General features: G+C 51.1%; 1 protein-coding gene and 3 long non-coding RNA genes across 5 annotated transcripts in view; 3 read left to right on the top strand and 1 right to left on the bottom strand.

Annotated features, from left to right (window-relative positions):
• Nucleotides 1-15,933, top strand: part of LOC137309618 (uncharacterized) — a 57,289-nt gene extending 41,356 nt beyond the window's left edge. Inside the window, exons 3-4 of the long non-coding RNA XR_010959911.1 lie at nucleotides 12,540-12,584; nucleotides 15,855-15,933. This is a non-coding gene — a long non-coding RNA (uncharacterized lncRNA). The remainder of the gene's footprint in view (nucleotides 1-12,539; nucleotides 12,585-15,854) is intronic.
• Nucleotides 15,934-89,360: 73,427 nt separating this feature from the next.
• Nucleotides 89,361-94,607, bottom strand: LOC137309621 (proline-rich protein HaeIII subfamily 1-like). The gene is made up of 2 exons (XM_067977719.1): nucleotides 94,539-94,607; nucleotides 89,361-90,272 (listed from the first exon to the last, which is right to left on the bottom strand). The coding sequence occupies exons 1-2, from the start codon at nucleotides 94,605-94,607 to the stop codon at nucleotides 89,361-89,363; spliced, it is 981 nt and encodes a 326-aa protein (XP_067833820.1).
• Nucleotides 94,608-106,262: 11,655 nt separating this feature from the next.
• Nucleotides 106,263-260,427, top strand: LOC137309619 (uncharacterized). Of its 2 annotated transcripts, none has more exons than XR_010959913.1 (3): nucleotides 106,263-106,319; nucleotides 113,998-114,051; nucleotides 260,373-260,427. It is a non-coding gene; the product is annotated as an uncharacterized lncRNA (long non-coding RNA). The 2 variants fall into 2 exon arrangements; XR_010959912.1 differs by lacking the exon at nucleotides 260,373-260,427 and adding an exon at nucleotides 119,483-119,537.
• A 21,434-nt stretch (nucleotides 260,428-281,861) lies between these two features.
• The window catches only part of LOC137309620 (uncharacterized), a 13,783-nt gene continuing 7,286 nt past the window's right edge, over nucleotides 281,862-288,358 (top strand). Inside the window, exon 1 of the long non-coding RNA XR_010959914.1 lies at nucleotides 281,862-281,942. This is a non-coding gene — a long non-coding RNA (uncharacterized lncRNA). The remainder of the gene's footprint in view (nucleotides 281,943-288,358) is intronic.

Below are 288,358 nucleotides of genomic sequence, written 5' to 3'. Positions count from 1 at the left end.
CCGAGAGTCGGTCTGTAAAACGATTCTCACCCAGAGTCGGTGTGTGAAACGATTCTCACCCAGAGTCGGTGTGTGAAACGATTCTCACCGAGAGTCGGTGTGTAAAACGATTCTCGCCCCGAGTCGGTGTGTGAAACGATTCTCACCGAGAGTCGGTGTGTGAAACGATTCTCACCGAGAGTCGGTGTGTAAAACGATTCTCACCGAGAGTCGGTGTGTGAAACGATTCTCACCCAGAGTCGGTGTGTGAAACGATTCTCACCGAGAGTCAGTGTGTGAAACGATTCTCACCCAGAGTCGGTGTGTGAAACGATTCTCACCGAGAGTCGGTGTGTAAAACGATTCTCGCCCCGAGTCGGTGTGTGAAACGATTCTCACCGAGAGTCGGTGTGTAAAACGATTCTCACCGAGAGTCGGTGTGTAAAACGATTCTCGCCGAGAGTCGGTGTGTAAAACGATTCTCGCCCAGAGTCGGTGTGTAAAACGATTCTCACCGAGAGTCGGTGTGTGAAACGATTCTCACCGAGAGTCGGTGTGTAAAACGATTCTCGCCGAGAGTCGGTGTGTAAAACGATTCTCACCGAGAGTCGGTGTGTGAAACGATTCTCACCGAGAGTCGGTGTGTAAAACAATTCTCACCCAGAGTCGGTGTGTAAAACGATTCTCGCCGAGATTCGGTGTGTAAAACGATTCTCGCCGAGAGTCGGTGTGTGAAACGATTCTCGCCGAGAGTCGGTGTGTGAAACGATTCTCACCGAGAGTCGGTGTGTGAAACGATTCTCGCCGAGAGTCGGTGTGTGAAACGATTCTCACCGAGAGTCGGTGTGTGAAACGATTCTCGCCGAGAGTCGGTGTGTGAAACGATTCTCGCCGAGAGTCCGTGTGTGAAACGATTCTCGCCGAGAGTCGGTGTGTGAAACGATTCTCACCGAGAGTCGGTGTGTGAAACGATTCTCACCGAGAGTCGGTGTGTGAAACGATTCTCGCCGAGAGTCGGTCTGTAAAACGATTCTCACCCAGAGTCGGTGTGTAAAACGATTCTCACCGAGAGTGTGTGTAAAACGATTCTCGCCGAGAGTCGGTGTGTAAAACGATTCTCACCCTGAGTCGGTGTGTAAAACGATTCTCAACGAGAGTCGGTGTGTAAAACGATTCTCACCCAGAGTCGGTGTGGAAAACGATTCTCACCGAGAGTCGGTGTGTGAAACGATTCTCGCCCTGAGTCGGTGTGTAAAACGATTCTCACCGAGAGTGTGTGTAAAACGATTCTCACCGAGAGTCGGTGTGTGAAACGATTCTCACCGAGAGTCGGTGTGTGAAACGATTCTCACCGAGAGTGTGTGTAAAACGATTCTCACCGAGAGTCGGTGTGTGTAAAACGATTCTCACCCCGAGTCGGTGTGTGAAACGATTCTCACCGAGAGTCGGTGTGTAAAACGATTCTCGCCCTGAGTCGGTGTGTAAAACGATTCTCACCGAGAGTGTGTGTAAAACGATTCTCACCGAGAGTCGGTGTGTGAAACGATTCTCACCGAGAGTCTGTGTGTAAAACGATTCTCACCGAGAGTCTGTGTGTAAAACGATTCTCACCGAGAGTCGGTGTGTAAAGGAATCTCACCAAGAGTCAGTGTGTGAAACGATTCTCACCGAGAGTCGGTGTGTAAAACGATTCTCACCGAGAGTCGGTGTGTAAAACGATTCTCACCCAGAGTCGGTGTGTAAAATGATTCTCACCGAGAGTCGGTGTGTAAAACGATTCTCACCGAGAGTCGGTGTGTGAAACGATTCTCACCGAGAGTCGGTGTGTGAAACGATTCTCACCGAGAGTGTGTGTAAAACGATTCTCACCGAGAGTCGGTGTGTGAAACGATTCTCACCGAGAGTCGGTGTGTGAAACGATTCTCACCGAGAGTCGGTGTGTAAAACGATTCTCACCGAGAGTCGGTGTGTGAAACGATTCTCACCGAGAGTCGGTGTGTAAAACAATTCTCACCCAGAGTCGGTGTGTAAAACGATTCTCGCCGAGATTCGGTGTGTAAAACGATTCTCGCCCCGAGTCGGTGTGTGAAACGATTCTCACCGAGAGTCGGTGTGTAAAACGATTCTCACCGAGAGTCGGTGTGTAAAACGATTCTCACCGAGAGTCGGTGTGTGAAACGATTCTCACCGAGAGTCGGTGTGTAAAACAATTCTCACCCAGAGTCGGTGTGTAAAACGATTCTCGCCGAGATTCGGTGTGTAAAACGATTCTCGCCGAGAGTCGGTGTGTGAAACGATTCTCGCCGAGAGTCGGTGTGTGAAACGATTCTCGCCGAGAGTCGGTGTGTGAAACGATTCTCGCCCAGAGTCGGTGTGTGAAACGATTCTCACCCAGAGTCGGTGTGTAAAACGATTCTCACCGAGAGTCGGTGTGTAAAACGATTCTCACCCTGAGTCGGTGTGTAAAACGATTCTAACCGAGAGTCGGTGTGTGAAACGATTCTCACCGAGAGTCGGTGTGTAAAACGATTCTCACCCCGAGTCGGTGTGTAAAACGATTCTCACCGAGAGTCGGTGTGTGAAACGATTCTCGCCCTGAGTCGGTGTGTAAAACGATTCTAACCGAGAGTCGGTGTGTGAAACGATTCTCACCGAGAGCCGGTGTGTGAAACGATTCTCACCGAGAGTCGGTGTGTGAAACGATTCTCGCCCTGAGTCGGTGTGTAAAACGATTCTCGCCCTGAGTCGGTGTGTAAAACGATTCTCACCGAGAGTCGGTGTGTGAAACGATTCTCACCGAGAGTCGGTGTGTAAAACGATTCTCGCCCTGAGTCGGTGTGTAAAACGATTCTAACCGAGAGTCGGTGTGTGAAACGATTCTCACCGAGAGCCGGTGTGTGAAACGATTCTCGCCGAGAGTCGGTGTGTGAAACGATTCTCGCCGAGAGTCGGTGTGTAAAACGATTCTCACCGAGAGTCGGTGTGTGAAACGATTCTCACCGAGAGTCGGTGTGTAAAACGATTCTCACCGAGAGTCGGTGTGTGAAACGATTCTCACCGAGAGTCGGTGTGTAAAACGATTCTCACCGAGAGTCGGTGTGTGAAACGATTCTCACCGAGAGTCGGTGTGTAAAACGATTCTCGCCGAGAGTCGGTGTGTGAAACGATTCTCACCGAGAGTCGGTGTGTAAAACGATTCTCGCCGAGAGTCGGTCTGGAAAACGATTCTCACCCAGAGTCGGTGTGTAAAACGATTTCTCACCGAGAGTCGGTGTGTAAAACGATTCTCGCCCCGAGTCGGTGTGTGAAACGATTCTCGCCGAGAGTCGGTGTGTGAAACGATTCTCGCCGAGAGTCGGTGTGTGAAACGATTCTCGCCGAGAGTCGGTGTGTGAAACGATTCTCGCCGAGAGTCGGTGTGTAAAACGATTCTCGCCGAGAGTCGGTGTGTGAAACGATTCTCGCCGAGAGTCGGTGTGTGAAACGATTCTCACCGAGAGTCGGTGTGTGAAACGATTCTCGCCCAGAGTCGGTGTGTGAAACGATTCTCACCCAGAGTCGGTGTGTAAAACGATTCTCACCGAGAGTCGGTGTGTAAAACGATTCTCACCCTGAGTCGGTGTGTAAAACGATTCTAACCGAGAGTCGGTGTGTGAAACGATTCTCACCGAGAGTCGGTGTGTAAAACGATTCTCACCCCGAGTCGGTGTGTAAAACGATTCTCACCGAGAGTCGGTGTGTGAAACGATTCTCACCGAGAGTCGGTGTGTGAAACGATTCTCACCGAGAGCCGGTGTGTGAAACGATTCTCGCCGAGAGTCGGTGTGTGAAACGATTCACACCGAGAGTCGGTGTGTGAAACGATTCTCGCCGAGAGTCGGTGTGTAAAACGATTCTCGCCGAGAGTCGGTCTGGAAAACGATTCTCACCCAGAGTCGGTGTGTAAAACGATTTCTCACCGAGAGTCGGTGTGTAAAACGATTCTCGCCCCGAGTCGGTGTGTGAAACGATTCTCGCCGAGAGTCGGTGTGTGAAACGATTCTCGCCGAGAGTCGGTGTGTGAAACGATTCTCGCCGAGAGTCGGTGTGTGAAACGATTCTCGCCGAGAGTCGGTGTGTAAAATGATTCTCACCGAGAGTCGGTGTGTGAAACGATTCTCACCGAGAGTCGGTGTGTAAAACGATTCTCGCCGAGAGTCGGTGTGTGAAACGATTCTCGCCGAGAGTCGGTGTGTGAAACGATTCTCACCGAGAGTGTGTGTGAAACGATTCTCGCCGAGAGTCGGTGTGTAAAACGATTCTCGCCGAGAGTCGGTGTGTAAAACGATTCTCGCCGAGAGTCGGTGTGTGAAACGATTCTCACCGAGAGTCGGTGCGTGAAACGATTCTCACCGAGAGTCGGTGTGTAAAACGATTCTCACCGAGAGTCGGTGTGTGAAACGATTCTCGCCGAGAGTCGGTGTGTAAAACGATTCTCGCCGAGAGTCGGTGTGTGAAACGATTCTCGCCGAGAGTCGGTGTGTGAAACGATTCTCGCCGAGAGTCGGTGTGTGAAACGATTCTCGCCCCGAGTCGGTGTGTAAAACGATTCTCACCGAGAGTCAGTGTGTGAAACGATTCTCACCGAGAGTCGGTGTGTAAAACGATTCTCGCCCCGAGTCGGTGTGTGAAACGATTCTCACCGAGAGTCGGTGTGTGAAACGATTCTCACCGAGAGTCGGTGTGTAAAATGAATCTCACCGAGAGTCAGTGTGTGAAACGATTCTCACCGAGAGTCGGTGTGTAAAATGAATCTCACCGAGAGTCAGTGTGTGAAACGATTCTCACCCAGAGTCGGTGTGTGAAACGATTCTCACCGAGAGTCGGTGTGTAAAACGATTCTCGCCCCGAGTCGGTGTGTAAAACGATTCTCACCGAGAGTCGGTGTGTAAAACGATTCTCACCCAGAGTCGGTGTGTAAAACGATTCTCACCGAGAGTCGGTGTGTGAAACGATTCTCGCCGAGAGTCGGTGTGTAAAACGATTCTCGCCGAGAGTCGGTGTGTAAAACGATTCTCACCCAGAGTCGGTGTGTAAAACGATTCTCGCCGAGAGTCGGTGTGTAAAACGATTCTCACCGAGAGTCGGTGTGTAAAACGATTCTCACCCAGAGTCGGTGTGTAAAACGATTCTCGCCGAGAGTCGGTGTGTGAAACGATTCTCGCCGAGAGTCGGTGTGTAAAACGATTCTCGCCGAGAGTCGGTGTGTGAAACGATTCTCGCCGAGAGTCGGTGTGTGAAACGATTCTCACCGAGAGTCGGTGTGTGAAACGATTCTCACCGAGAGTCGGTGTGTAAAACGATTCTCACCCAGAGTCGGTGTGTAAAACGATTCTCACCCAGAGTCGGTGTGTGAAACGATTCTCACCGAGAGTCGGTGTGTAAAATGATTCTCACCCAGAGTCGGTGTGTAAAACGATTCTCGCCGAGAGTCGGTGTGTAAAACGATTCTCGCCGAGAGTCGGTGTGTGAAACGATTCTCGCCGAGAGTCGGTGTGTGAAACGATTCTCGCCGAGAGTCGGTGTGTGAAACGATTCTCACCGAGAGTCGGTGTGTAAAACGATTCTCACCCAGAGTCGGTGTGTAAAACGATTCTCGCCGAGAGTCGGTGTGTGAAACGATTCTCACCGAGAGTCGGTGTGTGAAACGATTCTCGCCGAGAGTCGGTGTGTGAAACGATTCTCACCGAGAGTCGGTGTGTGAAACGATTCTCGCCGAGAGTCGGTGTGTGAAACGATTCTCGCCGAGAGTCGGTGTGTGAAACGATTCTCGCCGAGAGTCGGTGTGTGAAACGATTCTCGCCCAGAGTCGGTGTGTGAAACGATTCTCGCCGAGAGTCGGTGTGTAAAACGATTCTCACCGAGAGTCGGTGTGTAAAACGATTCTCACCGGGAGTCGGTGTGTGAAACGATTCTCACCGAGAGTCGGTGTGTAAAACGATTCTCGCCCTGAGTCGGTGTGTAAAACGATTCTAACCGAGAGTCGGTGTGTAAAATGATTCTCGCCCCGAGTCGGTGTGTAAAACGATTCTCGCCCTGAGTCGGTGTGTAAAACGATTCTAACCGAGAGTGTGTGTAAAACGATTCTCACCTGGAGTCGGTGTGTGAAACGATTCTCACCGAGAGTCGGTGTGTAAAACGATTCTCACCGAGAGTCGGTGTGTGAAACGATTCTCGCCGAGAGTCGGTGTGTGAAACGATTCTCGCCGAGAGTCGGTGTGTAAAACGATTCTCGCCGAGAGTCGGTCTGGAAAACGATTCTCACCCAGAGTCGGTGTGTAAAACGATTTCTCACCGAGAGTCGGTGTGTAAAACGATTCTCGCCCCGAGTCGGTGTGTGAAACGATTCTCACCGAGAGTCGGTGTGTGAAACGATTCTCACCGAGAGTCGGTGTGTGAAACGATTCTCACCGAGAGTCGGTGTGTAAAACGATTCTCGCCGAGAGTCGGTGTGTGAAACGATTCTCACCGAGAGTGTGTGTAAAACGAATCTCACCGAGAGTCGGTGTGTAAAACGATTCTCGCCCTGAGTCGGTGTGTGAAACGATTCTCGCCGAGAGTCGGTGTGTGAAACGATTCTCGCCGAGAGTCGGTGTGTGAAACGATTCTCGCCCTGAGTCGGTGTGTGAAACGATTCTCGCCGAGAGTCGGTGTGTAAAACGAATCTCACCGAGAGTCGGTGTGTAAAACGATTCTCGCCCTGAGTCGGTGTGTGAAACGATTCTCGCCAAGAGTCGGTGTGTGAAACGATTCTCGCCGAGAGTCGGTGTGTGAAACGATTCTCGCCGAGAGTCGGTGTGTGAAACGATTCTCGCCGAGAGTCGGTGTGTGAAACGATTCTCGCCGAGAGTCGGTGTGTGAAACGATTCTCGCCGAGAGTCGGTGTGTGAAACGATTCTCGCCCCGAGTCGGTGTGTGAAACGATTCTCACCGAGAGTCGGTGTGTGAAACGATTCTCACCGAGAGTCGGTGTGTAAAACGATTCTCACCCCGAGTCGGTGTGTAAAACGATTCTCGCCCTGAGTCGGTGTGTAAAACGATTCTAACCGAGAGTCGGTGTGTAAAACGATTCTCACCCCGAGTCGGTGTGTAAAACGATTCTCGCCCTGAGTCGGTGTGTAAAACGATTCTAACCGAGAGTCGGTGTGTGAAACGATTCTCGCCGAGAGTCGGTGTGTGAAACGATTCTCACCGAGAGCCGGTGTGTGAAACGATTCTCGCCGAGAGTCGGTGTGTGAAACGATTCTCGCCCAGAGTCGGTGTGTAAAACGATTTCTCACCGAGAGTCGGTGTGTAAAACGATTCTCGCCCCGAGTCGGTGTGTGAAACGATTCTCGCCGAGAGTCGGTGTGTGAAACGATTCTCGCCGAGAGTCGGTGTGTGAAACGATTCTCGCCGAGAGTCGGTGTGTGAAACGATTCTCGCCGAGAGTCGGTGTGTAAAACGATTCTCGCCGAGAGTCGGTGTGTGAAACGATTCTCACCGAGAGTGTGTGTGAAACGATTCTCGCCGAGAGTCGGTGTGTAAAACGATTCTCGCCGAGAGTCGGTGTGTGAAACGATTCTCACCGAGAGTCGGTGTGTGAAACGATTCTCACCGAGAGCCGGTGTGTAAAACGATTCTCGCCCAGAGTCGGTGTGTGAAACGATTCTCGCCCAGAGTCGGTGTGTGAAACGATTCTCGCCGAGAGTCGGTGTTTGAAACGATTCTCGCCGAGAGTCGGTGTGTGAAACGATTCTCGCCCCGAGTCGGTGTGTGAAACGATTCTCACCGAGAGTCGGTGTGTAAAACGATTCTCGCCCCGAGTCGGTGTGTGAAACGATTCTCACCGAGAGTCGGTGTGTGAAACGATTCTCACCGAGAGTCGGTGTGTAAAATGAATCTCACCGAGAGTCAGTGTGTGAAACGATTCTCACCGAGAGTCGGTGTGTAAAATGAATCTCACCGAGAGTCAGTGTGTGAAACGATTCTCACCCAGAGTCGGTGTGTGAAACGATTCTCACCGAGAGTCGGTGTGTAAAACGATTCTCGCCCCGAGTCGGTGTGTAAAACGATTCTCATCGAGAGTCGGTGTGTAAAACGATTCTCACCGAGAGTCGGTGTGTGAAACGATTCTCACCGAGAGTCGGTGTGTAAAACGATTCTCGCCGAGAGTCGGTGTGTGAAACGATTCTCGCCGAGAGTCGGTGTGTGAAACGATTCTCGCCGAGAGTCGGTGTGTGAAACGATTCTCACCGAGAGTCGGTGTGTAAAACGATTCTCACCCAGAGTCGGTGTGTAAAACGATTCTCGCCGAGAGTCGGTGTGTGAAACGATTCTCACCGAGAGTCGGTGTGTGAAACGATTCTCGCCGAGAGTCGGTGTGTGAAACGATTCTCGCCGAGAGTCGGTGTGTGAAACGATTCTCGCCGAGAGTCGGTGTGTGAAACGATTCTCGCCGAGAGTCGGTGTGTGAAACGATTCTCGCCGAGAGTCGGTGTGTGAAACGATTCTCGCCCAGAGTCGGTGTGTGAAACGATTCTCGCCGAGAGTCGGTGTGTAAAACGATTCTCACCGAGAGTCGGTGTGTAAAACGATTCTCACCGGGAGTCGGTGTGTGAAACGATTCTCACCGAGAGTCGGTGTGTAAAACGATTCTCGCCCTGAGTCGGTGTGTAAAACGATTCTAACCGAGAGTCGGTGTGTAAAATGATTCTCGCCCCGAGTCGGTGTGTAAAACGATTCTCGCCCTGAGTCGGTGTGTAAAACGATTCTAACCGAGAGTGTGTGTAAAACGATTCTCACCTGGAGTCGGTGTGTGAAACGATTCTCACCGAGAGTCGGTGTGTAAAACGATTCTCACCGAGAGTCGGTGTGTGAAACGATTCTCGCCGAGAGTCGGTGTGTGAAACGATTCTCGCCGAGAGTCGGTGTGTAAAACGATTCTCGCCGAGAGTCGGTCTGGAAAACGATTCTCACCCAGAGTCGGTGTGTAAAACGATTTCTCACCGAGAGTCGGTGTGTAAAACGATTCTCGCCCCGAGTCGGTGTGTGAAACGATTCTCACCGAGAGTCGGTGTGTGAAACGATTCTCACCGAGAGTCGGTGTGTAAAGGAATCTCACCGAGAGTCGGTGTGTGAAACGATTCTCGCCGAGAGTCGGTGTGTGAAACGATTCTCACCGAGAGTGTGTGTGAAACGATTCTCGCCGAGAGTCGGTGTGTGAAACGATTCTCGCCGAGAGTCGGTGTGTGAAACGATTCTCGCCGAGAGTCGGTGTGTGAAACGATTCTCGCCGAGAGTCGGTGTGTGAAACGATTCTCGCCGAGAGTCGGTGTGTGAAACGATTCTCGCCGAGAGTCGGTGTGTGAAACGATTCTCGCCCCGAGTCGGTGTGTGAAACGATTCTCACCGAGAGTCGGTGTGTAAAACGATTCTCGCCCCGAGTCGGTGTGTGAAACGATTCTCACCGAGAGTCGGTGTGTGAAACGATTCTCACCGAGAGTCGGTGTGTAAAATGAATCTCACCGAGAGTCAGTGTGTGAAACGATTCTCACCGAGAGTCGGTGTGTAAAATGAATCTCACCGAGAGTCAGTGTGTGAAACGATTCTCACCCAGAGTCGGTGTGTGAAACGATTCTCACCGAGAGTCGGTGTGTAAAACGATTCTCGCCCCGAGTCGGTGTGTAAAACGATTCTCACCGAGAGTCGGTGTGTAAAACGATTCTCACCGAGAGTCGGTGTGTGAAACGATTCTCACCGAGAGTCGGTGTGTGAAACGATTCTCGCCGAGAGTCGGTGTGTGAAACGATTCTCGCCGAGAGTCGGTGTGTGAAACGATTCTCACCGAGAGTCGGTGTGTAAAACGATTTCTCACCGAGAGTCGGTGTGTGAAACGATTCTCACCGAGAGTGTGTGTGAAACGATTCTCACCGAGAGTCGGTGTGTGAAACGATTCTCGCCCCGAGTCGGTGTGTGAAACGATTCTCACCGAGAGTCGGTGTGTAAAACGATTCTCGCCCCGAGTCGGTGTGTGAAACGATTCTCGCCGAGAGTCGGTGTGTAAAACGATTCTCACCGAGAGTCGGTGTGTGAAACGATTCTCACCGAGAGTCGGTGTGTAAAACGATTTCTCACCGAGAGTCGGTGTGTAAAACGATTCTCGCCGAGAGTCTGTGTGTGAAACGTTTCTCGCCGAGAGTCGGTGTGTGAAACGATTCTCGCCGAGAGTCGGTGTGTAAAACGATTCTCACCGAGAGTCGGTGTGTGTAAAACGATTCTCGCCGAGAGTCGGTGTGTGAAACGATTCTCACCGAGAGTCGGTGTGTAAAACGATTCTCACCGAGAGTGTGTGTGAAACGATTCTCACCGAGAGTTGTGTAAAACGATTCTCACCCAGAGTCGGTGTGTGAAACGATTCTCACCCAGAGTCGGTGTGTGAAACGATTCTCACCGAGAGTCGGTGTGTGAAACGATTCTCGCCCAGAGTCGGTGTGTGAAACGATTCTCACCCAGAGTCGGTGTGTAAAACGATTCTCACCGAGAGTCGGTGTGTGAAACGATTCTCACCCAGAGTCGGTGTGTAAAACGATTCTCACCGAGAGTCGGTGTGTGAAACGATTCTCACCGAGAGTCGGTGTGTAAAACGATTCTCACCGAGAGTCGGTGTGTAAAACGATTCTCACCCCGAGTCGGTGTGTAAAACGATTCTCACCGAGAGTCGGTGTGTGAAACGATTCTCACCCAGAGTCGGTGTGTAAAACGATTCTCACCGAGAGTCGGTGTGTGAAACGATTCTCACCGAGAGTCGGTGTGTAAAACGATTCTCACCGAGAGTCGGTGTGTAAAACGATTCTCACCGAGAGTCGGTGTGTAAAACGATTCTCACCCCGAGTCGGTGTGTAAAACGATTCTCACCGAGAGTCGGTGTGTAAAACGATTCTCACCCCGAGTCGGTGTGTAAAACGATTCTCACCGAGAGTCGGTGTGTGAAACGATTCTCACCGAGAGTCGGTGTGTGAAACGATTCTCACCGAGAGTCGGTGTGTGAAACGATTCTCACCGAGAGTCGGTGTGTAAAACGATTCTCGCCGAGAGTCGGTGTGTAAAACGATTCTCGCCGAGAGTCGGTGTGTAAAACGATTCTCACCGAGAGTCGGTGTGTAAAACGATTCTCACCGAGAGTCGGTGTGTGAAACGATTCTCGCCGAGAGTCGGTGTGTGAAACGATTCTCGCCGAGAGTCGGTGTGTAAAACGATTCTCACCCAGAGTCGGTGTGTAAAACGATTCTCACCGAGAGTCGGTGTGTAAAACGATTCTCGCCCAGAGTCGGTGTGTGAAACGATTCTCACCGAGAGTGTGTGTGAAACGATTCTCACCCAGAGTCGGTGTGTAAAACGATTCTCACCCCGAGTCGGTGTGTAAAACGATTCTCGCCCTGAGTCGGTGTGTAAAACGATTCTCACCGAGAGTCGGTGTGTTAAACGATTCTCACCGAGAGTGTGTGTAAAACGTTTCTCACCCAGAGTCGGTGTGTTAAATGATTCTCACCGAGAGTCGGTGTGTAAAACGATTCTCACCGAGAGTCGGTGTGTAAAACGTTTCTCGCCCTGAGTCGGTGTGTAAAACGATTCTCACCGAGAGTGTGTGTAAAACGATTCTCACCCAGAGTCGGTGTGTAAAACGATTCTCACCGAGAGTCGGTGTGTAAAACGATTCTCACCGAGAGTCGGTGTGTAAAACGATTCTCGCCCCGAGTCGGTGTGTAAAACGATTCTCACCGAGAGTGTGTGTAAAACGATTCTCACCCAGAGTCGGTGTGTAAAACGATTCTCACCGAGAGTCGGTGTGTAAAACGATTCTCACCCAGAGTCGGTGTGTAAAACGATTCTCACCGAGAGTCAGTGTGTGAAACGATTCTCACCCAGAGTCGGTGTGTAAAACGATTCTCACCGAGAGTCGGTGTGTAAAACGATTCTCACCCAGAGTCGGTGTGTAAAACGATTCTCACCCAGAGTCGGTGTGTAAAACGATTCTCACCCAGAGTCGGTGTGTGAAATGATTCTCGCCGAGAGTCGGTGTGTAAAACGATTCTCGCCGAGAGTCGGTGTGTAAAACGATTCTCACCGAGAGTCGGTGTGTAAAACGATTCTCACCGAGAGTGGGTGTGTGAAACGATTCTCGCCGAGAGTCGGTGTGTTAAACGATTCTCACCGAGAGTCGGTGTGTAAAACGATTCTCACCGAGAGTCGGTGTGTAAAACGATTCTCGCCGAGAGTCGGTGTGTAAAATGATTCTCGCCCCGAGTCGGTGTGTAAAACGATTCTCACCGAGAGTTGGTGTGTAAAACGATTCTCGCCGAGAGTCGGTGTCTAAAACGATTCTCACCGAGAGTCGGTGTGTGAAACGATTCTCACCGAGAGTCGGTGTGTGAAACGATTCTCACCCCGAGTCGGTGTGTAAAACGATTCTCACCGAGAGTCGGTGTGTAAAACGATTCTCACCCCGAGTCGGTGTGTAAAATGATTCCTTTTTCCCACAGGGTCGAGAGAGGCGACAAGGATTCCTGGGGGTCCCTGGAGTGGAGGTGAGAATCGGATCAGCCCACTCAATAACCATCCCTTCCACAAACCAGGAACTCATCGTTTACACTGTAAAACATCACCTTCCAACTGAGGTCTCCATCACTTGAGCTGAACGGAACCCTGTGGGCCTCAGCTCATCTCTGCCCCCTCTCCTCAGCCCCACCTTTATCAATTCATCCCCGCCTGCAAATTTACAAGTTCCATTTTAAAGCCCCACGTTTGGAACTTTCGTAAAAGCCTTCTGCAAGTGCCTATAAATCACTTCCACTGAACAGCACTCAGTGACGAGTTCAGACGGCCTTTCAATTCCACTGGTTTATTGAGGTGTGACCATGAGATTCTAATCCTACACTGCCCACAGAGAGTGTGACACACCCGATCCAAAATGGGGAAAGGCTCAAATCAGTCAGTTGTTGAGCAGTTTAAGGTGTGTTGAGAGCAGGGGTGGGAACAAATGCTGTTTGGATCATTTTAACTGACGACCAAGGATTCAACAGTGCCACTGGTGGACACTCATCAACCACTCCGAGGTTAAGGTCAAGGTCAAAGTTCCAGGAGGTAATCTGCACAAATATATCAGTAAAACTGTACAGGAGGAGAGACAGGGCGATAGTCCGTCAGAGGAGGTCACAACGCAGGGCGATAGTCCGTCAGACTGGCAGTGATTACAGCACGGGGGGATAGACTGGTGGTGATTACAGCACGGGGGGATAGACTGGCGGTGATTACAGCACGGGGGGATAGACTTGCAGTGATTACAGCACGGGGGGATAGACTGGCGGTGATTACAGCACGGGGGGATAGACTGGCGGTGATTACAGCACGGGGGGATAGACTGGCGGTGATTACAGCACGGGGGGATAGACTGGCGGTGATTACAGCACGGGGGGATAGACTGGTGGTGATTACAGCACAGGGGGATAGACTGGTGGTGATTACAGCACGGGGGGATAGACTGGCGGTGATTACAGCACGGGTGGATAGACTGGCGGTGATTACAGCACGGGGGGATAGACTGGCAGTGATTACAGCACGGGGGGATAGACTGGCAGTGATTACAGCACGGGGGGATAGACTGGCAGTGATTACAGCACGGGGGGATAGACTGGCGGTGATTACAGCACGGGGGGATAGACTGGTGATGATTACAGCACGGGGGGATAGACTGGCGGTGATTACAGCACGGGGGGATAGACTGGTGGTGATTACAGCACGGGGGGATAGACTGGTGGTGATTACAGCACGGGGGGATAGACTGGAGGTGATTACAGCACGGGGGGATAGACTGGCGGTGATTACAGCACGGGGGGATAGTTTGGCAGTGATTACAGCACGGGGGGATAGACTGGCGGTGATTACAGCACGGGGGGATAGACTGGCAGTGATTACAGCACGGGGGGATAGACTGGCGGTGATTACAGCACGGGGGGATAGACTGGCGGTGATTACAGCACGGGGGGATAGACTGGCGGTGATTACAGCACGGGGGGATAGACTGGCGGTGATTACAGCACGGGGGGATAGACTGGCGGTGATTACAGCACGGGGGGATAGACTGGCGGTGATTGCAGCACGGGGGGATAGACTGGTGGTGATTACAGCACGGGGGGATAGACTGGCGGTGATTACAGCACGGGGGGATAGACTGGCGGTGATTACAGCACGGGGGGATAGACTGGCGGTGATTACAGCACGGGGGGATAGACTGGCGGTGATTGCAGCACGGGGGGATAGACTGGTGGTGATTGCAGCACGGGGGGATAGACTGGTGGTGATTACAGCACGGGGGGATAGACTGGCAGTGATTACAGCACGGGGGGATAGACTGGTGGTGATTGCAGCACGGGGGGATAGACTGGCGGTGATTACAGCACGGGGGGATAGACTGGCAGTGATTACAGCACGGGGGGATAGACTGGCGGTGATTACAGCACGGGGGGATAGACTGGCGGTGATTACAGCACGGGGGGATAGACTGGCGGTGATTGCAGCACGGGGGGATAGACTGGTGGTGATTACAGCACGGGGGGATAGACTGGCAGTGATTACAGCACGGGGGGATAGACTGGCGGTGATTACAGCACGGGGGGATAGACTGGCGGTGATTACAGCACGGGGGGATAGACTGGCGGTGATTGCAGCACGGGGGGATAGACTGGTGGTGATTGCAGCACGGGGGGATAGACTGGCAGTGATTACAGCACGGGGGGATAGTTTGGCAGTGATTACAGCACGGGGGGATAGACGCAATGATTACAGCACAGTGGGATAGACTGGCAGTGATTACAGCACGGGGGGATAGACTGGTGGTGATTGCAGCACGGGGGGATAGACTGGCAGTGATTGCAGCACGGGGGGATAGACTGGCAGTGATTACAGCACGGAGGGATCGACTGGCAGTGATTACAGCACGGGGGGGATAGACTGGTGGTGATTGCAGCACGGGGGGATAGACTGGCAGTGATTACAGCACGGGGGGATAGACTGGCAGTGATTACAGCACGGGGGGATAGACTGGTCGTGATTGCAGCACGGGGGGATAGACTGGCAGTGATTACAGCACGGGGGGATAGTTTGGCAGTGATTACAGCACAGGGGGATAGACTGGCAGTGATTACAGCATGGGGGGATAGACTGGCAGTGATTACAGCACAGGGGGATAGACTGGCAGTGATTACAGCACGGGGGGATAGACTGGTGGTGATTACAGCACGGGGGGATAGACTGGCGGTGATTACAGCACGGGGGGATAGACTGGCAGTGATTACAGCACGGGGGGATAGACTGGCAGTGATTACAGCACGGGGGGATAGACTGGTGGTGATTACAGCACGGGGGGATAGACTGGCAATGATTACAGCACGGGGGGATAGACTGGTGGTGATTGCAGCACGGGGGGATAGACTGGCAGTGATTACAGCACGGGGGGATAGTTTGGCAGTGATTACAGCACAGGGGGATAGACTGGCAGTGATTACAGCACAGGGGGATAGACTGGCAGTGATTACAGCACGGGGGAATAGACTGGCAGTGATTACAGCACGGGGCAGCAGGACTCTTGATCAAAAGATATTATGGGCAAATCAAGACTGACACCTCACTGCCACGGCCTGGTAGTTACAGGAGCCCTGACTGTAGCTCGTTTCGCAGCTGGGAACCCATCACTGGGCCATTGTACAGGGGTGTGACTTTGTAGAGAGGATAATTCCGAAATCCAGTGGGTTGTGTTGTGTGGGATCTTCTTGTTCACATGTCCTGTCTGTCTTTCACAGGGTGTGAAAGGACGGCTTGGTGTCGAAGGCCCAGAAGGACTCTCCGGTATTAAGGTTCCCTTTCACCTTCATTGAGACATTCAACAGAAAGGAATTGGTTTCTCCTGTCCCGTCCGTTCACTGATCGCACAAGTAGATTTTAAGCCTGGGAGTTAGTGTGTGTTCATAGAATCATAGAAAGTTACAGCACAGAAGGTGGCCATTTGGCCCATCGTGCCCATGTGTGTTCTGAGCAAGTAAAGCAGCAGAGGGGATGACAGGGTGATGATTTGATGGAAGTGTTTGAAATGTTGAAGGATGTGGTGGACGAGATATAACCAGACAGTGCCCAGTGGTTGAGGTGGCTGCAACAAAGTGATTGATTCTTAATTGCCCTCTGAAATGGCCTAACAAGCCACTCAGTTGTAAAATCTCGCCATGAAAAGTCGTAATAAGAATAAAACCGGACGGACCACCCGGCATCGGACCACTAGGCACCGGACAGGACAACGGCAAAACACCAAGCCCAGTCGACCCTGCAAAGTCCTCCTTACTAACATCTGGGGACTTGTGCCAAAATTGGGAGAGCTGTCCCACAGACTCGTCAAGCAACAGCCTGACATAGTCATACTCACAGAATCATACCTTTCAGCCAACGTCCCAGACTCTTCCATCACCATCCCTGGGTATGTCCTGTCCCACCGGCAGGACAGACCCACCAGAGGTGGCGGTACAGTGATATACAGTCAGGAGGGAGTGGCCCTGGGAGTCCTCAACATTGACTCTGGACCCCATGAAATCTCATGGCATCAGGTCAAACATGGGCAAGGAAACCTCCTGCTGATTACCACCTACCGTCCTCCCTCAGCTGATAAATCCGTCCTCCTCCATGTTGAGCACCACTTGGAGGAAGCACTGAGGGTAGCAAGGGCACAGAATGTACTCTGGGTGGGGGACTTCAATGTCCATCACCAAGAGTGGCTCGGTAGCAGCACTACTGACCAAGCTGGCTGAATCCTGAAGGACATGGCTGCCAGACTGGGCCTGCGGCAGGTGGTGAGCAAACCAACACGAGGGAAAAACTTACTTGACCTCGTCCTCACCAATCTACCTGTCGCAGATGCATCTGTCCATGACAGTATTGGTAGGAGTGACCACCGCACAGTCCTCATGGAGACAAAGTCCCGTCTTCGCACTGAGGACACCATCCAACGTGTTGTGTGGCACTACCACCGTGCTAAATGGGATAGATTCAGAACAGATCTAGCAGCTCAAAACTGGGCATCCATGAGGTGCTGTGGGCCATCAGCAGCAGCAGAATTGTATTCCAGCACAATCTGTAAACTCATGGCCCGGCATGTTCCTCACTCTACCATTACCAACAAGCCAGGAGATCAACCCTGGTTCAATGAGGAGTGCAGAAGAGCATGCCAGGAGCAGCACCAGGCGTACCTAAAAATGAGGTGCCAACCTGGTGAAGCTACAACTCAGGAGTACATGCATGCTAAACAGCAGAAGCAACATGCTATAGACAGAGCTAAGCGATTCCACAACCAACGGATCAGATCAAAGCTCTGCAGTCCTGCCACATCCAGTCATGAATGGTGGTGGACAATTAAACAACTAACGGGAGGAGGAGGCTCTGCAAACATCCCCATCCTCAATGACGGCGGAGTCCAGCACGTGAGTGCAAAAGACAAGGCTGAAGTGTTTGCAACCATCTTCAGCCAGAAGTGCCGAGTGGATGATCCATCTCGGCCTCCTCCCGATATCCCCACCATCACGGAAGCCAGTCTTCGGCCAATTCGATTCAATCCACGTGATATCAAGAAACGGCTGAGTGCACTGGATACAGCAAAGGCTATGGGCCCCGACAACATCCCGGCTGTAGTGCTGAAGACTTGTGCTCCAGAACTAGCTGCACCTCTAGTCAAACTGTTCCAGTACAGCAACAACACTGGCATCTACCCGACAATGTGGAAAATTGCCCAGGTATGTCCTGTCCACAAAAAGCAGGACAAATCCAATCCGGCCAATTACCGCCCCATCAGTCTACTCTCAATCATCAGCAAAGTGATGGAAGGTGTCATCGACAGTGCTATCAAGCGGCACTTACTCACCAATAACCTGCTCACCGATGCTCAGTTTGGGTTCCGCCAGGACCACTCGGCTCCAGACCTCATTACAGCCTTGGTCCAAACATGGACAAAAGAGCTGAATTCCAGAGGTGAGGTGAGAGTGACTGCCCTTGACATCAAGGCAGCATTTGACCGAGTGTGGCACCAAGGAGCCCTCATAAAATTGAAGTCAATGGGAATCAGGGGGAAAACTCTCCAGTGGCTGGAGTCATACCTAATAAAAAGGAAGATGGTAGTGGTTGTTGGAGGCCAATCATCGCAGCCCCATGGCATTGCTGCAGGAGTTCCTCAAGCCAGTGTCCTAGGCCCAACCATCTTCAGCTGCTTCATCAATGACCTTCCCTCCATCATAAGGTCAGAAATGGGGATGTTCGCTGATGACTGCACAATGTTCAGTTCCATTCGCAACCCCTCAAATAATGAAGCAGTCTGAGCCCGCATGCAGCAAGACCTGGACAACATCCAGGCTTGGGCTCATATGTGGCAAGTAACATTCGCACCAGACAAGTGCCAGGCAATGACCATCTCCAACAAGAGAGAGTCTAACCACCTCCCTTTGACATTCAACGGCATTACCATCGCCGAATCCCCCATCATCCACATCCTGGGGGTCACCATTGACCAGAAACTTAACTGGACCAGCCATATAAATACTGTGGCTTCGAGAGCAGGTCAGGGGCTGGGTATTCTGTGGTGAGTGACTCACCTCCTGACTCCCCAGAGCCTTTCCACCATCTACAAGGCACAAGTCAGGAGTGTGATGGAATACTCTCCACTTGTTTGGATGAGTGCAGCCCCAACAACACTCAAGAAGCTCGACACCATCCAGGACAAAGCAGCCCGCTTGATTGGCACCCCATCCACCACCCTAAACATTCACTCCCTTCACCACTTGCGCACAGTGGCTGCAGTGTGTACCATCCACAGGATGCACTGCAGCAACTCGCCAAGGCTTCTTCGACAGCACCTCCCAAACCCGCGACCTCGACCAGCTAGAAGGACAAGATGACACCTGATGAAGGAGAAAGCCTCCGAAAGCTTGTGATTTTTAAATAAAACAGTTGGACTATAACCTGGTGTTGTAAGATTCCTTACATTTGTCAACCCCAGTCCATCACCAGCATCTCCACATCATAGAAGGACAAGAGCAGCAGGCACATGGGAACAACACCACCTGCACGTTCCCCTCCAAGTCACACACCATCCCGACTTGGAAATATATCGCCGTTCCTTCATCGTCGCTGGGTCAAAATCCTGGAACTCCCTTCCTAACAGCACTGTGGGAGAACCTTCACCACACGGACTGCAGCGGTTCAAGAAGGCGGCTCACCACCACCTTCTCAAGGGCAATTAGGGATGGGCAATAAATGCCGGCCTCGCCAGCGACGCCCACATCCCGTGAATGAATATTGAAAAAAACAAAGGTGTGTTGATGTAAGATTAAATGCAAGAGATTTCGGACAAGGAGCCGGAGAGACTTGTTTACACAATGCTCTCCTGTCCAGCCTCCCACCTTCCATCCTCCATAAACTTGAGCTCATCCAAAACTCTGCTGCCCGTATCCTAACTCGCACCAAGTCCAGTTCTCCCATCACCCCTGTGCTCACTGACCTACATTGGCTCCCGGTCCGGGAACGCATCAATTTTAAAATTCTCATCCTTGTGTTCAAATCCCTCCATGGCCCTCCCCTCCCTATCTCTGTAACCTCCTCCAGCCCTACAACCCTCCGAGATCTCTGCACTCATCCATTTCTTGCCACTTGCGAATCCCCGATTTTAATCGTTCCACCATTGGCGGCCGTGCCTTCAGCTGCCTCGGCCCTAAGCTTTCTGTCTCTCGACCTCTCTCCTCTGTTAAGTCCCTCCTTAAAACCTAACTCTTTGACTGAGCTTTTGGTCACCTGTCCCAATATCTCCTCATGTGGCTCGGTGTGAAATGTTGTCTGATAATCGCTCCTATGAAGCACCTTGTTAAAGTTGCTGTATAAATGGGAGGTGTTGTTAGTGTAGTGAGGGGGTGGATTGTACCACTGGGTTAGTGTTGTGAGGGGGTGGATTGTACCACTGGAGCTAGTGTTTGTGTGGAGACCATTGGTACAGATTCTAACCCCAGCGACGATGAATGAACGGCGATATATTTCCAAGTCGGGATGGTGTGTGACTTGGAGGGGAACGTGCAAGTGGTGTTGTTCCCATGTACCTGCTGCCCTTGTCCTTCTAGGTGGTAGAGGTCGCGGGTTTGGGAGGTGTTGTCGAAGAAGCCTTGGCGAGTTGCTGCAGTGCATCCTGTGGATGGTGCACACTGCAGCCACAGTGCGCCGGTGGTGAAGGGAGTGATTGTTTCGGGTGGTGGATGGGGTGCCAATCAAGCGGGCTGCTTTCGAGCTTCTTGAGTGTTGTTGGAGCTGCACGCATCCGAGCAAGTGGAGAGTATTCCATCACACTCCTGACTTGTGCCTTGTAGATGGTGGAAAGGCTTTGGGGAGTCAGGAGGTGAGTCACTCGCCGCAGAATACCCAGCCTCTGACCTGCTCTTGTAGCCACAGTATTTATATGGCTGGTCCAGTTAAGTTTCTGGTCAATGGTGACCCCCAGGATGTTGATGGTGGGGGATTCGGCGATGGTAATGCCGTTGATTGTCAAGGGGAGGTGGTTAGACTCTCTCTTGTTGGAGATGGTCATTGCCTGGCACTTGTCTAGCGCGAATGTTATTTGCCACTTATCAGCCCAAGCCTGGATGTTGTCCAGGTCTTGCTGCATTCGGGTTCAGACTGCTTCATTATTTGAGAGGTTGCGAATGGAACTGAACACTGTGCAATCATCAGCGAACATCCCCATTTCTGACCTTATGATGGAGGGAAGGTCATTGATGAAGCAGCTGAAGATGGTTGGGCCTCGGACACTGCCCTGAGGAACTCCTGCAGCAATGTCCTGGGGCTGAGATGATTGGCCTCCAAAAACCACTACCATCTTCCTTTGTGCTCGGTATGACTCCAGCCACTGGAGAGTTTTCCCCCTGATTCCCATTGACTTCAATTTTACTCGGGCTCCTTGGTGCCACACTCGGTCAAATGCTGCCTTGATGTCAAGGGCAGTCACTCTCACCTCACCTCTGGAATTCAGCTCTTTTGTCCATGTTTGGACCAAGGCTGTAATGAGGTCTGGAGCCGAGTGGTCCTGGCGCAACCCAAACTGAGCATCGGTGAGCAGGTTATTGGTGAGTCAGTGCCGCTTGATAGCACTGTCGACGACACCTTCCATCACTTTGCTGATGATTGAGAGTAGACTGATGGGGCGGTAATTGGCCGGATTGGATTTGTCCTGCTTTTTGTGGCAGGACATACCTGGGCAATTTTCCACATTGTACCACCGGGGTTAGTGTTGTGAGGGGGTGGATTGTACCACTGGGTTAGTGTTGTGAGGGGGTGGATTGTACCACCGGGGTTAGTGTTTGTGTGGAGACCATTGGTACAGATTCTAACCCCTCCCCAAAGGGTGGGTACGGTGAGTGGGGGATGGGTTACAAATGGCCGAGTCCACTCTCCCGTCAGTGTAGCTCGCTGAGTTTCCTGCTCCAGGCGTGGGGACGCTAATCACCCGTCTTGACAAAGACTCGAGGGGAGGGGAGGGGAAGGGAGGGAGAGGGAGAGGGAGGAGAGATTTAAGAGGAGGGGCAGGCGTGGGGCTGGGAGAGAGAGTGGGGAAGTGGGAGGGGGAATGGAGGGGGAGAGGGAGGGGTATTTGGGGGAGGGGCTGGGGAAGGTGGAATCTGCACAGTCTCAAACCCGGTGGAGAAACCCTGTGGGAGGAGAATGGCCTGTCGAGGCCTCGGTAAGTCACGATTTGTTCTTTATTCTTCGGGAGGATTCCCTGAGAGGTCCAGGAGGAGCAGGAGTGTCAGCCCCGGCACCCCAGAAGGAAACCTTGGACCCCCTCCCCCTTCCCCTCCCCCAGCCGTGGACCGACCCTTCTCCCACTGGAAACAGTTTCTCCTTATTTACTCTATCAAATCCCTTCATGATTTTGAACACCTCGATCAAATCTCCCCGTAACCTTCTCTGTTCTAAGGAGAACAATCCCAGCTTCTCCAGTCTCTCCACATAACTGAAGTCCCTCATCCCTGGAACCATTCTAGTAAATCTCCTCTGCTCCCTCTCTAAGGCCTTCACATCTTTCCTAAAGTGTGGTGCCCAGAATTGAACACAATATTCTATCTGAGGCCGAACCAGTGTTTATAAAGGTTTAGCATAACTTCCTTGTTTTTGTACTCTGTGCCTCTTTGATAAATCCCAGGATCCCATTTGCTTTTTTAACACATTCTCAACCTGTCCTGTCACCTTCAGTGATTTGTGTACATAAACCCCCAGATCTCTCTGTTCCTGCACCCCCTTTAAAATTGTACCCTTTAGTTTATATTGCCTCTCCTCATTCTTCCTCCCAAAATGTATCACTTCACACTTCTCTGTGTTAAATTTCATCTGCCATGTGTCTGCCCATTTCACCAGTCTGTCTCTGTCCTCCTGAAGTCTGTTACTATCCTCCACATTGTTTACTACATTTCTGAGTTTCGTGTCATCTGCAAACTTTGAAATTATACCCTCTGTACCCAAGCCCAGGTTATTTTATATATATATATCTATAGTCTCCTCATGCTCATCTGCCTTTAAGGACAGTCTTGTTTTATACAGTGCCTTTGACAACCTCAGGACATCCCAAAGCATTTTATAACCAGTGTCACTGATGTAATGTAGGAAACCCGGCAGCCAATTTGCGCACAGCAAGATCCCACAAACAGCAATGTGATAATGAGCAGATAATCTGTTTTTTAGTGATGTTGGTTGAGGGATAAATATTGGCCCCAGGACACCGGGGAGAACTCCCTTTAACAAATCCGTGCTGACTTTCATTTATTAACCCATACTTTTCCAAGTGACAATTAATTTTGTCCCTCCGTTCTAAATTTCTTACTTTTAATCTTCTATCTATGGCCCCTCATTCTCGATCCTTCAATTACTGGAAACAGTCTGTTTCTGTCTGTGCGAGGCCCCGTCTGTCCTCTCAGGTGGATGTGAACAATCCCACGACCACTATTCAAAGAAGGGCAGGGGAGTTCTCCCGGTGTCCTGGGCTAATATTTATCACTAAAACAGTTTAATTAGTCATTTATCTCATCGCTGTTTGTGGGATCTTGCTGTGCGCAAATTGTTTGCCGTATTTCCCTACATTACAACAGTGACTACACGTTGAATGCACTTCATTGGCTGCGAAGCACTTTGGGAGGTCCTGAGGTCATGAAAGGCTCTATATAAATGCAAGTTCTTTCTTCTTTCTTTTACCCTGGGCCATACTTCCATACACTTCTATCATAACGCCCCACAATCTGTGTTATTCTAATGACAAAAGCCCCATTTTATCAGGTCTTTCTTTGTGTTTGTATTTCCTCACACCAGCATCCTAGTGAACCTCTTTAAAGCCTCAATATCTTCCCTATAGTGTGGAGCCCAGTACTGCACACAGTAATCGAACTGAGATCTCAATAAGGTTTTATGTAGGCTCATCATTGCCTCTTGGCTTTTAGATTCTATTTATTTTAATTAATGAGCTGGCTTGTTGCCAAACAGAGACGAGGGAACTCAGCACCCAGCACTCCCACATCAACCCCCGTTGGTATTTTCTGAGGGAAGGGAAGGGAGGGAACAAAGAAAGACAGACTCCCATTTCTGCAGCACCTTTCACCATCTCAGGACGTCCCAAAGTGCTTTACAGCCAATGATATACTTTTGAAGTGTAGTCACTGTTGTAGTGTAGGAAACGCAGCAGCCAATTCACACACAGCAAGATCCCACAAACAGCAATGTGATAATGACCAGATAATCTGTTTTAGTGATGTTGGTTGAGGGATAAATATTGGCTCCAGGACACCGAGGAGAACTCCCCTGCTCTTCTTCAAATAGTGACATGGGATCTTTAACATCCACCTGAGAGGGCAGACGGAGCTCGTCTCGAGGTTTAAAGTCTCATCCAAAAGACGGCATCTCCGACAGTGCGGCGCTCCCTCAGTACTGACCCTCCGACAGTGCAGCGCTCCCTCAGTACTGACCCTCCGACAGTGCAGCGCTCCCTCAGTACTGACCCTCCGACAGTGCAGCGCTCCCTCAGTACTGACCCTCCGACAGTGCGGCGCTCCCTCAGTACTGACCCTCCGACAGTGCGGCGCTCCCTCAGTACTGACCCTCCGACAGTGCGGCGCTCCCTCAGTACTGACCCTCCGACAGTGCAGCGCTCCCTCAGTACTGACCCTCCGACAGTGCAGCGCTCCCTCAGTACTGACCCTCCGACAGTGCAGCGCTCCCTCAGTACTGACCCTCCGACAGTGCAGCGCTCCCTCAGTACTGACCCTCCGACAGTGCGGCGCTCCCTCAGTACTGACCCTCCGACAGTGCGGCACCCCCTCAGTACTGACCCTCCGACAGTGCAGCACCCCCTCAGTACTGACCCTCCGACAGTGCAGCACTCCCTCAGTACTGACCCTCCGACAGTGCAGCTCTCCCTCAGTACTGACCCTCCGACAGTGCAGCTCTCCCTCAGTACTGACCCTCCGACAGTGCAGCACCCCCTCAGTACTGACCCTCCGACAGTGCAGCTCTCCCTCAGTACTGACCCTCCGACAGTGCAGCGCTCCCTCAGTACTGACCCTCCGACAGTGCAGCGCTCCCTCAGTACTGACCCTCCGACAGTGCAGCGCTCCCTCAGTACTGACCAGGGAGTGTCAGCATAGATTATGGGCTCCAGTCTCTGGAGTGGGACTTGAACCCACGACCCTCTGCCTCTGAGCTGAGAGTTCTACCCAGGGAATCATGGCTGTCACAATCTGAAGCACAGGCCACAGTCACTGACCAATGCGATCCCACCTGGCTGGGTGACACCACTGTCGTCAGGTAGATACCTGGAATTGGACGTGCGTGATCTTGTCTTGAGCTGAACGCCCTGTGTCTCTGGGTCAGTCACCGCAGCCACTGGCCGTTATGGGAGCTTTATACTCTGAGCTGGGCCGGACACCATAAGGCCCAGGCAGCTCCCTGAGTGCTGAGGCTGGAGCAGTTGATCAGACTGAAAGGGCTGGTAGACGGTCCATGGCAGAGGACACTGGGGGTTGGTTGTGTCACCGAATCCCTCTCCTGTGGGATTATGATCCACAGTCCCCAGGAGCGTGGAGGGAGGAGGGAGGAGTGAGGAGGGAGGGAGGAGTGAGGGGGAACACCCAGTGATCACTGAGGGGCAATGATACTGGACCAGAAAACCAGCCCTGAACATTCAGAAATTCAATAGTTCAAAGAAACTGAAAAGGAAGCGGCCTTGGTTGAAATAAATCCCATTGGGTAAATGTGGACTACCGTCTGATTGGCTAACTCTCTGCTGAACTCTTGTTGAGCAAATGCCTGCTCCCCTCTGATTGGGTAAATGTCTGCTCCCCTCTGGGTAAATGTCTGCTCCCCTCTGATTGGGTAAATGTCTGCTCCCCTCTGATTGGGTAAATGTCTGCTCCCCTCTGATTGGGTAAATGTCTGCTCCCCTCTGATTGGGGAAATGTCTGCTCCCCTCTGATTGGGGAAATGTCTGCTCCCCTCTGATTGGGTAAATGCCTGCTCCCCCCTGATTGGGTAAATGCCTGCTCCCCCCTGATTGGGTAAATGTCTGCTCCCCTCTGATTGGGTAAATGTCTGCTCCCCTCTGATTGGGTAAATGCCTGCTCCCCCCTGATTGGGTAAATGCCTGCTCCCCCCTGATTGGGTAAATGCCTGCTCCCCTCTGATTGGGGAAATGCCTGCTCCCCTCTGATTGGGGAAATGCCTGCTGCCCTCTGATTGGGGAAATGCCTGCTGCCCTCTGATTGGGTAAATGCCTGCTCCCCCCTGATTGGGTAAATGCCTGCTCCCCTCTGATTGGGTAACTGTGTGTGCTCTACTCTCATTGGCCTACTGTGCTGTTTGGTTAAAGTGAGTGTGACAGGGAAGTAACACGAGGTGATTTTCCACAGGGCCGAGCTGGAGCAGCTGAGGGCCAAGGCCAGCGAGGAGTGTGGGTAAGGCCTCTCCCACCACCGAGAACTCATCGAACCAGGGCAGTGCGGCCAGATTGTTAGAATCTCCATGAGGGCAGTCGAGGCATGGAATTGGCCAGCGAGGGAGGGGACATCCTTCTGAATATTGGTTCACGACCCACTTTCCCCCTGCCCTCCCCCCATTCCTGGGGATCCTAACCCTCTCCGGGGATGGGGCCGAATCCTTGTGTTTCTTCTGCTCTTTGGAGGGACAGGACTTGGGTAGGGTTTCAATCTATGGTGCCCTGTTCCACATGATGGGGAGAATAGCCCGGCCTTGCCCAGGGTTCAAAGATAAAGAACGTTATTCACACCAAAGGTTGACAGCCCGCAGAGTTTCGCTCCCAACCAAGACTGAGCAAACACTAGGAGGCCTGCACTCTGGGTAGGACTGCTCACCCCAACAAATTCACACGCACAGGGTGGGGCAGCCTCTGCATCATCTAACATTGACGGAGAAACGAGATAAACACATGAGGGAGAAAGGAATAGAAGGATATGGTGATTGGGTGGGATGGAGTAGGGAGGGAGGAGGCTCGTGTGGAGCATAAACACCGGGATAGAACCGTTGGGCCGAATGGCCTGTTTCTGTGCTGTACATTCTGTGTAATCAGCCACGGTATGGCCTCCAACACCTGACCTGTGAATCAGACTGACTATTATCAGGAGATTTATTTTTAGAAGCAGGTGAAGGTTTAATTGTAGCCAGAGGCCCTTTAACACCTGCTGCTCCCCAATAATCTGACCCCCACCCCCCCCCCCCCATGACCTCAGCTGACCTCGCATTCGGAGGTCACATCGCAGCCCCTCAAGTGCGGCCCAACTGTGCCATGACCCCGGTCCCTGCTTGTTAGCTCCAGGTGGATGATGATTTGAGCACGAAACGCTCCAGTTCTGAATCTGCTCCATGCCTCGTGTTAATGATCAGGCCTGTGACTGAGACGAGTGTTACCAACCCTTCCAGATTGCCCTGGAGTCTCCAGGAATTAACGTTTAATCTCCAGGACACTGCTCGGATCAAACAACCCAGGAGAGAAATCACAGGGGCGAAATGTGTTCTTTATAAGTTCTCTTTGAACACTTTTGTTCATTAGTTGTTAGGATATCGGACACGGGGAAAGGTCTGACTGACCGACAGTCAAGTATCATCCAATTGGGTAATGAAGAGTCTGTTCACGTTCCGATTGGCTATGGGAAGATTGACATGTTGGGCGACCAATGGGGGAGTGTGGGGGCGGGGCATTGCGAGGATTGGCCTGTCGGGTGACCAATGGTGAGAGTTTGGGGGGAGCAGGTGATGTGATGACAGCTCCAGGAATAAGACTGACCAGAGATGGCAGTGCCCAGAGGGAGTCTGTGTGAGACTTGGTCTCTCAGACACTGCCAGTTTCCACTGGGGGTCCAGGCTGCACCAGTCCGAATGCTAATCTGAGGGCGACCAGGCAGTGACCTGGACATCATACACAAGGTGCAGGAGATACAGCGGAGACTATTTGAGTGTTTATCCACAGCCACTGAGAGTGACTAAGAGACGTCATTGCTCCGCTCTGGTCAAAACTCAGCAAACAATCCTTCTCAGACTTCAAAATCTAACGAGGATATCTTTCATATTTCTCCTTTCAGGGACCCCCAGGACCACCAGGACCACCAGGATTTAATGGGCCTCCCGGGAAACCGGTAAGAGATACAATCGACATCCAATAACTGCCTCAAACTGGGACTGACATCAACACTGTCCCATCAAACACTCCCAGGGCAGGTACAGCACGGGTTAGATACAGAGTAAAGCTCCCTCTACACTGTCCCATCAAACACTCCCAGGGCAGGTACAGCACGGGTTAGATACAGAGTAAAGCTCCCTCTACACTGTCCCATCAAACACTCCCAGGGCAGGTACAGCACGGGTTAGATACAGAGTAAAGCTCCCTCTACACTGTCCCATCAAACACTCCTAGGGCAGGTACAGCACGGGTTAGATACAGAGTAAAGCTCCCTCCACACTGTCCCATCAAACACTCCTAGGGCAGGTACAGCACGGGTTAGATACAGAGTAAAGCTCCCTCCAAACTGTCCCATCAAACACTCCCAGGACAGGTACAGCACGGGTTAGATACAGAGTAAAGCTCCCTCTACACTGTCCCATCAAACACTCCCAGGGCAGGTACAGCACGGGTTAGATACAGAGTAAAGCTCCCTCTACACTGTCCCATCAAACACTCCCAGGGCAGGTACAGCACGGGTTAGATACAGAGTAAAGCTCCCTCGACACTGTCCCATCAAACACTCCCAGGGCAGGTACAGCACGGGTTAGATACAGAGTAAAGCTCCCTCCACACTGTCCCATCAAACACTCCCAGGGCAGGTACAGCACGGGTTAGATACAGAGTAAAGCTCCCTCTACACTGTCCCATCAAACACTCCCAGCGCAGGTACAGGGTTAGATACAGAGTAAAGCTCCCTCTACACTGTCCCATCAAACACTCCCAGGGCAGGTACAGCACGGGTTAGATACAGAGTAAAGCTCCCTCTACACTGTCCCATCAAACACTCCCAGGGCAGGTACAGCACGGGTTAGATGCAGAGTAAAGCTCCCTCTACACTGTCCCATCAAACACTCCCAGGGCAGGTACAGCACGGGTTAGATGCAGAGTAAAGCTCCCTCTACACTGTCCCATCAAACACTCCCAGGGCAGGTACAGCACGGGTTAGATACAGAGTAAAGCTCCCTCTACACTGTCCCATCAAACACTCCCAGGGCAGGTACAGCAAGGGTTAGATACAGAGTAAAGCTCCCTCTACACTGTCCCATCAAACACTCCCAGGGCAGGTACAGCACGGGTTAGATACAGAGTAAAGCTCCCTCTACACTGTCCCATCAAACACTCCCAGGGCAGGTACAGCACGGGTTAGATACAGAGTAAAGCTCCCTCTACACTGTCCCATCAAACACTCCCAGATTAGCTGCCACTATGTTCTGAGACAGTCTTTTCCTGTTGTGTTGGAGTAAACAGCCATGAACTGTTTATAATATTAAAGTTGCTATTTTAATCTGGGAGAATGTGGAGATTGCTCTGATAACAGGAGCGTGATTCTGCATCTACCCTGTGCAGGGTCTGACTGAGGAGCTGGGCTCACATTGTCCCACGGGCTCTTACACAACAGAGATGTGGATCCTATCATTGGTGTCTGGAGAGAGCCCTGGTCCCTGCGGCCTCGAACCAAACCCTCGGATTGGGGGGTGTAATTGGACAGTCGCATGAATGGGGTCCGTGGTGGGTGAACGGGGTCGGTGGTGAGTGGGTTTATTGTGATTGAGGCCTATAGTGAACGGGGTCGGTGGTGAGTGGGTTTATTGTGATTGAGGCCTATAGTGAACGGGGTCGGTGGTGAGTGGGTTTATTGTGATTGAGGCCTATAGTGAACGGGGTCCGTGGTGAGTGGGTTTATTGTGATTGAGGCCTATAGTGAACGGGGTCCGTGGTGACTGGGTTTATTGTGATTGAGGCCTATAGTGAACGGGGTCCGTGGTGACTGGGTTTATTGTGATTGAGATCTATAGTGAACGGGGTCCGTGGTGAATGGGTTTATTGTGATTGAGGTCTATAGTGAACAGGGTCGGTGGTGAGTGGGTTTATTGTGATTGAGGCCTATAGTGAACGGGGTCGGTGGTGAGTGGGTTTATTGTGATTGAGGCCTATAGTTAACGGGGTCTGTGGTGAGTGGGTTTATTGTGATTGAGGCCTATAGTGAACGGGGTCGGTGGTGAGTGGGTTTATTGTGATTGAGGCCTATAGTGAACTGGGTCCGTGGTGACTGGGTTTATTGTGATTGAGGCCCATAGTGAACAGGGTCCGTGGTGACTGGGTTTATTGTGATTGAGATCTATAGTGAACGGGGTCCGTGGTGACTGGGTTTATTGTGATTGAGATCTATAGTGAACGGGGTCGGTGGTGAGTGGGTTTATTGTGATTGAGGCCTATAGTGAACGGGGTCCGTGGTGACTGGGTTTATTGTGATTGAGGCCTATAGTGAACGGGGTCCGTGGTGAGTGGGTTTATTGTGATTGAGGCCTATAGTGAACGGGGTCCGTGGTGAGTGGGTTTATTGTGATTGAGGCCTATAGTGAACGGGGTCCGTGGTGAGTGGGTATATTGTGATTGAGGCCTTTTGTGAACGGGGTCGGTGGTGAGTGGGTTTATTGTGATTGAGGCCTATAGTGAACGGGGTCGGTGGTGACTGGGTTTATTGTGATTGAGATCTATAGTGAACGGGGTCCGTGGTGACTGGGTTTATTGTGATTGAGGCCTATAGTGAACGGGGTCCGTGGTGGATGGGTTTATTGTGATTGAGATCTATAGTGAACGGGGTCCGTGGTGACTGGGTTTATTGTGATTGAGATCTATAGTGAACGGGGTCCGTGGTGACTGGGTTTATTGTGATTGAGGCCTATAGTGAACGGTGTCCGTGGTGAATGGGTTTATTGTGATTGAGGTCTATAGTGAACGGGGTCCGTGGAGACTGGGTTTATTGTGATTGAGGCCTATAGTGAACGGGGTCGGTGGTGAGTGGGTTTATTGTGATTGAGGCCTATAGTGAACGGGGTCCGTGGTGAGCGGGTTTATTGTGATTGAGGCCTATAGTGAACGGGGTCCGTGGTGAGTGGATTTATTGTGATTGAGGCCTATAGTGAACGGGGTCTGTGGTGAGTGGGTTTATTGTGATTGAGATCTATAGTGAACGGGGTCCGTGGTGACTGGGTTTATTGTGATTGAGAACTATAGTGAACGGGGTCCGTGGTGACTGGGTTTATTGTGATTGAGATCTGTAGTGAACGGGGTCCGTGGTGACTGGGATTATTGTGATTAAGATCTATAGTGAACGGGGTCCGTGGTGAGTGGGTTTATTGTGATTGAGATCTATAGTGAACGGGGTCCGTGGTGACTGGGTTTATTGTGATTGAGGCCGATAGTGAACGGGGTCCGTGGTGAGTGGGTTTATTGTGATTGACATCTATAGTGAACGGGGTCCGTGGTGACTGGGTTTATTGTGATTGAGGCCTATAGTGAACGGGGTCCGTGGTGAGTGGGTTTATTGTGATTGACATCTATAGTGAACGGGGTCCGTGGTGACTGGGTTTATTGTGATTGAGATCTATAGTGAACGGGGTCCGTGGTGACTGGGTTTATTGTGATTGAGGCTTATAGTGAACGGGGTCCGTGGTGAGTGGGTTTATTGTGATTGACATCTATAGTGAACGGGGTCGGTGGTGAGTGGGTTTATTGTGATTGAGGCCTATAGTGAACGGGGTCCGTGGTGAGTGGGTTTATTGTGATTGAGGCCTATAGTGAACGGGGTCCGTGGTGACTGGGTTTATTGTGATTGAGGTCTATAGTGAACGGGGTCCGTGGTGACTGGGTTTATTGTGATTGAGGCCTATAGTGAACGGGGTCTGTGGTGACTGGGTTTATTGTGATTGAGGCCTATAGTGAACGGGGTCCGTGGTGACTGGGTTTATTGTGATTGAGGTCTATAGTGAACGGGGTCCGTGGTGAGTGGGTTTATTGTGATTGAGGCCTATAGTGAACGGGGTCCGTGGTGACTGGGTTTATTGTGATTGAGGTCTATAGTGAACGGGGTCCGTGGTGACTGGGTTTATTGTGATTGAGGCCTATAGTGAACGGGGTCCGTGGTGACTGGGTTTATTGTGATTGAGGTCTATAGTGAATGGGGTCCGTGGTGAGTGGGTTTATTGTGATTGAGGCCTATAGTGAACGGGGTCCGTGGTGACTGGGTTCATTGTGATTGAGGCCTATAGTGAACGGGGTCTGTGGTGAGTGGGTTTATTGTGATTGAGATCTATCGTGAACGGGGTCCGTGGTGAATGGGTTTATTGTGATTGAGGCCTATAGTGAACGGGGTCCGTGGTGAGTGGGTTTATTGTGATTGAGGCCTATAGTGAACGGGGTCCGTTGTGACTGGGTTTATTGTGATTGAGGCCTATAGTGAACGGGGTCGGTGGTGAGTGGGTTTATTGTGATTGAGGCCTATAGTGAACGGGGTCGGTGGTGAGTGGGTTTATTGTGATTGAGGCCTATAGTGAACGGGGTCGGTGGTGAGTGGGTTTATTGTGATTGAGGCCTATAGTGAACGGGGTCTGTGGTGACTGGGTTTATTGTGATTGAGGCCTTTTGTGAACGGGGTCTGTGGTGACTGGGTTTATTGTGATTGAGGCCTTTTGTGAACGGGGTCCGTGGTGACTGGGTTTATTGTGATTGAGGCCTATAGTGAACGGGGTCCTTGGTGACTGGGTTTATTGTGATTGAGGCCTATAGTGAACGGGGTCTGTGGTGACTGGGTTTATTGTGATTGAGGCCTATAGTGAACGGGGTCCTTGGTGACTGGGTTTATTGTGATTGTGGCCTTTTGTGAACGGGGTCTGTGGTGACTGGGTTTATTGTGATTGAGGCCTATAGTGAACGGGGTCCGTGGTGAATGGGTTTATTGTGATTGAGGCCTATAGTGAACGGGGTCCGTGGTGACTGGGTTTATTGTGATTGAGGCCTATAGTGAACGGGGTCTGTGGCGACTGGGTTTATTGTGATTGAGGCCTATAGTGAACGGGGTCCGTGGTGAATGGGTTTATTGTGATTGAGGCCTATAGTGAACGGGGTCCGTGGTGAGTGCGTTTATTGTGATTGAGGCCTATAGTGAACGGGGTCTGTGGTGACTGGGTTTATTGTGATTGAGGTCTATAGTGAACGGGGTCCTTGGTGACTGGGTTTATTGTGATTGAGCCCTATAGTGAACGGGGTCCGTGGTGAGTGGGTTTATTGTGATTGAGGCCTATAGTGAACGGGGTCTGTGGTGACTGGGTTTATTGTGATTGAGGCCTATAGTGAACGGGGTCGGTGGTGAATGGGTTTATTGTGATTGAGGTCTATAGTGAACGGGGTCCTTGGTGACTGGGTTTATTGTGATTGAGGCCTATAGTGAACGGGGTCGGTGGTGAGTGGGTTTATTGTGATTGAGGCCTTTTGTGAACGGGGTCCGTGGTGACTGGGTTTATTGTGATTGAGGTCTATAGTGAACGGGGTCGGTGGTGAGTGGGTTTATTGTGATTGAGGCCTATAGTGAACGGGGTCCGTGGTGAGTGGGTTTATTGTGATTGAGGCCTTTTGTGAACGGGGTCCGTGGTGACTGGGTTTATTGTGATTGAGGTCTATAGTGAACGGGGTCCGTGGTGAGTGGGTTTATTGTGATTGAGGTCTATAGTGAACGGGGTCCGATGTGAGTGGGTTTATTGTGATTGAGGCCTATAGTGAACGGGGTCGGTGGTGAGTGGCTTTATTGTGATTGTGGCCTATAGTGAACGGGGTCCGTGGTGAGTGGGTTTATTGTGATTGAGGCCTTTTGTGAACGGGGTCCGTGGTGACTGGGTTTATTGTGATTGAGGTCTATAGTGAACGGGGTCCGTGGTGAGTGGGTTTATTGTGATTGAGGTCTATAGTGAACGGGGTCCGTGGTGAGTGGGTTTATTGTGATTGAGATCTATAGTGAACGGGGTCCGTGGTGACTGGGTTTATTGTGATTGAGGCCTATAGTGAACGGGGTCCGTGGTGACTGGGTTTATTGTGATTGAGGTCTATAGTGAACGGGGTCCGTGGTGAGTGGGTTTATTGTGATTGAGGCCTATAGTGAACGGGGTCCGTGGTGACTGGGTTTATTGTGATTGAGGCCTATAGTGAACGGGGTCCGTGGTGAGTGGGTTTATTGTGATTGAGGCCTATAGTGAACGGGGTCCGTGGTGACTGGGTTTATTGTGATTGAGGCCTATAGTGAACGGGGTCCGTGGTGACTGGTTTTATTGTGATTGAGGCCTATAGTGAACGGGGTCGGTTGTGAGTGGGTTTATTGTGATTGAGGCCTATAGTGAACGGGGTCCGTGGTGACTGGGTTTATTGTGATTGAGATCTATAGTGAACGGGGTCGGTTGTGAGTGGGTTTATTGTGATTGAGGCCTATAGTGAACGGGGTCCGTGGTGAATGGGTTTATTGTGATTGAGGCCTATAGTGAACGGGGTCGGTGGTGGATGGCTTTGTTGTGATTGAGGCCTATAGTGAACGGGGTCCGTGGTGAGTGGGTTTATTGTGATTGAGGCCTATAGTGAACGGGGTCGGTGGTGAATGGGTTTATTGTGATTGAGGCCTATAGTGAACGGGGTCGGTGGTGAGTGGGTTTGTTGTGATTGAGGTCTATAGTGAACGGGGTCCGTGGTGAGTGGGTTTATTGTGATTGAGGCCTATAGTGAACGGGGTCGGTGGTGAATGGGTTTATTGTGATTGAGGCCTATAATGAACGGGGTCGGTGGTGAGTGGGTTTATTGTGATTGAGGTCTATAGTGAACGGGGTCCGTGGTGAGTGGGTTTATTGTGATTGAGGCCTATAGTGAACGGGGTCGGTGGTGAATGGGTTTATTGTGATTGAGGCCTATAGTGAACGGGGTCGGTGGTGAATGGGTTTATTGTGATTGAGGCCTATAGTGAACGGGGTCCGTAGTGAATGGGTTTATTGTGATTGAGACCTATAGTGAACGGGGTCGGTGGTGAATGGGTTTGTGATTGAGGCCTATAGTGAACGGGGTCCGTGGTGAGTGGGTTTATTGTGATTGAGACCTATAGTGAACGGGGTCGGTGGTGAATGGGTTTATTGTGATTGAGGCCTATAGTGAACGGGGTCGGTGGTGAATGGGTTTATTGTGATTGAGGTCTTTCGTGAACGGGGTCCGTGGTGAGTGGGTTTATTGTGATTGAGGCCTATAGTGAACGGGGTCGGTGGTGAATGGGTTTATTGTGATTGAGGCCTATAGTGAACGGGGTCGGTGGTGAATGGGTTTATTGTGATTGAGGTCTATAGTGAACGGGGTCCGTGGTGAGTGGGTTTATTGTGATTGAGGCCTATAGTGAACGGGGTCGGTGGTGAATGGGTTTATTGTGATTGAGGCCTTTCGTGAACGGGGTCGGTGGTGAGTGGGTTTATTGTGATTGAGGTCTATAGTGAACGGGGTCCGTGGTGAGTGGGTTTATTGTGATTGAGGCCTATAGTGAACGGGGTCGGTGTTGAGTGGGTTTATTGTGATTGAGGCCTATAGTGAACGGGGTCGGTGGTGAGTGGGTTTATTGTGATTGAGGCCTATAGTGAACGGGGTTGGTGGTGACTGGGTTTATTGTGATTGAGTCCTATAGTGAACGGGGTTGGTGGTGAGTGGGTTTATTGTGATTGAGGCCTATAGTGAACGGGGTCGGTGGTGACTCCGGAGACCGTTTCCCATCTGACCTTGTTTCTTTACCGTTGATTTCAGTGGTATAGAAAATCGTAGAGTGTGTAAATCTTTCTGCTGATTGGCGATGAGGCTGTTTTACACCACAGGCGTGGGCCCCCAGTGCGTTCCCATAATAAACAATCTCATCATCAGGGTGACACAAACTCCTCACACCTTTTACAATCAGGAGAACAATGTGTTTTCTTGTGTCCCTTCAGGGCCATGTGGGCAACCCTGGATCCAATGGTGAACTCGGGTTGCTGGGACCAAAGGTAAGAGCCATTTCAACCATCCTCACTCCCATCACAATAATGGAGATACAGTGGGGGAATGGTAGCAGGGCCCAGGGCTGGGAGGGTGAGGCTCGGAAGTGGAGGGGGGCAGGAGGGGAGGAAGAGGGGGAGGAGGGGAGAAAGAGAAGGGGGGAGGGGGTGGTCAACAGGGAGAACTTCGAAATAGTGGGATTTTTTACATCCACCTGAGAGGGCAGTTCGGGCCTTGGTTTAACATCTCATTCATAAGACGGCGCTCCCGGCAGGGAGACTCTCCCCTCGGTCCTCCCCGCCCCGGCAGGGAGACTCTCCCCTCGGTCCCTCCCACCCCGGCAGGGAGACTCTCCCCTCGGTCCCTCCCCGCCCCGGCAGGGAGACTCTCCCCTCGGTCCCTCCCACCCCGGCAGGGAGACTCTCCCCTCGGTCCCTCCCGCCCCGGCAGGGAGACTCTCCCCTCGGTCCCTCCCACCCCGGCAGGGAGACTCTCCCCTCGGTCCCTCCCCGCCCCGGCAGGGAGACTCTCCCCTCGGTCCCTCCCGCCCCGGCAGGGTGACGCTCCCCTCGGTCCCTCCCGCCCCGGCAGGGTGACGCTCCCCTCGGTCCCTCCCCGCCCCGGCAGGGCAGCACTCCCCTCGGTCCGGCATGGTTGTGTCTGCCTGTATTCTGGGGCTCACGTTTCTGGAGTGAGGTTTGAACCACCATGTTCTGACTCTGAGGAGAGAGTGTGGACACTGAGCCATGGCTGACCCTCTTCAATATGTCCGAGGCCGGGGGTGGTGTTTCTGCGGGGGATTCCCGGGATTCCCGAGAGTGATCTTACTCTGGAATCTGCAACACACTCAACAGGGGAGGAGATAATGCAGGAAACTGCCCGCTTGGTACAATGTCAACCTTCACCCATTGGCCCGAGTGCAGGTTCACCCCCGTGAGATGGTGAGAGCCGGTGAGAGCCAGTGCTGGACCTGGCCATTCTCTCCAATACCCGCTGACAGTCTTTCCCAATCTCCGCCTGAGGCTGGGTGTGTGGAGGGGGGAGGAGTGGATGGCAAACCTGTTGAATAGTATTTCAAACCGGATGCCCATTGAACTCCAACAAGGCTGCTCATTGGTGGTTCAGGTTGGGCAATGCCGACCTGGTGTTGAGTGACAGGTCTTCAGGAGGAGAGGAATAAAAATGAGGAGATCTCCAATATGATTGGATTGATGGGCCCCTGTCCCATTGGCAACACTCTCCTCCATCAAGAATCCTGATTAGATACATCACCAGAGCTCCCCTCCAAATCACACACCATCCCGACTTGGACATATATCGGTCATAGAATCATAGAATGGTTACAGCACAGAAGGAGGCCATTCAGTCCATCGAGTCCATGCCAGCTCTATGCAAGAGCAATCCAGCTAGTCCCACTCCCCCGCCCTATCCCCGTAGCCCTGCACATTTTTTCCTTTCAAGCACTTATCCAGTTCCCTTTTGAAGGCCATGATTGAATCTGCCTCCACCACCCCCTCGGGCAGTGCATTCCAGATCCTAACCACTCGCTGTGTATAAATGTTTTTCCTCATGTCACCTTTGGTTCTTTTGCCAATCACCTTAAATCTATGTCCTCTGGTTCTTGACCCTTCCACCAATGAGAACAGTTTCTCTCTATCTACTCTGTCCAGACCCTTCATGATTTTGAATACCTCGATCAAATCTCCTCGCAACCGTCTCTGTTCCAAGGAGAACAACCCCAGCTTCTCCAGTCTATCCACGTAACTAAAGTCCCTCATCCCTGGAATCATTCTAGTAAATCTCTTCTGCACCCTCTCTAAGGCCTTCACATCTTTCCTAAAGTGCGGTGCCCAGAATTGGCCGTTCCTTCATCGTCGCTGGGTCAAAATCCTGGAACTCCCTTCCTAACAGCACTGTGGGAGAACCTTCACCACACGGACTGCAGCGGTTCAAGAAGGCGGCTCACCACCACCTTCTCAAGGGCAATTAGGGATGGGCAATAAATGCTCACCAGCAACGCTTACCGGACTCCAGTCCCTCACTCCCCGGCCTGGGCCCGCACCGGACTCCAGTCCCTCACTCCCCGGCCTGGGCCCGCACCGGACTCCAGTCCCTCACTCCCCGGCCTGGGCCCGCACCGGACTCCAGTCCCTCACTCCCCGGCCTGGGCCCACACCGGACTCCAGTCCCTCACTCCCCGGCCTGGGCCCGCACCGGACTCCAGTCCCTCACTCCCCGGCCTGGGCCCGCACCGGACTCCAGTCCCTCACTCCCCGGCCTGGGCCCACACCGGACTCCAGTCCCTCACTCCCCGGCCTGGGCCCACACCGGACTCCAGTCCCTCACTCCCCGGCCTGGGCCCGCACCGGACTCCAGTCCCTCACTCCCCGGCCTGGGCCCGCACCGGACTCCAGTCCCTCACTCCCCGGCCTGGGCCCGCACCGGACTCCAGTCCCTCACTCCCCGGCCTGGGCCCACACCGGACTCCAGTCCCTCACTCCCCGGCCTGGGCCCACACCGGACTCCAGTCCTTCACTCCCCGGCCTGGGCCCGCACCGGACTCCAGTCCCTCACTCCCCGGCCTGGGCCCGCACCGGACTCCAGTCCCTCACTCCCCGGCCTGGGCCCGCACCGGACTCCAGTCCCTCACTCCCCGGCCTGGGCCCACACCGGACTCCAGTCCCTCACTCCCCGGCCTGGGCCCACACCGGACTCCAGTCCCTCACTCCCCGGCCTGGGCCCACACCGGACTCCAGTCCCTCACTCCCCGGCCTGGGCCCACACCGGACTCCAGTCCCTCACTCCCCGGCCTGGGCCCGCACCGGACTCCAGTCCCTCACTCCCCGGCCTGGGCCCCACACCGGACTCCAGTCCCTCACTCCCCGGCCTGGGCCCACACCGGACTCCAGTCCCTCACTCCCCGGCCTGGGCCCACACCGGACTCCAGTCCCTCACTCCCCGGCCTGGGCCCACACCGGACTCCAGTCCCTCACTCCCCGGCCTGGGCCCACACCGGACTCCAGTCCCTCACTCCCCGGCCTGGGCCCACACCGGACTCCAGTCCCTCACTCCCCGGCCTGGGCCCACACCGGACTCCAGTCCCTCACTCCCCGGCCTGGGCCCGCACCGGACTCCAGTCCCTCACTCCCCGGTCTGGGCCCGCACCGGACTCCAGTCCCTCACTCCCCGGCCTGGGCCCACACCGGACTCCAGTCCCTCACTCCCCGGCCTGGGCCCACACCGGACTCCAGTCCCTCACTCCCCGGCCTGGGCCCGCACCGGACTCCAGTCCCTCACTCCCCGGCCTGGGCCCGCACCGGACTCCAGTCCCTCACTCCCCGGCCTGGGCCCACACCGGACTCCAGTCCCTCACTCCCCGGCCTGGGCCCACACCGGACTCCAGACCCTCACTCCCCGGCCTGGGCCCGCACCGGACTCCAGTCCCTCACTCCCCGGCCTGGGCCCACACCGGACTCCAGTCCCTCACTCCCCGGCCTGGGCCAGTCCCTCACTCCCCGGCCTGGGCCCACACCGGACTCCAGTCCCTCACTCCCCGGCCTGGGCCAGTCCTTCACTCCCCGGCCTGGGCCCGCACCGGACTCCAGTCCCTCACTCCCCGGCCTGGGCCCACACCGGACTCCAGTCCCTCACTCCCCGGCCTGGGCCAGTCCCTCACTCCCCGGCCTGGGCCCACACCGGACTCCAGTCCCTCACTCCCCGGCCTGGGCCAGTCCTTCACTCCCCGGCCTGGGCCCACACCAGACTCCAGTCCTTCACTCCCCGGCCTGGGCCCACACCAGACTCCAGTCCCTCACTCCCCGGCCTGGGCCCGCACCGGACTCCAGTCCCTCACTCCCCGGTCTGGGCCCGCACCGGACTCCAGTCCCTCACTCCCCGGCCTGGGCCCACACCTGACTCCAGTCCCTCACTCCCCGGCCTGGGCCCACACCGGACTCCAGACCCTCACTCCCCGGCCTGGGCCCGCACCGGACTCCAGTCCCTCACTCCCCGGTCTGGGCCCACACCGGACTCCAGTCCCTCACTCCCCGGCCTGGGCCCACACCGGACTCCAGTCCCTCACTCCCCGGCCTGGGCCCACACCGGACTCCAGACCCTCACTCCCCGGCCTGGGCCCGCACCGGACTCCAGTCCCTCACTCCCCGGTCTGGGCCCACACCGGACTCCAGTCCCTCACTCCCCGGTCTGGGCCCGCACCGGACTCCAGTCCCTCACTCCCCGGTCTGGGCCCGCACCGGACTCCAGTCCCTCACTCCCCGGCCTGGGCCAGTCCCTCACTCCCCGGCCTAGGCCCACACCGGACTCCAGTCCCTCACTCCCCGGCCTGGGCCAGTCCTTCACTCCCCGGCCTGGGCCCGCACCGGACTCCAGTCCCTCACTCCCCGGCCTGGGCCCACACCGGACTCCAGTCCCTCACTCCCCGGCCTGGGCCAGTCCCTCACTCCCCGGCCTGGGCCCACACCGGACTCCAGTCCCTCACTCCCCGGCCTGGGCCAGTCCTTCACTCCCCGGCCTGGGCCCACACCAGACTCCAGTCCTTCACTCCCCGGCCTGGGCCCACACCAGACTCCAGTCCCTCACTCCCCGGCCTGGGCCCGCACCGGACTCCAGTCCCTCACTCCCCGGCCTGGGCCCGCACCGGACTCCAGTCCCTCACTCCCCGGCCTGGGCCCACACCTGACTCCAGTCCCTCACTCCCCGGCCTGGGCCCGCACCGGACTCCAGTCCCTCACTCCCCGGCCTGGGCCCACACCGGACTCCAGTCCCTCACTCCCCGGTCTGGGCCCGCACCGGACTCCAGTCCTTCACTCCCCGGTCTGGGCCCGCACCGGACTCCAGTCCCTCACTCCCCGGCCTGGGCCCACACCGGACTCCAGTCCCTCACTCCCCGGTCTGGGCCCGCACCGGACTCCAGTCCCTCACTCCCCGGCCTGGGCCCGCACCGGACTCCAGTCCCTCACTCCCCGGCCTGGGCCCACACCGGACTCCAGTCCCTCACTCCCCGGCCTGGGCCCGCACCGGACTCCAGTCCCTCACTCCCCGGCCTGGGCCCACACCGGACTCCAGTCCCTCACTCCCCGGCCTGGGCCCGCACCGGACTCCAGTCCCTCACTCCCCGGTCTGGGCCCACACCGGACTCCAGTCCCTCACTCCCCGGCCTGGGCCCACACCGGACTCCAGTCCCTCACTCCCCGGCCTGGGCCCACACCGGACTCCAGTCCCTCACTCCCCGGTCTGGGCCCTCACCGGACTCCAGTCCCTCACTCCCCGGTCTGGGCCCTCACCGGACTCCAGTCCCTCACTCCCCGGTCTGGGCCCGCACCGGACTCCAGTCCCTCACTCCCCGGTCTGGGCCCACACCGGACTCCAGTCCCTCACTCCCCGGCCTGGGCCCACACCGGACTCCAGTCCCTCACTCCCCGGCCTGGGCCCGCACCGGACTCCAGTCCCTCACTCCCCGGTCTGGGCCCGCACCGGACTCCAGTCCCTCACTCCCCGGCATGGGCCCGCACCGGACTCCAGTCCGTCACTCCCTGGCCTGGGCCCACACCGGACTCCAGTCCCTCACTCCCCGGCCTGGGCCCACACCGGACTCCAGTCCCTCACTCCCCGGTCTGGGCCCACACCGGACTCCAGTCCCTCACTCCCCGGCCTGGGCCCACACCGGACTCCAGTCCCTCACTCCCCGGTCTGGGCCCACACCGGACTCCAGTCCCTCACTCCCCGGCCTGGGCCCACACCGGACTCCAGTCCCTCACTCCCCGGTCTGGGCCCACACCGGACTCCAGTCCCTCACTCCCCGGTCTGGGCCCGCACCGGACTCCAGTCCCTCACTCCCCGGCCTGGGCCCGCACCGGACTCCAGTCCCTCACTCCCCGGCCTGGGCCCGCACCGGACTCCAGTCCCTCACTCCCCGGCCTGGGCCCACACCGGACTCCAGTCCGTCACTCCCCGGCCTGGGCCCACACCGGACTCCAGTCCCTCACTCCCCGGTCTGGGCCCGCACCGGACTCCAGTCCCTCACTCCCCGGCCTGGGCCCACACCGGACTCCAGTCCCTCACTCCCCGGCCTGGGCCCACACCGTACTCCAGTCCCTCACTCCCCGGTCTGGGCCCGCACCGGACTCCAGTCCCTCACTCCCCGGCCTGGGCCCGCACCGGACTCCAGTCCCTCACTCCCCGGCCTGGGCCCGCACCGGACTCCAGTCCCTCACTCCCCGGCCTGGGCCCACACCGGACTCCAGTCCCTCACTCCCCGGCCTGGGCCCACACCGGACTCCAGTCCCTCACTCCCCGGCCTGGGGCCCGCACCGGACTCCAGTCCCTCACTCCCCGGTCTGGGCCCACACCGGACTCCAGTCCCTCACTCCCCGGTCTTGGCCCACACCGGACTCCAGTCCCTCACTCCCCGGCCTGGGCCCACACCGGACTCCAGTCCCTCACTCCCCGGTCTGGGCCCGCACCGGACTCCAGTCCCTCACTCCCCGGTCTGGGCCCACACCGGACTCCAGTCCCTCACTCCCCGGCCTGGGCCCGCACCGGACTCCAGTCCCTCACTCCCCGGCCTGGGCCCGCACCGGACTCCAGTCCCTCACTCCCCGGTCTGGGCCCGCACCGGACTCCAGTCCCTCACTCCCCGGCCTGGGCCCACACCGGACTCCAGTCCCTCACTCCCCGGTCTGGGCCCACACCGGACTCCAGTCCCTCACTCCCCGGTCTGGGCCCTCACCGGACTCCAGTCCCTCACTCCCCGGCCTGGGCCCACACCGGACTCCAGTCCCTCACTCCCCGGCCTGGGCCCACACCGGACTCCAGTCCCTCACTCCCCGGTCTGGGCCCACACCGGACTCCAGTCCCTCACTCCCCGGCCTGGGCCCACACCGGACTCCAGTCCCTCACTCCCCGGTCTGGGCCCACACCGGACTCCAGTCCCTCACTCCCCGGCCTGGGCCCACACCGGACTCCAGTCCCTCACTCCCCGGTCTGGGCCCACACCGGACTCCAGTCCCTCACTCCCCGGACTGGGCCCACACCGGACTCCAGTCCCTCACTCCCCGGTCTGGGCCCACACCGGACTCCAGTCCCTCACTCCCCGGTCTGGGCCCACACCGGACTCCAGTCCCTCACTCCCCGGCCTGGGCCCACACCGGACTCCAGTCCCTCCCTCCCCGGTCTGGGCCCACACCGGACTCCAGTCCCTCACTCCCCGGTCTGGGCCCACACCGGACTCCAGTCCCTCACTCCCCGGCCTGGGCCCACACCGGACTCCAGTCCCTCACTCCCCGGCCTGGGCCCACACCGGACTCCAGTCCCTCACTCCCCGGTCTGGGCCCGCACCGGACTCCAGTCTCTCACTCCCCGGTCTGGGCCCACACCGGACTCCAGTCCCTCACTCCCCGGCCTGGGCCCGCACCGGACTCCAGTCCCTCACTCCCCGGTCTGGGCCCGCACCGGACTCCAGTCCCTCACTCCCCGGCCTGGGCCCGCACCGGACTCCAGTCCCTCACTCCCCGGCCTGGGCCCGCACCGGACTCCAGTCTCTCACTCCCCGGTCTGGGCCCGCACCGGACTCCAGTCCCTCACTCCCCGGCCTGGGCCCACACCGGACTCCAGTCCCTCACTCCCCGGTCTGGGCCCACACCGGACTCCAGTCCCTCACTCCCCGGCCTGGGCCCGCACCGGACTCCAGTCCCTCACTCCCCGGTCTGGGCCCGCACCGGACTCCAGTCCCTCACTCCCCGGCCTGGGCCCGCACCGGACTCCAGTCCCTCACTCCCCGGTCTGGGCCCACACCGGACTCCAGTCCCTCACTCCCCGGTCTGGGCCCACACCGGACTCCAGTCCTTCACTCCCCGGTCTGGGCCCACACCGGACTCCAGTCCCTCACTCCCCGGCCTGGGCCCGCACCGGACTCCAGTCCCTCACTCCCCGGCCTGGGCCCACACCGGACTCCAGTCCCTCACTCCCCGGCCTTTGCCCTCACCGGACTCCAGTCCCTCACTCCCCGGCCTGGGCCCGCACCGGACTCCAGTCCCTCACTCCCCGGTCTGGGCCCACACCGGACTCCAGTCCCTCACTCCCCGGCCTGGGCCCGCACCGGACTCCAGTCCCTCACTCCCCGGCCTGGGCCCACACCGGACTCCAGTCCCTCACTCCCCGGCCTGGGCCCGCACCGGACTCCAGTCCCTCACTCCCCGGTCTGGGCCCGCACCGGACTCCAGTCCCTCACTCCCCGGTCTGGGCCCACACCGGACTCCAGTCCCTCACTCCCCGGTCTGGGCCCACACCGGACTCCAGTCCCTCACTCCCCGGTCTGGGCCCGCACCGGACTCCAGTCCCTCACTCCCCGGCCTGGGCCCGCACCGGACTCCAGTCCCTCACTCCCCGGTCTGGGCCCACACCGGACTCCAGTCCCTCACTCCCCGGCCTGGGCCAGTCCTTCACTCCCCGGCCTGGGCCCGCACCGGACTCCAGTCCCTCACTCCCCGGCCTGGGCCAGTCCCTCACTCCCCGGCCTGGGCCCACACCGGACTCCAGTCCCTCACTCCCCGGCCTGGGCCAGTCCCTCACTCCCCGGCCTGGGCCCACACCGGACTCCAGTCCCTCACTCCCCGGCCTGGGCCAGTCCTTCACTCCCCGGCCTGGGCCCACACCAGACTCCAGTCCTTCACTCCCCGGCCTGGGCCCGCACCGGACTCCAGTCCCTCACTCCCCGGTCTGGGCCCGCACCGGACTCCAGTCCCTCACTCCCCGGCCTGGGGCCCGCACCGGACTCCAGTCCCTCACTCCCCGGTCTGGGCCCGCACCGGACTCCAGTCCCTCACTCCCCGGTCTGGGCCCACACCGGACTCCAGTCCCTCACTCCCCGGTCTGGGCCCACACCGGACTCCAGTCCCTCACTCCCCGGCCTGGGCCCACACCGGACTCCAGTCCCTCACTCCCCGGCCTGGGCCCACACCGGACTCCAGTCCCTCACTCCCCGGTCTGGGCCCACACCGGACTCCAGTCCCTCACTCCCCGGCCTGGGCCCACACCGGACTCCAGTCCCTCACTCCCCGGCCTGGGCCCACACCGGACTCCAGTCCCTCACTCCCCGGTCTGGGCCCACACCGGACTCCAGTCCCTCACTCCCCGGTCTGGGCCCGCACCGGACTCCAGTCCCTCACTCCCCGGCCTGGGGCCCGCACCGGACTCCAGTCCCTCACTCCCCGGTCTGGGCCCACACCGGACTCCAGTCCCTCACTCCCCGGCCTGGGCCCACACCGGACTCCAGTCCCTCACTCCCCGGTCTGGGCCCACACCGGACTCCAGTCCCTCACTCCCCGGTCTGGGCCCACACCGGACTCCAGTCCCTCACTCCCCGGCCTGGGCCCTCACCGGACTCCAGTCCCTCACTCCCCGGTCTGGGCCCACACCGGACTCCAGTCCCTCACTCCCCGGCCTGGGCCCGCACCGGACTCCAGTCCCTCACTCCCCGGTCTGGGCCCGCACCGGACTCCAGTCCCTCACTCCCCGGCCTGGGCCCGCACCGGACTCCAGTCCCTCACTCCCCGGCCTGGGCCCACACCGGACTCCAGTCCCTCACTCCCCGGCCTGGGCCCTCACCGGACTCCAGTCCCTCACTCCCCGGCCTGGGCCCGCACCGGACTCCAGTCCCTCACTCCCCGGCCTGGGCCCACACCGGACTCCAGTCCCTCACTCCCCGGCCTGGGCCCGCACCGGACTCCAGTCCCTCACTCCCCGGCCTGGGTCCGCACCGGACTCCAGTCCCTCACTCCCCGGCCTGGGCCCACACCGGACTCCAGTCCCTCACTCCCCGGTCTGGGCCCTCACCGGACTCCAGTCCCTCACTCCCCGGCCTGGGCCCACACCGGACTCCAGTCCCTCACTCCCCGGCCTGGGCCCGCACCGGACTCCAGTCCCTCACTCCCCGGCCTGGGCCCACACCGGACTCCAGTCCCTCACTCCCCGGCCTGGGCCCACACCGGACTCCAGTCCCTCACTCCCCGGCCTGGGCCCGCACCGGACTCCAGTCCCTCACTCCCCGGCCTGGGCCCGCACCGGACTCCAGTCCCTCACTCCCCGGCCTGGGCCCGCACCGGACTCCAGTCCCTCACTCCCCGGCCTGGGCCCGCACCGGACTCCAGTCCCTCACTCCCCGGTCTGGGCCCACACCGGACTCCAGTCCCTCACTCCCCGGTCTGGGCCCACACCGGACTCCAGTCCTTCACTCCCCGGTCTGGGCCCACACCGGACTCCAGTCCCTCACTCCCCGGCCTGGGCCCGCACCGGACTCCAGTCCCTCACTCCCCGGCCTGGGCCCACACCGGACTCCAGTCCCTCACTCCCCGGCCTTTGCCCTCACCGGACTCCAGTCCCTCACTCCCCGGCCTGGGCCCACACCGGACTCCAGTCCCTCACTCCCCGGTCTGGGGCCCACACCGGACTCCAGTCCCTCACTCCCCGGTCTGGGCCCTCACCGGACTCCAGTCCCTCACTCCCCGGCCTGGGCCCGCACCGGACTCCAGTCCCTCACTCCCCGGCCTGGGCCCGCACCGGACTCCAGTCCCTCACTCCCCGGCCTGGGCCCGCACCGGACTCCAGTCCCTCACTCCCCGGCCTGGGCCCACACCGGACTCCAGTCCCTCACTCCCCGGCCTGGGCCCACACCGGACTCCAGTCCCTCACTCCCCGGTCTGGGCCCACACCGGACTCCAGTCCCTCACTCCCCGGCCTGGGCCCGCACCGGACTCCAGTCCCTCACTCCCCGGTCTGGGCCCGCACCGGACTCCAGTCCCTCACTCCCCGGCCTGGGCCCGCACCGGACTCCAGTCCCTCACTCCCCGGTCTGGGCCCACACCGGACTCCAGTCCCTCACTCCCCGGTCTGGGCCCACACCGGACTCCAGTCCTTCACTCCCCGGTCTGGGCCCACACCGGACTCCAGTCCCTCACTCCCCGGCCTGGGCCCGCACCGGACTCCAGTCCCTCACTCCCCGGCCTGGGCCCGCACCGGACTCCAGTCCCTCACTCCCCGGCCTGGGCCCGCACCGGACTCCAGTCCCTCACTCCCCGGCCTGGGCCCACACCGGACTCCAGTCCCTCACTCCCCGGTCTGGGCCCACACCGGACTCCAGTCCCTCACTCCCCGGCCTGGGCCCGCACCGGACTCCAGTCCCTCACTCCCCGGCCTGGGCCCACACCGGACTCCAGTCCCTCACTCCCCGGCCTTTGCCCTCACCGGACTCCAGTCCCTCACTCCCCGGCCTGGGCCCACACCGGACTCCAGTCCCTCACTCCCCGGCCTTTGCCCTCACCGGACTCCAGTCCCTCACTCCCCGGCCTGGGCCCGCACCGGACTCCAGTCCCTCACTCCCCGGTCTGGGCCCACACCGGACTCCAGTCCCTCACTCCCCGGCCTGGGCCCGCACCGGACTCCAGTCCCTCACTCCCCGGCCTGGGCCCACACCGGACTCCAGTCCCTCACTCCCCGGCCTGGGCCCGCACCGGACTCCAGTCCCTCACTCCCCGGTCTGGGCCCGCACCGGACTCCAGTCCCTCACTCCCCGGTCTGGGCCCACACCGGACTCCAGTCCCTCACTCCCCGGTCTGGGCCCACACCGGACTCCAGTCCCTCACTCCCCGGCATGGGCCCACACCGGACTCCAGTCCCTCACTCCCCGGTCTGGGCCCACACCGGACTCCAGTCCCTCACTCCCCGGCCTGGGCCCACACCGGACTCCAGTCCCTCACTCCCCGGTCTGGGCCCGCACCGGACTCCAGTCCCTCACTCCCCGGCCTGGGCCCGCACCGGACTCCAGTCCCTCACTCCCCGGTCTGGGCCCACACCGGACTCCAGTCCCTCACTCCCCGGCCTGGGCCAGTCCTTCACTCCCCGGCCTGGGCCCGCACCGGACTCCAGTCCCTCACTCCCCGGCCTGGGCCAGTCCCTCACTCCCCGGCCTGGGCCCACACCGGACTCCAGTCCCTCACTCCCCGGCCTGGGCCAGTCCTTCACTCCCCGGCCTGGGCCCACACCAGACTCCAGTCCTTCACTCCCCGGCCTGGGCCCACACCAGACTCCAGTCCCTCACTCCCCGGCCTGGGCCCGCACCGGACTCCAGTCCCTCACTCCCCGGCCTGGGCCCACACCGGACTCCAGTCCCTCACTCCCCGGCCTGGGCCCGCACCGGACTCCAGTCCCTCACTCCCCGGTCTGGGCCCACACCGGACTCCAGTCCCTCACTCCCCGGTCTGGGCCCACACCGGACTCCAGTCCCTCACTCCCCGGCCTGGGCCCACACCGGACTCCAGTCCCTCACTCCCCGGCCTGGGCCCACACCGGACTCCAGTCCCTCACTCCCCGGTCTGGGCCCGCACCGGACTCCAGTCCCTCACTCCCCGGCCTGGGCCCGCACCGGACTCCAGTCCCTCACTCCCCGGTCTGGGCCCGCACCGGACTCCAGTCCCTCACTCCCCGGCCTGGGCCCACACCGGACTCCAGTCCCTCACTCCCCGGCCTGGGCCCACACCGGACTCCAGTCCCTCACTCCCCGGCCTGGGCCCGCACCCGACTCCAGTCCCTCACTCCCCGGTCTGGGCCCACACCGGACTCCAGTCCCTCACTCCCCGGCATGGGCCCGCACCGGACTCCAGTCCCTCACTCCCCGGCCTGGGCCCACACCGGACTCCAGTCCCTCACTCCCCGGCCTGGGCCCGCACCGGACTCCAGTCCCTCACTCCCCGGTCTGGGCCCGCACCGGACTCCAGTCCCTCACTCCCCGGCCTGGGCCCGCACCGGACTCCAGTCCCTCACTCCCCGGCCTGGGCCCGCACCGGACTCCAGTCCCTCACTCCCCGGTCTGGGCCCGCACCGGACTCCAGTCCCTCACTCCCCGGCCTGGGGCCCGCACCGGACTCCAGTCCCTCACTCCCCGGTCTGGGCCCACACCGGACTCCAGTCCCTCACTCCCCGGCCTGGGCCCACACCGGACTCCAGTCCCTCACTCCCCGGTCTGGGCCCACACCGGACTCCAGTCCCTCACTCCCCGGTCTGGGCCCACACCGGACTCCAGTCCCTCACTCCCCGGCCTGGGCCCTCACCGGACTCCAGTCCCTCACTCCCCGGTCTGGGCCCACACCGGACTCCAGTCCCTCACTCCCCGGCCTGGGCCCGCACCGGACTCCAGTCCCTCACTCCCCGGTCTGGGCCCGCACCGGACTCCAGTCCCTCACTCCCCGGCCTGGGCCCGCACCGGACTCCAGTCCCTCACTCCCCGGCCTGGGCCCACACCGGACTCCAGTCCCTCACTCCCCGGCCTGGGCCCTCACCGGACTCCAGTCCCTCACTCCCCGGCCTGGGCCCGCACCGGACTCCAGTCCCTCACTCCCCGGCCTGGGCCCACACCGGACTCCAGTCCCTCACTCCCCGGCCTGGGCCCGCACCGGACTCCAGTCCCTCACTCCCCGGCCTGGGCCCGCACCGGACTCCAGTCCCTCACTCCCCGGCCTGGGCCCACACCGGACTCCAGTCCCTCACTCCCCGGTCTGGGCCCTCACCGGACTCCAGTCCCTCACTCCCCGGCCTGGGCCCGCACCGGACTCCAGTCCCTCACTCCCCGGCCTGGGCCCACACCGGACTCCAGTCCCTCACTCCCCGGTCTGGGCCCTCACCGGACTCCAGTCCCTCACTCCCCGGCCTGGGCCCACACCGGACTCCAGTCCCTCACTCCCCGGCCTGGGCCCGCACCGGACTCCAGTCCCTCACTCCCCGGCCTGGGCCCTCACCGGACTCCAGTCCCTCACTCCCCGGCCTGGGCCCGCACCGGACTCCAGTCCCTCACTCCCCGGTCTGGGCCCGCACCGGACTCCAGTCCCTCACTCCCCGGCCTGGGCCCGCACCGGACTCCAGTCCCTCACTCCCCGGCCTGGGCCCGCACCGGACTCCAGTCCCTCACTCCCCGGTCTGGGCCCACACCGGACTCCAGTCCCTCACTCCCCGGCCTGGGCCCTCACCGGACTCCAGTCCCTCACTCCCCGGCCTGGGCCCGCACCGGACTCCAGTCCCTCACTCCCCGGTCTGGGCCCGCACCGGACTCCAGTCCCTCACTCCCCGGTCTGGGCCCACACCGGACTCCAGTCCCTCACTCCCCGGTCTGGGCCCGCACCGGACTCCAGTCCCTCACTCCCCGGCCTGGGCCCGCACCGGACTCCAGTCCCTCACTCCCCGGTCTGGGCCCGCACCGGACTCCAGTCCCTCACTCCCCGGCCTGGGCCCACACCGGACTCCAGTCCCTCACTCCCCGGCCTGGGCCCGCACCGGACTCCAGTCCCTCACTCCCCGGCCTGGGCCCGCACCGGACTCCAGTCCCTCACTCCCCGGTCTGGGCCCACACCGGACTCCAGTCCCTCACTCCCCGGCATGGGCCCGCACCGGACTCCAGTCCCTCACTCCCCGGTCTGGGCCCACACCGGACTCCAGTCCCTCACTCCCCGGCCTGGGCCCGCACCGGACTCCAGTCCCTCACTCCCCGGTCTGGGCCCGCACCGGACTCCAGTCCCTCACTCCCCGGTCTGGGCCCACACCGGACTCCAGTCCCTCACTCCCCGGCCTGGGCCCGCACCGGACTCCAGTCCCTCACTCCCCGGCCTGGGCCCGCACCGGACTCCAGTCCCTCACTCCCCGGTCTGGGCCCTCACCGGACTCCAGTCCCTCACTCCCCGGCCTGGGCCCGCACCGGACTCCAGTCCCTCACTCCCCGGCCTGGGCCCGCACCGGACTCCAGTCCCTCACTCCCCGGTCTGGGCCCGCACCGGACTCCAGTCCCTCACTCCCCGGCCTGGGCCCTCACCGGACTCCAGTCCCTCACTCCCCGGCCTGGGGCCCGCACCGGACTCCAGTCCCTCACTCCCCGGTCTGGGCCCGCACCGGACTCCAGTCCCTCACTCCTCGGCCTGGGCCCACACCGGACTCCAGTCCCTCACTCCCCGGCCTGGGCCCGCACCGGACTCCAGTCCCTCACTCCCCGGTCTGGGCCCGCACCGGACTCCAGTCCCTCACTCCCCGGCCTGGGCCCGCACCGGACTCCAGTCCCTCACTCCCCGGCCTGGGCCCGCACCGGACTCCAGTCCCTCACTCCCCGGCCTGGGCCCGCACTGGACTCCAGTCCCTCACTCCCCGGCCTGGGCCCACACCGGACTCCAGTCCCTCACTCCCCGGCCTGGGCCCACACCGGACTCCAGTCCCTCACTCCCCGGTCTGGGCCCACACCGGACTCCAGTCCCTCACTCCCCGGCCTGGGCCAACACCGGACTCCAGTCCCTCACTCCCCGGTCTGGGCCCACACCGGACTCCAGTCCCTCACTCCCCGGCCTGGGCCCGCACCGGACTCCAGTCCCTCACTCCCCGGCCTGGGCCCACACCGGACTCCAGTCCCTCACTCCCCGGCCTGGGCCCACACCGGACTCCAGTCCCTCACTCCCCAGCCTGGGCCCGCACCGGACTCCAGTCCCTCACTCCCCGGTCTGGGCCCGCACCGGACTCCAGTCCCTCACTCCCCGGCCTGGGCCCACACCGGACTCCAGACCCTCACTCCCCGGCCTGGGCCCGCAACGGACTCCAGTCCCTCACTCCCCGGCCTGGGCCCGCACCGGACTCCAGTCCCTCACTCCCCGGCCTGGGCCCGCACCGGACTCCAGTCCCTCACTCCCCGGCCTGGGCCCGCACCGGACTCCAGTCCCTCACTCCCCGGCCTGGGCCCGCACCGGACTCCAGTCCCTCACTCCCCGGCCTGGGCCCGCACCGGACTCCAGTCCCTCACTCCCCGGCCTGGGCCCGCACCGGACTCCAGTCCCTCACTCCCCGGTCTGGGCCCTCACCGGACTCCAGTCCCTCACTCCCCGGTCTGGGCCCGCACCGGACTCCAGTCCCTCACTCCCCGGCCTGGGCCCGCACCGGACTCCAGTCCCTCACTCCCCGGCCTGGGCCCGCACCGGACTCCAGTCCCTCACTCCCCGGCCTGGGCCCGCACCGGACTCCAGTCCCTCACTCCCCGGTCTGGGCCCACACCGGACTCCAGTCCCTCACTCCCCGGTCTGGGCCCTCACCGGACTCCAGTCCCTCACTCCCCGGTCTGGGCCCGCACCGGACTCCAGTCCCTCACTCCCCGGTCTGGGCCCACACCGGACTCCAGTCCCTCACTCCCCGGCCTGGGCCCACACCGGACTCCAGTCCCTCACTCCCCGGTCTGGGCCCACACCGGACTCCAGTCCCTCACTCCCCGGCCTGGGCCCACACCGGACTCCAGTCCCTCACTCCCCGGCCTGGGCCCACACCGGACTCCAGTCCCTCACTCCCCGGTCTGGGCCCACACCGGACTCCAGTCCCTCACTCCCCGGCCTGGGCCCGCACCGGACTCCAGTCCCTCACTCCCCGGCCTGGGCCCGCACCGGACTCCAGTCCCTCACTCCCCGGCCTGGGCCCACACCGGACTCCAGTCCCTCACTCCCCGGCCTGGGCCCACACCGGACTCCAGTCCCTCACTCCCCGGCCTGGGCCCACACCGGACTCCAGTCCCTCACTCCCCGGCCTGGGCCCACACCGGACTCCAGTCCCTCACTCCCCGGCCTGGGCCCACACCGGACTCCAGTCCCTCACTCCCCGGCCTGGGCCAACACCGGACTCCAGTCCCTCACTCCCCGGTCTGGGCCCACACCGGACTCCAGTCCCTCACTCCCCGGCCTGGGCCCGCACCGGACTCCAGTCCCTCACTCCCCGGCCTGGGCCCACACCGGACTCCAGTCCCTCACTCCCCGGCCTGGGCCCACACCGGACTCCAGTCCCTCACTCCCCGGCCTGGGCCCGCACCGGACTCCAGTCCCTCACTCCCCGGTCTGGGCCCGCACCGGACTCCAGTCCCTCACTCCCCGGCCTGGGCCCACACCGGACTCCAGACCCTCACTCCCCGGCCTGGGCCCGCAACGGACTCCAGTCCCTCACTCCCCGGCCTGGGCCCGCACCGGACTCCAGTCCCTCACTCCCCGGCCTGGGCCCGCACCGGACTCCAGTCCCTCACTCCCCGGCCTGGGCCCGCACCGGACTCCAGTCCCTCACTCCCCGGCCTGGGCCCGCACCGGACTCCAGTCCCTCACTCCCCGGCCTGGGCCCGCACCGGACTCCAGTCCCTCACTCCCCGGCCTGGGCCCGCACCGGACTCCAGTCCCTCACTCCCCGGTCTGGGCCCGCACCGGACTCCAGTCCCTCACTCCCCGGCCTGGGCCCGCACCGGACTCCAGTCCCTCACTCCTCGGCCTGGGCCCACACCGGACTCCAGTCCCTCACTCCCCGGCCTGGGCCCGCACCGGACTCCAGTCCCTCACTCCCCGGTCTGGGCCCGCACCGGACTCCAGTCCCTCACTCCCCGGCCTGGGCCCGCACCGGACTCCAGTCCCTCACTCCCCGGCCTGGGCCCGCACCGGACTCCAGTCCCTCACTCCCCGGCCTGGGCCCACACCGGACTCCAGTCCCTCACTCCCCGGCCTGGGCCCACACCGGACTCCAGTCCCTCACTCCCCGGTCTGGGCCCACACCGGACTCCAGTCCCTCACTCCCCGGCCTGGGCCAACACCGGACTCCAGTCCCTCACTCCCCGGCCTGGGCCCACACCGGACTCCAGTCCCTCACTCCCCGGCCTGGGCCCACACCGGACTCCAGTCCCTCACTCCCCGGCCTGGGCCCACACCGGACTCCAGTCCCTCACTCCCCGGTCTGGGCCCGCACCGGACTCCAGTCCCTCACTCCCCGGCCTGGGCCCACACCGGACTCCAGTCCCTCACTCCCCGGTCTGGGCCCCCACCGGACTCCAGTCCCTCACTCCCCGGTCTGGGCCCACACCGGACTCCAGTCCCTCACTCCCCGGTCTGGGCCCACACCGGACTCCAGTCCCTCACTCCCCGGTCTGGGCCCGCACCGGACTCCAGTCCCTCACTCCCCGGCCTGGGCCCGCACCGGACTCCAGTCCCTCACTCCCCGGCCTGGGCCCACACCGGACTCCAGTCCTACTCCCCGGCCTGGGCCCGCACCGGACTCCAGTCCCTCACTCCCCGGCCTGGGCCCACACCGGACTCCAGTCCCTCACTCCCCGGTCTGGGCCCGCACCGGACTCCAGTCCCTCACTCCCCGGCCTGGGCCCACACCGGACTCCAGTCCCTCACTCCTCGGCCTGGGCCCACACCGGACTCCAGTCCCTCACTCCCCGGTCTGGGCCCACACCGGACTCCAGTCCCTCACTCCCCGGTCTGGGCCCGCACCGGACTCCAGTCCCTCACTCCCCGGCCTGGGCCCGCACCGGACTCCAGTCCCTCACTCCCCGGCCTGGGCCCACACCGGACTCCAGTCCCTCACTCCCCGGCCTGGGCCCGCACCGGACTCCAGTCCCTCACTCCCCGGTCTGGGCCCGCACCGGACTCCAGTCCCTCACTCCCCGGCCTGGGCCCACACCGGACTCCAGTCCCTCACTCCTCGGCCTGGGCCCACACCGGACTCCAGTCCCTCACTCCCGGTCTGGGCCAGCACCGGACTCCAGTCCCTCACTCCCCGGCCTGGGCCCACACCGGACTCCAGTCCCTCACTCCCCGGTCTGGGCCCGCACCGGACTCCAGTCCCTCACTCCCCGGTCTGGGCCCACACCGGACTCCAGTCCCTCACTCCCCGGCCTGGGCCCGCACCGGACTCCAGTCCCTCACTCCCCGGCCTTTGCCCTCACCGGACTCCAGTCCCTCACTCCCCGGTCTGGGCCCGCACCGGACTCCAGTCCCTCACTCCCCGGCCTGGGCCCACACCGGACTCCAGTCCCTCACTCCCCGGCCTGGGCCCACACCGGACTCCAGTCCCTCACTCCCCGGCCTGGGCCCTCACCGGACTCCAGTCCCTCACTCCCCGGCCTGGGCCCGCACCGGACTCCAGTCCCTCACTCCCCGGTCTGGGCCGCACCGGACTCCAGTCCCTCACTCCCCGGTCTGGGCCCACACCGGACTCCAGTCCCTCACTCCCCGGTCTGGGCCCACACCGGACTCCAGTCCCTCACTCCCCGGCCTGGGCCCACACCGGACTCCAGTCCCTCACTCCCCGGTCTGGGCCCGCACCGGACTCCAGTCCCTCACTCCCCGGTCTGGGCCCACACCGGACTCCAGTCCCTCACTCCCCGGTCTGGGCCCGCACCGGACTCCAGTCCCTCACTCCCCGGCCTGGGCCCACACCGGACTCCAGTCCCTCACTCCCCGGCCTGGGCCCGCACCGGACTCCAGTCCCTCACTCCCCGGCCTGGGCCCGCACCGGACTCCAGTCCCTCACTCCCCGGCCTGGGCCCACACCGGACTCCAGTCCCTCACTCCCCGGCCTGGGCCCTCACCGGACTCCAGTCCCTCACTCCCCGGCCTGGGCCCGCACCGGACTCCAGTCCCTCACTCCCCGGCCTGGGCCCGCACCGGACTCCAGTCCCTCACTCCCCGGCCTGGGCCCACACCGGACTCCAGTCCCTCACTCCCCGGCCTGGGCCCGCACCGGACTCCAGTCCCTCACTCCCCGGCCTGGGCCCGCACCGGACTCCAGTCCCTCACTCCCCGGTCTGGGCCCACACCGGACTCCAGTCCCTCACTCCCCGGCCTGGGCCCTCACCGGACTCCAGTCCCTCACTCCCCGCCTGGGCCCACACCGGACTCCAGTCCCTCACTCCCGGTCTGGGCCCGCACCGGACTCCAGTCCCTCACTCCCCGGTCTGGGCCCGCACCGGACTCCAGTCCCTCACTCCCCGGTCTGGGCCCACACCGGACTCCAGTCCCTCACTCCCCGGTCTGGCCCCACACCGGACTCCAGTCCCTCACTCCCCGGTCTGGGCCCACACCGGACTCCAGTCCCTCACTCCCCGGCCTGGGCCCACACCGGACTCCAGTCCCTCACTCCCCGGCCTGGGCCCACACCGGACTCCAGTCCCTCACTCCCCGGCCTGGGCCCACACCGGACTCCAGTCCCTCACTCCCCGGCCTGGGCCCGCACCGGACTCCAGTCCCTCACTCCCCGGCCTGGGCCCACACCGGACTCCAGTCCTCACTCCCCGGCCTGGGCCCACACCGGACTCCAGTCCTTCACTCCCCGGCCTGGGCCCGCACCGGACTCCAGTCCCTCACTCCCCGGTCTGGGCCCACACCGGACTCCAGTCCCTCACTCCCCGGCCTGGGCCCGCACCGGACTCCAGTCCCTCACTCCCCGGCCTGGGCCCACACCGGACTCCAGTCCCTCACTCCCCGGTCTGGGCCCACACCGGACTCCAGTCCCTCACTCCCCGGTCTGGGCCCACACCGGACTCCAGTCCCTCACTCCCCGGCCTGGGCCCGCACCGGACTCCAGTCCCTCACTCCCCGGCCTGGGCCCACACCGGACTCCAGTCCCTCACTCCCCGGCCTGGGCCCGCACCGGACTCCAGTCCCTCACTCCCCGGTCTGGGCCCGCACCGGACTCCAGTCCTTCACTCCCCGGCCTGGGCCCGCACCGGACTCCAGTCCCTCACTCCCCGGTCTGGGCCCGCACCGGACTCCAGTCCCTCACTCCCCGGCCTGGGCCCACACCGGACTCCAGTCCCTCACTCCCCGGCCTGGGCCCGCACCGGACTCCAGTCCCTCACTCCCCGGCCTGGGCCCACACCGGACTCCAGTCCCTCACTCCCGGCCTGGGCCCGCACCGGACTCCAGTCCCTCACTCCCCGGTCTGGGCCCGCACCGGACTCCAGTCCCTCACTCCCCGGCCTGGGCCCACACCGGACTCCAGTCCCTCACTCCCCGGTCTGGGCCCGCACCGGACTCCAGTCCCTCACTCCCCGGCCTGGGCCCACACCAGACTCCAGTCCCTCACTCCCCGGCCTGGGCCAGTCCCTCACTCCCCGGTCTGGGCCCGCACCGGACTCCAGTCCCTCACTCCCCGGCCTGGGCCCACACCAGACTCCAGTCCCTCACTCCCCGGCCTGGGCCAGTCCCTCACTCCCCGGTCTGGGCCCGCACCGGACTCCAGTCCTCACTCCCCGGTCTGGGCCCACACCGGACTCCAGTCCCTCACTCCCCGGCCTGGGCCAGTCCCTCACTCCCCGGCCTGGGCCCACACCGGACTCCAGTCCCTCACTCCCCGGCCTGGGCCAGTCCTTCACTCCCCGGCCTGGGCCCGCACCGGACTCCAGTCCCTCACTCCCCGGCCTGGGCCCACACCGGACTCCAGTCCCTCACTCCCCGGCCTGGGCCAGTCCCTCACTCCCCGGCCTGGGCCCACACCGGACTCCAGTCCCTCACTCCCCGGCCTGGGCCAGTCCTTCACTCCCCGGCCTGGGCCCACACCAGACTCCAGTCCTTCACTCCCCGGTCTGGGCCCACACCGGACTCCAGTCCCTCACTCCCCGGTCTGGGCCCACACCGGACTCCAGTCCCTCACTCCCCGGCCTGGGCCCACACCGGACTCCAGTCCCTCACTCCCCGGCCTGGGCCCGCACCGGACTCCAGTCCCTCACTCCCCGGTCTGGGCCCGCACCGGACTCCAGTCCCTCACTCCCCGGCCTGGGGCCCGCACCGGACTCCAGTCCCTCACTCCCCGGTCTGGGCCCACACCGGACTCCAGTCCCTCACTCCCCGGTCTGGGCCCACACCGGACTCCAGTCCCTCACTCCCCGGCCTGGGCCCACACCGGACTCCAGTCCCTCACTCCCCGGTCTGGGCCCACACCGGACTCCAGTCCCTCACTCCCCGGCCTGGGCCCGCACCGGACTCCAGTCCCTCACTCCCCGGCCTGGGCCCACACCGGACTCCAGTCCCTCACTCCCGGCCTGGGCCAGTCCCTCACTCCCCGGCCTGGGCCCACACCGGACTCCAGTCCCTCACTCCCCGGCCTGGGCCAGTCCTTCACTCCCCGGCCTGGGCCCACACCAGACTCCAGTCCCTCACTCCCCGGCCTGGGCCCGCACCGGACTCCAGTCCCTCACTCCCCGGTCTGGGCCCGCACCGGACTCCAGTCCCTCACTCCCCGGCCTGGGGCCCGCACCGGACTCCAGTCCCTCACTCCCCGGTCTGGGCCCACACCGGACTCCAGTCCCTCACTCCCCGGTCTGGGCCCGCACCGGACTCCAGTCCCTCACTCCCCGGCCTGGGGCCCGCACCGGACTCCAGTCCCTCACTCCCCGGTCTGGGCCCACACCGGACTCCAGTCCCTCACTCCCCGGTCTGGGCCCACACCGGACTCCAGTCCCTCACTCCCCGGTCTGGGCCCACACCGGACTCCAGTCCCTCACTCCCCGGCCTGGGCCCTCACCGGACTCCAGTCCCTCACTCCCCGGCCTGGGCCCGCACCGGACTCCAGTCCCTCACTCCCCGGCCTGGGGCCCGCACCGGACTCCAGTCCCTCACTCCCCGCCTGGGCCCGCACCGGACTCCAGTCCCTCACTCCCCGGCCTGGGCCCGCACCGGACTCCAGTCCCTCACTCCCCGGTCTGGGCCCACACCGGACTCCAGTCCCTCACTCCCCGGCCTGGGCCCACACCGGACTCCAGTCCCTCACTCCCCGGTCTGGGCCCTCACCGGACTCCAGTCCCTCACTCCCCGCCTGGGCCCGCACCGGACTCCAGTCCCTCACTCCCCGGCCTGGGCCCGCACCGGACTCCAGTCCCTCACTCCCCGGTCTGGGCCCACACCGGACTCCAGTCCCTCACTCCCCCGGCCTGGGCCCGCACCGGACTCCAGTCCCTCACTCCCCGGCCTGGGCCCGCACCGGACTCCAGTCCCTCACTCCCCGGCCTGGGCCCTCACCGGACTCCAGTCCCTCACTCCCCGGCCTGGGCCCACACCGGACTCCAGTCCCTCACTCCCCGGCCTGGGCCCGCACCGGACTCCAGTCCCTCACTCCTCGGCCTGGGCCCACACCGGACTCCAGTCCCTCACTCCCCGGTCTGGGCCCACACCGGACTCCAGTCCCTCACTCCCCGGCCTGGGCCCACACCGGACTCCAGTCCCTCACTCCCCGGCCTGGGCCCGCAACGGACTCCAGTCCCTCACTCCCCGGTCTGGGCCCGCACCGGACTCCAGTCCCTCACTCCCCGGCCTGGGCCCGCACCGGACTCCAGTCCCTCACTCCCCCGTCTGGGCCCACACCGGACTCCAGTCCCTCACTCCCCGGCCTGGGCCCGCACCGGACTCCAGTCCTTCACTCCCCGGTCTGGGCCCGCACCGGACTCCAGTCCCTCACTCCCCGGCCTGGGCCCGCACCGGACTCCAGTCCCTCACTCCCCGGCCTGGGCCCACACCGGACTCCAGTCCCTCACTCCCCGGCCTGGGCCCACACCGGACTCCAGTCCCTCACTCCCCGGTCTGGGCCCGCACCGGACTCCAGTCCCTCACTCCCCGGCATGGGCCCACACCGGACTCCAGTCCCTCACTCCCCGGCCTGGGCCCACACCGGACTCCAGTCCCTCACTCCCCGGCCTGGGCCCGCACCGGACTCCAGTCCCTCACTCCCCGGCCTGGGCCCGCACCGGACTCCAGTCCCTCACTCCCCGGCCTGGGCCCGCACCGGACTCCAGTCCCTCACTCCCCGGTCTGGGCCCACACCGGACTCCAGTCCCTCACTCCCCGGCCTGGGCCCACACCGGACTCCAGTCCCTCACTCCCCGGTCTGGGCCCACACCGGACTCCAGTCCCTCACTCCCCGGTCTGGGCCCACACCGGACTCCAGTCCCTCACTCCCCGGCCTGGGCCCTCACCGGACTCCAGTCCCTCACTCCCCGGCCTGGGCCCGCACCGGACTCCAGTCCCTCACTCCCCGGCCTGGGCCCGCACCGGACTCCAGTCCCTCACTCCCCGGCCTGGGCCCGCACCGGACTCCAGTCCCTCACTCCCCGGCCTGGGCCCGCACCGGACTCCAGTCCCTCACTCCCCGGCCTGGGCCCGCACCGGACTCCAGTCCCTCACTCCCCGGCCTGGGCCCGCACCGGACTCCAGTCCCTCACTCCCCGGCCTGGGCCCCCACCGGACTCCAGTCCCTCACTCCCCGGCCTGGGCCCACACCGGACTCCAGTCCCTCACTCCCCGGCCTGGGCCCACACCGGACTCCAGTCCCTCACTCCCCGGCCTGGGCCCGCACCGGACTCCAGTCCCTCACTCCCCGGTCTGGGCCCGCACCGGACTCCAGTCCCTCACTCCCCGGCCTGGGCCCGCACCGGACTCCAGTCCCTCACTCCCCGGCCTGGGCCCACACCAGACTCCAGTCCCTCACTCCCCGGCCTGGGCCAGTCCCTCACTCCCCGGTCTGGGCCCGCACCGGACTCCAGTCCCTCACTCCCCGGCCTGGGCCCACACCGGACTCCAGTCCCTCACTCCCCGGCCTGGGCCCGCACCGGACTCCAGTCCCTCACTCCCCGGCCTGGGCCCGCACCGGACTCCAGTCCCTCACTCCCCGGCCTGGGCCCGCACCGGACTCCAGTCCCTCACTCCCCGGCCTGGGCCCCCACCGGACTCCAGTCCCTCACTCCCCGGCCTGGGCCCACACCGGACTCCAGTCCCTCACTCCCCGGCCTGGGCCCACACCGGACTCCAGTCCCTCACTCCCCGGCCTGGGCCCGCACCGGACTCCAGTCCCTCACTCCCCGGTCTGGGCCCGCACCGGACTCCAGTCCCTCACTCCCCGGCCTGGGCCCGCACCGGACTCCAGTCCCTCACTCCCCGGCCTGGGCCCACACCAGACTCCAGTCCCTCACTCCCCGGCCTGGGCCAGTCCCTCACTCCCCGGTCTGGGCCCGCACCGGACTCCAGTCCCTCACTCCCCGGCCTGGGCCCACACCAGACTCCAGTCCCTCACTCCCCGGCCTGGGCCAGTCCCTCACTCCCCGGTCTGGGCCCGCACCGGACTCCAGTCCCTCACTCCCCGGTCTGGGCCCACACCGGACTCCAGTCCCTCACTCCCCGGCCTGGGCCAGTCCCTCACTCCCCGGCCTGGGCCCACACCGGACTCCAGTCCCTCACTCCCCGGCCTGGGCCCACACCGGACTCCAGTCCCTCACTCCCCGGCCTGGGCCAGTCCCTCACTCCCCGGCCTGGGCCCACACCGGACTCCAGTCCCTCACTCCCCGGCCTGGGCCAGTCCTTCACTCCCCGGCCTGGGCCCACACCAGACTCCAGTCCTTCACTCCCCGGTCTGGGCCCACACCGGACTCCAGTCCCTCACTCCCCGGTCTGGGCCCACACCGGACTCCAGTCCCTCACTCCCCGGCCTGGGCCCACACCGGACTCCAGTCCCTCACTCCCCGGCCTGGGCCCGCACCGGACTCCAGTCCCTCACTCCCCGGTCTGGGCCCGCACCGGACTCCAGTCCCTCACTCCCCGGCCTGGGGCCCGCACCGGACTCCAGTCCCTCACTCCCCGGTCTGGGCCCACACCGGACTCCAGTCCCTCACTCCCCGGTCTGGCCCCACACCGGACTCCAGTCCCTCACTCCCCGGCCTGGGCCCACACCGGACTCCAGTCCCTCACTCCCCGGTCTGGGCCCACACCGGACTCCAGTCCCTCACTCCCCGGTCTGGGCCCACACCGGACTCCAGTCCCTCACTCCCCGGCCTGGGCCCACACCGGACTCCAGTCCCTCACTCCCCGGTCTGGGCCCACACCGGACTCCAGTCCCTCACTCCCCGGCCTGGGCCCGCACCGGACTCCAGTCCCTCACTCCCCGGCCTGGGCCCACACCGGACTCCAGTCCCTCACTCCCCGGCCTGGGCCAGTCCCTCACTCCCCGGCCTGGGCCCACACCGGACTCCAGTCCCTCACTCCCCGGCCTGGGCCAGTCCTTCACTCCCCGGCCTGGGCCCACACCAGACTCCAGTCCCTCACTCCCCGGCCTGGGCCCGCACCGGACTCCAGTCCCTCACTCCCCGGTCTGGGCCCGCACCGGACTCCAGTCCCTCACTCCCCGGCCTGGGGCCCGCACCGGACTCCAGTCCCTCACTCCCCGGTCTGGGCCCACACCGGACTCCAGTCCCTCACTCCCCGGTCTGGGCCCGCACCGGACTCCAGTCCCTCACTCCCCGGCCTGGGGCCCGCACCGGACTCCAGTCCCTCACTCCCCGGTCTGGGCCCACACCGGACTCCAGTCCCTCACTCCCCGGTCTGGGCCCACACCGGACTCCAGTCCCTCACTCCCCGGTCTGGGCCCACACCGGACTCCAGTCCCTCACTCCCCGGCCTGGGCCCTCACCGGACTCCAGTCCCTCACTCCCCGGCCTGGGCCCGCACCGGACTCCAGTCCCTCACTCCCCGGCCTGGGGCCCGCACCGGACTCCAGTCCCTCACTCCCCGGCCTGGGCCCGCACCGGACTCCAGTCCCTCACTCCCCGGCCTGGGCCCGCACCGGACTCCAGTCCCTCACTCCCCGGTCTGGGCCCACACCGGACTCCAGTCCCTCACTCCCCGGCCTGGGCCCACACCGGACTCCAGTCCCTCACTCCCCGGTCTGGGCCCTCACCGGACTCCAGTCCCTCACTCCCCGGCCTGGGCCCGCACCGGACTCCAGTCCCTCACTCCCCGGCCTGGGCCCGCACCGGACTCCAGTCCCTCACTCCCCGGTCTGGGCCCACACCGGACTCCAGTCCCTCACTCCCCGGCCTGGGCCCGCACCGGACTCCAGTCCCTCACTCCCCGGCCTGGGCCCTCACCGGACTCCAGTCCCTCACTCCCCGGCCTGGGCCCTCACCGGACTCCAGTCCCTCACTCCCCGGCCTGGGCCCACACCGGACTCCAGTCCCTCACTCCCCGGCCTGGGCCCGCACCGGACTCCAGTCCCTCACTCCTCGGCCTGGGCCCACACCGGACTCCAGTCCCTCACTCCCCGGTCTGGGCCCACACCGGACTCCAGTCCCTCACTCCCCGGCCTGGGCCCACACCGGACTCCAGTCCCTCACTCCCCGGCCTGGGCCCGCAACGGACTCCAGTCCCTCACTCCCCGGTCTGGGCCCGCACCGGACTCCAGTCCCTCACTCCCCGGCCTGGGCCCGCACCGGACTCCAGTCCCTCACTCCCCCGTCTGGGCCCACACCGGACTCCAGTCCCTCACTCCCCGGTCTGGGCCCGCACCGGACTCCAGTCCCTCACTCCCCGGCATGGGCCCACACCGGACTCCAGTCCCTCACTCCCCGGCCTGGGCCCACACCGGACTCCAGTCCCTCACTCCCCGGCCTGGGCCCGCACCGGACTCCAGTCCCTCACTCCCCGGCCTGGGCCCGCACCGGACTCCAGTCCCTCACTCCCCGGCCTGGGCCCACACCGGACTCCAGTCCCTCACTCCCCGGCCTGGGCCCACACCGGACTCCAGTCCCTCACTCCCCGGCCTGGGCCCACACCGGACTCCAGTCCCTCACTCCCCGGCCTGGGCCCGCACCGGACTCCAGTCCCTCACTCCCCGGTCTGGGCCCACACCGGACTCCAGTCCCTCACTCCCCGGCCTGGGCCCACACCGGACTCCAGTCCCTCACTCCCCGGTCTGGGCCCACACCGGACTCCAGTCCCTCACTCCCCGGTCTGGGCCCACACCGGACTCCAGTCCCTCACTCCCCGGCCTGGGCCCTCACCGGACTCCAGTCCCTCACTCCCCGGCCTGGGCCCGCACCGGACTCCAGTCCCTCACTCCCCGGCCTGGGCCCGCACCGGACTCCAGTCCCTCACTCCCCGGCCTGGGCCCGCACCGGACTCCAGTCCCTCACTCCCCGGCCTGGGCCCGCACCGGACTCCAGTCCCTCACTCCCCGGCCTGGGCCCGCACCGGACTCCAGTCCCTCACTCCCCGGCCTGGGCCCGCACCGGACTCCAGTCCCTCACTCCCCGGCCTGGGCCCCCACCGGACTCCAGTCCCTCACTCCCCGGCCTGGGCCCACACCGGACTCCAGTCCCTCACTCCCCGGCCTGGGCCCACACCGGACTCCAGTCCCTCACTCCCCGGCCTGGGCCCGCACCGGACTCCAGTCCCTCACTCCCCGGCCTGGGCCCGCACCGGACTCCAGTCCCTCACTCCCCGGCCTGGGCCCACACCGGACTCCAGTCCCTCACTCCCCGGCCTGGGCCAGTCCCTCACTCCCCGGCCTGGGCCCACACCGGACTCCAGTCCCTCACTCCCCGGCCTGGGCCAGTCCTTCACTCCCCGGCCTGGGCCCACACCGGACTCCAGTCCCTCACTCCCCGGCCTGGGCCAGTCCCTCACTCCCCGGCCTGGGCCCACACCGGACTCCAGTCCCTCACTCCCCGGCCTGGGCCAGTCCTTCACTCCCCGGCCTGGGCCCGCACCGGACTCCAGTCCCTCACTCCCCGGCCTGGGCCCACACCGGACTCCAGTCCCTCACTCCCCGGCCTGGGCCAGTCCTTCACTCCCCGGCCTGGGCCCACACCAGACTCCAGTCCCTCACTCCTCGGCCTGGGCCCTCACCGGACTCCAGTCCCTCACTCCCCGGCCTGGGCCCGCACCGGACTCCAGTCCCTCACTCCCCGGCCTGGGCCCACACCGGACTCCAGTCCCTCACTCCCCGGCCTGGGCCCGCACCGGACTCCAGTCCCTCACTCCCCGGCCTGGGCCCGCACCGGACTCCAGTCCCTCACTCCCCGGCCTGGGCCCGCACCGGACTCCAGTCCCTCACTCCCCGGCCTGGGCCCACACCGGACTCCAGTCCGTCACTCCCCGGCCTGGGCCCACACCGGACTCCAGTCCCTCACTCCCCGGCCTGGGCCCGCACCGGACTCCAGTCCCTCACTCCCCGGCCTGGGCCCTCACCGGACTCCAGTCCCTCACTCCCCGGCCTGGGCCCTCACCGGACTCCAGTCCCTCACTCCCCGGTCTGGGCCCACACCGGACTCCAGTCCTTCACTCCCCGGCCTGGGCCCGCACCGGACTCCAGTCCCTCACTCCCCGGCCTGGGCCCACACCGGACTCCAGTCCCTCACTCCCCGGCCTGGGCCCGCACCGGACTCCAGTCCCTCACTCCCCGGTCTGGGCCCACACCGGACTCCAGTCCCTCACTCCCCGGCCTGGGCCCACACCGGACTCCAGTCCTTCACTCCCCGGCCTGGGCCCGCACCGGACTCCAGTCCCTCACTCCCCGGCCTGGGCCCGCACCGGACTCCAGTCCCTCACTCCCCGGTCTGGGCCCGCACCGGACTCCAGTCCCTCACTCCCCGGCCTGGGCCCGCACCGGACTCCAGTCCCTCACTCCCCGGTCTGGGCCCACACCGGACTCCAGTCCCTCACTCCCCGGCCTGGGCCCGCACCGGACTCCAGTCCCTCACTCCCCGGCCTGGGCCCGCACCGGACTCCAGTCCCTCACTCCCCGGCCTGGGCCCGCACCGGACTCCAGTCCCTCACTCCCCGGTCTGGGCCCACACCGGACTCCAGTCCCTCACTCCCCGGTCTGGGCCCGCACCGGACTCCAGTCCCTCACTCCCCGGCCTGGGCCCACACCGGACTCCAGTCCCTCACTCCCCGGCCTGGGCCCGCACCGGACTCCAGTCCCTCACTCCCCGGTCTGGGCCCGCACCGGACTCCAGTCCCTCACTCCCCGGCCTGGGCCCACACCGGACTCCAGTCCCTCACTCCCCGGCCTGGGCCCACACCGGACTCCAGTCCCTCACTCCCCGGCCTGGGCCCACACCGGACTCCAGTCCCTCACTCCCCGGCCTGGGCCCGCACCGGACTCCAGTCCCTCACTCCCCGGCCTGGGCCCGCACCGGACTCCAGTCCCTCACTCCCCGGCCTGGGCCCACACCGGACTCCAGTCCCTCACTCCCCGGCCTGGGCCCGCACCGGACTCCAGTCCCTCACTCCCCGGCCTGGGCCCACACCGGACTCCAGTCCCTCACTCCCCGGCCTGGGCCAGTCCTTCACTCCCCGGCCTGGGCCCACACCAGACTCCAGTCCTTCACTCCCCGGTCTGGGCCCACACCGGACTCCAGTCCCTCACTCCCCGGTCTGGGCCCACACCGGACTCCAGTCCCTCACTCCCCGGCCTGGGCCCACACCGGACTCCAGTCCCTCACTCCCCGGCCTGGGCCCGCACCGGACTCCAGTCCCTCACTCCCCGGTCTGGGCCCGCACCGGACTCCAGTCCCTCACTCCCCGGCCTGGGGCCCGCACCGGACTCCAGTCCCTCACTCCCCGGTCTGGGCCCACACCGGACTCCAGTCCCTCACTCCCCGGTCTGGCCCCACACCGGACTCCAGTCCCTCACTCCCCGGCCTGGGCCCACACCGGACTCCAGTCCCTCACTCCCCGGTCTGGGCCCACACCGGACTCCAGTCCCTCACTCCCCGGTCTGGGCCCACACCGGACTCCAGTCCCTCACTCCCCGGCCTGGGCCCACACCGGACTCCAGTCCCTCACTCCCCGGTCTGGGCCCACACCGGACTCCAGTCCCTCACTCCCCGGCCTGGGCCCGCACCGGACTCCAGTCCCTCACTCCCCGGCCTGGGCCCACACCGGACTCCAGTCCCTCACTCCCCGGCCTGGGCCAGTCCCTCACTCCCCGGCCTGGGCCCACACCGGACTCCAGTCCCTCACTCCCCGGCCTGGGCCAGTCCTTCACTCCCCGGCCTGGGCCCACACCAGACTCCAGTCCCTCACTCCCCGGCCTGGGCCCGCACCGGACTCCAGTCCCTCACTCCCCGGTCTGGGCCCGCACCGGACTCCAGTCCCTCACTCCCCGGCCTGGGGCCCGCACCGGACTCCAGTCCCTCACTCCCCGGTCTGGGCCCACACCGGACTCCAGTCCCTCACTCCCCGGTCTGGGCCCGCACCGGACTCCAGTCCCTCACTCCCCGGCCTGGGGCCCGCACCGGACTCCAGTCCCTCACTCCCCGGTCTGGGCCCACACCGGACTCCAGTCCCTCACTACCCGGTCTGGGCCCACACCGGACTCCAGTCCCTCACTCCCCGGTCTGGGCCCACACCGGACTCCAGTCCCTCACTCCCCGGCCTGGGCCCTCACCGGACTCCAGTCCCTCACTCCCCGGCCTGGGCCCGCACCGGACTCCAGTCCCTCACTCCCCGGCCTGGGGCCCGCACCGGACTCCAGTCCCTCACTCCCCGGCCTGGGCCCGCACCGGACTCCAGTCCCTCACTCCCCGGCCTGGGCCCGCACCGGACTCCAGTCCCTCACTCCCCGGTCTGGGCCCACACCGGACTCCAGTCCCTCACTCCCCGGCCTGGGCCCACACCGGACTCCAGTCCCTCACTCCCCGGTCTGGGCCCTCACCGGACTCCAGTCCCTCACTCCCCGGCCTGGGCCCGCACCGGACTCCAGTCCCTCACTCCCCGGCCTGGGCCCGCACCGGACTCCAGTCCCTCACTCCCCGGTCTGGGCCCACACCGGACTCCAGTCCCTCACTCCCCGGCCTGGGCCCGCACCGGACTCCAGTCCCTCACTCCCCGGCCTGGGCCCTCACCGGACTCCAGTCCCTCACTCCCCGGCCTGGGCCCTCACCGGACTCCAGTCCCTCACTCCCCGGCCTGGGCCCACACCGGACTCCAGTCCCTCACTCCCCGGCCTGGGCCCGCACCGGACTCCAGTCCCTCACTCCTCGGCCTGGGCCCACACCGGACTCCAGTCCCTCACTCCCCGGTCTGGGCCCACACCGGACTCCAGTCCCTCACTCCCCGGCCTGGGCCCACACCGGACTCCAGTCCCTCACTCCCCGGCCTGGGCCCGCAACGGACTCCAGTCCCTCACTCCCCGGTCTGGGCCCGCACCGGACTCCAGTCCCTCACTCCCCGGCCTGGGCCCGCACCGGACTCCAGTCCCTCACTCCCCCGTCTGGGCCCACACCGGACTCCAGTCCCTCACTCCCCGGTCTGGGCCCGCACCGGACTCCAGTCCCTCACTCCCCGGCATGGGCCCACACCGGACTCCAGTCCCTCACTCCCCGGCCTGGGCCCACACCGGACTCCAGTCCCTCACTCCCCGGCCTGGGCCCGCACCGGACTCCAGTCCCTCACTCCCCGGCCTGGGCCCGCACCGGACTCCAGTCCCTCACTCCCCGGCCTGGGCCCACACCGGACTCCAGTCCCTCACTCCCCGGCCTGGGCCCACACCGGACTCCAGTCCCTCACTCCCCGGCCTGGGCCCACACCGGACTCCAGTCCCTCACTCCCCGGCCTGGGCCCGCACCGGACTCCAGTCCCTCACTCCCCGGTCTGGGCCCACACCGGACTCCAGTCCCTCACTCCCCGGCCTGGGCCCACACCGGACTCCAGTCCCTCACTCCCCGGTCTGGGCCCACACCGGACTCCAGTCCCTCACTCCCCGGTCTGGGCCCACACCGGACTCCAGTCCCTCACTCCCCGGCCTGGGCCCTCACCGGACTCCAGTCCCTCACTCCCCGGCCTGGGCCCGCACCGGACTCCAGTCCCTCACTCCCCGGCCTGGGCCCGCACCGGACTCCAGTCCCTCACTCCCCGGCCTGGGCCCGCACCGGACTCCAGTCCCTCACTCCCCGGCCTGGGCCCGCACCGGACTCCAGTCCCTCACTCCCCGGCCTGGGCCCGCACCGGACTCCAGTCCCTCACTCCCCGGCCTGGGCCCGCACCGGACTCCAGTCCCTCACTCCCCGGCCTGGGCCCCCACCGGACTCCAGTCCCTCACTCCCCGGCCTGGGCCCACACCGGACTCCAGTCCCTCACTCCCCGGCCTGGGCCCACACCGGACTCCAGTCCCTCACTCCCCGGCCTGGGCCCGCACCGGACTCCAGTCCCTCACTCCCCGGCCTGGGCCCGCACCGGACTCCAGTCCCTCACTCCCCGGCCTGGGCCCACACCGGACTCCAGTCCCTCACTCCCCGGCCTGGGCCAGTCCCTCACTCCCCGGCCTGGGCCCACACCGGACTCCAGTCCCTCACTCCCCGGCCTGGGCCAGTCCTTCACTCCCCGGCCTGGGCCCACACCGGACTCCAGTCCCTCACTCCCCGGCCTGGGCCAGTCCCTCACTCCCCGGCCTGGGCCCACACCGGACTCCAGTCCCTCACTCCCCGGCCTGGGCCAGTCCTTCACTCCCCGGCCTGGGCCCGCACCGGACTCCAGTCCCTCACTCCCCGGCCTGGGCCCACACCGGACTCCAGTCCCTCACTCCCCGGCCTGGGCCAGTCCTTCACTCCCCGGCCTGGGCCCACACCAGACTCCAGTCCCTCACTCCTCGGCCTGGGCCCTCACCGGACTCCAGTCCCTCACTCCCCGGCCTGGGCCCGCACCGGACTCCAGTCCCTCACTCCCCGGCCTGGGCCCACACCGGACTCCAGTCCCTCACTCCCCGGCCTGGGCCCGCACCGGACTCCAGTCCCTCACTCCCCGGCCTGGGCCCTCACCGGACTCCAGTCCCTCACTCCCCGGCCTGGGCCCGCACCGGACTCCAGTCCCTCACTCCCCGGCCTGGGCCCGCACCGGACTCCAGTCCGTCACTCCCCGGCCTGGGCCCACACCGGACTCCAGTCCCTCACTCCCCGGCCTGGGCCCGCACCGGACTCCAGTCCCTCACTCCCCGGCCTGGGCCCTCACCGGACTCCAGTCCCTCACTCCCCGGCCTGGGCCCTCACCGGACTCCAGTCCCTCACTCCCCGGTCTGGGCCCACACCGGACTCCAGTCCTTCACTCCCCGGCCTGGGCCCGCACCGGACTCCAGTCCCTCACTCCCCGGTCTGGGCCCACACCGGACTCCAGTCCCTCACTCCCCGGCCTGGGCCCACACCGGACTCCAGTCCTTCACTCCCCGGCCTGGGCCCGCACCGGACTCCAGTCCCTCACTCCCCGGCCTGGGCCCGCACCGGACTCCAGTCCCTCACTCCCCGGTCTGGGCCCGCACCGGACTCCAGTCCCTCACTCCCCGGCCTGGGCCCGCACCGGACTCCAGTCCCTCACTCCCCGGCCTGGGCCCGCACCGGACTCCAGTCCCTCACTCCCCGGCCTGGGCCCGCACCGGACTCCAGTCCCTCACTCCCCGGTCTGGGCCCGCACCGGACTCCAGTCCCTCACTCCCCGGCCTGGGCCCGCACCGGACTCCAGTCCCTCACTCCCCGGCCTGGGCCCACACCGGACTCCAGTCCCTCACTCCCCGGCCTGGGCCAGTCCCTCACTCCCCGGCCTGGGCCCACACCGGACTCCAGTCCCTCACTCCCCGGCCTGGGCCAGTCCTTCACTCCCCGGCCTGGGCCCACACCGGACTCCAGTCCCTCACTCCCCGGCCTGGGCCAGTCCCTCACTCCCCGGCCTGGGCCCACACCGGACTCCAGTCCCTCACTCCCCGGCCTGGGCCAGTCCTTCACTCCCCGGCCTGGGCCCGCACCGGACTCCAGTCCCTCACTCCCCGGCCTGGGCCCACACCGGACTCCAGTCCCTCACTCCCCGGCCTGGGCCAGTCCTTCACTCCCCGGCCTGGGCCCACACCAGACTCCAGTCCCTCACTCCTCGGCCTGGGCCCTCACCGGACTCCAGTCCCTCACTCCCCGGCCTGGGCCCGCACCGGACTCCAGTCCCTCACTCCCCGGCCTGGGCCCACACCGGACTCCAGTCCCTCACTCCCCGGCCTGGGCCCGCACCGGACTCCAGTCCCTCACTCCCCGGCCTGGGCCCTCACCGGACTCCAGTCCCTCACTCCCCGGCCTGGGCCCGCACCGGACTCCAGTCCCTCACTCCCCGGCCTGGGCCCGCACCGGACTCCAGTCCGTCACTCCCCGGCCTGGGCCCACACCGGACTCCAGTCCCTCACTCCCCGGCCTGGGCCCGCACCGGACTCCAGTCCCTCACTCCCCGGCCTGGGCCCTCACCGGACTCCAGTCCCTCACTCCCCGGCCTGGGCCCTCACCGGACTCCAGTCCCTCACTCCCCGGTCTGGGCCCACACCGGACTCCAGTCCTTCACTCCCCGGCCTGGGCCCGCACCGGACTCCAGTCCCTCACTCCCCGGTCTGGGCCCACACCGGACTCCAGTCCCTCACTCCCCGGCCTGGGCCCACACCGGACTCCAGTCCTTCACTCCCCGGCCTGGGCCCGCACCGGACTCCAGTCCCTCACTCCCCGGCCTGGGCCCGCACCGGACTCCAGTCCCTCACTCCCCGGTCTGGGCCCGCACCGGACTCCAGTCCCTCACTCCCCGGCCTGGGCCCGCACCGGACTCCAGTCCCTCACTCCCCGGCCTGGGCCCGCACCGGACTCCAGTCCCTCACTCCCCGGCCTGGGCCCGCACCGGACTCCAGTCCCTCACTCCCCGGTCTGGGCCCGCACCGGACTCCAGTCCCTCACTCCCCGGTCTGGGCCCGCACCGGACTCCAGTCCCTCACTCCCCGGTCTGGGCCCACACCGGACTCCAGTCCCTCACTCCCCGGTCTGGGCCCGCACCGGACTCCAGTCCCTCACTCCCCGGCCTGGGCCCACACCGGACTCCAGTCCCTCACTCCCCGGCCTGGGCCCGCACCGGACTCCAGTCCCTCACTCCCCGGTCTGGGCCCGCACCGGACTCCAGTCCCTCACTCCCCGGCCTGGGCCCACACCGGACTCCAGTCCCTCACTCCCCGGCCTGGGCCCACACCGGACTCCAGTCCCTCACTCCCCGGCCTGGGCCCACACCGGACTCCAGTCCCTCACTCCCCGGCCTGGGCCCGCACCGGACTCCAGTCCCTCACTCCCCGGCCTGGGCCCGCACCGGACTCCAGTCCCTCACTCCCCGGCCTGGCCCACACCGGACTCCAGTCCCTCACTCCCGGCCTGGGCCCACACCGGACTCCAGTCCCTCACTCCCCGGCCTGGGCCCGCACCGGACTCCAGTCCCTCACTCCCCGGCCTGGGCCCACACCGGACTCCAGTCCCTCACTCCCGCCCGGTCTGGGCCCGCACCGGACTCCAGTCCCTCACTCCCCGGTCTGGGCCCGCACCGGACTCCAGTCCCTCACTCCCCGGCCTGGGCCCGCACCGGACTCCAGTCCCTCACTCCCCGGTCTGGGCCCGCACCGGACTCCAGTCCCTCACTCCCCGGCCTGGGCCCCTCACCGGACTCCAGTCCCTCACTCCCCGGTCTGGGCCCACACCGGACTCCAGTCCCTCACTCCCCGGCCTGGGCCCACACCGGACTCCAGTCCCTCACTCCCCGGCCTGGGCCCACACCGGACTCCAGTCCCTCACTCCCCGGCCTGGGCCCACACCGGACTCCAGTCCCTCACTCCCCGGCCTGGGCCCGCACCGGACTCCAGTCCCTCACTCCCCGGTCTGGGCCCACACCGGACTCCAGTCCCTCACTCCCCGGCCTGGGCCCGCACCGGACTCCAGTCCCTCACTCCCCGGCCTGGCCCACACCGGACTCCAGTCCCTCACTCCCCGGCCTGGGCCCGCACCGGACTCCAGTCCCTCACTCCCCGGCCTGGGCCCACACCGGACTCCAGTCCCTCACTCCTCGGCCTGGGCCCACACCGACTCCAGTCCCTCACTCCCCGGTCTGGGCCCGCACCGGACTCCAGTCCCTCACTCCCCGGTCTGGGCCCGCACCGGACTCCAGTCCCTCACTCCCCGGCCTGGGCCCGCACCGGACTCCAGTCCCTCACTCCCCGGCCTGGGCCCGCACCGGACTCCAGTCCCACACTCCCCGGCCTGGGCCCACACCGGACTCCAGTCCCTCACTCCCCGGCCTGGGCCCGCACCGGACTCCAGTCCCTCACTCCCCGGCCTGGGCCCACACCGGACTCCAGTCCCTCACTCCCCGGCCTGGGCCCGCACCGGACTCCAGTCCCTCACTCCCCGGCCTGGGCCCGGACCGGACTCCAGTCCCTCACTCCCCGGCCTGGGCCCACACCGGACTCCAGTCCCTCACTCCCCGGCCTGGGCCCTCACCGGACTCCAGTCCCTCACTCCCCGGTCTGGGCCCGCACCGGACTCCAGTCCCTCACTCCCCGGCCTGGGCCCGCACCGGACTCCAGTCCCTCACTCCCCGGTCTGGGCCCACACCGGACTCCAGTCCCTCACTCCCCGGTCTGGGCCCACACCGGACTCCAGTCCCTCACTCCCCGGCCTGGGCCCACACCGGACTCCAGTCCCTCACTCCCCGGCCTGGGCCCACACCGGACTCCAGTCCCTCACTCCCCGGCCTGGGCCCGCACCGGACTCCAGTCCCTCACTCCCCGGCCTGGGCCCGCACCGGACTCCAGTCCCTCACTCCCCGGCCTGGGCCCGCACCGGACTCCAGTCCCTCACTCCCCGGCCTGGGCCCGCACCGGACTCCAGTCCCTCACTCCCCGGCCTGGGCCCACACCGGACTCCAGTCCCTCACTCCCCGGCCTGGGCCCGCACCGGACTCCAGTCCCTCACTCCCCGGCCTGGGCCCGCACCGGACTCCAGTCCCTCACTCCCCGGCCTGGGCCCGCACCGGACTCCAGTCCCTCACTCCCCGGCCTGGGCCCACACCGGACTCCAGTCCCTCACTCCCCGGCCTGGGCCCGCACCGCACTCCAGTCCCTCACTCCCCGGCCTGGGCCCGCACCGGACTCCAGTCCCTCACTCCCCGGCCTGGGCCCGCACCGGACTCCAGTCCCTCACTCCCCGGCCTGGGCCCACACCGGACTCCAGTCCCTCACTCCCCGGCCTGGGCCCACACCGGACTCCAGTCCCTCACTCCCCGGCCTGGGCCCACACCGGACTCCAGTCCCTCACTCCCCGGTCTGGGCCCACACCGGACTCCAGTCCCTCACTCCCCGGCCTGGGCCCGCACCGGACTCCAGTCCCTCACTCCCCGGCCTGGGCCCGCACCGGACTCCAGTCCCTCACTCCCCGGCATGGGCCCTCACCGGACTCCAGTCCCTCACTCCCCGGCCTGGGCCCGCACCGGACTCCAGTCCCTCACTCCCCGGCCTGGGCCCGCACCGGACTCCAGTCCCTCACTCCCCGGCCTGGGCCCGCACCGGACTCCAGTCCCTCACTCCCCGGTCTGGGCCCGCACCGGACTCCAGTCCCTCACTCCCCGGTCTGGGCCCGCACCGGACTCCAGTCCCTCACTCCCCGGTCTGGGCCCGCACCGGACTCCAGTCCCTCACTCCCCGGCCTGGGCCCGCACCGGACTCCAGTCCCTCACTCCCCGGCCTGGGCCCACACCGGACTCCAGTCCCTCACTCCCCGGCCTGGGCCCACACCGGACTCCAGTCCCTCACTCCCCGGCCTGGGCCCGCACCGGACTCCAGTCCCTCACTCCCCGGCCTGGGCCCTCACCGGACTCCAGTCCCTCACTCCCCGGCCTGGGCCCGCACCGGACTCCAGTCCCTCACTCCCCGGCCTGGGCCCACACCGGACTCCAGTCCCTCACTCCCCGGCCTGGGCCCGCACCGGACTCCAGTCCCTCACTCCCCGGCCTGGGCCCACACCGGACTCCAGTCCCTCACTCCCCGGCCTGGGCCCTCACCGGACTCCAGTCCCTCACTCCCCGGCCTGGGCCCACACCGGACTCCAGTCCCTCACTCCCCGGCCTGGGCCCACACCGGACTCCAGTCCCTCACTCCCCGGCCTGGGCCCGCACCGGACTCCAGTCCCTCACTCCCCGGCCTGGGCCCACACCGGACTCCAGTCCCTCACTCCCCGGCCTGGGCCCACACCGGACTCCAGTCCCTCACTCCCCGGCCTGGGCCCGCACCGGACTCCAGTCCCTCACTCCCCGGCCTGGGCCCACACCGGACTCCAGTCCCTCACTCCCCGGCCTGGGCCCACACCGGACTCCAGTCCCTCACTCCCCGGTCTGGGCCCACACCGGACTCCAGTCCCTCACTCCCCGGTCTGGGCCCACACCGGACTCCAGTCCCTCACTCCCCGGCCTGGGCCCGCACCGGACTCCAGTCCCTCACTCCCCGGCCTGGGCCCACACCGGACTCCAGTCCCTCACTCCCCGGCCTGGGCCCGCACCGGACTCCAGTCCCTCACTCCCCGGCCTGGGCCCACACCGGACTCCAGTCCCTCACTCCTCGGCCTGGGCCCACACCGGACTCCAGTCCCTCACTCCCCGGTCTGGGCCCGCACCGGACTCCAGTCCCTCACTCCCCGGTCTGGGCCCGCACCGGACTCCAGTCCCTCACTCCCCGGCCTGGGCCCGCACCGGACTCCAGTCCCTCACTCCCCGGCCTGGGCCCGCACCGGACTCCAGTCCCACACTCCCCGGCCTGGGCCCACACCGGACTCCAGTCCCTCACTCCCCGGCCTGGGCCCGCACCGGACTCCAGTCCCTCACTCCCCGGCCTGGGCCCACACCGGACTCCAGTCCCTCACTCCCCGGCCTGGGCCCGCACCGGACTCCAGTCCCTCACTCCCCGGCCTGGGCCCGGACCGGACTCCAGTCCCTCACTCCCCGGCCTGGGCCCACACCGGACTCCAGTCCCTCACTCCCCGGCCTGGGCCCTCACCGGACTCCAGTCCCTCACTCCCCGGTCTGGGCCCGCACCGGACTCCAGTCCCTCACTCCCCGGCCTGGGCCCGCACCGGACTCCAGTCCCTCACTCCCCGGTCTGGGCCCACACCGGACTCCAGTCCCTCACTCCCCGGTCTGGGCCCACACCGGACTCCAGTCCCTCACTCCCCGGCCTGGGCCCACACCGGACTCCAGTCCCTCACTCCCCGGCCTGGGCCCACACCGGACTCCAGTCCCTCACTCCCCGGCCTGGGCCCGCACCGGACTCCAGTCCCTCACTCCCCGGCCTGGGCCCGCACCGGACTCCAGTCCCTCACTCCCCGGCCTGGGCCCGCACCGGACTCCAGTCCCTCACTCCCCGGCCTGGGCCCACACCGGACTCCAGTCCCTCACTCCCCGGCCTGGGCCCACACCGGACTCCAGTCCCTCACTCCCCGGCCTGGGCCCGCACCGGACTCCAGTCCCTCACTCCCCCGTCTGGGCCCACACCGGACTCCAGTCCCTCACTCCCCCGTCTGGGCCCACACCGGACTCCAGTCCCTCACTCCCCGGCCTGGGCCAGTCCCTCACTCCCCGGCCTGGGCCCACACCGGACTCCAGTCCCTCACTCCCCGGTCTGGGCCCACACCGGACTCCAGTCCCTCACTCCCCGGCCTGGGCCCGCACCGGACTCCAGTCCCTCACTCCCCGGCCTGGGCCCGCACCGGACTCCAGTCCCTCACTCCCCGGCCTGGGCCCGCACCGGACTCCAGTCCCTCACTCCCCGGTCTGGGCCCGCACCGGACTCTAGTCCCTCACTCCCCGGCCTGGGCCCTCACCGGACTCCAGTCCCTCACTCCCCGGCCTGGGCCCGCACCGGACTCCAGTCCCTCACTCCCCGGCCTGGGCCCGCACCGGACTCCAGTACCTCACTCCCCGGCCTGGGCCCGCACCGGACTCCAGTCCCTCACTTCCCGGCCTGGGCCCGCACCGGACTCCAGTCCCTCACTCCCCGGCCTGGGCCCACACCGGACTCCAGTCCCTCACTCCCCGGTCTGGGCCCACACCGGACTCCAGTCCCTCACTCCCCGGCCTGGGCCCGCACCGGACTCCAGTCCCTCACTCCCCGGCCTGGGCCCGCACCGGACTCCAGTCCCTCACTCCCCGGCCTGGGCCCACACCGGACTCCAGTCCCTCACTCCCCGGCCTGGGCCCGCACCGGACTCCAGTCCCTCACTCCCCGGCCTGGGCCCACACCGGACTCCAGTCCCTCACTCCCCGGCCTGGGCCCACACCGGACTCCAGTCCCTCACTCCCCGGCCTGGGCCCACACCGGACTCCAGTCCCTCACTCCCCGGCCTGGGCCCACACCGGACTCCAGTCCCTCACTCCCCGGCCTGGGCCCACACCGGACTCCAGTCCCTCACTCCCCGGTCTGGGCCCTCACCGGACTCCAGTCCCTCACTCCCCGGCCTGGGCCCTCACCGGACTCCAGTCCCTCACTCCCCGGCCTGGGCCCGCACCGGACTCCAGTCCCTCACTCCCCGGCCTGGGCCCGCACCGGACTCCAGTCCCTCACTCCCCGGCCTGGGCCCACACCGGACTCCAGTCCCTCACTCCCCGGTCTGGGCCCGCACCGGACTCCAGTCCCTCACTCCCCGGCCTGGGCCCGCACCGGACTCCAGTCCCTCACTCCCCGGCCTGGGCCCACACCGGACTCCAGTCCCTCACTCCCCGGCCTGGGCCCGCACCGGACTCCAGTCCCTCACTCCCCGGCCTGGGCCCACACCGGACTCCAGTCCCTCACTCCCCGGTCTGGGCCCACACCGGACTCCAGTCCCTCACTCCCCGGTCTGGGCCCACACCGGACTCCAGTCCCTCACTCCCCGGTCTGGACCCGCACCGGACTCCAGTCCCTCACTCCCCGGCCTGGGCCCGCACCGGACTCCAGTCCCTCACTCCCCGGCCTGGGCCCACACCGGACTCCAGTCCCTCACTCCCCGGTCTGGGCCCACACCGGACTCCAGTCCCTCACTCCCCGGCCTGGGCCCGCACCGGACTCCAGTCCCTCACTCCCCGGCCTGGGCCCACACCGGACTCCAGTCCCTCACTCCCCGGCCTGGGCCCACACCGGACTCCAGTCCCTCACTCCCCGGCCTGGGCCCACACCAGACTCCAGTCCCTCACTCCCCGGCCTGGGCCCACACCGGACTCCAGTCCCTCACTCCCCGGCCTGGGCCCACACCGGACTCCAGTCCCTCACTCCCCGGCCTGGGCCCACACCGGACTCCAGTCCCTCACTCCCCGGCCTGGGCCCACACCGGACTCCAGTCCCTCACTCCCCGGCCTGGGCCCACACCGGACTCCAGTCCCTCACTCCCCGGCCTGGGCCCACACCGGACTCCAGTCCCTCACTCCCCGGCCTGGGCCCACACCGGACTCCAGTCCCTCACTCCCCGGCCTGGGCCCACACCGGACTCCAGTCCCTCACTCCCCGGCCTGGGCCCACACCGGACTCCAGTCCCTCACTCCCCGGCCTGGGCCCACACCGGACTCCAGTCCCTCACTCCCCGGCCTGGGCCCACACCGGACTCCAGTCCCTCACTCCCCGGCCTGGGCCCACACCGGACTCCAGTCCCTCACTCCCCGGCCTGGGCCCACACCGGACTCCAGTCCCTCACTCCCCGGCCTGGGCCCACACCGGACTCCAGTCCCTCACTCCCCGGCCTGGGCCCACACCGGACTCCAGTCCCTCACTCCCCGGCCTGGGCCCACACCGGACTCCAGTCCCTCACTCCCCGGCCTGGGCCCACACCGGACTCCAGTCCCTCACCGTGAGATGCTCCAAGGCTCTTCACTCGAGTGTCATCAGACACAATTTGAGAGCGAGGCGGAGAGATTTCGGGAGGAAATTTGTCGTGTGTTTCTGACCGTGTGTGAGGGTTGTCCGGCCTTGCTGATCACAACCGAACTCACTTGTTCACGGTCGGTGTGGGCTCACCCTCAGGGATCACACTCAATGATGGAGGGTCATGCAATCGAGGCAGCTTCCAGATTCTCAACAGTGAAAGTATGTTCAATCTCAATATGGCCGACGTTCCAATATGACCAGGAACAGGTTCCTTCCCCTTGGACTCCTGACACTCGGCCCCTCCGTGTCCCCTCACTCACGGCCGTGAACTCCCAGCACGACACTGCTGAGGTTTGCTCTGGACCCGCAGAGGGAGCTCTCCACACGGCTGGGAGTTCAGTGTTCCACAGGCGGCGGTGGATATTCTCACCCTGCTGACTTTGGCTGCCGGGTCGTGTCTTCAACGATCAAAGTCCTCGGGGCCGTTCCCGTTCCTTGGGGCATGAGACTTCCTTCAGTCCTGGTTGTAGACAGAGCGGCCTGCTCTCATCTTCAGATCTTGGAGAGCTGTGTGGCTGGTGCCCCCCGCCCCGCCGTTCGACCCCCCACCCTGCCCCGAGGCTGTAACAGTTATACTGTTTTCTGGCTGATCTCGTCAGACGGTACAAAATGCTCCGAGTGGTCCCTGGAGAGAAGCCTTTGTTTGACTATTATTAATCTCCAGCCTCCCATCTCCCTGGTATCGGGGGACAGTGGGAACTGTTGACTCTATGAGGTGGGAACTGTATTCAGATGGGTTCTGGTGTCCCGACCGATTGACTTAATTATATCGTCCGGGGGATTTCATTGTGTCCTGAGCCAACTTGGAGCCAGTGATGGTGTTCGACACTGTCTCTGTTGGGCGGGGTGGGTTTTAGTTCAAAAGCTTGTCGGGGAACTGTGTTTTAAACAGGGTCCTTTTCACAGCCATTTTCCCAAAACCGGGGTTTTCCCCTGGCGAATAAAATCTTGGATTAAATTGATATTCCTACAAATTCCAGAGCTCAGGGCCGAGGCAGCTGAAGGCACGGCCGCCAATGGTGGAGCGATTAAAATCAGGGCTGCTCAAGGCCAGAATTGGAGGAGCGCAGAGATCTCGGAGGGTTGTAGGGCTGGAGGAGGTGATAGAGACAGGGAGGGAGGCGAGGGCCATGGAGGGGTTTTAAAATCGAGGCGTTCCCGGACCGGGAGCCAATGGAGGTCAGCGAGCGTGGGGGGGGTGATGGGTGAACGGGACTTGGTGTGAGTTAGGATACGGGCAGCAGAGTATTGGATGAGCTGGAGTTTACGGAGGTCTATATACATGGCCTTGCCAGTGTAGCTCACGTCCCAAGCATGTTTCTGAGACAGGTCGGCAACTTTCCACAAGTTGCTTTTGCACTTTGAACTTACAATCAGTGGGAACTGGGTTAAGGCCGGCCCAAACTCAGTTCACTGAGACAGGAAACATCCAGCCCATCACTGTGAGTTGGATTTGTGCCTCGATCCCAGCACAAAGTCTGATCTCTCGCCCGGCAGCCCTGCTTCTTCCCAAACTGGACCTCAGTGTTCCATCCCCTGAATTGGGTCCCTCCTTCGCCCTCGTACCACGCTGCTCTTTTTGCTGTGGTCCTCGACCCTTCACCTGTCCTGGTTGAAAGGCAGTTGTGACCATGCTTGTAGCAAGAAAACCATAACCAGGAACAGGAGTAGGCCATTCGGCCCCTCGAGCCTGTTCCACCGTTCAATTAGATCATGGGTGGTCTATACCTCAACTCCAGTTACCAGCCTATGAAGACATTAACCATTTATTTAATTCAATCTCACAACTTCCCATGGAGATCTTGAACTCATGTTCTCCAGGCTGCTGGTCTACTACAGTAACCAGTAACCAGCTCTACCCTACCCTTCTAACTCAATTCAAATTCTCAAACTCCCATGGTGGATTTGAACTCATTCTCTGGATTAGTAGACCAGGCCTCTGGGTTACTAGTCCAGTAAGGGAACCATTACACTACATGACCGTAACGGGGGTAAGTTACAACGGATCAACCTACAAAGGTTTAACTACCTGTTTCTTTTCAGGGTTTTCCGGGGAAGGTTGGACTTGTGGGTCCCCAAGGATTGATAGGCCTGAGTGTGAGTATCCGGTCACCATCCCCAACACCCTTGTATTGTATTGTGATGTTCAGTTGGTTTGAAGATGATTGAAACCTCCCAGAACAGGAGAGAGTTACCATTTTTGGGCGTCCAATTCAACACCAAAAGGGTAAGTGTGAGGTGGTACTGGCTGTTGAAAGTACACTGCCATCACACTATGTGTACAGAAAGGAGAGAGGGAGAAGTTGTATTTCTATTTCACGGCCTCAGGACGTCCCAAAACACTTTACAGCCAATGAAGTATTTTTGAAGTGTAGTCTCTGTTGTAATGTAGGAAACACAGCAGCCAATTCACACACAGCAAGATCCCACAAACAGCAATGTGATAATGACCAGATCATCAGTTTTTTTAGTGGTGTGGGTTGAGGGATGAATACCGGCCCCAGGACACCGGGGAGAACCCCCCTGCTCTACAATCAGTGGCTGTGTCAGAGGTTGGATGGTGCTGTCCCAGGGAGTAATTTCAGCTCCTGACACCTACAAATCTGAGGAAGTCTTGTTTTGAAACAGTCGGCTAATAATCGATTTGTTGCCTTTCAACAGGGTCTGGCTGGAGCTCCTGGAATCCGAGGTCCGAGAGGGAAACGAGGAGCGCAGGTAGTGAGCTGGTGTGTCAGTCTGTGAGAGCCCAGGCCAAACACCTCTGGAAATAACCGTAGAGTATCGGGAACTGTCTCCATTACCATCACTATTATGGGCCAGTCTGGTGAAGGAGCAGAGCCGGTATAATCAGCCTCTGCACCCCTCCCGGGGTCAGGGAGCGGAAATCAGTCAGTGTTTCCCATCAACAACCTGTGACTGACAGTGTAAAGGGCAGGGGTCAGAGGGCGTGAGGTCGGGCTCAGTTGTTGCTGTGACCTGATGCCGTTCATTGCCCTTGAACACGGTGTGTTGTTGGTTGAGGTGCCCGAGGTCGGTGGGAACAGCTCAGTGGGTCACACTCCACCAGAGCCCGTCCCCCTGGGGTTCCCAAACCCCCAACACCCTCACAAAGTGGGTGGCAGACCCCAGCGGGAGTCAGCCCATCGTCCAGGAAGGAAGCAAGTCTGGAACGTTCCCCCGGGCTCAGTGTCGGGAGCCACGGCCCGGTGAAGAGCCAATCCGGTGGGATTTGCTCCGGATGGGAATATCCGGCTCGTCGAGCTGAGCAAAGTGTTTGAGTGGGACCGGAAGGCCCATGGTGACGGGGCTGAAGGTGGCTCATCATCTCATGGAGTTCACGGCTTCAGGCGGGAGTCGCCTCTCGGAGGCTCCCTGAACCCACCGGGGACACACACCCGTTCCCCAGTGTTACCCCCCCCCCCCATCGGGGACACACACCCGTTCCCCAGTGTTACCCCCCCCCATCGGGGGCACACACCCGTTCCCCAGTGTTACCCCCCCCCATCGGGGACACACACCCGTTCCCCAGTGTTACCCCCCCCCATCGGGGGCACACACCCGTTCCCCAGTGTTACCCCCCCCATCGGGGGCACACACCCGTTCCCCAGTGTTACCCCCCCCCCCATCGGGGGCACACACCCGTTCCCCAGTGTTACCCCCCCCCCCATCGGGGACACACACCCGTTCCCCAGTGTTACCCCCCCCCCATCGGGGACACACACCCGTTCCCCAGTGTTACCCCCCCCCCCCATCGGGGACACACACCCGTTCCCCAGTGTTACCCCCCCCCCCATCGGGGACACACACCCGTTCCCCAGTGTTACCCCCCCCCCATCGGGGACACACACCCGTTCCCCAGTGTTACCCCCCCCCCATCGGGGACACACACCCGTTCCCCAGTGTTACCCCCCCCATCGGGGACACACACCCGTTCCCCAGTGTTACCCCCCCCCATCGGGGACACACACCCGTTCCCCAGTGTTACCCCCCCCCATCGGGGACACACACCCGTTCCCCAGTGTTACCCCCCCCATCGGGGACACACACCCGTTCCCCAGTGTTACCCCCCCCCCATCGGGGACACACACCCGTTCCCCAGTGTTACCCCCCCCCATCGGGGACACACACCCGTTCCCCAGTGTTACCCCCCCCCCCATCGGGGACACACACCCGTTCCCCAGTGTTACCCCCCCCCATCGGGGACACACACCCGTTCCCCAGTGTTACCCCCCCCCATCGGGGACACACACCCGTTCCCCAGTGTTACCCCCCCCCATCGGGGACACACACCCGTTCCCCAGTGTTACCCCCCCCATCGGGGACACACACCCGTTCCCCAGTGTTACCCCCCCCCATCGGGGACACACACCCGTTCCCCAGTGTTACCCCCCCCCCATCGGGGACACACACCCGTTCCCCAGTGTTACCCCCCCCATCGGGGACACACACCCGTTCCCCAGTGTTACCCCCCCCATCGGGGACACACACCCGTTCCCCAGTGTTACCCCCCCCCATCGGGGACACACACCCGTTCCCCAGTGTTACCCCCCCCCCCCATCGGGGACACACACCCGTTCCCCAGTGTTACCCCCCCCCCCCATCGGGGACACACACCCGTTCCCCAGTGTTACCCCCCCCCATCGGGGACACACACCCGTTCCCCAGTGTTACCCCCCCCCCCATCGGGGACACACACCCGTTCCCCAGTGTTACCCCCCCCCCCACCATCGGGGACACACACCCGTTCCCCAGTGTTACCCCCCCCCCATCGGGGACACACACCCGTTCCCCAGTGTTACCCCCCCCCCATCGGGGACACACACCCGTTCCCCAGTGTTACCCCCCCCCCCATCGGGGACACACACCCGTTCCCCAGTGTTACCCCCCCCCCCATCGGGGACACACACCCGTTCCCCAGTGTTACCCCCCCCATCGGGGACACACACCCGTTCCCCAGTGTTACCCCCCCCCCCCATCGGGGACACACACCCGTTCCCCAGTGTTACCCCCCCCCCCATCGGGGACACACACCCGTTCCCCAGTGTTACCCCCCCCCCATCGGGGGCACACACCCGTTCCCCAGTGTTACCCCCCCCCCCCCATCGGGGGCACACACCCGTTCCCCAGTGTTACCCCCCCCCCCATCGGGGACACACACCCGTTCCCCAGTGTTACCCCCCCCCCATCGGGGACACACACCCGTTCCCCAGTGTTACCCCCCCCCATCGGGGGCACACACCCGTTCCCCAGTGTTACCCCCCCCCCCCATCGGGGACACACACCCGTTCCCCAGTGTTACCCCCCCCCCATCGGGGACACACACCCGTTCCCCAGTGTTACCCCCCCCCCATCGGGGACACACACCCGTTCCCCAGTGTTACCCCCCCCCATCGGGGACACACACCCGTTCCCCAGTGTTACCCCCCCCCATCGGGGACACACACCCGTTCCCCAGTGTTACCCCCCCCCATCGGGGACACACACCCGTTCCCCAGTGTTACCCCCCCCCCCATCGGGGACACACACCCGTTCCCCAGTGTTACCCCCCCCCCCCATCGGGGACACACACCCGTTCCCCAGTGTTACCCCCCCCCATCGGGGACACACACCCGTTCCCCAGTGTTACCCCCCCCCATCGGGGACACACACCCGTTCCCCAGTGTTACCCCCCCCCCATCGGGGACACACACCCGTTCCCCAGTGTTACCCCCCCCCCCATCGGGGACACACACCCGTTCCCCAGTGTTACCCCCCCCCATCGGGGACACACACCCGTTCCCCAGTGTTACCCCCCCCATCGGGGGCACACACCCGTTCCCCAGTGTTACCCCCCCCCATCGGGGACACACACCCGTTCCCCAGTGTTACCCCCCCCCATCGGGGACACACACCCGTTCCCCAGTGTTACCCCCCCCCATCGGGGACACACACCCGTTCCCCAGTGTTACCCCCCCCCCATCGGGGACACACACCCGTTCCCCAGTGTTACCCCCCCCCATCGGGGACACACACCCGTTCCCCAGTGTTACCCCCCCCATCGGGGGACACACACCCGTTCCCCAGTGTTACCCCCCCCATCGGGGACACACACCCGTTCCCCAGTGTTACCCCCCCCCATCGGGGACACACACCCGTTCCCCAGTGTTACCCCCCCCCATCGGGGACACACACCCGTTCCCCAGTGTTACCCCCCCCCATCGGGGACACACACCCGTTCCCCAGTGTTACCCCCCCCCATCGGGGACACACACCCGTTCCCCAGTGTTACCCCCCCCCCATCGGGGACACACACCCGTTCCCCAGTGTTACCCCCCCCCATCGGGGACACACACCCGTTCCCCAGTGTTACCCCCCCCCATCGGGGACACACACCCGTTCCCCAGTGTTACCCCCCCCCATCGGGGACACACACCCGTTCCCCAGTGTTACCCCCCCCATCGGGGACACACACCCGTTCCCCAGTGTTACCCCCCCCCATCGGGGACACACACCCGTTCCCCAGTGTTACCCCCCCCCCATCGGGGACACACACCCGTTCCCCAGTGTTACCCTCCCCCCCATCGGGGACACACACCCGTTCCCCAGTGTTACCCCCCCCCCATCGGGGACACACACCCGTTCCCCAGTGTTACCCCCCCCCATCGGGGACACACACCCGTTCCCCAGTGTTACCCCCCCCCATCGGGGACACACACCCGTTCCCCAGTGTTACCCCCCCCCATCGGGGACACACACCCGTTCCCCAGTGTTACCCCCCCCCATTGGGGGCACACACCCGTTCCCCAGTGTTACCCCCCCCCCCCCATCGGGGACACACACCCGTTCCCCAGTGTTACCCCCCCCCCATCGGGGACACACACCCGTTCCCCAGTGTTACCCCCCCCCCCCATCGGGGGCACACACCCGTTCCCCAGTGTTACCCCCCCCCATCGGGGACACACACCCGTTCCCCAGTGTTACCCCCCCCATCGGGGACACACACCCGTTCCCCAGTGTTACCCCCCCCCATCGGGGACACACACCCGTTCCCCAGTGTTACCCCCCCCCCATCGGGGACACACACCCGTTCCCCAGTGTTACCCCCCCCCCCATCGGGGACACACACCCGTTCCCCAGTGTTACCCCCCCCCCCATCGGGGACACACACCCGTTCCCCAGTGTTACCCCCCCCCATCGGGGACACACACCCGTTCCCCAGTGTTACCCCCCCCATCGGGGGCACACACCCGTTCCCCAGTGTTACCCCCCCCCATCGGGGACACACACCCGTTCCCCAGTGTTACCCCCCCCCATCGGGGACACACACCCGTTCCCCAGTGTTACCCCCCCCCCATCGGGGACACACACCCGTTCCCCAGTGTTACCCCCCCCCATCGGGGACACACACCCGTTCCCCAGTGTTACCCCCCCCATCGGGGACACACACCCGTTCCCCAGTGTTACCCCCCCCATCGGGGGCACACACCCGTTCCCCAGTGTTACCCCCCCCATCGGGGACACACACCCGTTCCCCAGTGTTACCCCCCCCCCATCGGGGACACACACCCGTTCCCCAGTGTTACCCCCCCCCATCGGGGACACACACCCGTTCCCCAGTGTTACCCCCCCCCCCCCCATCGGGGACACACACCCGTTCCCCAGTGTTACCCCCCCCCCCCCATCGGGGACACACACCCGTTCCCCAGTGTTACCCCCCCCCCCATCGGGGACACACACCCGTTCCCCAGTGTTACCCCCCCCCCCCATCGGGGACACACACCCGTTCCCCAGTGTTACCCCCCCCCCCCCATCGGGGACACACACCCGTTCCCCAGTGTTACCCCCCCCCCCCATCGGGGACACACACCCGTTCCCCAGTGTTACCCCCCCCCATCGGGGACACACACCCGTTCCCCAGTGTTACCCCCCCCCATCGGGGACACACACCCGTTCCCCAGTGTTACCCCCCCCCATCGGGGGCACACACCCGTTCCCCAGTGTTACCCCCCCCCCCCATCGGGGACACACACCCGTTCCCCAGTGTTACCCCCCCCCATCGGGGACACACACCTGTTCCCCAGTGTTACCCCCCCCCCCATCGGGGACACACACCCGTTCCCCAGTGTTACCCCCCCCCATCGGGGACACACACCCGTTCCCCAGTGTTACCCCCCCCCATCGGGGACACACACCCGTTCCCCAGTGTTACCCCCCCCCATCGGGGACACACACCCGTTCCCCAGTGTTACCCCCCCCCATCGGGGACACACACCCGTTCCCCAGTGTTACCCCCCCCCATCGGGGACACACACCCGTTCCCCAGTGTTACCCCCCCCCATCGGGGACACACACCCGTTCCCCAGTGTTACCCCCCCCCCCATCGGGGACACACACCCGTTCCCCAGTGTTACCCCCCCCATCGGGGACACACACCCGTTCCCCAGTGTTACCCCCCCCATCGGGGACACACACCCGTTCCCCAGTGTTACCCCCCCCCCCATCGGGGACACACACCCGTTCCCCAGTGTTACCCCCCCCCCATCGGGGGCACACACCCGTTCCCCAGTGTTACCCCCCCCCCCATCGGGGACACACACCCGTTCCCCAGTGTTACCCCCCCCCCATCGGGGACACACACCCGTTCCCCAGTGTTACCCCCCCCCCATCGGGGACACACACCCGTTCCCCAGTGTTACCCCCCCCCCCCCATCGGGGACACACACCCGTTCCCCAGTGTTACCCCCCCCCCATCGGGGACACACACCCGTTCCCCAGTGTTACCCCCCCCCCCCCCATCGGGGACACACACCCGTTCCCCAGTGTTACCCCCCCCCCCCCCATCGGGGACACACACCCGTTCCCCAGTGTTACCCCCCCCCCCCCATCGGGGACACACACCCGTTCCCCAGTGTTACCCCCCCCCCCCCATCGGGGGCACACACCCGTTCCCCAGTGTTACCCCCCCCCATCGGGGACACACACCCGTTCCCCAGTGTTACCCCCCCCCCATCGGGGACACACACCCGTTCCCCAGTGTTACCCCCCCCCCATCGGGGACACACACCCGTTCCCCAGTGTTACCCCCCCCCCATCGGGGACACACACCCGTTCCCCAGTGTAACCCCCCCCCCCATCGGGGACACACACCCGTTCCCCAGTGTTACCCCCCCCCATCGGGGACACACACCCGTTCCCCAGTGTTACCCCCCCCCCCCCATCGGGGGCACACACCCGTTCCCCAGTGTTACCCCCCCCCCATCGGGGGCACACACCCGTTCCCCAGTGTTACCCCCCCCCCATCGGGGACACACACCCGTTCCCCAGTGTTACCCCCCCCCATCGGGGACACACACCCGTTCCCCAGAGTGAGACAGAAGGACAGATTTACATTTGTAAATCGCCTTTCACAATCTCAGGACGTCCCAAACTGCTTTACAGCCAATGAAGTCCGTTTTGAAGTGTAGTCACTGTTGTAATGTCGGAAACGCAGCAGACAATTTGTGCACAGCAAGATCCCACAAACAGATAATGAGCAGAGAATCTGTTTTTTAGTGATGTTAGTTAAGGGATAAATATCGGCCCCAGGACACCGGGGAGAACAACCCTGCTCTTCCTTGAATAGTGGCCGTGGGATCGTTTACATCCACCTGAGAGGGCAGACGGGGTCTCGGTTTAAAGTCTCATCCGAAAGACGGCACCTCCGACAGCGCGGCTCTCCCTCAACGCTGACCCTCCGACAGTGCAGTGCTCCCTCAGTACTGACCCTCCGACAGTGCGGCGCTCCCTCAGTACTGACCCTCCGACAGTGCGGCGCTCCCTCAGTACTGACCCTCCGACAGCGCGGCTCTCCCTCAGTACTGACCCTCCAACAGCGCGGCCCTCCCTCAGTACTGACCCTCCGACAGCGCGGCGCTCCCTCAGTACTGACCCTCCGACAGGGCAGCGCTCCCTCAGTACTGACCCTCCGACAGTGCAGCGCTCCCTCAGTACTGACCCTCCGACAGTGCAGCGCTCCCTCAGTACTGACCCTCCGACAGCGCGGCCCTCCCTCAGTACTGACCCTCCGACAGCGCGGCGCTCCCTCAGTACTGACCCTCCGACAGGGCAGCGCTCCCTCAGTACTGACCCTCCGACAGTGCGGCGCTCCCTCAGTACTGACCCTCCGACAGTGCGGCGCTCCCTCAACGCTGACCCTCCGACAGTGCAGCGCTCCCTCAGTACTGACCCTCCGACAGTGCAGCGCTCCCTCAGTACTGACCCTCCGACAGCGCGGCGCTCCCTCAGTACTGACCCTCCGACAGCGCGGCGCTCCCTCAGTACTGACCCTCCGACAGCGCGGCCCTCCCTCAGTACTGACCCTCCGACAGCGCGGCCCTCCCTCAGTACTGACCCTCCGACAGTGCGGCCCTCCCTCAGTACTGACCCTCCGACAGCGCGGCGCCCCCTCAATGCTGACCCTCCGACAGCGCGGCCCTCCCTCAGTACTGACCCTCCGACAGCGCGGCCCTCCCTCAGTACTGACCCTCCGACAGTGCAGCACTCCCTCAGTACTGACCCTCCGACAGTGCAGCACTCCCTCAGTACTGACCCTCCGACAGCGCGGCGCCCCCTCAACGCTGACCCTCCGACAGCGCGGCCCTCCCTCAGTACTGACCCTCCGACAGTGCAGCACTCCCTCAGTACTGACCCTCCGACAGCGCGGCGCCCCCTCAACGCTGACCCTCCGACAGAGCGCCGCTCCCTCAGTACTGACCCTCCGACAGCGCGGCCCTCCCTCAGTACTGACCCTCCGACAGCGCGGCGCTCCCTCAGCACTGAGCTGAAATGTCAGCCTGGATTATGTGCTTAAGTCTCTGGAGCAGGAACTCGAATGCACAACCTTCTGACTCGGAAATGAGAGAGATACCCAGTGAGTCACGGCTAACGGTGTATTTGTGATGATTGGACTGACACCACCTGCTCTCACGGTGTATCTCCCACACTGAACACACAAACAGCGATGGACAGGAAAAGAGCCTCTGGTCCATCCAGGCTGTCCCACACACCGTGATACCTTGTACATCGCGAGACAGACACTCCCCACCCCACCAAAACTAAGTGATCTCCTGGGAGAGGAAAGGAAAACAGATAAAAAGAATAGGCCAATTTGTGAGAAAAAATCTGGAAAATTCCTCTCTGAGCCCTTTAGGCGATGGAAACGAGTCCAGTGATCACTGCGGCCCTGAGTAATGCCGGACAGTGTCCACACTGGCTCGATTTCATCGTCTGTGAAACGCGTTGGGACTTCCTGAGGTGGTGAAAGGCACGATCGAAATGGGAGTCCGTTCTCCAGCCCAGCCCAAGTCTGGTCCAGGTGGATTCACTCTCGATCGATTAGAGGGAGGGTAGATCCTGGAACAGGCGGGGCGTCGGGGGTCCCCGGGAGGGGCTCCGGCTGTCCCCGTGTCGGGGGTCCCCGGGCGGGGCTCCGGCTGTCCCCGTGTCGGGGGTCCCCGGGCGGGGCTCCGGCTGTCCCCGTGTCGGGGGTCCCCGGGCGGTGCGTCGGCTGTCCCCGTGTCGGGGGTCTCCGTGTCGGGGGTCCCCGGGCGGGGCTCCGGCTGTCCCCGTGTCGGGGGTCCCCGGGCGGTGCGTCGGCTGTCCCCGTGTCGGGGGTCTCCGTGTCGGGGGTCCCCGGGCGGGGCTCCGGCTGTCCCCGTGTCGGAGGTCCCCGGGCGGGGCTCCGGCTGTCCCCGTGTCGGGGGTCCCCGGGCGGGGCTCCGGCTGTCCCCGTGTCGGGGGTCCCCGGGCGGGGCTCCGGCTGTCCCCGTGTCGGGGGTCCCCGGGCGGGGCTCCGGCTGTCCCCGTGTCGGGGGTCCCCGGGCGGGGCTCCGGCTGTCCCCGTGTCGGGGGTCCCCGGGCGGGGCTCCGGCTGTCCCCGTGTCGGGGGTCCCCGGGCGGGGTGTTGGGGGTCGCCGGGCGGGGTGTCGGGGGTCCCCGGGCGGGGCTCCGGCTGTCCCCGTGTCGGGGGTCCCCGGGCGGGGTGTCGGGGGTCCCCGGGCGGGGCTCCGGCTATCCCCGTGTCGGGGGTCCCCGGGCGGGGCTCCGGCTGTCCCCGTGTCGGGGGTCCCCGGGCGGGGTGTCGGGGGTCGCCGGGCGGGGTGTCGGGGGTCCCCGGGCGGGGCTCCGGCTGTCCCCGTGTCGGGGGTCCCCGGGCGGGGTGTCGGGGGTCCCCGGGCGGGGCTCCGGCTATCTCCTCACACCCATCCCGTGTGGACCACACAAGTATTGAAAGCTGGAGTCAGCGATGAGTCTGATCAGTGATCCCAAGTTGCTGCCGGCTGTTTAATCACAGAATCTTACAGCACAGAAGGAAACCATTCGGCCCATCGTGCCTGTGCCGGCTCTTTGCAGAATGATCCAATTAGTCCCATTCCCCTGCTCTTTCCCCACAGCCCTGTAATTTTTTCCTTAACATCCACTTTGACTCACTCAGTGATGATTCGCTCATCCTGCAAGAAACTGCAACACGTCTCAATTGACTTCTTCTGGTTTTCAGGGAGAAGAGGGTGTCTCGGGCCTGCGTGGGGAGCGGGGAGAGCAGGGTGTGAAGGTAAGGGCACTGTTCAATGATCGATGGTGGACAGCTGATAGTAACGGTGTGAATACAGGCCCTGTACCCTCTCTAAGGCCTTCACATCTTTCCTAAAGTGCGGTGCCCAGAATTGGACACAATACTCCAGTTGTGGCCGATCCAGTGTTTTATAAAGGTTCATCATGACTTCCATACTTTTGTACTCTGTGCCTCTATTTATAAAGCCCAGGATCCCATATGCTTTTTTAACCACTTTCTCAACCTGCCCTGCAATCTTCAACAATTTGTACACATTTACCCCCAGATCTCTCTGTTCCTGTACCCCTTTTAGAGTTGTGCGCTCTAGTTTATATTACCTCTCCTCGTTCTTCCTGCCAGAATGTATCACTTCACACTTCTCTGCATTAAATTTCATCTGTCATGTAAGAACATAAGAAATAGGAGCAGGAGTAGGCCAAACGGCCCCTCGAGCCTGCTCCACCATTCAATCAGATCATGGCTGATCTTCGACCTCAACTCCACTTTCCCGCCCGATCCCCATATCCCTTGATTCCCCGAGAGTCCAAAAATCTATCGATCTCAGCCTTGAATATATTCAACGACTGAGCCTCCACAGCCCTCTGGGGTAGAGAATTCCAAAGATTCACAACCCTCTGAGTGAAGAAATTCCTCCTCATCCTAGTCCTAAATGGCCGACCCCTTATCCTGAGACTATGTCCCCTAGTTCTAGACTCTCCAGCCAGGGGACACAGCCTCTCAGCATCTACCCTGTGAAGCCCTCTCAGAATCTTATATGTTTCAATGAGATCACCTCTCATTCTTCTAAACTCCAGAGAGTTTGGGCCCATTCTACTCAATCTCTCCTCATAGGACAACCCTCTCATCCCAGGAATTAATCTAGTGAACCTTCATTGCACCGCCTCTAAGGCAAGTATATCCTTCCTTGGATAAGGAGACCAAAACTGTACCCAGTACTCCAGGTGAGGTCTCACCAAAGCAAGTAACATTCGTGCCAGACAAGTGCCAGGCAATGACCATCTCCAACAAGAGAGAGTCTAACCACCTCCCCTTGACATTCAACGTCATTACCATCACCAAATCCCCCACCATCAACATCCTGGGGGTCACCATTGACCAGAAACTTAACTGGACCAGCCATATAAATACTGTGGCTACAAGAGCAGGTCAGAGGCTGGGTATTCTGCAGCGAGTGACTCACCTCCTGACTCCCCAAAGCCTTTCCACCATCTACAAGGCACAGGTCAGGAGTGTGATGGAATACTCTCCACTTGCCTGGATGAGTGCAGCTCCAACAACACTCAAGAAGCTCGACACCATCCAAGACAAAGCAGCCCACTTGATTGGCACCCCATCCACCACCCTAAACATTCACTCCCTTCACCACCGGCGCACTGTGGCTGCAGTGTGTACCATCCACAGGATGCACTGCAGCAACTCGCCAAGGCTTCTTCGACAGCACCTCCCAAACCCGCGACCTCTACCACCTAGAATGACAAGAGCAGCAGGTACATGGGAACAACACCACCTGCACGTTCCCCTCCAAGTCACACACCATCCCGACTTGGAAATATATCGCCGTTCCTTCATCGTCACTGGGTCAAAATCCTGGAACTCCCTTCCTAACAACACTGTGGGAGAACCTTCACCACACGGACTGCAGCGGTTCAAGAAGGCGGCTCACCACCACCTTCTCAAGGGCAATTAGGGATGGGCAATAAATGCCGGCCTCGCCAGCGACGCCCACATCCCGTGAACGAACTTTTTTTTAAAAATCCAGCCCCGACCCTACATAGGGACTCGGTTACAGAGTGTTGCCATGGTTACACTAACCAGTTACACATTCAATTTATTCATAGAATCAGACAGCACAGAAGGCGGCCATTCATCCTATTTTGCCTGTGCTGGTTCTTTGAAAGATCGATCTAATTAGTCCCATTCCCCTGCTCTTTCCCCATGGCCCTGTAAATTTTCCCTTCAAATATTTATCCAATTCCCTTTTGAAAGTTATTATTGAATCTGCTTCCCCCGCCCTTTAAGGCAGCAAATTCCAGATCATCACAACTCGCTGCATAAAAAAACGATTTTCTTCACAGAATCATAGAAATTTACAGCACAGAAGGAGGCCATTCGGCCCACCTGTCAATGCCGACCGATAAAGAGCCACCCAGCGTAATCCCACTTTCCCGCACTTGCTCCGTAGCCCTGTCGGTCCCGGCTCTTCAGGGGCACATCCAGGGATTTTTTTAATGAGTTGAGGGTTTCTGCCTCTCCCACCCTCTCAGGCAGTGAGTTCCAGACCCCCACCACCCTCTGGGTGAAAACATTTCTCCTCAGCTCCCCTCTAATCCTTCTACCAATCACTTTAAATCTATGCCCCCTGGTTATTGACCCCTCTGCTAAGGGAAATAGGTCCTCCCTATCCACTCTATCTCGGCCCCTCATAATTTTATACACCTCAATTAAATCTCCCCTCAGCCACCTCTGTTCCAAAGAGAACAACCCCAGCCTATCCAATCTTTCCTCATAGCTAAAATTCTCCAGTCCTGGCAACATCCTCGTAAATCTCCTCTGTACCCTCTCGAGTGCAATCACATCTTTCCTGTAATGTGGTGACCAGAACTGTACACAGTACTCAAGCTGTGACCTAACTAGTGTTTTATGCAGTTCCAGCATAACCTCCCTGCTCTTATATTCTATACCTCGGCTAATAAAGGAAAGTATCCCGTATGCCTTTTTAACCACCTTATCTACCTGTCCTGCTACCTTCAGGGATCTGTGGACATGCACTCCAAGGTCCCTCACTTCCTCTACTCCTCTCAGTATCCTCCCATTTATTGTGTATTCCCTTGCCTTGTTTGCCCTTCCCAAATGCATTACCTCACACTTCTCCGGATTGAATTCCATTTGCCACTTTTCTGCCCACCTGACCAGTCCATTGATATCTTCCTGCAGTCTACAGCTTTCCTCCTCACTACCAACCACACGGACAATTTTTGTATCATCTGCAAACTTCTTAATCATGCCTCCGACATTTAAATCTAAATCATTAATATATACCACAAAAAGCAAGGGACCTCGTACTGAGCCCTGAGGAACCCCACTGGAAACAGCCTTCCAGTCACAAAAACACCCGTCGACCATTACCCTTTGCTTCCTGTCACTGAGCCAATTTTGGATCCAACTTGCCACTCTCCCTTCGATCCCATGGGCTTGTACTTTTTTGATGATTAATACTGTCCCTCAGAATTGATTCCAATAATTTGCCCATCACCGAGGTTAGACTGACTGGCCTGTAATTACTCGGTCGATCCCTCGCTCCCTTTTTAAACAACGGTACAACGTTAGCAGTCCTCCAATCCTCCGGCACCATGCCTGTAGCCAGTGAGGATTGGAAAATGATGCTCAGAGCCTCTGCTATTTCCTCCCTTGCTTCTCTTAACCTCCCCTTTGGTTCTTTTAAAAATTATCTTCAATCTGTATCCTCTGGTTACCGACCCTCCTGCCACTGGAAACAGTTTCTCCTTATTTACTCTTTCAAAAACCTTATAATTTTGAACACCTCGATCAAATCTCCCCTTAACCTTCTCTGTTCTATGGAGAACAATCCCAGCTTCTCCAGTCTCTCCACATAACTGAAGTCCCTCATCCCTGGAATCATTCTAGTAAATCTCCTCTGCACCCTCTCTAAGGCCTTCACATCTTTCCTAAAGTGTGGTGCCCAGAATTGAACACAATACTCCAGTTGAGGCCGAACCAGTGTTTATAAAGGTTTAGCATAACTTCCTTGATTTTGTACTCTATGCCTCGATTAATAAAGCCCAGGATCCTGTCTGCCATTCTGACAGTCTTATCAGGTATTTGTTTTTTGACAGACTCGTAAATGGATCCTAATATTGGGAGTGTTTGTTCTTTCCCTCATATCTCCACAGGGAGTAGACGGATTACCGGGAGCTGCTGGAGCCAAGGGAGGATTTGTAAGTGAAACGCTTTCTCAGTTGTTAAGTGAAGTGCCATGTGATTGAGGCAGAGCAGAGGCTCACTCCAAACTGCACCAAACAGACCAGCAACTCCCAGTGGGGGAAACAAACTACAAGGAATCAGAATTCATCCCGCTGCTTTCTCCGCTACGTGTTTACCCTGCAATCAACCCTGGGAGATCCCTCGGCTAATTCTGCGCCTCATTTTAAGCAAACACTTTCAGTCAGGGAAGGGAAATGTCACCGTGGCGAGGGACTGAGCAGCAGCAATATAGGGATGACCAAGGGCCTCAGTCTCTCCGTCCGATCCCAAAAAACAATCTAAACCCCCTCAATCACCCACTCCCTCAGTTGTCTCTTCAATTCTCAATGAAACATCCTCACAGCCCCTTCCCTGGACAGTCCGTCCCACACACTGTGTAAAGTGGTTCGATCTAACCTGTCTGTGCTCCTTCCCTCTCCAGTCCCTGCTCCTCTGGGTCTTGGGATTGTGCCAATCTCAGGGCCCAGGCTAATCATTCCCTCCAGGGTGTAAAGTGTGGCAGTGTGAGATTGAACAGTTGGCCGTGGACAGGACAGAAGGGGCTGGTGCTCTCCAAACTGGACAGGTCAATGCAGTAAGGTTAAAGGTCGCTGATGTATTGGGTTCATATCACTAGGTGTTATCACCACACTTAGTCTGTGGCTCAGTGGGTCTCTCTCTCATCTCTGAGTCAGAAGGTTGTAGGTTCAAACCCCACTCCAGAGATTTGAGAACAAAGTCCAGGCCGACACCCAGTGTCAGTACTGAGGGAGCGCCGCACTGTCGGAGGGTCAGTACTGAGGGAGGGCCGCACTGTCGGAGGGTCAGTACTGAGGGAGGGCCGCACTGTCGGAGGGTCAGTACTGAGGGAGGGCCGCACTGTCGGAGGGTCAGTACTGAGGGAGGGCCGCACTGTCGGAGGGTCAGTACTGAGGGAGGGCCGCACTGTCGGAGGGTCAGTACTGAGGGAGTGCCACACTGTCGGAGGGTCAGTACTGAGGGAGGGCCGCACTGTCGGAGGGTCAGTACTGAGGGAGCGCTGCACTGTCGGAGGGTCAGTACTGAGGGAGCGTTGCACTGTCGGAGGGTCAGTACTGAGGGAGGGCCGCACTGTCGGAGGGTCAGTACTGAGGGAGCGCCGCACTGTCGGAGGGTCAGTACTGAGGGAGCGCCGCACTGTCGGAGGGTCAGTACTGAGGGAGCGCCGCACTGTCGGAGGGTCAGTACTGAGGGAGTGCCGCACTGTCGGAGGGTCAGTACTGAGGGAGCGCCGCACTGTCGGAGGGTCAGTACTGAGGGAGGGCCGCACTGTCGGAGGGTCAGTACTGAGGGAGTGCCGCACTGTCGGAGGGTCAGTACTGAGGGAGTGCTGCACTGTCGGAGGGTCAGTACTGAGGGAGCGCTGCACTGTCGGAGGGTCGGTACTGAGGGAGCGTTGCACTGTCGGAGGGTCAGTACTGAGGGAGTGCCGCACTGTCGGAGGGTCAGTCCTGAGGGAGCGCCGCACTGTCGGAGGGTCAGTACTGAGGGAGTGCCGCACTGTCGGAGGGTCAGTACTGAGGGAGCGCCGCACTGTCGGAGGGTCAGTACTGAGGGAGTGCCGCACTGTCGGAGGGTCAGTACTGAGGGAGCGCCGCACTGTCGGAGGGTCAGTACTGAGGGAGCGCCGCACTGTCGGAGGGTCAGTACTGAGGGAGCGCCGCACTGTCGGAGGGTCAGTACTGAGGGAGCGCCGCACTGTCGGAGGGTCAGTACTGAGGGAGCGCCGCACTGTCGGAGGGTCAGTACCGAGGGAGCGCCGCACTGTCGGAGGGTCAGTACCGAGGGAGCGCCGCACTGTCGGAGGGTCAGTACCGAGGAAGCGCCGCACTGTCGGAGGGTCAGTACCGAGGGAGCGCCGCACTGTCGGAGGGTCAGTACCGAGGGAGCGCCGCACTGTCGGAGGGTCAGTACCGAGGGAGCGCCGCACTGTCGGAGGGTCAGTACCGAGGGAGCGCCGCACTGTCGGAGGGTCAGTACCGAGGGAGCGCCGCACTGTCGGAGGGTCAGTACCGAGGAAGCGCCGCACTGTCGGAGGGTCAGTACCGAGGGAGCGCCGCACTGTCGGAGGGTCAGTACCGAGGGAGCGCCGCACTGTCGGAGGGTCAGTACCGAGGGAGCGCCGCACTGTCGGAGGGTCAGTACCGAGGGAGCGCCGCACTGTCGGAGGGTCAGTACCGAGGGAGCGCCGCACTGTCGGAGGGTCAGTACCGAGGGAGCGCCGCACTGTCGGAGGGTCAGTACTGAGGGAGTGCCGCACTGTCGGAGGGTCAGTACTGAGGGAGCGCCGCACTGTCGGAGGGTCAGTACTGAGGGAGTGCCGCACTGTCGGAGGGTCAGTACTGAGGGAGCGCCGCACTGTCGGAGGGTCAGTACTGAGGGAGCGCCGCACTGTCGGAGGGTCAGTACTGAGGGAGCGCCGCACTGTCGGAGGGTCAGTACTGAGGGAGCGCCGCACTGTCGGAGGGTCAGTACCGAGGGAGCGCCGCACTGTCGGAGGGTCAGTACCGAGGGAGCGCCGCACTGTCGGAGGGTCAGTACCGAGGAAGCGCCGCACTGTCGGAGGGTCAGTACCGAGGGAGCGCCGCACTGTCGGAGGGTCAGTACCGAGGGAGCGCCGCACTGTCGGAGGGTCAGTACCGAGGGAGCGCCGCACTGTCGGAGGGTCAGTACCGAGGGAGCGCCGCACTGTCGGAGGGTCAGTACCGAGGGAGCGCCGCACTGTCGGAGGGTCAGTACCGAGGAAGCGCCGCACTGTCGGAGGGTCAGTACCGAGGGAGCGCCGCACTGTCGGAGGGTCAGTACCGAGGGAGCGCCGCACTGTCGGAGGGTCAGTACCGAGGGAGCGCCGCACTGTCGGAGGGTCAGTACCGAGGGAGCGCCGCACTGTCGGAGGGTCAGTACCGAGGGAGCGCCGCACTGTCGGAGGGTCAGTACCGAGGGAGCGCCGCACTGTCAGAGGTGCCGTCTTTCGGATGAAATATTAAACCAAGGCCCTGCCTGCCCTCTCAGGTGGACGTAAAAGATCCCATGGCTCTATTTCGACGAAGAGCAGGGGAGTTCTCCCCGGTGTCCTGGGGCTAATATTTATCCCTCAACCAAATCACTAAAACAGATTATCTGCTCATTATCACATTGCTGTTTGTGGGATCTTGCTGTGCACAAATTGGCTGCCGTGTTTCCTACATTACAACAGTGACCACACTTCAAAACTACTTCATTGTCCGTAAAGGGCTTTGGGATGTCCTGAGGCCGTGAAAGGTAGAAATGGGAGTTTTTTCTTTAAGTGCTCGAGGGTGGACGTCCCCAGCCTCACCCAGCAGCAATTGACCTCCGACCTCCTGGTTGGTGCGGCTGGTGACGGGATTCACTGCAGGAAACCCATTGGGGGGGAATCGATACCCTCGATCAGGGCCGAGAGGCAAAGGACACTGACCACATCTGGGTTCTCCCACAGTGCTGTTAGGAAGGGAGTTCCAGGATTTTGACCCAGTGACGATGAAGGAACGGCGATATATTTCCAAGTCGGGATGGTGTGTGACTTGGAGGGGAACGTGCAGGTGGTGTTGTTCCCATGTGCCTGCTGCTCTTGTCCTTCTAGGTGGTAGAGGTCGCGGGTTTGGGAGGTGCTGTCGAAGAAGCCTTGGCGAGTTGCTGCAGTGCATCCTGTGGATGGTGCACACTGCAGCCACGGTGCGCCGGTGGTGAAGGGAGTGAATGTTTAGGGTGGTGGATGGGGTGCCAATCAAGCGGGCTGCTTTGTCCTGGATGGTGTCGAGCTTTTTGAGTGTTGTTGGAGCTGCACTCATCCAGACAAGTGGAGAGTATTCCATCACACTCCTAACTTGTGCCTTGTAGATGGTGGAAAGGCTTTGGGGAGTCAGGAGGTGAGTCACTCGCCGCAGAATACCCAGCCTCTGACCTGCTCTTGTAGCCACAGTATTTATGTGGCTGGTCCAGTTAAGTTTCTGGTCAATGGTGACCCCCAGGATGTTGATGGTGGGGGATTCGGCGATGGTAATGCCGTTGAATGTCAAGGGGAGGTGGTTAGACTCTCTCTTGTTGGAGATGGTCATTGCCTGGCACTTGCCTGGCGCGAATGTTACTTGCCACTTATGAGCCCAAGCCTGGATGTTGTCCAGGTCTTGCTGCATGCGGGCTCTGACTGCTTCATTATCTGAGGGGTTGCGAATGGAACTGAACACTGTACAATCATCAGCGAACATCCCCATTTCTGACCTTATGATGGAGTGAAGGTCATTGATGAAGCAGCTGAAGATGGTTGGGCCTAGGACACTGCCTTGAGGAACTCCTGCAGCAATGTCCTGGGGCTGAGAAGATTGGCCTCCAACAACCACTACCATCTTCCTTTGTGCTAGGTATGACTCCAGCCACTGGAGAGTTTTCCCCCTGATTCCCATTGACTTCAATTTTACTAGGGCTCCTTGGTGCCACACTCGGTCAAATGCTGCCTTGATGTCAAGGGCAGTCACTCTCACCTCACCTCTGGAATTCAGCTCTTTTGTCCATGTTTGGACCAAGGCTGTAATGAGGTCTGGAGCCGAGTGGTCCTGGCGGAACCCAAACTGAGCATCGGTGAGCAGGTTATTGGTGAGTAAGTGCCGCTTGATAGCACTGTCGACGACACCTTCCATCACTTTGCTGATGATTGAGAGTAGACTGATGGGGCGGTAATTGGCCGGATTGGATTTGTCCTGCTTTTTGTGGACAGGACATACATGGGCAATTTTCCACATTGTCGGGTAGATGCCAGTGTTGTAGCTGTACTGGAACAGTTTGGCTAGAGGCGCAGCTAGTTCTGGAGCACAAGTCTTCAGCACTACAGCCGGGATGTTGTCGGGGCCCATAGCCTTTGCTGTATCCAGTGCACTCAGCCGTTTCTTGATATCACGTGGAGTGAATCGAATTGGCTGAAGACTGGCTTCTGTGATGGTGGGGATATCGGGAGGAGGCCGAGATGGATCATCCACTCGGCACTTCTGGCTGAAGATGGTTGCAAACGCTTCAGCCTTGTCTTTTGCACTCACGTGCTGGACTCCGCCATCATTGAGGATGGGGATGTTTACAGAGCCTCCTCCTCCCATTGGTTGTTTAATTGTCCACCACCATTCACGACTGGATGGGGCAGGAGTGCAGAGCTTTGATCCGATCTGTTGGTTGTGGAATCACTTAGCTCTGTCTATAGCATGTTGCTTCCACTGTTTAGCATGCATGTAGTCCTGAGTTGTAGCTTCACCAGGTTGGCACCTCGTTTTTAGTTATGCCTGGTGCTGCTCCTGGCATGCTCTTCTACACTCCTCATTGAACCAGGGTTACAATTCTGCTGCTGCTGATGGCCCACAGCGTCTCATGGATGCCCAGTTTTGAGCTGCTAGATCTGTTCTGAATCTATCCCATTTAGCACGGTGGTAGTGCCACACAACACGTTGGATGGTGTCCTCAGTGTGAAGACAGGACTTCGTCTCCACGAGGACTGTGCGGTGGTCACTCCTATCTATACTGTCATGGACAGATGCATTTGCGACAGGTAGATTGATGAGGACGAGGTCAAGTAAGTTTTTCCCTCGTATTGGTTTGCTCACCACCTGCCGCAGGCCCAGTCTGGCAGTTACGTCCTTCAGAACTCGGCCAGCTCGGTCAGTAGTGGTGCTACCGAGCCACTCTTGGTGATGGACATTGAAGTCCCCCACCCAGAGTACATTCTGTGCCCTTGCTACCCTCAGTGCTTCCTCCAAGTGGTGCTCAACATGCAGGAGGACTGATTCATCAGCTGAGGGAGGACGGTAGGTGGTAATCAGCAGGAGGTTTCCTTGCCCATGTTTGACCTGATGCCATGAGATTTCATGGGGTCCGGAGTCAATGTTGAGGACTCTCAGGTTTTCCGAATTTTGGCACAAGTCCCCAGATGTTAGTGAGGAGGACTTTGCAGGGTCGACAGGGCTTGGTTTGCCTTTGTCGTGTCCGGTGCCTAGTGGCCCGTCCGGTTTTATTCTTATTGTGACTTTCTGTAGCGGGATTGTACAACTGAGTGGCTCGCTAGGCCATTTCAGAGGGCGAATCAACCACATTGCTGTGGGTCTGGAGTCGCTTATAGGCCAGACCGGGTAAGGACATTACTGATACTAGTTTTTTTTTATTCCAGATTTTTATTTAATTATTTGAATTTAAATTCCCCAGCTGCCGTGGTGGGATTTGAACTCATGACTCTGGATTATTAGTCCAGGCCTCTGGATTACTCGTCCAGTATCATAACCACTATGCTACTGTACTGTACCATGTTCAAGGGATTCAGGCCTCTGTGTCCAGCCTATCATCAGTGGCTGGTCAGTCTCCACTTGGTCTTCAGGGAAGGAAACCTGCCGTCCTTATATGTGACTGAAGTCCCACACCAGGGAAATGTGCCGAACCCAAACCCAACCCAATATGGTACCCGCAGTGCACACGGGCACAAGCAACAGGCTGGCCCACTCTGAGGGGCACAGGCAACAGAGTCTGTGCCCAGGGTCCACTGACCTTGCACACTGGACCTGGGATACTCTACCCTGTCAGTATGATACAGCAATGGGTGCGGTGGTGCACTGCTTATGTTACTTTAATAATCCAGAGAACGTCAGTTCAAATCCCACAGTGGCAGTTTGATTTCAGTCTAAAAAACATCGGGAAATAAAAAGCTGGTGTCAGTGAAAGTGACCGTGAAGCATTCGGATTGTCATAAACAACCCATCCTTCGAAAAGAGAGACTTGCTTTTCTACAGCGCCTTTCATGACCTCAGGACATCCCAAACGCTTCACAGCCAATGGGGTACTTTTGAAGTGTGGTCACTGTTGTCATGTAGGAATCGCGGCAGCTAAACCGCGCACAGCAAGATCCCACAAACAGCAATATGATAAATGAGCAGATAATCTGTTTTAGTGATGTTGGTTGAGGGATAAATATTGGTCCCAGGACACCGGAGAGAACTCCCCTGCTCTTCAGGGAAGGAAACCTGCCGTCCTTACCCGGTCTGGGCCGATGTGTGACTCCTGTCCCCACACTGATGTGATTGACACTTAACTGCCCTCTGAAGTGATATCGAACCATTACCAGCAGTTCATGAAGGCCCAGCACCACCTTCTCAGGGTAACTAGGAGATGGGCAATAAATGCCAGCCTTGCCAGCGACGCCCACATCCCCACAATGAATAAAAAAAGACAACTTTTCAAACTGGTCTCCAAATGAGGCCAGATTTGAAGTTGGAAACACACCAGGCCCGTGACTCTCAGTGACCTGACCCAGGCCTGTTCAGGAGCTGCTTGTGAATGGTGCAGGGCTCTTGAGCTATTGGAACCCCTCAAGACAATATGTCCAATGTCTAACTCCATCAACATTTCCTTTTCAGGGAAGGCGAGGGGAGTCAGGACCGAAGGGAAGACGAGGGACTCCGGTGAGTCTCCAGGAAGCAGAGCCCATGTCAGATAAAGACTGAGTCAATCCTTTCATCGACACTCCCTGCCCCCGACCCCTCCCCCACTCACTCTGACCATCGCCCCGCCCCCGACCCCCTCCCCCACTCACTCTGACCCTCGCCCTGCCCCCGACCCCCTCCCCCACTCACTCTGACCATCGCCCCGCCCCCGACCCCCTCCCCCACTCACTCTGACCATCGCCCCGCCCCCGACCCCCTCCCCCACTCACTCTGACCATCGCCCTGCCCCCCGACCCCCTCCCCCACTCACTCTGACCATCGCCCCACCCCCGACCCCCTCCCCCACTCACTCTGACCCTCGCCCTGCCCCCCGACCCCCTCCCCCACTCACTCTGACCCTCGCCCTGCCCCCCGACCCCCTCCCCCACTCACTCTGACCATCGCCCCCTCCCCCCTCCCCCACTCACTCTGACCATCGCCCCCGACCCCCTCCCCCACTCACTCTGACCATCGCCCCCGACCCCCTCCCCCACTCACTCTGACCATCGCCCCCGACCCCCTCCCCCACTCACTCTGACCATCGCCCCCGACCCCCTCCCCCACTCACTCTGACCATCGCCCCCGACCCCCTCCCCCACTCACTCTGACCATCGCCCTGCCCCCGACCCCCTCCCCCACTCACTCTGACCATCGCCCTGCCCCCGACCCCCTCCCCCACTCACTCTGACCATCGCCCTGCCCCGACCCCCTCCCCCACTCACTCTGACCATCGCCCTGCCCCCGACCCCCTCCCCCACTCACTCTGACCATCGCCCTGCCCCCGACCCCCTCCCCCACTCACTCTGACCATCGCCCTGCCCCCGACCCCCTCCCCCACTCACTCTGACCATCGCCCTGCCCCCGACCCCCTCCCCCACTCACTCTGACCATCGCCCTGCCCCCGACCCCCTCCCCCACTCACTCTGACCATCGCCCCCGACCCCCTCCCCCACTCACTCTGACCCTCGCCCTGCCCCCAACCCCCTCCCCCACTCACTGACCATCGCCCTCCCCCCGACCCCCTCCCCCACTCACTCTGACCATCGCCCTGCCCCGACCCCCTCCCCCACTCACTCTGACCCTCGCCCTGCCCCCCGACCCCCTCCCCCACTCACTCTGACCATCGCCCCGCCCCGACCCCCTCCCCCACTCACTCTGACCATCGCCCTCCCCCCTCCCCCACTCACTCTGACCATCGCCCCCGACCCCCTCCCCCACTCACTCTGACCCTCGCCCTGCCCCCGACCCCCTCCCCCACTCACTCTGACCAGCGCCCTGCCCCCGACCCCCTCCCCCACTCACTCTGACCCTCGCCCTGCCCCCGACCCCCTCCCCCACTCACTCTGACCCTCGCCCTGCCCCCGACCCCCTCCCCCACTCACTCTGACCATCGCCCTCCCCCGACCCCCTCCCCCACTCACTCTGACCATCGCCCCCGACCCCCTCCCCCACTCACTCTGACCCTCGCCCTGCCCCCAACCCCCTCCCCCACTCACTCTGACCATCGCCCTCCCCCCGACCCCCTCCCCCACTCACTCTGACCATCGCCCTGCCCCGACCCCCTCCCCCACTCACTCTGACCATCGCCCTGCCCCCGACCCCCTCCCCCACTCACTCTGACCATCGCCCCGCCCCCGACCCCCTCCCCCACTCACTCTGACCATCGCCCCGCCCCCGACCCCCTCCCCCACTCACTCTGACCCTCGCCCTGCCCCCCGACCCCCTCCCCCACTCACTCTGACCATCGCCCCGCCCCCGACCCCCTCCCCCACTCACTCTGACCCTCGCCCTGCCCCCCGACCCCCTCCCCCACTCACTCTGACCCTCGCCCTGCCCCCCGACCCCCTCCCCCACTCACTCTGACCATCGCCCTCCCCCTCCCCCACTCACTCTGACCATCGCCCCCGACCCCCTCCCCCACTCACTCTGACCCTCGCCCTGCCCCCGACCCCCTCCCCCACTCACTCTGACCAGCGCCCTGCCCCCGACCCCCTCCCCCACTCACTCTGACCCTCGCCCTGCCCCCGACCCCCTCCCCCACTCACTCTGACCATCGCCCTGCCCCCCGACCCCCTCCCCCACTCACTCTGACCATCGCCCTGCCCCGACCCCCTCCCCCACTCACTCTGACCATCGCCCTGCCCCCGACCCCCTCCCCCACTCACTCTGACCATCGCCCTGCCCCCGACCCCCTCCCCCACTCACTCTGACCATCGCCCCGACCCCCTCCCCCACTCACTCTGACCATCGCCCTGCCCCCGACCCCCTCCCCCACTCACTCTGACCATCGCCCTGACCCCGACCCCCTCCCCCACTCACTCTGACCATCACCCTGCCCCCGACCCCCTCCCCCACTCACTCTGACCATCGCCCTGCCCCCGACCCCCTCCCCCACTCACTCTGACCATCGCCCCGCCCCCGACCCCCTCCCCCACTCACTCTGACCATCACCCTGCCCCCGACCCCCTCCCCCACTCACTCTGACCATCGCCCTGCCCCCGACACCCTCTCCCACTCACTCTGACCATCGCCCTGCCCCCGACCCCCTCCCCCACTCACTCTGACCATCGCCCTGCCCCCGACCCCCTCCCCCACTCACTCTGACCATCGCCCTGCCCCCGACCCCCTCCCCCACTCACTCTGACCATCGCCCTGCCCCCGACCCCCTCCCCCACTCACTCTGACCATCACCCTGCCCCCGACCCCCTCCCCCACTCACTCTGACCATCGCCCCGCCCCCGACCCCTCCCCCACTCACTCTGACCATCGCCCTACCCCGACCCCCTCCCCCACTCACTGTCCCAATGCTCTCCTGTCCGGCCTCCCATCTTCCATCCTCCATAACCTTGAGCTCACCCAAAACTCTGCTGCCCGTATCCTAACTCGCACCAAGTCCCGTTCACCCATCACCCCTGTGCTCGCTGACCTGTCTGGGAACGCCTCGATTTTAAAATGTTCTTCTTTTTTTCAAATCCCTCCATGGCCCTCGCCCCTCCCTATCTCTGTGACCTCCTCCAGCCCTACGACCCTCCGAGATCTCTGCGCTCCTCCAATTCTGGCCTCTTGCTCATCCCCGATTTTCATTGCTCCACCATTGGCGGCCGTGCCTTCAGCTGCCTCAAGCCCAAAGCTCTGGAATTCCCTCCCCAAACCTCTCCGCCTCTCTCTCCTTTAAGACACTCCTTAAAACTTACCTCTTTGACCAAGCTGTTGGTCACCTGTCCTAATGTCTCCTTATGCGGCTCGGTGTGAAATTTTGTCTGATTGCTCTCCTGTGAAGCGCCTTGGGACGTTTTACTACGTTAAAGATGCTATATAAATGCAAATTGTTGTTGCTGATTGCGCCCATTCTATCGCACAACCCAGGGGTGTAACCACGGGGACCCCCTTGTGATCGGGATGGACCTCGTGTCCTTTGCATGTGCTCTCGTGTGTGGACGAAATCCTTCAGTGGGACGAGGACAGATACCAATCGTTAACCCTCATCGACAGAGAGCACTCACACACAGTAACAGAGACAATCAAACCTCACCTTGGTTCAACTAACTCCTGAGCCCGCCTCGAGACAAGACAATCATAACAAGGTGTCACACTGCTCCCATTGGACAGCCTTCTCCTGGTCAGCCTTCTGATCCTGACAGCCTCTGGCCTTCTCCCGCACCAGGCCAGGCTTCTGTCCCACACCTGTGTCTGTCTGACTCTCTGGCTGTTTGACTGTCTGGATTGCTGGCTGTCTGTCTGTCTGGCTGTGTCCCTTTGATCCTGTATCTCTGTTTATTCACGGGAAGTAGAAGGTGCAGGGCCTCTGACTATTGCCCCATTCAGGGGTTTGCCGGGAGGTCAGACAATTAAACTGACCAGCCCCCCTCTGTGTGGAGTGTTTTCTCATGTTGGGCTGACTTGAATCAGGATCCATCCCCCAGCAGGTCCCTCTTCACTGTAGACAACAGAAAGGATGATTAGTTTATTAACACATCAAACCAAACCCCCGTCACGTGCTTCTTTTAAACATGTGACACTATTTTTGTTTCAAAACACAACCCTTGAGTAACTCAATCGCAAACTCTCTCCAGGATGAATAATAAATAATGACCTTCTCGGGCTCCTTATCTAGGGTTTCCCAGGGAAACGTGGTGTGGAAGGAGACTCGGGGCGACGGGGAGCTCGAGGAGACCCAGGACGACCGGGACCCAGAGGAAGAGGAGAGTCACCAGGCTATCCAGTGAGTAGATTTGGGTGTGGGACAGGAATCCATGGGATGGCCCACAGACCCCTGGGGGCCGCCCGCCCACAGACCGCCGGGGGCCGCCCGCCCACAGACCGCCGGGGGCCGCCCGCCCACAGACCGCCGGGGGCCGCCCGCCCACAGACCCCTGGGGGCCGCCCGCCCACAGACCGCCGGGGGCCGCCCGCCCACAGACCCCTGGGGGCCGCCCGCCCACAGACCCCTGGGGGCCGCCCGCCCACAGACCCCTGGGGGCCGCCCGCCCACAGACCCCTGGGGGCCGCCCGCCCACAGACCCCTGGGGGCCGCCCGCCCACAGACCGCCGGGGGCCGCCCGCCCACAGACCGCCGGGGGCCGCCCGCCCACAGACCCCTGGGGGCCGCCCGCCCACAGACCCCTGGGGGCCGCCCGCCCACAGACCCCTGGGGGCCGCCCGCCCACAGACCCCTGGGGGCCGCCCGCCCACAGACCCCTGGGGGCCGCCCGCCCACAGGCCGCCGGGGGCCGCCCGCCCACAGGCCGCCGGGGGCCGCCCGCCCACAGGCCGCCGGGGGCCGCCCGCCCACAGGCCGCCGGGGCCCAATGCCGGAAGGGTGTGACCTTGTTCCCATGATTCCCTGGTAGACGAGTTCCCGCCATTCTTGTCCATGTGATCTGGGGGGAGACACTGAGCTCGCCGGGATGTGATCCTGGGATGAGAGGGTTGCCCTATGAGGAGAGATTGAGTAGAATGGGCCCAAACTCTCAGGAGTTTAGACGAATGAGAGGTGATCTCATTGAAACGTATAAGATTCTGAGGGGGCTCGACAGGGTTGATGCTGAGAGGTTGTTTCCCCTGGCTGGAGAGTCTAGAACTAGGGGGAATAGTCTCAGGATAAGGGGTCGGCCATTTAAGACTGAGATGGGGAGAAATTTCTTCACTCAGAGGGTTGTGAATCTTTTGAATTCTCTATCTCAGAGGGCTGTGGATGCTCAGTCGTTGAATATACCCAAGGCTGAGATTGATAGATTTTTGGACTCTCGGGGAATCCAGGGATATGGGGATCGGACAGGAAAGTGGAGTTGAGGTCGAAGATCAGCCATGATCTGATTGAATGGTGGAGCAGGCTCGAGGGGCCGAATGGCCAACTCCTGCTCCTATTTCTTATGATGTGGAGATGCCGGTGATGGACTGGGGTTGACAATTGTAAACAATTTTACAACACCAAGTTATAGTCCAGCAATTTTATTTTAAATTCACAAGCTTTCGGAGATTTTCTCCTTCCTCAGGCAAATGTTTCAAGATCTCCTTGAAGCCTACGCATTTATACATATTGAACAATAATACATGGTGTTTACAGACTGCCCCTGCAACTGCCCGTTGCCAAGGCAATCACCGTGTTCAGACAGAGAGGTGTTACCTGCAGAACCTCCGAATACACATTCTACAAAAAAACAAACAGGGAAAAAAAACAGAGAAAAAAAAAACACACAGAGAGAGGCAGAAACATCCGGAAGGCAGAGAGAGCCAGCAAATGACCCATTATATTAAAAACAGATAACATTTGTTCGCTGGTGGGGTAACGTGTAGCGTGACATGAACCCAAGATCCCGGTTGAGGCCGTCCTCATGGGTGCGGAACTTGGCTATCAATTTCTGCTCGACGATTTTGCGTTGTCGTGTGTCTCGAAGGCCGCCTTGGAGTACGCTTACCCGAAGGTCGGTGGATGAATGTCCATGACTGCTGAAGTGTTCCCCGACTGGGAGGGAACCCTCCTGTTTGGCGATTGTTGCGCGGTGTCCGTTCATCCGTTGTCGCAGCGTCTGCATGGTCTCGCCAATGTACCATGCTCTGGGGCATCCTTTCCTGCAACGTATGAGGTAGACAACGTTGGCTGAGTCACAGGAGTATGAACCATGCACCTGGTGGGTGGTGTCATCTCGTGTGATGGTGGTATCTGTGTCGATGATCTGGCATGTCTTGCAGAGGTTACCGTGGCAGGGTTGTGTGGCGTCGTGGACGCTGTTCTCTTGAAAGCTAGGTAGTTTGCTGCGAACGATGGTCTGTTTGAGGTTGGGTGGCTGTTTAAAGGCGAGTAGTGGAGGTGTGGGGATGGCCATAGCGAGGTGTTTGTCCTCATTGATGACATGTTGAAGGCTGCGGAGAACATGGCGTAGTTTCTCCGCTCCGGGGAAGTACTGGACGACAAAGGGTACTCTGTTGGTTGCGTCCCGTGTTAGTCTCCTGAGGAGGTCTATGCGATTTTTTGCTGTGGCCCGTCGGAACTGTCGATCGATGAGTCGAGCGTCATATCCCGTTCTTACTAGGGCGTCTTTCAGCGTCTGTAGGTGTCCATCGCGTTCCTCCTCGTCTGAGCAGACCCTGTGTATTCGCAGGGCCTGTCCATAGGGGATGGCCTCTTTGACGTGGTTAGGGTGGAAGCTGGAAAAGTGGAGCATCGTGAGGTTGTCCGTGGGCTTGCGGTAGAGTGAGGTGCTGAGGTGCCCGTCTTTGATGGAGATTCGTGTGTCCAAGAAAGAAACTGATTCTGAGGAGTAGTCCATGGTGAGCTTGATGGTGGGATGGAACTTGTTGATGTTATCGTGTAGTCTCTTTAGTGATTCCTTGCCGTGGGTCCATAGAAAGAAAATGTCGTCGATGTATCTGGTGTATAGTGTTGGTTGGAGGTCTTGTGCAGTGAAGAAGTCCTGCTCGAACTTGTGCATGAAAATGTTGGCGTATTGGGGTGCGAATTTGGTCCCCATGGCTGTTCCGTGTGTTTGGGTAAAGAACTGGTTATCGAAGGTGAAGACATTGTGATCCAGGATGAAGCGGATGAGTTGTAGGATGGCTTCTGGAGATTGGCTGTTGTTGGTGTTGAGTATTGATGCTGTCGCAGCGATGCCGTCATCGTGGGGGATACTGGTGTATAGTGCCGAGACGTCCATCGTGGTGAGAAGTGTTCCTGGTTCAACTGGTCCGTGGGTACTGAGTTTTTGTAGGAAGTCTGTAGTGTCACGACAGAAGCTGGGGGTTCCCTGTACGATGGGTTTCAGGATGCCCTCGATGTATCCAGAGAGGTTCTCACACAGGGTTCCGTTGCCTGATACGATGGGACGTCCGGGTGTGTTGGCTTTGTGTATCTTTGGGAGGCAGTAGAAGTCTCCCACGCGGGGATTACGTGGGATGAGAATGCGTAGGATGCTTTGAAGGTCTGGATCGAAGGTCTTGATCAGTTTGTTGAGCTGGTGGGTGTGTTCTTTGGTCGGATCTGCGGGTAACCGTCTGTAGTGTTCCTGGTTGTCCAGTTGTCGGTATGCTTCTTTGCAATAGTCTGTTCTGTTTTGTATGACGATGGCTCCTCCTTTGTCTGCTGGTTTGATGACGATGTTGCGGTTGGTCTTGAGAGCGTTGATGGCGTTGCGTTGTGCTCGGGTGACATTCTGGACTGTCTTCTGAGTGCGGCTGATGAATCTGGCATTGACGCATTTCCTGACAGCTTGAGCATACATGTCCAGCTGAGGGCAGCGACCCTCCGGAGGAGTCCAGTTTGACTCTTTCCTCTTCGGTTGCTGTACCGCGGATCCCTCTGTCTGCTGTTCCGGATCGTCGATTGTCTCATTGGGTTCGCTGCTGAAATCTTGGGGTTTGTGGTAGAATTCCCGGAGCCTCATTCTCCTGATGAATTCCTCTGTGTCCGCCGCGAGACTAGTGGGGTCCATTTTGGTAGTGGGGCAGAAATTGAGCCCTCGGCTGAGAACTTCGATTTCGTCTGGTTGAAGGGTGTGGTCGGATAAATTGACAATAGACTTCCCTGTGGTTGCAACCGTGGTACCAGGGGAAGCTTGGTCGTTGCTGGTGGTGATGCCGAGTTTCTCAAGCTTCCTGCTCTTGGTTTTCATGTAGGCAGCGTAGTTCCGTTGCCTCGTCTGTTTGGCGGTATAACGTAGCTGGTCTGCTGTGTCCTGTGTACCTATTTCTTATGTTCTAATGCTCACTGGGGCCCCGAGCTCACTGGGGCACCGAGCTCACTGGGAATCTCAGAACAGGATAGGCTGGAGGCGTAGTTCTGGGCTCTATTTCCTGCCCACGGCCATGTAATCGAGTGGGTGGGGCTGTTTCACCATTTCTACTCTGAGTGCAACCAGCAAGAACCCAAGAGCTTTTAAAAAGCCAACATTTCTCACCTGGCCCTTGGACACAATCCACTCTGACTGAGAAAAGCAACCGTCTGAACCTTCAAATGTGACCAGAATCTCTACCCCCCCCTTTTTTCCATTACTCACTATCTCTTGTCATCCAGGGAGTTCTGGCTTTAGTTGCCCTACCTTTCTGCCTCATGGGAGTGTGGATTGATTAGGGAAAACCAGCACGGATTTGTTAAAAGCAAATCATGTTTAACTAACCCGATAGAGTTTTTTGATGAGGGAACAGAGAGGGTAGATTTGGGCAATGCAATTGATGTGATGTATATGGACTTTCAAAAGGCCTTTAATAAAATGCCGCATGGTAGGCTTATCATCAAGATTGCGGCCCATGGAATAAAGGGGGCAGTAGCAACATGGATACCATCTCTTTAAAGGCCGCCCACTGTTCAATTACAGTTTTGCCTGCCAATCTTTGATTCCAATTTACCTGGGCCAGATCTGTTCTCATCCCACTGAAATTGGCCCTCCTCCAATTCAGTATTTTTACTCTAGATTGCTCCGTGTCCTTTTCCGTAACTATTCTAACCCTTATGATACTATGATCGCTGCTCCCTAAATGTTCCCCCACTGACACTTGCTCCACTTGGCCCACCTCATTCCCCAGAACCAGATCCAGCAATGCCTCCTTCCTCATTGGGCCGGAAACATACAGATGAAGAACGTTCTCCTGAACACACTTCAGAAATTCCTCCCCCTCTCTGCCCTTTACACTATTACTATCCCAGTCTATATTAAGATAGTTGAAGTCCCCCATTATCACTACTCTATGGTTCTTGCACCTCTCTGTAATTTCCCTGCTAATTTTCTCCTCTATCTCCTTCCCACTATTGTAAACAATTTTACAACACCAAGTTATAGTCCAGCAATTTTATTTTAAATTCACAAGCTTTCGGAGACTTCCTCCTTCCTCAGGTAAATGTTTCAGGAGCTCCTTGAAGCCTACGCATTTATACATATAGAACAATACATGGTGTTTACAGACTGCCCCTGCAACTGCCCGTTGCCAAGGCAATCACCGTGTTCAGACAGAGAGGTGTCACCTGCAGAACCTCCGAATACACATTCAACAAAAAAACAAACAGGGAAAAAAAAACAGAGAAAAAAAACAGAGAGAGGCAGAAACATCCGGAAGGCAGAGAGAGCCAGCAAATGACCCATTATATTAAAAACAGATAACATTTGTTCGCTGGTGGGGTAACGTGTAGCGTGACATGAACCCAAGATCCCGGTTGAGGCCGTCCTCATGGGTGCGGACGGCCACCCAACCTCAAACAGCCACCCAACCTCAAACAGACCATCGTTCGCAGCAAATTACCCAGCTTTCAAGAGAACAGCGTCCACGACGCCACACAACCCTGCCACGGTAACCTCTGCAAGACATGCCAGATCATCGACACAGATACCACCATCACACGAGAGGACACCACCCACCAGGTGCATGGTTCATACTCCTGTGACTCGGCCAACGTTGTCTACCTCATACGTTGCAGGAAAGGATGCCCCAGAGCATGGTACATTGGCGAGACCATGCAGACGCTGCGACAACGGATGAACGGACACCGCGCAACAATCGCCAAACAGGAGGGTTCCCTCCCAGTCGGGGAACACTTCAGCAGTCATGGACATTCATCCACCGACCTTCGGGTAAGCGTACTCCAAGGCGGCCTTCGAGACACACGACAACGCAAAATCGTCGAGCAGAAATTGATAGCTAAGTTCCGCACCCATGAGGACGGCCTCAACCGGGATCTTGGGTTCATGTCACGCTACACGTTACCCCACCAGCGAACAAATGTTATCTGTTTTTAATATAATGGGTCATTTGCTGGCTCTCTCTGCCTTCCGGATGTTTCTGCCTCTCTCTGTTTTTTTTCCTGTTTGTTTTTTTGTTGAATGTGTATTCGGGGGTTCTGCAGGTAACACCTCTCTGTCTGAACACGGTGATTGCCTTGGCAACGGGCAGTTGCAGGGGCAGTCTGTAAACACCATGTATTGTTCTATATGTATAAATGCGTAGGCTTCAAGGAGCTCCTGAAACATTTACCTGAGGAAGGAGGAAGTCTCCGAAAGCTTGTGAATTTAAAATAAAATTGCTGGACTATAACTTGGTGTTGTAAAATTGTTTACAATTGTCAACCCCAGTCCATCACCGGCATCTCCACATCATCCTTCCCACTAGTTGGTGCCTATAGAATACACCCAGTAGTGTAATGGCACCTCTATTGTTTCTTAACTCGAACCAAATAGATTCTGTCCTTGACCCCTCCAGGACATCCTTTCTCTCCAGCACTGCAATATTCTCCTTCATCAATACTGCCCATTAATGACCAATGGGCTGTGTGAGTGGGAGGCAGAGTGCTGGATCAATGTCATTCCTATTTGGTGGGACTTCACGTGAGTGAATTGTCACAATCTAAGGCCATGTCCCAAACCGCGACACGTGGAGGGAGCTCGGCAAAAGTGTTCACTCGGAGACACACCTCAACATCGTTTTTTCTGAATATATTTTATTTTTTCGACCTGTTTGCTCCCTGCTTTGGAACTTTTCACGCCCCCCTCCCCTTGTCCCACAGTTTGGGAAACGCTGATTTAAGGGGAAGCTGGATAAACACATGAGGGAGAAAGGAATAGAAGGAAATGGTGATTGGGTGAGATGGAGTAGGGAGGGAGGAGGCTCGTGTGGAGCATAAACACCGGGATAGACCCGTTGGGCCGAATGGCCTGTTTCAGTGATGTAGTTTCAATGTAACTCGATGTCACATCCTGATTGATCTGTCAATCAAATCCTTAGGATGAAGTCAGTTACAGAAATAAATGAAGTATGGAAGACCATCTAACAATCCCGAATGTGAAAACACCTGAGGCCAAGTTCCTTTCGACAGATGTCACCTTCCAGGTTGGCCTTTGTGTACAGCCGTTTATATATCAATACAACCACCCTCATCTTTACAGGCACCGAACCATCCTCAAATTGTCACACCTCTCCCGTGTCCCTGTGAAGTTAAAAGACAGATAAGCTACAAGATGGCGTTCTGTCCACATACCCACTCTCACCTATCAGCCCCTGAAGGTCTTGTGACAGGACCTGTGATATCAAAGCGAAAATCAAACTGCGAGTGAGATCAGCGCCAATTGAAGAGTGATTGGACACGGTTAAATTAATATAAAGAGAAATTAATTGCAGTCCCATGGATTAGGCCTTCGCTAACACAGCCCGAATGGTTTGTCCCTTCCCAAGGCCAGAGGCTCTGGAGCCAGCTGTTGGGATGATCAGCAGGCAGAGCAGAGGGTGGGAATCCATGTTGGGACCTTCCAATCTACGTCTACACACTGAGGGATCAGGGAGTGACCATCATCCCTTGAACTCAACAGCCCCTCATACCGGTCGCCATGGGGATCATCGACCCTTCACCTCCATCAATAGCCATGTGACAGTTCAGAGCAATCAGTACTTTGCTAATCAAATCAATCCCGTTACTCTTTCAGGGAAAAGAAGGTGAACCTGGGCAGCAGGGAGCCCCTGGGCCGAACGGGCCACAGGTAATTTCTCAGCAAGAGCTCACATCCATATATTCTCCTGTACCCTCACTGAGCCAAATCCCTAACCCACTCCTGGGTATCTGATATACTTTATATAAACCCCCTGAATCCCTCGATTAGATTCCAGTCTGTAACTCACTCCCGGGTATCTGTTATTCTATATATAAACCCCCGAACCCCTTGATTAGATTCCAGTCTGTAACTCACTCCCGGGTATCTGTTATTCTATATATAAACCCTCCGAACCCCTCGATGAGATTCCAGTCTGTAACTCACTCCCGGGTATCTGTTATTCTATATATAAACCCTCCGAACCCCTCGATTAGATTCCAGTCTGTAACTCACTCCCGGGTATCGGTTATTCTATATATAAACCCCTCCGAACCCCTCGATTAGATTCCAGCCTGTAACTCACTCCCTGGTATCTGTTATTCTATATATAAACCCCTCCGAACCCCTCGATTAGATTCCAGTCTGTAACTCACTCCCGGGTATCTATTATTCTATATATAAACCCCTCCGAACCCCTCGATTAGATTCCAGTCTGTAACTCACTCCCGGGTATCTGTTATTCTATATATAAACCCCTCCGAACCCCTCGATTAGATTCCAGTCTGTAATTCACTCCCGGGTATCTGTTATTCTATATATAAACCCCTCCGAACCCCTCGATTAGATTCCAGCCTGTAACTCACTCCCTGGTATCTGTTATTCTATATATAAACCCCTCCGAACCCCTCGATTAGATTCCAGTCTGTAACTCACTCCCGGGTATCTATTATTCTATATATAAACCCCTCCGAACCCCTCGATTAGATTCCAGTCTGTAACTCACTCCCGGGTATCTATTATTCTATATATAAACCCCTCCGAACCCCTCGATTAGATTCCAGTCTGTAATTCACTCCCGGGTATCTGTTATTCAATATATAAACCCCCCGAACCCCTCGATTAGATTCCAGTCTGTAATTCACTCCCGGGTATCTGTTATTCTATATATAAACCCCCCGAACCCCTCGATTAGATTCCAGTCTGTAACTCACTCCCGGGTATCTGTTATTCTATATATAAACCCCCCGAACCCCTCGATTAGATTCCAGTCTGTTACTTTCTCCCAGGTATCTGTTATTCTATATATAAACCCCCCGAACCCCTCGATTAGATTCCAGTCTGTTACTTTCTCCCAGGTATCTGTTATTCTATATATAAACCCCCCGAACCCCTCGATTAGATTCCAGTCTGTTACTTTCTCCCAGGTATCTGTTATTCTATATATAAACCCCCCGAACCCCTCGATTAGATTCCAGTCTGTTACTTTCTCCCAGGTATCTGTTATTCTATATATAAACCCCCCGAACCCCTCGATTAGATTCCAGTCTGTTACTTTCTCCCAGGTATCTGTTATTCTATATATAAACCCCCCGAACCCCTCGATTAGATTCCAGTCTGTAACTCACTCCTGGGTATCTGTTATTCTATATATAAACCCCCCGAACCCCTCGATTAGATTCCAGTCTGTAACTCACTCCCGGGTAGCTGTTATTCTATATATAATCCACCCGATGGGAGTATTGTGTGACGATTTAAGGTTGTGCTGGGGATGATTATCCTTAATATTAACTGGGATACAAACGGTGTGAATGATATAGAGGGTGCAGAGTTCTTAAATTGCATACAGGAGAATGTTTCTCGCCAGTATAGAGCAAGCCCAATGAGAGGGGGGACAGTTCTGGATTTAGTTCGAGGACATGAAGGTAGAAGGAGTAGCAGTGGGAGAGTATTTTGGTGGTAGTGATCATAATACAGTTAGTTTTACCATAGTTATGGAAAAGGACAAAGACCGAGCAGGAGTTAAAGTTTTCAATTGGGGAAAGGCCAATTTTACTAAACTGAGAAGTGATTTAGCAAAAGTGGACTGGAAACAGCTCCTTGAAGGTGAATCAGTGTCAGAGCAGTGGGAGACATTCAAGGGGGAGATTCAAGGGGTTCAGAGTAAACATGTTCCCACAAAGGAAAAGGGAGGGACTGCCAAATCTAGAGCCCCCTGGATGACCAGGAGCAGACAGGGTAAGGCAAAATAGGGAAGCTTATGTCAGACACCGAGAACTCAATACTACAGAAAGCTCAGAGTATGGAAAGTGCAGGGGTGAAATTAAAAAGGAAATTAGGAAAGCAAAGAGAGGGCATGAAAAAATATTAGCAGATAAAATTAAAGAAAACCCAAAGATGTTTTATAAATACATTAAGAGCAAGAGGGTAACTAAGGAAAGAGTAGGGCCTGTTAAAGACCAAAAAGATAAGCTATGTGTGGAGGTGGAAGATGTGGGAATGGTTCATAATATTTTGCATCGGTCTTCACAAAGGAGGGGGACGATGCAGAGATTGTAGTTAAGGAGGAGTGTGAAATATTGGATGGGATAAACACAGTGAGAGAGGAAGTATTAAGGGGATTAGCATCACCAGGCCTGGATGAAATGTATCCCAGGTTGTTAAAAGAAGCAAGGGAGGAAATAGCGGAGGCTCTGACCATCATTTTCCAATCCTCACTGGATACAGGAGTAGTGCTGGAGGATTGGAGGACTGCTAACATTCTACCATTATTTAAAAAGGGAGCGAGGGATCGACCGAGTAATTACAGGCCAGTCAGTCCAACCTCGGTGGTGGGCAAATTATTGGAATCAATTCTGAGGGACAGGATAAACCGTCATTTAGAAAGGCACAGAGTAATCAAGGACAGTCAGCACGGATTTGTTGAGGGAAGGTCGTGTCTGACGAACTTGATGGAATTTTTTGAGGAGGTGACGAGGAGGGTCGATGAGGGTAGCGCGTTTGATGTCGTCTACATGGATTTTAGCAAAGCTTTTGACAAGGTCCCACATGGTTGATTGGTCAAAAAAGTAAAAGCCCATGGGATCCAAAGGAATGTGGCAAATTGGATCCAAAATTGGCTCAGTGGCAGGAAGCAAAGGGTAATGGTCGACGGGTGTTTTTGAGTCTGGAAGGCTGTTCCCAGTGGGGTTCCGCAGGGCTCGGTACGAGGTCCTTTGCTTTTTGTGGTATACATTAACAATTTGGACTTAAACGTAGGGGGCATGATTAAGAAGTTTGCAGATGATACAAAAATTGGCCGTGTTGTTGATAGTGAGGAGGAAAGCTGTAGACTGCAGGAAGATATCAATGGACTGGTCAGGTGGGCAGAAAAGTGGCAAATGGAATTCAATCCGGAGAAGTGTGAGGTAATGCATTTGGGAAGAACAAACAAGGCAAGGGAGTCCACAATAAATGGGAGGATACTGAGAGGTGTAGAGGAAGAGAGGGACCTTGGAGTGCATGTCCACAGATCCCTGAAGGTAGCAGGACAGGTAGATAAGGTGGTTAAAAAGGCATACGGGATACTTTCCTTTATTAGTCGAGGCATAGAATATAAGAGCAGGGAGGTTATGCTGGAACTGTACAAAACACTGGTTGGGCCACAGCTTAGTGGCTGGAGTCATACCTGGCGCAAAGGAAGATGGTAGTGGTTGTTGGAGGCCAATCATCTCAGCCCCAGGACATTGCTGCAGGAGTTCCTCAGGGCAGTGTCCTCGGCCCAACCATCTTCAGCTGCTTCATCAATGACCTTCCCTCCATCATAAGGTCAGAAATGGGGATGTTCGCTGATGATTGCACAGTGTTCAGTTCCATTCGCAACCCCTCAGATAATGAAGCAGTCCGAGCCCGCATGCAGCAAGACCTGGACAACATCCAGGCTTGGGCAGATAAGTGGCAAGTAACATTCGCGCCAGGCAATGACCATCTCCAACAAGAGAGGGTCTAACCACCTCCCCTTGACATTCAATGGCATTACCATCGCCGAATCCCCCACCATCAACATCCTGGGGGTCACCATTGACCAGAAACTTAACTGGACCAGCCACATAAATACTGTGGATACAAGAGCAGGTCAGAGGCTGGGTATTCTGCGGCGAGTAACTCACCCCCTGGCTCCCCAAAGCCTTTCCACCATCTACAAGGCACAAGTCAGGAGTGTGATGGAATACTCTCCACTTGCCTGGATGAGTGCAGCTCCAACAACACTCAAGAAGCTCGACACCATCCAAGACAAAGCAGCCCGCTTGATTGGTACCCCATCCACCACCCTAAACATGCACTCCCTTCACCACTGGCGCACTGTGGCTGCAGTGTGCACCATCCACAGGATGCACTGCAGCAACTCGCCAAGGCTTCTTCGACAGCACCTCCCAAACCCGCGACCTCTACCACCTAGAAGGACAAGGGCAGCAGGTACATGGGAACAACACCACCTGCACGTTCCCCTCCAAGTCACACACCATCCCGACTTGGAAATATATCGCCGTTCCTTCATCGTCGCTGGGTCAAAATCCTGGAACTCCCTTCCTAACAGCGACACCCATATCCCATGAATAAATTTAAAAAAAGCTTGAGTACTGTGTACAGTTCTGGTCACCACATTACAGGAAAGATGTGATTGCACTAGAGAGGGTACAGAGGAGATTTACGAGGATGTTGCCAGGACTGGAGAATTTTAGCTATGAGGAAAGATTGGATAGGCTGGGGTTGTTCTCTTTGGAACAGAGGAGGCTGAGGGGAGATTTAATTGAGGTGTATAAAATTATGTGGGGTCTAGATAGAGTGGATAGGGAGGACCTATTTCCCTTAGCAGAGGGGTCAGTGACCAGGGGGCATAGATTTAAAGTGATTGGTAGAAGGATGAGAGCGGAAATGAGGAAACATTTTTCACCCAGAGGGTGGTGGGGGTCTGGAACTCACTGCCTGAGAGGGTGGGAAAGGCAGAAACCCTCAACTCATTTAAAAAAGTACCTGGATGAGCACCTGAAGAGCCGGGACCTACAGGGCTACGGAGCATGTGCGGGAAAGTGGGATTAGGCTGGGTGGCTCATTTCTCAGCCGGCACGGACACGATGGGCCAAATGGCCTCTCTCTGTGCCGTAAACTTTCTATGATTCCATGATTGATTATCGTTGTCCCCTCCAGTATGTGACCCTACGGAGTACAGGTGGACTGTACCCAGGCTTGCGTCACGCAACAGCAGGGACTCCTGCCTCAGCTCCTTGAGTGAACCTCTTCTCCCGGTGATAAGAAGCTGGACCAACAGCAGCACAAGCACAGGGAGCCGACAGAGTCAGTGAGGAAAGAGACGGTCTGTGGGGAAGGAATCCACTGGAGCCTGCTGGTCGGGGAGATCAAACCCAGTTCCAACAGCGCCAGCTCAATCAATGACTACTGATGGTCCCTGCTGGTCAGTGTCCCTGCTGGTCCCTGCTGGTCAGTGTCCCTGCTGGTCAGTGTCCCTGCTGGTCCCTGCTGGATATCCCAGCTGCTCTGTTGGGTATTGAGCGCTGTGATTATTGCATGAGGAAATTTCAGCTCCTTCATTTTCGGCCTTCAGGGGGCACGAGGACCCAGAGGAGAAAAAGGGGAGACCGGAATCGATGGTGAGGAGGTAAATATACCTCGACCCCCAGTGTAACCCACTAATATACCTCGACCCCCAGTGTAACCCACTAATATACCTTCTACCCCCAGTGTAACCCACTAATATACCTTCTACCCCCAGTGTAACCCACTAATATACCTTCTACCCCCAGTGTAACCCACTAATATACCTTCTACCCCCAGTGTAACTCACTAATATACCTTCTACACCCAGTGTAACCCACTAATATACCTTCCACACCCAGTGTAACTCACTAATATACCTTCTACCCCCAGTGTAACTCACTAATATACCTCCTACCCCCAGTGTAACTCACTAATATACCTTCTACACCCAGTGTAACTCACTAATATACCTTCTACACCCAGTGTAACCCACTAATATACCTTCTACACCCAGTGTAACTCACTAATATACCTTCTACCCCCAGTGTAACCCACTAATATACCTTCTACCCCCAGTGTAACTCACTAATATACCTTCTACACCCAGTGTACCTCACTAATATACCTTCTACCCCCAGTGTAACCCACTAATATACCTTCTACCCCCAGTGTAACCCACTAATATACCTTCTACACCCAGTGTAACTCACTAATATACCTTCTACCCCCAGTGTAACTCACTAATATACCTTCTACCCCCAGTGTAACCCACTAATATACCTTCTACCCCCAGTGTAACCCACTAATATACCTTCTACCCCCAGTGTAACTCACTAATATACCTTCTACTCCCAGTGTAACCCACTAATATACCTTCTACACCCAGTGTAACCCACGAATATACCTTCTACACCCAGTGTTACTCATTAATATACCTTCGACACCCAGTGTAACTCACTAATATACCTTCTACACCCAGTGTAACCCACTAATATACCTTCGACACCCAGTGTAACTCACTAATATACCTTCTACACCCAGTGTAACCCACGAATATACCTTCGACACCCAGTGTAACTCACTAATATACCTTCTACACCCAGTGTAACTCACTAATATACCTTCTACCCCCAGTGTAACCCACTAATATACCTTCTACACCCAGTGTAACCCACTAATATACCTTCTACCCCCAGTGTAACCCACTAATATACCTTCTACCCCCAGTGTAACCCACTAATATACCTTCTACCCCCAGTGTAACTCACTAATATACCTTCTACACCCAGTGTAACTCACTAATATACCTTCTACCCCCAGTGTAACCCACTAATATACCTTCTACACCCAGTGTAACCCACTAATATACCTTCTACCCCCAGTGTAACCCACTAATATACCTTCTACCCCCAGTGTAACTCACTAATATACCTTCTACACCCAGTGTAACTCACTAATATACCTTCTACCCCCAGTGTAACTCACTAATATACCTTCTACACCCAGTGTAACCCACTAATATACCTTCTACCCCCAGTGTAACTCACTAATATACCTTCTACCCCCAGTGTCACCCACTAATATACCTTCTACCCCCAGTGTAACTCACTAATATACCTTCTACCCCCAGTGTCACCCACTAATATACCTTCTACACCCAGTGTAACTCACTAATATACCTTCTACACCCAGTGTAACCCACTAATATACCTTCTACACCCAGTGTAACCCACTAATATACCTTCAACACCCAGTGTAACCCACTAATATACCTTCTACCCCCAGTGTAACCCACTAATATACCTTCTACACCCAGTGTAACTCACTAATATACCTTCTACCCCCAGTGTAACCCACTAATATACCTTCTACCCCCAGTGTCACCCACTAATATACCTTCTACCCCCAGTGTAACCCACTAATATACCTTCTACACCCAGTGTAACTCACTAATGTCCCTTCCAAACCCAGTGTAACCCACTAATATACCTTCTACTCCCAGTGTAACCCACTAATATACCTTCTACACCCAGTGTAACCCACTAATATACCTTCTACACCCAGTGTAACCCACTAATATACCTTCTACACCCAGTGTAACTCACTAATATACCTTCTACCCCCAGTGTAACTCACTAATATACCTTCTACCCCCAGTGTAACTCACTAATATACCTTCTACCACCAGTGTAACCCACTAATATACCTTCTACCCCCAGTGTCACCCACTAATATATCTTCTACACCCAGTGTAACTCACTAATATACCTTCTACACCCAGTGTAACCCACTAATATACCTTCTACACCCAGTGTAACCCACTAATATACCTTCTACCCCCAGTGTAACTCACTAATATACCTTCTACACCAAGTGCAACTCACGAATATACCTTCTACACCCAGTGTAACTCACTAATATACCTTCTACACCCAGTGTAACCCACTAATATACCTTCTACACCCAGTGTAACCCACTAATATACCTTCTACCCCCAGTGTAACTCACTAATATACCTTCTATCCCAGTGTCACCCACTAATATACCTTCTACACCCAGTGTAACTCACTAATATACCTTCTACCCCCAGTGTAACCCACTAATATACCTTCTACACCCAGTGTAACCCACTAATATACCTTCTACACCCAGTGTAACTCACTAATATACCTTCTACACCCAGTGTAACCCACTAATATACCTTCTACACCCAGTGTAACCCACTAATATACCTTCTACACCCAGTGTAACCCACTAATATACCTTCTACACCCAGTGTAACTCACTAATATACCTTCTACACCCAGTGTAACCAACTAATATACCTTCTACACCCAGTGTAACCCACTAATATACCTTCTACACCCAGCGTAACTCACTAATATACCTTCTACCCCCAGTGTAACCCACTAATATACCTTCTACACCCAGTGTAACTCACTAATATACCTTCTACACCCAGTGTAACCCACTAATATACCTTCTACACCCAGTGTGACTCACTAATATACCTTCTACACCCAGTGTAACCCACTAATATACCTTCTACACCCAGTGTAACCCACTAATATACCTTCCACACCCAGTGCAACCCACTGATATACCTTCTACCCCACTGTAACCCACTAATATACCTTCTACACCCAGTGTAACTCACTAATATACCTTCTACACCCAGTGTAACTCACTAATATACCTTCTACCCCCAGTGTAACCCACTAATATACCTTCTACCCCCAGTGTAACCCACTAATATACCTTCTACACCCAGTGTAACCCACTAATATACCTTCCACACCCAGTGTAACCCACTAATATACCTTCTACCCCCAGTGTAACCCACTAATATACTTTCTACACCCAGTGTAACTCACTAATATACTTTCTACACCCAGTGTAACTCACTAATATACCTTCTACACCCAGTGTAACCCACTAATATACCTTCTACACCCAGTGTAACCCACTAATATACCTTCTACACCCAGTGTAACTCACTAATATACCTTCTACCCCCAGTGTAACTCACTAATATACCTTCTATCCCAGTGTCACCCACTAATATACCTTCTACACCCAGTGTAACTCACTAATATACCTTCTACACCCAGTGTAACTCACTAATATACCTTCCACACCCAGTGTAACCCACTAATATACCTTCTACCCCCATTGTAACCCACTAATATACCTTCTACCCCCAGTGTAACCCACTAATATACCTTCTACCCCCATTGTAACCCACTAATATACCTTCTACCCCCAGTGTAACCCACTAATATACCTTCTACCCCCAGTGTAACCCACTAATATACCTTCTACACCCAGTGTAACTCACTAATATACCTTCCACACCCAGTGTAACCCACTAATATACCTTCTACCCCCATTGTAACCCACTAATATACCTTCTACCCCCATTGTAACCCACTAATATACCTTCTACCCCCAGTGTAACCCACTAATATACCTTCTACACCCAGTGTAACTCACTAATATACCTTCTACACCCAGTGTAACCAACTAATATACCTTCTACACCCAGTGTAACCCACTAATATACCTTCTACACCCAGCGTAACTCACTAATATACCTTCTACCCCCAGTGTAACCCACTAATATACCTTCTACACCCAGTGTAACTCACTAATATACCTTCTACACCCAGTGTAACCCACTAATATACCTTCTACACCCAGTGTGACTCACTAATATACCTTCTACACCCAGTGTAACCCACTAATATACCTTCTACACCCAGTGTAACCCACTAATATACCTTCCACACCCAGTGCAACCCACTGATATACCTTCTACCCCAGTGTAACCCACTAATATACCTTCTACACCCAGTGTAACTCACTAATATACCTTCTACACCCAGTGTAATTCACTAATATACTTTCTACACCCAGTGTAACTCACTAATATACCTTCTACCCCCAGTGTAACCCACTAATATACCTTCTACCCCCAGTGTAACCCACTAATATACCTTCTACACCCAGTGTAACCCACTAATATACCTTCCACACCCAGTGTAACCCACTAATATACCTTCTACCCCCAGTGTAACCCACTAATATACTTTCTACACCCAGTGTAACTCACTAATATACTTTCTACACCCAGTGTAACTCACTAATATACCTTCTACACCCAGTGTAACCCACTAATATACCTTCCACACCCAGTGTAACCCACTAATATACCTTCTACACCCAGTGTAACTCACTAATATACCTTCTACCCCCAGTGTAACTCACTAATATACCTTCTATCCCAGTGTCACCCACTAATATACCTTCTACACCCAGTGTAACTCACTAATATACCTTCTACACCCAGTGTAACTCACTAATATACCTTCCACACCCAGTGTAACCCACTAATATACCTTCTACCCCCATTGTAACCCACTAATATACCTTCTACCCCCAGTGTAACCCACTAATATACCTTCTACACCCAGTGTAACCCACTAATATACCTTCTACCCCCAGTGTAACTCACTAATATACCTTCTACCCCCAGTGTCACCCACTAATATACCTTCTACACCCAGTGTAACTCACTAATATACCTTCTACACCCAGTGTAACCCACTAATATACCTTCTACACCCAGTGTAACCCACTAATATACCTTCAACACCCAGTGTAACCCACTAATATACCTTCTACCCCCAGTGTAACCCACTAATATACCTTCTACACCCAGTGTAACTCACTAATATACCTTCTACCCCCAGTGTAACCCACTAATATACCTTCTACCCCCAGTGTCACCCACTAATATACCTTCTACCCCCAGTGTAACCCACTAATATACCTTCTACACCCAGTGTAACTCACTAATGTCCCTTCCAAACCCAGTGTAACCCACTAATATACCTTCTACTCCCAGTGTAACCCACTAATATACCTTCTACACCCAGTGTAACCCACTAATATACCTTCTACACCCAGTGTAACCCACTAATATACCTTCTACACCCAGTGTAACTCACTAATATACCTTCTACCCCCAGTGTAACTCACTAATATACCTTCTACCCCCAGTGTAACTCACTAATATACCTTCTACCACCAGTGTAACCCACTAATATACCTTCTACCCCCAGTGTCACCCACTAATATATCTTCTACACCCAGTGTAACTCACTAATATACCTTCTACACCCAGTGTAACCCACTAATATACCTTCTACACCCAGTGTAACCCACTAATATACCTTCTACCCCCAGTGTAACTCACTAATATACCTTCTACACCAAGTGCAACTCACTAATATACCTTCTACACCCAGTGTAACTCACTAATATACCTTCTACACCCAGTGTAACCCACTAATATACCTTCTACACCCAGTGTAACCCACTAATATACCTTCTACCCCCAGTGTAACTCACTAATATACCTTCTATCCCAGTGTCACCCACTAATATACCTTCTACACCCAGTGTAACTCACTAATATACCTTCTACCCCCAGTGTAACCCACTAATATACCTTCTACACCCAGTGTAACCCACTAATATACCTTCTACACCCAGTGTAACTCACTAATATACCTTCTACACCCAGTGTAACCCACTAAGATACCTTCTACACCCAGTGTAACCCACTAATATACCTTCTACACCCAGTGTAACCCACTAATATACCTTCTACACCCAGTGTAACTCACTAATATACCTTCTACACCCAGTGTAACCCACTAATATACCTTCTACACCCAGTGTAACCCACTAATATACCTTCTACACCCAGCGTAACTCACTAATATACCTTCTACCCCCAGTGTAACCCACTAATATACCTTCTACACCCAGTGTAACTCACTAATATACCTTCTACACCCAGTGTAACCCACTAATATACCTTCTACACCCAGTGTGACTCACTAATATACCTTCTACACCCAGTGTAACCCACTAATATCCCTTCTACACCCAGTGTAACCCACTAATATACCTTCCACACCCAGTGCAACCCACTGATATACCTTCTACCCCAGTGTAACCCACTAATATACCTTCTACACCCAGTGTAACTCACTAATATACCTTCTGCACCCAGTGTAATTCACTAATATACTTTCTACACCCAGTGTAACTCACTAATATACCTTCTACCCCCAGTGTAACCCACTAATATACCTTCTACCCCCAGTGTAACCCACTAATATACCTTCTACACCCAGTGTAACCCACTAATATACCTTCCACACCCAGTGTAACCCACTAATATACCTTCTACCCCCAGTGTAACCCACTAATATACTTTCTACACCCAGTGTAACTCACTAATATACTTTCTACACCCAGTGTAACTCACTAATATACCTTCTACACCCAGTGTAACCCACTAATATACCTTCTACACCCAGTGTAACCCACTAATATACCTTCTACACCCAGTGTAACTCACTAATATACCTTCTACCCCCAGTGTAACTCACTAATATACCTTCTATCCCAGTGTCACCCGCTAATATACCTTCTACACCCAGTGTAACCCACTAATATACCTTCTACACCCAGTGTAACTCACTAATATACCTTCCACACCCAGTGTAACCCACTAATATACCTTCTACCCCCATTGTAACCCACTAATATACCTTCTACCCCCAGTGTAACCCACTAATATACCTTCTACACCCAGTGTAACCCACTAATATACCTTCTACACCCAGTGTAACCCACTGATATACCTTCTACCCCCATTGTAACCCACTAATATACCTTCTACCCCCAGTGTAACCCACTAATATACCTTCTTCCCCCAGTGTAACCCACTAATATACCTTCTACACCCAGTGTAACCCACTAATATACCTTCTACCCCCATTGTAACCCACTAATATACCTTCTACCCCCAGTGTAACCCACTAATATACCTTCTACACCCAGTGCAACCCACTAATATACCTTCTACCCCCAGTGTAACCCACTAATATACCTTCTACCCCCAGTGTAACCCACTAATATACCTTCTACCCCCATTGTAACCCACTAATATACCTTCTACACCCAGTGTAACTCACTAATATACCTTCTACCCCCAGTGTAACTCACTAATATACCTTCTATCCCAGTGTCACCCACTAATATACCTTCTACACCCAGTGTAACTCACTAATATACCTTCTGCACCCAGTGTAACTCACTAATATACCTTCTATCCCAGTGTAACCCACTAATATACCTTCTACCCCCTGTGTAACCCACTAATATACCTTCCACACCCAGTGTAACCCACTAATATACCTTCTACCCCCATTGTAACCCACTGATATACCTTCTACACCCAGTGTAACCCACTAATATACCTTCTACACCCAGTGTAACCCACTAATATACCTTCTACCCCCAGTGTAACTCACTAATATACCTTCTACCCCCAGTGTAACCCACTAATATACCTTCCACACCCAGTGTAACCCACTCATATACCTTCTACCCCCAGTGTAACCCACTAATATACCTTCCACACCCAGTGTAACTCACTAATATACCTTCTACTCCCAGTGTAACCCACTAATATACCTTCTACCCCCAGTGTAACCCACTAATATACCTTCTACCCCAGTGTAACCCACTAATATACCTTCTACACCCAGTGTAACCCACTAATATACCTTCTACACCCAGTGTAACCCACTAATATACCTTCTACCCCCAGTGTAACCCACTAATATACCTTCTACACCCAGTGTAACCCACTAATATACCTTCTACACCCAGTGTAACCCACTAATATACCTTCTACACCCAGTGTAACCATTAATATACCTTCTACCCCAGTGTAACCCACCAATATACCTTCCACACCCAGTGTAACCCACTAATATACCTTCTACACCCAGTGTAACCCACTAATATACCTTCTACACCCAGTGTAACCCACTAATATACCTTCTACACCCAGTGTAACTGACTAATATACCTTCTACCCCCAGTGTAACCCACAAATATACCTTCTACACCCAGTGTAACCCACTAATATACCTTCTACACCCAGTGTAACTCACTAATATACCTTCTTCCCCCAGTGTAACCCACTAATATACCTTCTACACCCAGTGTAACCCACTAATATACCTTCTACACCCAGTGTAACCCACTAATATACCTTCTACACCCAGTGTAACCCACTAATATACCTTCTACCCCCAGTGTAAACCACTAATATACCTTCTACACCCAGTGTAACTCACTAATATACCTTCTACACCCAGTGTAACCCACTAATATACCTTCTACACCCAGTGTAACCCACTAATATACCTTCTACACCCAGTGTAACCCACTAATATACCTTCTACACCCAGTGTAACCCACTAATATACCTTCTACCCCCAGTGTAACCCACTAATATACCTTCTACACCCAGTGTAACCCACTAATATACCTTCTACACCCAGTGTAACCCACTAATATACCTTCTACACCCAGTGTAACCCACTAATATACCTTCTACCCCCAGTGTAACCCACTAATATACCTTCTACACCCAGTGTAACCCACTAATATACCTTCTACACCCAGTGTAACCCACTAATGTACCTTCTACACCCAGTGTAACTCACTAATATACCTTCTTCCCCCAGTGTAACCCACTAATATACCATCTACACCCAGTGTAACCCACTAATATACCTTCTACACCCAGTGTAACCCACTAATATACCTTCTACACCCAGTGTAACCCACTAATATACCTTCTACACCCAGTGTAACCCACTAATATACCTTCTACCCCCAGTGTAACCCACTAATATACCTTCTACACCCAGTGTAACCCACTAATATACCTTCTACACCCAGTGTAACCCACTAATATACCTTCTACACCCAGTGTAACCCACTAATATACCTTCTACACCCAGTGTAACGGACGAATATACCTTCTACACCCAGTGTAACTCACTAATATACCTTCTACACCCAGTGTAACCCACTAATATACCTTCTACACCCAGTGTAAACCACTAATATACCTTTTACACCCAGTGTAACCCACTAATATACCTTCTACACCCAGTGTAACCCACTAATATACCTTCGACACCCAGTGTAACCCACTAATATACCTTCCACACCCAGTGTAACCCACTAATATACCTTCTACACCCAGTGTAACCCACTAATATACCTTCTACACCCAGTGTAACCCACTAATATACCTTCTACACCCAGTGTAACCCACTAATATACCTTCTACACCCAGTGTAACTCACTAATATACCTTCTACACCCAGTGCAACCCACTAATATACCTTCTACACCCAGTGTAACCCACTAATATACCTTCTATACCCAGTGTAACCCACTAATATACCTTCTACACCCAGTGTAACTCACTAATATACCTTCTACACCCAGTGTAACCCACTAATATACCTTCTACACCCAGTGTAACTGACTAATATACCTTCTACCCCCAGTGTAACCCACTAATATACCTTCCACACCCAGTGTAACCCACTAATATACCTTCTACACCCAGTGTAACCCACTAATATACCTTCTACACCCAGTGTAACCCACTAATATACCTTCTACACCCAGTGTAACCCACTAATATACCTTCCACACCCAGTGTAACCCACTAATATAACTTCTACACCCAGTGTAACTCACTAATATACCTTCTACACCCAGTGTAACCCACTAATATACCTTCTACACCCAGTGTAACCCACTAATATACCTTCTACACCCAGTGTAACTCACTAATGTACCTTCTACACCCAGTGTAACCCACGAATATACCTTCTACACCCAGTGTAACCCACTAATATACCTTCTACCCCCAGTGTAACTCACTAATATACCTTCTACACCCAGTGTAACCCACTAATATACCTTCTACACCCAGTGTAACTGACGAATATACCTTCTACCCCCAGTGCAACCCACTTATATACCTTCTACACCCAGTGTAACCCACTAATATACCTTCTACACCCAGTGTAACCCACTAATATACCTTCTACACCCAGTGTAACCCACTAATATACCTTCTACACCCAGTGTAACCCACTAATATACCTTCTACCCCCAGTGTAACCCACTAATATACCTTCTACACCCAGTGTAACTCACTAATATACCTTCTACCCCCAGTGTAACCCACTAATATACCTTCTACACCCAGTGTAACCCACTAATATACCTTCTACCCCCAGTGTAACCCACTAATATACCTTCTACACCCAGTGTAACTCACTAATATACCTTCTACACCCAGTGTAACCCACTAATATACCTTCTACCCCCAGTGTAACCCACTAATATACCTTCTACCCCCAGTGTAACCCACTAATATACCTTCTACACCCAGTGTAACCCACTAATATACCTTCTACCCCCAGTGTAACCCACTAATATACCTTCTACACCCAGTGTAACTCACTAATATACCTTCTACACCCAGTGTAACCCACTAATATACCTTCTACCCCCAGTGTAACCCACTAATATACCTTCTACCCCCAGTGTAACCCACTAATATACCTTCTTCCCCCAGTGTAACCCACTAATATACCTTCTACACCCAGTGTAACCCACTAATATACCTTCTACACCCAGTGTAACCCACTAATATACCTTCTATACCCAGTGTAACCCACTAATATACCTTCTACACCCAGTGTAACCCACTAATATACCTTCTACACCCAGTGTAACCCACTAATATACCTTCTACACCCAGTGTAACCCACTAATATACCTTCTACACCCAGTGTAACCCACTAATATACCTTCTACACCCAGTGTAACCCACCAATATACCTTCTACACCCAGTGTAACCCACTAATATACCTTCTACACCCAGTGTAACCCACTAATATACCTTCTACACCCAGTGTAACTCACTGATATACCTTCTACCCCCAGTGTAACTCACTAATATACCTTCTACACCCAGTGTAACCCACTAATATACCTTCTACACCCAGTGTAACCCACTAATATACCTTCTTCCCCCAGTGTAACTCACTAATATACCTTCTACCCCCAGTGTAACTCACTAATATACCTTCTACCCCCAGTGTAACCCACTAATATACCTTCTACACCCAGTGGAACCCACTAATATACCTTCTACCCCCAGTGTAACCCACTAATATACCTTCTACCCCCAGTGTAACCCACTAATATACCTTCCGCACCCAGTGTAACCCACTAATATACCTTCAACCCCCAGTGTAACCCACTAATATACCTTCTACCCCCAGTGCAACCCACTAATATACCTTCTACACCCAGTGTAACCCACTAATATACCTTCTACACCCAGTGTAACCCACTAATATACCTTCTACACCCAGTGTAACTGACGAATATACCTTCTACCCCCAGTGCAACCCACTAATATACCTTCTACACCCAGTGTAACCCACTAATATACCTTCTACACCCAGTGTAACCCACTAATATACCTTCTACACCCAGTGTAACCCACTAATATACCTTCTACACCCAGTGTAACCCACTAATATACCTTCTACACCCAGTGTAACCCACTAATATACCTTCTACACCCAGTGTAACCCACTAATATACCTTCTACACCCAGTGTAACCCACTAATATACCTTCTACACCCAGTGTAACCCACTAATATACCTTCTACCCTCAGTGTAACTCACCAATATACCTTCTACCCCCAGTGTAACCCACTAATATACCTTCTACACCCAGTGTAACCCACTAATATACCTTCTACACCCAGTGTAACCCACTAATATACCTTCTACACCCAGTGTAACCCACTAATATACCTTCTACCCCCAGTGTAACTCACTAATATACCTTCTACACCCAGTGTAACCCACTAATATACCTTCTACACCCAGTGTAACTGACGAATATACCTTCTACCCCCAGTGCAACCCACTAATATACCTTCTACACCCAGTGTAACCCACTAATATACCTTCTACACCCAGTGTAACCCACTAATATACCTTCTACACCCAGTGTAACCCACTAATATACCTTCTACACCCAGTGTAACCCACTAATATACCTTCTACACCCAGTGTAACCCACTAATATACCTTCTACACCCAGTGTAACCCACTAATATACCTTCTACCCCCAGTGTAACCCACTAATATACCTTCTACACCCAGTGTAACTCACTAATATACCTTCTTCCCCCAGTGTAACCCACTAATATACCTTCTACACCCAGTGTAACCCACTAATATACCTTCTACACCCAGTGTAACCCACTAATATACCTTCTACACCCAGTGTAACCCACTAATATACCTTCTACAGCCAGTGTAACCCACTAATATACCTTCTACACCCAGTGTAACCCACTAATATACCTTCTCCACCCAGTGTAACTGACTAATATACCTTCTACCCCCAGTGTAACCCACTAATATACCTTCTACACCCAGTGTAACCCACTAATATACCTTCTACCCCCAGTGTAACCCACTAATATACCTTCCACACCCAGTGTAACCCACTAATATACCTTCTACACCCAGTGTAACCCACTAATATACCTTCTACACCCAGTGTAACCCACTAATATACCTTCTACCCCCAGTGTAACCCACTAATATACCTTCCACACCCAGTGTAACCCACTAATATACCTTCTACCCCCACTGTAACCCACTAATATACCTTCTACACCCAGTGTAACCCACTAATATACCTTCTACACCCAGTGTAACCCACTAATATACCTTCTACCCCCAGTGTAACCCACTAATATACCTTCTACACCCAGTGTAACTCACTAATATACCTTCTACCCCCAGTGTAACCCACTAATATACCTTCCACACCCAGTGTAACCCACTAATATACCTTCTACCCCCAGTGTAACTCACTAATATACCTTCTACCCCAGTGTAACCCACTAATATACCTTCTACACCCAGTGTAACCCACTAATATACCTTCCACACCCAGTGTAACCCACTAATATACCTTCTGCCCCCAGTGTAACCCACTAATATACCTTCCACACCCAGTGTAACCCACTAATATACCTTCTACACCCAGTGTAACCCACTAATATACCTTCTACACCCAGTGTAACCCACTAATATACCTTCCACACCCAGTGTAACCCACTAATATACCTTCTACCCCCAGTGTAACTCACTAATATACCTTCTACCCCAGTGTAACCCACTAATATACCTTCTAGCCCCAGTGTAACCAACTAATATACCTTCTACCCCCAGTGTAACCCACTAATATACCTTCTACACCCAGTGTAACCCACTAATATACCTTCCACACCCAGTGTAACCCACTAATATACCTTCCACACCCAGTGTAACCCACTAATATACCTTCTATCCCCAGTGTAACCCACTAATATACCTTCTACCCCCAGTGTAACCCACAAATATACCTTCTACCCCCAGTGTAACTCACTAATATACCTTCTACACCCAGTGTAACCCACTGATATACCTTCTACACCCAGTGTAACTCACTAATATACCTTCTACACCCAGTGTAACCCACTAATATACCTTTTACACCCAGTGTAACCCACTAATGTACCTTCCACACCCAGTGTAACCCACTAATATACCTTCTATCCCCAGTGTAACCCACTAATATACCTTCTACCCCCAGTGTAACCCACTAATATACCTTCTACACCCAGTGTAACTCACTAATATACCTTCCACACCCAGTGTAACCCACTAATATACCTTCTACACCCAGTGTAACCCACTAATATACCTTCTACCCCCAGTGTAACCCACTAATATACCTTCTACCCCCAGTGTAACCCACTAATATACCTTCTACACCCAGTGTAACCCACTAATATACCTTCTACCCCCAGTGTAACCCACTAATATACCTTCTACACCCAGTGTCACCCACTAATATACCTTCTACACCCAGTGTAACCCACTAATATACCTTCCACACCCAGTGTAACCCACTAATATACCTTCTATCCCCAGTGTAACCCACTAATATACCTTCTACCCCCAGTGTAACCCACTAATATACCTTCTACACCCAGTGTAACCCACTAATATACCTTCTACACCCAGTGTAACCCACTAATATACCTTCTACCCCCAGTGTAACCCACTAATATCCCTTCTACACCCAGTGTAACCCACTAATATACCTTCTACCCCCAGTGTAACTCACTAATATACCTTCTACACCCAGTGTAACCCACTAATATACCTTCTACACCCAGTGTAACCCACTAATATACCTTCTACACCCAGTGTAACCCACTAATATATTTCTACCCCCAGTGTAACCCACTAATATACCTTCTACACCCAGTGTAACTCACTAATATACCTTCTACCCCCAGTGTAACCCACTAATATACCTTCTACACCCAGTGTAACCCACTAATATACTTTCTACACCCAGTGTAATAAACTAATATACCTTCTATCCCCAGTGTAACCCACTAATATACCTTCTACACCCAGTGTAACCCACTAATATACCTTCTACACCCAGTGTAACCCACTAATATACCTTCTACCCCCAGTGTAACCCACTAATATACCTTCTACCCCCAGTGTAACCCACTAATATACCTTCTACACCCAGTGTAACCCACTAATATACCTTCGACACCCAGTGTAACCCACTAATATACCTTCTACACCCAGTGTAACCCACTAATATACCTTCTACCCCAGTGTAACCCACTAATATACCTTCCACACCCAGTGTAACCCACTAATATACCTTCTACCCCCAGTGTAACCCACTAATATACCTTCTACACCCAGTGTAACTCACTAATATACCTTCTACACCCAGTGTAACCCACTAATATACCTTCTACACCCAGTGTAACCCACTAATATACCTTTTACACCCAGTGTAACCCACTAATATACCTTCTACACCCAGTGTAACCCACTAATATACCTTCGACACCCAGTGTAACCCACTAATATACCTTCCACACCCAGTGTAACCCACTAATATACCTTCTACACCCAGTGTAACCCACTAATATACCTTCCACACCCAGTGTAACCCACTAATATACCTTCTACACCCAGTGTAACCCACTAATATACCTTCTACCCCCAGTGTAACCCACTAATATACCTTCTACACCCAGTGTAACCCACTAATATACCTTCTACACCCAGTGTAACCCACTAATATACCTTCCACACCCAGTGTAACTCACTAATATACCTTCTACCCCCAGTGTAACCCACTAATATACCTTCTACCCCCAGTGTAACCCACTAATATACCTTCTACCCCCAGTGTAACCCACTAATATACCTTCTACCCCCAGTGTAACCCACTAATATACCTTCTACCCCCAGTGTAACCCACTAATATACCTTCTACCCCCAGTGTAACTCACTAATATACCTTCTACCCCCAGTGTAACCCACTAATATACCTTCTACACCCAGTGTAACCCACTAATATACCTTCTACACCCAGTGTAACTCACTAATATACCTTCTACACCCAGTGTAACCCACTAATATACCTTCTACACCCAGTGTAACTCACTAATATACCTTCTACACCCAGTGTAACTCACTAATATACCTTCTACCCCCAGTGTAACCCACTAATATACCTTCCACACCCAGTGTAACCCACTAATATACCTTCTACCCCCAGTGTAACCCACCAATATACCTTCTACACCCAGTGTAACCCACTAATATACCTTCTACACCCAGTGTAACCCACTAATATACCTTCTACACCCAGTGTAACCCACTAATATACCTTCTACCCCCAGTGTAACCCACTAATATACCTTCTACACCCAGTGTAACTCACTAATATACCTTCTACACCCAGTGTAACCCACTAATATACCTTCCACACCCAGTGTAACCCACTAATATACCTTCTACCCCCAGTGTAACTCACTAATATACCTTCTACACCCAGTGTAACCCACTAATATACCTTCCACACCCAGTGTAACCCACTAATATACCTTCTACCCCCAGTGTAACTCACTAATATACCTTCTACACCCAGTGTAACCCACTAATATACCTTCTACCCCCAGTGTAACCCACTAATATACCTTCTGCACCCAGTGTAACTCACTAATATACCTTCTACACCCAGTGTAACTCACTAATATACCTTCTACCCCCAGTGTAACTCACTAATATACCTTCTACACCCAGTGTAACTCACTAATATACCTTCTACCCCCAGTGTAACTCACTAATATACCTTCTACACCCAGTGTAACCCACTAATATACCTTCTACACCCAGTGTAACCCACTAATATACCTTCTACCCCCAGTGTAACCCACTAATATACCTTCTGCACCCAGTGTAACTCACTAATATACCTTCTACACCCAGTGTAACTCACTAATATACCTTCTACACCCAGTGTAACCCACTAATATACCTTCTACCCCCAGTGTAACCCACTAATATACCTTCTGCACCCAGTGTAACTCACTAATATACCTTCTACACCCAGTGTAACTCACTAATATACCTTCCACACCCAGTGTAACCCGCTAATATACCTTCTACACCCAGTGTAACCCACTAATATACCTTCTACACCCAGTGTAACCCACTAATATACCTTCTACCCCCAGTGTAACTCACTAATATACCTTCTACACCCAGTGTAACCCACTAATATACCTTCTACACCCAGTGTAACCCACTAATATACCTTCTACCCCCAGTGTAACCCACTAATATACCTTCTACACCCAGTGTAACTCACCAATATACCTTCTACACCCAGTGTAACCCACTAATATACCTTCTACACCCAGTGTAACCCACTAATATACCTTCTACACCCAGTGTAACCCACTAATATACCTTCTGCACCCAGTGTAACTCACTAATATACCTTCTACCCCCAGTGTAACTCACTAATATACCTTCTACACCCAGTGTAACCCACTAATATACCTTCTACACCCAGTGTAACCCACTAATATACCTTCTACCCCCAGTGTAACTCACTAATATACCTTCTACACCCAGTGTAACCCACTAATATACCTTCTACACCCTGTGTAACCCACTAATATACCTTCTACCCCCAGTGTAACTCACTAATATACCTTCTACCCCCAGTGTAACCCACTAATATACCTTCTACCCCCAGTGTAACCCACTAATATACCTTCCACACCCAGTGTAACCCACTAATATACCTTCTGCACCCAGTGTAACCCACTAATATACCTTCCACACCCAGTGTAACCCACTAATATACCTTCCACACCCAGTGTAACCCACTAATATACCTTCTACACCCAGTGTAACCCACTAATAGACCTTCTACCCCCAGTGTAACTCACTAATATACCTTCGACACCCAGTGTAACCCACTAATATACCTTCTACACCCAGTGCAACCCACTAATATACCTTCCACACCAAGTGTAACTCACTAATATACCTTCTACACCCAGTGCAACTCACTAATATACCTTCCACACCCAGTGTAACCCACTAATATACCTTCTACCCCCAGTGTAACCCACTAATATACCTTCTACACCCAGTGTAACCCACTAATATACCTTCTACCCCACTGTAACCCACTAATATACCTTCTACCCCCAGTGTAACTCACTAATATACCTTCGACACCCAGTGTAACCCACTAATATACCTTCTACACCCAGTGTAACCCACTAATATACCTTCCACACCCAGTGTAACTCACTAATATACCTTCTACCCCCAGTGTAACCCACTAATATACCTTCTGCACCCAGTGTAACCCACTAATATACCTTCCACACCCAGTGTAACCCACTAATATACCTTCTACACCCAGTGTAACCCACTAATATACCTTCTACACCCAGTGTAACCCACTAATATACCTTCTACACCCAGTGTAACCCACTAATATACCTTCTACACCCAGTGTAACTCACTAATATACCTTCTACACCCAGTGTAACCCACTAATATACCTTCTACACCCAGTGTAACCCACTAATATACCTTCCACACCCAGTGTAACCCACTAATATACCTTCTACACCCAGTGTAACCCACTAATATACCTTCTACTCCCAGTGTAACTCACTAATATACCTTCTACACCCAGTGTAACCCACTAATATACCTTCCACACCCAGTGCAACCCACTGATATACCTTCCACACCCAGTGTAACTCACTAATATACCTTCTGCACCCAGTGTAACCCACTAATATACCTTCTACCCCACTGTAACCCACTAATATACCTTCTACACCCAGTGTAACCCACTAATATACCTTCTACACCCAGTGTAACCCACTAATATACCTTCTACCCCCAGTGTAACCCACTAATATACCTTCTACACCCAGTGTAACCCAGTAATATACCTTCTACACCCAGTGTAACCCACTAATATACCTTCTACACCCAGTGTAACCCACTAATATACCTTCTACCCCCAGTGTAACCCACTAATATACCTTCTACACCCAGTGTAACTCACTAATATACCTTCTACACCCAGTGTAACCCACTAATATACCTTCCACACCCAGTGTAACCCACTAATATACCTTCTACCCCCAGTGTAACTCACTAATATACCTTCTACACCCAGTGTAACCCACTAATATACCTTCCACACCCAGTGTAACCCACTAATATACCTTCTACCCCCAGTGTAACTCACTAATATACCTTCTACACCCAGTGTAACCCACTAATATACCTTCTACCCCCAGTGTAACCCACTAATATACCTTCTGCACCCAGTGTAACTCACTAATATACCTTCTACACCCAGTGTAACTCACTAATATACCTTCTACCCCCAGTGTAACTCACTAATATACCTTCTACACCCAGTGTAACTCACTAATATACCTTCTACCCCCAGTGTAACTCACTAATATACCTTCTACACCCAGTGTAACCCACTAATATACCTTCTACACCCAGTGTAACCCACTAATATACCTTCTACCCCCAGTGTAACCCACTAATATACCTTCTGCACCCAGTGTAACTCACTAATATACCTTCTACACCCAGTGTAACTCACTAATATACCTTCTACACCCAGTGTAACCCACTAATATACCTTCCACACCCAGTGTAACCCACTAATATACCTTCTAACCCCAGTGTAATTCACTAATATACCTTCTACACCCAGTGTAACCCACTAATATACCTTCTACCCCCAGTGTAACCCACTAATATACCTTCTGCACCCAGTGTAACTCACTAATATACCTTCCACACCCAGTGTAACCCGCTAATATACCTTCTACACCCAGTGTAACCCACTAATATACCTTCTACACCCAGTGTAACCCACTAATATACCTTCTACCCCCAGTGTAACTCACTAATATACCATCTACACCCAGTGTAACCCACTAATATACCTTCTACACCCAGTGTAACCCACTAATATACCTTCTACCCCCAGTGTAACCCACTAATATACCTTCTACACCCAGTGTAACTCACCAATATACCTTCTACACCCAGTGTAACCCACTAATATACCTTCTACACCCAGTGTAACCCACTAATATACCTTCTACACCCAGTGTAACCCACTAATATACCTTCTACACCCAGTGTAACTCACTAATATACCTTCTACCCCCAGTGTAACTCACTAATATACCTTCTGCACCCAGTGTAACCCACTAATATACCTTCTACACCCAGTGTAACCCACTAATATACCTTCTACCCCCAGTGTAACTCACTAATATACCTTCTACACCCAGTGTAACCCACTAATATACCTTCTACACCCTGTGTAACCCACTAATATACCTTCTACCCCCAGTGTAACTCACTAATATACCTTCTACCCCCAGTGCAACCCACTAATATACCTTCTACCCCCAGTGTAACCCACTAATATACCTTCCACACCCAGTGTAACCCACTAATATACCTTCTGCACCCAGTGTAACCCACTAATATTCCTTCCACACCCAGTGTAACCCACTAATATACCTTCCACACCCAGTGTAACCCACTAATATACCTTCTACACCCAGTGTAACCCACTAATAGACCTTCTACCCCCAGTGTAACTCACTAATATACCTTCGACACCCAGTGTAACCCACTAATATACCTTCTACACCCAGTGCAACCCACGAATATACCTTCCACACCCAGTGTAACTCACTAATATACCTTCTACACCCAGTGTAACTCACTAATATACCTTCCACACCCAGTGTAACCCACTAATATACCTTCTACCCCCAGTGTAACCCACTAATATACCTTCTACACCCAGTGTAACCCACTAATATACCTTCTACCCCACTGTAACCCACTAATATACCTTCTACCCCCAGTGTAACTCACTAATATACCTTCTACCCCCAGTGTAACTCACTAATATACCTTCTACACCCAGTGTAACCCACTAATATACCTTCCACACCCAGTGTAACCCACTAATATACCTTCTACCCCCAGTGTAACTCACTAATATACCTTCTACACCCAGTGTAACCCACTAATATACCTTCTACCCCCAGTGTAACCCACTAATATACCTTCTGCACCCAGTGTAACTCACTAATATACCTTCTACACCCAGTGTAACTCACTAATATACCTTCTACCCCCAGTGTAACTCACTAATATACCTTCTACACCCAGTGTAACTCACTAATATACCTTCTACCCCCAGTGTAACTCACTAATATACCTTCTACACCCAGTGTAACCCACTAATATACCTTCTACACCCAGTGTAACCCACTAATATACCTTCTACCCCCAGTGTAACCCACTAATATACCTTCTGCACCCAGTGTAACTCACTAATATACCTTCTACACCCAGTGTAACTCACTAATATACCTTCTACACCCAGTGTAACCCACTAATATACCTTCCACACCCAGTGTAACCCACTAATATACCTTCTAACCCCAGTGTAATTCACTAATATACCTTCTACACCCAGTGTAACCCACTAATATACCTTCTACCCCCAGTGTAACCCACTAATATACCTTCTGCACCCAGTGTAACTCACTAATATACCTTCCACACCCAGTGTAACCCGCTAATATACCTTCTACACCCAGTGTAACCCACTAATATACCTTCTACACCCAGTGTAACCCACTAATATACCTTCTACCCCCAGTGTAACTCACTAATATACCATCTACACCCAGTGTAACCCACTAATATACCTTCTACACCCAGTGTAACCCACTAATATACCTTCTACCCCCAGTGTAACCCACTAATATACCTTCTACACCCAGTGTAACTCACCAATATACCTTCTACACCCAGTGTAACCCACTAATATACCTTCTACACCCAGTGTAACCCACTAATATACCTTCTACACCCAGTGTAACCCACTAATATACCTTCTACACCCAGTGTAACTCACTAATATACCTTCTACCCCCAGTGTAACTCACTAATATACCTTCTGCACCCAGTGTAACCCACTAATATACCTTCTACACCCAGTGTAACCCACTAATATACCTTCTACCCCCAGTGTAACTCACTAATATACCTTCTACACCCAGTGTAACCCACTAATATACCTTCTACACCCTGTGTAACCCACTAATATACCTTCTACCCCCAGTGTAACTCACTAATATACCTTCTACCCCCAGTGCAACCCACTAATATACCTTCTACCCCCAGTGTAACCCACTAATATACCTTCCACACCCAGTGTAACCCACTAATATACCTTCTGCACCCAGTGTAACCCACTAATATACCTTCCACACCCAGTGTAACCCACTAATATACCTTCCACACCCAGTGTAACCCACTAATATACCTTCTACACCCAGTGTAACCCACTAATAGACCTTCTACCCCCAGTGTAACTCACTAATATACCTTCGACACCCAGTGTAACCCACTAATATACCTTCTACACCCAGTGCAACCCACGAATATACCTTCCACACCCAGTGTAACTCACTAATATACCTTCTACACCCAGTGTAACTCACTAATATACCTTCCACACCCAGTGTAACCCACTAATATACCTTCTACCCCCAGTGTAACCCACTAATATACCTTCTACACCCAGTGTAACCCACTAATATACCTTCTACCCCACTGTAACCCACTAATATACCTTCTACCCCCAGTGTAACTCACTAATATACCTTCGACACCCAGTGTAACCCACTAATATACCTTCTACACCCAGTGTAACCCACTAATATACCTTCCACACCCAGTGTAACTCACTAATATACCTTCTACCCCCAGTGTAACCCACTAATATACCTTCTGCACCCAGTGTAACCCACTAATATACCTTCCACACCCAGTGTAACCCACTAATATACCTTCTACACCCAGTGTAACCCACTAATATACCTTCTACACCCAGTGTAACCCACTAATATACCTTCTACACCCAGTGTAACCCACTAATATACCTTCTACACCCAGTGTAACTCACTAATATACCTTCTACACCCAGTGTAACCCACGAATATACCTTCTACACCCAGTGTAACCCACTAATATACCTTCCACACCCAGTGTAACCCACTAATATACCTTCTACACCCAGTGTAACCCACTAATATACCTTCTACTCCCAGTGTAACTCACTAATATACCTTCTACACCCAGTGTAACCCACTAATATACCTTCCACACCCAGTGCAACCCACTGATATACCTTCCACACCCAGTGTAACTCACTAATATACCTTCTGCACCCAGTGTAACCCACTAATATACCTTCTACCCCACTGTAACCCACTAATATACCTTCTACACCCAGTGTAACCCACTAATATACCTTCTACACCCAGTGTAACCCACTAATATACCTTCTACCCCCAGTGTAACTCACTAATATACCTTCGACACCCAGTGTAACCCACTAATATACCTTCTACACCCAGTGTAACCCACTAATATACCTTCCACACCCAGTGTAACTCACTAATATACCTTCTACCCCCAGTGTAACCCACTAATATACCTTCTGCACCCAGTGTAACCCACTAATATACCTTCCACACCCAGTGTAACCCACTAATATACCTTCTACACCCAGTGTAACCCACTAATATACCTTCTACACCCAGTGTAACCCACTAATATACCTTCTACACCCAGTGCAACCCACTAATATACCTTCTACACCCAGTGTAACCCACTAATATACCTTCCACACCCAGTGTAACCCACTAATATACCTTCTACACCCAGTGTAACCCACTAATATACCTTCTACTCCCAGTGTAACTCACTAATATACCTTCTACACCCAGTGTAACTCACTAATATACCTTCTACACCCAGTGTAACCCACTAATATACCTTCTACACCCAGTGTAACTCACTAATATACCTTCTACACCCAGTGTAACTCACTAATATACCTTCTACACCCAGTGTAACTCATTAATATACCTTCTACCCCTAGTGTAACCCACTAATATACCTTCCACACCCAGTGCAACCCACTAATATACCTTCCACACCCAGTGTAACCCACTAATATACCTTCTACCCCCAGTGTAACCCACTGATATACCTTCCACACCCAGTGTAACCCACTAATATACCTTCTACCCCCAGTGTAACCCACTAATATACCTGCTACACCCAGTGTAACCCACTAATATACCTTCTACACCCAGTGCAACCCACTAATATACCTTCTACCCCCAGTGTAACCCACTAATATACCTTCTACACCCAGTGTAACCCACTAATATACCTTCCACACCCAGTGTAACCCACTAATATACCTTCTACACCCAGTGTAACCCACTAATATACCTTCTACCCCCAGTGTAACCCACTAATATACCTTCGACACCCAGTGTAACCCACTAATATAGCTTCCACACCCAGTGTAACCCACTAATATACCTTCTACACCCAGTGTAACCCACTAATATACCTTCTACCCCCAGTGTAACCCACTAATATACCTTCTACCCCCAGTGTAACCCACTAACATACCTTCTACTCCCAGTGTAACTCACTAATATACCTTCCACACCCAGTGTAACCCACTAATATACCTTCTACTCCCAGTGTAACTCACTAATATACCTTCTACCCCCAGTGTAACCCACTAATATACCTTCTACACCCAGTGTAACCCACTAATATACCTTCTACCCCCAGTGTAACCCACTAATATACCTTCTACACCCAGTGTAACCCACTAATATACCTTCTACACCCAGTGTAACCCACTAATATACCTTCTACACCCAGTGTAACCCACTGATATACCTTCTACACCCAGTGTAACCCACCAATATACCTTCTACACCCAGTGTATCCCACTAATATATCTTCTACCCCCAGTGTAACCCACTAATATACCTTCCACACCCAGTGTAACCCGCTAATATACCTTCTACACCCAGTGTAACTCACTAATATACCTTCCACACCCAGTGTAACCCACTAATATACCTTCCACACCCAGTGTAACCCGCTAATATACCTTCTACACCCAGTGTAACTCACTAATATACCTTCTACACCCAGTGTAACCCACTAATATACCTTCTACACCCAGTGTAACTCACTAATATACCTTCCACACCCAGTGTAACCCACTAATATACCTTCTACACCCAGTGTAACTCACTAATATACCTTCCACACCCAGTGTAACCCGCTAATATACCTTCTACACCCAGTGTAACCCACTAATATACCTTCTACACCCAGTGTAACCCACTAATATACCTTCCACACCAAGTGTAACCCGCTAATATACCTTCTGCACCCAGTGTAACTCACTAATATACCTTCCACACCCAGTGTAACCCACTAATATACCTTCTACCCCCAGTGTAACCCACTAATATACCTTCTACCCCCAGTGTAACCCACTAATATACCTTCCACACCCAATGTAACCCACTAATATACCTTCTACACCCAGTGTAACTCACTAATATACCTTCTACACCCAGTGTAACCCACTAATATACCTTCCACACCCAGTAAAACCCACTAATATACCTTCTACCCCCAGTGTAACTCACTAATATACCTTCTACACCCAGTGTAACCCACTAATATACCTTCTACCCCCAGTGTAACCCACTAATATACCTTCTACCCCCAGTGTAACCCACTAATATCCCTTCTACACCCAGTGTAACCCACTAATATACCTTCTACCCCAGTGTAACCCACTAATATACCTTCCACACCCAGTGTAACCCACTAATATACCTTCTACCCCCAGTGTAACCCACTAATATACCTTCTACACCCAGTGTAACCCACTAATATACCTTCTACCCCCAGTGTAACCCACTAATATACCTTCTACCCCCAGTGTAACCCACTAATATACCTTCTACACCCAGTGTTACCCACTAATATACCTTCTACACCCAGTGTAACCCACTAATATACCTTCTACACCCAGTGTAACCCACTAATATACCTTCTACCCCCAGTGTAACTCACTAATATCCCTTCTACACCCAGTGTAACCCACTAATATACCTTCTACCCCCAGTGTAACCCACTAATATACCTTCTACCCCCAGTGTAACTCACTAATATACCTTCTACCCCCAGTGTAACCCACTAATATACCTTCTACACCCAGTGTAACCCACTAATATACCTTCTACCCCCAGTGTAACCCACTCATATACCTTCTACCCCCAGTGTAACCCACTAATATACCTTCTACACCCAGTGTAACTCACTAATATACCTTCTACACCCAGTGTAACCCACTAATATACCTTCTACACCCAGTATAACCCACTAATATACCTTCTACACCCAGTGTAACTCACTAATATACCTTCTACACCCAGTGTAACTCACTAATATACCTTCCACACCCAGTGTAACCCACTAATATACCTTCTACCCCCAGTGTAACCCACTAATATACCTTCTACCCCCAGTGTAACCCACTAATATACCTTCTACACCCAGTGTAACTCACTAATATACCTTCCACACCCAGTGTAACCCACTAATATACCTTCTACCCCCAGTGTAACCCACTAATATACCTTCTACCCCCAGTGTAACCCACTAATATACCTTCTACACCCAGTGTAACTCACTAATATACCTTCTACACCCAGTGTAACCCACTAATATACCTTCTACCCCCAGTGTAACTCACTAATATACCTTCTACACCCAGTGTAACTCACTAATATACCTTCTACACCCAGTGTAACTCACTAATATACCTTCTACACCCAGTGTAACCCACTAATATACCTTCTACCCCCAGTGTAACCCACTAATATACCTTCTACACCCAGTGTAACCCACTAATATACCTTCTACCCCCAGTGTAACCCACTAATATACCTTCTACACCCAGTGTTACCCACTAATACACCTTCTACACCCAGTGTAACCCACTAATATACCTTCTACACCCAGTGTAACCCACTAATATCCCTTCTACCCCCAGTGTAACCCACTAATATACCTTCTACCCCCAGTGTAACCCACTAATATACCTTCTACACCCAGTGTAACCCACTAATATACCTTCCACACCCAGTGTAACCCACTAATATACCTTCTACCCCCAGTGTAACCCACTAATATACCTTCTACCCCCAGTGTAACCCACCAATATACCTTCTACACCCAGTGTAACTCACTAATATACCTTCTACACCCACTGTAACCCACTAATATACCTTCTACCCCCAGTGTAACTCACTAATATACCTTCTACACCCAGTGTAACTCACTAATATACCTTCTGCACCCAGTGTAACCCACTAATATACCTTCTACACCCAGTGTAACCCACTAATATACCTTCTACCCCCAGTGTAACCCACTAATATACCTTCTACACCCAGTGTAACCCACTAATATACCTTCTACACCCAGTGTAACCCACTAATATACCTTCTACCCCCAGTGTAACCCACTAATATACCTTCTACCCCCAGTGTAACCCACTAATATACCTTCTACCCCCAGTGTAACTCACTAATATACCTTCTACACCCAGTGTAACCCACTAATATACCTTCTACACCCAGTGTAACCCACTAATATACCTTCTACACCCAGTGTAACCCACTAATATACCTTCTACCCCCAGTGTAACCCACTAATATACCTTCTACACCCAGTGTAACCCACTAATATACCTTCTACCCCCAGTGTAACCCACTAATATACCTTCTACACCCAGTGTAACCCACTAATATACCTTCTACCCCCAGTGTAACCCACTAATATACCTTCTACCCCCAGTGTAACCCACTAATATACCTTCTACACCCAGTGTAACCCACTAATATACCTTCTACCCCCAGTGTAACCCACTAATATACCTTCTACCCCCAGTGTAACCCACTAATATACCTTCTACACCCAGTGTAACCCACTAATATACCTTCTACCCCCAGTGTAACCCACTAATATACCTTCTACACCCAGTGTAACCCACTAATATACCTTCTACACCCAGTGTAACCCACTAATATACCTTCTACACCCAGTGTAACCCACTAATATACCTTCTACACCCAGTGTAACCCACTAATATACCTTCCACACCCAGTGTAACCCACTAATATACCTTCTACACCCAGTGTAACCCACTAATATACCTTCTACTCCCAGTGTAACTCACTAATATACCTTCTACACCCAGTGTAACTCACTAATATACCTTCTACACCCAGTGTAACCCACTAATATACCTTCTACACCCAGTGTAACCCACTAATATACCTTCCACACCCAGTGCAACCCACTAATATACCTTCCACACCCAGTGTAACTCACTAATATACCTTCTACACCTAGTGTAACCCACTAATATACCTTCTACCCCACTGTAACCCACTAATATACCTTCCACACCCAGTGTAACTCACTAATATACCTTCTACACCCAGTGCAACCCACTAATATACCTTCCACACCCAGTGTAACTCACTAATATACCTTCTACACCCAGTGTAACCCACTAATATACCTTCCACACCCAGTGCAACCCACTAATATACCTTCCACACCCAGTGTAACTCACTAATATACCTTCTACACCCAGTGTAACCCACTAATATACCTTCTACCCCACTGTAACCCACTAATATACCTTCTACCCCCAGTGTAACTCACTAATATACCTTCGACACCCAGTGTAACCCACTAATATACCTTCGACACCCAGTGTAACCCACTAATATACCTTCCACACCCAGTGTAACCCACTAATATACCTTCCACACCCAGTGTAACTCACTAATATACCTTCTACCCCCAGTGTAACCCACTAATATACCTTCTGCACCCAGTGTAACCCACTAATATACCTTCCACACCCAGTGTAACCCACTAATATACCTTCTACACCCAGTGTAACCCACTAATATACCTTCTACACCCAGTGTAACCCACTAATATACCTTCTACACCCAGTGCAACCCACTAATATACCTTCTACACCCAGTGTAACCCACTAATATACCTTCTACACCCAGTGTAACCCACTAATATACCTTCCACACACAGTGTAACCCACTAATATACCTTCTACACCCAGTGTAACCCACTAATATACCTTCTACCCCACTGTAACCCACTAATATACCTTCTACCCCCAGTGTAACTCACTAATATACCTTCGACACCCAGTGTAACCCACTAATATACCTTCGACACCCAGTGTAACCCACTAATATACCTTCCACACCCAGTGTAACCCACTAATATACCTTCCACACCCAGTGTAACTCACTAATATACCTTCTACCCCCAGTGTAACCCACTAATATACCTTCTGCACCCAGTGTAACCCACTAATATACCTTCCACACCCAGTGTAACCCACTAATATACCTTCTACACCCAGTGTAACCCACTAATATACCTTCTACACCCAGTGTAACCCACTAATATACCTTCTACACCCAGTGCAACCCACTAATATACCTTCTACACCCAGTGTAACCCACTAATATACCTTCTACACCCAGTGTAACCCACTAATATACCTTCCACACCCAGTGTAACCCACTAATATACCTTCTACACCCAGTGTAACCCACGAATATACCTTCTACTCCCAGTGTAACTCACTAATATACCTTCTACACCCAGTGTAACCCACTAATATACCTTCCACACCCAGTGCAACCCACTAATATACCTTCCACACCCAGTGTAACCCACTAATATACCTTCTACCCCCAGTGTAACCCACTGATATACCTTCTACACCCAGTGCAACTCACTAATATACCTGCTACACCCAGTGCAACCCACTAATATACCTTCTACTCCCAGTGTAACTCACTAATATACCTTCTACACCCAGTGTAACCCACTAATATACCTTCTACACCCAGTGTAACCCACTAATATACCTTCTACCCCCAGTGTAACCCACTAATATACCTTCTACACCCAGTGTAACCCACTAATATACCTTCCACACCCAGTGTAACTCACTAATATACCTTCTACCCCCAGTGTAACCCACTAATATACCTTCTGCACCCAGTGTAACCCACTAATATACCTTCCACACCCAGTGTAACCCACTAATATACCTTCTACACCCAGTGTAACCCACTAATATACCTTCTACACCCAGTGTAACCCACTAATATACCTTCTACACCCAGTGCAACCCACTAATATACCTTCTACACCCAGTGTAACCCACTAATATACCTTCCACACCCAGTGTAACCCACTAATATACCTTCTACACCCAGTGTAACCCACTAATATACCTTCTACTCCCAGTGTAACTCACTAATATACCTTCTACACCCAGTGTAACTCACTAATATACCTTCTACTCCCAGTGTAACTCACTAATATACCTTCTACACCCAGTGCAACTCACTAATATACCTTCTACACCCAGTGTAACTCACTAATATACCTTCTACACCCAGTGTAACTCATTAATATACCTTCTACACCTAGTGTAACCCACTAATATACCTTCCACACCCAGTGCAACCCACTAATATACCTTCCACACCCAGTGTAACCCACTAATATACCTTCTACCCCCAGTGTAACCCACTGATATACCTTCCACACCCAGTGTAACCCACTAATATACCTTCTACCCCCAGTGTAACCCACTAATATACCTGCTACACCCAGTGTAACCCACTAATATACCTTCTACACCCAGTGCAACCCACTAATATACCTTCTACCCCCAGTGTAACCCACTAATATACCTTCTACACCCAGTGTAACCCACTAATATACCTTCCACACCCAGTGTAACCCACTAATATACCTTCTACACCCAGTGTAACCCACTAATATACCTTCTACCCCCAGTGTAACCCACTAATATACCTTCGACACCCAGTGTAACCCACTAATATACCTTCCACACCCAGTGTAACCCACTAATATACCTTCTACACCCAGTGTAACCCACTAATATACCTTCTACCCCCAGTGTAACCCACTAATATACCTTCTACCCCCAGTGTAACCCACTAACATACCTTCTACTCCCAGTGTAACTCACTAATATACCTTCCACACCCAGTGTAACCCACTAATATACCTTCTACTCCCAGTGTAACTCACTAATATACCTTCTACCCCCAGTGTAACCCACTAATATACCTTCTACACCCAGTGTAACCCACTAATATACCTTCTACCCCCAGTGTAACCCACTAATATACCTTCTACACCCAGTGTAACCCACTAATATACCTTCTACACCCAGTGTAACCCACTAATATACCTTCTACACCCAGTGTAACCCACTGATATACCTTCTACACCCAGTGTAACCCACTAATATACCTTCTACACCCAGTGTATCCCACTAATATATCTTCTACCCCCAGTGTAACCCACTAATATACCTTCCACACCCAGTGTAACCCGCTAATATACCTTCTACACCCAGTGTAACTCACTAATATACCTTCCACACCCAGTGTAACCCACTAATATACCTTCCACACCCAGTGTAACCCGCTAATATACCTTCTACACCCAGTGTAACTCACTAATATACCTTCTACACCCAGTGTAACCCACTAATATACCTTCTACACCCAGTGTAACTCACTAATATACCTTCTACCCCCAGTGTAACCCACTAATATACCTTCTACACCCAGTGTAACTCACTAATATACCTTCTACACCCAGTGTAACTCACTAATATACCTTCCACACCCAGTGTAACCCACTAATATACCTTCTACACCCAGTGTAACTCACTAATATACCTTCCACACCCAGTGTAACCCGCTAATATACCTTCTACACCCAGTGTAACCCACTAATATACCTTCTACACCCAGTGTAACCCACTAATATACCTTCCACACCAAGTGTAACCCGCTAATATACCTTCTGCACCCAGTGTAACTCACTAATATACCTTCCACACCCAGTGTAACCCACTAATATACCTTCTACCCCCAGTGTAACCCACTAATATACCTTCTACCCCCAGTGTAACCCACTAATATACCTTCCACACCCAATGTAACCCACTAATATACCTTCTACACCCAGTGTAACTCACTAATATACCTTCTACACCCAGTGTAACCCACTAATATACCTTCCACACCCAGTAAAACCCACTAATATACCTTCTACCCCCAGTGTAACTCACTAATATACCTTCTACACCCAGTGTAACCCACTAATATACCTTCTACCCCCAGTGTAACCCACTAATATACCTTCTACCCCCAGTGTAACCCACTAATATCCCTTCTACACCCAGTGTAACCCACTAATATACCTTCTACCCCAGTGTAACCCACTAATATACCTTCCACACCCAGTGTAACCCACTAATATACCTTCTACCCCCAGTGTAACCCACTAATATACCTTCTACACCCAGTGTAACCCACTAATATACCTTCTACCCCCAGTGTAACCCACTAATATACCTTCTACCCCCAGTGTAACCCACTAATATACCTTCTACACCCAGTGTTACCCACTAATATACCTTCTACACCCAGTGTAACTCACTAATATACCTTCTACACCCAGTGTAACTCACTAATATACCTTCCACACCCAGTGTAACCCACTAATATACCTTCTACCCCCAGTGTAACCCACTAATATACCTTCTACCCCCAGTGTAACCCACTAATATACCTTCTACACCCAGTGTAACTCACTAATATACCTTCCACACCCAGTGTAACCCACTAATATACCTTCTACCCCCAGTGTAACCCACTAATATACCTTCTACCCCCAGTGTAACCCACTAATATACCTTCTACACCCAGTGTAACTCACTAATATACCTTCTACACCCAGTGTAACCCACTAATATACCTTCTACCCCCAGTGTAACTCACTAATATACCTTCTACACCCAGTGTAACTCACTAATATACCTTCTACACCCAGTGTAACTCACTAATATACCTTCTACACCCAGTGTAACCCACTAATATACCTTCTACCCCCAGTGTAACCCACTAATATACCTTCTACACCCAGTGTAACCCACTAATATACCTTCTACCCCCAGTGTAACCCACTAATATACCTTCTACACCCAGTGTTACCCACTAATACACCTTCTACACCCAGTGTAACCCACTAATATACCTTCTACACCCAGTGTAACCCACTAATATCCCTTCTACCCCCAGTGTAACCCACTAATATACCTTCTACCCCCAGTGTAACCCACTAATATACCTTCTACACCCAGTGTAACCCACTAATATACCTTCCACACCCAGTGTAACCCACTAATATACCTTCTACCCCCAGTGTAACCCACTAATATACATTCTACCCCCAGTGTAACCCACCAATATACCTTCTACACCCAGTGTAACTCACTAATATACCTTCTACACCCACTGTAACCCACTAATATACCTTCTACCCCCAGTGTAACTCACTAATATACCTTCTACACCCAGTGTAACTCACTAATATACCTTCTGCACCCAGTGTAACCCACTAATATACCTTCTACACCCAGTGTAACCCACTAATATACCTTCTACCCCCAGTGTAACCCACTAATATACCTTCTACACCCAGTGTAACCCACTAATATACCTTCTACACCCAGTGTAACCCACTAATATACCTTCTACCCCCAGTGTAACCCACTAATATACCTTCTACCCCCAGTGTAACCCACTAATATACCTTCTACCCCCAGTGTAACTCACTAATATACCTTCTACACCCAGTGTAACCCACTAATATACCTTCTACACCCAGTGTAACCCACTAATATACCTTCTACCCCCAGTGTAACCCACTAATATACCTTCTACACCCAGTGTAACCCACTAATATACCTTCCACACCCAGTGTAACCCACTAATATACCTTCTACACCCAGTGTAACCCACTAATGTACCTTCTACCCCCAGTGTAACTCACTAATATACCTTCTACACCCAGTGTAACCCACTAATATACCTTCTACTCCCAGTGTAACCCACTTATATACCTTGCACACCCAGTGTAACCCACTAATATACCTTCTACCCCCAGTGTAACCCACTAATATACCTTCTACACCCAGTGTAACCCACTAATATACCTTCTACACCCAGTGTAACCCACTAATATACCTTCTACACCCAGTGTAACCCACTAATATACCTTCTACCCCCAGTGTAACCCACTAATATACCTTCTACACCCAGTGTAACCCACTAATATACCTTCTACCCCCAGTGTAACCCACTAATATACCTTCTACACCCAGTGTAACCCACTAATATACCTTCTACCCCCAGTGTAACCCACTAATATACCTTCTACCCCCAGTGTAACCCACTAATATACCTTCTACACCCAGTGTAACCCACTAATATACCTTCTACCCCCAGTGTAACCCACTAATATACCTTCTACCCCCAGTGTAACCCACTAATATACCTTCTACACCCAGTGTAACCCACTAATATACCTTCTACCCCCAGTGTAACCCACTAATATACCTTCTACACCCAGTGTAACCCACTAATATACCTTCTACACCCAGTGTAACCCACTAATATACCTTCTACACCCAGTGTAACCCACTAATATACCTTCTACACCCAGTGTAACCCACTAATATACCTTCCACACCCAGTGTAACCCACTAATATACCTTCTACACCCAGTGTAACCCACTAATATACCTTCTACTCCCAGTGTAACTCACTAATATACCTTCTACACCCAGTGTAACTCACTAATATACCTTCTACACCCAGTGTAACCCACTAATATACCTTCTACACCCAGTGTAACCCACTAATATACCTTCCACACCCAGTGCAACCCACTAATATACCTTCCACACCCAGTGTAACTCACTAATATACCTTCTACACCTCGTGTAACCCACTAATATACCTTCTACCCCACTGTAACCCACTAATATACCTTCCACACCCAGTGTAACTCACTAATATACCTTCTACACCCAGTGCAACCCACTAATATACCTTCCACACCCAGTGTAACTCACTAATATACCTTCTACACCCAGTGTAACCCACTAATATACCTTCCACACCCAGTGCAACCCACTAATATACCTTCCACACCCAGTGTAACTCACTAATATACCTTCTACACCCAGTGTAACCCACTAATATACCTTCTACCCCACTGTAACCCACTAATATACCTTCTACCCCCAGTGTAACTCACTAATATACCTTCGACACCCAGTGTAACCCACTAATATACCTTCGACACCCAGTGTAACCCACTAATATACCTTCCACACCCAGTGTAACCCACTAATATACCTTCCACACCCAGTGTAACTCACTAATATACCTTCTACCCCCAGTGTAACCCACTAATATACCTTCTGCACCCAGTGTAACCCACTAATATACCTTCCACACCCAGTGTAACCCACTAATATACCTTCTGCACCCAGTGTAACCCACTAATATACCTTCTACACCCAGTGTAACCCACTAATATACCTTCTACACCCAGTGCAACCCACTAATATACCTTCTACACCCAGTGTAACCCACTAATATACCTTCTACACCCAGTGTAACCCACTAATATACCTTCCACACCCAGTGTAACCCACTAATATACCTTCTACACCCAGTGTAACCCACGAATATACCTTCTACTCCCAGTGTAACTCACTAATATACCTTCTACACCCAGTGTAACCCACTAATATACCTTCCACACCCAGTGCAACCCACTAATATACCTTCCACACCCAGTGTAACCCACTAATATACCTTCTACCCCCAGTGTAACCCACTGATATACCTTCTACACCCAGTGCAACTCACTAATATACCTGCTACACCCAGTGTAACCCACTAATATACCTTCTACTCCCAGTGTAACTCACTAATATACCTTCTACACCCAGTGTAACCCACTAATATACCTTCTACACCCAGTGTAACCCACTAATATACCTTCTACCCCCAGTGTAACCCACTAATATACCTTCTACACCCAGTGTAACCCACTAATATACCTTCTACACCCAGTGTAACCCACTAACATACCTTCTACTCCCAGTGCAACTCACTGATATACCTTCCACTCCCAGTGTAACCCACTAATATACCTTCTACTCCCAGTGTAACTCACTAATGTACCTTCTACCCCCAGTGTAACCCACTAATATACCTTCTACACCCAGTGTAACCCACTGATATACCTTCTACACCCAGTGTAACCCACTAATATACCTTCTACCCCCAGTGTAACCCACTAATATACCTTCTACACCCAGTGTAACCCACTAATATACATTCTACACCCAGTGTAACCCACTAATATACCTTCCACACCCAGTGTAACCCACTAATATACCTTCCACACCCAGTGTAACCCACTAATATACCTTCTACCCCCAGTGTAACCCACTAATATACCTTCTACCCCCAGTGTAACCCACTAATATACCTTCTACCCCCAGTGTAACCCACTAATATACCTTCTACACCCAGTGTTACCCACTAATATACCTTCAACACCCAGTGTAACCCACTAATATACCTTCTACACCCAGTGTAACCCACTAATATACCTTCTACACCCAGTGTAACCCACTAATATACCTTCTACTCCCAGTGTAACCCACTAATATACCTTCTACCCCCAGTGTAACTCACTAATATCCCTTCTACACCCAGTGTAACCCACTAATATACCTTCTACCCCTAGTGTAACCCACTAATATACCTTCTACACCCAGTGTCACCCACTAATATACCTTCTACCCCCAGTGTAACCCACTAATATACCTTCTACACCCAGTGTAACCCACTAATATACCTTCTACACCCAGTGTAACTCACTAATATACCTTCTACACCCAGTGTAACCCACTAATATACCTTCTACCCCCAGTGTAACTCACTAATATACCTTCTACACCCAGTGTAACCCACTAATATACCTTCCACACCCAGTGTAACCCACTAATATACCTTCTACCCCCAGTGTAACTCACTAATATACCTTCTACACCCAGTGTAACCCACTAATATACCTTCTACACCCAGTGTAACTCACTAATATACCTTCTACCCCCAGTGTAACCCACTAATATACCTTCTACCCCCAGTGTAACCCACTAATATACCTTCTACCCCCAGTGTAACCCACTAATATACCTTCTACACCCAGTGTTACCCACTAATATACCTTCTACACCCAGTGTAACCCACTAATATACCTTCTACACCCAGTGTAACCCACTAATATCCCTTCTACACCCAGTGTAACCCACTAATATACCTTCTACACCCAGTGTAACCCACTAATATCCCTTCTACACCCAGTGTAACCCACTAATATACCTTCTACACCCAGTGTAACCCACTAATATACCTTCTACTCCCAGTGTAACCCACTAATATACCTTCTACACCCAGTGTAACCCACTAATATACCTTCTGCACCCAGTGTAACCCACTAATATACCTTCTACCCCCAGTGTTACCCACTAATATACCTTCTACACCCAGTGTAACTCACTAATATACCTTCAACACCCAGTGTAACCCACTAATATACCTTCTACCCCCAGTGTAACCCACTAATATACCTTCTACACCCAGTGTAACCCACTAATATACCTTCTACACCCAGTGTAACCCACTAATATACCTTCTACCCCCAGTGTAACCCACTAATATACCTTCTACTCCCAGTGTAACCCACTAATATACCTTCCACACCCAGTGTAACTCACTAATATACCTTCTACCCCCAGTGTAACCCATTAATATACCTTCTACACCCAGTGTAACCCACTAATATACCTTCTACCCCCAGTGTAACCCACTAATATACCTTCTACACCCAGTGTAACTCACTAATATACCTTCTACACCCAGTGTAACTCACTAATATACCTTCCACACTCAGTGTAACTCACTAATATACCTTCTACACCCAGTGTAACTCACTAATATACCTTCTACCCCCAGTGTAACTCACTAATATACCTTCTACACCCAGTGTAACCCACTAATATACCTTCTACCCCCAGTGTAACCCACTAATATACCTTCTACACCCAGTGTAACCCACTAATATACCTTCTACCCCCAGTGTAACCCACTAATATACCTTCCACACCCAGTGTAACCCACTAATATACCTTCTACCCCCAGTGTAACCCACTAATATACCTTCTACACCCAGTGTAACCCACTAATATACCTTCTACCCCCAGTGTAACCCACTAATATACCTTCTACACCCAGTGTAACCCACTAATATACCTTCTACACCCAGTGTAACCCACTAATATACCTTCTACACCCAGTGTAACCCACTAATATACCTTCTACCCCCAGTGTAACTCACTAATATACCTTCTACACCCAGTGTAACCCACTAATATACCTTCTACCCCCAGTGTAACCCACTAATATACCTTCCACACCCAGTGTAACCCACTAATATACCTTCTACCCCCAGTGTAACCCACTAATATACCTTCTACACCCAGTGTAACCCACTAATATACCTTCTGCACCCAGTGCAACTCACTAATATACCTTCTACACCCAGTGTACCTCACTAATATACCTTCCACACCCAGTGTAACCCACTAATATACCTTCTACCCCCAGTGTAACCCACTAATATACCTTCTACCCCCAGTGTAACCCACTAATATACCTTCTACACCCAGTGTAACTCACTAATATACCTTCTACACCCAGTGTAACTCACTAATATACCTTCTACCCCCAGTGTAACCCACTAATATACCTTCTACACCCAGTGTAACTCACTAATATACCTTCTACACCCAGTGTAACTCACTAATATACCTTCTACACCCAGTGTAACCCACTAATATACCTTCTACCTCCAGTGTAACCCACTAATATACCTTCTACACCCAGTGTAATCCACTAATATACCTTCCACACCCAGTGTAACCCACTAATATACCTTCCACACCCAGTGTAACCCACTAATATACCTTCTACCCCCAGTGTAACCCACTAATATACCTTCTACACCCAGTGTAACCCACTAATATACCTTCCACACCCAGTGTAACTCACTAATATACCTTCTACCCCCAGTGTAACCCACTAATATACCTTCTACACCCAGTGTAACCCACTAATATACCTTCCACACCCAGTGTAACCCACTAATATACCTTCTACACCCAGTGTAACCCACTAATATACCTTCTACCCCCAGTGTAACCCACTAATATACCTTCTACCCCCAGTGTAACCCACTAATATACCTTCTACCCCCAGTGTAACCCACTAATATACCTTCTACACCCAGTGTTACCCACTAATATACCTTCTACACCCAGTGTAACCCACTAATATACCTTCTACACCCAGTGTAACCCACTAATATACCTTCTACCCCCAGTGTAACCCACTAATATACCTTCTACCCCCAGTGTAACCCACTAATATACCTTCCACACCCAGTGTAACCCACTAATATACCTTCCACACCCAGTGTAACCCACTAATATACCTTCTACCCCCAGTGTAACTCACTAATATACCTTCTACACCCAGTGTAACTCACTAATATACCTTCTACACCCAGTGTAACCCACTAATATACCTTCTACCCCCAGTGTAACTCACTAATATACCTTCTACACCCAGTGTAACTCACTAATATACCTTCTACACCCAGTGTAACTCACTAATATACCTTCTACCCCCAGTGTAACCCACTAATATACCTTCTACACCCAGTGTAACCCACTAATATACCTTCTACACCCAGTGTAACTCACTAATATACCTTCTACACCCAGTGTAACCCACTAATATACCTTCTACACCCAGTGTAACCCACTAATATACCTTCTACCCCCAGTGTAACCCACTAATATACCTTCTACACCCAGTGTAACCCACTAATATACCTTCTACACCCAGTGTAACCCACTAATATACCTTCTACCCCCAGTGTAACCCACTAATATACCTTCTACACCCAGTGTAACCCACTAATATACCTTCTACTCCCAGTGTAACCCACTAATATACCTTCCACACCCAGTGTAACCCACTAATATACCTTCTACCCCCAGTGTAACCCACTAATATACCTTCTACCCCCAGTGTAACCCACTAATATACCTTCTACACCCAGTGTAACCCACTAATATACCTTCTACCCCCAGTGTAACCCACTAATATACCTTCTACACCCAGTGTAACTCACTAATATACCTTCTACACCCAGTGTAACCCACTAATATACCTTCTACACCCAGTGTAACCCACTAATATACCTTCTACACCCAGTGTAACTCACTAATATACCTTCTACACCCAGTGTACCTCACTAATATACCTTCTACACCCAGTGTAACCCACTAATATACCTTCTACCCCCAGTGTAACCCACTAATATACCTTCTACACCCAGTGTACCTCACTAATATACCTTCTACACCCAGTGTAACTCACTAATATACCTTCTACACCCAGTGTACCTCACTAATATACCTTCTACACCCAGTGTAACCCACTAATATACCTTCTACACCCAGTGTAACCCACTAATATACCTTCTACCCCCAGTGTAACCCACTAATATACCTTCTACACCCAGTGTACCTCACTAATATACCTTCTACACCCAGTGTAACTCACTAATATACCTTCTACACCCAGTGTACCTCACTAATATACCTTCTACACCCAGTGTAACCAACTAATATACCTTCCACACCCAGTGTAACCCACTAATATACCTTCTACACCCAGTGTAACTCACTGATATACCTTCCACACCCAGTGTAACCCACTAATATACCTTCTACACCCAGTGTAACTCACGAATATACCTTCCACACCCAGTGTAACCCACTAATATACCTTCCACACCCAGTGTAACCCACTAATATACCTTCTACACCCAGTGTAACTCACTGATATACCTTCCACACCCAGTGTAACTCACTAATATACCTTCTACCCCCAGTGTAACTCACTAATATACCTCCTACACCCAGTGTAACCCACTAATATACCTTCTACCCCCAGTGTAACCCACTAATATACCTTCTACACCCAGTGTAACCCACTAATATACCTTCTACACCCAGTGTAACCCACTAATGTACCTTCTACACCCAGTGTAACACACTAATATACCTTCCACACCCAGTGTAACCCACTAATATACCTTCCACACCCAGTGTAACCCACTAATATACCTTCTACCCCCAGTGTAACCCACTAATATACCTTCTACACCCAGTGTAACCCACTAATATACCTTCTACCCCCAGTGTAACCCACTAATATACCTTCTACCCCCAGTGTAACCCACTAATATACCTTCTACCCCCAGTGTAACCCACTAATATACCTTCTACCCCCAGTGTAACCCACTAATATACCTTCTACCCCCAGTGTAACCCATTAATATACCTTCCACACCCAGTGTTACCCACTAATATACCTTCTACACCCAGTGTAACCCACTAATATACCTTCTACTCCCAGTGTAACCCACTAATATACCTTCTGCACCCAGTGTAACCCACTAATATACCTTCTACACCCAGTGTAACCCACTAATATACCTTCTACACCCAGTGTAACCCACTAATATACCTTCTACTCCCAGTGTAACCCACTAATATACCTTCTACACCCAGTGTAACCCACTAATATACCTTCTACACCCAGTGTACCTCACTAATATACCTTCTACACCCAGTGTAACCCACTAATATACCTTCTACACCCAGTGTAACCCACTAATATACCTTCTACACCCAGTGTAACTCACTAATATACCTTCTACCCCCAGTGTAACCCATTAATATACCTTCTACACCCAGTGTAACCCACTAATATACCTTCTACCCCCAGTGTAACCCACTAATATACCTTCTACCCCCAGTGTAACCCACTAATATACCTTCTACACCCAGTGCAACTCACTAATATACCTTCCACACTCAGTGTAACTCACTAATATACCTTCTACACCCAGTGTAACTCACTAATATACCTTCTACCCCCAGTGTAACTCTCTAATATACCTTCTACACCCAGTGTAACCCACTAATATACCTTCTACACCCAGTGTAACCCACTAATATACCTTCTACACCCAGGGTAACTCACTAATATACCTTCTACACCCAGTGTACCTCACTAATATACCTTCTACACCCAGTGTAACCCACTAATATACCTTCTACCCCCAGTGTAACCCACTAATATACCTTCTACACCCAGTGTACCTCACTAATATACCTTCTACACCCAGTGTAACTCACTAATATACCTTCTACACCCAGTGTACCTCACTAATATACCTTCGACACCCAGTGTAACCCACTAATATACCTTCCACACCCAGTGTAACCCACTAATATACCTTCTACACCCAGTGTAACTCACTGATATATCTTCCACACCCAGTGTAACCCACTAATATACCTTCTACCCCCAGTGTAACTCACTAATATACCTTCCACACCCAGTGTAACCCACTAATATACCTTCTACACCCAGTGTAACTCACTAATATACCTTCCACACCCAGTGTAACCCACTAATATACCTTCTACACCCAGTGTAACCCACTAATATACCTTCTACACCCAGTGTAACTCACTGATATACCTTCCACACCCAGTGTAACCCACTAATATACCTTCTACACCCAGTGTAACTCACTAATATACCTTCTACACCCAGTGTAACCCACTAATATACCTTCTACACCCAGTGTAACCCACTAATATACCTTCTACACCCAGTGTAACTCACTAATATACCTTCTACACCCAGTGTAACCCACTAATATACCTTCTACCCCCAGTGTAACCCACTAATATACCTTCTACCCCCAGTGTAACTCACTAATATACCTTCTACACCCAGTGTAACTCACTAATATACCTTCCACACCCAGTGTAACTCACTAATATACCTTCTGCTCCCAGTGTAACCCACTAATATACCTTCTACCCCCAGTGTAACCCACTAATATACCTTCTACACCCAGTGTAACCCACTAATATACCTTCTACACCCAGTGTAACCCACTAATATACCTTCTACACCCAGTGTAACCCACTAATATACCTTCTACACCCAGTGTAACCCACTAATATACCTTCCACACCCTGTGTAACCCACGAATATACCTTCTACACCCAGTGTAACCCACTAATATACCTTCTACCCCCAGTGTAACTCACTAATATACCTTCTACACCCAGTGCAACCCACTAATATACCTTCCACACCCAGTGTAACTCACTAATATACCTTCTACACCCAGTGTAACTCACTAATATACCTTCTACACCCAGTGCAACCCACTAATATACCTTCCAAACCCAGTGTAACTCACTAATATACCTTCTACACCCAGTGTAACTCACTAATATACCTTCTACCCCCAGTGTAACCCACTAATATACCTTCTACCCCAGTGTAACCCACTAATATACCTTCTACCCCCAGTGTAACTCACGAATATACCTTCTACCCCCAGTGTAACCCACTAATATACCTTCTACCCCAGTGTAACCCACTAATATACCTTCTACACCCAGTGTAACCCACTAATATACCTTCTACCCCAGTGTAACCCACTAATATACCTTCTCCCCCCAGTGTAACTCACTAATATACCTTCTACCCCCAGTGTAACTCACTAATATACCTTCCACACCCAGTGTAACTCACTAATATACCTTCTACACCCAGTGTAACTCACTAATATACCTTCTACACCCAGTGTAACCCACTAATATACCTTCTACACCCAGTGTGACTCACTAATATACCTTCTACACCCAGTGTAACTCACTAATATACCTTCTACCCCAGTGTAACCCACTAATATACCTTCTACACCCAGTGTAACCCACTGATATACCTATTACCCCCAGTGTAACTCACTAATATACCTTCTACCCCAGTGTAACCCACTAATATACCTTCTACCCCAGTGTAACCCACTAATATACCTTCTACCCCCAGTGTAACCCACTAATATACCTTCTACCCCCAGTGTAACCCACTAATATACCTTCTACACCCAGTGTAACCCACTAATATACCTTCTACCCCCAGTGTAACTCACTAATATACCTTCTACCCCAGTGTAACCCACTAATATACCTTCTACCCCCAGTGTAACCCACTAATATAACTTCTACACCCAGTGTAACTCACTAATATACCTTCTACACCCAGTGTAACCCACTAATATACCTTCCACACCCAGTGTAACCCACTAATATACCTTCTACACCCAGTGTAACTCACTAATATACCTTCTACACCCAGTGTAACCCACTAATATACCTTCTACACCCAGTGTAACCCACTAATATACCTTCTACCCCCAGTGTAACCCACTAATATACCTTCTACACCCAGTGTAACTCACTAATATACCTTCTACCCCCAGTGTAACCCACGAATATACCTTCTACCCCCAGTGTAACTCACTAATATACCTTCTATCCCCAGTGTAACTCACTAATATTCCTTCTGCACCCAGTGTAACCCACTAATATACCTTATACACCCAGTGTAACCCACTAATATACCTTCGACACCCAGTGTTACCCACTAATTTCCCTTCCACACCCAGTGTAACTCACTAATATAACTTCTACACCCAGTGTCACCCACTAATATACCTTCTACCACCAGTGTAACTCACTAATATACCTTCTACACCCAGTGTAACCCACTAATATACCTTCTACACCCAGTGTAACCCACTAATATACCTTCCACACCCAGTGTAACTCACTAATATACCTTCTACACCCAGTGTCACCCACTAATATACCTTCTACCCCCAGTGTAACTCACTAATATACCTTCTACACCCAGTGTAACCCACTAATATACCTTCTGCACCCAGTGTAACCCACTGATGTACCTTCTTCCCCCAGTGTAACCCACTAATATACCTTTCACACCCAGTGTAACTCACTAATATACCTTCTACACCCAGTGTAACTCACTAATATACCTTCTACACCCAGTGTAACCCACTAATATACCTTTCACACCAAGTGTAACTCACTAATATACCTTTCACACCCAGTGTAACTCACTAATATACCTTCTACACCCAGTGTAACCCACTAATATACCTTCTACTCCCAGTGTAACCCACTAATATACCTTCTACACCCAGTGTAACCCACTAATATACCTTCTACACCCAGTGTAACCCACTAATATACCTTCTGCACCCAGTGTAACCCACTAATATACCTTCTACACCCAGTGTAACCCACTAATATACCTTCTGCACCCAGTGTAACCCACTAATATACCTTCCACACCCAGTGTAACCCACTAATATACCTTCTACACCCAGTGTAACCCACTAATATACCTTCTACTCCCAGTGTAACCCACTAATATACCTTCTACTCCCAATGTAACCCACTAATATACCTTCCACACCCAGTGTAACCCACTAATATACCTTCTACCCCCAGTGTAACCCACTAATATACCTTCGACACCCAGTGTAACCCACTAATATACCTTCTACCCCCAGTGTAACCCACTAATATACCTTCTACACCCAGTGTAACCCACTAATATACCTTCTACTCCCAATGTAACCCACTAATATACCTTCCACACCCAGTGTAACCCACTAATATACCTTCTACCCCCAGTGTAACCCACTAATATACCTTCTACACCCAGTGTAACCCACTAATATACCTTCTACCCCAGTGTAACCCACTAATATACCTTCTACCCCCAGTGTAACCCACTAATATCCCTTCTACACCCAGTGTAACTCACTAATATACCTTCCACACCCAGTGTAACCCACTAATATACCTTCTACTCCCAATGTAACCCACTAATATACCTTCCACACCCAGTGTAACCCACTAATATACCTTCTACCCCCAGTGTAACCCACTAATATCCCTTCTACACCCAGTGTAACTCACTAATATACCTTCTACCCCAGTGTAACCCACTAATATACCTTCTACCCCAGTGTAACCCACTAATATACCTTCTACCCCCAGTGTAACCCACTAATATACCTTCTACACCCAGTGTAACCCACTAATATACCTTCTACCCCCAGTGTAACCCACGAATATACCTTCTACCCCCAGTGTAACCCACTAATATACCTTCTACCCCCAGTGTAACCCACTAATATACCTTCTACACCCAGTGTAACCCACTAATATACCTTCTACACCCAGTGTAACTCACTAATATACCTTCTACCCCCAGTGTAACCCACTAATATACCTTCTACACCCAGTGTAACCCACTAATATACCTTCTACCCCCAGTGTAACCCACTAATATACCTTCTACACCCAGTGTAACCCACTAATATACCTTCTACCCCCAGTGTAACCCACTAATATACCTTCTACCCCCAGTGTAACTCACTAATATACCTTCTACCCCCAGTGTAACCCACTAATATCCCTTCTACACCCAGTGTAACTCACTAATATACCTTCTACCCCAGTGTAACCCACTAATATACCTTCTACACCCAGTGTAACCCACTAATATACCTTCTACACCCAGTGTAACCCACTAATATACCTTCTACACCCAGTGTAACCCACTAATATACCTTCTACCCCCAGTGTAACCCACTAATATACCTTCTACCCCCAGTGTAACCCACTAATATACCTTCTACCCCCAGTGTAACCCACTAATATACCTTCTACCCCCAGTGTAACCCACTAATATACCTTCTACCCCCAGTGTAACCCACTAATATACCTTCTACCCCCAGTGTAACCCACTAATATACCTTCTACACCCAGTGTAACCCACTAATATACCTTCTACCCCAGTGCAACCCACTAATATACCTTCTACACCCAGTGTAACTCACTAATATACCTTCTACCCCAGTGTAACCCACTAATATACCTTCTACACCCAGTGTAACCCACTAATATACCTTCTACCCCCAGTGTAACCCACTAATATACCTTCTACCCCCAGTGTAACCCACTAATATACCTTCTACACCCAGTGTAACCCACTAATATACCTTCTGCACCCAGTGTAACTCACTAATATACCTTCTACACCCAGTGTAACCCACTAATATACCTTCTACCCCCAGTGTAACCCACCAATATACCTTCTACTCCCAGTGTAACTCACTAATATACCTTCTACACCCAGTGTAACCCACTAATATACCTTCTACACCCAGTGTAACCCACTAATATACCTTCGACACCCAGTGTAACTCACTAATATACCTTCTACCCCCAGTGTAACCCACTAATATACCTTCTACCCCCAGTGTAACCCACTAATATACCTTCTACACCCAGTGTAACCCACTAATATACCTTCTTCCCCCAGTGTAACCCACTAATATACCTTCTACCCCCAGTGTAACCCACTAATATACCTTCTACCCCCAGTGTAACCCACTAATATACCTTCTACACCCAGTGTAACCCACTAATATACCTTCTGCACCCAGTGTAACCCACTAATATACCTTCTACACCCAGTGTAACCCACTAATATACCTTCTGCACCCAGTGTAACTCACTAATATACCTTCTACACCCAGTCATCTCCCTCCAAAACAGGTATACCGTTTTGGATACTGTTGGGGGAGATGGCTCACCAGGGGAAGGTGGCAGTGGCCAGGTTCATGGCACCGTGGCTGGCTCTGCTGCACAGGAGGGCAGGAAAAAGAGTAGCAGAGCTATAGTGATAGGGGACTCGATTGTAAGGGGAATAGACAGGCGTTTCTGCGGACGCAACCGAGACTCCAGGATGGTATGTTGCCTCCCTGGTGCAAGGGTCAAGGATGTCTCGGAGCGGCTGCAGGACATTCTGGAGGGGGAGGGTGAACAGCCAGTTGTCGTGGTGCATATAGGCACCAACGATATAGGTAAAAAACAGGATGAGGTCCTACAAGCTGAATTTAGGGAGTTAGGAGTTAAACTAAAGAGTAGGACCTCAAAGGTAGTAATCTCAGGATTGCTACCAGTGCGACGGGCAAGTCAGAGTAGGAATGACAGGATAGCTAAGATGAATACGTGGCTTGAGAGATGGTGCAAGCTGGAGGGATTCAAATTCCTGGGCCATTGGAACCGGTTCTGGGGGAGGTGGGACCAGTACAAATTGGACGGTCTGCATCTGGGCAGGACTGGAACCAATGTCCTAGGGGGAGTGTTTGCTAGTGCTGTTGGGGAGGGTTTAAACTAATGTGGCAGGGGGATGGGAACCGATGCAGGAAGTCAGTGGGAAATAAAGTGGTGACAGAAACAAAAGGCAGTAAGGGAGAGTGTACAGAACATGACCGGACAGATGGTCTGAGAAAGCAGGGCAAAGACCAAGGGAAGACTAGATTAAACTGCATTTATTTCAATGCAAGAAGTCTGATGGGCAAGGCAGATGAACTCAGGGCATGGATGGGTACATGGGACTGGGATGTTATAGCTATTACTGAAACATGGCTTAGGGAGGGGCAGGACTGGCAGCTCAATGTTCCAGGGTACAGATGCTATAGGAAAGATAGAGCAGGAGGTAAGAGAGGAGGGGGAGTTGCGTTCTTGATTAGGGAGAACATCACGGCAGTAGTGAGAGGGGATATATCCGAGGGTTCGCCCACTGAGTCCATATGGGTAGAACTGAAAAATAAGAAGGGAGAGATCACTTTGATAGGATTGTACTACAGACCCCCAAATAGTCAACGGGAAATTGAGGAGCAAATATGTAAGGAGATTACAGACAGCTGCAAGAAAAATAGGGTGGTAATAGTAGGGGACTTTAACTTTCCCAACATTGACTGGGACAGCCATAGCATTAGGGGCTTGGATGGAGAGAAATTTGTTGAGTGTATTCAGGAGGAATTTCTCATTCAGTATGTGGATGGCCCGACTAGAGAGGGGGCAAAACTTGACCTCCTCTTGGGAAATAAGGAAGGGCAGGTGACAGAAGTGTTAGTGAGGGATCACTTTGGGACCAGTGATCATAATTCCATTAGTTTTAAGATAGCTATGGAGAAGGATAGGTCTGGCCCAAAAGTTAAAATTCTAAATTGGGGAAAGGCCAATTTTGATGGTATTAGACAGGAACTTTCAGAAGTTGATTGGGAGAGTCTGTTGGCAGGCAAAGGGACGTCTGGTAAGTGGGAGGCTTTCAAAAGTGTGTTAACCAGGGTTCAGTGTAAGCACATTCCTTATAAAGTGAAGGGCAAGGCTGGTAGAAGTAGGGAACCTTGGATGACTCGGGAGATTGAGGCACTAGTCAAAAATAAGAAGGAGGCATATGACATGCATAGGCAGCTGGGATCAAGTGGATCCCTTGAAGAGTATAGAGATTGCCGGAGTAGAGTTAAGAGAGAAATCAGGAGGGCAAAAAGGGGATATGAGATTGCTTTGGCAGATCAGGCAAAGGTGAATCCAAAGAGCTTCTACAAATACATAAAGGGCAAAAGGGTAACTAGGGAGAGAGTAGGGCCTCTTAAGGATCAACAAGGTCATCTATGTGCGGAACCACAAGAGATGGGTGAGATCCTGAATGAATATTTCACATCGGTATTTACGGTTGAGAAAGGCATGGATGTTAGGGAACTTGGGGAAATAAATAGTGATGTCTTGAGGAGTGTACATATTACAGAGAGGGAGGTGCTGGAAGTCTTAACGCGCATCAAGGTAGATAAATCTCCGGGACCTGATGAAATGTATCCCAGGACGTTATGGGAGGTTAGGGAGGAAATTGCGGGTCCCCTAGCAGAGATATTTGAATCATCCACCGCTACAGGTGAGGTGCCTGAAGATTGGAGGGTAGCAAATGTTGTGCCTTTGTTTAAGAAGGGCGGCAGGGAAAAGCCTGGGAACTACAGACCAGTGAGCCTGACATCTGTAGTGGGTAAGTTGTTAGAGGGTATTCTGAGGGACAGAATCTACAGGCATTTGGAGAGGCAGGGACTAATTAGGAACAGTCAGCATGGTTTTGTGAGAGGAAAATCATGTCTCACGAATTTGATTGAGTTTTTTGAAGGGGTAACCAAGAAGATAGATGAGGGCTGTGCAGTAGACGTGGTCTACATGGACTTCAGCAAAGCATTTGACAAGGTACCGCATGGTAGGTTGTTACATAAGGTTAAATCTCATGGGATCCAAGGTGAGGTAGCCAATTGGATACAAAATTGGCTTGACGACAGAAGACAGAGGGTGGTTGTCGAGGGTTGTTTTTCAAACTGGATGCCTGTGTCCAGCGGTGTGCCTCAGGGATCGGTGCTGGGTCCGCTGTTATTTGTTATTTATATTAATGATTTGGATGAGAATTTAGGAGGCATGGTTAGTAAGTTTGCAGATGACACCAAGATTGGTGGCATTGTGGACAGTGAAGAAGGTTATCTAGGATTGCAACGGGATCTTGATAAATTGGGCCAGTGGGCCGATGAATGGCAGATGGAGTTTAATTTAGATAAATGTGAGGTGATGCATTTTGGTAGATCGAATCGGGCCAGGACCTACTCCGTTAATGGTAGGGCGTTGGGGAGAGTTATAGAACAAAGAGATCTAGGAATACAGATTCATAGCTCCTTGAAAGTGGAGTCACAGGTGGATAGGGTGGTGAAGAAGGCATTCAGCATGCTTGGTTTCATTGGTCAGAACATTGAATGCAGGAGTTGGGATGTCTTGTTGAAGTTGTACAGGGCATTGGTGAGGCCACACTTGGAGTACTGTGTACAGTTCTGGTCACCCTATTATAGAAAGGATATTATTAAACTAGAAAGAGTGCAGAAAAGATTTACTAGGATGCTACCGGGACTTGATGGTTTGACTTACAGGGAGAGGTTAGACAGACTGGGACTTTTTTCCCTGGAGAGTAGGAGGTTAAGGGGTGATCTTATAGAAGTCTATAAAATAATGAGGGGCATAGATAAGGTCGATAGTCAAAATCTTTTCCCAAAGGTAGGGGAGTCTATAACGAGGGGGCACAGATTTAAGGTGAGAGGGGAGAGATACAAAAGGATCCAGAGGGGCAATTTTTTCACTCAAAGGGTGGTGAGTGTCTGGAACGAGCTGCCAGAGGCAGTAGTCGAGGCGGGTACAATTTTGTCTTTTAAAAAGCATTTGGACAGTTACATGGGGAAGATGGGTATCGAGGGATATGGGCCAAGTGCAGGCAATTGGGACTAGCTTAGTGGTATAAACTGGGCGACATGGACATGTTGGGCCGAAGGGCCTGTTTCCATGTTGTAACTTCTATGATTCTATGATTCTATAATATACCTTCTACACCCAGTGTAACCCACTAATATACCTTCTACCCCCAGTGTAACCCACTAATATACCTTCTACACCCAGTGTAACCCACTAATATACCTTCTACACCCAGTGTAACCCACTAATATACCTTCTACCCCCAGTGTAACTCACTAATATACCTTCTACACCCAGTGTAACTCACTAATATACCTTCTACCCCCAGTGTAACTCACTAATATACCTTCTACCCCCAGTGTAACCCACTAATATACCTTCTACCCCCAGTGTAACCCACTAATATACCTTCTACCCCAGTGTAACCCACTAATATATCTTCTACCCCCAGTGTAACTCACTAATATACCTTCTACACCCAGTGTAACTCACTAATATACCTTCTACACCCAGTGTAACCCACTAATATACCTTCGACACCCAGTGTAACTCACTAATATACCTTCTACACCCAGTGTAACTCACTAATATACCTTCTACACCCAGTGTAACCCACTAATATACCTTCTACACCCAGTGTAACTCACTAATATACCTTCTTCCCCCAGTGTAACCCACTAATATACCTTCTACACCCAGTGTAACCCACTAATATACCTTCTACACCCAGTGTAACCCACTAATATACCTTCTACACCCAGTGTAACCCACTAATATACCTTCTGCACCCAGTGTAACCCACTAATATACCTTCTACACCCAGTGTAACTCACTAATATACCTTCTACACCCAGTGTAACTCACTAATATACCTTCTTCCCCCAGTGTAACCCACTAATATACCTTCTACACCCAGTGTAACCCACTAATATACCTTCTACACCCAGTGTAACCCACTAATATACCTTCTACCCCCAGTGTAACCCACTAATATACCTTCTACACCCAGTGTAACCCACTAATATACCTTCTACCCCCAGTGTAACTCACTAATATACCTTCTACACCCAGTGTAACTCACTAATATACCTTCTACCCCCAGTGCAACCCACTAATATACCTTCTACCCCCAGTGTAACCCACTAATATACCTTCTACCCCAGTGTAACCCACTAATATACCTTCTACACCCAGTGTAACTCACTAATATACCTTCTACACCCAGTGTAACCCACCAATATACCTTCTTCCCCCAGTGTAACCCACTAATATACCTTCTACACCCAGTGTAACCCACTAATATACCTTCTACCCCCAGTGTAACCCACTAATATACCTTCTACACCCAGTGTAACTCACTAATATACCTTCGACACCCAGTGTAACCCACTGATATACCTTCTACCCCCAGTGTAACTCACTAATATACCTTCTACACCCAGTGTAACCCACTAATATACCTTCTACCCCCAGTGTAACCCACTAATATACCTTCTACACCCAGTGTAACTCACTAATATACCTTCTACTCCCAGTGTAACTCACTAATATACCTTCTACACCCAGTGTAACCCACTAATATACCTTCTGCACCCAGTGTAACCCACTAATATACCTTCTGCACCCAGTGTAACCCACTAATATACCTTCTGCACCCAGTGTAACCCACTAATATACCTTCCACACCCAGTGTAACTCACTAATATACCTTCTGCACCCAGTGTAACCCACTAATATACCTTCCACACCCAGTGTAACTCACTAATATACCTTCTACCCCCAGTGTAACTCACTAATATACCTTCTACACCCAGTGTAACCCACTAATATACCTTCTACACCCAGTGTAACTCACTAATATACCTTCTACACCCAGTGTAACTCACTAATATACCTTCTACCCCCAGTGTAACCCACTAATATACCTTTTACACCCAGTGTAACCAACTAATATACCTTCTACACCCAGTGTAACTCACTAATATACCTTCTACACCCAGTGTAACCCACTAATATACCTTCTACACCCAGTGTAACCCACTAATATACCTTCTACACCCAGTGTAACTCACTAATATACCTTCTACACCCAGTGTAACCCACTAATATACCTTCTACACCCAGTGTAACCCACTAATATACCTTCTACACCCAGTGTAACCCACTAATATACCTTCTGCACCCAGTGTAACTCACTAATATACCTTCTACACCCAGTGTAACCCACTAATATACCTTCTGCACCCAGTGTAACCCACTAATATACCTTCTACACCCAGTGTAACCCACTAATATACCTTCTGCACCCAGTGTAACCCACTAATATACCTTCCACACCCAGTGTAACCCACTAATATACCTTCTACACCCAGTGTAACCCACTAATATACCTTCTACTCCCAGTGTAACCCACTAATATACCTTCTACTCCCAATGTAACCCACTAATATACCTTCTACTCCCAGTGTAACCCACTAATATACCTTCTACTCCCAATGTAACCCACGAATATACCTTCCACACCCAGTGTAACCCACTAATATACCTTCTACACCCAGTGTAACTCACTAATATACCTTCTACCCCCAGTGTAACCCACTAATATACCTTCTACCCCAGTGTAACCCACTAATATACCTTCTACACCCAGTGTAACCCACTAATATACCTTCTACACCCAGTGTAACCCACTAATATACCTTCTGCACCCAGTGTAACCCACTAATATACCTTCTACACCCAGTGTAACCCACTAATATACCTTCTGCACCCAGTGTAACCCTCTAATATACCTTCTACCCCCAGTGTAACTCACTAATATACCTTCTACACCCAGTGTAACCCACCAATATACCTTCTACACCCAGTGTAACCCACTAATATACCTTCTACCCCCAGTGTAACCCACTAATATACCTTCTACACCCAGTGTAACCCACCAATATACCTTCTACACCCAGTGTAACCCACTAATATACCTTCTACACCCAGTGTAACTCACTAATATACCTTCTACTCCCAGTGTAACCCACTAATATACCTTCTACACCCAGTGTAACCCACTAATATACCTTCCACACCCAGTGTAACCCACTAATATACCTTCTACCCCCAGTGTAACCCACCAATATACCTTCTACACCCAGTGTAACCCACCAATATACCTTCTACACCCAGTGTAACCCACTAATATACCTTCTACCCCCAGTGTAACCCACTAATATACCTTCTACCCCCAGTGTAACCCACTAATATACCTTCTACACCCAGTGTAACCCACTAATATACCTTTCACACCCAGTGTAACTCACTAATATACCTTCTACCCCCAGTGTAACCCACTAATATACCTTCTACACCCAGTGTAACCCACTAATATACCTTCTACACCCAGTGTAACCCACTAATATACCTTTCACACCCAGTGTAACTCACTAATATACCTTCTACACCCAGTGTAACCCACTAATATACCTTCTACACCCAGTGTAACCCACTAATATACCTTCTACACCCAGTGTAACCCACCAATATACCTTCTACACCCAGTTTAACTCACTAATATACCTTCTACACCCACTGTAACCCACTAATATACCTTCTACACCCAGTGTAACCCACTAATATACCTTCTACCCCCAGTGTAACCCACTAATATACCTTCTACCCCCAGTGTAACCCACTAATATACCTTCTACCCCCAGTGTAACCCACTAATATACCTTCTACCCCCAGTGTAACCCACTAATATACCTTCTACCCCCAGTGTAACCCACTAATATACCTTCTACCCCCAGTGTAACCCACTAATATACCTTCTACACCCAGTGTAACCCACTAATATACCTTCTACCCCCAGTGTAACCCACTAATATACCTTCTACCCCCAGTGTAACCCACTAATATACCTTCTACCCCCAGTGTAACCCACTAATATACCTTCTACACCCAGTGTAACCCACTAATATACCTTCTACACCCAGTGTAACCCACTAATATACCTTCCACACCCAGTGTAACCCACTAATATACCTTCTACACCCAGTGTAACCCACTAATATACCTTCTACCCCCAGTGTAACCCACTAATATACCTTCTGCACCCAGTGTAACTCACTAATATACCTTCTACCCCCAGTGCAACCCACTAATATACCTTCCACACCCAGTGTAACTCACTAATATACCTTCTGCACCCAGTGTAACCCACTAATATACATTCTACCCCCAGTGTAACTCACTAATATTCCTTCCACACCCAGTGTAACCCACTAATATACCTTCCACACCCAGTGTAACTCACTAATATACCTTCTACACCCAGTGTAACCCACGAATATACCTTCTACCCCCAGTGTAACTCACTAATATACCTTCTACACCCAGTGTAACCCACTAATATACCTTCCACACCCAGTGTAACTCACTAATATACCTTCTACACCCAGTGTAACCCACTAATATACCTTCTACACCCAGTGTAACCCACTAATATACCTTCTACACCCAGTGCAACTCACTAATATACCTTCTACCCCCAGTGTAACCCACTAATATACCTTCTACACCCAGTGTAACTCACTAATATACCTTCTACACCCAGTGTAACCCACTAATATACCTTCTACACCCAGTGTAACCCACTAATATACCTTCTACACCCAGTGTAACCCACTAATATACCTTTCACACCCAGTGTAACTCACTAATATACCTTCTACACCCAGTGTAACCCACTAATATACCTTCTACACCCAGTGTAACCCACTAATATACCTTCTACACCCAGTGTAACCCACCAATATACCTTCTACACCCAGTGTAACTCACCAATATACCTTCTACACCCACTGTAACCCACTAATATACCTTCTACACCCGGTGTAACCCACTAATATACCTTCTACCCCCAGTGTAACCCACTAATATACCTTCTACCCCCAGTGTAACCCACTAATATACCTTCTACCCCCAGTGTAACCCACTAATATACCTTCTACCCCCAGTGTAACCCACTAATATACCTTCTACCCCCAGTGTAACCCACTAATATACCTTCTACCCCCAGTGTAACCCACTAATATACCTTCTACACCCAGTGTAACCCACTAATATACCTTCTACCCCCAGTGTAACCCACTAATATACCTTCTACCCCCAGTGTAACCCACTAATATACCTTCTACCCCCAGTGTAACCCACTAATATACCTTCTACCCCCAGTGTAACCCACTAATATACCTTCTACCCCCAGTGTAACCCACTAATATACCTTCTACCCCCAGTGTAACCCACTAATATACCTTCTACCCCCAGTGTAACCCACTAATATACCTTCTACCCCCAGTGTAACCCACTAATATACCTTCTACCCCCAGTGTAACCCACTAATATACCTTCTACACCCAGTGTAACCCACTAATATACCTTCTACCCCCAGTGTAACCCACTAATATACCTTCTACCCCCAGTGTAACCCACTAATATACCTTCTACCCCCAGTGTAACCCACTAATATACCTTCCACACCCAGTGTAACTCACTAATATACCTTCTGCACCCAGTGTAACCCACTAATATACCTTCTACCCCAGTGTAACTCACTAATATTCCTTCCACACCCAGTGTAACCCACTAATATGCCTTCCACACCCAGTGTAACTCACTAATATACCTTCTACACCCAGTGTAACCCACTAATATACCTTCTACCCCCAGTGTAACTCACTAATATACCTTCTACACCCAGTGTAACCCACTAATATACCTTCCACACCCAGTGTAACTCACTAATATACCTTCTACACCCAGTGTAACCCACTAATATACCTTCTACACCCAGTGTAACCCACTAATATACCTTCTACACCCAGTGCAACTCACTAATATACCTTCTACCCCCAGTGTAACCCACTAATATACCTTCTACACCCAGTGTAACTCACTCATATACCTTCTACACCCAGTGTAACCCACTAATATACCTTCTGCACCCAGTGTAACCCACTAATATACCTTCTACACCCAGTGTAACTCACTAATATACCTTCTACACCCAGTGTACCTCACTAATATACCTTCTACACCCAGTGTAACCCACTAATATACCTTCCACACCCAGTGTAACCCACTAATATACCTTCTACACCCAGTGTAACTCACTGATATATCTTCCACACCCAGTGTAACCCACTAATATACCTTCTACACCCAGTGAAACTCTCTAATATACCTTCCACACCCAGTGTAACCCACTAATATACCTTCTACACCCAGTGTAACCCACTAATATACCTTCTACACCCAGTGTAACTCACTGATATACCTTCCACACCCAGTGTAACCCACTAATATACCTTCTACACGCAGTGTAACTCACTAATATACCTTCTACACCCAGTGTAACCCACTAATATACCTTCTACACCCAGTGTAACTCACTAATATACCTTCTACACCCAGTGTAACCCACTAATATACCTTCTACACCCAGTGTAACTCACTAATATACCTTCTACACCCAGTGTAACCCACTAATATACCTTCTACCCCCACTGTAACCCACTAATATACCTTCTACACCCAGTGTACCTCACTAATATACCTTCTACCCCCAGTGTAACTCACTAATATACCTTCTACACCCAGTGTAACTCACTAATATACCTTCCACACCCAGTGTAACTCACTAATATACCTTCTACTCCCAGTGTAAGCCACTTATATACCTTCTACCCCCAGTGTAACCCACTAATATACCTTCTACACCCAGTGTAACCCACTAATATACCTTCTACACCCAGTGTAACCCACTAATATACCTTCTACACCCAGTGTAACCCACTAATATACCTTCTACACCCAGTGTAACCCACTAATATACCTTCTACACCCAGTGTAACCCACTAATATACCTTCCACACCCAGTGTAACCCACGAATATACCTTCTACACCCAGTGTAACCCACTAATATACCTTCTACCCCCAGTGTAACTCACTAATATACCTTCTACACCCAGTGCAACACACTAATATGCCTTCCACACCCAGTGTAACTCACTAATATACCTTCTACACCCAGTGTAACTCACTAATATACCTTCTACACCCAGTGCAACCCACTAATATACCTTCCAAACCCAGTGTAACTCACTAATATACCTTCTACACCCAGTGTAACTCACTAATATACCTTCTACTCCCAGTGTAACCCACTAATATACCTTCTACCCCAGTGTAACCCACTAATATACCTTCTACCCCCAGTGTAACTCACTAATATACCTTCTACCCCCAGTGTAACCCACGAATATACCTTCTACCCCAGTGTAACCCACTTATATACCTTCTACACCCAGTGTAACCCACTAATATACCTTCTACCCCAGTGTAACCCACTAATATACCTTCTACCCCCAGTGTAACTCACTAATATACCTTCTACCCCCAGTGTAACTCACTAATATACCTTCCACACCCAGTGTAACTCACTAATATACCTTCTACACCCAGTGTAACTCACTAATATACCTTCTACACCCAGTGTAACCCACTAATATACCTTCTACACCCAGTGTGACTCACTAATATACCTTCTACACCCAGTGTAACTCACTATTATACCTTCTACCCCAGTGTAACCCACTAATATACCTTCTACACCCAGTGTAACCCACTGATATACCTTCTACCCCCAGTGTAACTCACTAATATACCTTCTACCCCAGTGTAACCCACTAATATACCTTCTACCCCCAGTGTAACCCACTAATATACCTTCTACCCCAGTGTAACCCACTAATATACCTTCTACCCCCAGTGTAACCCACTAATATACCTTCTACCCCCAGTGTAACCCACTAATATACCTTCTACACCCAGTGTAACCCACTAATATACCTTCTACCCCCAGTGTAACTCACTGATATACCTTCTACCCCAGTGTAACCCACTAATATACCTTCTACCCCCAGTGTAACCCACTAATTTACCTTCTACACCCAGTGTAACTCACTAATATACCTTCTACACCCAGTGTAACCCACTAATATACCTTCCACACCCAGTGTAACCCACTAATATACCTTCTACACCCAGTGTAACTCACTAATATACCTTCTACACCCAGTGTAACCCACTAATATACCTTCTACACCCAGTGTAACCCACTAATATACCTTCTACACCCAGTGTAACTCACTAATATACCTTCTACACCCAGTGTAACCCACTAATATACCTTCCACACCCAGTGTAACCCACTAATATACCTTCTACACCCAGTGTAACTCACTAATATACCTTCTACCCCCAGTGTAACCCACTAATATACCTTCTACCCCCAGTGTAACCCACTAATATACCTTCTACACCCAGTGTAACTCACTAATATACCTTCTACACCCAGTGTAACCCACTAATATACCTTATACACCCAGTGTAACCCACTAATATACCTTCTACACCCAGTGTAACCCACTAATATACCTTCTACCCCCAGTGTAACCCACTAATTTCCCTTCCACACCCAGTGTAACCCACTAATATACCTTCCACACCCAGTGTAACTCACTAATATACCTTCTACCCCCAGTGTAACTCACTAATATACCTTCCACACCCAGTGTAACCCACTAATGTACCTTCTACCCCCAGTGTAACTCACTAATATACCTTCTACCCCCAGTGTAACCCACTAATATACCTTCTACACCCAGTGTCACTCACTAATATACCTTCTACACCCAGTGTAACCCACTAATATACCTTCTACGCCCAGTGTCACCCACTAATATACCTTCTACACCCAGTGTAACTCACTAATATACCTTCTACACCCAGTGTAACCCACTAATATACCTTCTACCCCCAGTGTAACCCACTAATATCCCTTCTACTCCCAGTGTAACCCACTAATATACCTTCTACACCCAGTGTAACCCACTAATATACCTTCTACACCCAGTGTAACCCACTAATATACCTTCTGCACCCAGTGTAACCCACTAATATACCTTCTACACCCAGTGTAACTCACTAATATACCTTCTACACCCAGTGTAACTCACTAATATACCTTCTACCCCCAGTGTAACCCACTAATTTCCCTTCCACACCCAGTGTAACTCACTAATATAACTTCTACACCCAGTGTCACCCACTAATATACCTTCTACCCCCAGTGTAACCCACTAATTTCCCTTCCACACCCAGTGTAACTCACTAATATAACTTCTACACCCAGTGTCACCCACTAATATACCTTCTACCCCCAGTGTAACTCACTAATATAACTTCTACACCCAGTGTCACCCACTAATATACCTTCTACCCCCAGTGTAACTCACTAATATACCTTCTACACCCAGTGTAACCCACTAATATACCTTCTACACCCAGTGTAACCCACTAATATACCTTCCACACCCAGTGTAACTCACTAATATACCTTCTACCCCCAGTGTAACTCACTAATATACCTTCCACACCCAGTGTAACCCACTAATGTACCTTCTACCCCCAGTGTAACTCACTAATATACCTTCTACCCCCAGTGTAACCCACTAATATACCTTCTACACCCAGTGTAACTCACTAATATACCTTCTACACCCAGTGTAACCCACTAATATACCTTCTACGCCCAGTGTCACCCACTAATATACCTTCTACACCCAGTGTAACTCACTAATATACCTTCTACACCCAGTGTAACCCACTAATATACCTTCTACCCCCAGTGTAACCCACTAATATCCCTTCTACTCCCAGTGTAACCCACTAATATACCTTCTACACCCAGTGTAACCCACTAATATACCTTCTACACCCAGTGTAACCCACTAATATACCTTCTGCACCCAGTGTAACCCACTAATATACCTTCTACACCCAGTGTAACTCACTAATATACCTTCTACACCCAGTGTAACTCACTAATATACCTTCTGCACCCAGTGTAACCCACTAATATACCTTCTACACCCAGTGTAACTCACTAATATACCTTCTACACCCAGTGTAACCCACTAATATACCTTCTACCCCCAGTGCAACCCACTAATATACCTTCTACCCCCAGTGTAACCCACTAATATACCTTCTACCCCCAGTGTAACCCACTAATATCCCTTCTACACCCAGTGTAACCCACTAATATACCTTCTTCCCCCAGTGTAACCCACTAATATACCTTCTGCCCCCAGTGTACCTCACTAATATACCTTCTACACCCAGTGTAACCCACTAATATACCTTTCACACCCAGTGTAACTCACTAATATACCTTCTACACCCAGTGTAACCCACTAATATACCTTCTACACCCAGTGTAACCCACTGATATACCTTCTACACCCAGTGAAACTCACTAATATACCTTCTACACCCACTGTAACCCACTAATACACCTTCTACCCCCAGTGTAACCCACTAATATACCTTCTACACCCAGTGTAACCCACTAATATACCTTTCACACCCAGTGTAACTCACTAATATACCTTCTACACCCAGTGTAACCCACTAATACACCTTCTACCCCCAGTGTAACCCACTAATATACCTTCTACACCCAGTGTAACTCACTAATATACCTTCTACACCCAGTGTAACCCACTAATATACCTTCTACCCCCAGTGTAACCCACTAATATACCTTCTACCCCCAGTGTAACCCACTAATATACCTTCTACCCCCAGTGTAACCCACTAATATACCTTCTACCCCCAGTGTAACCCACTAATATACCTTCTACCCCCAGTGTAACCCACTAATATACCTTCTACCCCCAGTGTAACTCACTAATATACCTTCTACCCCCAGTGTAACCCACTGATATACCTTCTACACCCAGTGTAACCCACTAATATACCTTCTACCCCCAGTGTAACCCACTAATATACCTTCTACCCCCAGTGTAACCCACTAATATACCTTCTACACCCAGTGTAACCCACTAATATACCTTCTACACCCAGTGTAACCCACTAATATACCTTCTACCCCCAGTGTAACCCACTAATATACCTTCTACCCCCAGTGTAACCCACTAATATACCTTCTGCACCCAGTGTAACTCACTAATATACCTTCTACCCCCAGTGCAACCCACTAATATACCTTCCACACCCAGTGTAACTCACTAATATACCTTCTGCACCCAGTGTAACCCACTAATATACCTTCTACCCCCAGTGTAACTCACTGATATTCCTTCCACACCCAGTGTAACCCACTAATATACCTTCCACACCCAGTGTAACTCACTAATATACCTTCTACACCCAGTGTAACCCACTAATATACCTTCCACACCCAGTGTAACCCACTAATATACCTTCTACCCCCAGTGTAACTCACTAATATACCTTCTACCCCCAGTGTAACCCACTAATATACCTTCTACACCCAGTGCAACTCACTAATATACCTTCTACACCCAGTGTAACCCACTAATATACCTTCTACCCCCAGTGTAACCCACTAATATACCTTCTACCCCCAGTGTAACCCACTAATATACCTTCTACACCCAGTGTAACTCACTAATATACCTTCTACACGCAGTGTAACCCACTAATATACCTTCTACACCCAGTGTAACCCACTAATATACCTTCTACCCCCAGTGTAACCCACTAATATACCTTCTACACCCAGTGTAACCCACTAATATACCTTCTACCCCCAGTGTAACCCACTAATATACCTTCTACCCCCAGTGTAACCCACTAATATACCTTGCACACCCAGTGTAACCCACTAATATACCTTCTACACCCAGTGTAACTCACTAATATACCTTCTACACCCAGTGTAACCCACTAATATACCTTCTACCCCCAGTGTAACCCACTAATATACCTTCTACCCCCAGTGTAACCCACTAATTTTCCTTCTACACCCAGTGTAACTCACTAATATACCTTCTACACCCAGTGTAACCCACTAATATACCTTCGACCCCCAGTGTAACCCACTAATATACCTTCTACCCCCAGTGTAACCCACTAATATACCTTCTACCCCCAGTGTCACCCACTAATATACCTTCTACACCCAGTGTAACCCACTAATATACCTTCTACCCCCAGTGTCACCCACTAATATACCTTCTACACCCAGTGTAACCCACTAATATACCTTCCACCCCCAGTGTAACCCACTAATATACCTTCTACACCCAGTGTAACTCACTAATATACCTTCTACACCCAGTGTAACCCACTAATATACCTTCTACACCCAGTGTAACCCACTAATATACCTTCCACCCCCAGTGTAACCCACTAATATACCTTCTACACCCAGTGTAACCCACTAATATACCTTTCACACCCAGTGTAACCCACTAATATACCTTCTACACCCAGTGTAACCCTCTAATATACCTTCTACCCCCAGTGTAACCCACTAATATACCTTCTACACCCAGTGTAACTCACTAATATACCTTCTACACCCAGTGTAACCCACTAATATACCTTCTACACCCAGTGTAACCCACTAATATACCTTCTACACCCAGTGTAACCCTCTAATATACCTTCTACCCCCAGTGTAACCCACTAATATACCTTCTACACCCAGTGTAACTCACTAATATACCTTCTACACCCAGTGTAACCCACTAATATACCTTCCACCCCCAGTGTAACCCACTAATATACCTTCTACACCCAGTGTAACTCACTAATATACCTTCGACACCCAGTGCAACCCACTAATATACCTTCTACCCCCAGTGTAACCAACTAATATACCTTCCACCCCCAGTGTAACCCACTAATATACCTTCTACACCCAGTGTAACTCACTAATATACCTTCGACACCCAGTGCAACCCACTAATATACCTTCTACCCCCAGTGTAACCAACTAATATACCTTCTACCCCCAGTGTAACCCACTAATATACCTTCCACACCCAGTGTAACCCACTAATATACCTTCTACACCCAGTGTAACCCTCTAATATACCTTCTACCCCCAGTGTAACCCACTAATATACCTTCTGCACCCAGTGTAACTCACTAATATACCTTCTACACCCAGTGCAACCCACTAATATACCTTCTACCCCCAGTGTAACCCACTAATATACCTTCTACACCCAGTGTAACCCACTAATATACCTTCCACCCCCAGTGTAACCCACTAATATACCTTCTACACCCAGTGTAACTCACTAATATACCTTCTACACCCAGTGTAACCCACTAATATACCTTCTACACCCAGTGTAACCCACTAATATACCTTCTACACCCAGTGTAACTCACTAATATACCTTCTACACCCAGTGTAACCCACTAATATACCTTCCACCCCCAGTGCAACCCACTAATATACCTTCTACACCCAGTGTAACTCACTAATATACCTTCTCCACCCAGTGCAACCGACTAATATACCTTCTACACCCAGTGCAACCCACTAATATACCTTCTACCCCCAGTGTAACCAACTAATATACCTTCTACCCCCAGTGTAACCCACTAATATACCTTCTACACCCAGTGTAACCCACTAATATACCCTCTACACCCAGTGTAACCCACTAATATACCTTCTACCCCCAGTGTAACTCACTAATATACCTTCTACCCCCAGTGTAACCCACTAATATACCTTCCACACCCAGTGTAACCCACTAATATACCTTCTACACCCAGTGTAACCCACTAATATACCTTCTACACCCAGTGTAACCCACTAATATACCTTCTACACCCAGTGTAACCCACTAATATATATTCTACACCCAGTGTAACCCACTAATATACCTTCTACCCCCAGTGTAACCCACTAATATACCTTCTACACCCAGTGTAACCCACTAATATACCTTCTACCCCCAGTGTAACCCACTAATATACCTTCTACACCCAGTGTAACTCACTAATATACCTTCTACCCCCAGTGTAACTCACTAATATACGTTCCACACCCAGTGTAACCCACTAATATAGCTTCTACACCCAGTGTAACTCACTAATATACCTTCTACCCCCAGTGTACCTCACTAATATACCTTCTACCCCCAGTGTAACCCACTAATATACCTTCTACCCCCAGTGTACCTCACTAATATACCTTCTACCCCCAGTGTAACTCACGAATATACCTTCTACCCCCAGTGTAACTCACTAATATACCTTCCACACCCAGTGTAACCCACTAATATACCTTCTACCCCCAGTGTACCTCACTAATATACCTTCTACCCCCAGTGTAACTCACTAATATACCTTCTACCCCCAGTGTACCTCACTAATATACCTTCTACCCCCAGTGTAACTCACTAATATACCTTCTACCCCCAGTGTAACTCACCAATATACCTTCTACCCCCAGTGTAACCCACTAATATACCTTCCACACCCAGTGTAACCCACTAATATACCTTCTACACCCAGTGTAACCCACTAATATACCTTCTGCACCCAGTGTAACTCACTAATATACCTTCTACACCCAGTGTAACTCACTAATATACCTTCTACACCCAGTGTAACTCACTAATATACCTTCTACACCCAGTGTAACCCACTAATATACCTTCTACACCCAGTGTAACTCACTAATATACCTTCTACACCCAGTGTAACTCACTAATATACCTTCTACACCCAGTGTAACCCACTAATATACCTTCTACACCCAGTGTAACCCACTAATATACCTTCTACACCCAGTGTAACCCACTAATATACCTTCTACCCCCAGTGTAACCCACTAATATACCTTCTACCTCCAGTGTAACCCACTAATATACCTTCTACACCCAGTGTAACCCACTAATATACCTTCTACACCCAGTGTAACCCACTAATATACCTTCTACACCCAGTGTAACCCACTAATATACCTTCTACACCCAGTGTAACTCACTAATATACCTTCTACCCCCAGTGTAACCCACTAATATACCTTCTACACCCAGTGTAACCCACTAATATACCTTCTACACCCAGTGTAACCCACTAATATACCTTCTACCCCCAGTGTAACCCACTAATATACCTTCTACACCCAGTGTAACCCACTAATATACCTTCTACACCCAGTGTAACTGACTAATATACCTTCTACACCCATTGTAACTCACTAATATACCTTCCACACCCAGTGTAACTCACTAATATACCTTCTACTCCCAGTGTAACTCACTAATATACCTTCTACCCCCAGTGTAACTCACTAATATACCTTCTACACCCAGTGTAACTGACTAATATACCTTCTACCCCCAGTGTAACCCACTAATATACCTTCTACACCCAGTGTAACTCACTAATATACCTTCCACACCCAGTGTAACCCACTAATATACCTTCTACACCCAGTGTAACCCACTAATATACCTTCTACTCCCAGTGTAACTCATTAATATACCTTCTACCCCCAGTGTAACTCACTAATATACCTTCTACTCCCAGTGTAACCCACTAATATACCTTCTACTCCCAGTGTAACTCACTAATATACCTTCTACCCCCAGTGTAACTCACTAATATACCTTCTACTCCCAGTGTAACTCACTAATATACCTTCTCCTCCCAGTGTAACCCACTAATATACCTTCTACACCCAGTGTAACCCACTGATATACCTTCTACCCCCAGTGTAACCCACTAATATACCTTCTACCCCCAGTGTAACCCACTAATATACCTTCCACACCCAGTGTAACTCACTAATATACCTTCTACACCCAGTGTAACCCACTAATATACCTTCTACCCCCAGTGTAACCCACTAATATACCTTCCACACCCAGTGTAACTCACTAATATACCTTCTACTCCCAGTGTAACTCACTAATATACCTTCTACACCCAGTGTAAATCACTAATATACCTTCCACACCCAGTGTAACTCACTAATATACCTTCTACTCCCAGTGTAACTCACTAATATACCTTCTACCCCCAGTGTAACCCACTAATATACCTTCTACACCCAGTGTAACTCACTAATATACCTTCTACCCCCAGTGCAACCCACTAATATACCTTCTACACCCAGTGTAACCCACTAATATACCTTCTACACCCAGTGTAACCCACTAATATACCTTCTACACCCAGTGTAACCCACTAATATACCTTCTACACCCAGTGTAACTCACTAATATACCTTCCACACCCAGTGTAACTCACTAATATACCTTCCACATCCAGTGTAACCCACTAATATACCTTCCACACCCAGTGTAACTCACTAATATACCTTCCACACCCAGTGTAACTCACTAATATACCTTCTACACCCAGTGTAACCCACCAATATACCTTCTACCCCCAGTGTAACCAACTAATATACCTTCCACACCCAGTGTAACTCACTAATATACCTTCTACACCCAGTGTAACCCACTAATATACCTTCCACACCCAGTGTAACTCACTAATATACCTTCTACACCCAGTGTAAATCACTAATATACCTTCTACACCCAGTGTAAATCACTAATATACCTTCTACACCCAGTGTAAATCACTAATATACCTTCTACACCCAGTGTAAATCACTAATATACCTTCTACACCCAGTGTAACTCACTAATATACCTTCCACACCCAGTGTAACTCACTAATATACCTTCTACACCCAGTGTAACCCACTAATATACCTTCCACACCCAGTGTAACTCACTAATATACCTTCTACTCCCAGTGTAACTCACTAATATACCTTCTACTCCCAGTGTAACTCACTAATATACCTTCTACCCCCAGTGTAACCCACTAATATACCTTCTACACCCAGTGTAACCCACTAATATACCTTCCACACCCAGTGTAACTCACTAATATACCTTCTACACCCAGTGTAACTCACTCATATACCTTCCACACCCAGTGTAACTCACTAATTTCCCTTCTACTCCCAGTGTAACTCACTAATATACCTTCTACCCCCAGTGTAACCCACTAATATACCTTCTACACCCAGTGTAACTCACTAATATACCTTCTACCCCCAGTGTAACCCACTAATATACCTTCTACTCCCAGTGTAACTCACTAATATACCTTCTACCCCCAGTGTAACTCACTAATATACCTTCTACACCCAGTGTAACCCACTAATATACCTTCTACCCCCAGTGTCACCCAATAATATACCTTCTACCCCCAGTGTAACTCACTAATATACCTTCTACCCTCAGTGTAACCCACTAATATACCTTCTACACCCAGTGTAACTCACTAATATACCTTCCACACCCAGTGTAACCCACTAATATACCTTCTACACCCAGTGTAACCCACTAATATACCTTCTACACCCAGTGTAACCCACTAATATGCCTTCTACACCCAGTGCAACTCACTAATATACCTTCCACACCCAGTGTAACCCACTAATATACCTTCTACCCCCAGTGTAACCCACTAATATACCTTCTACACCCAGTGTAACCCACTAATATACCTTCTACACCCAGTGTAACCCACTAATATACCTTCGACCCCCAGTGTAACCCACTCATATACCTTCTACCCCCAGTGTAACCCACTAATATACCTTCTACACCCAGTGTAACCCACTAATATACCTTCTACCCCAGTGTAACCCACTAATATACCTTCTACACCCAGTGTAACCCACTAATATACCTTCTACCCCCAGTGTAACCCACTAATATACCTTCTACACCCAGTGTAACCCACTAATATACCTTCTACACCCAGTGTAACCCACTAATATACCTTCTACACCCAGTGTAACCCACTAATATACCTTCTACACCCAGTGTAACTCACTAATATACCTTCCACACCCAGTGTAACTCACTAATATACCTTCTACTCCCAGTGTAACTCACTAATATACCTTCTACCCCCAGTGTAACTCACTAATATACCTTCTACTCCCAATGTAACTCACTAATATACCTTCTACTCCCAGTGTAACCCACTAATATACCTTCTACACCCAGTGTAACCCACTAATATACCTTCCACACCCAGTGTAACTCACTAATATACCTTCTACTCCCAGTGTAACTCACTAATATACCTTCTACACCCAGTGTAAATCACTAATATACCTTCCACACCCAGTGTAACTCACTAATATACCTTCTACTCCCAGTGTAACTCACTAATATACCTTCTACCCCCAGTGTAACCCACTAATATACCTTCTACACCCAGTGTAACTCACTAATATACCTTCTACCCCCAGTGCAACCCACTAATATACCTTCTACACCCAGTGTAACCCACTAATATACCTTCTACACCCAGTGTAGCCCACTAATATACCTTCTACACCCAGTGTAACCCACTAATATACCTTCTACACCCAGTGTAACTCACTAAAATACCTTCCACACCCAGTGTAACTCACTAATATACCTTCTACTCCCAGTGTAACTCACTAATATACCTTCTACCCCCAGTGTAACTCAATAATATACCTTCTACTCCCAGTGTAACTCACTAATATACCTTCTACTCCCAGTGTAACCCACTAATATACCTTCTACACCCAGTGTAACCCACTAATATACCTTCTACTCCCAGTGTAACCCACTAATATACCTTCTACACCCAGTGTAACTCACTAATATACCTTCTACTCCCAGTGTAACCCACTAATATACCTTCTACACCCAGTGTAACCCACTAATATACCTTCTACACCCAGTGTAACCCACTAATATACCTTCTACACCCAGTGTAACTCACTAATATACCTTCCACACCCAGTGTAACTCACTAATATACCTTCTACTCCCAGTGTAACTCACTAATATACCTTCTACCCCCAGTGTAACTCAATAATATACCTTCTACTCCCAGTGTAACTCACTAATATACCTTCTACTCCCAGTGTAACCCACTAATATACCTTCTACACCCATTGTAACCCACTAATATACCTTCTACACCCAGTGTAACCCACTAATATACCTTCTACCCCCAGTGTAACCCACTAATATACCTTCTACTCCCAGTGTAACTCACTAATATACCTTCTACACCCAGTGTAACTCACTAATATACCTTCTACCCCCAGTGTAACTCATTAATATACCTTCTACACCCAGTGTAACCCACTAATATACCTTCTACCCCCAGTGTAACTCACTAATATACCTTCCACACCCAGTGTAACCCACTAATATACCTTCCACACCCAGTGTAACTCACTAATATACCTTCTACACCCAGTGTAACCCACTAATATACCTTCCACACCCAGTGTAACTCACTAATATACCTTCCACACCCAGTGTAACTCACTGATATACCTTCTACACCCAGTGTAACCCACTGATATACCTTCTACCCCCAGTGTAACCCACTAATATACCTTCCACACCCAGTGTAACTCACTAATATACCTTCTACACCCAGTGTAACCCACTAATATACCTTCCACACCCAGTGTAACTCACAAATATACCTTCTACTCCCAGTGTAACTCACTAATATACCTTCTACACCCAGTGTAACTCACTCATATACCTTCCACACCCAGTGTAACTCACTAATTTCCCTTCTACTCCCAGTGTAACTCACTAATATACCTTCTACCCCCCAATGTAACCCACTAATATACCTTCTACACCCAGTGTAACTCACTAATATACCTTCTACCCCCAGTGTAACCCACTAATATACCTTCTACTCCCAGTGTAACTCACTAATATACCTTCTACCCCCAGTGTAACTCACTAATATACCTTCTACACCCAGTGTAACTGACTAATATACCTTCTACCCCCAGTGTCACCCACTAATATACCTTCTACCCCCAGTGTAACGCACTAATATACCTTCTACCCCCAGTGTAACCCACTAATATACCTTCTACACCCAGTGTAACTCACTAATATACCTTCTACACCCAGTGTAACTCACTAATATACCTTCTACACCCAGTGTAACCCACTAATATACCTTCTACCCCCAGTGTAACTCACTAATATACCTTCTACACCCAGTGTAACCCACTAATATACCTTCCACACCCAGTGTAACTCACTGATATGCCTTCTGCACCCAGTGTAACCAACTAATATACCTTCTACACCCAGTGTAACCCACTAATATACCTTCTACACCCAGTGTAACCCACTAATATACCTTCTACACCCAGTGTAACCCACTAATATACCTTCTACACCCAGTGTAACCCACTAATATACCTTCTACCCCTAGTGTAACCCACTAATATACCTTCTACACCCAGTGTAACTCACTAATATACCTTCCACACCCAGTGTAACCCACTAATATACCTTCTACACCCAGTGTAACCCACTAATATACCTTCTACCCCCAGTGTAACTCACTAATATACCTTCTACACCCAGTGTAACTCACTAATATACCTTCCACACCCAGTGTAACCCACTAATATACCTTCTACACCCAGTGTAACCCACTAATATACCTTCTACACCCAGTGTAACCCACTAATATACCTTCTACACCCAGTGTAACCCACTAATATACCTTCCACACCCAGTGTAACCCACTAATATACCTTCTACACCCAGTGTAACCCACTAATATACCTTCTACACCCAGTGTAACCCACTAATATACCTTCTACACCCAGTGTAACTCACTAATATACCTTCTACCCCCAGTGTAACCCACTAATATACCTTCTACACCCAGTGTAACCCACTAATATACCTTCTACCCCAGTGTAACCCACTAATATACCTTCTACCCCCAGTGTAACCCACTAATATACCTTCTACCCCCAGTGTAACCCACCAATATACCTTCTACCCGCAGTGTAACTCACTAATATACCTTCTACACCCAGTGTAACTCACTAATATACCTTCTACACCCAGTGTAACCCACTAATATACCTTCTACCCCCAGTGTAACCCAATAATATACCTTCTACACCCAGTGTAACCCACTAATATACCTTCTACACACAGTGTAACTCACTAATATACCTTCTACACCCAGTGTAACTCACTAATATACCTTCTACACCCAGTGTAACCCACTAATATACCTTCTACACCCAGTGTAACTCACTAATATACCTTCTACACCCAGTGTAACCCACTAATATACCTTCTACACCCAGTGTAACCCACTAATATACCTTCTACACCCAGTGTAACCCACTAATATACCTTCTACACCCAGTGTAACCCACTAATATACCTTCTACCCCCAGTGTAACCCACTAATATACCTTCTACACCCAGTGTAACCCACTAATATACCTTCTACCCCCAGTGTAACCCACTAATATACCTTCTACCCCCAGTGTAACCCACTAATATACCTTCTACACCCAGTGTAACCCACTAATATACCTTCTACATCCAGTGTAACCCACTAATATACCTTCTACCCCCAGTGTAACCCACTAATATACCTTCTACACCCAGTGTAACCCACTAATATACCTTCTACCCCCAGTGTAACCCACTAATATACCTTCTACCCCCAGTGTAACCCACTAATATACCTTCTACCCCAGTGTAACCCACTAATATACCTTCTGCACCCAGTGTAACCTACTAATATACCTTCTACCCCAGTGTAACCCACTAATATACCTTCTACACCCAGTGTAACCCACTAATATACCTTCTACACCCAGTGTAACCCACTAATATACCTTCTACCCCCAGTGTAACCCACTAATATACCTCCTACACCCAGTGTAACCCACTAATACACCTTCTACCCCCAGTGTAACCCACGAATATACCTTCTACCCCCAGTGTAACCCACTAATATACCTTCTACCCCCAGTGTAACCCACTAATATACCTTCTACCCCCAGTGTAACCCACTAATATACCTTCCACACCCAGTGTAACCCACTAATATACCTTCGACACCCAGTGTAACCCACTAATATACCTTCCACACCCAGTGTAACCCACTAATATACCTTCTACACCCAGTGTAACCCACTAATATACCTTCTACCCCCAGTGTAACCCACTAATATACCTTCTACCCCCAGTGTAACCCACTAATATACCTTCTACACCCAGTGTAACTGACTAATATACCTTCCACACCCAGTGTAACCCACTAATATACCTTCTACACCCAGTGTAACAGACTAATATACCTTCTACACCCAGTGTAACCCACTAATATACCTTCTACACCCAGTGTAACTCACTAATATACCTTCTACACCCAGTGTAACCCACTAATATACCTTCTACACCCAGTGTAACCCACTAATATACCTTCTACACCCAGTGTAACTCACTAATATACCTTCTACACCCAGTGTAACCCACTAATATACCTTCTACACCCAGTGTAACTCACTAATATACCTTCTACCCCCAGTGTAACTCACTAATATACCTTCTACCCCCAGTGTAACCCACTAATATACCTTCTACACCCAGTGTAACTCACTAATATACCTTCGACACCCAGTGTAACTCACTAATATACCTTCTACCCCCAGTGTAACCCACTAATATACCTTCTACCCCCAGTGTAAACCACTAATATACCTTCTACACCCAGTGTAACTCACTTATATACCTTCTACACCCAGTGTAACTCACTAATATACCTTCTACACCCAGTGTAACCCACTAATATACCTTCTACCCCCAGTGTAGCCCACTAATATACCTTCTACCCCCAGTGTAACCCACTAATATCCCTTCTACCCCCAGTGTAACCCACTAATATACCTTCTACCCCCAGTGTAACCCACTAATATACCTTCTACACCCAGTGTAACTCACTAATATACCTTCTACACCCAGTGTAACCCACTAATATACCTTCCACACCCAGTGTAACCCACTAATATACCTTCTACCCCCAGTGTAACCCACTAATATACCTTCTACCCCAGTGTAACCCACTAATATACCTTCTACCCCCAGTATAACCCACTAATATACCTTCTACCCCAGTGTAACCCACTAATATACCTTCTACACCCAGTGTAACCCACTAATATACCTTCTACCCCCAGTGTAACCCACTAATATACCTTCTACCCCCAGTGTAACCCACTAATATACCTTCCACACCCAGTGTAACTCACTAATATACCTTCTACACCCAGTGTAACTCACTAATATACCTTCTACACCCAGTGTCACCCACTAATATACCTTCTACACCCAGTGTAACCCACTAATATACCTTCCACACCCAGTGTAACCCACTAATATACCTTCTACACCCAGTGTAACCCACTAATATACCTTCTACACCCAGTGTAACCCACTAATATACCTTCTACACCCAGTGTAACCCACTAATATACCTTCTACCCCCAGTGTAACCCACTAATATACCTTCTACACCCAGTATAACCCACTAATATACCTTCTACACCCAGTGTAACCCACTAATATACCTTCTACCCCCAGTGTAACTCACTAATATACCTTCTACCCCCAGTGTAACCCACTAATATACCTTCCACACCCAGTGTAACCCACTAATATACCTTCTACACCCAGTGTAACCCACTAATATACCTTCTACCCCCAGTGTAACCCACTAATATACCTTCTACACCCAGTGTAACTCACTAATATACCTTCTACACCCAGTGTAACTCACTAATATACCTTCTACCCCCAGTGTAACTCACTAATATACCTTCTACCCCCAGTATAACCCACTAATATACCTTCCACACCCAGTGTAACTCACTAATATACCTTCCACACCCAGTGTAACCCACTAATATACCTTCTACACCCAGTGTAACCCACGAATATACCTTCTACCCCCAGTATAACCCACTAATATACCTTCTACTCCCAGTGTAACCCACTAATATACCTTCTACCCCCAGTATAACCCACTAATATACCTTCTACTCCCAGTGTAACCCACTAATATACCTTCTACACCCAGTATAACCCACTAATATACCTTCTACCCCCAGTGTAACCCACTAATATACCTTCTACCCCCAGTGTAACCCACTAATATACCTTCTACCCCCAGTGTAACCCACTAATATACCTTCCACACCCAGTGTAACCCACTAATATACCTTCTACACCCAGTGTAACCCACTAATATACCTTCTACCCCCAGTGTAACTCACTAATATACCTTCTACACCCAGTGTAACCCACTAATATACCTTCTACCCCCAGTGTAACTCACTAATATACCTTCTACACCCAGTGTAACCCACTTATATACCTTCTACCCCCAGTGTAACCCACTAATATACCTTCTACCCCCAGTGTAACCCACTAATATACCTTCTACACCCAGTGTCACCCACTAATATACCTTCTACACCCAGTGTAACCCACTAATATACCTTCTACCCCCAGTGTAACCCACTAATATACCTTCTACCCCCAGTGTAACCCACTAATATACCTTCCACACCCAGTGTAACTCACTAATATACCTTCTACACCCAGTGTAACCCACTAATATACCTTCTGCACCCAGTGTAACTCACTAATATACCTTCTACACCCAGTGTAACCCACTAATATACCTTCTACCCCCAGTGTAACCCACTAATATACCTTCTACACCCAGTGTAACTCACTAATATACCTTCTACCCCCAGTGTAACCCACTAATATACCTTCTACACCCAGTGTAACTCACTAATATACCTTCTACACCCAGTGTCACCCACTAATATACCTTCTACACCCAGTGTAACCCACTAATATACCTTCTACCCCCAGTGTAACCCACTAATATACCTTCTACACCCAGTGTAACCCACTAATATACCTTCCACACCCAGTGTAACCCACGAATATACCTTCTACCCCCAGTGTAACTCACTAATATACCTTCTACACCCAGTGTAACCCACTAATATACCTTCTACCCCCAGTGTAACCCACTAATATATCTTCTACACCCAGTGTAACCCACTAATATACCTTCTACACCCAGTGTAACTCACTAATATACCTTCTACACCCAGTGTAACCCACTAATATACCTTCTACCCCCAGTGTAACCCACTAATATACCTTCTACACCCAGTGTAACCCACTAATATACCTTCTACACCCAGTGTAACCCACTAATATACCTTCGACACCCAGTGTAACCCACTAATATACCTTCTACACCCAGTGTAACCCACTAATATACCTTCGACACCCAGTGTAACCCACTAATATACCTTCTACACCCAGTGTAACCCACTAATATACCTTCCACACCCAGTGTAACCCACGAATATACCTTCTACCCCCAGTGTAACCCACTAATATACCTTCTACACCCAGTGTAACTCACTAATATACCTTCTACCCCCAGTGTAACCCACTAATATACCTGCTACCCCCAGTGTAACCCACTAATATACCTTCTACCCCCAGTGTAACCCACTAATATACCTTCTACACCCAGTGTAACTCACTAATGTCCCTTCCACACCCAGTGTAACCCACTAATATACCTTCTACTCCCAGTGTAACTCACTAATATACCTTCTACACCCAGTGTAACCCACTAATATACCTTCTACACCCAGTGTAACCCACTAATATACCTTCTACCCCCAGTGTAACTCACTAATGTCCCTTCCACACCCAGTGTAACCCACTAATATACCTTCTACCCCCAGTGTAACCCACTAATATACCTTCTACACCCAGTGTAACTCACTAATATACCTTCTACACCCAGTGTAACCCACTAATATACCTTCTGCACCCAGTGTAACTCACTAATATACCTTCTACACCCAGTGTAACCCACTAATATACCTTCTACACCCAGTGTCACCCACTAATATACCTTCTACACCCAGTGTAACCCACTAATATACCTTCTACCCCCAGTGTAACCCACTAATATACCTTCTACACCCAGTGTAACCCACTAATATACCTTCCACACCCAGTGTAACCCACGAATATACCTTCTACCCCCAGTGTAACTCACTAATATACCTTCTACACCCAGTGTAACCCACTAATATACCTTCTACCCCCAGTGTAACCCACTAATATACCTTCTACCCCCAGTGTAACTCACTAATATACCTTCCACACCCAGTGTAACCCACTAATATACCTTCTACACCCAGTGTAACTCACTAATATACCTTCTACACCCAGTGTAACCCACTAATATACCTTCTACCCCCAGTGTAACCCACTAATATACCTTCTACACCCAGTGTCACCCACTAATATACCTTCTACACCCAGTGTAACCCACTAATATACCTTCTACCCCCAGTGTAACCCACTAATATACCTTCTACACCCAGTGTAACCCACTAATATACCTTCTACACCCAGTGTAACCCACTAATATACCTTCTACCCCCAGTGTAACCCACTAATATACCTTCTACCCCCAGTGTAACCCACTAATATACCTTCTACACCCAGTGTAACTCACTAATGTCCCTTCCACACCCAGTGTAACCCACTAATATACCTTCTACCCCCAGTGTAACCCTCTAATATACCTTCTACACCCAGTGTAACCCACTAATATACCTTCTACCCCCAGTGTAACCCACTAATATACCTTCTACACCCAGTGTAACTCACTAATGTCCCTTCTACACCCAGTGTAACCCACTAATATACCTTCTACCCCCAGTGTAACCCACTAATATACCTTCTACACCCAGTGTAACCCACTAATATACCTTCTACACCCAGTGTAACCCACTAATATACCTTCTACACCCAGTGTAACCCACTAATATACCTTCTACACCCAGTGTAACCCACGAATATACCTTCTACCCCCAGTGTAACCCACTAATATACCTTCTACCCCCAGTGTAACCCACTAATATACCTTCCACACCCAGTGTAACCCACTAATATACCTTCCACACCCAGTGTAACCCACTAATATACCTTCTACACCCAGTGTAACCCACTAATATACCTTCTACACCCAGTGTAACCCACTAATATACCTTCTACACCCAGTGTAACCCACTAATATACCTTCTACACCCAGTGTAACCCACTAATATACATTCTGCACCCAGTGTAACCCTCTAATATACCTTCTACCCCCAGTGTAACCCACTAATATACCTTCTACCCCCAGTGTAACCCACTAATATACCTTCTACACCCAGTGTAACCCACTAATATACCTTCTACACCCAGTGTAACCCACTAATATACCTTCTACACCCAGTGTAACCCACCAATATACCTTCTACACCCAGTGTAACCCACTAATATACCTTCTACACCCAGTGTAACCCACTAATATACCTTCTACACCCAGTGTAACTCACTAATATACCTTCTACACCCAGTGTAACCCACTAATATACCTTCTGCACCCAGTGTAACCCACTAATATACCTTCTACCCCCAGTGTAACCCACTAATATACCTTCTACCCCCAGTGTAACCCACTAATATACCTTCTACACCCAGTGTAACCCACTAATATACCTTCTACCCCCAGTGTAACCCACTAATATACCTTCTACACCCAGTGTAACTCACTAATATACCTTCTACCCCCAGTGTAACCCACTAATATACCTTCTACCCCCAGTGTCACCCACTAATATACCTCGACCCCCAGTGTAACCCTCTAATATACCTTCCACACCCAGTGTAACCCACTAATATACCTTCTACACCCAGTGTATCCCACTAATATACCTTCTACACCCAGTGTAACTCACTAATATACCTTCTACACCCAGTGTAACCCACTAATATACCTTCCACACCCAGTGTAACCTACTAATATACCTTCTACCCCCAGTGTAACCCACTAATATACCTTCTACACCCAGTGTAACCCACTAATATACCTTCTACACCCAGTGTAACCCACTAATATACCTTCTACACCCAGTGTAACCCACTAATATACCTTCTACCCCCAGTGTAACCCACTAATATACCTTCTACCCCCAGTGTAACTCACTAATATACCTTCTACACCCAGTTTAACCCACTAATATACCTTCTACACCCAGTGTAACCCACTAATATACCTTCTACACCCAGTGTAACTCACTAATATACCTTCTACACCCAGTGTAACTCACTAATATACCTTCTACACCCAGTGTAACTCACTAATATACCTTCTACACCCAGTGTAACCCACTAATATACCTTCTACACCCAGTGTAACCCACTAATATCCCTTCTACCCCCAGTGTAACCCACTAATATACCTTCAACCCCCAGTATAACCCACTGATATACCTTCTACCCCAGTGTAACCCACTAATATACCTTGTACACCCAGTGTAACCCACTAATATACCTTCTACACCCAGTGTAACTCACTAATATCCCTTCTACCCCCAGTGTAACCCACTAATATACCTTCTACCCCCAGTGTAACCCACTAATATACCTTCTACCCCCAGTGTCACCCACTAATATACCTTCTACCCCCAGTGTAACTCACTAATATACCTTCTACACCCAGTGTAACTCACTAATATACCTTCTACACCCAGTGTAACCCACTAATATACCTTCTACCCCCAGTGTCACCCACTAATATACCTTCTACCCCCAGTGTAACTCACTAATATACCTTCTACACCCAGTGTAACTCACTAATATACCTTCTACCCCCAGTGTCACCCACTAATATACCTTCTACCCCCAGTGTAACTCACTAATATACCTTCTACACCCAGTGTAACTCACTAATATACCTTCTACACCCAGTGTAACTCACTAATATACCTTCTACACCCAGTGTAACCCACTAATGTACCTTCTACCCCCAGTGTAACTCACTAATATACCTTCTACACCCAGTGTAACTCACTAATATACCTTCTACCCCCAGTGTAACTCACTAATATACCTTCTACCCCCAGTGTAACCCACTAATATACCTTCTACACCCAGTGTAACTCACTAATATACCTTCTACCCCCAGTGTAACTCACTAATATACCTTCTACCCCCAGTGTAACTCACTAATATACCTTCTACACCCAGTGTCACCCACTAATATACCTTCTACCCCCAGTGTAACCCACTAATATACCTTCTACCCCCAGTGTCACCCACTAATATACCTTCTACCCCCAGTGTAATCCACTAATATACCTTCTACCCCCAGTGTCACCCACTAATATACCTTCTACCCCCAGTGTAACTCACTAATATACCTTCTACCCCCAGTGTAACTCACTAATATACCTTCTACCCCCAGTGTCACCCACTAATATACCTTCTACCCCCAGTGTAACTCACTAATATACCTTCTATCCCCAGTGTAACTCACTAATATACCTTCTACACCCAGTGTAACTCACTAATATACCTTCTACACCCAGTGTAACCCACTAATATACCTTCTACACCCAGTGTAACCCACTAATATACCTTCTACACCCAGTGTAACCCACTAATATACCTTCTACACCCAGTGTAACCCACTAATATACCTTCTACACCCAGTGTAACCCACTAATATACCTTCTACCCCCAGTGTAACCCACTAATATACCTTCTACACCCAGTGTAACCCACAAATATACCTTCTACACCCAGTGTAACCCACTAATATACCTTCTACACCCAGTGTAACTCACTAATATACCTTCTACACCCAGTGTAACCCACTAATATACCTTCTACACCCAGTGTAACCCACTAATATACCTTCTACCCCCAGTGTAACCCACTAATATACCTTCTGCACCCAGTGTAACTCACTAATATACCTTCTACCCCCAGTGTAACCCACTAATATACCTTCTACACCCAGTGTAACCCACTAATATACCTTCTACACCCAGTGTAACCCACTAATATACCTTCTACCCCCAGTGTAACTCACTAATATACCTTCTACACCCAGTGTAACTCACTAATATACCTTCTACACCCAGTGTAACCCACTAATATACCTTCTGCCCCCTGTGTAACCCACTGATATACCTTCTACACCCAGTGTAACCCACTAATATACCTTCCACACCCAGTGTAACCCACTAATATACCTTCTACCCCCAGTGTAACCCACTAATATACCTTCTACCCCCAGTGTAACCCACTAATATACCTTCTACACCCAGTGTAACCCACTAATATACCTTCCACACCCAGTGTAACCCACGAATATACCTTCTACACCCAGTGTAACCCACTAATATACCTTCTACACCCAGTGTAACCCACTAATATACCTTCTACCCCCAGTGTCACCCACTAATATACCTTCTACACCCAGTGTAACCCACTAATATACCTTCTACACCCAGTGTAACCCACTAATATACCTTCTACCCCCAGTGTCACCCACTAATATACCTTCTACCCCCAGTGTAACCCACTAATATACCTTCTACCCCCAGTGTAACCCACTAATATACCTTCTACACCCAGTGTAACTCACTAATATACCTTCTACACCCAGTGTAACTCACTAATATACCTTCTACCCCCAGTGTAACCCACTAATATACCTTCTACACCCAGTGTAACTCACTAATATACCTTCTACACCCAGTGTAACTCACGAATATACCTTCTACCCCCAGTCTAACCCACTAATATACCTTCTACCCCCAGTGTAACCCACTAATATACCTTCTACACCCAGTGTAACTCACTAATATACCTTCTACACCCAGTGTAACTCACGAATATACCTTCTACCCCCAGTGTAACCCACTAATATACCTTCTACCCCCAGTGTAACCCACTAATATACCTTCTACCCCCAGTGTAACCCACTCATATACCTTCTACCCCCAGTGTAACCCACTAATATACCTTCTACCCCCAGTGTAACCCACTAATATACCTTCTACACCCAGTGTAACTCACTAATATACCTTCTACACCCAGTGTCACCCACTAATATACCTTCTACCCCCTGTGTAACCCACTAATATACCTTCTACACCCAGTGTAACCCACTAATATACCTTCTACACCCAGTGTCACCCACTAATATACCTTCCACACCCAGTGTAACTCACTAATATACCTTCTACCCCCAGTGTAACCCACTAATATACCTTCTACCCCCAGTGTAACCCACTAATATACCTTCCACACCCAGTGTAACCCACTAATATACCTTCCACACCCAGTGTAACTCACTAATATACCTTCTACACCCAGTATAACCCACTAATATACCTTCTACCCCCAGTGTAACCCACTAATATACCTTCTACCCCCAGTGTAACCCACTAATATACATTCTACACCCAGTGTAACCCACTAATATACCTTCTACCCCCAGTGTCACCCACTAATATACCTTCTACCCCCAGTGTAACTCACTAATATACCTTCTACACCCAGTGTAACTCACTCATATACCTTCTACACCCAGTGTAACTCACGAATATACCTTCTACCCCCAGTGTAACTCACTAATATACCTTCTACACCCAGTGTCACCCACTAATATACCTTCCACACCCAGTGTAACCCACTAATATACCTTCTACACCCAGTGTAACTCACTAATATACCTTCTACACCCAGTGTAACTCACTAATATACCTTCTACACCCAGTGTAACCCACTAATATACCTTCTACCCCCAGTGTAACCCACTAATATACCTTCTACGCCCAGTGTAACCCACTAATATACCTTCTACACCCAGTGTAACCCACTAATATACCTTCTACACCCAGTGTCACCCACTAATATACCTTCCACACCCAGTGTAACCCACTAATATACCTTCTACACCCTGTGTAACCCACTAATATACCATCTACCCCCAGTGTAACCCACTAATATACCTTCCACACCCAGTGTCACCCACTAATATACCTTCCACACCCAGTGTAACCCACTAATATACCTTCTACCCCCAGTGTAACCCACTAATATACCTTCCACACCCAGTGTAACCCACTAATATACCTTCTACACCCAGTATAACCCACTAATATACCTTCTACCCCCAGTGTAACCCACTAATATACCTTCTACCCCCAGTGTAACCCACTAATATACCTTCTACACCCAGTGTAACCCACTAATATACCTTCTACCCCCAGTGTCACCCACTAATATACCTTCTACCCCCAGTGTAACTCACTAATATACCTTCTACACCCAGTGTAACTCACTAATATACCTTCTACACCCAGTGTAACTCACTAATATACCTTCTACCCCCAGTGTAACTCACTAATATACCTTCTACACCCAGTGTCACCCACTAATATACCTTCCACACCCAGTGTAACTCACTAATATACCTTCTACACCCAGTGTAACCCACTAATATACCTTCTACCCCCAGTGTAACCCACTAATATACCTTCTACCCCCAGTGTCACCCACTAATATACCTTCTCCCCCCAGTGTAACTCACTAATATACCTTCTACCCCCAGTGTAACTCACTAATATACCTTCTACCCCCAGTGTAACTCACTAATATACCTTCTACCCCCAGTGTAACTCACTAATATACCTTCTACCCCCAGTGTAACCCACTAATATACCTTCTACACCCAGTGTAACTCACTAATATACCTTCTACCCCCAGTGTACCTCACTAATATACCTTCTACCCCCAGTGTAACCCACTAATATCCCTTCTACCCCCAGTGTCACCCACTAATATACCTTCTACCCCCAGTGTCACCCACTAATATACCTTCTACCCCCAGTGTCACCCACTAATATACCTTCTACCCCCAGTGTCACCCACTAATATACCTTCTACCCCCAGTGTAACTCACTAATATACCTTCTACACCCAGTGTAACTCACTAATATACCTTCTACCCCCAGTGTAACTCACTAATATACCTTCTGCACCCAGTGTCACCCACTAATATACCTTCTACACCCAGTGTAACTCACTAATATACCTTCTACCCCCAGTGTCACCCACTAATATACCTTCTACCCCCAGTGTAACTCACTAATATACCTTCTACACCCAGTGTAACTCACTAATATACCTTCTACCCCCAGTGTAACTCACTAATATACCTTCTACCCCCAGTGTAACCCACTAATATACCTTCTACACCCAGTGTAACCCACTAATATACCTTCTACCCCCAGTGTAACCCACTAATATACCTTCTACCCCCAGTGTCACTCACTAATATACCTTCTACCCCCAGTGTCACCCACTAATATACCTTCTACCCCCAGTGTCACCCACTAATATACCTTCTACCCCCAGTGTAACTCACTGATATACCTTCTATCCCCAGTGTAACTCACTAATATACCTTCTACACCCAGTGCAACCCACTAATATACCTTCTACACCCAGTGTAACTCACTAATATACCTTCTACCCCCAGTGTCACCCACTAATATACCTTCTACACCCAGTGTAACTCACTAATATACCTTCTATACCCAGTGTAACCCACTAATATACCTTCTCCCCCCAGTGTAACCCACTAATATACCTTCTACACCCAGTGTAACCCACTAATATACCTTCTACACCCAGTGTAACCCACTAATATACCTTCTACCCCCAGTGTAACCCACTAATATACCTTCTGCACCCAGTGTAACTCACTAATATACCTTCTACCCCCAGTGTAACCCACTAATATACCTTCTACACCCAGTGTAACCCACTAATATACCTTCTACCCCCAGTGTAACCCACTAATATACCTTCTACCCCCAGTGTAACCCACTAATATACCTTCTACACCCAGTGTAACCCACTAATATACCTTCTACCCCCAGTGTAACCCACTAATATACCTTCTACCCCCAGTGTAACCCACTAATATACCTTCTACACCCAGTGTAACCCACTAATATACCTTCTACCCCCAGTGTCACCCACTAATATACCTTCTACCCCCAGTGTAACTCACTAATATACCTTCTACACCCAGTGTAACTCACTAATATACCTTCTACACCCAGTGTCACCCACTAATATACCTTCTACCCCCAGTGTAACCCACTAATATACCTTCTACACCCAGTGTAACCCACTAATATACCTTCTACACCCAGTTTAACCCACTAATATAACTTCTACCCCCAGTGTAACCCACTAATATACCTTCTGCACCCAGTGTAACTCACTAATATACCTTCTACCCCCAGTGTAACCCACTAATATACCTTCTGCACCCAGTGTAACTCACTAACATACCTTCTACACCCAGTGTAACTCACTAATATACCTTCTACCCCCAGTGTAACCCACTAATATACCTTCCACACCCAGTGTAACCCACTAATATACCTTCTACCCCCAGTGTAACTCACTAATATACCTTCTACACCCAGTGTAACCCACTAATATACCTTCTACACCCAGTGTAACCCACTAATATACCTTCTACACCCAGTGTAACCCACTAATATACCTTCTACACCCAGTGTAACCCACTAATATACCTTCTGCACCCAGTGTAACCCACTAATATACCTTCTACACCCAGTGTCACCCACTAATATACCTTCTACACCCAGTGTAACCCACTAATATACCTTCCACACCCAGTGTAACCCACTAATATACCTTCTACACCCAGTGTAACTCACTAATATACCTTCTACCCCCAGTGTAACCCACTAATATACCTTCTACACCCAGTGTAACCCACTAATATACCTTCTACACCCAGTGTAACCCACTAATATACCTTCTACCCCCAGTGTAACCCACTAATATACCTTCTGCCCCCAGTGTCACCCACTAATATACCTTCTACCCCCAGTGTCACCCACTAATATACCTTCTACACCCAGTGTAACCCACTAATATACCTTCTACACCCAGTGTCACCCACTAATATACCTTCTACACCCAGTGTAACCCACTAATATACCTTCCACACCCAGTGTAACCCACTAATATACCTTCCACACCCAGTGTAACCCACTAATATACCTTCCACACCCAGTGTAACCCACTAATATACCTTCTACCCCCAGTGTAACCCACTAATATACCTTCTACACCCAGTGTAACCCACTAATATACCTTCTACACCCAGTGTAACCCACTAATATACCTTCTACACCCAGTGTAACCCACTAATATACCTTCTACACCCAGTGTAACCCACTAATATACCTTCCACACCCAGTGCAACCCACTAATATACCTTCTACACCCAGTGTAACCCACTAATATACCTTCTACCCCCAGTGTAACTCACTAATATACCTTCTACACCCAGTGTAACCCACTAATATACCTTCCACACCCAGTGTAACCCACTAATATACCTTCTACACCCAGTGTAACCCACTAATATACCTTCTACCCCCAGTGTAACTCACTAATATACCTTCCACACCCAGTGTAACCCACTAATATACCTTCTACACCCAGTGTAACCCACTAATATACCTTCCACACCCAGTGTAACGCACTAATATACCTTCTACCCCCAGTGTAACTCACTAATATACCTTCCACACCCAGTGTCACCCACTAATATACCTTCTACCCCCAGTGTAACCCACTAATATACCTTCTACACCCAGTGTAACTCACTAATATACCTTCTACCCCCAGTATAACCCACTAATATACCTTCTACCCCAGTGTAACCCACTAATATACCTTCTACCCCCAGTGTAACCCACTAATATACCATCTACACCCAGTGTCACCCACTAATATACCTTCTACACCCAGTGTAACCCACTAATATACCTTCTACCCCCAGTGTAACCCACTAATATACCATCTACACCCAGTGTCACCCACTAATATACCTTCTACCCCCAGTGTAACCCACTAATATACCATCTACCCCCAGTGTAACCCACTAATATACCTTCTACACCCAGTGTAACCCACTAATATACCTTCTACTCCCAGTGTAACTCACTAATATACCTTCTACACCCAGTGTAACCCACTAATATACCTTCTACCCCCAGTGTAACCCACTAATATACCATCTACCCCCAGTGTAACCCACTAATATACCTTGTACCCCCAGTGTAACCCACTAATATACCTTCTACACCCAGTGTAACTCACTAATATACCTTCTACACCCAGTGTAACCCACTAATATACCTTCCACACCCAGTGTAACCCACTAATATACCATCCACACCCAGTGTAACCCACTAATATACCATCTACACCCAGTGTAACCCACTAATATTCCATCCACACCCAGTGTAACCCACTAATATACCTTCTACACCCAGTGTCACCCACTAATATACCTTCTACACCCAGTGTAACCCACTAATATACCTTCTACACCCAGTGTAACCCACTAATATACCTTCTACACCCAGTGTAACCCACTAATATACCTTCTACACCCAGTGTAACCCACTAATATACCTTCTACCCCCAGTGTAACCCACTAATATACCTTCCACACCCAGTGTAACCCACTAATATACCTTCTACACCCAGTGTAACCCACTAATATACCTTCTACACCCAGTGTAACCCACTAATATACCTTCTACACCCAGTGTAACCCACTAATATACCTTCTACACCCAGTGTAACCCACTAATATACCTTCTACACCCAGTGTAACCCACTAATATACCTTCTACCCCCAGTGTAACCCACTAATATACCTTCTGCACCCAGTGTAACCCACTAATATACCTTCTACCCCCAGTGTAACTCACTAATATACCTTCTACACCCAGTGTAACCCACTAATATACCTTCTACACCCAGTGTAACCCACTAATATACCTTCTACCCCCAGTGTAACCCACTAATATACCTTCTACCCCCAGTGTAACCCACTAATATACCTTCTACCCCCAGTGTAACCCACAAATATACCTTCTACCCCCAGTGTAACCCACTAATATACCTTCTACCCCCAGTGTAACCCACTAATATACCTTCTACACCCAGTGTAACCCACTAATATACCTTCTACACCCAGTGTAACCCACTAATGTACCTTCTACCCCCAGTGTAACCCACTAATATACCTTCTACACCCAGTGTAACTCACTAATATACCTTCTGCACCCAGTGTAACCCACTAATATACCTTCTACCCCCAGTGTAACTCACTAATATACCTTCTACACCCAGTGTAACCCACTAATATACCTTCTACACCCAGTGTAACCCACTAATATACCTTCTACCCCCAGTGTAACCCACTAATATACCTTCTACACCCAGTGTAACCCACTAATATACCTTCTACACCCAGTGTCACCCACTAATATACCTTCTACCCCCAGTGTAACCCACTAATATACCTTCCACACCCAGTGTAACCCACTAATATACCTTCTACACCCAGTGTAACCCACTAATATACCTTCTACACCCAGTGTAACCCACTAATATACCTTCTACCCCCAGTGTAACCCACTAATATACCTTCTACACCCAGTGTAACCCACTAATATACCTTCTACCCCCAGTGTAACCCACTAATATACCTTCTACACCCAGTGTAACCCACTAATATACCTTCTACCCCCAGTGTAACTCACTAATATACCTTCTACACCCAGTGTAACTCACTAATATACCTTCTGCACCCAGTGTAACCCACTAATATACCTTCTACACCCAGTGTAACCCACTAATATACCTTCTACACCCAGTGCAACTCACTAATATACCTTCTACACCCAGTGTAACCCACTAATATACCTTCTACACCCAGTGTAACTCACTAATATACCTTCTGCACCCAGTGTAACCCACTAATATACCTTCTACCCCCAGTGTAACCCACTAATATACCTTCTACACCCAGTGTAACTCACTAATATACCTTCTACACCCAGTGTAACTCACTAATATACCTTCTACCCCAGTGTAACCCACTAATATACCTTCTACCCCCAGTGTAACCCACTAATATACCTTCTACCCCCACTGTAACTCACTAATATACCTTCTACCCCCAGTGTAACTCACTAATATACCTTCTACACCCAGTGTAACCCACGAATATACCTTCTGCCCCCAGTGTAACCCACTAATATACCTTCCACACCCAGTGTAACTCACTAATATACCTTCTACACCCAGTGTAACCCACTAATATACCTTCTGCACCCAGTGTAACTCACTAACATACCTTCCACACCCAGTGTAACCCACTAATATACCTTCTACCCCCAGTGTAACCCACTAATATACCTTCTACCCCCAGTGTAACCCACTAATATACCTTCTACCCCCAGTGTAACCCACTAATATACCTTCTACACCCAGTGTAACCCACTAATATACCTTCTACACCCAGTGTAACTCACTAATATACCTTCTACACCCAGTGTAACTCACTAATATACCTTCTACACCCAGTGTAACCCACTAATATACCTTCTACACCCAGTGTAACCCACTAATATACCTTCTACACCCAGTGTAACCCACTAATATACCTTCTACACCCAGTGTAACCCACTAATATACCTTCTACCCCCAGTGTAACCCACTAATATACCTTCTACACCCAGTGTAACCCACTAATATACCTTCTACCCCCAGTGTAACTCACTAATATACCTTCTACCCCCAGTGTAACTCACTAATATACCTTCTACACCCAGTGTAACCCACTAATATACCTTCTACACCCAGTGTAACTCACTAATATACCTTCTACCCCCAGTGTAACTCACTAATATACCTTCTACACCCAGTGTAACCCACTAATATACCTTCTACACCCAGTGTAACTCACTAATATACCTTCTACACCCAGTGTAACCCACTAATATACCTTCTACACCCAGTGTAACTCACGAATATACCTTCTACCCCCAGTGTAACTCACTAATATACCTTCTACACCCAGTGTAACCCACTAATATACCTTCTACACCCAGTGTAACCCACTAATATACCTTCTACCCCCAGTGTCACTCACTAATATACCTTCTACCCCCAGTGTAACTCACTAATATACCTTCTACACCCAGTGTAACCCACTAATATACCTTCTACACCCAGTGTAACTCACTAATATACCTTCCACACCCAGTGTAACCCACTAATATACCTTCTACACCCAGTGTAACTCACTAATATACCTTCTACACCCAGTGTAACTCACTAATATACCTTCTACACGCAGTGTAACTCACTAATATACCTTCTACACCCAGTGTAACCCACTAATATACCTTCTACACCCAGTGTAACCCACTAATATACCTTCTACACCCAGTGTAACTCACTAATATACCTTCTACCCCCAGTGTAACCCACTAATATACCTTCTACACCCAGTGTAACTCACTAATATACCTTCTACCCCCAGTGTAACCCACTAATATACATTCTACCCCCAGTGTAACCCACTAATATACCTTCTACACCCAGTGTAACTCACTAATATACCTTCTACTCCCAGTGTAACCCACTAATATACCTTCTACCCCCAGTGTAACTCACTAATATACCTTCTACACCCAGTGTAACCCACTAATATACCTTCTACTCCCAGTGTAACCCACTAATATACCTTCTACACCCAGTGTAACCCACTAATATACCTTCTACACCCAGTGCAACCCACGAATATACCTTCTACTCCCAGTGTAACCCACTAATATACCTTCTACACCCAGTGTAACTCACTAATATACCTTCTACACCCAGTGTAACCCACTAATATACCTTCTACACCCAGTGTAACCCACTAATATACCTTCCACACCCAGTGTAACCCACTAATTTACCTTCTACACCCAGTGTAACCCACTAATATACCTTCTACACCCAGTGTAACCCACTAATATACCTTCTACCCCAGTGTAACCCACTAATATACCTTCTACACCCAGTGTAACCCACTAATATACCTTCTACCCCCAGTGTAACCCACTAATATACCTTCTACACCCAGTGTAACCCACTAATATACCTTCTACACCCAGTGTAACTCACTAATATACCTTCTACACCCAGTGTAACCCACTAATATACCTTTTACACCCAGTGTAACCCACTAATATACCTTCGACACCCAGTGTAACTCACTAATATACCTTCTACCCCCAGTGTAACCCACTAATATACCTTCCACACCCAGTGTAACCCACTAATATACCTTCTACCCCCAGTGTAACTCACTAATATACCTTCTACACCCAGTGTAACCCACTAATATACCTTCTACCCCCAGTGTAACCCACTAATATACCTTCTACACCCAGTGTAACCCACTAATATACCTTCTACACCCAGTGTAACCCACTAATATACCTTCTACCTCCAGTGTAACCCACTAATATACCTTCTACACCCAGTGTAACCCACTAATATACCTTCGACACCCAGTGTAACCCGCTAATATACCTTCTGCACCCAGTGTAACCCACTAATATACCTTCTACCCCCAGTGTAACCCACTAATATACCTTCCACACCCAGTGTAACCCACTAATATACCTTCTACCCCCAGTGTAACTCACTAATATACCTTCTACACCCAGTGTAACCCACTAATATACCTTCTACCTCCAGTGTAACCCACTAATATACCTTCTACCCCCAGTGCAACTCACTAATATACCTTCTACACCCAGTGTAACCCACTAATATACCTTCTACACCCAGTGTAACTCACTAATATACCTTCCACACCCAGTGTAACCCACTAATATACCTTCTACACCCAGTGTAACTCACTAATATACCTTCTACACCCAGTGTAACTCACTAATATACCTTCTACACGCAGTGTAACTCACTAATATACCTTCTACACCCAGTGTAACCCACTAATATACCTTCTACCCCCAGTGTAACCCACTAATATACCTTCTACCCCCAGTGTAACTCACTAATATACGTTCTACACCCAGTGTAACCCACTAATATACCTTCTACACCCAGTGTAACTCACTAATATACCTTCTACCCCCAGTGTAACCCACTAATATACCTTCTACACCCAGTGTAACTCACTAATATTCCTTCTACCCCCAGTGTAACCCACTAATATACCTTCTACCCCCAGTGTAACCCACTAATATACCTTCTACACCCAGTGTAACTCACTAATATACCTTCTACACCCAGTGTAACCCACTAATATACCTTCTACCCCAGTGTAACCCACTAATATACCTTCCACACCCAGTGTAACCCACTAATATACCTTCCACACCCAGTGTAACCCACTAATTTCCTTCTGCACCCAGTGTAACCCACTAATATACCTTCTACCCCCAGTGTAACCCACTAATATACCTTCTACCCCCAGTGTAACTCACTAATATACCTTCTACCTCCACTGTAACCCACTAATATACCTTCTACACCCAGTGTAACCCACTAATATACCTTCTACCCCCAGTGTAACTCACTAATATACCTTCTACCCCCACTGTAACCCACTAATATACCTTCTACCCCCACTGTAACCCACTAATATACCTTCTACCCCCACTGTAACCCACTAATATACCTTCTACACCCAGTGTAACTCACTAATATACCTTCTACACCCAGTGTAACCCACTAATATACCTTCTACCCCCACTGTAACCCACTAATATACCTTCTACACCCAGTGTAACTCACTAATATACCTTCTACACCCAGTGTAACCCACTAATATACCTTCTACCCCCAGTGTAACCCACTAATATACCTTCTACACCCAGTGGAACTCACTAATATACCTTCTACACCCAGTGTAACCCACTAATATACCTTCTACCCCAGTGTAACCCACTAATATGCCTTCCACACCCAGTGTAACCCACTAATTTCCTTCTGCACCCAGTGTAACCCACTAATATACCTTCTACACCCAGTGTAACTCACTAATATACCTTCTACCCCCAGTGTAACCCACTAATATACCTTCTACCCCCAGTGTAACCCACTAATATACCTTCTACACCCAGTGTAACTCACTAATATACCTTCTATCCCCAGTGTAACCCACTAATATACCTTCTACACCCAGTGTAACCCACTAATATACCTTCTACACCCAGTGTAACCCACTAATATACCTTCTACCCCAGTGTAACCCACTAATATACCTTCTACACCCAGTGTAACCCACTAATATACCTTCTACACCCAGTGTAACTCACTAATATACCTTCTACACCCAGTGTAACCCACTAATATACCTTCTACACCCAGTGTAACCCACTAATATACCTTCTACCCCCAGTGTAACCCATTAATATACCTTCCACACCCAGTGTAACCCACTAATATACCTTCTACCCCCAGTGTAACTCACTAATATACCTTCTACACCCAGTGTAACCCACTAATATACCTTCTACCCCCAGTGTAACCCACTAATATACCTTCTACACCCAGTGTAACCCACTAATATACCTTCTACACCCAGTGTAACCCACTAATATACCTTCTACCTCCAGTGTAACCCACTAATATACCTTCTACCCCCAGTGTAACTCACTATTATACCTTCTACACCCAGTGTAACCCACTAATATACCTTCTACCCCCAGTGTAACCCACTAATATACCTTCTACACCCAGTGTAACCCACTAATATACCTTCTACACCCAGTGCAACCCACTAATATACCTTCTACCTCCAGTGTAACCCACTAATATACCTTCTACACCCAGTGTAACCCACTAATATACCTTCGACACCCAGTGTAACCCGCTAATATACCTTCTGCACCCAGTGTAACCCACTAATATACCTTCTACCCCCAGTGTAACCCACTAATATACCTTCTACCCCCAGTGTAAACCACTAATATACCTTCCACACCCAGTGTAACCCACTAATATACCTTCTACCCCCAGTGTAACTCACTAATATACCTTCTACACCCAGTGTAACCCACTAATATACCTTCTACCTCCAGTGCAACCCACTAATATACCTTCTACACCCAGTGTAACCCACTAATATACCTTCTACACCCAGTGTAACCCACTAATATACCTTCTACACCCAGTGTAACCCACTAATATACCTTCTACACCCAGTGTAACCCACTAATATACCTTCTACACCCAGTGTAACTCACTAATATACCTTCTACACCCAGTGTAACCCACTAATATACCTTCCACACCCAGTGTAACCCACTAATATACCTTCGACACCCAGTGTAACCCACTAATTTCCTTCTGCACCCAGTGTAACTCACTAATATACCTTCTGCACCCAGTGTAACCCACTAATATACCTTCTACACCCAGTGTACCTCACTAATCTACCTTTTACACCCAGTGTAACCCACTAATATACCTTCGACACCCAGTGTAACCCACTAATTTCCTTCTGCACCCAGTGTAACCCACGAATATACCTTCTGCACCCAGTGTAACCCACTAATTTCCTTCTGCACCCAGTTTAACTCACTAATATACCTTCCACCCCCAGTGTAACTCACTAATATACCTTCCACCCCCAGTGTAACCCACTAATATACCTTCGACACCCAGTGTAACCCACTAATTTCCTTCTGCACCCAGTGTAACCCACTAATATACCTTCTGCACCCAGTGTAACCCACTAATTTCCTTCTGCACCCAGTGTAACCCACTAATATACCTTCTACACCCAGTGTAACCCACTAATATACCTTCTACACCCAGTGTAACCCACTAATATACCTTCTACACCCAGTGTAACTCACTAATATACCTTCTACACCCAGTGTAACCCACTAATATACCTTCTACACCCAGTGTAACTGACTAATATACCTTCCACACCCAGTGTAACCCACTAATATACCTTCTGCACCCAGTGTACCTCACTAATATACCTTCCACACCCAGTGTACCTCACTAATATACCTTCTACACCCAGTGAAACTCACTAATATACCTTCTCCACCCAGTGTAACCCACTAATATACCTTCTACACCCAGTGTAACCCACTAATATACCTTCTACCCCCAGTGTAACCCACTAATATACCTTCTACACCCAGTGTAACCCACTAATATACCTTCTACACCCAGTGTACCTCATTAATATACCTTCTACACCCAGTGTATCCCACTAATATACCTTCTGCACCCAGTGTAACCCACTAATATACCTTCTACCCCCAGTGTAACCCACTAATATACCTTCTACACCCAGTGTAACCCACTAATATACCTTCTGCACCCAGTGTACCTCACTAATATACCTTCTACACCCAGTGTAACCCACTAATATACCTTCTACACCCAGTGTAACCCACTAATATACCTTCTGCACCCAGTGTAACCCACTAATATACCTTCTACACCCAGTGTAACCCACTAATATACCTTCTACACCCAGTGTAACCCACTAATATACCTTCTACACCCAGTGTAACCCACTAATATACCTTCTACCCCAGTGTAACTCACTAAAGTACCTTCTACCCCCAGTGTAACTCACTAATATACCTTCTACACCCAGTGTAACCCACTAATATACCTTCTACACCCAGTGTAACTCACTAATATACCTTCTACACCCAGTGTAACTCACTAATATACCTTCTACACCCAGTGTAACCCACTAATATACCTTCTACACCCAGTGTAACCCACTAATATACCTTCTACCCCCAGTGTAACTCACTAATATACCTTCTACCCCCACTGTAACCCACTAATATACCTTCTGCACCCAGTGTAACCCACTAATATAACTTCTACCCCCACTGTAACCCACCAATATACCTTCTACACCCAGTGTAACTCACTAATATACCTTCTACACCCAGTGTAACTCACTAATATACCTTCTACCCCCAGTGTAACCCACTAATATACCTTCTACACCCAGTGTAACCCACTAATATACCTTCTACACCCAGTGTAACCCGCTAATATACCTTCTACACCCAGTGTAACCCACTAATATACCTTCTACCCCCAGTGTAACCCACTAATATACCTTCTACACCCAGTGTAACCCACTAATATACCTTCTACACCCAGTGTAACCCACCAATATACCTTCTACACCCAGTGTAACTCACTAATATACCTTCTACACCCAGTGTAACTCACTAATATACCTTCTACCCCCAGTGTAACCCACTAATATACCTTCTACACCCAGTGTAACCCACTAATATACCTTCTACACCCAGTGTAACCCACTAATATACCTTCTACACCCAGTGTAACTCACTAATATACCTTCTACACCCAGTGTAACCCACTAATATACCTTCTACACCCAGTGTAACTCACTAATATACCTTCTACCCCCAGTGTAACCCACTAATATACCTTCTACACCCAGTGTAACCCACTAATATACCTTCTACACCCAGTGTAACCCACTAATATACCTTCTACACCCAGTGTCACTCACTAATATACCTTCTACCCCCAGTGTAACCCACTAATATACCTTCTACACCCAGTGTAACCCACTAATATACCTTCTACCCCCAGTGTAACCCACTAATATACCTTCTACACCCAGTGTAACTCACTAATATACCTTCCACACCCAGTGTAACCCACTAATATACCTTCTACACCCAGTGTAACCCACTAATATACCTTCTACACCCAGTGTAACCCACTAATATACCTTCTACACCCAGTGTAACTCACTAATATACCTTCTACACCCAGTGTAACCCACTAATATACCTTCTACACCCAGTGTAACCCACTAATATACCTTCTACACCCAGTGTAACCCACTAATATACCTTCGACACCCAGTGTAACCCACTAATATACCTTCTACCCCCAGTGTAACCCACTAATATACCTTCTACACCCAGTGTAACCCACTAATATACCTTCCACACCCAGTGTAACCCACTAATATACCTTCCACACCCAGTGTAACCCACTAATTTCCTTCTGCACCCAGTGTAACCCACTAATATACCTTCTACACCCAGTGTAACTCACTAATATACCTTCTACCCCCAGTGTAACCCACAAATATACCTTCTACCCCAGTGTAACCCACTAATATACCTTCTACACCCAGTGTAACCCACTAATATACCTTCTACACCCAGTGTAACTCACTAATATACCTTCTACCCCCAGTGTAACCCACTAATATACCTTCTACACCCAGTGTAACCCACTAATATACCTTCTACACCCAGTGTAACTCACTAATATACCTTCTATCCCCAGTGTAACCCACTAATATACCTTCTACACCCAGTGTAACCCACTAATATACCTTCTACCCCAGTGTAACCCACTAATATACCTTCTACACCCAGTGTAACCCACTAATATACCTTCTACACCCAGTGTAACTCACTAATATACCTTCTACCCCCAGTGTAACCCACTAATATACCTTCTACACCCAGTGTAACCCACTAATATACCTTCTACACCCAGTGCAACCCACTAATATACCTTCTACACCCAGTGTAACCCACTAATATACCTTCTACACCCAGTGTAACCCACTAATATACCTTCTACACCCAGTGTAACCCACTAATATACCTTCTACCCCCAGTATAACCCACTAATATACCTTCTACCCCCAGTGTAACCCACTAATATACCTTCTACACCCAGTGTAACCCACTAATATACCTTCTACACCCAGTGTAACTCACTAATATACCTTCTACCCCCAGTGTAACCCACTAATATACCTTCTACACCCAGTGTAACCCACTAATATACCTTCTACACCCAGTGCAACCCACTAATATACCTTCTACACCCAGTGTAACCCACTAATATACCTTCTACACCCAGTGTAACCCACTAATATACCTTCTACACCCAGTGTAACCCACTAATATACCTTCTACCCCAGTGTAACCCACTAATATACCTTCTACACCCAGTGTAACCCACTAATATACCTTCTGCACCCAGTGTAACTCACTAATATACCTTCTACCCCCAGTGTAACCCACTAATATACCTTCTACACCCAGTGTAACCCACTAATATACCTTCTACACCCAGTGCAACCCACTAATATACCTTCTACACCCAGTGTAACCCACTAATATACCTTCTACACCCAGCGTAACCCACTAATATACCTTCTACCCCCAGTGTAACCCACTAATATACCTTCCACACCCAGTGTAACCCACTAATATACCTTCTACACCCAGTGCAACCCACTAATATACCTTCTACCCCCAGTGTAACCCACTAATATACCTTCTACACCCAGTGTAACCCACTAATATACCTTCTACCCCCAGTGTAACCCACTAATATACCTTCTACACCCAGTGTAACTCACTAATATACCTTCTACACCCAGTGTAACCCACTAATATACCTTCTACACCCAGTGTAACCCACTAATATACCTTCTACACCCAGTGTAACCCACTAATATACCTTCTACCCCCAGTGTAACCCACTAATATACCTTCTACACCCAGTGTAACCCACTAATATACCTTCTACACCCAGTGTAACTCACTAATATACCTTCTACACCCAGTGTAACCCACTAATATACCTTCTACACCCAGTGTAACCCACCAATATACCTTCTACACCCAGTGCAACCCACTAATATACCTTCTACCCCCAGTGTAACCCACTAATATACCTTCTACACCCAGTGTAACCCACTAATATACCTTCTACCCCCAGTGTCACCCACTAATATACCTTCTACACCCAGTGTAACCCACTAATATACCTTCTGCACCCAGTGTAACCCACTAATATACCTTCTACCCCCAGTGTAACCCACTAATATACCTTCTACACCCAGTGTAACCCACTAATATACCTTCTACACCCAGTGTAACTCACTAATATACCTTCTACACCCAGTGTAACCCACTAATATACCTTCTACACCCAGTGTAACCCACTAATATACCTTCTACACCCAGTGCAACCCACTAATATACCTTCTACCCCCAGTGTAACCCACTAATATACCTTCTACACCCAGTGTAACCCACTAATATACCTTCTGCACCCAGTGTAACCCACTAATATACCTTCTACACCCAGTGCAACCCACTAATATACCTTCTACACCCAGTGTAACCCACTAATATACCTTCTACACCCAGTGCAACCCACTAATATACCTTCTACCCCCAGTGTAACCCACTAATATACCTTCCACACCCAGTGTAACCCACTAATATACCTTCTACCCCCAGTGTAACCCACTAATATACCTTCTACACCCAGTGTAACCCACTAATATACCTTCTACACCCAGTGTAACCCACTAATATACCTTCTACCTCCAGTGTAACCCACTAATATACCTTCTACACCCAGTGTAACTCACTAATATACCTTCTACACCCAGTGTAACCCACTAATATACCTTCTACACCCACTGTAACTCACTAATATACCTTCTACACCCAGTGTAACCCACTAATATACCTTCGACACCCAGTGTAACCCGCTAATATACCTTCTGCACCCAGTGTAACCCACTAATATACCTTCTACCCCCAGTGTAACCCACTAATATACCTTCTGCACCCAGTGTAACCCGCTAATATACCTTCTGCACCCAGTGTAACCCACTAATATACCTTCTGCACCCAGTGTAACCCGCTAATATACCTTCTGCACCCAGTGTAACCCACTAATATACCTTCTACACCCAGTGTAACCCACTAATATACCTTCTACACCCAGTGCAACCCACTAATATACCTTCTACCCCCAGTGTAACCCACTAATATACCTTCTACCCCCAGTGTAACCCACTAATATACCTTCTACACCCAGTGTAACCCACTAATATACCTTCTACACCCAGTGTAACCCACTAATATACCTTCTACACCCAGTGTAACCCACTAATATACCTTCTACACCCACTGTAACCCACTAATATACCTTCTACACCCAGTGTAACCCACTAATATACCTTCTACACCCAGTGTAACCCGCTAATATACCTTCTGCACCCAGTGTAACCCACTAATATACCTTCTACACCCAGTGTAACCCACTGATATACCTTCTACCCCCAGTGTAACCCACTAATATACCTTCTACACCCAGTGTAACCCGCTAATATACCTTCTGCACCCAGTGTAACCCACTAATATACCTTCTACACCCAGTGTAACCCACTGATATACCTTCTACCCCCAGTGTAACCCACTAATATACCTTCTAAACCCAGTGTAACCCACTAATATACCTTCCACACCCAGTGTAACCCACTAATTTCCTTCTGCACCCAGTGTAACCCACTAATATACCTTCTACACCCAGTGTAACCCACTAATATACCTTCTACACCCAGTGTAACCCACTAATATACCTTCTACACCCAGTGTAACTCACTAATATACCTTCTACACCCAGTGTAACCCACTAATATACCTTCTACACCCAGTGTAACTGACTAATATACCTTCTACACCCAGTGTAACCCACTAATATACCTTCTACACCCAGTGTACCTCACTAATATACCTTCTACACCCAGTGTAACCCACTAATATACCTTCTACACCCAGTGTAACCCACTAATATACCTTCTACACCCAGTGTAACCCACTAATATACCTTCTACACCCAGTGTAACCCACTAATATACCTTCTACACCCAGTGTAACTGACTAATATACCTTCTACACCCAGTGTAACCCACTAATATACCTTCTACACCCAGTGTACCTCACTAATATACCTTCTACACCCAGTGTAACCCACTAATATACCTTCTACACCCAGTGTAACCCACTAATATACCTTCTACACCCAGTGTAACTGACTAATATACCTTCTACACCCAGTGTAACTCACTAATATACCTTCTACACCCAGTGTAACCCACTAATATACCTTCTGCACCCAGTGTAACCCACTAATATACCTTCTACACCCAGTGTAACCCACTAATATACCTTCTACACCCAGTGTAACTGACTAATATACCTTCTACACCCAGTGTAACCCACTAATATACCTTCTGCACCCAGTGTAACCCACTAATATACCTTCTACACCCAGTGTAACTCACTAATATACCTTCTACACCCAGTGTAACCCACTAATATACCTTCTACACCCAGTGTAACCCACTAATATACCTTCTACCCCCAGTGTAACCCACTAATATACCTTCTACACCCAGTGTAACCCACTAATATACCTTCTACACCCAGTGTAACCCACTAATATACCTTCCACACCCAGTGTAACCCACTAATTTCCTTCTGCACCCAGTGTAACCCACTAATATACCTTCTACACCCAGTGTAACTCACTAATATACCTTCTACCCCCAGTGTAACCCACTAATATACCTTCTACCCCCAGTGTAACCCACTAATATACCTTCTACACCCAGTGTAACTCACCAATATACCTTCTATCCCCAGTGTAACCCACTAATATACCTTCTACACCCAGTGTAACCCACTAATATACCTTCTACCCCAGTGTAACCCACTAATATACCTTCTACACCCAGTGTAACCCACTAATATACCTTCTACACCCAGTGTAACTCACTAATATACCTTCTACACCCAGTGTAACCCACTAATATACCTTCTACCCCCAGTGTAACCCACTAATATACCTTCTACCCCCAGTGTAACCCACTAATATACCTTCTACACCCAGTGTAACCCACTAATATACCTTCTACACCCAGTGCAACCCACTAATATACCTTCTACCCCCAGTGTAACCCACTAATATACCTTCCACACCCAGTGTAACCCACTAATATACCTTCTACACCCAGTGCAACCCACTAATATACCTTCTACCCCCAGTGTAACCCACTAATATACCTTCTACACCCAGTGTAACCCACTAATATACCTTCTACCCCCAGTGTAACCCACTAATATACCTTCTACACCCAGTGTAACCCACTAATATACCTTCTACACCCAGTGTAACCCACTAATATACCTTCTACCCCCAGTGTAACCCACTAATATACCTTCTACACCCAGTGTAACCCACTAATATACCTTCTACACCCAGTGTAACTCACTAAGATACCTTCTACACCCAGTGTAACCCACTAATATACCTTCTACACCCAGTGTAACCCACTAATATACCTTCTACACCCAGTGCAACCCACTAATATACCTTCTACCCCCAGTGTAACCCACTAATATACCTTCCACACCCAGTGTAACCCACTAATATACCTTCTACCCCCAGTGTAACCCACTAATATACCTTCTACACCCAGTGTAACCCACTAATATACCTTCTACACCCAGTGTAACCCACTAATATACCTTCTACCTCCAGTGTAACCCACTAATATACCTTCTACACCCAGTGTAACCCACTAATATACCTTCTACACCCAGTGTAACTCACTAATATACCTTCTACACCCAGTGTAACCCACTAATATACCTTCTACACCCACTGTAACTCACTAATATACCTTCTACACCCAGTGTAACCCACTAATATACCTTCGACACCCAGTGTAACCCGCTAATATACCTTCTGCACCCAGTGTAACCCACTAATATACCTTCTACCCCCAGTGTAACCCTCTAATATACCTTCTGCACCCAGTGTAACCCGCTAATATACCTTCTGCACCCAGTGTAACCCACTAATATACCTTCTGCACCCAGTGTAACCCGCTAATATACCTTCTGCACCCAGTGTAACCCACTAATATACCTTCTACCTCCAGTGTAACCCACTAATATACCTTCTACACCCAGTGTAACCCACTAATATACCTTCTACACCCAGTGTAACCCACTAATATACCTTCTACCCCCAGTGTAACCCACTAATATACCTTCTACCCCCAGTGTAACCCACTAATATACCTTCTACACCCAGTGTAACCCACTAATATACCTTCTACACCCAGTGTAACCCACTAATATACCTTCTACACCCAGTGTAACCCACTAATATACCTTCTACACCCAGTGTAACCCACTAATATACCTTCTACACCCAGTGTAACCCACTAATACACCTTCTACACCCAGTGTAACCTGCTAATATACCTTCTGCACCCAGTGTAACCCACTAATATACCTTCTACACCCAGTGTAACCCACTGATATACCTTCTACCCCCAGTGTAACCCACTAATATACCTTCTACACCCAGTGTTACCCGCTAATATACCTTCTGCACCCAGTGTAACCCACTAATATACCTTCTACACCCAGTGTAACCCACTGATATACCTTCTACCCCCAGTGTAACCCACTAATATACCTTCTACACCCAGTGTAACCCACTAATATACCTTCCACACCCAGTGTAACCCACTAATTTCCTTCTGCACCCAGTGTAACCCACTAATATACCTTCTACACCCAGTGTAACCCACTAATATACCTTCTACACCCAGTGTAACCCACTAATATACCTTCTACACCCAGTGTAACTCACTAATATACCTTCTACACCCAGTGTAACCCACTAATATACCTTCTACACCCAGTGTAACTGACTAATATACCTTCTACACCCAGGGTAACCCACTAATATACCTTCTACACCCAGTGTACCTCACTAATATACCTTCTACACCCAGTGTAACCCACTAATATACCTTCTACACCCAGTGTAACTGACTAATATACCTTCTACACCCAGTGTAACCCACTAATATACCTTCTACACCCAGTGTAACTGACTAATATACCTTCTACACCCAGTGTAACCCACTAATATACCTTCTGCACCCAGTGTAACCCACTAATATACCTTCTACACCCAGTGTAACTCACTAATATACCTTCTACACCCAGTGTAACCCACTAATATACCTTCTACACCCAGTGTAACCCACTAATATACCTTCTACCCCCAGTGTAACCCACTAATATACCTTCTACACCCAGTGTAACCCACTAATATAACTTCTACACCCAGTGTACCTCACTAATATACCTTCTACCCCCAGTGTAACCCACTAATATACCTTCTACACCCAGTGTAACCCACTAATATACCTTCTGCACCCAGTGTAACCCACTAATATACCTTCTACACCCAGTGTAACCCACTAATATACCTTCTACCCCCAGTGTAACTCACTAATATACCTTCTACCCCCAGTGTAACTCACTGATATACCTTCTACACCCAGTGTAACCCACTAATATACCTTCTACCCCCAGTGTAACCCACTAATATCCCTTCTACACCCAGTGTAACCCACTAATATTCCTTCTACACCCAGTGTACCTCACTAATATACCTTCTACACCCAGTGTAACCCACTAATATACCTTCTACACCCAGTGTAACCCACTAATATACCTACTACACCCAGTGTAACCCACTAATATACCTTCTACCCCCAGTGTAACCCACTAATATACCTTCTACACCCAGTGTAACTCACTAATATACCTTCTACACCCAGTGTAACCCACTAATATACCTTCCACACCCAGTGTAACCCACTAATATACCTTCTACCCCCAGTGTAACCCACTAATATACCTTCTACACCCAGTGTAACCCACTAATATACCGTCTACACCCAGTGTAACCCACTAATATACCTTCTACCCCCAGTGTAACCCACTAATATACCTTCTACCCCCAGTGTAACCCACTAATATACCTTCTACACCCAGTGTAACTCACTAATATACCTTCTGCACCCAGTGTAACCCACTAATATACCTTCTACCCCCAGTGTAACCCACTAATATACCTTCTACACCCAGTGTAACCCACTAATATACCTTCTACACCCAGTGTAACCCACTAATATACCTTCTACACCCAGTGTAACTCACTAATATACCTTCTACACCCAGTGTAACTCACTAAAGTACCTTCTACCCCCAGTGTAACTCACTAATATACCTTCTACACCCAGTGTAACCCACTAATATACCTTCTACACCCAGTGTAACTCACTAATATACCTTCTACACCCAGTGTAACCCACTAATATACCTTCTACACCCAGTGTAACTCACTAATATACCTTCTACACCCAGTGTAACCCACTAATATACCTTCTACACCCAGTGTAACTCACTAATATACCTTCTACACCCAGTGTAACTCACTAATATACCTTCAACACCCAGTGTAACCCACTAATATACCTTCTACACCCAGTGTAACTCACTAATATACCTTCTACACCCAGTGTAACTCACTAATATACCTTCTACACCCAGTGTAACCCACTAATATACCTTCTACACCCAGTGTAACCCACTAATATACCTTCTGCACCCAGTGTAACCCACTAATATACCTTCCACACCCAGTGTAACCCACTAATATACCTTCTACCCCCCAGTGTAACTCACTAATATACCTTCTAAACCCAGTGTAACCCACTAATATACCTTCTACACCCAGTGTAACCCACTAATATACCTTCTACCCCCAGTGTAACTCACTAATATACCTTCTACCCCCAGTGTAACCCACTAATATACCTTCTACACCCAGTGTAACCCACTAATATACCTTCTACACCCAGTGTAACCCACTAATATACCTTCTACACCCAGTGTAACCCACTAATATACCTTCTACACCCAGTGTAACCCACTAATATACCTTCTACACCCAGTGTAACCCACTAATATACCTTCTACACCCAGTGTAACCCACTAATATACCTTCTACCTCCAGTGTAACCCACTAATATACCTTCTACACCCAGTGTAACCCACTAATATACCTTCTACCCCCAGTGTAACCCACTAATATACCTTCTACCCCCAGTGTAACCCACTAATATACCTTCTACCTCCAGTGTAACCCACTAATATACCTTCTACACCCAGTGTAACCCACTAATATACCTTCCACACCCAGTGTAACCCACTAATATACCTTCTACACCCAGTGTAACCCACTAATATACCTTCTACACCCAGTGTAACTCACTAATATACCTTCTACACCCAGTGTAACCCACTAATATACCTTCTACACCCAGTGTACCTCACTAATATACCTTCTACACCCAGTGTACCTCACTAATATACCTTCTACACCCAGTGTAACTCACTAATATACCTTCTACACCCAGTGTAACCCACTAATATACCTTCTACACCCAGTGTAACCCACTAATATACCTTCTACCCCCAGTGTAACCCACTAATATACCTTCTACACCCAGTGTAACCCACTAATATACCTTCTACACCCAGTGTACCTCACTAATATACCTTCTACACCCAGTGTAACCCACTAATATACCTTCTACCCCCAGTGTAACCCACTAATATCCCTTCTACACCCAGTGTAACCCACTAATATACCTTCTACACCCAGTGTAACCCACTAATATACCTTCTACACCCAGTGTAACCCACTAATATACCTTCTACCCCCAGTGTAACCCACTAATATACCTTCTACACCCAGTGTAACCCACTAATATACCTTCTACACCCAGTGTAACCCACTAATATACCTTCTGCACCCAGTGTAACCCACTAATATACCTTCTACACCCAGTGTAACCCACTAATATACCTTCTACCCCCAGTGTAACCCATTAATATACCTTCTACACCCAGTGTAACTCACTAATATACCTTCTACCCCCAGTGTAACCCACTAATATACCTTCTACACCCAGTGTAACTCACTAATAAACCTTCTACCCCCAGTGTAACCCACTAATATACCTTCTACACCCAGTGTAACCCACTAACATACCTTCTACACCCAGTGTAACCCACTAATATACCTTCTACACCCAGTGTAACCCACTAATATACCTTCTACACCCAGTGTAACTCACTAATATCCCTTCTACCCCCAGTGTAACCCACTAATATACCTTCTCCACCCAGTGTAACCCACTAATATACCTTCTACCCCCAGTGTAACCCACTAATATACCTTCTACACCCAGTGTAACCCACTAATATACCTTCTACACCCAGTGTAACCCACTAATATACCTTCTACACCCAGTGTAACCCACTAATATACCTTCTCCACCCAGTGTAACCCACTAATATACCTTCTACCCCCAGTGTAACCCACTAATATACCTTCTACACCCAGTGTAACCCACTAATATACCTTCTACACCCAGTGTAACTCACTAAAGTACCTTCTACCCCCAGTGTAACTCACTAATATACCTTCTACACCCAGTGTAACCCACTAATATACCTTCTACACCCAGTGTAACTCATTAATATACCTTCTACACCCAGTGTAACTCACTAATATACCTTCTACACCCAGTGTAACCCACTAATATACCGTCTACACCCAGTGTAACTCACTAATATACCTTCTACACCCAGTGTAACTCACTAATATACCTTCTACACCCAGTGTAACCCACTAATATACCTTCTACACCCAGTGTAACCCACTAATATACCTTCTGCACCCAGTGTAACCCACTAATATACCTTCCACACCCAGTGTAACCCACTAATATACCTTCTACCCCCAGTGTAACTCACTAATATACCTTCTAAACCCAGTGTAACCCACTAATATACCTTCTACACCCAGTGTAACTCACTGATATACCTTCTACCCCCAGTGTAACCCACTAATATACCTTCCACACCCAGTGTAACCCACTAATATACCTTCTACACCCAGTGTAACCCACTAATATACCTTCTACACCCAGTGTAACCCACTAATATACCTTCTACACCCAGTGTAACCCACTAATATACCTTCTACACCCAGTGTAACCCACTAATATACCTTCTACACCCAGTGTAACCCACTAATATACCTTCTACACCCAGTGTAACCCACTAATATACCTTCTACACCCAGTGTAACCCACTAATATACCTTCTACACCCAGTGTAACCCACTAATATACCTTCTACCTACAGTGTAACCCACTAATATACCTTCTACACCCAGTGTAACTCACTAATATACCTTCTACACCCAGTGTAACCCACTAATATACCTTCTACCCCCAGTGTAACCCACTAATATACCTTCTACCTCCAGTGTAACCCACTAATATACCTTATACACCCAGTGTAACCCACTAATATACCTTCTACCCCCTGTGTAACCCACTAATATACCTTCTACACCCAGTGTAACCCACTAATATACCTTCTACACCCAGTGTAACCCACTAATATACCTTCTACACCCAGTGTAACTCACTAATATACCTTCTACCTCCAGTGTAACCCACTAATATACCTTCTACACCCAGTGTAACTCACTAATACACCTTCTACACCCAGTGTAACCCACTAATATCCCTTCTACACCCAGTGTAACTCACTAATATACCTTCTACACCCAGTGTAACTCACCAATATACCTTCTACACCCAGTGTAACTCACTAATATACCTTCTACACCCAGTGTAACCCACTAATATACCTTCTACCTCCAGTGTAACCCACTAATATACCTTCTACACCCAGTGTAACCCACTAATATACCTTCTACCCCCAGTGTAACCCACTAATATACCTTCTACCCCCAGTGTAACCCACTAATATACCTTCTACACCCAGTGTAACCCACTAATATACCTTCTACACCCAGTGCAACCCACTAATATACCTTCTACCCCCAGTGTAACCCACTAATATACCTTCCACACCCAGTGTAACCCACTAATATACCTTCTACACCCAGTGCAACCCACTAATATACCTTCTACCCCCAGTGTAACCCACTAATATACCTTCTACACCCAGTGTAACCCACTAATATACCTTCTACCCCCAGTGTAACCCACTAATATACCTTCTACACCCAGTGTAACCCACTAATATACCTTCTACACCCAGTGTAACCCACTAATATACCTTCTACCCCCAGTGTAACCCACTAATATACCTTCTACACCCAGTGTAACCCACTAATATACCTTCTACACCCAGTGTAACTCACTAAGATACCTTCTACACCCAGTGTAACCCACTAATATACCTTCTACACCCAGTGTAACCCACTAATATACCTTCTACACCCAGTGCAACCCACTAATATACCTTCTACCCCCAGTGTAACCCACTAATATACCTTCCACACCCAGTGTAACCCACTAATATACCTTCTACCCCCAGTGTAACCCACTAATATACCTTCTACACCCAGTGTAACCCACTAATATACCTTCTACACCCAGTGTAACCCACTAATATACCTTCTACCTCCAGTGTAACCCACTAATATACCTTCTACACCCAGTGTAACCCACTAATATACCTTCTACACCCAGTGTAACTCACTAATATACCTTCTACACCCAGTGTAACCCACTAATATACCTTCTACACCCACTGTAACTCACTAATATACCTTCTACACCCAGTGTAACCCACTAATATACCTTCGACACCCAGTGTAACCCGCTAATATACCTTCTGCACCCAGTGTAACCCACTAATATACCTTCTACCCCCAGTGTAACCCTCTAATATACCTTCTGCACCCAGTGTAACCCGCTAATATACCTTCTGCACCCAGTGTAACCCACTAATATACCTTCTGCACCCAGTGTAACCCGCTAATATACCTTCTGCACCCAGTGTAACCCACTAATATACCTTCTACCTCCAGTGTAACCCACTAATATACCTTCTACACCCAGTGTAATCCACTAATATACCTTCTACACCCAGTGTAACCCACTAATATACCTTCTACCCCCAGTGTAACCCACTAATATACCTTCTACCCCCAGTGTAACCCACTAATATACCTTCTACACCCAGTGTAACCCACTAATATACCTTCTACACCCAGTGTAACCCACTAATATACCTTCTACACCCAGTGTAACCCACTAATATACCTTCTACACCCAGTGTAACCCACTAATATACCTTCTACACCCAGTGTAACCCACTAATACACCTTCTACACCCAGTGTAACCTGCTAATATACCTTCTGCACCCAGTGTAACCCACTAATATACCTTCTACACCCAGTGTAACCCACTGATATACCTTCTACCCCCAGTGTAACCCACTAATATACCTTCTACACCCAGTGTTACCCGCTAATATACCTTCTGCACCCAGTGTAACCCACTAATATACCTTCTACACCCAGTGTAACCCACTGATATACCTTCTACCCCCAGTGTAACCCACTAATATACCTTCTACACCCAGTGTAACCCACTAATATACCTTCCACACCCAGTGTAACCCACTAATTTCCTTCTGCACCCAGTGTAACCCACTAATATACCTTCTACACCCAGTGTAACCCACTAATATACCTTCTACACCCAGTGTAACCCACTAATATACCTTCTACACCCAGTGTAACTCACTAATATACCTTCTACACCCAGTGTAACCCACTAATATACCTTCTACACCCAGTGTAACTGACTAATATACCTTCTACACCCAGGGTAACCCACTAATATACCTTCTACACCCAGTGTACCTCACTAATATACCTTCTACACCCAGTGTAACCCACTAATATACCTTCTACACCCAGTGTAACTGACTAATATACCTTCTACACCCAGTGTAACCCACTAATATACCTTCTACACCCAGTGTAACTGACTAATATACCTTCTACACCCAGTGTAACCCACTAATATACCTTCTGCACCCAGTGTAACCCACTAATATACCTTCTACACCCAGTGTAACTCACTAATATACCTTCTACACCCAGTGTAACCCACTAATATACCTTCTACACCCAGTGTAACCCACTAATATACCTTCTACCCCCAGTGTAACCCACTAATATACCTTCTACACCCAGTGTAACCCACTAATATACCTTCTACACCCAGTGTACCTCACTAATATACCTTCTACCCCCAGTGTAACCCACTAATATACCTTCTACACCCAGTGTAACCCACTAATATACCTTCTGCACCCTGTGTAACCCACTAATATACCTTCTACACCCAGTGTAACCCACTAATATACCTTCTACCCCCAGTGTAACTCACTAATATACCTTCTACCCCCAGTGTAACTCACTGATATACCTTCTACACCCAGTGTAACCCACTAATATACCTTCTACCCCCAGTGTAACCCACTAATATCCCTTCTACACCCAGTGTAACCCACTAATATTCCTTCTACACCCAGTGTACCTCACTAATATACCTTCTACACCCAGTGTAACCCACTAATATACCTTCTACACCCAGTGTAACCCACTAATATACCTACTACACCCAGTGTAACCCACTAATATACCTTCTACCCCCAGTGTAACCCACTAATTTACCTTCTACACCCAGTGTAACTCACTAATATACCTTCTACACCCAGTGTAACCCACTAATATACCTTCCACACCCAGTGTAACCCACTAATATACCTTCTACCCCCAGTGTAACCCACTAATATACCTTCTACACCCAGTGTAACCCACTAATATACCTTCTACACCCAGTGTAACCCACTAATATACCTTCTACCCCCAGTGTAACCCACTAATATACCTTCTACCCCCAGTGTAACCCACTAATATACCTTCTACACCCAGTGTAACTCACTAATATACCTTCTGCACCCAGTGTAACCCACTAATATACCTTCTACCCCCAGTGTAACCCACTAATATACCTTCTACACCCAGTGTAACCCACTAATATACCTTCTACACCCAGTGTAACCCACTAATATACCTTCTACACCCAGTGTAACTCACTAACATACCTTCTACACCCAGTGTAACTCACTAAAGTACCTTCTACCCCCAGTGTAACTCACTAATATACCTTCTACACCCAGTGTAACCCACTAATATACCTTCTACACCCAGTGTAACTCACTAATATACCTTCTACACCCAGTGTAACCCACTAATATACCTTCTACACCCAGTGTAACTCACTAATATACCTTCTACACCCAGTGTAACCCACTAATATACCTTCTACACCCAGTGTAACTCACTAATATACCTTCTACACCCAGTGTAACTCACTAATATACCTTCAACACCCAGTGTAACCCACTAATATACCTTCTACACCCAGTGTAACTCACTAATATACCTTCTACACCCAGTGTAACTCACTAATATACCTTCTACACCCAGTGTAACCCACTAATATACCTTCTGCACCCAGTGTAACCCACTAATATACCTTCTGCACCCAGTGTAACCCACTAATATACCTTCCACACCCAGTGTAACCCACTAATATACCTTCTACCCCCCAGTGTAACTCACTAATATACCTTCTAAACCCAGTGTAACCCACTAATATACCTTCTACACCCAGTGTAACCCACTAATATACCTTCTACCCCCAGTGTAACTCACTAATATACCTTCTACCCCCAGTGTAACCCACTAATATACCTTCTACACCCAGTGTAACCCACTAATATACCTTCTACACCCAGTGTAACCCACTAATATACCTTCTACACCCAGTGTAACCCACTAATATACCTTCTACACCCAGTGTAACCCACTAATATACCTTCTACACCCAGTGTAACCCACTAATATACCTTCTACACCCAGTGTAACCCACTAATATACCTTCTACCTCCAGTGTAACCCACTAATATACCTTCTACACCCAGTGTAACCCACTAATATACCTTCTACCCCCAGTGTAACCCACTAATATACCTTCTACCCCCAGTGTAACCCACTAATATACCTTCTACCTCCAGTGTAACCCACTAATATACCTTCTACACCCAGTGTAACCCACTAATATACCTTCCACACCCAGTGTAACCCACTAATATACCTTCTACACCCAGTGTAACCCACTAATATACCTTCTACACCCAGTGTAACTCACTAATATACCTTCTACACCCAGTGTAACCCACTAATATACCTTCTACACCCAGTGTACCTCACTAATATACCTTCTACACCCAGTGTACCTCACTAATATACCTTCTACACCCAGTGTAACTCACTAATATACCTTCTACACCCAGTGTAACCCACTAATATACCTTCTACACCCAGTGTAACCCACTAATATACCTTCTACCCCCAGTGTAACCCACTAATATACCTTCTACACCCAGTGTAACCCACTAATATACCTTCTACACCCAGTGTACCTCACTAATATACCTTCTACACCCAGTGTAACCCACTAATATACCTTCTACCCCCAGTGTAACCCACTAATATCCCTTCTACACCCAGTGTAACCCACTAATATACCTTCTACACCCAGTGTAACCCACTAATATACCTTCTACACCCAGTGTAACCCACTAATATACCTTCTACCCCCAGTGTAACCCACTAATATACCTTCTACACCCAGTGTAACCCACTAATATACCTTCTACACCCAGTGTAACCCACTAATATACCTTCTGCACCCAGTGTAACCCACTAATATACCTTCTACACCCAGTGTAACCCACTAATATACCTTCTACCCCCAGTGTAACCCATTAATATACCTTCTACACCCAGTGTAACTCACTAATATACCTTCTACCCCCAGTGTAACCCACTAATATACCTTCTACACCCAGTGTAACTCACTAATATACCTTCTACCCCCAGTGTAACCCACTAATATACCTTCTACACCCAGTGTAACCCACTAATATACCTTCTACACCCAGTGTAACCCACTAATATACCTTCTACACCCAGTGTAACCCACTAATATACCTTCTACACCCAGTGTAACTCACTAATATCCCTTCTACCCCCAGTGTAACCCACTAATATACCTTCTCCACCCAGTGTAACCCACTAATATACCTTCTACCCCCAGTGTAACCCACTAATATACCTTCTACACCCAGTGTAACCCACTAATATACCTTCTACACCCAGTGTAACCCACTAATATACCTTCTACACCCAGTGTAACCCACTAATATACCTTCTCCACCCAGTGTAACCCACTAATATACCTTCTACCCCCAGTGTAACCCACTAATATACCTTCTACACCCAGTGTAACCCACTAATATACCTTCTACACCCAGTGTAACTCACTAAAGTACCTTCTACCCCCAGTGTAACTCACTAATATACCTTCTACACCCAGTGTAACCCACTAATATACCTTCTACACCCAGTGTAACTCATTAATATACCTTCTACACCCAGTGTAACTCACTAACATACCTTCTACACCCAGTGTAACCCACTAATATACCGTCTGCACCCAGTGTAACTCACTAATATACCTTCTACACCCAGTGTAACTCACTAATATACCTTCTACACCCAGTGTAACCCACTAATATACCTTCTACACCCAGTGTAACCCACTAATATACCTTCTGCACCCAGTGTAACCCACTAATATACCTTCCACACCCAGTGTAACCCACTAATATACCTTCTACCCCCAGTGTAACTCACTAATATACCTTCTAAACCCAGTGTAACCCACTAATATACCTTCTACACCCAGTGTAACTCACTGATATACCTTCTACCCCCAGTGTAACCCACTAATATACCTTCCACACCCAGTGTAACCCACTAATATACCTTCTACACCCAGTGTAACCCACTAATATACCTTCTACACCCAGTGTAACCCACTAATATACCTTCTACACCCAGTGTAACCCACTAATATACCTTCTACACCCAGTGTAACCCACTAATATACCTTCTACACCCAGTGTAACCCACTAATATACCTTCTACACCCAGTGTAACCCACTAATATACCTTCTACACCCAGTGTAACCCACTAATATACCTTCTACACCCAGTGTAACCCACTAATATACCTTCTACCTCCAGTGTAACCCACTAATATACCTTCTACACCCAGTGTAACTCACTAATATACCTTCTACACCCAGTGTAACCCACTAATATACCTTCTACCCCCAGTGTAACCCACTAATATACCTTCTACCTCCAGTGTAACCCACTAATATACCTTATACACCCAGTGTAACCCACTAATATACCTTCTACCCCCTGTGTAACCCACTAATATACCTTCTACACCCAGTGTAACCCACTAATATACCTTCTACACCCAGTGTAACCCACTAATATACCTTCTACACCCAGTGTAACTCACTAATATACCTTCTACCTCCAGTGTAACCCACTAATATACCTTCTACACCCAGTGTAACTCACTAATACACCTTCTACACCCAGTGTAACCCACTAATATACCTTCTACACCCAGTGTAACTCACTAATATACCTTCTACACCCAGTGTAACTCACCAATATACCTTCTACACCCAGTGTAACTCACTAATATACCTTCTACACCCAGTGTAACCCACTAATATACCTTCTACCTCCAGTGTAACCCACTAATATACCTTCTACACCCAGTGTAACCCACTAATATACCTTCTACACCCAGTGTAACCCACTAATATACCTTCTACACCCAGTGTAACCCACTAATATACCTTCTACACCCAGTGTAACCCACTAATATACCTTCTACACCCAGTGTAACTCACTAATATACCTTCTACCTCCAGTGTAACCCACTAATATACCTTCTACACCCAGTGTAACTCACTAATACACCTTCTACACCCAGTGTAACCCACTAATATACCTTCTACACCCAGTGTAACTCACTAATATACCTTCTACACCCAGTGTAACTCACCAATATACCTTCTACACCCAGTGTAACTCACTAATATACCTTCTACCCCCAGTGTAACCCACTAATATACCTTCTACCTCCAGTGTAACCCACTAATATACCTTCTACACCCAGTGTAACCCACTAATATACCTTCTACACCCAGTGTAACTCACTAATATACCTTCTACACCCAGTGTAACTCACCAATATACCTTCTACACCCAGTGTAACTCACTAATATACCTTCTACACCCAGTGTAACCCACTAATATACCTTCTACCCCCAGTGTAACCCACTAATATACCTTCTACCTCCAGTGTAACTCACTAATATACCTTCTACACCCAGTGTAACCCACTAATATACCTTCTACACCCAGTGTAACCCACTAATATACCTTCCACACCCAGTGTAACCCACGAATATACCTTCTACACCCAGTGTAACCCACTAATATACCTTCTACCCCCAGTGTAACTCACTAATATACCTTCTACCCCCAGTGTAACCCACTAATATACCTTCTACACCCAGTGTAACCCACTAATATACCTTCTACCCCCAGTGCAACCCACTAATATACCTTCCACACCCAGTGTAACCCACTAATATACCTTCCACACCCAGTGTAACCCACTAATATAGCTTCCACACCCAGTGTAACCCACTAATATACCTTCTACACCCAGTGTAACCCACTAATATACCTTCTACCCCCAGTGTAACTCACTAATATACCTTCTACCCCCAGTGTAACCCACTAATATACCTTCTACACCCAGTGTAACCCACTAATATACCTTCTACCCCCAGTGCAACCCACCAATATACCTTCTACCCCAGTGTAACCCACTAATATACCTTCTACACCCAGTGTAACCCACTAATATACCTTCTACCCCCAGTGCAACCCACTAATATACCTTCTACCCCAGTGTAACCCACTAATATACCTTCTACACCCAGTGTAACTCACTAATATACCTTCCACACCCAGTGTAACCCACTAATATACCTTCCACACCCAGTGTAACCCACTAATATAGCTTCCACACCCAGTGTAACCCACTAATATACCTTCTACACCCAGTGTAACCCACTAATATACCTTCTACCCCCAGTGAAACCCACTGATATACCTTCTACCCCCAGTGTAACCCACTCATATACCTTCTACACCCAGTGTAACCCACTAATATACCTTCTACACCCAGTGTAACCCACTAATATACCTTCTACCCCCAGTGAAACCCACTAATATACCTTCTACCCCCAGTGTAACCCACTAATATACCTTCTACCCCCAGTGTAACCCACTAATATACCTTCTACCCCCAGTGTAACCCACTAATATACCTTCTACACCCAGTGTAACCCACTAATATACCTTCCACACCCAGTGTAACCCACTAATATACCTTCTACCCCCAGTGTAACCCACTAATATACCTTCTACACCCAGTGTAACTCACTAATATACCTTCTACACCCAGTGTAACCCACTAATATACCTTCTACCCCCAGTGTAACCCACTAATATACCTTCTACACCCAGTGTAACCCACTAATATACCTTCTACACCCAGTGTAACCCACTAATATACCTTCTACCCCCAGTGTAACCCACTAATATACCTTCTACACCCAGTGTAACCCACTAATATACCTTCTACCCCCAGTGTAACTCACTAATATACCTTCTACACCCAGTGTAACTCACTAATATACCTTCTACACCCAGTGTAACCCACTAATATACCTTCTACACCCAGTGTAACCCACTAATATACCTTCTACCCCCAGTGTAACCCACTAATATACCTTCCACACCCACTGTAACCCACTAATATACCTTCTACCCCCAGTGTAACTCACTAATATACCTTCTACCCCCAGTGTAACCCACTAATATACCTTCTACCCCCAGTGTAACCCACTAATATCCCTTCTACCCCCAGTGTAACCCACTAATATACCTTCTACCCCCAGTGTAACCCACTAATATACCTTCTACCCCAGTGTAACTCACTAATATACCTTCTACCCCCAGTGTAACTCACAAATATACCTTCTACCCCAGTGTAACTCACTAATATACCTTCTACCCCCAGTGTAACTCACTAATATACCTTCCACACCCAGTGTAACCCACTAATATACCTTCTACCCCAGTGTAACTCACTAATATACCTTCTACCCCCAGTGTAACTCACTAATATACCTTCCACACCCAGTGTAACCCACTAATATACCTTCTACACCCAGTGTAACCCACTAATATACCTTCTACCCCCAGTGTAACCCACTAATATACCTTCTACCCCCAGTGTAACCCACTAATATACCTTCTACCCCCAGTGTAACCCACTAATATACCTTCTACCCCAGTGTAACTCACTAATATACCTTCCACACCCAGTGTAACCCACTAATATACCTTCCACACCCACTGTAACCCACTAATATACCTTCTACCCCCAGTGTAACCCACTAATATACCTTCCACACCCAGTGTAACCCACTAATATACCTTCTACCCCCAGTGTAACCCACTAATATACCTTCTACCCCCAGTGTAACCCACTAATATACCTTCTACCCCCAATGTAACCCACTAATATACCTTCTACACCCAGTGTAACTCACTAATATACCTTCTACACCCAGTGTAACCCACTAATATACCTTCTACCCCCAGTGTAACCCACTAATATACCTTCCACACCCAGTGTAACCCACTAATATACCTTCTACACCCAGTGTAACTCACTAATATACCTTCTACACCCAGTGTAACCCACTAATATACCTTCTACACCCAGTGTAACCCACTAATATACCTTCTACACCCAGTGTAACTCACTAATATACCTTCTACCCCCAGTGTAACCCACTAATATACCTTCTACACCCAGTGTAACCCACTAATATACCTTCTACCCCCAGTGTAACCCACTAATATACCTTCTACCCCCAGTGTAACCCACTAATATACCTTCTACACCCAGTGTAACCCACTAATATACCTTCTACACCCAGTGTAACTCACTAATATACCTTCCACAACCAGTGTAACCCACTAATATACCTTCTACACCCAGTGTAACCCACTGATATACCTTCTACACCCAGTGCAACCCACTAATATACCTTCTACACCCAGTGTAACCCACTAATATACCTTCTACCCCCAGTGTAACTCACTAATATATCTTCTACCCCCAGTGTAACCCACTAATATACCTTCTACACCCAGTGTAACCCACTAATATACCTTCTACACCCAGTGTAACTCACTAATATACCTTCTACACCCAGTGTAACCCACGAATATACCTTCTACCCCCAGTGTAACCCACTAATATACCTTCTACACCCAGTGTAACCCACTAATATACCTTCTACACCCAGTGTAACCCACTAATATACCTTCTACACCCAGTGTAACCCACTAATATACCTTCTACACCCAGTGTAACTCACTAATATACCTTCTACACCCAGTGTAACCCACTGATATACCTTCTACACCCAGTGTAACCCACTAATATACCTTCCACACCCAGTGCAACCCACTAATATACCTTCTACCCCCAGTGTAACCCACTAATATACCTTCTACACCCAGTGTAACTCACTAATATACCTTCTACACCCAGTGTAACCCACTGATATACCTTCTACACCCAGTGTAACCCACTAATATACCTTCCACACCCAGTGCAACCCACTAATATACCTTCTACCCCCAGTGTAACCCACTAATATACCTTCTACCCCCAGTGTAACCCACTAATATACCTTCTACACCCAGTGTAACCCACTAATATACCTTCCACACCCAGTGTAACTCACTAATATACCTTCGACACCCAGTGTAACCCACTAATATACCTTCTACACCCAGTGTAACCCTCTTATATACCTTCTACACCCAGTGTAACCCACTAATATACCTTCTACACCCAGTGTAACCCACTAATATACCTTCTACACCCAGTGTAACCCTCTAATATACCTGCTACACCCAGTGTAACCCACTAATATACCTTCTACACCCAGTGTAACCCACTAATATACCTTCTACACCCAGTGTAACCCACTAATATACCTTCTACACCCAGTGTAACCCACTAATATACCTTCTACTCCCAGTGTAACTCACTAATATACCTTCTACCCCCAGTGTAACCCACTAATATACCTTCTACACCCAGTGTAACTCACTAATATACCTTCTACCCCCAGTGTAACCCACTAATATACCTTCTACACCCAGTGTAACCCACTAATATACCTTCTACACCCAGTGTAACCCACTAATATACCTTCTACACCCAGTGTAACCCACTAATATACCTTCTACACCCAGTGTAACCCACTAATATACCTTCTACACCCAGTGTAACCCACTAATATACCTTCTACACCCAGTGTAACCCACTAATATCCCTTCTACACCCAGTGTAACCCACTAATATACCTTCTACACCCAGTGTAACCCACTAATATCCCTTCTACACCCAGTGTAACCCACTAATATACCTTCCACACCCAGTGCAACCCACTAATATACCTTCTCCCCGCAGTGTAACCCACTAATATACCTTCTACACCCAGTGTAACCCACTAATATACCTTCTACACCCAGTGTAACCCACTAATATACCTTCTACACCCAGTGTAACTCACTAATATACCTTCTACCTCCAGTGTAACCCACTAATATACCTTCTACACCCAGTGTAACTCACTAATACACCTTCTACACCCAGTGTAACCCACTAATATACCTTCTACACCCAGTGTAACTCACTAATATACCTTCTACACCCAGTGTAACTCACCAATATACCTTCTACACCCAGTGTAACTCACTAATATACCTTCTACCCCCAGTGTAACCCACTAATATACCTTCTACCTCCAGTGTAACCCACTAATATACCTTCTACACCCAGTGTAACCCACTAATATACCTTCTACACCCAGTGTAACTCACTAATATACCTTCTACACCCAGTGTAACTCACCAATATACCTTCTACACCCAGTGTAACTCACTAATATACCTTCTACACCCAGTGTAACCCACTAATATACCTTCTACCCCCAGTGTAACCCACTAATATACCTTCTACCTCCAGTGTAACTCACTAATATACCTTCTACACCCAGTGTAACCCACTAATATACCTTCTACACCCAGTGTAACCCACTAATATACCTTCCACACCCAGTGTAACCCACTAATATACCTTCTACACCCAGTGTAACCCACTAATATACCTTCTACCCCCAGTGTAACTCACTAATATACCTTCTACCCCCAGTGTAACCCACTAATATACCTTCTACACCCAGTGTAACCCACTAATATACCTTCTACCCCCAGTGCAACCCACTAATATACCTTCTACCCCCAGTGTAACTCACTAATATACCTTCTACCCCCAGTGTAACCCACTAATATACCTTCTACACCCAGTGTAACCCACTAATATACCTTCTACCCCCAGTGCAACCCACCAATATACCTTCTACCCCAGTGTAACCCACTAATATACCTTCTACACCCAGTGTAACCCACTAATATACCTTCTACCCCCAGTGCAACCCACTAATATACCTTCTACCCCAGTGTAACCCACTAATATACCTTCTACACCCAGTGTAACTCACTAATATACCTTCTACACCCAGTGTAACCCACTGATATACCTTCTACACCCAGTGTAACCCACTAATATACCTTCCACACCCAGTGCAACCCACTAATATACCTTCTACCCCCAGTGTAACCCACTAATATACCTTCTACCCCCAGTGTAACCCACTAATATACCTTCTACACCCAGTGTAACCCACTAATATACCTTCCACACCCAGTGTAACTCACTAATATACCTTCGACACCCAGTGTAACCCACTAATATACCTTCTACACCCAGTGTAACCCTCTTATATACCTTCTACACCCAGTGTAACCCACTAATATACCTTCTACACCCAGTGTAACCCACTAATATACCTTCTACACCCAGTGTAACCCTCTAATATACCTGCTACACCCAGTGTAACCCACTAATATACCTTCTACACCCAGTGTAACCCACTAATATACCTTCTACACCCAGTGTAACCCACTAATATACCTTCTACACCCAGTGTAACCCACTAATATACCTTCTACTCCCAGTGTAACTCACTAATATACCTTCTACCCCCAGTGTAACCCACTAATATACCTTCTACACCCAGTGTAACTCACTAATATACCTTCTACCCCCAGTGTAACCCACTAATATACCTTCTACACCCAGTGTAACCCACTAATATACCTTCTACACCCAGTGTAACCCACTAATATACCTTCTACACCCAGTGTAACCCACTAATATACCTTCTACACCCAGTGTAACCCACTAATATACCTTCTACACCCAGTGTAACCCACTAATATACCTTCTACACCCAGTGTAACCCACTAATATCCCTTCTACACCCAGTGTAACCCACTAATATACCTTCTACACCCAGTGTAACCCACTAATATCCCTTCTACACCCAGTGTAACCCACTAATATACCTTCCACACCCAGTGCAACCCACTAATATACCTTCTCCCCGCAGTGTAACCCACTAATATACCTTCTACACCCAGTGTAACCCACTAATATACCTTCTACACCCAGTGTAACCCACTAATATACCTTCTACACCCAGTGTAACTCACTAATATACCTTCTACCTCCAGTGTAACCCACTAATATACCTTCTACACCCAGTGTAACTCACTAATACACCTTCTACACCCAGTGTAACCCACTAATATACCTTCTACACCCAGTGTAACTCACTAATATACCTTCTACACCCAGTGTAACTCACCAATATACCTTCTACACCCAGTGTAACTCACTAATATACCTTCTACCCCCAGTGTAACCCACTAATATACCTTCTACCTCCAGTGTAACCCACTAATATACCTTCTACACCCAGTGTAACCCACTAATATACCTTCTACACCCAGTGTAACTCACTAATATACCTTCTACACCCAGTGTAACTCACCAATATACCTTCTACACCCAGTGTAACTCACTAATATACCTTCTACACCCAGTGTAACCCACTAATATACCTTCTACCCCCAGTGTAACCCACTAATATACCTTCTACCTCCAGTGTAACTCACTAATATACCTTCTACACCCAGTGTAACCCACTAATATACCTTCTACACCCAGTGTAACCCACTAATATACCTTCCACACCCAGTGTAACCCACTAATATACCTTCTACACCCAGTGTAACCCACTAATATACCTTCTACCCCCAGTGTAACTCACTAATATACCTTCTACCCCCAGTGTAACCCACTAATATACCTTCTACACCCAGTGTAACCCACTAATATACCTTCTACCCCCAGTGCAACCCACTAATATACCTTCTACCCCCAGTGTAACTCACTAATATACCTTCTACCCCCAGTGTAACCCACTAATATACCTTCTACACCCAGTGTAACCCACTAATATACCTTCTACCCCCAGTGCAACCCACCAATATACCTTCTACCCCAGTGTAACCCACTAATATACCTTCTACACCCAGTGTAACCCACTAATATACCTTCTACCCCCAGTGCAACCCACTAATATACCTTCTACCCCAGTGTAACCCACTAATATACCTTCTACACCCAGTGTAACTCACTAATATACCTTCCACACCCAGTGTAACCCACTAATATACCTTCCACACCCAGTGTAACCCACTAATATAGCTTCCACACCCAGTGTAACCCACTAATATACCTTCTACACCCAGTGTAACCCACTAATATACCTTCTACCCCCAGTGAAACCCACTAATATACCTTCTACCCCCAGTGTAACCCACTCATATACCTTCTACACCCAGTGTAACCCACTAATATACCTTCTACACCCAGTGTAACCCACTAATATACCTTCTACCCCCAGTGAAACCCACTAATATACCTTCTACCCCCAGTGTAACCCACTAATATACCTTCTACCCCCAGTGTAACCCACTAATATACCTTCTACCCCCAGTGTAACCCACTAATATACCTTCTACACCCAGTGTAACCCACTAATATACCTTCCACACCCAGTGTAACCCACTAATATACCTTCTACCCCCAGTGTAACCCACTAATATACCTTCTACACCCAGTGTAACTCACTAATATACCTTCTACACCCAGTGTAACCCACTAATATACCTTCTACCCCCAGTGTAACCCACTAATATACCTTCTACACCCAGTGTAACCCACTAATATACCTTCTACACCCAGTGTAACCCACTAATATACCTTCTACCCCCAGTGTAACCCACTAATATACCTTCTACACCCAGTGTAACCCACTAATATACCTTCTACCCCCAGTGTAACTCACTAATATACCTTCTACACCCAGTGTAACTCACTAATATACCTTCTACACCCAGTGTAACCCACTAATATACCTTCTACACCCAGTGTAACCCACTAATATACCTTCTACCCCCAGTGTAACCCACTAATATACCTTCCACACCCACTGTAACCCACTAATATACCTTCTACCCCCAGTGTAACTCACTAATATACCTTCTACCCCCAGTGTAACCCACTAATATACCTTCTACCCCCAGTGTAACCCACTAATATCCCTTCTACCCCCAGTGTAACCCACTAATATACCTTCTACCCCCAGTGTAACCCACTAATATACCTTCTACCCCAGTGTAACTCACTAATATACCTTCTACCCCCAGTGTAACTCACAAATATACCTTCTACCCCAGTGTAACTCACTAATATACCTTCTACCCCCAGTGTAACTCACTAATATACCTTCCACACCCAGTGTAACCCACTAATATACCTTCTACCCCAGTGTAACTCACTAATATACCTTCTACCCCCAGTGTAACTCACTAATATACCTTCCACACCCAGTGTAACCCACTAATATACCTTCTACACCCAGTGTAACCCACTAATATACCTTCTACCCCCAGTGTAACCCACTAATATACCTTCTACCCCCAGTGTAACCCACTAATATACCTTCTACCCCCAGTGTAACCCACTAATATACCTTCTACCCCAGTGTAACTCACTAATATACCTTCCACACCCAGTGTAACCCACTAATATACCTTCCACACCCACTGTAACCCACTAATATACCTTCTACCCCCAGTGTAACCCACTAATATACCTTCCACACCCAGTGTAACCCACTAATATACCTTCTACCCCCAGTGTAACCCACTAATATACCTTCTACCCCCAGTGTAACCCACTAATATACCTTCTACCCCCAATGTAACCCACTAATATACCTTCTACACCCAGTGTAACTCACTAATATACCTTCTACACCCAGTGTAACCCACTAATATACCTTCTACCCCCAGTGTAACCCACTAATATACCTTCTACACCCAGTGTAACCCACTGATATACCTTCTACACCCAGTGTAACTCACTAATATACCTTCTACACCCAGTGTAACCCACTAATATACCTTCTACACCCAGTGTAACCCACTAATATACCTTCTACACCCAGTGTAACTCACTAATATACCTTCTACCCCCAGTGTAACCCACTAATATACCTTCTACACCCAGTGTAACCCACTAATATACCTTCTACCCCCAGTGTAACCCACTAATATACCTTCGACCCCCAGTGTAACCCACTAATATACCTTCTACACCCAGTGTAACCCACTAATATACCTTCTACACCCAGTGTAACTCACTAATATACCTTCCACACCCAGTGTAACCCACTAATATACCTTCTACACCCAGTGTAACCCACTGATATACCTTCTACACCCAGTGCAACCCACTAATATACCTTCTACACCCAGTGTAACCCACTAATATACCTTCTACCCCCAGTGTAACTCACTAATATATCTTCTACCCCCAGTGTAACCCACTAATATACCTTCTACACCCAGTGTAACCCACTAATATACCTTCTACACCCAGTGTAACTCACTAATATACCTTCTACACCCAGTGTAACCCACGAATATACCTTCTACCCCCAGTGTAACCCACTAATATACCTTCTACACCCAGTGTAACCCACTAATATACCTTCTACACCCAGTGTAACCCACTAATATACCTTCTACACCCAGTGTAACCCACTAATATACCTTCTACACCCAGTGTAACTCACTAATATACCTTCTACACCCAGTGTAACCCACTGATATACCTTCTACACCCAGTGTAACCCACTAATATACCTTCCACACCCAGTGCAACCCACTAATATACCTTCTACCCCCAGTGTAACCCACTAATATACCTTCTACACCCAGTGTAACTCACTAATATACCTTCTACACCCAGTGTAACCCACTGATATACCTTCTACACCCAGTGTAACCCACTAATATACCTTCCACACCCAGTGCAACCCACTAATATACCTTCTACCCCCAGTGTAACCCACTAATATACCTTCTACCCCCAGTGTAACCCACTAATATACCTTCTACACCCAGTGTAACCCACTAATATACCTTCCACACCCAGTGTAACTCACTAATATACCTTCGACACCCAGTGTAACCCACTAATATACCTTCTACACCCAGTGTAACCCTCTTATATACCTTCTACACCCAGTGTAACCCACTAATATACCTTCTACACCCAGTGTAACCCACTAATATACCTTCTACACCCAGTGTAACCCTCTAATATACCTGCTACACCCAGTGTAACCCACTAATATACCTTCTACACCCAGTGTAACCCACTAATATACCTTCTACACCCAGTGTAACCCACTAATATACCTTCTACACCCAGTGTAACCCACTAATATACCTTCTACTCCCAGTGTAACTCACTAATATACCTTCTACCCCCAGTGTAACCCACTAATATACCTTCTACACCCAGTGTAACTCACTAATATACCTTCTACCCCCAGTGTAACCCACTAATATACCTTCTACACCCAGTGTAACCCACTAATATACCTTCTACACCCAGTGTAACCCACTAATATACCTTCTACACCCAGTGTAACCCACTAATATACCTTCTACACCCAGTGTAACCCACTAATATCCCTTCTACACCCAGTGTAACTCACTAATATACCTTCTACCCCCAGTGTAACTCACTAATATACCTTCTACTCCCAGTGTAACCCACTAATATACCTTCTACACCCAGTGTAACCCACTAATATACCTTCTACACCCAGTGTAACCCACCAATATACCTTCTACACCCAGTGTAACCCACTAATATACCTTCCACACCCAGTGTAACCCACTAATATACCTTCTACACCCAGTGTAACTCACTAATATATCCTCCACACCCAGTGTAACTCACTAATATACCTTCTACACCCAGTGTAACCCACTAATATACCTTCTACACCCAGTGTAACCCACTAATATACCTTCTACCCCCAGTGTAACCCACTAATATACCTTCTACACCCAGTGCAACCCACTAACATACCTTCTACACCCAGTGTAACCCACTAATATACCTTCTACCCCCAGTGCAACTCACTAATATACCGTCTACACCCAGTGTAACCCACTAATATACCTTCTACACCCAGTGTAACTCACTAATATACCTTCTACACCCAGTGTAACCCACTAATATACCTTCTACACCCAGTGTAACTCACTAATATACCTTCAACCCCCAGTGTAACCCACTAATATACCTTCTACCCCCAGTGTAACCCACGAATATACCTTCTACACCCAGTGCAACCCACTAATATATCTTCTACACCCAGTGTAACCCACTAATATACCTTCTACCCCCAGTGTAACTCACTAATATATCTTCTACCCCCAGTGTAACCCACTAATATACCTTCTACACCCAGTGTAACCCAATAATATACCTTCTACACCCAGTGTAACTCACTAATATACCTTCTACACCCAGTGTAACTCACTAATATACCTTCAACCCCCAGTGTAACTCACTAATATACCTTCTACACCCAGTGTAACCCACTAATATACCTTCTACCCCCAGTGTAACCCACTAATATACCTTCTACACCCAGTGTAACCCACTAATATACCTTCTACACCCAGTGTAACCCACCAATATACCTTCTACACCCAGTGTAACCCACTAATATACCTTCTACACCCAGTGTAACCCACCAATATACCTTCTACACCCAGTGTAACCCACTAATATACCTTCTACACCCAGTGTAACCCACCAATATACCTTCTACACCCAGTGTAACCCACCAATATACCTTCTACACCCAGTGTAACCCACCAATATACCTTCTACACCCAGTGTAACCCACTAATATACCTTCTACACCCAGTGTAACCCACTAATATACCTTCTACACCCAGTGTAACCCACTAATATACCTTCTACACCCAGTGTAACCCACTAATATACCTTCTACACCCAGTGTAACCCACTAATATACCTTCTACACCCAGTGTAACCCACTAATATACCTTCTACACCCAGTGTAACCCACCAATATACCTTCTACACCCAGTGTAACCCACTAATATACCTTCTACACCCAGTGTAACCCACTAATATACCTTCTACCCCCAGTGTGACCCACTAATATACCTTCTACACCCAGTGCAACCCACTAATATACCTTCTACCCCCAGTGTAACTCACTAATATACCTTCTACACCCAATGTAACCCACGAATATACCTTCTACCCCCAGTGTAACCCACTAATATACCTTCTACACCCAGTGTAACTCACTAATATACCTTCTACACCCAGTGTAACCCACTAATATACCTTCTACACCCAGTGTAACCCACTAATATACCTTCTACACCCAGTGTAACTCACTAATATACCTTCTACACCCAGTGTAACCCACTGATATACCTTCTACCCCCAGTGTAACCCACTAATATACCTTCTACACCCAGTGTAACCCACTAATATACCTTCCACACCCAGTGCAACCCACTAATATACCTTCTACCCCCAGTGTAACCCACTAATATACCTTCTACACCCAGTGTAACTCACTAATATACCTTCTACACCCAGTGTAACCCACTGATATACCTTCTACACCCAGTGTAACCCACTAATATACCTTCCACACCCAGTGCAACCCACTAATATACCTTCTACCCCCAGTGTAACCCACTAATATACCTTCTACCCCCAGTGTAACCCACTAATATACCTTCTACACCCAGTGTAACCCACTAATATACCTTCCACACCCAGTGTAACTCACTAATATACCTTCGACACCCAGTGTAACCCACTAATATACCTTCGACACCCAGTGTAACCCTCTTATATACCTTCTACACCCAGTGTAACCCACTAATATACCTTCTACACCCAGTGTAACCCACTAATATACCTTCTACACCCAGTGTAACCCTCTAATATACCTGCTACACCCAGTGTAACCCACTAATATACCTTCTACACCCAGTGTAACCCACTAATATACCTTCTACACCCAGTGTAACCCACTAATATACCTTCTACACCCAGTGTAACCCACTAATATACCTTCTACTCCCAGTGTAACTCACTAATATACCTTCTACCCCCAGTGTAACCCACTAATATACCTTCTACCCCCAGTGCAACTCACTAATATACCGTCTACACCCAGTGTAACCCACTAATATACCTTCTACACCCAGTGTAACTCACTAATATACCTTCTACACCCAGTGTAACCCACTAATATACCTTCCACACCCAGTGTAACTCACTAATATACCTTCAACCCCCAGTGTAACCCACTAATATACCTTCTACCCCCAGTGTAACCCACGAATATACCTTCTACACCCAGTGCAACCCACTAATATATCTTCTACACCCAGTGTAACCCACTAATATACCTTCTACCCCCAGTGTAACTCACTAATATATCTTCTACCCCCAGTGTAACCCACTAATATACCTTCTACACCCAGTGTAACCCAATAATATACCTTCTACACCCAGTGTAACTCACTAATATACCTTCTACACCCAGTGTAACTCACTAATATACCTTCAACCCCCAGTGTAACTCACTAATATACCTTCTACACCCAGTGTAACCCACTAATATACCTTCTACCCCCAGTGTAACCCACTAATATACCTTCTACACCCAGTGTAACCCACTAATATACCTTCTACACCCAGTGTAACCCACCAATATACCTTCTACACCCAGTGTAACCCACTAATATACCTTCTACACCCAGTGTAACCCACCAATATACCTTCTACACCCAGTGTAACCCACTAATATACCTTCTACACCCAGTGTAACCCACCAATATACCTTCTACACCCAGTGTAACCCACCAATATACCTTCTACACCCAGTGTAACCCACCAATATACCTTCTACACCCAGTGTAACCCACTAATATACCTTCTACACCCAGTGTAACCCACTAATATACCTTCTACACCCAGTGTAACCCACTAATATACCTTCTACACCCAGTGTAACCCACTAATATACCTTCTACACCCAGTGTAACCCACTAATATACCTTCTACACCCAGTGTAACCCACTAATATACCTTCTACACCCAGTGTAACCCACCAATATACCTTCTACACCCAGTGTAACCCACTAATATACCTTCTACACCCAGTGTAACCCACTAATATACCTTCTACCCCCAGTGTGACCCACTAATATACCTTCTACACCCAGTGCAACCCACTAATATACCTTCTACCCCCAGTGTAACTCACTAATATACCTTCTACACCCAATGTAACCCACGAATATACCTTCTACCCCCAGTGTAACCCACTAATATACCTTCTACACCCAGTGTAACTCACTAATATACCTTCTACACCCAGTGTAACCCACTAATATACCTTCTACACCCAGTGTAACCCACTAATATACCTTCTACACCCAGTGTAACTCACTAATATACCTTCTACACCCAGTGTAACCCACTGATATACCTTCTACCCCCAGTGTAACCCACTAATATACCTTCTACACCCAGTGTAACCCACTAATATACCTTCCACACCCAGTGCAACCCACTAATATACCTTCTACCCCCAGTGTAACCCACTAATATACCTTCTACACCCAGTGTAACTCACTAATATACCTTCTACACCCAGTGTAACCCACTGATATACCTTCTACACCCAGTGTAACCCACTAATATACCTTCCACACCCAGTGCAACCCACTAATATACCTTCTACCCCCAGTGTAACCCACTAATATACCTTCTACCCCCAGTGTAACCCACTAATATACCTTCTACACCCAGTGTAACTCACTAATATACCTTCTACCCCCAGTGTAACCCACTAATATACCTTCTACACCCAGTGTAACTCACTAATATACCTTCTACCCCCAGTGTAACTCACTAATATACCTTCTACTCCCAGTGTAACCCACTAATATACCTTCTACACCCAGTGTAACCCACTAATATACCTTCTACACCCAGTGTAACCCACCAATATACCTTCTACACCCAGTGTAACCCACTAATATACCTTCCACACCCAGTGTAACCCACTAATATACCTTCTACACCCAGTGTTACTCACTAATATACCTTCCACACCCAGTGTAACTCACTAATATACCTTCTACACCCAGTGTAACCCACTAATATACCTTCTACACCCAGTGTAACCCACTAATATACCTTCTACCCCCAGTGTAACCCACTAATATACCTTCTACACCCAGTGCAACCCACTAATATACCTTCTACACCCAGTGTAACCCACTAATATACCTTCTACCCCCAGTGTAACTCACTAATATATCTTCTACCCCCAGTGTAACCCACTAATATACCTTCTACACCCAGTGTAACCCACTAATATACCTTCTACACCCAGTGTAACCCACTAATATACCTTCTACACCCAGTGTAACCCACCAATATACCTTCTACACCCAGTGTAACCCACTAATATACCTTCTACACCCAGTGTAACCCACTAATATACCTTCTACACCCAGTGTAACCCACTAATATACCTTCCACACCCAGTGCAACCCACTAATATACCTTCTACCCCCAGTGTAACCCACTAATATACCTTCTACACCCAGTGTAACTCACTAATATACCTTCTACACCCAGTGTAACCCACTGATATACCTTCTACACCCAGTGTAACCCACTAATATACCTTCCACACCCAGTGCAACCCACTAATATACCTTCTACCCCCAGTGTAACCCACTAATATACCTTCTACCCCCAGTGTAACCCACTAATATACCTTCTACACCCAGTGTAACTCACTAATATACCTTCTACCCCCAGTGTAACCCACTAATATACCTTCTACACCCAGTGTAACTCACTAATATACCTTCTACCCCCAGTGTAACTCACTAATATACCTTCTACTCCCAGTGTAACCCACTAATATACCTTCTACACCCAGTGTAACCCACTAATATACCTTCTACACCCAGTGTAACCCACCAATATACCTTCTACACCCAGTGTAACCCACTAATATACCTTCCACACCCAGTGTAACCCACTAATATACCTTCTACACCCAGTGTAACTCACTAATATACCTTCCACACCCAGTGTAACTCACTAATATACCTTCTACACCCAGTGTAACCCACTAATATACCTTCTACACCCAGTGTAACCCACTAATATACCTTCTACCCCCAGTGTAACCCACTAATATACCTTCTACACCCAGTGCAACCCACTAATATACCTTCTACACCCAGTGTAACCCACTAATATACCTTCTACCCCCAGTGTAACTCACTAATATATCTTCTACCCCCAGTGTAACCCACTAATATACCTTCTACACCCAGTGTAACCCACTAATATACCTTCAACACCCAGTGTAACCCACTAATATACCTTCTACACCCAGTGTAACCCACCAATATACCTTCTACACCCAGTGTAACCCACTAATATACCTTCTACACCCAGTGTAACCCACTAATATACCTTCTACACCCAGTGTAACCCAGTAATATACCTTCTACCCCCAGTGTAACCCACTAATATACCTTCTACACCCAGTGCAACCCACTAATATACCTTCTCCCCCCAGTGTAACCCACTAATATACCTTCTACACCCAGTGTAACCCACTAATATACCTTCTACACCCAGTGCAACCCACTAATATACCTTCTACACCCAGTGTAACCCACTAATATACCTTCTACCCCCAGTGTAACCCACTAATATACCTTCTACACCCAGTGTAACTCACTAATATACCTTCTACCCCCAGTGTAACTCACTAATATACCTTCTACCCCCAGTGTAACTCACTAATATATCTTCTACCCCCAGTGTAACCCACTAATATACCTTCTACACCCAGTGTAACCCACTAATATACCTTCCACACCCAGTGTAACCCACTAATATACCTTCTACACCCGGTGTAACCCACTAATATACCTTCTACCCCCAGTGTAACCCACTAATATACCTTCTACACCCAGTGTAACCCACTAATATACCTTCTACACGCAGTGTAACCCACTAATATACCTTCTACACCCAGTGTAACCCACTAATATACCTTCTACACCCAGTGTAACCCACTAATATACCTTCTACACCCAGTGTAACCCACTAATATACCTTCTACACCCAGTGTAACCCACGAATATACCTTCTACACCCAGTGTAACCCACCAATATACCTTCCACACCCAGTGTAACCCACTAATATACCTTCTACACCCAGTGTAACCCACTAATATACCTTCCACACCCAGTGTAACCCACTAATATACCTTCTACACCCAGTGTAACCCACTAATATACCTTCTACACCCAGTGTAACCCACTAATATACCTTCTACCCCCAGTGTAACTCTCTAATATACCTTCCACACCCAGTGTAACTCACTAATATCCCTTCTACACCCAGTGTAACCCACTAATATACCTTCTACACCCAGTGTAACTCACTAATATACCTTCTACACCCAGTGTAACCCACTAATATACCTTCTACCCCCAGTGTAACCCACTAATATACCTTCTACACCCAGTGTAACCCACTAATATACCTTCCACACCCAGTGTAACCCACTAATATACCTTCTACACCCAGTGTAACCCACTAATATACCTTCTACCCCCACTGTAACCCACTAATATACCTTCTACCCCCAGTGTAACCCACTAATATACCTTCTACCCCCAGTGTAACCCACTAATATACCTTCTACCCCCAGTGTAACCCACTAATATACCTTCTACCCCCAGTGTAACCCACTAATATACCTTCTACACCCAGTGTAACCCACTAATATACCTTCTACACCCAGTGCAACCCACTAATATACCTTCTACACCCAGTGTAACCCACTAATATACCTTCTACACCCAGTATAACTCACTAATATACCTTCCACACCCAGTGTAACTCACTAATATACCTTCTACCCCCAGTGTAACTCACTAATATACCTTCTACACCCAGTGTAACCCACTAATATACCTTCTACACCCAGTGTAACCCACTGATATACCTTCTACTCCCAGTGTAACCCACTAATATACCTTCTACACCCAGTGTAACCCACTGATATACCTTCTACTCCCAGTGTAACCCACTAATATACCTTCTACACCCAGTGTAACCCACTGATATACCTTCTACCCCCAGTGTAACCCACTAATATACCTTCTACACCCAGTGTAACCCACTGATATACCTTCTACACCCAGTGTAACCCACTAATATACCTTCCACACCCAGTGCAACCCACTAATATACCTTCTACCCCCAGTGTAACCCACTAATATACCTTCTACACCCAGTGTAACTCACTAATATACCTTCTACACCCAGTGTAACCCACTGATATACCTTCTACACCCAGTGTAACCCACTAATATACCTTCCACACCCAGTGCAACCCACTAATATACCTTCTCCCCCCAGTGTAACCCACTAATATACCTTCTACCCCCAGTGTAACCCACTAATATACCTTCTACACCCAGTGTAACTCACTAATACACCTTCGACACCCAGTGTAACCCACTAATATACCTTCTACACCCAGTGTAACCCACTTATATACCTTCTACACCCAGTGTAACCCACTAATATACCTTCTACACCCAGTGTAACCCACTAATATACCTTCTACACCCAGTGTAACCCACTAATATACCTTCTACCCCCAGTGTAACCCACTAATATACCTTCTACACCCAGTGTAACCCACTAATATACCTTCTACACCCAGTGTAACCCACTAATATACCTTCTACACCCAGTGTAACCCACTAATATACCTTCTACCCCCAGTGTAACCCACTAATATACCTTCTACTCCCAGTGTAACTCACTAATATACCTTCTACCCCCAGTGTAACCCACTAATATACCTTCTACACCCAGTGTAACTCACTAATATACCTTCTACCCCCAGTGTAACCCACTAATATACCTTCTACACCCAGTGTAACTCACTAATATACCTTCTACCCCCAGTGTAACTCACTAATATACCTTCTACCCCCAGTGTAACTCACTAATATACCTTCTACCCCCAGTGTAACTCACTAATATACCTTCTACACCCAGTGTAACCCACTAATATACCTTCTACTCCCAGTGTAACCCACTAATATACCTTCTACACCCAGTGTAACTCACTAATATACCTTCTACACCCAGTGTAACCCACTAATATACCTTCTACCCCCAGTGTAACTCACTAATATACCTTCTACCCCCAGTGTAACTCACTAATATACCTTCTACCCCCAGTGTAACTCACTAATATACCTTCTACACCCAGTGTAACCCACTAATATACCTTCTACACCCAGTGTAACCCACTAATATACCTTCTACTCCCAGTGTAACCCACTAATATACCTTCTACACCCAGTGTAACCCACTAATATACCTTCTACACCCAGTGTAACCCACTAATATACCTTCTACACCCAGTGTAACCCACTAATATACCTTCTACACCCAGTGTAACTCACTAATATACCTTCTACCCCCAGTGTAACTCACTAATATACCTTCTACTCCCAGTGTAACCCACTAATATACCTTCCACACCCAGTGTAACCCACTAATATACCTTCTACACCCAGTGTAACCCACTAATATACCTTCTACACCCAGTGTAACCCACTAATATACCTTCTACACCCAGTGTAACTCACTAATATACCTTCTATCCCCAGTGTAACCCACTAATATACCTTCTACACCCAGTGTAACTCACTAATATACCTTCTTCCCCCAGTGTAACTCACTAATATACCTTCTACACCCAGTGTAACCCACTAATATACCTTCTACACCCAGTGTAACCCACTAATATACCTTCTACACCCAGTGTAACCCACTAATATACCTTCTACACCCAGTGTAACCCACTAATATACCTTCTACACCCAGTGTAACCCACTAATATACCTTCTACACCCAGTGTAACCCACTAATATACCTTCTACACCCAGTGTAACCCACTAATATACCTTCTACACCCAGTGTAACCCACTAATATACCTTCGACACCCAGTGTAACCCACTAATATACCTTCTACACCCAGTGTAACCCACTAATATACCTTCTACACCCAGTGTAACTCACTAATATACCTTCTACACCCAGTGTAACCCACTAATATACCTTCTACACCCAGTGTAACCCACTAATATACCTTCTACACCCAGTGTAACCCACTAATATACCTTCTACACCCAGTGTAACCCACTAATATACCTTCTACACCCAGTGTAACCCACTAATATACCTTCTACCCCCAGTGTAACCCACTAATATACCTTCTACCCCCAGTGTAACCCACTAATATACCTTCTGCACCCAGTGTAACTCACTAATATACCTTCTACACCCAGTGTAACCCACTAATATACCTTCTACCCCCAGTGTAACCCACTAATATACCTTCTACCCCCAGTGTAACCCACTAATATACCTTCTACACCCAGTGTAACTCACTAATATACCTTCTACACCCAGTGTAACCCACTAATATACCTTCTACCCCCAGTGTAACTCACTAATATACCTTCTACCCCCAGTGTAACCCACTAATATACCTTCTACACCCAGTGCAACCCACTAATATACCTTCTACACCCAGTGTAACCCACTAATATACCTTCTACCCCCAGTGTAACTCACTAATATATCTTCTACCCCCAGTGTAACCCACTAATATACCTTCTACACCCAGTGTAACCCACTAATATACCTTCTACTCCCAGTGTAACCCACTAATATACCTTCTACACCCAGTGTAACCCACTAATATACCTTCTACACCCAGTGTAACCCACTAATATACCTTCTACACCCAGTGTAACCCACTAATATACCTTCTACACCCAGTGTAACCCACTAATATACCTTCTACACCCAGTGTAACCCACTAATATACCTTCTACCCCCAGTGTAACCCACTAATATATCTTCTACCCCCAGTGTAACCCACTAATATACCTTCTACACCCAGTGTAACCCACTAATATACCTTCTACCCCCAGTGTAACCCACTAATATACCTTCTACACCCAGTGTAACCCACTAATATACCTTCTACACCCAGTGTAACCCACTAATATACCTTCTGCACCCAGTGTAACCCACTAATATACCTTCTACCCCCAGTGTAACCCACTAATATACCTTCTACACCCAGTGTAACCCACTAATATACCTTCTACCCCCAGTGTAACCCACGAATATACCTTCTACACCCAGTGTAACCCACTAATATACCTTCTACCCCCAGTGTAACCCACTAATATACCTTCTACCCCCAGTGTAACCCACTAATATACCTTCTACCCCCAGTGTAACCCACTAATATACCTTCTACCCCCAGTGTAACCCACTAATATACCTTCTACACCCAGTGTAACCCACTAATATACCTTCTACACCCAGTGTAACCCACTGATATACCTTCTACCCCCAGTGTAACTCACTAATATACCTTCTACACCCAGTATAACCCACTAATATCCCTTCTACCCCCAGTGTAACCCACTAATATACCTTCTACCCCCAGTGTAACCCACTAATATACCTTCTACACCCAGTGTAACCCACTAATATACCTTCCACACCCAGTGTAACCCACTAATATACCTTCTACCCCCAGTGTAACTCACTAATATACCTTCCACACCCAGTGTAACCCACTGATATACCTTCTACCCCCAGTGTAACTCACTAATATACCTTCTACCCCCAGTGTAACCCACTAATATACCTTCTACACCCAGTGTAACCCACTAATATACCTTCTACACCCAGTGTAACCCACTAATATACCTTCTACTCCCAGTGTAACTCACTAATATACCTTCTACACCCAGTGTAACCCACTAATATACCTTCTACCCCCAGTGTAACCCACTAATATACCTTCTACACCCAGTGTAACCCACTAATATACCTTCTACCCCCAGTGTAACCCACTAATATACCTTCTACACCCAGTGTAACCCACTAATATACCTTCCACACCCAGTGTAACCCACTAATATACCTTCTACCCCCAGTGTAACCCACTAATATACCTTCTACACCCAGTGTAACCCACTAATATACCTTCTACACCCAGTGTAACCCACTAATATACCTTCTACTCCCAGTGTAACTCACTAATATACCTTCTACACCCAGTGTAACCCACTAATATACCTTCTACCCCCAGTGTAACCCACTAATATACCTTCTACACCCAGTGTAACCCACTAATATACCTTCTACCCCCAGTGTAACCCACTAATATACCTTCTACACCCAGTGTAACCCACTAATATACCTTCCACACCCAGTGTAACCCACTAATATACCTTCTACACCCAGTGTAACCCACTAATATACCTTCTACCCCCAGTGTAACCCACGAATATACCTTCTACACCCTGTGTAACCCACGAATATACCTTCTACACCCAGTGTAACTCACTAATATACCTTCTACACCCAGTGTAACCCACTAATATACCTTCTACACCCAGTGTAACCCACTAATATACCTTCTACACCCAGTGTAACCCACTAATATACCTTCTACACCCAGTGTAACCCACTAATATACCTTCTACACCCAGTGTAACCCACTAATATACCTTCTACCCCCAGTGTAACCCACTAATATACCTTCTACCCCCAGTGTAACCCACTAATATACCTTCTGCACCCAGTGTAACTCACTAATATACCTTCTACACCCAGTGTAACCCACTAATATACCTTCTACCCCCAGTGTAACCCACTAATATACCTTCTACCCCCAGTGTAACCCACTAATATACCTTCTACACCCAGTGTAACTCACTAATATACCTTCTACACCCAGTGTAACCCACTAATATACCTTCTACCCCCAGTGTAACTCACTAATATACCTTCTACCCCCAGTGTAACCCACTAATATACCTTCTACACCCAGTGCAACCCACTAATATACCTTCTACACCCAGTGTAACCCACTAATATACCTTCTACCCCCAGTGTAACTCACTAATATATCTTCTACCCCCAGTGTAACCCACTAATATACCTTCTACACCCAGTGTAACCCACTAATATACCTTCTACTCCCAGTGTAACCCACTAATATACCTTCTACACCCAGTGTAACCCACTAATATACCTTCTACACCCAGTGTAACCCACTAATATACCTTCTACACCCAGTGTAACCCACTAATATACCTTCTACACCCAGTGTAACCCACTAATATACCTTCTACACCCAGTGTAACCCACTAATATACCTTCTACCCCCAGTGTAACCCACTAATATATCTTCTACCCCCAGTGTAACCCACTAATATACCTTCTACACCCAGTGTAACCCACTAATATACCTTCTACCCCCAGTGTAACCCACTAATATACCTTCTACACCCAGTGTAACCCACTAATATACCTTCTACACCCAGTGTAACCCACTAATATACCTTCTGCACCCAGTGTAACCCACTAATATACCTTCTACCCCCAGTGTAACCCACTAATATACCTTCTACACCCAGTGTAACCCACTAATATACCTTCTACCCCCAGTGTAACCCACGAATATACCTTCTACACCCAGTGTAACCCACTAATATACCTTCTACCCCCAGTGTAACCCACTAATATACCTTCTACCCCCAGTGTAACCCACTAATATACCTTCTACCCCCAGTGTAACCCACTAATATACCTTCTACCCCCAGTGTAACCCACTAATATACCTTCTACACCCAGTGTAACCCACTAATATACCTTCTACACCCAGTGTAACCCACTGATATACCTTCTACCCCCAGTGTAACTCACTAATATACCTTCTACACCCAGTATAACCCACTAATATCCCTTCTACCCCCAGTGTAACCCACTAATATACCTTCTACCCCCAGTGTAACCCACTAATATACCTTCTACACCCAGTGTAACCCACTAATATACCTTCCACACCCAGTGTAACCCACTAATATACCTTCTACCCCCAGTGTAACTCACTAATATACCTTCCACACCCAGTGTAACCCACTGATATACCTTCTACCCCCAGTGTAACTCACTAATATACCTTCTACCCCCAGTGTAACCCACTAATATACCTTCTACACCCAGTGTAACCCACTAATATACCTTCTACACCCAGTGTAACCCACTAATATACCTTCTACTCCCAGTGTAACTCACTAATATACCTTCTACACCCAGTGTAACCCACTAATATACCTTCTACCCCCAGTGTAACCCACTAATATACCTTCTACACCCAGTGTAACCCACTAATATACCTTCTACCCCCAGTGTAACCCACTAATATACCTTCTACACCCAGTGTAACCCACTAATATACCTTCCACACCCAGTGTAACCCACTAATATACCTTCTACACCCAGTGTAACCCACTAATATACCTTCTACCCCCAGTGTAACCCACGAATATACCTTCTACACCCTGTGTAACCCACGAATATACCTTCTACACCCAGTGTAACCCACTAATATACCTTCTACACCCAGTGTAACCCACTAATATACCTTCTACACCCAGTGTAACCCACTAATATACCTTCCACACCCAGTGTAACCCACTAATATACCTTCTACCCCCAGTGTAACCCACTAATATACCTTCTACACCCAGTGTAACCCACTAATATACCTTCTACACCCAGTGTAACCCACTAATATACCTTCTACACCCAGTGTAACCCACTAATATACCTTCTACACCCAGTGTAACCCACTAATATACCTTCTACACCCAGTGTAACCCACTAATATACCTTCTACCCCCAGTGTAACCCACTAATATACCTTCTACACCCAGTGTAACCCACTAATATACCTTCTACACCCAGTGTAACCCACTAATATACCTTCTACCCCAGTGTAACTCACTAAAGTACCTTCTACCCCCCTCACTCTCACACTCTGATCCACCCACACCCCTCACTGTAATGGATTTTGAAATGTATTGTTGTTTTTCAGGGATTGCTTGGTGCAGTGGGTCTGAGTGGCGACACTGGACTTAAGGGATGGAAGGTAAGTTATTGGTCTCGGCCGATGTTCTTCTCCACATCAGACTCCTACCACTCTAATTCTCTCTTCCCCCCCATCCCCCCTCCCACTCCTCGCTGTCCTCTCTCCCTCGTGGGCATCAAGCCTCTCTTTAAAGTGTCGATGCTCTCTCTGTTTGGCAGTGAGTTCCACATTCTCGCAGCTCCTAACTTATTTTTTTGTTCTGTTTGTGACTTTCTTTTTGTGAACATCCCCTCGTTCTGTACTCACCACAAGTGGACACAGTTTCTGCTCATCCAACCTATCGATCCCTTCTTCATTTTATAAGAACATAAGAACATATGAAATAGGAGCAGACGTAGGCCAATCGGCCCCTCGAGCCTGCTCCGCCATTCAATATGATCATGGCTGATCTGATCCTAACCTCAAATCTAAATTCATGTCCAATTTCCTGCCCGCTCCCCGTAACCCCTAATTCCCTTTACTTCTAGGAAACTGTCTATTTCTGTTTTAAATTTATTTAATGACGTAGCTTCCACAGCTTCCTGGGGCAGCAAATTCCACAGACCTACCACCCTCTGAGTGAAGAAGTTTCTCCTCATCTCAGTTTTGAAAGAGCAGCCCCTTATTCTAAGATTATGCCCCCTAGTTCTAGTTTCACCCATCTTTGGGAACATCCTTACCGCATCCACCCGATCAAGCCCCTTCACAATCTTATATGTTTCAATAAGATCGCCTCTCATTCTTCTGAACTCCAATGAGTTGAGTCCCAATAAGTTTGACTTATAGGGAGAGGTTAGACAGACTGGGACTTTTCTCCCTGGAGAGTAGGAGGTTAAGGGGTGATCTTATAGAAGTCTATAAAATAATGAGGGGCATAGATAAGGTCGATAGTCAAAATCTTTTCCCAAAGGTAGGGGAGTCTATAACGAGGGGGCATAGATTTAAGGTGAGAGGGGAGAGATACAAAAGGGTCCAGAGGGGCAATTTTTTCACTCAAAGGGTGGTGAGTGTCTGGAACGAGCTGCCAGAGGCAGTCGTAGAGGCGGGTACAATTTTGTCTTTTAAAAAGCATTTGGACAGTTACATGGGTAAGATGGGTATCGAGGGATATGGGCCAAGTGCAGGCAATTGGGACTAGCTTAGTGGTATAAACTGGGCGACATGGACATGTTGGGCCAAAGGGCCTGTTTCCATGTTGTAACTTCTATGATTCTATGATTCTATGAATCTACTCAACCTCTCCTCATATGTCCGCCCCCTCATCCCCGGGATTAACCGAGTGAACCTTCTTTGTACTGCCTCGAGAGCAAGTATGTCTTTTCTTAAGTATGGAGACCAAAACTGTATGCAGTATTCCAGGTGCGGTCTCACCAATACCTTATATAACTGCAGCAATACCTCCCTGTTTTTATATTCTATCCCCCTAGCAATAAAAGCCAACATTCCATTGGCCTTCTTGATCACCTGCTGCACCTGCATACTGACTTTTTGATTTTCTTGCACTAGGACCCCCAGATCCCTTTGTACTGCAGTACTTTCCAGTTTCTCGCCATTGAGATAATAACTTGCTCTCCGATTTTCCCTGCCAAAGTGCATAACCTCACATTTTCCAATATTGTATTGCATCTGCCAAATCTCCGCCCACTCACCCAGCCTGTCTATATCCCCTTGTAGGTTTTTTATGTCCTCCTCACTCTCTACTTTCCCTCCCATCTTTGTATCATCTGCAAACTTTGATATGTTACACTTGGTCCTCTCCTCCAAATCGTTAATATAGATTGTAAAGAGTTGGGGACCCAGCACCGACCTCTGCGGAACACCACTGGCTACTGGTTGCCAGTCCGAGAATGAACCATTTATCCCAACTCTCTGCTTCCTGTTAGATAACCAATCCTCCACCCATGCCAGAATATTACCCCCAATCCAGTGATTCTTTATCTTGAGCAATAATCTTTTATGTGGCACCTTGTCGAATGCCTTCTGGAAGTCTAAATACACTACATCCACTGGTTCCCCTTTATCCACCCTGTACGTTATGTCCTCAAAGAACTCAAGCAAATTTGTCAGACATGACTTCCCCTTCGTAAAGCCATGCTGACTTTGTCCTATTAAATTATGTTTATCCAAATGTTCTGCTACTGTCTCCTTAATAATAGACTCCAAAATTTACCCACCACAGATGTTAGGCTAACTGGTCTATAATTTCCAGCCTTCTGCCTACTACCCTTTTTAAATAAGGGTGTTACATTAGCAGTTTTCCAATCTGCCGGGACCTTTGCTGAGTCCAGAGAATTTTGGAAAACTATCACCAAAGCATCCACAATCCCTACTGCCACTTCCCTCAAGACCCTAGGATGTGAGCCATCAGGTCCAGGGGATTTATCCGCCTCGAGTCCCATTAATTTACTGAGTACCAATTCCTTAGTGATTTTAATCGTATTTAGCTCCTCCCCCCCGAGAGTCCCCTGTTTGTCCAGTGTTGGGATATTCTTAGTGTCCTCTACTGTAAAGACTGAAACAAAATATTTGTTCAGCATTTTTGCCATCTCCATGTTTCCCACCATTAATTTCCCGGTCTCATCCTCTAAGGGACCTACGTTTGCCTTAGCCACCCTTTTTCTTTTTATATAACTATAGAAACTCTTGCTATCTGTTTTTATATTTTTTGCTCATTTATTTTCATAATCTATCTTCCCTTTCTTAATCAATCAGGTCTCCTCTTCCTCTTCTGTTCTCAGATGGGCCAATCGCCTGATCCTGGGCCCGTATCTCACAGAGAGTCGGGTGAGACGGGAGGTGGTTGCACTCTATTCTGGTCAGTGGGTGGCTGTGTCTCCCCAGGGGTCGGGGTGAACGTTAGATTGAGGTGACATGTAGCTTGTCCTAATAATGTCCCATCTGCCGATAGCCTGTCTGCAGCACAGTACAAGATTCTCTAATCGAGCGTGGGAGTGACCAGTCTCGACCAGCCGTCCTGGACCATTCTGCTCGTGGCCTTGGTTCCAATTATATGGCAGTGCTGGAGGAGACCGATGTCAGTCCCCCTCTGTGCTGCCACTCGATGCCAATGATACGCCATCGTCAGTGCCAGTGGGAATGGTCACGCTGCTTGGTGTGGCCCTGATAGGAGATCCATCATGTAGCCGGGTGGTGAGGACTACATCTTGGTACATGGGCTGCTATCCAGGTATCATCCTAATAGAATCATACAGCACGGAAGGAGGCCATTCGGCCCATCGTGCCTGTGCTGGCTCTTTGAAAGAGCTATCCAATTAGTCCCACTCCCCTGCTCTTTCCCCACAGCCCTGTAAATTTTTCCTTTTCAAGTATTTCAGATGAGATGGTAAACCGAGGCCCCGTCTGCCCCCTCAGGCGGACGTAAAAGATCCCTTGGCTACTATTTTGAAGAAGAGCAGGGGAGTTTTCCCCAGTGTCCTGGGGCCAATATTTATCCCTCAACCAACATCACTAAAACAGATTATCTGGTCATTATCACATTGCTGTTTGTGGGATCTTTCTGTGTGTGAATTGCCTGTTTTGTTTCCTATATTACAACAGTGATTACACTTCAAAACTACTTCATTGGCTGGAAAGTGCTTTGGGACGTCCTGAGGCCGTGAAAGGTGCTGAATAAATGGGAATCCTTCCTTTATTTATTTTTCCAATTCCCTTTTGAAAGTTATTATTGAATCTGCCTCATCCCAGATTCCAGATCATCACAACTCGCTGTGTAAACAGATCCTCCTCATCTCCTGTCTGCTTCTTTTGCCGATCACCTTCAGTCCGTGACCTCTGGTTACCGACCCTCCTGCCACTGCAATCAGTTCCTCCTTGAACACCTCTCTCAATTCTCCCCCGAACCCGCCAATCTGTTCTGCCAACACCAGTACAGGGAAGCTCATCCACTGGATGTTCACATCGTCCTGGACACAGAGTGGAGTTGACTGAGAGTGGGGGAGGTTGAGGCTTGTGTATGGGGCACGTGTGAGGGTCGGGAGGGGGTGCGGAGAGGGGTCACTGTCTGACGGAGGAACAGGCCGGGCTCAGCTGTAACACTGAGGGTCTCTCTCTGCTTGACTCTGGTGTAGGGCGCCAGCGGTGAGAACGGGCTGAGGGGCCAGAGAGGGCCGAGGGGCGTACCCGGAGATCCTGGAGCCATCGGTCCCACAGGCCTCGCCGGGCCTCCGGGGCGAGAGGTGAGTGTCCATCTGGTACTGAGGGGGAATTGTCGGCCGTTACAGAACCTCAGGCGGCCTGTCGGCCCTCTCTTTAAAAGACCCCTCCCCTCCCCCACCCCCCAGGGGAGGGCTGAGCGTGAGACCCCTCCCCCCACAGGGGAGGGCTGAGCGTGAGACCCCTCCCCCCACAGGGGAGGGCTGAGCGTGAGACCCCTCCCCCCCCAGGGGAGGGCTGAGCGTGAGACCCCTCCCCCCCCAGGGGAGGGCTGAGCGTGAGACCCCTCCCCCCCCAGGGGAGGGCTGAGCGTGAGACCCCTCCCCCCCCAGGGGAGGTCTGAGCGTGAGACCCCTCCCCCCCAGGGGAGGGCTGAGCGTGAGACCCCTCCCCCCACCCAGGGGAGGTCTGAGCGTGAGACCCCTCCCCCCACCCAGGGGAGGTCTGAGCGTGAGACCCCTCCCCCCACCCAGGGGAGGTCTGAGCGTGAGACCCCTCCCCCCCAGGGGAGGTCTGAGCGTGAGACCCCTCCCCCCCCCCCAGGGGAGGGCTGAGCGTGAGACCCCTCCCCCCCAGGAGAGGTCTGAGCGTGAGACCCCTCCCCCCTCCCCCCCAGGAGAGGGCTGAGGGTGAGACCCCTCCCCCCACCCAGGGGAGGGCTGAGCGTGAGACCCCTCCCCCCCAGGAGAGGTCTGAGCGTGAGACCCCTCCCCCCCCCACCAGGGGAGGGCTGAGCGTGAGACCCCTCCCCCCCCAGGAGAGGTCTGAGCGTGAGACCCCTCCCCCCCAGGAGAGGGTGAGTGTGAGACCCCTCCCCCCCCAGGAGAGGTCTGAGCGTGAGACCCCTCCCCCCCCCAGGAGAGGGTGAGTGTGAGACCCCTCCCCCCCCCAGGAGAGGGTGAGTGTGAGACCCCTCCCCCCCCAGGAGAGGGTGAGTGTGAGACCCCTCCCCCCCCCAGGAGAGGGTGAGTGTGAGACCCCTCCCCCCCCAGGAGAGGGTGAGTGTGAGACCCTGTTGCCGCCATGTCTGAATCCGCTGATCTGTTCTGCTTTCTTCCTCCCCCAGGGATTTGCGGGAGCTCCGGGAGTCCGAGGACAGCATGGAGCTGATGGACTGAAGGTAATAAAACCCCACACCCCTCCTCAACCTCAACCAGAGTGCACCCCCCCCGCCACGGGGTCAGAGTGCACACCACCACCCCCTCCACTCGGGATCAGAATACACCACCCGACCCCCCCCTCGGGGTCAGAGTACACACCCGGCCCCCCCCTGTCTAACCCGTGCTGTGTGAGGGGATATTTCCCCCTGCTCCCACAGGTGAACACTGCAATGGGCCTGAATGGAGCTGGGGGATGAGTCAGTCTGCAGCCAACTGCGACTGTCCCAGCCTCGTGAGAGGTGACTGCAGGAATCCTTGCAGCAGACGGCACTGTCCGACCCTGCCTCGCTGCTCGCTGGGACCCCACATAACAACACAGGCAAATCATGGAGTAGACAGGCTGGCCCATCGAGCCTGTCCCATTCAGTCACATTACAATAGAACACCAAGAGACTCAATTCCCCATCCCCCAACTCCAGGCATGGAATCCCCCGGGAGATGGGGAAAAATAAACCAAAACAATTCCAGCAAATTCAACTCCGGCCCCCAAAGGCAAATCAAGATCCAGGAAATGACCGGGACTGTAAGATACGTTAACCAATACCCCACTGACCTCCTGTACCCAGTGATATCAGACTCACCCAATACCCCACCCACCTCCTGTACCCTGTGATATCAGACTCACCCAATACCCCACCCACCTCCTGGACCCAGTGATATCTGACTCACCCAATACCCCACCCACCTCCTGCACCCAGTGATATCAGACTCACCCAATACCCCACCCACCCTCTGTACCCTGTGATATCAGACTCACCCAATACCCCACCCACCTCCTGGACCCAGTGATATCAGACTCACCCAATACCCCACCCACCTCCTGGACCCAGTGATATCAGACTCACCCAATACCCCACCCACCTCCTGTACCCAGTGATATCAGACTCACCCAATACCCCACCCACCTCCTGTACCCAGTGATATCAGACTCACCCAATACCCCACCCACCTCCTGTACACAGAGATATCAGACTCACCCAATACCCCACCCACCCTCTGTAACCTGTGATATCAGACTCACCCAATACCCCACCCACCTTCTGTACCCAGAGATATCAGACTCACCCAATACCCCACCCACCTTCTGTACCCAGAGATATCAGACTCACCCAATACCCCACCCACCTTCTGTACCCAGAGATATCAGACTCACCCAATACCCCACCCACCTTCTCTACCCAGATATCAGACTCACCCAATACCCCACCCACCTCCTGGACCCAGAGATGTCAGACTCACTCAATACCCCACCCACCTCCTGTACCCAGTGATATCAGACTCACCCAATACCCAACCCACCCTCTGTACCCAGTGATATCAGACTCACCCAATACCCCACCCACCTCCTGTACCCAGTGATATCAGACTCACCCAATACCCCACTGACCTACAAATACATAAAGGGCAAAAGGGTAACTAGGGAGAGAGTAGGGCCTCTTAAGGATCAACAAGGTCATCTATGTGCGGAACCACAAGAGATGGGTGAGATCCTGAATGAATATTTCACATCGGTATTTACGGTTGAGAAAGGCATGGATGTTAGGGAACTCGGGGAAATAAATGGTGATGTCTTGAGGAGTGTACATATTACAGAGAGGGAGGTGCTGGAAGTCTTAACGCGCATCAAGGTAGATAAATCTCCGGGACCTGATGAAATGTATCCCAGGACGTTATGGGAGGTTAGGGAGGAAATTGCGGGTCCCCGAGCAGAGATATTTGAATCATCGACAGCTACAGGTGAGGTGCCTGAAGATTGGAGGGTAGCAAATGTTGTGCCCTTGTTTAAGAAGGGCGGCAGGGAAAAGCCTGGGAACTACAGACCGGTGAGCCTGACATCTGTAGTGGGTAAGTTGTTAGAGGGTATTCTGAGGGACAGGATCTACAGGCATTTGGAGAGGCAGGGACTAATTAGGAACAGTCAGCATGGTTTTGTGAGAGGAAAATCATGTCTCACGAATTTGATTTGAGCTTTTTGAAGGGGTAACCAAGAAGATAGATGAGGGCTGTGCAGTAGACGTGGTCTACATGGACTTCAGCAAAGCCTTTGACATGGTAGGTTGTTACATAAGGTTAAATCTCATGGGATCCAAGGTGAGGTAGCCAATTGGATACAAAATTGGCTTGACGACAGAAGACAGAGGGTGGTTGTCGAGGGTTGTTTTTCAAACTGGATGCCTGTGTCCAGCGGTGTGCCTCAGGGATCGGTGCTGGGTCCGCTGTTATTTGTTATTTATATTAATGATTTGGATGAGAATTTAGGAGGCATGGTTAGTAAGTTTGCAGATGACACCAAGATTGGTGGCATTGTGGACAGTGAAGAAGGTTATCTAGGATTGCAACGGGATCTTGATAAATTGGGCCAGTGGGCCGATGAATGGCAGATGGAGTTTAATTTAGATAAATGTGAGGTGATGCATTTTGGTAGATCGAATCGGGCCAGGACCTACTCCGTTAATGGTAGGGCGTTGGGGAGAGTTATAGAACAAAGCGATCTGGGAGTACAGATTCATAGCTCCTTGAAAGTGGAGTCACAGGTGGATAGGGTGGTGAAGAAGGCATTCGGCATGCTTGGTTTCATTGGTCAGAACATTGAATGCAGGAGTTGGGATGTCTTGTTGAAGTTGTACAAGACATTAGTAAGGCCACACTTGGAGTACTGTGTACAGTTCTGGTCACCCTATTATAGAAAGGATATTATTAAACTAGAAAGAGTGCAGAAAAGATTTACTAGGATGCGACCGGGACTTGATGGTTTGGCTTACAGGGAGAGGTTAGACAGACTGGGACTTTTTTCCCTGGAGAGCAGGAGGTTAAGGGGTGATCTTATAGAAGTCTATAAAATAATGAGGGGCATAGATAAGGTCGATAGTCAAAATCTTTTCCCAAAGGTAGGGGAGTCTATAACGAGGGGGCATAGATTTAAGGTGAGAGGGGAGAGATACAAAAGGGTCCAGAGGGGCAATTTTTTCACTCAAAGGATGGTGAGTGTCTGGAACGAGCTGCCAGAGGCAGTAGTAGAGGCGGGTACAATTTTATCTTTTAAAAAGCATTTGGACAGTTACATGGGTAAGATGGGGAGAGAGGGATATGGGCCAAGTGCAGGCAATTGGGACTAGCTTAGTGGTATAAACTGGGCGACATGGACATGTTGGGCCGAAGGGCCTGTTTCCATGTTGTAACTTCTATGATTCTATGACCTCCTGTACCCAGTGATATCAGACTCACCCAATACCCCAGCCACCTCCTGCACCCTGTGATATCAGACTCACCCAATGCCCCACCCACCTCCTGTACCCAGTGATATCAGACTCACCCAATACCCCACCCACCTCCTGTACCCAGTGATATCAGACTCACCCAATACCACACCCACCTTCTGTACCCAGTGATATCAGACTGACCCAATACCACACCCACCCTCTGTACCCAGTGATATCATACTCACCCAATGCCCCACCCACCTCCTGTACCCAGTGATATCAGACTCACCCAATGCCCCACCCACCTCCTGTACCCAGTGATATCAGACTCACCCAATACCACACCCACCTTCTGTACCCAGTGATATCAGACTCACCCAATACCACACCCACCTTCTGTACCCAGTGATATCAGACTGACCCAATACCACACCCACCCTCTGTATCCAGTGATATCAGACTCACCCAATACCACACCCACCTCCTGTACCCTGTGATATCAGACTCACCCAATACCCCACCCACCTCCTGCACCCAGTGATATCAGACTCACTCAATACCCCACCCACCTCCTATACCCAGTGATATCAGACTCACCCAATACCCCACCCACCTCCTGGACCCAGTGATATCAGACTCACCCAATACCCCACCCACCTCCTGTACCCAGTGATATCAGACTCACCCAATACCCCACCCACCTTCTGTACCCAGTGATATCAGACCCACCCAATACCCCACCCACCCTCTGTACCCAGTGATATCAGACTCACCCAATGCCCCACCCACCTCCTGCACCCAGTGATATCAGACCCACCCAATACCCCACCCACCTTCTCTACCCAGTGATATCAGACTCACCCAATACCCCACCCACCTCCTGTACCCAGTGATATCAGACTCACCCAATACCTCACCCACCTTCTCTACCCAGTGATATCAGACTCACCCAATACCCCACCCACCTTCTGTACCCAGTGATATCAGACTCACCCAATACCACACCCACCTTCTGTACCCAGTGATATCAGACTCACCCAATGCCCCACCCACCTCCTGTACCCAGTGATATCAGACTCACCCAATGCCCCACCCACCTCCTGTACCCAGTGATATCAGACTCACCCAATACCACACCCACCTTCTGTACCCAGTGATATCAGACTCACCCAATACCACACCCACCTTCTGTACCCAGTGATATCAGACTGACCCAATACCACACCCACCCTCTGTATCCAGTGATATCAGACTCACCCAATACCACACCCACCTCCTGTACCCTGTTATATCAGACTCACCCAATACCCCACCCACCTCCTGCACCCAGTGATATCAGACTCACTCAATACCCCACCCACCTCCTGTACCCAGTGATATCAGACTCACCCAATACCCCACCCACATTCTGTACCCAGTGATATCAGACTCACTCAATACACCACCCACCTTCTGTACCCAGTGATATCAGACTCACCCAATACCCCACCCACCTCCTGGACCCAGTGATATCAGACTCACCCAATACCCCACCCACCTCCTGGACCCAGTGATATCAGACTCACCCAATGCCCCACCCACCTCCTGCACCCAGTGATATCAGACCCACCCAATACCCCACCCACCTTCTCTACCCAGTGATATCAGACTCACCCAATACCCCACCCACCTCCTGTACCCAGTGATATCAGACTCACCCAATACCTCACCCACCTTCTCTACCCAGTGATATCAGACTCACCCAATACCCCACCCACCTTCTGTACCCAGTGATATCAGACTCACCCAATACCCCACCCACCTCCTGTACCCAGTGATATCAGACTCACCCAATACCACACCCACCTTCTGTACCCAGTGATATCAGACCCACCCAATACCACACCCACCTCCTGTACCCTGTGATATCAGACTCACCCAATACCCCACCCACCTCCTGTACCCTGTGATATCAGACTCACCCAATACCCCACCCACCTCCTGTACCCTGTGATATCAGACTCACCCAATACCCCACCCACCTCCTGTACCCTGTGATATCAGACTCACCCAATACCCCACCCACCTCCTGGACCCAGTGATATCAAACTCACCCAATGCTCCACCCACCTCCTGTACCCAGTGATATCAGACTCACCCAATACCCCACCCACCCTCTGTACCCTGTGATATCAGACTCACCCAATACCCCACCGACCTCCTGGACCCAGTGATATCAAACTCACCCAATACCCCACCCACCTCCTGGACCCAGTGATATCAAACTCACCCAATACCCCACCGACCTCCTGTACCCAGTGATATCAGACCCACCCAATACCCCACCCACCCTCTGTACCCTGTGATATCAGACTCACCCAATACCCCAGCCACCTCCTGCACCCTGTGATATCAGACCCACCCAATACCCCACCGACCTCCTGTACCCAGTGATATCAGACTCACCCAATACCCCACCCACCCTCTGTACCCTGTGATATCAGACTCACCCAATACCCCACCGACCTCCTGTACCCAGTGATATCAGACTCACCCAATACCCCACCCACCCTCTGTACCCAGTGATATCAGACTCACCCAATACCCCACCCACCCTCTGTACCCAGTGATATCAGACTCACCCAATACCCCAGCCACCTCCTGCACCCTGTGATATCAGACTCACCCAATGCCCCACCCACCTCCTGTACCCAGTGATATCAGACTCACCCAATACCACACCCACCTTCTGTACCCAGTTATATCAGACCCACCCAATACCACACCCACCTCCTGTACCCTGTGATATCAGACTCACCCAATACCCCACCCACCTCCTGTACCCTGTGATATCAGACTCACCCAATACCCCACCCAACTCCTGCACCCAGTGATATCAGACTCACTCAATACCCCACCCACCTCCTGTACCCAGTGATATCAGACTCACCCAATACCCCACCCACCTTCTGTACCCAGTGATATCAGACTCACTCAATACACCACCCACCTTCTGTACCCAGTGATATCAGACTCACCCAATACCCCACCCACCTCCTGGACCCAGTGATATCAGACTCACCCAATACCCCACCCACCTCCTGGACCCAGTGATATCAGACTCACTCAATACACCACCCACCTTCTGTACCCAGTGATATCAGACTCACCCAATACCCCACCCACCTCCTGGACCCAGTGATATCAGACTCACTCAATACACCACCCACCTTCTGTACCCAGTGATATCAGACTCACCCAATACCCCACCCACCTTCTGTACCCAGTGATATCAGACTCACTCAATACACCACCCACCTTCTGTACCCAGTGATATCAGACTCACCCAATACCCCACCCACCTCCTGTACCCAGTGACATCAGACTCACCCAATACCCCACCCACCTCCTGGACCCAGTGATTTCAGACTCACCCAATACCCCACCCACCTCCTCGACCCAGTGATATCAGACTCACCCAATACCCCACCCACCTCCTGTACCCTGTGATATCAGACTCACCCAATACCCCACCCACCTTCTCTACCCAGATATCAGACTCACCCAATACCCCACCCACCTTCTGTACACAGTGATATCAGACCCACCCAATACCCCACCCACCTCCTGTACCCAGTGATATCAGACTTACCCAATACCCCACCCACCTCCTGTACCCAGTGATATCAGACTCACCCAATACCCCACCCACCTCCTGTACCCTGTGATATCAGACTCACCCAATACCCCACCCACCTCCTGTACCCAGTGATATCAGACTCACCCAATACCCCACCCACCTTCTGTACCCAGATATCAGACTCACCCAATACCCCACCCACCTCCTGTACCCAGTGATATCAGACCGACCCAATACCCCACCCACCTCCTGTACCCAGTGATATCAGACTCACCCAATACCCCACCCACCTCCTGTACCCAGTGATATCAGACTCACCCAATACCCCACCCACCTCCTGTACCCAGTGATATCAGACTCACCCAATACCCCACCCACCTTCTGTACCCAGTGATATCAGACCCACCCAATACCCCACCCACCCTCTGTACCCAGTGATATCAGACCCACCCAATACCCCACCCACCTCCTGTACCCAGTGATATCAGACCCACCCAATACCCCACCCACCTCCTGTACCCAGATATCAGACTCACCCAATACCCCACCCACCTCCTGTATCCAGTGATATCAGACTCACCCAATACCCCACCGACCTCCTGTACCCAGTGATATCAGACTCACCCAATACCCCACCCACCTTCTCTACCCAGTGATTTCAGACTCACGAAATACCCCACCCACCTTCTCCACCCAGTGTTATCAGACTCACCCAATACCCCACCCACCTTCTCTACCCTGATATCAGACTCACCCAATACCCCACCCACCTCCTGTACCCAGTGATATCAGACTCACCCAATACCCCACCCACCTTCTGTACCCAGTGATATCAGACTCACCCAATACCCCAGCCACCTCCTGCACCCTGTGATATCAGACTCACCCAATGCCCCACCCACCTCCTGTACCCAGTGATATCAGTCTCACCCAATACCCCACCCACCTCCTGTACCCAGTGATATCAGACTCACCCAATGCCCCACCCACCTCCTGGACCCAGAGATATCAGACTCACCCAATACCCCACCCACCTCCTGCACCCTGTGATATCAGACTCCCCCAATGCCCCACCCACCTCCTGTACCCAGTGATATCAGACTCACCCAATACCCCAGCCATTTCCTTCACCCAGTGATATCAGACTCACTCAATACCCCACCCACCTCCTGTACCCTGTGATATCAGACCCACCCAATACCCCACCGACCTCCTGCACCCAGTGATATCAGACTCACTCAATACCCCACCCACCTCCTGTACCCAGTGATATCAGACCCACCCAATACCCCACCGACCTCCTGTACCCAGAGATATCAGACTCACCCAATACCCCACCCACCTCCTGTACCCAGTGATATCAGACTCACCCAATGCCCCACCCACCTCCTGTACCCAGTGATATCAGACTCACCCAATACCCCACCCACCTCCTGTACCCAGTGATATCAGACTCACCCAATACCCCACCCACCCTCTGTACGCTGTGATATCAGACTCACCCAATACCCCACCGACCTCCTCTACCCAGTGATATCAGACTCACCCAATACCCCACCCACCTTCTGTACCCAGTGATATCAGACTCACCCAATACCCCACCGACCTCCTCTACCCAGTGATATCAGACTCACCCAATACCCCACCCACCTTCTGTACCCAGTGATATCAGACTCACCCAATACCCCACCCACCTCCTGTACCCAGTGATATCAGACCCACCCAATACCCCACCCACCTCCTGTACCCAGATATCAGACTCACCCAATACCCCACCCACCTCCTGTACCCAGTGATATCAGACTCACCCAATACCCCACCCACCTCCTGTACCCAGTGATATCAGACTCACCCAATACCCCACCCACCCTCTGTACCCAGTGATATCAGACTCACCCAATACCCCACCCACCTCCTGGACCCAGTGATATCAGACTCACCCAATACCCCACCCACCCTCTGTACCCAGTGATATCAGACTCACCCAATACCCCACCCACCTCCTGTACCCAGTGATATCAGACTCACCCAATTCCCCACCCACCTCCTGTACCCAGTGATATCAGACTCACCCAATACCCCACCCACCCTCTGTACCCAGTGATATCAGACTCACCCAATACCCCACCCACCCTCTGTACCCAGTGATATCAGACTCACCCAATACCCCACCCACCTCCTGGACCCAGTGATATCAGACTCACCCAATACCCCACCGACCTCCTGTACCCAGATATCAGACTCACCCAATACCCCACCCACCTTCTCTACCCAGTGATATCAGACTCACCCAATGCCCCACCCACCTCCTGTACCCTGTGATATCAGACTCACCCAATACCCCACCCACCTCCTGTACCCAGTGATATCAGACTCACCCAATACCCCACCCACCTTCTCTACCCAGTGATATCAGACTCACCCAATGCCCCACCCACCTCCTGTACCCTGTGATATCAGACTCACCCAATACCCCACCCACCTCCTGTACCCAGATATCAGACTCACCCAATACCCCACCGACCTTCTCTACCCAGTGATATCAGACTCACCCAATGCCCCACCCACCTCCTGTACCCAGTGATATCAGACTCACCCAATACCCCACCGACCTTCTCTACCCAGTGATATCAGACTCACCCAATACCCCACCCACCCACTGTACCCAGTGATATCAGACTCACCCAATACCCCACCCACCTCCTGTACCCAGTGATATCAGACTCACCCAATACCCCACCGACCTCCTGTACCCAGATATCAGACTCACCCAATACCTCACCCACCTTCTCTACCCAGTGATATCAGACTCACCCAATACCCCACCCACCTCCTGTACCCAGTGATATCAGACCCACCCAATACCCCACCCACCTCCTGTACCCAGATATCAGACTCACCCAATACCCCACCCACCTCCTGTACCCAGTGATATCAGACTCACCCAATACCCCACCCACCTCCTGTACCCAGTGATATCAGACTCACCCAATACCCCAGCCACCCTCTGTACCCAGTGATATCAGACTCATCCAATACCCCACCCACCTCCTGGACCCAATGATATCAGACTCACCCAATACCCCACCCACCCTCTGTACCCAGTGATATCAGACTCACCCAATACCCCACCCACCTCCTGTACCCAGTGATATCAGACTCACCCAATACCCCACCCACCTCCTGTATCCAGTGATATCAGACTCACCCAATACCCCACCGACCTCCTGTACCCAGTGATATCAGACTCACCCAATACCCCACCCACCTCCTGTACCCAGAGATATCAGACTCACCCAATACCCCACCCACCTCCTGTACCCAGTGATATCAGACTCACCCAATACCCCACCCACCTTCTCGACCCAGTGATATCAGACTCACGAAATACCCCACCCACCTTCTCCACCCAGTGTTATCAGACTCACCCAATACCCCACCCACCTTCTCTACCCTGATATCAGACTCACCCAATACCCCACCCACCTCCTGTACCCAGTGATATCAGACTCACCCAATACCCCACCCACCTCCTGTACCCAGTGATATCAGACTCACCCAATACCCCACCCACCTCCTGTATCCAGTGATATCAGACTCACCCAATACCCCACCCACCTTCTGTACCCAGTGATATCAGACTCACCCAATACCCCAGCCACCTCCTGCACCCTGTGATATCAGACTCACCCAATACCCCACCCCCCCTCTGTACCCAGTGATATCAGACTCACCCAATACCCCACCCACCTCCTGTACCCAGTGATATCAGACTCACCCAATACCCCACCCACCTCCTGTATCCAGTGATATCAGACTCACCCAATACCCCACCCACCTTCTGTACCCAGTGATATCAGACTCACCCAATACCCCACCCACCTCCTGTACCCAGTGATATCAGACTCACCCAATACCCCACCCACCTCCTGCACCCTGTGATATCAGACTCACCCAATACCCCAGCCACCTTCTGTACCCAGAGATATCAGACTCACCCAATGCCCCACTCACCTCCTGTACCCAGTGATATCAGACTCACCCAATGCCCCACCCACCTCCTGGACCCAGAGATATCAGACTCACCCAATACCCCACCCACCTCCTGCACCCTGTGATATCAGACTCACCCAATGCCCCACCCACCTCCTGTACCCAGTGATATCACACTCACCCAATACCCCAGCCATTTCCTGCACCCAGTGATATCAGACTCACTCAATACCCCACCCACCTCCTGTACCCTGTGATATCAGACCCACCCAATACCCCACCGACCTCCTGCACCCAGTGATATCAGACTCACTCAATACCCCACCCACCTCCTGTACCCAGTGATATCAGACCCACCCAATACCCCACCGACCTCCTGTACCCAGAGATATCAGACTCACCCAATACCCCACCCACCTCCTGTACCCAGTGATATCAGACTCACCCAATGCCCCACCCACCTCCTGTACCCAGTGATATCAGACTCACCCAATACCCCACCCACCTCCTGTACCCAGTGATATCAGACTCACCCAATACCCCACCCACCCTCTGTACGCTGTGATATCAGACTCACCCAATACCCCACCGACCTCCTCTACCCAGTGATATCAGACTCACCCAATACCCCACCCACCTTCTGTACCCAGTGATATCAGACTCACCCAATACCCCACCGACCTCCTCTACCCAGTGATATCAGACTCACCCAATACCCCACCCACCTTCTGTACCCAGTGATATCAGACTCACCCAATACCCCACCCACCTCCTGTACCCAGTGATATCAGACCCACCCAATACCCCACCCACCTCCTGTACCCAGATATCAGACTCACCCAATACCCCACCCACCTCCTGTACCCAGTGATATCAGACTCACCCAATACCCCACCCACCTCCTGTACCCAGTGATATCAGACTCACCCAATACCCCACCCACCCTCTGTACCCAGTGATATCAGACTCACCCAATACCGCACCCACCTCCTGGACCCAGTGATATCAGACTCACCCAATACCCCACCCACCCTCTGTACCCAGTGATATCAGACTCACCCAATACCCCACCCACCTCCTGTACCCAGTGATATCAGACTCACAGGGTACAGGAGGGCAAAAGGGTAACTAGGGAGAGAGTAGGGCCTCTTAAGGATCAACAAGGTCATCTATGTGCGGAACCACAAGAGATGGGTGAGATCCTGAATGAATATTTCACATCGGTATTTACGGTTGAGAAAGGCATGGATGTTAGGGAACTTGGGGAAATAAATAGTGATGTCTTGAGGAGTGTACATATTACAGAGAGGGAGGTGCTGGAAGTCTTAACGCGCATCAAGGTAGATAAATCTCCGGGACCTGATGAAATGTATCCCAGGACGTTATGGGAGGTTAGGGAGGAAATTGCGGGTCCCCTAGCAGAGATAGTTGAATCATCCACCGCTACAGGTGAGGTGCCTGAAGATTGGAGGGTAGCAAATGTTGTGCCTTTGTTTAAGAAGGGCGGCAGGGAAAAGCCTGGGAACTACAGACCAGTGAGCCTGACATCTGTAGTGGGTAAGTTGTTCGAGGGTATTCTGAGGGACAGGATCTACAGGCATTTGGAGAGGCAGGGACTAATTAGGAACAGTCAGCATGGTTTTGTGAGAGGAAAATCATGTCTCACGAATTTGATTGAGTTTTTTGAAGGGGTAACCAAGAAGATAGATGAGGGCTGTGCAGTAGACGTGGTCTACATGGACTTCAGCAAAGCATTTGACAAGGTACCGCATGGTAGGTTGTTACATAAGGTTAAATCTCATGGGATCCAAGGTGAGGTAGCCAATTGGATACAAAATTGGCTTGACGACAGAAGACAGAGGGTGGTTGTCGAGGGTTGTTTTTCAAACTGGATGCCTGTGTCCAGCGGTGTGCCTCAGGGATCGGTGCTGGGTCCGCTGTTATTTGTTATTTATATTAATGATTTGGATGAGAATTTAGGAGGCATGGTTAGTAAGTTTGCAGATGACACCAAGATTGGTGGCATTGTGGACAGTGAAGAAGGTTATCTAGGATTGCAACGGGATCTTGATAAATTGGGCCAGTGGGCCGATGAATGGCAGATGGAGTTTAATTTAGATAAATGTGAGGTGATGCATTTTGGTAGATCGAATCGGGCCAGGACCTACTCCGTTAATGGTAGGGCGTTGGGGAGAGTTATAGAACAAAGAGATCTAGGAGTACAGATTCATAGCTCCTTGAAAGTGGAGTCACAGGTGGATAGGGTGGTGAAGAAGGCATTCAGCATGCTTGGTTTCATTGGTCAGAACATTGAATGCAGGAGTTGGGATGTCTTGTTGAAGTTGTACAGGGCATTGGTGAGGCCACACTTGGAGTACTGTGTACAGTTCTGGTCACCCTATTATAGAAAGGATATTATTAAACTAGAAAGAGTGCAGAAAAGATTTACTAGGATGCTACCGGGACTTGATGGTTTGACTTACAGGGAGAGGTTAGACAGACTGGGACTTTTTTCCCTGGAGAGTAGGAGGTTAAGGGGTGATCTTATAGAAGTCTATAAAATAATGAGGGGCATAGATAAGGTCGATAGTCAAAATCTTTTCCCAAAGGTAGGGGAGTCTATAACGAGGGGGCACAGATTTAAGGTGAGAGGGGAGAGATACAAAAGGATCCAGAGGGGCAATTTTTTCACTCAAAGGGTGGTGAGTGTCTGGAACGAGCTGCCAGAGGCAGTAGTAGAGGCGGGTACAATTTTGTCTTTTAAAAAGCATTTGGACAGTTACATGGGGAAGATGGGTATCGAGGGATATGGGCCAAGTGCAGGCAATTGGGACTAGCTTAGTGGTATAAACTGGGCGACATGGACATGTTGGGCCGAAGGGCCTGTTTCCATGTTGTAACTTCTATATCAGACTCACCCAATTCCCCACCCACCTCCTGTACCCAGTGATATCAGACTCACCCAATACCCCACCCACCCTCTGTACCCAGTGATATCAGACTCACCCAATACCCCACCCACCCTCTGTACCCAGTGATATCAGACTCACCCAATACCCCACCCACCTCCTGGACCCAGTGATATCAGACTCACCCAATACCCCACCGACCTCCTGTACCCAGATATCAGACTCACCCAATACCCCACCCACCTTCTCTACCCAGTGATATCAGACTCACCCAATGCCCCACCCACCTCCTCTACCCTGTGATATCAGACTCACCCAATACCCCACCCACCTCCTGTACCCAGTGATATCAGACTCACCCAATACCCCACCCACCTTCTCTACCCAGTGATATCAGACTCACCCAATGCCCCACCCACCTCCTGTACCCTGTGATATCAGACTCACCCAATACCCCACCCACCTCCTGTACCCAGATATCAGACTCACCCAATACCCCACCGACCTTCTCAACCCAGTGATATCAGACTCACCCAATGCCCCACCCACCTCCTGTACCCAGTGATATCAGACTCACCCAATACCCCACCGACCTTCTCTACCCAGTGATATCAGACTCACCCAATACCCCACCCACCCACTGTACCCAGTGATATCAGACTCACCCAATACCCCACCCACCTCCTGTACCCAGTGATATCAGACTCACCCAATACCCCACCGACCTCCTGTACCCAGATATCAGACTCACCCAATACCCCACCCACCTTCTCTACCCAGTGATATCAGACTCACCCAATACCCCACCCACCTCCTGTACCCAGTGATATCAGACCCACCCAATACCCCACCCACCTCCTGTACCCAGATATCAGACTCACCCAATACCCCACCCACCTCCTGTACCCAGTGATATCAGACTCACCCAATACCCCACCCACCTCCTGTACCCAGTGATATCAGACTCACCCAATACCCCAGCCACCCTCTGTACCCAGTGATATCAGACTCATCCAATACCCCACCCACCTCCTGGACCCAGTGATATCAGACTCACCCAATACCCCACCCACCCTCTGTACCCAGTGATATCAGACTCACCCAATACCCCACCCACCTCCTGTACCCAGTGATATCAGACTCACCCAATTCCCCACCCACCTCCTGTACCCAGTGATATCAGACTCACCCAATACCCCACCCACCCTCTGTACCCAGTGATATCAGACTCACCCAATACCCCACCCACCCTCTGTACCCAGTGATATCAGACTCACCCAATACCCCACCCACCTCCTGGACCCAGTGATATCAGACTCACCCAATACCCCACCGACCTCCTGTACCCAGATATCAGACTCACCCAATACCCCACCCACCTTCTCTACCCAGTGATATCAGACTCACCCAATGCCCCACCCACCTCCTTTACCCTGTGATATCAGACTCACCCAATACCCCACCCACCTCCTGTACCCAGTGATATCAGACTCACCCAATACCCCACCCACCTTCTCTACCCAGTGATATCAGACTCACCCAATGCCCCACCCACCTCCTGTACCCTGTGATATCAGACTCACCCAATACCCCACCCACCTCCTGTACCCAGATATCAGACTCACCCAATACCCCACCGACCTTCTCTACCCAGTGATATCAGACTCACCCAATGCCCCACCCACCTCCTGTACCCAGTGATATCAGACTCACCCAATACCCCACCGACCTTCTCTACCCAGTGATATCAGACTCACCCAATACCCCACCCACCCACTGTACCCAGTGATATCAGACTCACCCAATACCCCACCCACCCACTGTACCCAGTGATATCAGACCCACCCAATACCCCACCCACCTCCTGCACCCAGTGATATCAGACTCACCCAATACCCCACCCACCTCCTGCACCCAGTGATATCAGACTCACCCAATACCCCACCCACCTCCTGTACGTTCCCTCAGCGCTGCACTGAAACAGTCAGCCTTGCATTATCGGCATCGTCCTGTGGCAGGGCTTGAACCTGTGACGACCTGATTTAAATGTGAGGAATCTTACAACACCAGGTTTCCGTCCAACAGTTTTATTTGAAAATCACAAGCTTTCGGAGGCTTTCTCCTTCGTCAGCCTCCGAAAGCTTGTGATTTTCCAATAAAACTGTTGGACTATAACCTGGTGTTGTAAGATTCCTCACATTTGTCCACCCCAGTCCATCACCGGCATCTCCACATCATGACCTGATTTAAAGAGAGAGTGCTACTGACTGAGCCAAACCGGCACTCACTAAATTCCCAATCCTAGGAGGGAAGGGGGAGTGTGGAGCTTCATTCCCGGGGTGTGACTGTCTTTTCTGATCTTCCCTTCTTCTCAGGGCAGTGTTGGACAAGGAGGGCCATCTGGCCAGGTGGGCCTGAGGGGAAGGATGGGCTGTGAAGGCAAAGCCGGAAACCAAGGAGAAAAGGGCCTTCGTGGACAGAGGGTAAGGTTTAAATTCTGAGGCACCATCTGACCAAGTCAATCCCTTCTCCTGCCCACTATTGGTTCCTCGCGGGGTACAAATTAAGGACAACGAAAGGAAATCAGAAATGCAGGAGGACCTTTGCACTAAAAGGATTGTGAGTATGTGGAACAGATTACAGGCATGGGGGGAGAACTCCCCCCCTCTTCTTCGAAATAGTGGCCTTGGGATCTTTTACACCCACCTGAGAGGGCAGACAGGGCCTCGTTTAACGTCTCATCCGAAAGACGGCACCTCTGACAGTGCAGCACTCTCTCAGTACTGACCCAGTCGGTCATGGGTTTAAACTAGTATGGCAGGGGGATGGGAACCAAAGGGCAGGTACAGATAGGACAAATTCAGACCAGGAAACGGGAAATAGAAAAGCAGTTAGTGACGTAGTTAGCAACTCAGAAAGGCAAAAGAAGCCAAGGTTAAATAGTGTTCAGCACAGGAATTTGACGGGATTAAAGGGTATATACTTCAATGCAAGGAGTATTACAAACAAAGCAGATGAGCTAAAGGCACAGCATGATATCATTGCAAAAACAGAAACCAGGCTTAAAGAGGGGGATAATTAGCAGCTAAATATCCCTGGATATAGAGTTTTCAGGCAGGATACAGTGGGTGATGGAAAAGGAGAGGGGGGGTAGCATTATTGGAACATCGGAACAGGAGTCGGCCATTCAGCCCCTCGTGCCTGCTCCGCCATTTGATAAGATCATGGCTGATCTGTGATCTAACTCCATATACCTGCCTTTGGCCCATATCCCTTAATACCTTTGGTTGCCAAAAAGCTATCCATCTCAGATTTAAATTTAGCAATTGAGCTAGTATCAATTGCCGTTTGCGGAAGAGAGTTCCAAACTTCTACCACCCTTTGTGTGTAGAAATGTTTTCTAATCTCACCCCTGAAAGGTCTGGCTCTAATTTTTAGACTGTGCCCCCTACTCCTAAAATCCCCAACCAGCGGAAATAGTTTCTCTCTATCCACCCTATCTGTTCCCCTTAATATCTTATAAACTTCGATCAGATCACCCCTTAACCTTCGAAACTCGAGAGAACACAACCCCAGTTTGTGTAATCTCTCCTCGTAACTTAACCCTTGAAGTCCGGGTATCATTCCAGTAAACCTACGCTGCACTCCCTCCAAGGCCAATATGTCCTTCCGAAGGTGCGGTGCCCAGAACTGCTCACAGTACTCCAGGTGCGGTCTATCCAGGGTTTTGTATAGCTGCAGCATAACTTCTGCCCCCTTGTACTCCAGTCCTCGAGATATAAAGGCCAGCATTCCATTTGCCTTATTGATTATTTTCTGCACCTGTTCATGACACTTCAATGATCTATGTACCTGAACCCCTAAGTCCCTTTGGACATCCACTGTTTATAACTTTTTACCATTTAGAAAGTACCCTGTTCTATCCTTTTTTGATCCAAAGTGGATGACCTCACATTTGTCTACATTGAATTCCATTTGCCACAGTTTTGCCCATTCACCTAATCTATCAATGTCGCTTTGTAATTTTATGTTTTCATCTACACTGCTCTCAATGCCACCAATCATTGTGTCATCGGCAAACTTAGATACGAGACTTTCTATGCCTTCATCTAAGTCATTAATAAATATTGTGAATAATTGAGGCCCCAAGACAGATCCCTGCGGGACTCCACTAGTCACATCCTGCCAATGTGAGTACCTTCCCATTATCCCTACTCTCTGTCGCCTTTCGCTCAGCCAACTTCCTAACCAAGTCCGTACTTTTCCCTCGATTCCATGGGCTTCTATCTTAGCTAACAGTCTCTTATGTGGGACCTTATCAAATGCCTTCCGGAAGTCCATATAAATAACATCCATTGACATTCCACTGTCCACCACTTTAGTCACTTCTTCAAAAAATTCAATCAGGTTTGTCAGGCACGACCTACCTTTCACAAATCCATGCTGGCTCTCTCTGATTAACTGAAAATTCTCGAGGTGTTCAGTCACCCTCTCCTTAATTATAGATCCAGCATTTTCCCCACAACAGATGTTAGGCTAACTGGTCTATCATTCCCCGGTTTCCCTCTCTCTACTTTCTTAAAAAGCAGAGTGATATGTGCAATTTTCCAATCTAGAGGGACAGTTCCTGAATCTAGAGAACTTTGAAAGATTATAGTTAGGGCATCTGCAATGTGCTCACCAACTTCCTTTAAAACCCTGGGATGGAAACCATCTGGTCCTGGGGATTTGTCACTCTTTAGTGCTATTATTTTCTTCATTACTGTTGCTTTACTTATGTTAATTTTATCGAGTCCCTGTCCCCGATTCAATATTAGTTTTCTTGGGATTTCCGGCATGCTATCCTCTTTTTCTACTGTAAATACTGACGCAAAGTAATTGTTCAACATGTCCGCCATTTCCCCATTGTCAATGACAATATCCCCACTTTCAGTTTTTAAGGGGCCAACACTGCTCCTGACCACCCTCTTTTTCCTAATGTAACTATAAAAGATCTTCGTATTGGTTTTGATATCCCTTGCGAGTTTCTTTTCATACTCTCTTTTTGTAGCTCTTACTATCTGTTTTGTGACCCTTTGTTGATCTTTGTATCTTTCCCATTCGCCAGGATATGTGCCATTTTTTGCCTTTTTGTATGCCCTTTACTTGTGTCTTATACTGTCCCTTACCTCTTTAGTTGTCCATGGCTGTTTTTTTTGGCAACTAGAGTTCTTGCCCCTCAGGGGTATAAACCGATTCTGTATCACGTTAAATGTTTCTTTAAACATTTCCCACTGATCATCAGTCGTTTTACCCATTAACAGATTTGCCCAGTTTACTGTGGACAGCCTCTGTCTCATCCCAATGAAGTCGGCCTTGCCCAAGTCTAGAATTGGTTAAAGAATCAATTACAGTTGTGAGAAGGGATGATATGCTAAATGGATCATCAATCGAGCACATATGGGTTGAGCTAAGAAATAAAAAAAGGGCAGTCACACTACTAGGAGTGTACTATAGACCCCCGAATAGCGAAAGGGAGATAGAAGAACAAATATGTAGGCAAATTTCTGAGTGCAAAAATAAGAGGGCAATAATAGTAGGGGACTTCAACTACCCGAACATCAACTGGGATTCAAACAGTGTGAGGGGCACAGAGGGTGCAAAATTCTTGATCGGTGTCCAGGAGAACTTTTTTAGCCAGTACGTGACAAGCCCAACAAGAGGGAATGCAATTCTAGATTTAGTCCTGGGAAATGAAGATGGGCAAGTGGGTGAAGTGACAGTGGGTGACCATATTGGGGATAGTGACCACAATACAGTTAGTTTTAGCATTATTATGGAAAAGGACAGAGTTAAATCAGGAGTAAATGTTTCAAATTGGGGGAAGGTAAATTTTACAGAACTAAGAGGTGATTTGGCAGAAGTGGACTGGACACAACTACTTGAGGAGAAATCAGTGGCAAGCCAGTGGGAGGCACTAAAAAGTGAAATTCTACAGGTACAATGCAGATACGTCCCCTCAAAGAAAAAGGGTGGCACTGCCAAATTTAGAGCCCCCTGGTTGTCTAGAAGTATACGGGGCAAGATAAAGCAGAAAAAGAAAGCTTATGACTGTCAAAGAAAACTAAATACTGCAGAAAGCCTAGAGGAGTATAGAAAGTACAGGGATGACGTAAAAAAGGAAATAAGGAGAGCAAAAAGAGGGCATGAAAAAATATTAGCCAGTAAGATTAAAGAAAACCCAAAGATGTTTTATCAGTACATTAAGAACAAGAGGATAGCTAAGGAAAAGGTGGGACCTATCAGGGATGATAAGGGTAACTTGTGTGTAGAAGCAGAGGATGTGGGTAGGGTTTTAAATGAATATTTTGTCTCCGTATTCACCGTGATCCAGATGCAGTAGTTAAAGAGGAGAGGTGTGAAATATTGGATAAGGTAAACATAACGAGAGAGGAAGTACTAGAGGGACTGGAATCCTTGAAAGTTGATAAGTCACCAGGACCGGATGGATTGTTTCCGAGGCTATTGAAGGAAGCCAGGGAGGAAATAGCGGATGCTCTGAGGATCATTTTCCAATCCTCACTAGATACAGGGGAGGTACCAGAGGACTGGAAGACTGCAAACGTAGTACCATTGTTTAAAAAGAGTACGAGGGAAAGGCCGAACAATTATAGGCCGGTCAGTCTTACCTTGGTGGTGGGCAAACTATTAGAATCAATACTGAGAGAGAGGATAAACTGTCACTTGGAAAGGCATGGTTTAATCAGGGATAGTCAGCATGGATTTGTTCAGGGAAGGTCATGCCTTATAAATCTGATTGAATTCTTTGAGGAAATGACAAGGAGGATTGATGAGGGTCGTGCAGTGGATGTTGTCTACATGGATTTTAGTAAGGCATTTGACAAGGTCCCACATGGCAGACTGGTCAGAAAGGTAAAAGCCCATGGGATACAGGGAAATGTGGCGAATTGGATCCAAACTTGGCTCAGTAACAGGAAACAAAGGGTAAAAGTCGATGGATGTCTTTGCGAATGGAAATCCGTTTCCAGTGGTGTGCCACAGGGCTCAGTGTTGGGTCCCTTGCTGTTTGTGGTATATATTATTGATTTGGACTTGAATGTAGGGGGCATGATTGGAAAATTTGCAGACGACACAAAAATTGTCCGTGTAGTTGATATTGAAGAGGATAGCTGTAGACTCCAAGAAGATATCAATGGGTTGATGGAGTGGGCAGAAAAGTGGCAAATGGAGTTCAACCCGGAGAAGTGTGAGGTAATGCACTTAGGGAGGGCAAACAGTAAAAGGGAATACGCAGTAAATGGGAATATATTGAGAGGGGTAGAGGAAGTGAGAGACCTTGGAGCGCATGTGCACAGGTCCCTGAAGGTGGCAGTACAGGTAGATAAGGTTGTGAAGAAGGCATACGGAATGCTCTCCGTTATTAGCCGAGGTATAGAATACAAAAGCAGGGATGTAATGATGGAACTGTATAAAACGCTGGTAAGGCCACAGCTGGAGTATTGTGCGCAGTTCTGGTCACCACATCACAGGAAGGATGTAATTGATCTGGAGAGAGTGCAGAGAAGATTTACAAGAATGTTGCCAGGGCTTGAAAATTGCAGCCACGAGGAGAGATTGGATAGGCTGGGGTTGTTTTCCTTGGAGCAGAGGAGGCTGAGGGGAGACTTGATTGAGGTGTACAAAATTATGAGGGGCCCAGATAGAGTAGACAGGAAGTACCTGTTTCCCCTAGCGGAGAGTTCAAGAACTAGAGGACATAGATTTCAGCTGATTGGTGGAAGGATTAGAGGGGACATAAGGAAAAACTTTTTTACCCAGAGGGTGGTGGGTGTATGGAATCCGCTGCCTGAATTCGTGGGAGAGGCAGGGACCCTCAACTCTTTTTTAAAGTCCCGGACCTGCATCTAAAGTGCTGTAAGCTGCAGGGCTACGGATCGGGTGCTGGAAGGTGGGATTAGAATGGGCACCTGGTTGTTCTTTGAGCCGGCACGGAAACGATGGGCCGAATGGCCCCCTTCTGTGCTGTATCTTTTCTATGGTTCCATGGACCCTCTGACAGTGCAGCGCTCCCTCAGTACTGACCCTCCGACAGTGCAGCGCTCCCTCAGGACTGACCCTCCGACAGTGCAGCACTCCCTCAGTACTGACCCTCCGACAGTGCAGCGCTCCCTCAGTACTGAACCTCCGACAGTACAGCACTCCCTCAGTACTGACTCTCCGACACTGCAGCTCTCCCTCAGTACTGACCCTCCGACAGTGCAGCGCTCCCTCAGTACTGACCCTCCGACAGTGCAGCACTCCCTCAGTACTGACCCTCCTGCAGTGCAGCGCTCCCTCAGTACTGACCCTCCGACAGTGCAGCGCTCCCTCAGTACTGACTCTCCGACAGTGCAGCGCTCCCTCAGTACTGACCCTCCTGCAGTGCAGCGCTCCCTCAGTACTGACCCTCCGACAGTGCAGCGCTCCCTCAGTACTGACCCTCCGACAGTGCAGCGCTCCCTCAGTACTGACCCTCCGACAGTGCAGCACTCCCTCAGTACTGACCCTCCTGCAGTGCAGCGCTCCCTCAGTACTGACCCTCCGACACTGCAGCGCTCCCTCAGTACTGACTCTCCTACAGTGCAGCGCTCCCTCAGTACTGACCCTCCTGCAGTGCAGCGCTCCCTCAGTACTGACCCTCCGACAGTGCAGCGCTCCCTCAGTACTGACCCTCCGACAGTGCAGCGCTCCCTCAGTACTGACCCTCCGACAGTGCAGCGCTCCCTCAGTACTGATCCTCCTGCAGTGCAGTACTCCCTCAGTACTGACCCTCCTGCAGTGCAGCGCTCCCTGAGTACTGACCCTCCAACAGTGCAGCGCTCCCTCAGTACTGACCCTCCGACAGTGCAGCGCTCCCTCA

This window comes from Heptranchias perlo, unplaced genomic scaffold, assembly GCF_035084215.1.
Source record: "Heptranchias perlo isolate sHepPer1 unplaced genomic scaffold, sHepPer1.hap1 HAP1_SCAFFOLD_172, whole genome shotgun sequence".
In the NCBI taxonomy this organism is placed as follows: Eukaryota; Metazoa; Chordata; class Chondrichthyes; order Hexanchiformes; family Hexanchidae; genus Heptranchias; species Heptranchias perlo.
The sequence above is the reverse complement of the archived record's forward strand: the minus strand, read 5'-3'. Positions and strand labels throughout refer to the sequence as shown.

Excerpts from the sequence above, each read along its gene's own strand:
- LOC137309621 (XM_067977719.1), bottom strand. The coding sequence starts at position 94,607 with ATGGCACTTCACTTAACAACTGAGAAAGCGTTTCACTTACAAATCCTC. Across the intron at positions 90,273-94,538 it reads CTTGGCTCCAGCAGCTCCCG|CTTTCAATACTTGTGTGGTC; the intron begins GTAATCCGTCTA and ends CGCTGACTCCAG.